At 40.4% G+C, this 288,358-nt stretch overlaps 1 protein-coding gene across 1 annotated transcript; it reads left to right on the plus strand.

Annotated features, from left to right (window-relative positions):
- Positions 1-256,983: 256,983 nt before the first annotated feature.
- On the plus strand, positions 256,984-258,243 carry LOC308390060 (uncharacterized protein). The gene is made up of 3 exons (XM_080871757.1): positions 256,984-257,426; positions 257,846-257,992; positions 258,078-258,243. The coding sequence occupies exons 1-2, from the start codon at positions 257,076-257,078 to the stop codon at positions 257,915-257,917; spliced, it is 423 nt and encodes a 140-aa protein (XP_080727883.1). The 5' UTR covers positions 256,984-257,075; the 3' UTR covers positions 257,918-257,992; positions 258,078-258,243.
- The last annotated feature ends 30,115 nt before the right edge of the window (positions 258,244-288,358 follow it).

Consider the following 288,358-nt stretch of genomic DNA (forward strand, 5'->3'; position numbering starts at 1 on the left):
TATGAACGCAAACAAGCAAAGCTGTCCGTGCATGCAGACACAGACGCACACGGGCAAAGACTGAAAACACATAGATCACCCCATCAATCACCTGCCCAGCAAACAGAGAAGCCAAACACAGACTGTGTTTGCTGTGCTCACCTTTAAGTGCGGTGAGAGTGCGGTGAGAGATTTACCATAGTGGGCCGTGGTGGTGCCCTTGACTGCCCCTGCCCTTTCTCCTCCGTAACACAAAGGTAATTATCACCTTGTCTGTTATCAGACAGGGTCCCCGCTCATTCCACCCTGGCCCGCCTTCTCTCCCTTACAACCCAGGGTAGATTAATTGCCATAACAACAGGCACAGGGGGTGCCAAGCACCTCCGGCTGGACATAAGCTAAGTAGATGACATCATGCCGTGTTATTAATGCTGAAATTAGGGGAAGATGGAGCCCGGACACTTGCACTACAGGCAGAGATGGGAAATGTCACTTTAACATGTAGAATGCTAATTATGCCACTTAATTAAAAAGAATTTGTTGTTTAACCGTTTTTGGATGCTGGCCAATGGGAGATGTTAGAAGGATGCTCATGCAGGGTTTTGGAATGCCATCCCCAGTGCTTTAATCCGTTGAACAATGCACCTGGGTGTGTTTGTGGATGTGCGTTTGTTTGTCGGAGTATGTGTGCGTTAATGGGCTTTAATACCTGCACGGGTGGGCAGCAGAGGTTAGCAGCTGAATGCATCGACAACCGCACACCGTTCAAGTACACACACAGTTTGGCATCTAAGATGCTAGCGCATGACTCATATGGTGAGCAGGCTTCTTGTAATGCAGTAGGTGACTGGGTGGCAGGAGACGGGATATACTTCATTTTTACCAACACAAGGGGCAAGGTGCAAACTACATTTTTCTCATGTTTGTGCTCATGTACCTGAATTAGAAAGAAGATTAAAAACATATCTGCTGGGAGAATGAGCAGGCCTGAGTCATGCTTTGCTGAAACCCAGGCTTCTTCATTGAAAACTTTCTTTTGTATAAACATACCAACTTTACATGGTTAGACTTCCTCAGATCTCAGGAAAGAAAAAATGAAAATGTGGTAAAAGATTGACACAAGCAGCTGGGGCAAAGATGGGCGCTGTGGATGCTTATGTAACACGTCCTCTCTGTCTGTTTTATTTTTAAATGGGATGTGGTGAAACTTTATGATGTCGTGAAATTCATAAAGTACTGTGTAAGAGTCTTGAGCAGCATCTCGTTTCTTCATATTTTCCTATGAAAATGTGAAATAGGTGCAGATATACGGGCAAATACAGTATGCCAGGCAAAAGCAGAGTTTGTACAGTTCTAAAGAGTTTAAAACCAATATCTGGTATGACCACCTTTATTCTTTAGTACAGCCAGAACTCTTTCTTGTCATTTCTTGAACTAGTCTTCAGGAATCGTGTTGCAGGCCATTCCTAAAGGTCATTCAATGCTCTTCTTTGGATGTTGGCTGCCTTTTGTTCTGTCCTCTGTGGAGATGATCTCACACTGCTCCAATAATGTTGAGGTCTGAGACCTGGGGAGGCCAATCCATGACTGATCATGTTCCATTGTGTGTTCAATGGTGCTAACTAACCAACTCTATCTATCCATCTATCCTCTATCCATCCATCCACCCACCCATCCATCCATCCACCCACCCACCCATCCATCCATCCATCCATCCATCCATCCATCCACCCATCCCTAGAGAGAGAAAGTCCAAAGAAAGAAAAACTTTCACAAAGGCTAAATAACTATTTCTCAAGCACTTAATAAGGATATCTGCCTCTTTGGAGTGTAAATAAAATAAATAAAGTTAAAAAAAATTAATGACAGATAATTTTGAGTAGCAATGCAAAACCATAAATATAATGTGAATACACAGATATAAGCTACTATTCTACAAAATTCTGCCATATGCATTAATAAATATTCAGCTGTTTTTCCAAAAGTATTCATCAATTTGTTAACAAGCTCATAATTACAGGTATAGCAGGTTTAATGTTTATGCTCATTAAACATTTACCAAACCTCAGTTTAATGAATGCACAAACTTTTCTATCCGGCTGGTTTCTGTTACATGATGGCAGTCTGAGGCAAGACTCTCATCTCCACAAATCAAACATAATGAAATGCAAGTGTCAGGCCCGCAGTCAGCTCCATGAATCACAAATAAAGTATTAATAATAGAGTAATTAACTTACTAATTGGAGCTCTCACTGGCTTAGAGAGTGTCCTGTGCGACATCTATTCCCTTTGTCGAGCCTTATCGTTGCGTCGGATATACATACTCTTCCTGGCCCTGATGTTTTTTGCTTCATTTCTGAAGGAACAACTGTTTTCTTCTTTAGAAGACTTGATCTTCGTGAACCACATCAAATGTTGTTTATTTGAACAAACGCTTTGCAAATGCAAATCTGAGTGCTTACGGTCAACCGCAAGACAAGTGTCAACCTCTGCCAAGATTCTTCAGAATAACATCACAGTACAGTGCCAGCAAAGACCTGCCACAACTGTTTGACATTTTCTGGAGTTTTCTGTGCCTCACAGACTCATGTTTGACAGAATGTAAACCAGCCAACTGAATCGGGCCACATGGGCTCCATCTGAAAGGTCAGGAACTCCTCAAAGCAACCGCCCAATCAGAACTGAGATACAGCTGTCAGGATTGGAAGAAATGGAGGCGCTGAATGGTATCGCCATGGGGCAACACTTTCTAGAGCAGTGCAATTACAGCATCAACTCAGTGAGACTGTTTAAAGCTAATTCAGCCCCCTGGCATACACTGGGCTAACCTTTCATGCTTGTACATAAAGAAAACTTGTTGTCTGTGACAAGTAAACTTTGACCACTTGTCTTGATGTGTTTAGTTTCTAAATATAATATATATGGAGTGCTGTTTTTCCACGACAGACAGAACTACTTGTACTGTTGTGGCAGTAAACAATCCCACCCGTGGAAATGGAGTTTTCACTTTTTGATAGCCCTGAGTTTATAGGCGTCCAGCAGCAGATGTATTTAGTTATTTTTGATTGGCTTTGTGAATAAGCAGGGAAGCGCCTCCTTCGTTCCGTCTGGCTTCGCTTACCGCGTGACACCATAACAGAACAACACAATTAAGGGTCACTTCTCGTTAGTCTGTGTCTAAGAGGGGGCATGGAGGCTCACACAGTTTTGTTATTAGAGTCTGCTGTGAACAAACTGCCACTGCGCTATCACTAATAATCTTTGGTCATAATCAAAGGTTGGTTCCTTTAAGTCACAGTTGCTTGTCTGCCGGTGTCACAATAACAAGTAGCATTACACATATCCGGATAGGGATAATAATAATAATAATAATAATAATACATTTTATTTAAATAGCGCCTTTCAAAGCACCCAAGGACACTGTACAACAGATAAAAACTGGAAATATACACAATGGTAAAAATAGAAGATAAAAGTTAAAACATACAGAAATTTAAGAATAGGCAATTTTAAACAGATGAGTTTTGAGGGTGGACTTAAAAAGAGAGAATGAACTAATATTTCTGAGGTCCGGGAGTAGGGAATTCCAAAGTCGAGGGGCAGAGCAGCTAAAGGCCCTCCCTCCCATTGTGATCAGACGAGCAGAGGGAACAGAGAGAGAAAGAGAAGATGAAGATCTGAGGCAGCGGGATGGGAGCTTCATCTGTAATAAGTCAGAGAGGTACGGTGGAGAGAGAGAATGAATAGCCTTGAATGTATACAGAATTATTTTAAAATGGATGCGAAATTTGACCGGGAGCCAGTGAAGTTGCTTCAGGATTGGGGAGATGTGGTGGGTAGAAGAAGTCCTAGTAATAATACGGGCAGCAGAGTTCTGGACACGTTGGAGCTTGTTGATAGATTTTTGTGTGAGGCCAAATAATAATGAGTTGCAGTAGTCAATTCTAGAGATAACAAGATGAAACAAACTGAGTGCAATTTTATGTCTCGAAAAACAATTCACTATGAGAGGGATCTGGGGTTTTTTGTTAAGTTACTGATCAGGGTGTTAGAGGACTGAAAGTACGTTTTCATTGTAATACAGTGCTTTTGTTTAGCATGTCAGGTAATTTAGTAACTTCTTGTTTAGTTAGTTACAAATGACCAATATGTTACTGTTAAATATGGCACTGTATTTCTTTCGTTACTTGCTATTTCAAAAGAAGAAAAATGTAAGTAAAGCTATTGGATAGCATAGAAAACAACATAGAAAACAACAATTATAATATCAGCATAAGGTAGCTCAGAAACTGCAATGGCTAGTTTTCGGTTAAAGCTATCACTTCAGCTTCAGCATATGGGTGTTATAATCCAATTTCATTTGAAAAGGTAAACTTGTATAAAGGTTTTTACTCGGCCTTCAGCTCATCTGTATGTTTGTCTCTGGTTTTTCTCCTCTTCCCCTTGATGAAGTTAAGTAAGCTGGTTGGTGAATCAAGTACAGCATAGCATAATCATCAAAATATTTGGTCGTAGTTTTAGCATTTAGCTATCTCCATAGAGCCTGCTAGCAAATAAATCTTCTAGTAAATGCTGTGCTGGCTTAGAACACAGTTGCCTAACCACCACCAACACCAGCAGATGATAGGCCACCGCAAATCATCATAGAGTGCAGAAGGTTGACAGTGGAGTTGTTCAATGCCTCTCAGATCTCCCTCCAGACTTCAGGATCCTGATTTTTAAATAAAGTGCCACATTTACTTTCATCGGTAAAGAGAACTTTGGCCCAATGAGCAACTGTCCAGTTCTTTTTCTCTTTAGCCCAGTTAAAATGTATCTGACATGGTCTCTGGTTTAGGATTGGCTTGACATTAGAAATGCAGCAGTTGTAGCCCCATTCCTGAAAACGTCTGTATGGTGACACAAGCCTATGCACAGCTAATCTTTTCATCGGTTACTGTCTGTGACTTACCCTTATTGTGGAGGGTACCAATGATATGGATGTGGTTATAGTAGCACGTAGTATGGTGTGTACTACATATAACACCGGTATATTATCTTGATATATGCAGATATTTCTGGACTGGAGACTGCATCAACAGTTTACATAATCTAGTTTATTTAAGGAGTAGCCCCCAACTGGGCATGCTGCATTTATTAAGCCTTATTCATAATCCAAAACATGACACAATGATAAATTTAGCACTCTAATGTCACTGCAGAGTCTGAATAGCGATATCCACTCTGCAAAAGCTTAAGCTTCCTGGCTTCCTCTTCCTTCTCCCTGGGGCCAAATTTGCAAAAGCGGGTCATCCCAGACTTCATCTCCTCCCCCTGGTAGAGTAGTCTTATTCATCTATCATAAAGCTTCCCAGAGGATTTCCCTAGGAATGTAAATTGAGGTTCTGAAACAGCCACAGTTTAGGAAAAAATGCATCTGATGGCAAGCGAGAGCAACTCCTCTTTGCTCTCGTCTCTCCTGCTCATTCCCCAACCCCTTCTTCCTTATCTGTCTGCTATTTTATCTGCTCGCCAAGGTCAGACAGGCTTGAGGCGATCAGCCCTGATAAAGACGGGAGGTTTTGGGGGAGGTGGGGGTAAGAGGCAACGGTGGCAGGGTTGCAGCAGGCCTTGGTCAAATGGGTCATGTACAGCTGTTGACGGTCATATCTAAACAGTCCTCCAGACAGCAAAGTACTTTTGTATTTGAGTCACATTTAGGCAACCTGCCTGATGCTCTGAATATCCCCACAAGAGATTATCGTGTTGTCTAGCTGAGTCACAATGCATCCATTTATCAGGAATAGGTACGATTTGCTGACTTGCTGTGGTTTATCAAATTTTATTTCAACTCTTTCAGAATCTTTAATGCAGTCTGTCGAGGTGAGACAAAAAAACAGTGAAGGCAGGGAGAAGGTGAACTGAAGAATGTTGATGTGTAGGAGAGCAGGAGATCTCGTAACACCTGCACATTTCCCACACAAGGCTCTGGGGAGATACTACACCACAGAGACTAACTCATCTCTTTTCATTCTCTCTCTCATTCTCTTGCAGGAGATAGATCGGGTTTGTGAAAGCCCAAGGCCCACATTCCTTCAATATCCTCCCTGTGCTCTACATTGTGATTTTGGATTGACTGACTTACCTCTGTGTACCTGTTGGGAGAATGATAAACGCATTCAACGTTTGAGTTATTGCTTATTTAAATTTGAAGATCACAAATATTGCAAGGATTTTTTTTTTAGGTGCTTTGCGGAATCAGCGCCTTGTTTTACTTACTTTTTAGTTACTTTTCTTCAGAAAAAAACTGACATTTGAGTTGTTTGCTAAAACAATAGCCTCACTTGACTTAAGTTGAGCCTGAGAGAATGCCAAAGCAAAGACAATAAAGAGCAAGGCACCGTAGAAACACCCAATAACACAAACACACACACACACACGCACACACAAACACAAACATATTTCTTTTTCTCACTCCACTAAGGGAATGGGAGCTCTATTAAATAATTCAAATGGCTGTCCTAGGATGCCAATCAGAAATACTACAGCCATAAAAGCCACGTCTATACTTGGTGCAGAGTGGAGGCCCTGCAGCAAATGAAGGCATTATTCTTGTTATCCTCCGGAGGATGCAGCAGCGCCTAGTATTTCTTCTTTTTCTGCTTGTCGTCGATTTATTTCTTTATTTATTCTCCGGGTGCAAGGAGGGAGAGATGTTTCAGTTTTGAAGCAGGACATATCTGCAGGGGAAAGCGACTGTCAGCCTACTTTATCCCCATTTGAATAGTGCCTCTTTGCTTGCTCCAAGGTGAAACACACTCTGTTTGAAACTGGGTTAGGAGAAAAACTGCCAAGGTGGACTTGTAACACTACTGAAGGTATAAGCACCCCGAGCTCTTACCCCCACCCACTTCGGTTTAGGTTATCTATGTGTAAACCAATGCATGTTCATTATTTATCACTGCTCTGGTCTGTGCTTTGGTACGGTTTGTGTTTTAAACAGCTTTAGATGCTCTTAGATGCTCATATTTTGAATTAGAGATAACAGTACGACTATCGTCCCAACTTGCTTGGTAACAATAACGATTCAATTCAACAATGCCAACAGCCCCCTCAAGGCAAAGACAAGACAGTGTCATCAGCAAGTTAGAATTCAGGGCTTTCTGGAAAATGTTTTGATTGTCAAGTTTTTACTTAGAAAAATATAAAACTTTATGGTTGCTCTAGCCAAAATGATCAGCTAGATGGCTCTAACACCTCCTTCAACCATGCTGTTGAACGCTGTAAATAAAATGTAAAATGTAGTTACTCACAAATACCAGTAAAATATTAATGAAACTCAATGGTAGATAAATATCGAGAGCTAAAAGTAACAAAATTAGATAAATAAATGCATCAATAAATAATTACTTACGTGTCAATACTTCACAGGTGTCAAACTGCAGGCTTCGAGGGCTGGTGTCCTGCAGGTTTTAGATGTGTCCTTAATCCAACACAGCTGATTTAAATGGCTAAATTACCTCCTCAACATGTCTTGAAGTTCTCCCGAAGGCTGGTAATGAACTACTGTAATGTAATGAACTTAATTCAGGTGTGTTGACTCAGGCTAATATCTAAAACCTGCAGGACACCGGCCCTTGAGGCCTGGAGGTCGACACCCCTGCTCTAATTTAATATTAAAAACATACATTTTATCATGTATATAACTAATTAAATAATATTTTAAGAAAACAACCTATGTGATGTGTGGGGTGGGGTGGGGTGGGGGGGGGGGGGGGGGCGGGGTCTGTTTTAGTCAGAATCATTGCTTTGGTCTAGAGTGAGCATCTTAAACTTTGTGCATATTTTCTAGCTTGCTTCTGCAAGTACACTCAAGAGTGCAGACTTCCAAAGATGTAAGGATGCAGGGGCACTTTTGCAAAAAGGTCTATCAAACCCAATAAACCATGATGTTTTAAGTTTATGCTACAAAAAAAATTGTTGGTAGGATAGAGAGTGACTTTATTAATTAAATTTTCTCTCTCTACTTGATATCCTTCCACATTAATGCGAGGATTTTTTACGTTTGTTTACGTAAATCAGCCTATGTTTGTGTATTATGTCTTATGTGTAACTGTCTTATAGTCAGAGGCACAAGTCTCCACTCAGTATAAAACTTTTGAATTAAAAATTAAATAAATTTTAAAAATAAGTATTTCCAGGTCACGCAAAGAAACCCCAAATAATCATACAGTGATTTTCATCAATATTTCTCCAACTGCGTGACACAAAGACTCTTCCAGATAAAATCATGCTAATTTTATTATATTCATTTAGTATTTTAAGGTTCAAAAACAGTTCTATGTTGAGAATATCACACATTAGTGAATGCAGGAGTAAACAGCAAATCAGCAGCACTGTGCATTTTCTGTTATTTGTTGAGGTTTCTAACGCAGTTGCTGCACTATAATTACACACAAATGGAGAAAACCAAACTGATGGTGTAAATTGTCCCCACCATTATTTGCTTCAGTGCTGAACATTATGCCGAGGGCTTTTTTTTTTTTTTTGGTTCTCCAAATTCATCTATTAATTATTGATCTCAAAATTATATTTCCAGTAAAACAGATATTTTGTCTGTGACCCTCTTTTCAGAGGGACCGAGAAGAAAAAAATCCAATAGGCTTTTAGGAAAAATATTTTCCTCCACTTTAACAGAGCAAGCAATCTCACTTTCTATGCTGAAGCAAGGTTCTGAAAGCCCAGGAGTCCATCTTCAAACTGTGCTAATGGACAACTTAACCACCACTCTCCTTAGGCTCCCACTGCACCTTAAAAATGGAACCAATCCCCTTACCGCTAAACCCACTCCCACTTATCTATTTGGTTACCTAGAGATGATGTCACTCTATATCCGGGGAGCTTGTGCACAGCCATGTTCCTCTGTGTATGTGCATGTGCAAAGGAAGACAGCCAAGGTCATTACTCATTGATAAGACACCGATGAAGCACTCATGTTATCTTCTCTGCCTGGGGACTCCCCAGAGCAAGCTCTACAATTAGCCACCTCTCCCTTACTATTTATCCTAGTAACAACCACCCCAGCCCAAATACTGTAGCTGAGATGGCCAGAGAGTCAACGGATGAGAGGCAACCCCCCAGCACTGTTTAAGATGGGTGCTTATGAAATCCTTGGACATATCACTGCTCCCACATCACCTCAGAACACAGCAAATATAAACTGAAAATTGGCACATCCCATTTATGTTAACCATTTGATAAACGCTGCACATTGCAGGAACTGAATAAAACATAGGTACATCTGAATAAGTGCATCTTGACAAAATAATTGAAAATTCAGTCTGTTTTAAACACATGGGATGCATTACCTAATACACGAGAGATGTGTATTTCTTTGCATATTGGTTGCTGGCAGTGAGAGAAGCTGGGCCGTCTGTGAGCAAGGATGTTATTACTTAACTAAATAATCTGTTCAATTTTACTTGTAATTTTAAAACCCCATTACCATTCATTTACCCCTCTGGCCACAGTTTGCTTAAAATTACATTTTCTTCCTCTTTTCAATCAAAAGAATACACCAGAATATCTCCCATGCTCACATCCTAAATGGCAATATTCACGAGTAGGCTAACCCGTGGAAAGAGAATAGATCATTAGCATGACTGCAAGATAAACTCGCTATGGCATTAAACCTATAAACAAAATCATCCTTTTGGTCATTCTATCTGTTAACGCCAAGCAAAATTATTACAATTCACTTCATTTTTTAAATCAGATTTGTATGAATAATTACTGAGAAACATCATAGTAAAAACAGGCTGGCAAACTTGTTGCGACGAGAAAAGATAGACTTTTTGTTTTGGTGATTTTTTTGTTGTTTTTTTCAGCAACAAATCGCAAGTAACAAAACCTTTGGATACCAAACATGTAACACCCTCAACCTCTTTCAATCATTTAGTGATTCAAGCTTTTCACCAAAAATCTGACTTGGATTTACTGCAATCACTCTCAGACTGGTTGGTGAGGGTTTGTAAATGATTGTCTACTGTATTAACAAACACAGGTTGTCAGCATGTTGCAGTCTGTTGACTGCAACATGCTGACAACCTGTGTTTGTTATTGGTATCAATATTTTTGATATCATTGGTATCAAATTGATATTATCAAAGCAGGTTAGATACTTTATCTCTGTCCTCTAAGTTCAGTATGTAGTCAACTGGAAATAAGAAATATGGAAAATATGTGAACATTTTTGTGTTGACTGTCATTTCTGCTAAAGCGCATTTAAGCAACAGAAGTTTAGATTCAAGGTCTTCAAACGATTCATTTTCCAAAAGGTGGGTTTTGTTGTTAACCAGTTATTGTGGAGATTATAACTCAGAGAGATTTAGTGGTCTTTAAAATGTCTTCGGATTTAGCAAAACTTATGACGATTCTTTAAAGGTTAAAAAATCGGTATTGGTATCTTCTCAATATTGGCCTTGTATTTACTTTATTGGAATGATATCAAAATTGGCAGTAGTGTACAGCTCTACTGTGTAACTCATCTGCAACTCACCTCTTTATAACAGGATTTAACTCATTTGGTTGGCATAGTTTTAAGCTGACGTCACTAAACAGAAACAGGCTGCAGAGAGACTGTGTCACATCACCGTCTTGCAGCAACTCTTTGCTGATGGATTTCTGAAGTTCTGCTTCAGAACTATGTTATTCAGTTACTGCTGGACAGACTGCAAGTAGATAAATGGCAACAGACTTGTGATTTTCACTTATTTATCACACTCAAATTGCATGTAATTGCCAACCTGACTGATTCCGTCTTATTGCCGTTTATCGAGTGGTGGCAGATCCGCTTCACGTCTTTGAAGCAAGTATTCGAAATGCAATGAGGTCACAAGTTCATTGCACACGCTTGCAGTAATTGCAGCTACAGTTTTCCCCAGTGTGACTGTAGCATAACATTAAATCACCGATGAATTTGATTGTTGAAGTTTAATTTTGGTGAACTTTGATGAATCTGTGAAGTTGATAGCTGCAGACCAACATGTACTGACCCCGAGGCAATAAAAAAAATTAGAAAGAGTCTAAAATCTAATAAGGTCCTATTAGCTGTGTAAGAGCACAAGTAACAATGCCGGTAAAACATCCAGCACTACCTACAGTATTTTCATTACAGGGCAAAGGATTTTTACTTTCTTGTGTAGCCACCTTCTGTACTTATTGGGATAGTTTTAAAGGGCAATGCTGGTGTAAAGTGCATCATACAAAGAATATAATAAGAGTGGATATTCAAATTTTAATATAACATTAAGTTAAATAAGAAATCTGTGTTACAGAGAAAGAATATGTGCATGCCATTGAACTAGATAAATCAAAGGACAACCCTGAGAGTGTAAAAGCTTTGTCCAAATTAAATATGTTATGTATTATGTAAAGCAAACATCAGCTGTTTGGCAGCAGTAACCATTTTCCTTCTGAGTGCAAAATGTGTGCGTTCTTTTAAGTTCTCTGAAATGTAGAGTTTTACTCGTATCAGTCACCCAGTGGGAGCGATCTCATCCCGACATGCTACAAATTGCTAACATATTGTCAAGGAAATGTAGTAAAATGTCCTGCTTTCTGAGGAGCAAGGCCTCGCGTTGGAAATTTGTGTGCGAATGCATAGCAGGGTGGCTGTGTGTCTACCTTGACACAGTCTTCAGGTATTCGTTTCCTTCCTGCAGTGCAATGTATATGCCTCAAAAGTGGAAACAATTCTGGTGCTGGCAGGGAAAGAACTGATATATAATGAAGTGTTTCGATGCATGCTCTGTATGCAGTGAAACTTTAGAGGAAAACAGCAGCAACCACCACCAGTAATTGGCTTTGAAAATTCTGTCTGCAATTTAGAGGCCATGCTTGTGAAAAAGATTCATATGATTTATGTAAATCTGTCTAATAAATGCAAGAATATCATCAAGGATATAACCAGTCTAGACGCATTGGAGGGACATCATTCAGGGTGAAAATGCAGTCTACCCAGTTTTAACAGACCTAATGCTCTTTGACTGAGATCATGCTAATACCAATACAATCGCATACAGCCTCCAGACGACTTTTTTTTTCGCTGATGCCTTTTGAGGTTCTTGGAATAACAGTTTTTACATTTGGCTTTTTTAGGCTGATGATTTTCCATCTATCCATCCATCTTTTTCTGCCTATCCAATTCAGGGTTGTGCAGGGGCTGGAGCATATCCTGCAGCCATAGGGCGAGAGTGGGGGTACACTCTGGACAGATTGTCAGTCTGTCGTAGAGAGACAGACAACCATTCATGCTCACATTCAAGCCTATCACTTATAAAATCTTAAACAATATCGCACCTAGCTATTTAACAGAACCTCTCAATTTGTATAATCCTAAAAAAAACACTAAGATCTTCAAACCAGATGCTCTTAATGCAACCTAAGTCTAGGCTGAAAACCAGAGGTGATCGTGCCTTTGCTATTGCAGCACCTAGACCAGGGGTTTCAAACTCAAATGAGCCACAGGCCACTTCTGGCACCACTTTAGTAGTACAAAAAAACAAACACAAAAACACCCATTAATATTTCCTACAAGGTAGTGTTTTGTTTGTTTCATTCAATTCCAAATATTGTGTAACAAGACAAAATTGCAAACATGAACGCAATTTTTTTTTCACTCTTAACTATCTAAAAGCCTTTCAGTTTCATTTGTCATGTGCAAGTTAGCACAGGGTCAACACTGCAATGAAATGTATTTGACAAGCAGAAGGCAGTCACTCAGCAGTGTAGTACAGTAGTTTCATTGAACTACCAAATAAACAGCTCTTTCTGGCCAGACGCGTGGCAGCACTTTTGCTACAATGTTGTTTGTATTTAACAAAATAAAAATGCAAGCATAAGCGTACACATTCGTTTTCAACTGCAAGTGAAAATTGTTTTCTTTCCAAATAAATCTCTCACTGAACTAACACAGCCAATCCCTCAACATGTTTGCACTCTCTTGCAACCTCGGCCAGGTCCGCGGCTCCGAACCGTGGTAAGGAGACCTCTGGTTAATACTTTGGGTTCCGTGTTGGGCTCGTAGCCGAGAACTGGCTTTACTGTCTGGGTCAACTTTGCTAGCGAGAGACAGAAAGAGGCGTTGAAAGGCTGCTCCAGCAGAACTTTATTGTTTCGGAGGAAAACACGAACACAGTGTACAGTCGAGTCTTAATAGCTTATTTACAACTGGGCACTCTTTTTGGCTGCAGTCGTTATTTTTATATTTACATGCTTCCATCTCCCGTTTCTGCTTGGTAGCACCTCGCACCTTTTGACTTTACTTTTTCTCGCTTCCTCATGCTCACACACACACAAAGGGAGGGGCGGTCCCTCACGTTCTCCCTGCAGCACGGACTAAACCGCCCATGAGGCTACAGTCTGAAAGGGCCATGCCTGTAACACTCTGCTGTCATTTTCCGTTTAGTAATAAAAAAAAAAAAATCACATCAATATGCGGGCCGCAAGTAGAGGTGACGTGGGCCGCAAATGGCCCGCGGGCAGCGAGTTTGAGACTGTGGAACACCCTCCCTATTGCCTTTCGTTCTTCTGAATCTATTCAGTCTTTTAAATCTCGCTTAAAGACTCATCTTTTTACCCTGGCTCTGACTTAAGTTAGTTTGACTATCATTTGGTTGGCTTCTAAGTTTGTCTTGTGTTGCTGCTTGGTAAATTTGTCTTATCTTATTTATTTCCTAATTTGTGAAGCAATTTGATCGACATTGTTGTTTTTAAATGTGCTATATAAATAAATTTTGATTTAATTTTGATTTGACCTATGGGCAATTTGGAATCACCAATCAGCCAAACCCCACTAACCGCATGTCTTTGGATTGTGGGAGGAAGCCAAAGTAGCGGAAAAGACTCCACAAAGACACCGGAAGAACATGCAAACTCCCCACAGAAAAGACTGACCTTCTTGCTGTGAGGCAACAATGCTAACCACCATTAGCACTGTTGCCTCGCTAAGTGGCTGGTTTAATTTCTCTTTGTGATATTTGATTTTTTTTCGTTATGTATAAAGTTTCTGTCTCAAGTTCACTTTCCTTCCTCCTGAAGCCAGTCAGCATCCCTGATAGCTATTTAATGATACATCTATTGCTCCCAAATCACTGACTTAAACTTCGCAGTGAATTTTTATTATATTTAAATTTTTATAGACTCTGACTTTACACCAGCAAATGTGTTTTGCGGGTCTTGGTGGCCTCGCTCTCACTCACTTGATCCGCTTTCTTTCCTTAATCAGAGTAAAACGTCTCCTTTCTTTATTATTTCAAGACACGCACTGAGCCAATTACCTAATCATTATGGCAAGGCAGGTGGTGCACTAATACAAGATAATAACACACCTTGGGCATTCAGAGCCATCGTGCAGCTCAAGGCTTTTCGGAAACATTGCACAGTTCTGCGCAGCCCTAATTGGGTTGTGGAACATGGGGAGGAATAGGGAACACAGAAAATGATCATTGAAAGGAAAAGCTGTTAAAACTTTTTCACCTTCACTTTATTGGGGGAATTAAATGGCCATTAGTTGTTAAAAAAATGCAGTTGTTGATGAAAGCTTATAATCCCCTGTTTGCAGACACTGTGATAAAAGGGGAGGTGTGAGCATAATGTTAGATTTACGCCTCTTTATTTGTTTTCCTAGATAAAAAAAAACGTAACAATTAACCACCTCTAATCATTTCTAATTGATCTCTGATGGATATGACAAAAAAAAGCTAGTTCTATCATTTTCTTCAGCGCTCACATGTTGAGGCTGATGTTTCACATGGAAGTGGAAGATGCCACAAAGAGCAGAAGACGGAGGTTTTGCAATCTGCATGAGCAAAAATGTGAAGCATATAAATGCATGGGTTTATGGCATATGCAGTAGGATTTATTTCCATTTCTAATCCGAAGGGAGATAGAATGGGGGAAAAGATTGCTACCAAATCAATCAAATGCATTTATTAAATAGTTCCATACATGCAAATTGTAACCTCGGGTCCATCAAGATAGACGGGACTCTTCCATGATAGCTGTGGCGATGAACACAACCCTGGAAATGCGTGTATCTTTCCAGAATCCACAATGTACCGGCTGCACATGTTTTCCTGTGTCCTATTTTCTGACTGTCAGTCGATAAATACATCCTCTGAATGCAGGATGAGGGAAGAGCGAACGCTGTCTCACACTGCATGCACCTGGAAACCGAATGGAAAAACAGATTTAGAATGAAGAATTTGGCCTAAAAATGGACATTTTTGATCTCCGGAATGAAAAGTGCGCAGCTTCCCCCGCTGAGCTGGACCAACACCAAGGGCAGTTTCTTTCTTTTTGTAAAAAAAAAAAAAAAAAATCATATTCACGAGCAATTTTGGGACGCTCAGTCCTTGCTATTGTTATTGGAAGGACTTTAAGTTCTGATGATCAGCGCAAGGTGACATTTGAGACTCTGCTATCAAAACACGAATCATGCGTGCTTATCTCAAAAATAACATTTGACAAGTGAGGGATCCAGGGGCGAGCATTCGCTGGCTGCCGGTGGGAGTGCAAACTGCCAGTCAAGAGTGTCAGAAGTAGTTTACTTCCATTAAATCCTCCCTCTGCCCGAGTCACATATCTGATATTCATAGAAACAACATTTAACACACCCTTTCACCAAGATGTGGCGTCTTTCTTCCCTTCATCGTGATAGCACCTCCGCAGGGCAAGATGCTGTGTTTCTGCCCCTGTTTTTGACTGACACGGTGGTTATGAGCAATGATAGCTGCCAGGGCTCCGGGGGAGCGTCTAAATGAACTGACACTGGCAGCGTGAAGACACCTTGCGCCAAATCCACTGACAACATTATTATACTAAAGGACTTAATACAGGATGATGAGGCCGGGAGAATCAATGTGATTGATGCGCAGCACTCGTAATTTCTCACGTTTTATTTGCAACGCTTGCTCAGAGGGCTTGTTGTGAATGTTACCACTTGGAAGAGGTGATGTTGGTGAACGTTATGCTGGAAGCTTATGCACTTTCAGCTTTGCCATACACAGAGGAAATTGGAGCTATACAGGAAGTAAAGCACAATGCCCGGCACCAGTTTGTAGTCATTTAGGGAAATGTCACTCCTGAGCAGCCTAAAGCCAGCAGCACAAGCAAACATGGCAGTTGGGCTGGTTGTCTGTGCCAGGACAAGCTGCTGTACTCCTAGTGCCAGTCTCAAGCCTGGATAAATGGAAAAGGTTGTCTCAGAAACAGCATTTGATGCAAAAACCAATTCAGGAGGAGATTTCCATGCAGGGAGCGGTACACATCTGCTCTTGCATGAAGACAAAGGAGGAGGAAAGAGGGGAAGGTGTGTTCAAGACCACAGAGAAGATTCATGGATGTAGTGAAGGAGGACATGCAGAGGGTTGGTGTGACAGAAGAACATGCAAGGGATAGGGTGAGATGGAGGCAGACGATCCTCCGTGCTGACCCCTGAAGGGAGCAAGGAGATTCCAATCCATCCACTGGCTGAGGCCTATGCCTGCTGACACTGGATGAGAGGCGGGGGACACTCTGTAAAGGTCGCCGGTTCATCACAGGGCTATAACACAGACAGACAACCACACACTCTCACATTTACAAGGCCAATTAAGAAACACCAGTTTAGATAACAAGCGTGTCTTTAGGCTGCGGGGGGAAACTGAGGGAGGCGCAGGAAGTCCTGAGGCAACCAGGAGGTTTGAACCAAGGAGAGACACCACCTTCCAAAAGCCCCACAAAATATTTGGTTGACAGCTTTTCAGCACAGTCTTGCTAACATCAGACAAACAGCAGTGATCGCATATCTTAGCTTTAGCTTTCGCCCTGGGAAACACGAAACTGTTATAAAATGCTTTATTTAAAAAAACAAACCTACAAATGCTATATTGGAATGATGAAACAATTGTACAACATTTCCTGTTGATGTCAATCTAGGAAGCTGGAAATTTTAATTAATACCAAATTCCTTTTCTGTTATGTTTTCCCCTACTCTAGCCAAACATCTGTGTACAATGAAGCAGGGCCACACAACAGTGCCCACGTTTTTGTCTGCCATATGTGCCGGCCAACTGTTGCTTTGTGTAAAATCTACAGTGAGAGGTAATGAAACATGCTGTTTTTGCAAAACAAAGCTGCACGCCGCGCCGGTAGTACCCTTGTTGTTTTAAGCGCTATTTTATCAGCGTTATTTTGTTTAACATTCAGCTGCTTTAAGGAAACAAAAGAGTGTAGTCTTGTCTCATTAAAGCAGAAGCAACACATTGAAGAAGTTGACAAAAACACATGAGCGCAGAATCTTATTTTAAGGGAATTTCAATCTTTGAGGAAGGAAGTAGGAAGTTAAAAAGGAAAAAAAGGAGGAGAGAATTCTAGCGGGTAATCACAAGATATTTGCTCATTTAAAAGGGAGCCCCAGGGCCGTGATACTCACAGGAGATAAAGAAAGAAAGAGTTGAAGGATAGCTGCTTGTAAGGTAAGTGGAGGGTTACTGTTTATGGGGTAGAGTGAACACCCCACAAGCAGCTTCATGAGGAAACACTACACCAATGCCTCAGAGAGAAGTCTCTATTCAATGGAACAATCCTGTACATGCGTGGTAACGAGTTTACTTATTAGCGAACTATGGCCTCCCTCTACTCGGTGCACAAAAACGTGCCATGAAATCCATCAACAAAAGGCTTTAATGAGAGTAAACACGACTGATTTATTGACTCTTAATGAATGAGTATACAAGATCATGACAAGATTCTCTGAAATTCCCAGTGTTCCCATACAGGATGGAAAGGGTTCCCCATATCCATCATGTATGCGAACACATACAGGATGGATACACATGGAGTCAGATCTGTGAATATTTGTCCAACAGCTGAGCTTTTGTAGTTTTGCCTCTGTACACCATTCCAGTGGATTCTAATTGAAACAAGATCGGACTGAAGTGCACACTTTCAGGTTTAATTCAAGGGATTTAACAAAGCTGTTTCTCTCTTTCACCATACTTCTCTCTTCACATCATTTTTGTAAAAGTACACCTTGGTTACATCTGTCCAAAGATTGTTTTTCAGAGCTAATAGCTCTGTTAGATGTTTTCTGCCAAATCTCGCCTTGTTAGTCTTCGGGTATAACCAGTGGTTTGCATCTTGCAAACCCACTATATTTGCTTGAGAGTGTTCTTGAATTGGTTAGATCAGTGGTTCCCAAAGTTTTTCTGCTGGGCCCCCCTTTGTTTTACAAGAAAAATGTCCCCCCCCGTGCGCGCACACACACACGCACGCACAAACACATCCTCCAACCACACACACCCATATTTTGCTCCATTGCGGTTTATTTCACACCTCAAACATTTAGTAAACAATTAAGCAAATACAAGTAATCTGCAAAAAATTACAGGTAGTAATAAAATAAACTACTAACTCTTTTACACTACGTCCACACCTACACGGGTATTTTTGAAAACGCAGCTGTTTCGCCCACACGTTTCGAATCACCTAAAACTGAGATTTTTAAAACTCCTTTTTTGCGTTTACATGTGGACGAGGAATACAGAGTTTGTCAGGCAACGTCAAAGGTATGTGCCTTTTTTCAAGTCACGCTGTGCGCCACGTTATTGTTTACATGAGAGGAATTGCAGAACCGCAGATAGTCAGATTAACAGTATTTTGTCTCTATCTTCAGTTTTTACAGGCTTAAACACACACAGTTACTGTCCCTCTATTTAGAAAGGCATAGGCGTCACGGTGTGATTATTTTACATGTAGTTGTTTTTTTCCTGTGTAATAATATTCAACATTGCTATCAATACATTTTTCAAAAAATGCCTCTCTGCCCACTGTAACTTTACTCTGTAAAGAGCTAACACCTCCAAAATGTCAGGAGTAGTTAGTCATTATGAGAAGTGTTTGTGAACTAAAAATCAAGAATGTGGGATACTGTTTGTCCGTGATATGAAGAGCCTAGCGCAGGGAAAACCAATTCTGTAGGGGAGACCCATCTTCCCTTTTGGTGAAACCAAAGGGAAGATGTGCTTCACCATATTTTCTAGTCTTTGGCTTAGAATGAAGTTGGTTTGGAAACATATTCAGCGATGCTTCATCTCCTGCTTTGCGTTTGTGTGGGCGCCTGTGCTAGCAGTGTCCAAGCATTGTTTTTTTTTTTTCCCCCTTTTCATGCTGCGCCCCCCCTGCAATGACTCTGCGGCCCCCCTAGGGGGCGGGCCCCACACTTTGGGAAGGTCTGGGTTAGATGATGTGAAAGGAGTTTTCTTATCCAAGGAAATAATTCGTGATCATCCATTTTAATGAAGCTTATCCGTAAGTTCAATAAGGAAGGTCTGTAATCATTCATCTGCCTTCTTTCCTGGGTGTTTGGCTGCTAGTGTGTTCTTTACTTCACTACCACTTTCCAACGCTGGTAAAGTGAATATTATAATTATTAAACTAGTTCAGTTATCTTCTTGCCCGCCTTCGTTCAGTCTCCACTCTGTGCGGTTTAAATCTCAGTGCTCCGTCATTCTCCCTTTCAAACTCTCCTTCGTGTCCACCTCGTCCCCATCTCCAGTTTTTTTCAGTCTAACGATGGTCTCCTTCACTTGCACCAACATCTCTTTGGACCTCAGATTAAGAGTTCTGCAAAATGCAACGTTCAACTCTTGGAATCAAGTCCAGATCTTTTATCTGCTTACGCTGTCATGAAATAACAAGGGAATAGGTTTCACCTGGCCATGAAACTGCTTGTCAGTCAATTGTGCGATTCATTTTGAGGCCCTTGAATTTAAGCTGAAAGTTCACTTCAATCACATAGTTTGATCATTTGATTTAAAATCCACTGTGGCACTATAACAAGGCAAAAAGTTACATATACTTGTGAACCTAACTTTAATTATAACTAACTGTAACTCTAATAGTGATCACTGTTTGATCAGTTAAGTTCTGTTTACGGGTCCATTTGTTTCTGTCTTTATTTAGTAGTTCAAAAAAATCATCCAGTGTCCCTCTAGATTATTTTTCTCTCACTTTTCTATTTCTCCCTTTTTTCATATACAGAAACTTTCCTGTAAAAAACTGACCACCTGTTCCTCTCAGCCGCCTCAATTTACCACACCATATGTTTAGCTGGAGCTACTGAAGAAAATAAAGATATATAGCTCATAAATAACGCAGTGAATTAATACTGTCTTTTCCAACCCAAACGCTTTGGTCGTTTGCTCTGCATCCATATCTAATCTGAGACATTAGTCATGGTTAAAGTGATCAAACGGGAAAGCAGGCTGCGCTTCCTGTGATGGTTTTGGGTGATTTCTGGTTGGGCTTCTTCAGAGCTTCGCTATGCTCCACGACAGCATTGGTGTTTGTTTTTTTCTTTTAATCCTGTCATGTTTGTTGGTCATGACAAATTTACACGAAGACTCTCTTCCGATGGCTAGCAATTAATCAAATTAAACGGGGGGAAAATGCTTTAATATTATTGAAAATTCTGGGGGAAAAAAACTGGCGTCATGGCAAAGAGTGCGCTCCCCTCTGATAGACACAAGATGTGCTTTTGTCTTGACTAAAATAAAAAAAACACCACAACTTTTCCAAAGTTTGACAAATAATGCAAGTATCAGTAGGAGGTTGATAGTATGCTGATGAGATGCTTTACTTCTAGTGGTGCAACGGATCACTGTTGATCCGTAATCCGGACCGATCCCACTCCACGGTTCGGCACGCACGTGATCCGAAGATTCGAAAAAGAAGAAAAAAAGTATGTGTATGGTGCGCGTGATCGGTCTGTCAAGCCATAGTTATGGCCATCGCTAGCGGTCCAGGTGGAGGAGCAGAGGAGTTTGTGGCGTTTAAGCAGCCCTTTGCTGCCCAATCTGACCGGGCTAAAGCTATTACAAAAGCTATTGGGGTGTTTAGCTGAAGATGGGAGGCCGCATTCTGTTGTGCAAAACAAGGGGTTTAAACTGTGATGAACGTGCTTGAGCCACGCTATGATAGCTCGTCGCGCGTCCACTTCAGTGACAAGATTGTTCCAAGCATGTATGAGCAGGAAAAGTCTAAAGTTATGGCTGAACTGTCCCAGGCATCTTCTGTTGCCCAACTACAAATGGGTGGACCTCCAGGGCAACGGAAAGCTTCGTGACTGTGACAGCTCGTTATATCACAGTGGAGTGGTAGATACAAAGCCCTGTATTGCCCTATATTGCACCTTAATTTGTTTTTATATAATTGTGTGGAACGAGTCTTGAGTTGAATGGTTTTTAATAGGCAAAAAATACCTAAATAAGTAAATGGCGAGTAAAATTTGTCTTTTTTTGCTGATTCGAAAATTTATCCGATCCGTGACTTAAAACCGTGATCCGATCCGAACCGTGAGATTTTGGATCCGTTGCACCACTATTTACTTCATTAAGATGTGCATGGTGCTGTAAAAAAAAACCAACATAGATGGTGCCTGTCATGGTCTGTGTAAGCAGCTGGGTGTGGCCTATGTGAATCCCTGCCTCCTGTACCCACCTTGGAGCAGGCCTAACATACTCTCACCTGGGCAGCACACCTGGAGTTAATTCTGGGCAATCAATGGAGAGTATTAATGGCCGGCTTCACTGCTGCCTTACCGCTAGTTTGTCAGCCCCCCTAAGTTGGTAACAGGCTCAAACGCTAGCTCAAGAGCCAAGTTCCTTCTATGCTTACCTTGTCATCTTCTCTCCTAGCTGTACTGGCCATCTACACCATGACATCATTACTAAGGTTGGCCTTCTGAACTCTGGACACAAACCCTCTCAGGATTCTCAGCCACACTCCTAGAGCACCATCAATCTGTTGATGTCAATCTAGGAGGCTGGTTCACTTGGACCTCTACCTCCCACCTCTGAGTCTCAGCCCCCTCCTGCCCAAGTAAGCCACTCCATTCCAGTAATCACTATAACCCCTGGCCCAACCAGCGCACCCACTAATTCCTTTTCTCTCTCTATCCTTCTAGTGTGCTCCGCGATTACCACACCACCAGTCTCCGTTTAAGAGAATTTGCCTTCAACTACCATGCTAGGATTCTTTGCCTTAAGTATTAAGCCAAGTTTCTAGGTTTCACTAGCGTTCCCCCACCAAGCACTATATTGTACATCTTGCCACGCTAAGTTCCTAGGTTTTATGTCTCCTCATTTTCCCTAAGCCATTGTAAATAAAAACTACTATAGCTCAGCTATTCTGCCTCTGCACTTCATCCCGCACTTGAGTTCACTTCTGGTACAGGCTTCTGGCCCCCTTCACAGGTGCCCATTCAATCCATGCCTGACACCAGCCAGACTTCTGAGCTTAGTTGTTTTTATTTTTTTATATATATAAAGAATAAATATATGTAAACTATAAACATATAAGGAAAATTTCCTTAGTATTTACTTTTTGCAAGTTAGTAAGTAAACTAAATTAGGTTGTGAAGAAGCCACGCCGGTGCACAACACCCAGACGCTACAGAGCATATAATATGGTACATACAGGCTAAGGTTGCTTCACAATGACCAGAAACTGTACTAAACCAATGGACACTGTGACCTGTAATGTCCCCAAATGAATTTAGACATAAAATAGGTCTCAGAGTAGAAGAAATACACCCTGTGGCAAACGTCCTCTTATATAAACGGTTCATTCAAAGGCTAACATCACCTTGTACTTTTACCGTATTTTGTTGCTTTGTGGTGTCCTGGGGAAGTTTTGACCTACAAAGGGGAAAAAAGATGATTAGGATGTGATGTAGGGTAGAAATTTCGAGATCACTACAGATTTCTATCCCAACCACAGTGTGTTTGACACACGCATAGATTCATTTAAGGATAATGATTAAATGTGAATTTGCATAAAAGCAAAGCTTTTAGAAATCAACACATCAAGACGGTTCCACCAGAAAAAAGTAAAAAGTATTACTAGTGAGATGTAAATTTTTATACGCATCTCCACAAAAATAACCCGACTGTGTAAAGAATAAAAACATTTTTAAACCATATTTAAAAATAAAAACTGTATTGTAGCTTTAAACCTACATTCTATCTACAGGCCAGCAGGGGGAGACTCTTCTGGCTGCAAAATAAAAGTCCGTCATGGATAATTGTAATTGTCTATGAGAAACCCACCCAGCTTCTTACTTGACCGAGGACACGATTAAACATTATTTTGATGCGTTTATGGTCTCAGTCGTCAGTCTCAAGTCATGGCGAAATCAACATGCAGGTATTTTTCTAAATTCCACCTACAAAACATGAACATGAGTTAGTGGATCAATTACCTTATTCGAGATCTGTCTCTGTAGGATCATATTTTGTCTTCATAACATCACAGTTAAAGCCTCTAAATACAACTTAAATTAGAAAAATAACACTTTAACGGAGCATTTATAAAAGCAATATTTTAATAATGCAGATTTTCTAATGTAGGTGTAGCATAAATTATCAACAAAGTAACTGCTGTTATTTCCACATAAACACACTTTTGTTTGTACCCATATATGCAACACTTTAAGGTTAAAGACTTTCTTCCATAGGGAGTGGTAGTGTACATGACCACTAAAGGCACAACAATGCACATGGAAACAGTCTTGCCCATGAGAATTTGAATAATGCTTCTGCGTGCATGGCTTTAAAAATTTGTCCATCTGTGAAGAAATAACAAGGTCATCTTGCTCAAGAATATTTGCCCTTCTTGTTGAGACAATCATGACTGCGAGGCACTGTAAAAAGAAAATGTGAATTGCTTACCAGAGCAACCACAGAGAAGAAAAAGGGCTTGACAGCATCAGCACATTTTTGCACCGTGCTGCTATCTCATATCAGGCGCCCATCAGATGATTTTGATATTGTAGATTTCTTTATTAAATAAACATGGTGTGGAAAAGGCGAGCGGGCCAGGATTTCAGGAACAGGCACAGATTTGATCACACACTCAAGGAAAAGCTAAAAAGGCAAACCAGATTGGAAAACCAAGACAAAATAATTGGACTTGTGTCGGTAACCTGAGCGGACACGGACCCATTTATCTCCCTGTCTGAAGCAAGGGAGGAAAATTTCAAGCTCAGAAAGGTCACGGTAAAGAACTGACTTTAGGGAAAAAAAGTCCTTTACCAGAACATTTTCTTGTTTTTCTGTGCCTTTTGCTATAACTGCTATGTTTTTGTTTTATTTATGCTTTCTCTTTTAAATTACAGGACGTTCTTCATTTTGAGCCCCGCTGAAAGACGTCACACTCTTCAGCTGCAAACTGTATTTGTATATATTCCACATAAAGCTCTGCACGGACACTACTAACATACTCAGTACAATACTAACATCACCTGCACTGTCATCTTGCTCAGAATTTGTTTCTGGCCTTTCCTGCTGTATTTAAAAGGCCAAACATCTCTGCTGCTTTTTGATATTCCATTAAAACAAATGGCAACACTTCACAGGTGACAATCTGAAAACACTTTATTATTACAAGTATGTTTGATTTGACAGACCATAACAAGTAATCTTTCTTATAAGCTGACTTTGGTCTGTGATCAGTGCAGCTATAGGTGGATTAACCAGAGGACAAAGGGGACACATGTGCCCTGCAGCCAGTGGATCCCTTCGCTTCTTCTAAATTAATGTTTGCAGCACTTGGTTAAATGATCTGAAAATGTAGTTGTTAAAAGTATAGCATGACTATAAAACTGAATGTTTAATGTTAGGTCATTAAATCATGACCCGCCCGCTCTCTGTTATTTTACCGTTTATAGAACTTCGATGTAGTTTAATTGTGTATTGACTAATTGATAATTGACACTTACTCGGTTGTATATTTACATGTACAAAATGAACACTGCAAACAGCGGTCATTACTCACAATCTATTCGTCTCCCATCCATGTTTGGTATTATGTTGCTATGACGGGAGGGATTTGATTCTGTTTTAAATGAAGAAGAGAACAAAGAGAATTTGTGGATATCAGGCAAACACAACTGAGTTTGTACTTGTGGCTCAAGAGTTGGGAGTTCGCCTTGTAATCGGAAGGTTGCCGGTTCGAGCCCCGGCTTGGACAGTCTCGGTCGTTGTGTCCTTGGGTAAGACACTTCACCCGTTGCCTACTGGTGGTGGTCAGAGGGCCCGGTGGCGCCAGTGTCCGCCAGCCTCGCCTCTGTCAGTGCGCCCCAGGGTGGCTGTGGCTACAATGTAGCTTGCCATCACCAGTGTGTGAATGGGTGGATGACTGGATATGTAAAGCACTTTGGGGTCCTTAGGGACTATTAAAAGCGCTATATAAATACAGGCCATTTACCATTTGTGTTTATTACACAATTCATTTACATGAAACTTCAAATCTTGCACTTGAATGTATGTGAAATAGAGACAACCGTATGTTGTTAAATGCAACTTTTCAATTAGAGAGCCCCTCTTGCACACACAGAGTTATTCTGTCACTTTGCTGCTTCTAAAATTTATCGCAGGCGATGTGAGAAGTCTGCACCCTCTGAATTTTTTTTACCCATCATATACAGATAAGACTATTTACTGTCTTCTGTTAACCACTGAAAAGCGAACAGTCCACTTTGCAAATGTTTAGGATGGTTGAAATAAGCCGAGGATAACGCAGACACCAGAACAACCAAGTGAGACTTTATCAAACCGATCAGTGACTTTTCTCTAAAGAAGTTTTCTTCACAAAAATGTAAATATTGCTCCATACATGGCACATGATGCAACACAAGCAGTAATCTAACATGTAAAGTGCCTTGTATTATAGAATGGCCAAAACCCTTACTGTGTTAAGGCAGTGCTTACTTGTGAATGTTGCATTTGTTTGTGTGTGTAGTGTAGTAGCATACACTAAACAATAAACACTCAGGATTCCTCAGTATTTTGACATTTCAGACAAAACCACAAACACTAAGAATTCTTCACTAACTCAAACTGTTCTGTCACGTTCACGGTGCATGACCTGTTTTTTTTAGCCTGTGCCTCTTGTCGGACATGGAACTATTCATTATTATCATGGACATGTAATATTCTCTTTCTATTATTGTAGGGTCTTTACTTTAGAATACAAAGTGTCTTGAGATGACTGTTGTTGAGTGGAACTATAAATAAAATTGAGCTGAATTAAATTGTTGGTGGGTTTTCCGCTAAATGCTGTTAAAAAGAAAACATCAAGAAACAAATGGAGTGGAGGAAAAAGAAAAGTCATTTTTCCTGTTAGTAATCAGGCTATTAGGAGCTAATGTTGACGTTTTGCTTCTGGGATGATATGGAAATATTTTTCTGCCTTTATGGTTATTTTTATTTTTGTGTTGTGCAATGATTAAAACCCGCTCATTTTGTCAACCTTATGTTAGCATTAAGAAAAATTCAGAGCCTTACAAAAATCAATAATCCTCTTCCACTGGGGATTATGAACCAAACGTTCCCAGTTTTTAAAACCAAGCAACACTTAAATGAAGAATATAAATTAAGATGAACCTGAAGTGTTTAAAGATTATCTTAACATTGTAGGACCATCCTAAAAATAAGTGGACGGCATTTTAAATGACTTTTATCAAAAATAAAATAGTTAATAGTGTCCATTTTAGCATTAGTAGTAGAAGATAACAGACTCCAAAGACACTGTTTTTCCAGGTTTACGTTTTTTTACTGACCTCTTGTTTGCCCACAAGAGGTGGCATTAGAGCTCAGACATCCCTTGGAGCTCATGTTTTGATGTGGCTCATTCTTTTTTTGTTGCTGTTGTTGTTTCAGAGACCTTGGCGAAATGTTGATTGAGCTTTTGTGGACCAGATAGCCTTGGAGTGGCGGGTAGGGAAAAAAAAAAAGAAAGAAGTGAAGGACTTGTCTGGTAAGTAATGTGATCTACACTCGTCCGCGCACACATTACGTCCTGTACAGCAAGATTACCCCAAACAGCAAGTTACAAGCATCAAAAGAGAGACAGCTTGGAGGAAAAAGGGCTGGGAGGAAAACAGAGACGAGGAAAGAGAGGAGGGACAGAGGGAGACGAGAGGCAGAAAGGGAGAGAGTAAGTGGAAGCTGCACACCAAGCTTTGTAAAGCATCGGGGATGAAACATCGCTTCCCTCATAAGATGATTATGTTGTTAAATGAGATATGGCAATACTCTTGTAAGCGCTTAATCCAAGGATCTCCAGCTGCCATGCAAATGTAGCAGATGTCAGCAGGATGACACAAAGCCGAGGAATGAGCAACCAAAATTCAGCTCATCCCCACCACCTCACCCCCCCCCCCCCCCCTCCTCCTCCTCCTCCTCCTCCTCACCCTGCCACTGTATTATTTTACAGGAAGACTTGTGGCAGCCGGAGCGCACCGTAGACTCGTAATTCTGTTCGCATATGCAGGGCGAGCCGTGGCGAAGCGCGCAGCTGGTCGTAAAAGCCACCACATGCAAAACAGTTTTCTGTTCTGCAAGAAAAAAACAAAAGGAAACTCCAAGCAGTAGCCAAGTTCTGGAGGCCTTTTCTGAAGTTGCCTTAACTTGGTAGCTCTCGGATGTTTGGACCAGCTTCTGAGAAGCTCTTTCCTTCTGAAGATTTGAGCCTTTGCTCTACTTTCACGCGGCTCTCTCGGCATTCCCAGGTGGGATGTGAGGGTCGGGTGGTGGACCAAATAAGAATGGAGGATTTCCTCAGGGAAGATTAAAGTAAAAGGTTTGACTTGCACTCTTGGGATTCATGGTGATGACATCATGGCTATGGGAGTGTAAGCTAGCACCAATTCGGGCCCATTAAATCAGACAGCGTGATCATTTAGTCTAATTTGCCATCATTCCCTCTAATTGCATCTGACTGCCGACTCCGGAGAGTATTCTAATTTCTTTGAACTGGTTAAAGTGACTGTGAAGGGCTATGCTTGAACTTGTTAAATAGCAGGAGATATATGATTTGTTTAGCCTATCCTTTATTGTTAGCTTCCCCAATATCACCAGCACACATTCCCCTGAATAACTGCAGCATCTAACTATTACGCTCCTACTTTAGATTGAGCCGTCCGCTTTAAGAATCCGCACCTAAGCACTCAGTGTATTGTTTAAACCAGGACGGCTCCACACAGGATACAACACAAAACGTGAGATCTAAAAAAAAACTGATATGACCACACTGTACATTGAGATCAAGCTTGTCAAATCACAGTCGTCGAAAACATTTACTGTTCAGCCTACCGGGAGGTGCTTTATCTGCGCAGAAATGATGTCTCTAACTGCCCCTTTCTCTTTTCCTTCCCCTTTTCTTTTATCATTCTTTTTTTCCCTGCTCCCTTCTGCGGCTCTCGGAGCTTTGTGCTCATGTTTGAGTTCTCACTGGCTGACAGGTTGTCACAGATAATAAGTTTTAATTCCCCATATGGGACCAAAACTCACTTGCCTTGTAATTTCCTCATAATTTTATTCCCTTTTGAAGCCCTTGAATGTAGATTGGTGAGATGTCAGTTATGAGCGTGCTAAGCTGAGATAGTAATGTATTCTGCTGCACTGAGACTGGACTCAAATAAAAGGGAGTAAAGAGCATTCTCTTATGTTTTAATTTGGATTTGATATTATGTCACAGCGGCGCCGTCGGCAGTCGTCTTTATTTATTAAGCACGTTCAAACGAGCACTTTGTTTTTGTTTATGATTTTGAGTTTGGCTGATCAGGACAGGAAGGAGGAAAAACGTGAGCTAGTCCACAGGGCGTCAATTATACAACTTACACCGTCTGTACAGTGAAACACCGTGGTGTTGGATTGGGTGAGTCATATGATCTCAGTCCAACCCCTGATCCCCATTTGTCCCAGCGGTGATGTGTCTAAACGCACCACAGCAGCTCTGACGGACACTTTGCCTTGAGCTCCCGTTCACCCCTTCCACCCCTCAATGCCACTTTCTCTCCAATCCAGAATAATGAGCCTTTCAGAAATTCAGCTCAGGGATCTCGGCCCAGTGGTGTGCTCGGCAGCCCAGATTTCTCGCCTCTTCCCCTTGCTAAAGCCTCCACTAGCCCCGGAGCTTCCAGGCCGCTGAAAAATCACAGCTCTGTCGGCCAAGTGTGGCCGCTGTTTCAGCAGGATAAGTTGGCAAAGGGAATAGCGTCTAAGTCGCCCTGAATGTAAACGAAGCACCCTTTTGCTGTCACCGTGGATGCCTGGCCTGTCTTCTGCCATGGATGGCTGGTTAGGCATTCTCTACCTCATAAAGGATGCAGCTGTGCTGTAAAAAAATGGCTTTTGTAAATTTATGCTCAGGCCTTCTCCATTCCTGCACTGAATTGTCACAGTAAGGTTGAGACTTTCTCCTAACCCTTGGTTGGAAAGTCTGCCTTGTTTTACAACCAGCCAAAGCTAGAAAAATAAGAACTCGTGACATCTTCCAACTGTACCCAGAATAACCTTTTCTGGAAATTCTTGTCAGACAGGTGGATTATTTCATTGAAGACTGATGTGGAAATATTCAGCATTAGTGCTTTTTTTTCCTATGAGCTCTTTACTTAGGTGTCATGGGTGTTCCGTGGTGATTCCCTATGGATCCCATGTGATGGATGCTCTTAATGAAGGGTGTTAATTTAAAGTCACCTGCAGGCTATAGCCGTTCCATCCATGAGGCTGCTTCATCGCCTACCCAATGTTCTCTCAGCACTGACAGAGGAAGGCCCAGGGAGAAGTGAGGAGATGGAATTGGATTTGAAGCTCTGAGGCAGGTAATAAAAAGCAACACTCCCACACACCAAGGAATGTGATTTCCCCAAGTACCCCTGGCAGACATGTTGAATTTCTTGCTGTAATGTATAGGCGACCAAGCTATTCATAACATGGAGGGCCCTGGCGAGTACACCAGCTCAAGCTTGTTTTCTCATTAAAAGAGTCAAGGTGTGCTTTGAACTTCCATCAAACCCGACGTAATATGCTTTCATTTCATGTCGTAACCCCTGCTTAAAAAGGTAATGGCTTACTGCATTGAGCATCCATTTAATTTGTTAACTAACAGAGAAACTGGTTACGTAGGAACTTGAATAAACGATAAGGCAGGGCAGACCTGAAAGGAAAAAAATATCTGTTTTAGTACAGATTTGATTTCATTTTGCTCCGTGAGAACGTGTGTGCACGCTGAGGGATAGTACACAGTGAGATAAAAGGTGGTACAGTACAGAACATTTTTCAGAGATGTTGTTGTAGAGGTCTGAAATATTTCCTGTACCGGTACATCCGTAGGTGTAATAAGCTACAGTCACTCATTTCCTGCAGAAAATAGATACCAATCAGACTTTGGTATCAATAGGGGTTAACTACAAAATAAACTGCAATGACAGCAGGCTCCTTACACAACAGAGTGGTAAGACGGGGCTTACACAGGCTCTGGATGCCAGGTTAAACATGGCCAGCAGCAGGTGTCAGTCCTGCCTAAGCCCGACCTTGCGGAAATGCAGCATATTTCAGTTTCCCCTTCAGTAGTTCCAGAGTGGTGTCCAGAGAGGTTTGTGGGGGGAAAAGGGTGTCCATGCAAAATGGCCCTGAGATGCTTTCTATGCAGGCCACCAGAGCAGTGGGGATAGCCCGAGGCTGGAACTAAGCTTCATATTCGCCTCGCTGACACTGATCCTCTATCCTTGCATCGCTACACAGCCTAAATAAAGCAACCATGGGAACAGAGGTTAAGGAAAATGGAGGTTTTCCCTTTGTGTCATCTCAATGATTCTGTGTTACTTCTGAGAGTTGCATCAATTGACTTCCGCTGCCAAAAATAATCTCGCTGCGAGAATTTTGCATGTAACATAACTGTAACCGCATTACATTTCTGACACAGCACAGAGTTTCTTTTGTACTACTTTTTGTGGGGAAAGTGCAGTAAGTACAGAGCAGCCACTCTCTTGACTAATACTCCATAAGACATTTGGTGAAGAAACATCATTAGTTTATTTTAATGTGCCACGGTGGAGGCTGAGTGACACTAATGGGGGGCTGCGTAAAAAATGGTGTCAATCTTGGCACTGTGACGGTTCACTGAACAGCACATTAGTGCTAAAAGTATTTCAGGTCTCTAAGTATGCCTTCCTCTCTTGAGCCTATATGAGAGGGCGGTAGGGGCCACCAAGGCAATTCAAAAATGCAGTTTCAGTATTCATAATAGGTGAAAACTGAGAGCACATGCTGTGAAAAAGACAACCTGAAGTACCGGCAAGCAATGTCTCAATCCGTCTGTTGAGCTTCAATGCTAAAGATGCATTAGCAGGAGTGCTGAATGGATTTTATTTTCTCTATCCAAATATCCACAGTCAGCAAGGACGTTTTGAATCGAAAACAGAGGACCGTCTCTCCGTCGATCAAAGGAAATACTTGTAGGATGCCAGCACAGCAGAATGTTGTTTTAGTGTGGAGATGCTGAGTGTTGCAAAGATAAATGCACAAATTACAGTGTGATTATTAACAGTTGTAATCGTTAAATTAATGAGATGTGATTTAATGGTGGACAGGACTATTAGTACGATGTCTTCAGGAGGTACTGGCTAAAGATTGAGTACTAAAAAGAGAGATTAGGCTTCAGTGGAATCGTTTGTAGACTCTAATAACAGGATGGGTCAAGAGTAAAAGAAATCAAAACAAAAAGTTATTTCACTGTTCACTTCTTGTCCACAAAGTCAACTGTGAGTATACACCTAAGCAGCAACCGTGCACATGTGAGGAGTTGTACTTGCTAACTGACTTGGCTTTTGCCAGTGTGGGGGTGTCACAGTCTGGAGATCCCTGGAGCAACTTCCACCATGGACGGCTGTCCGTACAGCAAAAAAGACTCCCCGTCACCCTCCTCGGACATCCAGCTAGCCAACAAATTTAGCATCTGGAATGAGCAGGATTTTCTTCCAACGGGACGCCTCCAGCTTCCCTCAGCATGGTAAACAGTTGGGTGGACTCTCAGAAGGAAGCCTTTCTTCCCCTAGGCAGTGACTCAGACTGTGTGAAAGTATTCCAAGGTGTCGGTTACTGTGCCGCTTCCGCTCCATATTGCATTTCCTCAGCCCTGCTGTCCTGTGACATAGAAACCAGTTCCAGCTCAGCTCCTAAGCCATGCGACTTTATACGAGATTTCATAGAAATGTCAGGAAGAAGTCAGAGAAAATGTTGTGTTTTCCGAGGCCAGAGTCCAGTAAATTGCCGGCAAAATCCCAAAGATTATACCATCCAAAGTTGGAGCAAATTGTATTCTGCTTGGGAACAAATGGCACAAATTAACAGTTTGAACTGCTTAAACGTGACCTTATCCAATTATTAAAGGACATGGAAGACTCAGAGCTGCTAGGCTTTCAGTGCCGAATCAATCCCCAGTGTTGGCTGAAGACATGAGGGTTTGGTTTCATACTGCAGAAAGCTTGCACTTATATACTTTGCTGTTTAAAATGCTGACTTGCTCTACTGCTCTCTAGCTCATCAGATACACCCTTTCACTCCATTCAAGCTTGGCTGTCTCAGGTGATTTGGTCCACAGGGTGATCAAGTCAGACTTCCTGTCTGACTGAATGCCCATAAGTAACAGGCGTGAACCGTCCATCACAGCGCCCCCTTCTGGTATGGATTTTAATTGTGTATCTCCTAAGAGTTTTATGCTTTTTCAAAAATATTTACCCTAGTTATGTGAAACACTGAGGACACAAACTCTACCATTTATTTTTAGTATCTCACAAATATATAATTCCATCTCAAAATTTCAAAAACCCCATAGTCACACCCAGAATCTTGGCACCTGAATCCTTTAAGAATAACTTGCTATAGCAGATGATGATGTTACACGACACTATAGCACCGCAGAGCTCAGGTACTCATTCACGCTGAGATATTTTCAGAACCATATATTTTTTCTAATCTCACAATGTCTTACCTAAGCGTCCCGAGAGTGGACAGTGGACTTACCTCAGGCCAAAAAGCCAGAGAGCTCAGACCTGAACTTTGAGGGTTATGTGTGGGTTTGTCTCAAAATTTGACTTTTATTACCTCAGAAATATTACAAGAGCAGCACCATTTCTCTTCCTTAGTGACAAAGAGAAACTGATATGTTCTTTCATACCAAGAAGGCTACTGAAATGATCTGCTATCTGGTCTGCCTAAATATGTTATAAACCAACTACAGCTGATCCAGAACTCCAAGGCCCAACGTCTGTTTTTAAGTCCTCATGTTGGTTTCCTGCCAGTTTCCATGCTGATTCTAAAAATTCAAGCCTCTAGTGCATGACTAAGACTCTCATCTTTTTTAATATGCTGCAGTGCTGTGTCCATTGTTTTTAAATTGACTCGACTCTGTTGCCATTCTATTCCTCTACAGCTTTTTAGTTGCACAGTTCTTGAAGCTATTTTTTTGATAACTGACAGTGTGTACACTTCAGCCCCCAGGCTCATGGTGTCCTGTGTGTGACACTAATAATAATGCTTGAGAAAAGAATCACTGTCAGGAAAATTAATTTTTCACTATTTAAAATAGAACTTTTTAGTAGCTCAGTAAGTTCAGCAATGCAGCAACTAATGTTCGTTATCCAGCCATCCGATGGCGCTTGTCTCTCCCCATCAGGGAGCTCACTGACTGACCCTTACCTTGTGCTTTTATTGAAAACAAGTATTATCATTAATTCTTTAAAAGAAACTGCTATCTCTAGAGCCAGGGCTGGACTGAGACAAAAAAAGGTATTATAGGAAAAACCATAAAGCCTTTGAATGAAAACAAACGCTGTTGGCACAGTGATGTACACTGTCTTGTTGGTATATATGCATCACTCTAATAAACTTAAACCTACACCATCCTCCCTATTCTGGTATTCTAAACAGTACCTGAAAGTATACTTTCCCGAAAGTATACTCTGCTTGGTCGAGTTAACCTCCTGAACTATCTACAACACATGGTGAAAACCTGAAATTAAGACAGAGAAGACTAGAAGATAGAAAGACAGGTGAGAAAGAATAAAACTTAATTGACTTTTTGATGGCATTTTACAGACAGTACTGGTACAGTATCTAGAAAATGTGGGAAAATACTGGCATCATATACAGTACTTAGCTACTTCTGAAGAAATTATGATGGGACCCTAAAAAAAATTACTATGTACAATAATAGATTTCTATACATTTTACATCAGATGAAACGTTTGTTGTAAAATTCAGATAATTATTTGTTAAAAGCGAGACATTTTAAATGAGAATAAGAAAGTATTTCTTTGTGCCCCCCTTTCCCTGTTAATGCCCTACATGGCCCCCCCTGGCAACACTTTGCTAGACCCGCCCCTGCACAGTTACCAGCTGTCAGCTACTTAGAAAAGGATCCTGGTGTTATTTGTCTCTCAGAAACAGTTCATAACTTCCCTTCAACTCATTCATGTCACCTAAAAGGTAAACCTGTTTCTCCATCACCTGTTCAGCTCTGATGATTCAGTAAGGACATCTCCTGGTTTCATCTTCATGTTTCCCTCTCACCAGATATACAAACCGACATCATGACCAGCAGCTTTACAGCTGTGGCTCCAGCAAACATCAGCTGATACTAGAAAGTAATATTAAATAAATTCTAACAACAGCTGATCAAGCTTAAATGTGCTGCTGTTGTTTCGAGCGACATCCGCTGGTTTACAAAGTGGGAGATAAACAAACAAGAGAGAAAAGCCGATCAGCTGATCATTGATCAGTTTCATGATTGAAGTAGAAACAGGGGAGGGAGGGGGAGAAAATGAGAGAAGAAGAGGCAGCTGTGCAGCAAAGACAGAATAAATCCAGCTTTGTGTCTTTTTCATTGTAGCTCAAGTCCGGGACAAACTGTGTTCCTTTTCACCTCAATACAAAACGCGTAATATTTTCTGTCAATATGAGACGATTTCGTCTTTTTACGGGACGGTTGGCAACTCTACTAACTAACCTTATGAATAAAATAAAGTTCACTATCACTAACATCATAGCAACCGAACAGCTGTATAGAAACTCCGTCATGCTAGCTAGTACACAGTACAAGTTATTGTAACTTAAAGTAAAAAGTCAGCATAACGAAAATAAACTCCACCTAAACTTGGTTTATATCTGACCCAGATAGACTGCAGGTCATAACTTCTTACCTGAAGTTCAGTTCACCGCCTCGGGTCTCTGCTCCTCCTGCCTTTCCGTCATCCACCTGCCAGCGTGTTGCATCTGCTGGCCTCCACCACTTGCTAATGTTACTGCATCTGTGGAAGCTCCGCCATAGCAACCACCAAACAACTGAGTTTTTTTTACACATCTCCCAGCATCTGGCCAATCCACCACCTTTCAGTGTTTATACCGTTACAGGGAAAAAAACAAAACAAAAAAAACCCATCGGGCATACCAGTCCAGCTATGTCTAGAGCTAAAAACACACCTGATAAACAACGACAAACAGTTTGACTACATTCTGAGTTCACATGAGAGTTTATTTGCTAAGTATCCAAGTCCACTTCAAGGAAAGCTTCACTAACGCTAGCTAACAGCAGCACTGAAAGATAGAAAAGTTCAGGATTTTCCTCACTTTAGTATCGCTGTCATCTGGCAAAAGTGAGCGTCACTGTTTCTTGGATTTGTATCGGGCTTCTTTCAGAAAGTTTTATAACTTCCTTCAGAGTAAATAGACGTGGACACCCAGCATATTGGCAGCTGAGGTAAACAGCAGCTTGAAAACCTATACTCACTAGAGATGAAGGGCGACCAGAGTTGTTTGTCTTACAGCAGCCACCTTAGCTAGGATTACACACTTGGGTAATAAAACATGATTCAGATTACTCCAATCAACTGACATCCAGTGGTGAAAGTTTTCCCACTGTATCTTTTAAATCTTATAAAGCTGCTTTTTCTGTGGACAATACACTTGATTGTAACACTTAAAGGAATAGCTACACTCATTACTGTTTTTCAGCTTCATTACTTTATTGAAGCTGAAAAACATGACAATTTTAACTCTCAATGGTGCCTCAGTGATTATGTGAAAAAATATTTGGATCTGGCTAATTATGTTGGACTTTGAAAAAAAAAAATCTCCTGTGCATTTTTTAAATAATTGTACATCCCCTTGGAATTAGGTGTCTAAAAATTAGATTTATTTTTAATTCAAAATATGACTTCAGTATATAGCACTTGCTGAAGCTTTTGAATTTCTAGCAAGGTGAAATGTGGATATTGAATTTAAAAAAATGTGCTCAGAAGAATGAGAGATTCCACATATAATTTCATAAAAGTGACAAGCCATACAAATCGAATGCAGAGAGAGAATTAATAATTCAAACCTGCAGAATCCTCCCTGAGACAGAAAGGAAGAAAACAGACGAATAAGAAATACGATCCCCTGTGTCTGCTCAGCTGCCTTTTCTTTACAGGATTTGTGAAATCTGGGGCATTATATGTTTAAAATTCCTGTATGTGTATCTAAGCTCCTACGTAAAGTAAGTAGGGATAAAACTTGAACGCCTTTCCAGTTCAGATTGGAGCGTGAGTCCGCGGAGCCATTATTGGTTACAAATGCTGCGTCAAGCACACAGAGTCCGGATCAAGGTCAAGCAGACGCTGCTCTTCGCTCGTCCGATGTGCTTTCAAGAAAAAACAAAAAAACGAGATGCTGTTTGATTTTGCATCGCTGTGATGATCCCGTTGACGCCGTGCTAGTCACTACGCCCACAATCTCCCGTAACGCTCTCATCCTAAGTGATTCAGCAGAGTTGGAGTAACTATTTCCACCAGGAATATGACAGAGTTGACTTGTTCATTGTGTTTCTCCTTCTTCCTGTTTTCTCTCTTCGTGTTTGTGTTTGATTTGCTTGGCCTCTAATATGTTGTACAGAGATGCCCTTTCCATGTATCGCCCTGGGTGCTGGTGCTGGTGTGGGACTTCTGCGGTGCCTGCGTCCAGGGTCAGAAAACCCCGTGGCTGTTATTGTCCCCGAACTTGTGATGCCAAATCATCCAGAGGATTAGTTTGTATTTTCCTCTTCCCCTCCCGCTGTCTCCCTCTCTCTCTCGCTCTCATTTATTCACCACTCACTGTATATTGCTGGTATGCCAAAGCTCATGCGTACACGTTGTACCCATAAACCCTCAGGACTTGCTGTTGGGGAGGCCCATGTTCCACACTCAGACGCACGCACAAACACGCGCACGCACAACTGTTTTCCCGCCAAGTAGGATTTGTAGTATTTTCCCCCAAGAATCTGGTGGCACACGCCCGATAAGCCTCATCCTGCCAGTTTCTAGCTGCCTGGCACTAAAAATGTGCGTGTGAAGCCTCTGAGACCTCCTCTATCATTATTCATGAACATCATTATTTTTGCAACTGTCTGCGTTCTTTCAATGAATTTTCCCAGCACCAAACTGTAGCCGGCTGCTAGTATCAGCATGTAACATTCAGATTCATTTGGTCTTTGCTCCCAAAAAAAATTAAAAATTAATACACGTAAACCATCGTAAAACGTGCAGCCGTGACAAGCATTTGGCTAAATCTTTCTAACATTTAATCGCACCCTCCCCCTTTCCTCCCTCCCCACCCCTTTAATTGGTTTAATGTACAGTGAAATAAGGTTGGCTGTTTTCTTTTAAACTTAAACTGTGGACACGTCCTCCCGCTCTTGCCGAATGGCTGTCAGGTTCAGTTAGGAGCTTAGGTAGATTGAACGAAAAGGATCCCTTAAGCTGAAAATCCAATCTGAAGTGGGCCCGTTGTAAAGTATTCTTTAATAACTAAATGATGCATGAACTTCAACCATGGTATAAGACAATGGCAGAGGTTAAAGCAAGGACGATGTACTTCTCTTACAGAGTTAGTCTCACATATAATGTTTAATCTGCGCTGAGAGTACACCTCCTGCATACACTTGCTCTTCCTGAATTCTTTTCAAGCCAGACCGGGATGGCATTTTTTCCAGCTTTCTAAGTCTTAAACTTATATTCTGGAAAAAAAAAACATGGAAAATGGTTTCTAAAATAAAGTTGTCCTTGCACATCAGTTAGAGAATCTCAGTAATGAATCACGGTCTGCGTCAAGGAAGTGGGCAGGCTGTGTGTCAGCATGAGGTATGTGAGTGACCTGTTATGCAGGATTGTTATACACAACATGCCAAGGCTTTGCCTGCTAGTACCACCAAGATTTTCCGAAAAGCATAAATCCACCGAGCGAGCATTCAACTTTTTAAGTGTTAATTGTTTGACTTTTAATGTAACACAGTCAGTTTTCTTTTGTCTTAAGTGCTTATTGGTAGTTTGGTGATCCAGGCAATGTACATTAAACAGGAAGCCTAGATCAGTTCACCTTTGTTCTGGTTGATGTCATCTAGCAGTAAGGAGGATAGTGGAGCTCAAAAAGTAAAGTTGTAATCTGGGAACTGCATATACTGGAGAGGAGAATAGGAGCTAAAGACTGGCTTTCCCATTATAGTTTAAAAAAACAAAACTTTAAGCCCAATGTAAGGCTGCCCTCTGAAAGCAAAATCCTTTATTGGAATATTGGGTATGATGGAGCTTGTAAAAAGAACTGAATATACACAGCAAATCCAGCATGTCCAAATTAACACTGTCGGATTTGATTTCAACACTATTAAAGTGTCTATATGGGTCCACACCAGAGAGTGTTAATTTAACTCTTTTTGGAGAGTTGGTACGTTAACTGATTTAGTGTTAAACACCAAATCTGTCTGGAGTTGATAATTTAACACTTGGTGTAAAGAGTTTATATATTAACTCTCAAAGAGTATTTTAGTTTAACTACGTAAGAGTTATCTTCTAATTCATTCTAAAAAGCGGGGATTTTACTGTTCTGAACTTCTAGAAATTTCTCTTGGAAATAAACATTTACTAAAAAGACGCAATGGTTTTTGAAAAACATTTATTCTGAACTGTGCACCACAATTTCAAAACATTTTCTGAAAGACGTAACAGTGTACATGTTCTCACTTTCATTAGAATTTTGTTTATCAAAAGGTCTGACATGGTAAATGCAAATAACAGCATCTCATCAGTTATTTCTTCAATACAATATGCATGTCCTTCATTCATCCCTTTGTGGAACTTCAACGCACTTCTGCTCTCCCCCATATTCCATCTTCACAAGCATATCCTGTGTGGAGATTGAATAAAAATGAGTTGACACTAATTAATGGCACAAATAATCCAGTAAACAATTGCAGCACAGTAAAAAAAAAAAAGCAATCCTCTTTGAGCCATTACTTGTGTAAAGTATTTTCCCAAAAGACAAGGACACAGGCAACAGGTAACACTGAACTAAATGTAAAACCTCAACCTTTTTAATTTTTACCTAAACCGTGTGCACAAAACTCTGGAGGGATCTAAATGCTAACGTAGAATCCAGTCAGGACGTCTGCTACTGCTGTTTGCTCGTTTTTTTTTTATGGGCGATCGTTTTCAGGCTTCAAGTAGCACCATTATACCAACATTTCACATTCTAGACATTGTTTTAGGTGTATTTGACCAAAAGTTTGACTGAAAATTCACATGCAAGCTTTTTTTCAAGGCTGTGGTATTTGCCCGCAAACAATACCTTTCAGCTAGCTAAAACAGAATATTATGCTATCAGCGAGCAACATGGCTAATGCCTTTCACACAGCTTTGTCTCAACTCCAAAGAGCCACAGAAGTAAAAGCTAATAACAATTGAAACAATCTTTGAAAAAATGACTTACCAAGCATGGCAAACAACTCAAATATGTAGAGCAAAATGTTCTGAAACGGCTTCACTTCAGCTTCGATTGGAGCCGTGCTGGGGGCGGAGTCTGTGAATTTACTCTGTTGGTGTCATAGCCCCTCTAGGAGTTCAGAGTTAAGAGGTCAAGAGTTAATGTTTCCATTGTAACACCTCCAGATTTGACAGAGAAACACTCGATTTTAACTACTATCATTTTACACCTCAGAGTTACATTAAAAGAATGTGACTCTACTTAGAGTAAAATTAACTCTACTTTTGCAAGAAGACTATTAACACCAAAACATTTAACACTTTTGAATTTGCTGTGTATGAGAAATAGTGTATGATATCTCTTTCTACATCCTGTCTGTACTTACTGACTACCTTTGTATTTTAGATTAAATAGCTGAGAACAAACAAATACAGCAAGTCGGTTTCTTTTTGAGGAATAATCTCCACAAAATAAAAATGCATTTTTAAAAAATCATAACCGAATCCTTTTCAGCCTGAGCTATGTGTTATCGTTGGTGTCAGTTAAAAAAGGAAACTTGCCAGCATGCTGAAATTAAAAAACTAATTAAAAGAAATCTCTCTATAAATAGTGCCGTAAGAAATGTTTGTCCCCTTCCTTATTTTGGAATATCACACTTACACGTTAACCTGAGTAAATGCAAAATGCAGTTTTTAAATGATGATCATTTCTCAGGTTGGACGTTTTCTAACTTTACTTTTAAGCCTCTGTGCTGTTGGTGGCAAATAGCATTTAATATTTGCCAGATGTAAACCATGAGTGTGTGTTCATATTCACACTATACTTGTCTTTTGATGACTTACAGATGCGTATTTGTGTTGAATAAGTTTTACTTTCAGACTGTTGGAATTAAGCAGACTAGCCTGAGACTATATACTATGTTTATGTCTGTTACAAGTTCCAGCCATTCCTTCTAAGCTTTATTTTAGAACCATGTTCAAGCATGCATTTGATCAATTGTGACATAATAAGAAAAACACCAATTACTGTTAACCACTCAGGGCTCTGGGCTGATGGCTGTTGTTTTTCATCAGAGGATAATTTCCTGTCTTGGGGGCAAAGTGCAATCATACAGGATACTGAATTGTAAATAAGGCAGCGTCTAATTCTCCTGCAGTACACATTACGAGTGGTCCACTCCTCAGTCGTCGGTAAAGGCCGAGTCAGACTATAATTCCTTTCCAAAGACGTTCCCCAGGCTATGTTTTTCATCCACACAGCTGAGGGTCAGACTAATTCCTGCCCTGTCCCCTCTGATTGGTAGGGGAGCAAGAGGGACTGAGCGATGCGTTGCCCTACATAACCATAATGAGCCGTTCGCGTAGATAGTGAGTTAACGTGCCGAGACATGTGGCTAACTTAATAAGGAAGCCAGTGTAACCCTGCCGCAAACCTATATATGTGGGAGCGGCATGTGATGCCGTATTGATGGGCATCTTCCTCATCTGCTTTGAGGGCTCTGACAGTGAGTGAATGGGGAGCGATTCGGTGCCCCTGAGGCACATTCAAGGGGTATAATGAGGCTCCACATGGCCTCGTGGTTATCTCCTGATTTTGTCTTCCTGTAAAGGTAAGAACATGTAGAAGACGGGAAATAGATGAGTTAAGAGTTAAGTAACCACATATGGATATTCTCATTCAAATGAAACCAAACACGATTTTCCGTTATATGTATATGCACAGTACATGTAACTTTACAACTGAGGGGCCACAATCTAAAGCTGAATTGAATGTGTGTACAGTCACAGAGAAGCAATAAGCAGTGCCAGTGTTAATCTGGGAAAATGCATGGACCATTAGCTGTTTTGCGGCAGTAATAAAATTCTTGTGCATAATTTATGGCTCTCTGCTCTCAGCGACTGTCTCGGTGTAAAGGTAGAGCAGCTTGAAGTTAACTGCGTATCAAATATAACATAAGTCATTAAAACAACCTTAAAAAAAACGACTGAACCTTTGAGCCTGTAGGTTAAAATCTTACAGCTAACTGAACGGCATCAACAAAACAAATGGGTTGCTAATGCTTGGTTCCTCTTAGGAAAGGGTTCCTTGAGTAATTAAATATAATTTTGGCTATCCAATTAACACCATTACACCGCTGAATGGGTTTCTTTTTTCATATTTTCACTCTAATTGTTTGGTTTTGAAGCCCATTGCGTGATTCCCCACCTCCCTTTCCTCCTCGCTCAATCTGTTCAGGTTTAAGGTTGTGCAATTTTATGTAAATTGTACAATGATGAAGACAGAATCTTTCCCTCTGAAATGACAGAAGTACCATGATTGCAGCCTTTTGTCTAAGGTTTGGCTTTATTCTCACAGATGCTGTGCAATCCTCTAAAGGTGGCGTAACACTGCGTGTTAACCAAATTGAACCTGACAACTGCCTCATTCACTTGCAGCCAGTGTTTGTTGCGGAAGTTAGAAATAACAGCTCTTCTTGTATTCTTGCATCTCTGGCAAGAACTGTAAATGCTTGCAAAAAAATAAAGTAACGTGTCTCCCTGAGGCTTCTCTCTCCCTCTCCCCGTCTGATGTACACCACAGACAACACCATACATAAAGAAGCCTTCTTATCTTATTTGAGCAGTTGCTTTAGGTATTTCTGCAAACTCCAGAGGCCTAGAATTATAAATCACCGTGAAGCAAGATGGCAATCAGCGAGTATTGTTGCAAAGAAGACTAATGAAACCACCCACCCTGGTAAATGACCTGGAGATCTGGTGTGATACTGACTCCCCACAGTCACCGAGATGTGATACACTGGATCTCTCTCACGCATAGTCTCCCATGACGTGCCGTGAGCTGGCCTTGGTCAGATAAGGCCACAAAGGCAAACCAGCGGGGCTCTTCATGTGTTTGTTCCATTATGTGAACACAAGCTTATTTCAGATTTTCAGAGTTTTGTTTAACTGCCACAGAGGACATTATAATTTTATCTGAGCGAGGGATGGAATTGTGCGTTAGTGAAAGGTGGTATTCCCTGTGGTAATTCACATTTAATTGTAAATACATGCTACAACCTTTTCTTTGGAATAAATTAGCATGTTTACTGCTGTTGCTCTGTACATCCAAAGACCTCGACATGATCAAAGGAGCGAGTTTGTTTGAAGAATGAAGCATTCAGCATATTTTAGGTTAACAAGAGCCGAGTTTCTCTCTACATCAGTTGGCTAGTGTCATCTCCCCAGCCATCTTCCCCTCATCACATTCGAGTGATTGTCTATTTTTGTCCTTTCCATTACTACATTCGCTTACCATACATGGATATGAACGCAGTGCTTCCCAAATGACATCATTATTATATCTGACTGCCACGCTAAATCACCTCATTTATCTCTCATTGGCATGTCTGCTCTGTTGAAAACCCTGAAAACAAGAAGTAAACTTAAAGGAGTTTTAAAAAGGAAGATGCATTTCTGTAATTTGCAGAAGTGCGCTTGTAGCATCCCAGAATCCATGCTAACCAGGGGTTGTGCATCCCGTTTGCTGCACCCACTCTCCGTTTAGCAAACATATCCAGCAATTTGCGTTTTTTATCTTGTATGCGAATTTGAATAAGCTGTTTGACATAACATTTCTATTCATTTTATGTAGAACTGTATCAGTACAGTGAGTGAAAGAGAATAAAGCCAGATAAGTGGGTTTCAAGACTTTCACAAAAGGCTTTTGTTAGTGGAGGAGCTCGGTACTGGTTAGCCAGGTCCCTGGGAGGTGGACTATAGCAGAAGTGGGTAAAGAAAGGAAGTAAACCCTAACTATTCCAGGGGTACACTGTCTTTTCACTCATTTTAATCTAGTATTCATTATGGGTTGAGAAATTAAATAAGTCACTGCCTTGTATGTACTTTTAACTAATTTTAGAGTGATTACAGCATTTAGACTATTAACCCTGAAGGCAGTTTCTCCTTCACTATAATCATACCAAATAAGCAGACAGTGTTTTTGTTTTTCTGCTGTACTTTGTTTTTGTCTTGGAAAAAAAGAATTATCTCACACTTTCTTGTCTGTGTCTGGTCTATGCATACATTCAGTGTCTCTGTTATAGTTATTTCCTGTTTTTATTGAGCTACTTTCTTCTTTTATGTATTTTTATTGGTTTTTCCTTTCTGGCTTTTTTCCAGGCCCAGTGGTTTTACCTGTGTCTTGTTTCTGAAACAGCTCTCTGTGATTGTGGAGGCTGGCTTATTCTCTAGTTAGAAATGTGTAAAAGCCACTGTGGTACAGCCAATTAACCTCCTAGGACCTGGTGTCCACATATGTGGACATCACATTTTGGGTTGTCTAGACCAAAAAACTCAATTTTGCTCTACAAGGGCCAGATATCCACTGATGAGGACATTATACTGCCACTGTCCTATCGAAATTTAAAGCGAATGTCCTCATATGTGGCTTCTGTTTTCCTCAGAAACAAAAATCATGTAAAAAAAAAAAAAAAGAAAGAAATCATGTAATTCTTTGTTTTTACAACCATCTGGTCCCAATCAGCCCAAATAGCAAAGAGAAATTAAAAATGCATGCATGGTCTTAGGAGGTTAAAATGTGCAAGAGGATGTGCACTCCAATGGTGACTTTATTGAAGAAGGTCGATGTGAACAAAAATATGGATGAAAAACTGACATAAACGATGTTTAGTATACACACTAACACAAACATACACAAACAGATACGTAATACTGGTTCTGAGGTCTCTTCCTGTTAAAAGGGAGTTCTTCCTTTCCACTGTCACCAAATGCTCCTATTGGAGATTGTTTGATTGATGGATTTTTCTTTCTATTGTTTACTATAAAAGTGCTTTGAGGTGACTGTTGGGATTTGGCGCTCTATTTACTGCATGCTTTTAGTAGTTCTCATGTGTTACATATTTGTTGTTAGGATAAAGGTTAATAAGGTTAATAAAACCTACATTTTGAAAGCAGAAGCATTACATTTTTTTCGAGGAGTGAGATCAGGAGGCGGATGATAAATACTATTGGCCCAGCAGTGAAAGAGTTTCAGCTCTATAAAACACTTTTTCATTTTTTTTCTCCTCATTTCTCTGTAACACAGAAGACACACATCGTGATAATTTCTGAATTTCAGTGGTGCTGAGAGGCATAGTTTTGAAAATTGGGCTAAGATGGCTAGTGGTTTATTCTTTTTTTCTTTTGGCATAAATCTTCTCCCATAGCTCTGAGCAAAAAACAAATAAAGTTGTTTCCAAAAATGTCTGAATGTTTAACAGAACTCAGCTACAGAACTAAAAGTTCACCTCTGTACCCAAACAGCGATAACTTTTCTCTGTTTTTGCTGAAAGCTTGTTTGAATCCAACTGTGACCACAGCTTGACTGTAACGTTTTTTACCTATCTGCCAAAATTCACCGCAGCACGGGCTCTCTGTCCTGGATACATAACAAGTAACTGGTAAAATACAATTGACAACGATAATTATTAGAATTTCTTACTGTATGCAAATACTATGCTCTGTGATTTCTCTCTGAGAAATTTATGTATCGCAAATGCAAAGCCAAAGCGTAGGTGTCTTAAACGTGCAACATCTTCATGACTACTAGAGGGGCTCCCAAAAAGACTTACAGTTTTACAGAAATCGATGTAAAACAGCCCTAAACTCTCATTGCTCTATAACCTTGGCTTGTTTGTTGACTTAGGACCACTATACTGATGCTTTTTGTGGGTGTATCAAATAGAACATATAGACCCTTTTGTAAATTAGGGTCATTCTATGAGAGAAAGAGGGACCATCCAAGTTAAACTCATTGCTTCTTGACTGTTAATGAATGTGCACTTTCATGTAGATTGCAACATCCAGTTTCAAAACACTTAGTAAAGCACACGGCTTTATAATAGAAATTCACAAACAAATGGATGACCTAACATGAACCGTGTTCATCTTTTACACTGTCTATTAGATGGGAAAGATAATGTTCACCTAACTATAATCATTAGTTAGGTCAACTAACGATTATAGGTTATATATTCCTACTTTCTCACTCTAAGTTACCTCACACTAACTGAATCTAGTTTGGGGTCTTTCTGCATGGAGTTTGTATGTTCTTCCCATGTCTGTGTGGGTTCTCTGTGAGTACTCTAGCTTCCCCCCACAGTCCAAGGACACCCATGTTAGTGAATCAAAATTGACTGTAGGCTGGAATATGAGTATGAATTGTTGCCTAGGTGTTACCACTGTGACAAAGTGGCAAGTCATCCAGGGTGTATCTTACCCGTCATCCTCCACCCTCCAGAAAATGTCTGGATGGAAATACATTTTTGACATAGAGTAAGGTGTTCAGGCAGGCCATAAAGTCAAACTTAGCCCATAGTGGTACTACATCATCTGATTAAAGCTGATCTCAATGCCAGCCCTCTGCAAGCTACTTTGGAACCCACCTCCACCCTAGCTCATTTTCATTCCATTTCTGACTTCATCAATGTCAATGTTGTTTCTGATGTCTGATCTGTTGTGTACTGGGGCTGTTGGTGCAGGTCTGCCTCCCTGTTAATAACTTCAGATGGAACAATAATCTCTTTTTGCCTGCAATGGCGCTGACTCAACTGTGTGCTGTCATGTGCAAACATATCTTCTTTGTTTGGAAGACACAGCTGAAAGAATGAATTTTTTTTTAACAGCATATTTTCAACAGTATATTTTGTGTCATTGTACTTTATGTCTTTATTACACCGTCGTGTAGTTAAACCACATACACATCTGTTAACCCTGGTTTGGTTTGCTGCCAGTCTGTGGTCCCATCTTGGTCCAAGAGAGAATTAACTGTCAAGGCTGGCTGTGTAGCAAGCAGGAGTAGTGTCCAAACACAGAACTCAGAAACATGAGAGAAACTAAAAAGTGGTCTTTTATTAAATTCAAACAAAGTACAAAATAACGGGAGTAACACAACCAGGAAAACCAAACCTTCAAAATAACAGGAAAACATACTGCGAAGGAGGGTACATCAATGAGAATAAAGGGATCGGACAATACATACACAACAGGTATTTAGATAGAAGGGAAACAACGAGCACAGAGGCACCAAAGGATACAAAATTCAAGACTAACTAATATACTTATTAGTTATATAAAATTTAATAACCAGAACTTCAGAATAAACACAAAATGCTGGGTTGACTACCTAGGACAATGGCTACAACAGGATCATTCTCATAGGAGATTTTTAAAACTATTTCCTGTGCCTATAATGAGCCTGTAAGTGCCCCTTTGAGTTGATGTTTCTAATGTGGCTGAGTGTGCACATATGTGTAGCCAAAACAATGTCTTAAGACAGAAACGGAGAGGTTGTGATATAAAAAAGGCGAGCCAGTGACTGGGAGAAGGAAAAGGAGAGGGAGAGAGTAACCGACAGACCTGGCGCCCTGCACTCAGCACTTTCACTGACTTAGCAAAAAAGAGTGTGGATGTCACTGACTCCTAAATCACTCCCAGCCTTCTTCAAGCTCCATTTACATTTCAGGGAACTCCTCATGCCTTGAGCCAGAGAGGTTGTTTTACTTAACTGTCTCAGGATACAAATATCAATTACTGTAATGCAGCTCCTGCTGAAGTGTGTGCGCCTGCTGAATGATAAAGGAGCTATACTGTCAGAACAGGCTGAAAAATATAGACATATAGACACAGCATGGACCCATCTATGGACAGAGTGAGTTACTTTGAGTGATTCAAGACGCATGCACTTTACAAATCACTAGGGATTATTAGATTGCTCGTTAGCATGATCACGGTTAATTACTGATGAAGAGTTTAATAAGTGTGCCTCTTCAGTGCCTCTATAGTGTACTTGTAAATGTACTTAGAAGTGGTTAGGGAGTAGGCCAAAGACAGCTTGCAGTACAAATGTTTGCTCTCGGTACACTAAGTAGGCTTAAACGAAAGCAGTCCGCTCCTGAAGAAGACAAAGATGCATGACAGCTTTGCCCTCTGCTTGTCTCAAATAAAACTGTATGTAAACTTTTGGTGAAAGTTTGCTGCTTCTCAGTTTCTCTAAATCCTCTGAGTTGGACCCGAAACCATGGAGGGGAAAGCTGCATAGCCATGGATACAAGTTGCATACAGAGTGTGCCCCAATCCCTTAGTCGGTCCATTGCAACTGTTGGGCTCCTTCTTTTTTATTTTTGAAACTTACATAGCTGTGTCTCTTCATGTACACAGATATTCCCACTAGAAAATAAACATTTATATGTTTACCTATTTACTTATGAAGATCAGTGTGTCCAGCCTTTTAAATTATACTAATTACAGTACACAGGACAGTCTAAAAGTCTTCCATTAGAAAAGTGATTTTAATGATATACTTATATTTTCACCGTCCATCCACTTATCCAATTCAGGCTCACGAGTGGGCTCACGAGTGGGCTCACGAGTGGGTTGGAGCTGATCCCAGCTGTCAGTGGACGAGAGGAGGTACACGTCGAGCAGCTAATCTCCAGAGAGACAAGCAACCATTCACGCTCACATTTGCACCTACAGTTTAAGTATTAAGAGTCACCAATTAGCCTAATATGCTGGTCTTTGAACTGTGGGGGGAAGCTAGAGTGAGACACAGGGGAGAACGTGCAAACTCTACACAGTAAGGCCCCGGCCAACCAAGGGATTTGAACCCAGGACCAACATGACTATAAGGTGAACGTCGCTTTGTACTGTGTCATTGTACACCGCCCCCCCTTTTTTCATTTTTGTTATTAGCTTATTTCAAGTTCCTCTTTAAGGCCATTGGTGGGAGTTTCGTATTTACTGTATGCTCTGCCACAAAACTAAAAACAAAATATATTTTCTACACATTTCATGATCTCTAAACCAAAATGCATGTAATGCATGAGTAAAAACATGTACACAATTTGTGTTGCATTCACCACTATTCCTTTGGCACTGGGAATTTATGTTTTCTATTATAATTGCAAGTCAGTTCTGGGGTCAAGAAGTATCTGGTGTTTATTTAAAACAAACACAAAAAACCCCATCGCAGTTCTAAGACACGCAATAGCATATTAAACGTATATATCTGATGCACTTTGTTCATTTAGACAACCCATTTAAGTTTCCACTCCACTTCCCAGCCTTTTTTTCTGATTTTCAGACTGCAGTAAATATATGTAAAACAGCTGCAAACACTTGCTGGTTTGTGTGCTTAGGCAATATCAGAAAACTATGAGGATGCTGAGGCGGCTGGCTGTGTTATTGCTCTGCATGTGGGCAACATCGTGACATTTTCTGGATGCTAATTTCTGCTGCTGTACAGCTTTCACCCTTCTTCGTGCAGTATTTGTATTGGTGCTAATTGTGAACTGTCGTTAATCAATGCTAAAATATTGCACAGGAACAATCTGCTCAAAGTCATGAATTTTTGAGTGTTATGTGCTTAAGTTAATAATTATGCGCTGTGGATGATAGAGGTTAGCCTGCTGTTGCATACTGCATGTACTGAGAGCTATTTATTTAACTGAAATGAACGTGTTTTGTTTGTTCTGAATGGCCACAGCTGACATTTTCCTGTGCAAACTGAATGCACGTCATAGGAAAAAGAAAACAATGCTACAATACTCAACTATGATCTCTTAATTCATACAGAAATTGTCTTTAGTGACTTTACTGTGTAAAAAAAAAATCCTTAGCAGCCTGAGAAAAACTTCCTACATGTTCCTAAAATGCACTCTTCCTATTTACTTTGTGCAGTTTCCTTGCATGCATACTGATGTCCTGAGTAATGCATCCATGCACGACTCTTTCTTTGGCTCTCGGAGGAGGCGGACGCACTTTTTCTCCTCTCCCTTATCTTCCCTGAATATGTCCTTGTCTAGTCTCGTGGGGGTTTTTTTTGTATTTTCCCTGGAATATTCTCTCACAGTCTGTTTTCTAAAACCTAAAAGAGGAATTATGGATTGGATCAACTGGTCCCTAAATGCAATTGACACACTTTTCTCAACGAGAAGTTTGGGCTTGGGTGAGCCTGAGTGCTGAAGATATCTACCTATTCGGAACCATGGTAACAGGGTTCTGGCTGATCGGAGCTGGCTTGGCCTTGACTTATCGAAGAATTAAGAAAGGGCTGTTCAAACCCCGACAAGGCTGCCCGCTGGGATTGGAACGATGGGAGAGGCGTGAGTTTCTCAAAATGGGGTCATTGAGTCAGCACGGATAAGATCTTGGAGAGGCTACGGCTGCTGTGAATACTCAGAATAAGATCTCTGACTGCAGACTGGATACATCTCGGAAGGGCTAGCTTGGAATAACATCTCTGGGCGCAAAATTGGATGACATCTCGGGGAGGCACACTGCCGTGAGTTCTCAGAAATTGGCTCCTTGAGCACAAGAAATGACAACATCACAGAACGCAAGTATGGCGAAGCTCGCGGCTCTCCAACAGGAGAGTGAGAGACCAGTGTTGGACTGTAGAACTGCTTTGAAATTAATATGAGCTGTTCGCACTAAAGTAAAAAATACCATCACTTCATGCGGATACCCTCTCTGCGCCAGCTGCAAGGCCGGAGCTGAACAAAACACCCTGATAACGACTGTGTTTAGTCTGTTCCTTCCCATTCCCTACAAGGCCACCAGGGTTGGCTGGAAGACTGTTTACTTAGCCTGGCAGGGTGAAGGACACTGTCTCAGCTGAACACACATACATATACTGATACTGATAAGCACTCACCGACGCATCACCCTCCCTACCCCGGATCCAACGCCACCTCCAATGCTTACCTCCCCTCTGATGTGGACATCGGGTCAGTTGGAGGCGCAGTCGAAAGATTGCAGCGGTCCCAGATCAGATGTACACACTGTAACTCTTTCCCATGTTGCTGTCTGTTTTTATTGTGCTATGGTGTGTTGATATCTGTGCATTCCTGTATTATCCTTTTGTGTTACACATTTCAATGTTTTTTTCCTCGCTACCTAGCCTGACCTGTCTCCCCAATGTGATGTTTGTATTGTATGTACGGTCGGCAAGGTCTGTCATCTCGGTTGTGGGCAAAAGACCTGCAACTGACAAATAAAGGCTATCTCATCTCATCTCTCTCATCTTCTCCATTCCTTATTCTTTACATGCCTGCTTACCAAATTTCCAGCACAACTTTTCACTCACAGCTTGTCTTCTAGCACATTCTCAGCATAACCCACGGTTCAAATCCCTATATTTTTCATCTCCTGTTCATTTGAAACACAATGCCTAATTCCCCTGTTGATATCGTACATAAATAACCACTCTCCACCTCTCATCTCCCAGAGATGCATCGCCCCCATTAATGCGGTATGTGCTGCTAAATTATTTAACATGGAAGATGAGTGAAGTGTGTTGGGTTATGAATACAAGCAAAAGGAAGCCCAGATGGAACCTAGTAAGATAATGGCTACAAAGCCGCCTCTTCTCATCTGGGATCAGCGGCGCTGTAGAAAGCAATAGTCTATTACATCAGAAACTCCCCACAGAGACAGATTTTTTTTTCTAACTTAATGAAGTTATGTCTTTAAAAAAAAGTCTGTGTGGTATGCTCGATATATATGCGTGAGCCCGTCCTTGTCGTCTCACTCGAAAGTGAAACTATCAAATTGGAACATCTCAGTATGCTCCCGCGAACACAGAAAGGATGCATCAAAGTTTCTGATGTCTGTGAGCTTCTGAACTCTTGATAACCTTCAGGATTACTGCTGATAGCTTCTTTTTTTTTTCTGGGGGGGGGGGGGTATTCCAAATTCACGTGGCTTGCGAACAGTGATCTTCAACCCAGCTGTTTTTAACACTACCAGTGTCCTCTAGATGCCAATACTCAGGGGGCAATTTCAAAGATTGTTTGGAATTTTAAAATACCTGCATGAGTTTAATGAATGAGCTTTGTGTTTTGGTGGAGAACACCTTTGATAACCAAAGCAAAACCAAGGTGCCCTGGCTGGATTCATGTTAGAGCGCAGTGAAAGCTTTTGATAAAGTAGAGAAGGTTATTCCTGCTTTTTTTTATTATATATAACTCAGTTTTGGGTAGTTTTGATTTAACTTTACTTGAAGCATTGCATACCTTTAGTACGCTTTGTTAAAATTCATAAATCAAGTTGTGCTGAACTGTGAGATGGTGTATATTTCCAGCTGTACAACTGAACTCATTTTTTGCAAATAATCTGCAACTTGTAAGTAACATGTAGTAGGAAAAATATCAAAAATGCAGTTAAAAGCAGAATCCCATTAAATGTGCAAACGATGATTTTTAAAGTTTGATGCTTTTGTTTATTTTTTTTCTGAAACTATGCTAATAGTGGATGGATATCTTGTCCTGAGAGACATACAGCACTTGCATTAGGAGGAGTGGGCTCCACATATGGTGACATACTGCTGCATTCATCGGCAGTCAACACTGTATTTCTATGCTAGTTATACGAAATGTTGCTTGAAGCTAAAAGTGTAGCCTATAGCATTCATCATAGTTATCTGGCTATCATTTGCTAATTAGGTGCAATTACAAAGAGCAATTGAGGCTGATTTGAATGCCATTAATGTTGCAGGTAACTCATCATAAGTCAAAGTATTGGACAAATGAAAATTCTGGCATGGTGACTGGATCACAAACATTCATGAGAGAGACATGACTATCAGTTTCTTCATTAGAAATGTCAACTTAATAGTTTTGCAGAGGAATGATTAAGGGGGTCAAAGTGAGTAGAATTCATTCTCCTGGGACCATAAATGACCATACAAACTGTAGCATGAATCTTTTAAATCAATCACTAGATAACTTTTTTCAGTCTACTCTAATGTGGCTGACAAACTGGAAGATGTTCTGCACCTCTATGTGCCCGTAAGTAGTTCATGAAAATGAATGTTAGCCACCGTTAAGACCGTCAATAACCCCGTGGCAACCTCCAGTCAAAATATGTATTCCCCAACTGGTTGTTGAATGGTTGCTGGCTGTCACCAGGGGAAATTGATTACAAATAGGGGGTCACGCCCAAAACTGCCTTGTGATTGCTTTTGTCTCTAGCTGATTGGAATGGTCGTCTGTAGTTTGCATGAAAGATGCCAACTTATCTGCAAACACTTCACAACTGCTTGTCTAGTGAAACTCTAAAAAAGTGCCATGCAAACTGGAGACAGAGAACATTTGCCTAAATGTTGTTTACATTGAATACAAGTGTTCTCCATTTCATAGCCTGGTTTTGCCGGAGGTTTCTTCCTGTTAAAAGGGAGTTTTTCCTTCCCACTGTCGTCAAAGTGCTTGCTCATAGGGGGTCATATGATTGTTGGGTTTTCTCTGAATCTATTATTGTATGATCTACTGTACAATATATAGCGCCAAGTGATTTGGCGCTATATAAATAAAAGTGAATTGAATTGAATTGTAACGAGGTTTTGCAGCAAAAAGTAACTCTTTACACCTAAATTAATTTGCTTAGTCATGGTTGCCAGGAAGTCACTAAGCATTCTCTAGGGCTGCATGATTAAGCAACTTCCAGCAGCCACTTGTCAACCAGTCAGGAAATAAATATTTTTTCCTTTAACATTTAAACTTCCAACTACAGGTTGGAAGTTAATTCACATAATTCAGCCAGTCTCTAGACCTGTGTTACTTGGGTCTTCCCGGCCTAGCTTAGACATAAAAGACCAAGAAAGGCTAAAACTTGCAGTAGACAGTAGTTTTACTTGACTAGCTGTTTTAGCCCATTCTGCTGTATGCATATATAGCAATGTAATGTACTTTGCATTAAAGTTTCAATTTGCTGAATATGGAATAAATTGGCCATTTGGCTTGGTCAAGCAAGACATTGTGCATGACACTGTGAGTGGCTTTGAAACTGATGAAATCACAACCGGTGGACACTGTTTAAGACCGCAGCACTTAGGAAAAGTTTTCATTAGGGAATCTCATTTTAAAGAATGTAATGACTCTTTGATATTGGTAATTTGTCTAAAACCTTGGTCAATTACCCAAGCTTGTAGGACAGCTGACAAGCAGCATTTTACATTGCCAACAACAGTGCTGTGCTGGTTTTATCACACTACCCATGAGCATGCGGTGACCTCACCTTCTCAAACGCAGCTCATCTTAATTGCCTGGAAAATTATCATCTGTGCTGGGAAATGCAAGGCTCAAAGTTTGTCTTAATTCCTTCTGTCCCAGCTATGTGATGACTCTGTACAAGGCATAAACTGCCAAGCAAGAGCAAATGTGTGGTAATTAGCGCCCTGAGCTGCAGGGTCCTTAGACTTGCCTGTGGCAGCATTTCCTGTCCTTTAGTTGCTGAAAACAGCTGTCACTATGATCTTTAACTGCACCATTTTTCAAACAAATCAAACAAATCAGTTTTGAGTAATATCAGGTATAAATATAAAGGTGGTATGAAGGTTCTCACTGAAGTGACTGACACATAAACCAAACCGTCCCACTGGTTGCTTATTCAAAAACATTTTAAGGCAAATGTAATAAATCTCACTGATGTTTGATCAGTCAAATCACATACAGCAGCAGTATGTGCAGAATATTGTGCCACACATAATGCTGGGCAGCCGTAGAAAACACCAATCTATTGTTTCTATTGTTCCTTCTATGGTTATTAATATAATCATTTGGCAAGAACCAGTGAAGCACTATTATGTCCATGACAAATCGGCGTTGACTACATCAATAATATAATCACTCCTGTGACCAGATGTAAAATTATTCATAATATGGAGACATCAAATCATTGGTCACAGATCTCACATGGTTGTATTTTATTAGGAGGAGCTCCTGACATAGTGTATCTTTGTGATTTCAGTGGTTTGTATCACGTGTAATAGGCCTCTTGTCTTTTCAAGATTGTAGCAACTCCTATTAGGATCTTTATAAATTTGAAATTAAAAACCTCACGTTTCTTATACGTAGACTGGATGGGTACACGGTTCATGGTATTCACCAGTTCAGCTTTCCATCTTCTCAGGCTGACAAAAAAAAGTTAAGTAACTTTGAAAAAAATAAAAGTGGCAGAGTTACCAGTTTTCTTTTCCAGTTCACAGTTTTTCACTTGTAACTAGTTTGGTTTTATAGACATCATCTAACAGAGGCAGTAAAAAGTTATAAGCTTGTCTTTAACCTGTCAGCTCCTTAGTAGGAAGTCAGTATGTGAATGGATTGTGCAGTTGCGCGAATTTTGGAGGCGAATTTTCACCTCCTACACTACTTCCAACGGGGTCGATATGTGTGCAATGGCTCGTGTCGTCTTCTACGCTGTCGGAAATATCCCTGCCTGATTTTCCCAAAGTTGTCCTATGTGTGAAAATAAAAAATACAAATAAATAAATAAAAATAAATAAAAAACACAAAACTGAAGCATACTAATGTAAGTGCATGACCCAGGCAGCACAGCCAGCCTCCAAGCAGATGGTTATCCATAAAGATGACTGGGAAAGGAAAGGCAAAGGTTAGACTTATAAACTATACCGAACTAACCAGTGTTTTTAGCAGATTAGCAGACAGTCATACCATTTACAGCAGCGAACCATGCAAAACGTCAATTTAAATGGCTGGAGCTCATGGCAGAGGAGATAAACACACTATTTAAATCAATTCAGTTTTCATACATTTGATTGTCTATTTTTTCTTTATTTTATTTTTTAAAAACCACATCCTACTTATTTAGCGAGGTCCCTCTTGTTAAATGCCCAATGTATATACAGTAGTACTGTGCAAAAGTCTTGAACCAACTGTTTTGCCAGCACACCACCTTTACTTTTCCCATGATTCCCTAATGTGTCCACATAATTTGTTTTGAGATTGAAAAAGCATTTCTGATAATGATTTTTCTTGAATATTTTTAATCCCCCTGTAGATATTGACAGTTAACCAGATCACACACTTCTCAAGCCATTTTGTGAGCTCATTAACAGCTGTAGGCTTAAAGAGATATGTGGTCCTCATAGGACAGCTAGTCCAAAGATATGACTTCATAGAATGGGATGCATTACTGGAGATTAAACAGAATATAAAGTATTTAAAATGAAATCAGCCTTAAACATCTTCAGCAGTAATGTCAATTCATATAGCACCAATGGGGAACATTCGTCTGCAGAATAATTACTTTTACTTTTGATAATTTCATCGTCTGTGCTTGCCTTTCTGTAAAAGTCCCTGCACAGCACTGGTTTGGTCAAGTCTAACAAACTTGAAAGTCAGTACTTGGTATGACCAATTTGATTCTTCAACACAGCCTGAAGTCTCTTTGGCAGCTTTCTTCTCAACAGGTCCTGTTTCAGGTTTTTGCTGGATTTTTTCTATTTCTCAATGACGTGACATTTGGATACTGTCGACAATTTTTTGGCGGGCCATTTCTTGTCCAGTTTCCTCAATTTTTTTAGGGGACAACATGTTGAGATATTCCAAGTTTTCTGCTAACTTCAAATAGTGTAATCTTTTTCTTAGACAACAAGAGAGAGGCTGCAGTAACAAAGTGCCTAAAGACACAATTTAAAATTGGTTCTGTGCTACGTTGTCTGTTATGTGTAGATACAACAGTAGTTCCTCCATGAAGTTAGGTGCATTTCTATGCTTGATTCATAGGTTTGTGTTAAGTGTCTTAAAAAACAGACAAACACAAAAAACACATTCTTCTGAAAATAGTCAGATAAAGTCAGTCAGTGTAAAAAGAAACACAGTGAAATCCCTTCAGAAATCCTGGAGAACTATTGTTCAAGACTAATTTGGCTGCTTGGAATAAAGATATAAAGAAATGAGGAGTGGCTGCACAGTACTGTATGACTTCAACATCTTCAAAAACCCAAAGCGTGAGAGGCTGCTGTGTTGAGAGGATCAGCAAATGGTCAGTTGTCATCACTGTTTCCTATCTCTTTAAACTTGTGCTGCTTTTGTTTCATGTGCTGCAGCTCATCTGCGTTGGAGAAACTCTTGATCATTTATCAGTGCCTGGACAGAAGAATGAACAGTGTCATTGAATGATTGTGGTGCCTTGCCTGGGGCGAGCATTCATCTGCAACAAGGCTCGACTAATGAAGAGAGAGCTTAAATCTAAACAACCCCTGTTCAGCACGTCTTCACCCACATTCCTTTCAAACACAAATGTAAACGCACAGAGCAGTCATCCAACGTTCCACTAATCTCTAATTTGTTACTTGAATAGCTGTGTGGTGTAGCAGAGTACTTGCTGTAGAGACGTGTGGTTTACAGTCCACTTTTTCATATTTTGTTTGTTTTAATATCTAGTTTGGTGTGATATTAAAGCATGACTGGTCATGTTTGTTTGATGTCTACTGTACAGGGAAATAAACAATGAGTGAAGAGATATGTGTGTGCTGATAGAGGCCAAGGCAGCCAAAAGTAGAAGCCGGTGTATGTTGGGAATCTGACGCCAACCTGAGCAAGATTCACAGAATTCCCACTGGACTGAGATTTCATTTCGTCCTTGGGAACATGAGAAGAAGGAAGATCCAAGGCATTAGATGGGATAGGAACAATTTGTATTATACAGTTGATACATTATCTCCTGAAAATATCACTTCACATAATATACAGGGTAACTATGTGTATAACGTGAATGATTTATTGATGCAGCAATATAGTACGTCAGATTAACAGCAACAAGAAGGTCTGGTCTTTCCATAATTTGTTTTAAGGTGCCAGCCAAGTTGTTTGTAAGATGAATTCTTGTGTCATATTTTGTGCTGCCTGATCTGTAATGTTTGTCTCCCATTGTTATGGTCAGGACACTTTGGAAAAAACCTAAATGCAGCCTTCATAGCTAAACAGTACTGTAGTAAATACAGGGAGTGCAGAATTATTAGGCAAATGAGTATTTTGTCCACATCATCCTCTTCATGCATGTTGTCTTACTCCAAGCTATATAGGCTCGAAAGCCTACTACCAATTAAGCATATTAGGTGATGTGCATCTCTGTAATGAGAAGGGGTGTGGTCTAATGACATCAACACCCTATATCAGGTGTGCATAATTATTAGGCAACGTCCTTTCCTTTGGCAAAATGGGTCAAAAGAAGGACTTGACAGGCTCAGAAAAGTCAAAAATAGTGAGATATCTTGCAGAGGGATGCAGCAGTCTCAAAATTGCAAAGCTTCTGAAGCGTGATCATCGAACAATCAAGCGTTTCATTCAAAATAGTCAACAGGGTCGCAAGAAGCGTGTGGAAAAACCAAGGCGCAAAATAACTGCCCATGAACTGAGAAAAGTCAAGCGTGCAGCTGCCAAGATGCCACTTGCCACCAGTTTGGCCATATTTCAGAGCTGCAACATCACTGGAGTGCCCAAAAGCACAAGGTGTGCAATACTCAGAGACATGGCCAAGGTAAGAAAGGCTGAAAGACGACCACCACTGAACAAGGCACACAAGCTGAAACATCAAGACTGGGCCAAGAAATATCTCAAGACTGGTTTTTCTAAGGTTTTATGGACTGATGAAATGAGAGTGAGTCTTGATGGGCCAGATGGATGGGCCCGTGGCTGGATTGGTAAAGGGCAGAGAGCTCCAGTCCGACTCAGACGCCAGCAAGGTGGAGGTGGAGTACTGGTTTGGGCTGGTATCATCAAAGATGAGCTTGTGGGGCCTTTTCGGGTTGAGGATGGAGTCAAGCTCAACTCCCAGTCCTACTGCCAGTTTCTGGAAGACACCTTCTTCAAGCAGTGGTACAGGAAGAAGTCTGCATCCTTCAAGAAAAACGTGATTTTCATGCAGGACAATGCTCCATCACACGCGTCCAAGTACTCCACAGCGTGGCTGGCAAGAAAGGGTATAAAAGAAGAAAAACTAATGACATGGCCACCTTGTTCACCTGATCTGAACCCCATTGAGAACCTGTGGTCCATCATCAAATGTGAGATTTACAAGGAGGGAAAACAGTACACCTCTCTGAACAGTGTCTGGGAGGCTGTGGTTGCTGCTGCACGCAATGTTGATGGTGAACAGATCAAAACACTGACAGAATCCATGGATGGCAGGCTTTTGAGTGTCCTTGCAAAGAAAGGTGGCTATATTGGTCGCTGATTTGTTTTTGTTTTGTTTTTGAATGTCAGAAATGTATATTTGTGAATGTGGAGATGTTATATTGGTTTGACTGGTAAAAATAAATAATTGAAATGGGTATATATTTGTTTTTTGTTAAGTTGCCTAATAATTATGCACAGTAATAGTCACCTGCACACACAGATATCCCCCTAAAATAGCTACAACTAAAAACAAACTAAAAACTACTTCCAAAAACATTCAGCTTTGATATTAATGAGTTTTTTGGGTTCATTGAGAACATGGTTGTTGTTCAATAATAAAATTATTCCTCAAAAATACAACTTGCCTAATAATTCTGCACTCCCTGTATATATTTAAAAAGAAGTCCCACGCTGATTTATCAATATCATCATTTTCAGTCAGGTACATTATGTTTTACATTTGAGTCCCAGTACAGTCTTTATGTCGGTGAGGCGTGATTGCGGATGCCGACCAGGTGCGTCTGTCTCCCTGGCAGCTGCGCCGCAGACCACACCCCGCCACGTACCCCCATTGCCCGACTGAGGCCTGGGAGCTATCTGGCCGAAACTAAACCCCAACCCCACCCCACCTGTGGGCTGGAGAGGGAATCAGCCCTGACGACTGGCGTCACCAGGCCTTGGCCCAGTAATAGGGAGATGTTAGTTCAGTGGGCCGCCCGTGTATTAAACGGCAGACGTGACGAGGTGGGTCTGGGGGCCATCTGCGCGTCCAGCGGCCGCCTCCTCGACCTCCATTTTCAGCTGGGCAGGACCCTCTGGTGCTCCAACCTCCATCTCTGGCTGGGCAGGTGAGTAAGCCGGTGGTGGCCCTCCTCCGGGGAGCTGGAACTGGTACAAGCACCTGCCGGGCACCAGCCACTCCCAACCAAGGAGTGTGTACACAGCTGTGCCGCAGACCACGCCCCGCCACAAGGCCGTAGCAGATGCTTGCTCCTCCCTGAGCCTGGTTTTGCTGGAGGTTTCTTCCTGTTAAAAAAGTGTTTTTTTTCCTTCCCGCTGTCACCAGGTGCTCGCTCTAAAGAGGCCATTTGACTGTTGAGCTTTTTGTTCTAATACTGTAGTTTCTTTACTGTTCGAAGTAAAGCAGCTAACTATTGACACAACTCTTGATTTAGTGCTTTATAAATATAATATAACTTAATTTAAATAAACTGAAAAGAAGTCCAAAACACAGAGGACGGAGAAGGATGAACTGTAGTCATGAAACTGTTCAGTCTGTACTGTAATATAATGCATTGTGAACCATACCATATTCCCACCATATTATCTTGATTTCGCAAGTTTGACCAATTAAAGCCAAGCACCTGATAGGATGCCGGTAAATGCAAAGCAGGAGTCCCATTTAACTTGGGATAATCTGGCAGCTCTTCCCATTGTTTGTGTTGGTATCTAATTTGGAGATTAATAAATGTTGATTGTCTGCGTTTTATGCGTTTGTGTGTTATCACAATGGTCCCAACTTTAAACTCACTTCCATTTGCCTTTTGTGGAGCCCAGCGCAATAAAGCTTGTAATTTCCCAACTGCCTACTGTCAGAGGTCCCCCTCCCCCATCCAGTCAATGACAATAACAATCCACCAGGGGAGTGATGTTGGGGGACTGATTGCAGGTCTGCTCAATAGGTCTGCCAGCAAATTGCTTTTTAATGTTTCGTACAACAGTCCAAAACAAAGCGGATTGTTGTCCATAAGCCATGTGAGGCCATTTAAGTGAGTGTGATACATGACTCACGAAGGACTCCAGGTGTCAGCGACACTGTGGGAAGAAAGCACAGACAGTTGGGGCAAGGGAAGGTGAGCATGAATTAAGTTTATAGGTTTTGGGATCTTCAGGTTGAATTGGCTTACTGTGGGATAAATGCTCAGGGAGCAGCTGCTCTGATAAAAATGTTCTCAGGCACAAGCTTTACTGAGACCTTTACAAAATGTTTAAAGTCAAATGAGACCTTAATCAGTCTCATCAGTGTAGCCGGTGCTACGTGTCTGAGCGTGTGATTTACTTTATCTGAGACGCAGGTCTTTCCCACAGGTGGTAGATGCGACACCATTTAAAAACAATAATGACGACATTTCCAAGGAAGATTCAGCCACACATTAACAGATTTTGAAAACAGAGCTAGAAAGAGCAGCTCCTCTTAACCAGTCATGGTGTGAAGTGGGCGTATATGCTGGATAGTCGGTTTCATCATTTTAGAAATAATGTATTGCATTACCTATCAGACTTACAAATAGCGAGAACGTTTTTAAAGCTTTCCGATATGCAGTTCGGATAGAAAAATAAATCCAGCTCAGCCTTGGTGCCTCCAGCAGGTACAAGATTTCACATGATCAAAGTCGAATACTTTGCAATGTCCAAACTGCTCAAAAAATGGGATATTTTAACAATGATTGAGTATTACTGATTTCGAGTGAGTATTAAACTAATTGTTGCTGTGTTTTGTATGGTCCTAGATGATAACTGTTAGTATTTGTGCCCTTTGACCTCACTCTCTCACAGGCAATCAAAACTATGATAAAATGACAATAAGTCTGCTATGAGTTTGTGATTGAATCAGTTCAGCAATTACATTACAAGGGGTCAGCGCAGCAGGTAACACCACATGTTTAATTAGGCATGTTTCACTTTTTAGCACAGGATACACTTCCTGTTAGGAATCTAAGGGGTCTAAGGGTCAGACCAAACTATCCCCTCCCAGGATTGAACACGGGATCGTTTGCATGTTGGAAAAATGTATAAGCCACGACACGTTGAGTCCACTATGACAAAAACTGGTGACAAATATACAAAAACTGCAAATGTGTTGTTTTATGTGTTATTGTATGGTCTACCTTATAATATTAAGCAGCTTGAGGAGACTGTTGTTGTGATTTGGTGCTGTATGAATAAAACTGAATTTAATTGTCAACTACAGACAGTTCACATTAAATAGAAGTTCTCACATTTAAAGTCCAGTCAGAACCTCACAGATTTGAACAGACATTCCTCTACAAGCAGTGACAAAGTTGCTGCAGGATGGGAAATTAACTGCGGAACTTCACAGCTGCACAGCGACCTTTCTTTTGTATAAGAATGTGACCAAAATGCAAGCAGTTTAACTAGGTGCAAGGAGGTTGCCTTTGTATTTTTACTCTGCAGAGAGCCATTAGCTTGAGAGTATGTACTTTAGTGAAATAAAGAGTTTATTAAAGCTTTACTTCACTTCTGGAAAGGAACTAGAGACCTAAAAAAAAAATCAGATTTAGTGCATTGATTATTCTGTGACTTTTTCAGGTTGGAGGTTTCAGATTGCTTTTGATGTCCTTCAGCAAAGTAAGGACAGCATCAGTATGTTCTGTTAATGCTGTCCTCTGGGCTCTGTATCCACAGCGATGTCTCCACTCAGCTGCAGCTATTGCAGCCATGCAAAATGCAAAATGCATTACTGGTGTTAATTAAAGATGCTAAGTTTGCCACCCAAAAAAAGTTAGCTCGTTGCTAACTTGGTCCTGTGCATCTTTCTTAAAACGCCAGTGTTTTTTAAAAAATACATAAAAAGGTCTTTAATAAATGCAGCCCAGGTTTTTTGATTATATACACTGTGAATCCTGGGGGATTTTATTTTCTTTCCACTGAAGGTTACGATTCCAAACACGGACCCCTGTTGCACATGTCAACCGCTCGCCTAAAGCCCTGCATCTACTGCATCTGTACAGCGGAGAGGAAACGCGCTGCAGGACGCATCTAAACCGAGGACCTTGCCTGAATAATATTAATTAAACCTCCCTAACTAATTGTGTGTTACTTTTTGCTGTCAACCAATTATGTTTTACACTCTTGGGGAGAAGCTGGATCCCCCCGCTCACTGTGAAATTCCAGCTGTCATTGAATTTCAATAACCACATATTTAATTAACATACTAGGCCACTGGAGCATATCAATATTTATTCCTCTTAGAGACAAGACAGCGTTTGTTCTGCCCACAGTCGGCTGAAGATGCCTGGTGAGTTGACACAACATGCAAGTGAAAACATTTGATTGAGGACCTGTAATAATATTTGCCTTGTGGGTGCTGCTGTGAACAGTGTGCTTAATGTATTGGCTGGTTTTAAAGCATCTGACACTGTGACATTATAAACAAGCTGCCCCCTTATAAGTGGAAACGATGCCGTATACTGTAGGCGCCAATTCAATTAGCTTCAGTGCTATGAATTGGGTAAGAGCAGATATTGATGGGAGTTTTACTTTCCCTCTGCCATCCGTTTGTCTTGTGCGTCTGTCCTGTGTTGTTCTTTTATCAAGCACTGGCTTTGACGGTACAACAGAGATCATCCATCATCTAGATTTACCCTCACAACCCTAATATCTAGCAGACAGTCTAATGCTATAACTCCACAGGCGAGGAATGCATTTTAGAGGAAGGGTATGGCTCATATGTGTGTGTGGGGGGGTGTATATGCACAAATTTTCAAGTGTGAGGTTTTTTTTGGTAGCAAGAATCCCAGATTTGAGGGGAGGTAATAGTGACAGAGTGAGCTAAACTCAACTTTAGCTGCCATGCCACAGGCAACTGGCCGAATACGTTCCCCCCAATTGCGCTGGGTCAGCAGGAAAAAGTGCACAAAGCAGCATCAATTGATTCATCCACGATATCAGGAGAAGGAGACGGCCTATCTCCGTACAGCAAGCCTCCTCCCTCCCTTCCTTTCATTCCTGCCTCCACCTGCTTTTTCAGAGCTCTGTCACACATAATGAGGCCCAGGCTGGAGATGGAGTGAACCAAGAAACCAAGACAGTCACCGCAGCACAAACAACAGCCGCCTAAGCCCAGCGGACCATGATGGAAATGGTACATATTTTAGCATAATGCTCTGCCACTTCCCCCCTTGCCGTCCCCTGTGCTTCACTTAGAAATAGAGGCGGGTATTATTCAATGATGTGTCTCCCGATCCAGGGTTTCCACGCGGCTTGCGGGGTCACGCTTTCAAATGATGTCACCTGTGTCCCAACTAATGATTTCCCCCTGCAGAGAGAAGCTTTAAGAGTTGCTTGGGAATTCTTTTTCAGCACGGGCCACTGCAGGACTCAAAATTCAGTGAGTTCTTATTTGGAGTTAGGCATATAGCATATTCTCTGCAATGAGAATAAGTGTTATATTTCTAGAAATATCCTCCAGAGAAAGCGTTTCTCATACGTGGTAAGCACACATGCTTCTACTCGGAGGAGGAAAAAAAGGAAATAATTTCTTCTACGTTTTGATAACTCGCCTTAATTGGACTTAAAATGTTTTTTTTTGCATTACTGATCTTGTCTTTTTTCCCCCTCTTCATAAAACCCACTCTACCTGCAACTCTCAGAAATATGCGGAAAAGGTCCTTGAATCAATTTTGCTGGATAAGATGGGATGAAAACGATTCCTTCTCCCGGCCCTGTGTCCAGGAACCGTGTTTAGCGTCAGCCAGCTGTTTAATAATTTCCCTCTTTAATTTCACATATAACCAGCTCAGTTGGTAGAAGTTCAGGAAGGCAGGCCGATCAACCAAAGCTACCTAAAAGGTGTGCAAACAGATAAGTACAGGCTTGCCAGTGTCAAGACTGTGTAAGTCCACGTAAATACACCAAAACCTCTCAATTTTACGCACTAAAGATGATAAAATGAGAAGACTTTTTTCACATTAGGTTGCCTCGGGGCTTAACGGTGGAGGATTGAAGCAGATATTTCTTTCCATTTTTACATTCCCTCCATTCCCGGCTTCAGCCAGTAATCTCCAAATACAAGAGGTTCATTTCGGTGACAAGTGTTAACGTGTCAACCTAAGATGAGAGGCGAGATTGTAAAAGCGAGGTAATTACCAGAATCACGTGATTACAATGTCATTTGGCTGACAAGGGCTAATTAGAGACGTCCCTTCTCGTCATCCTTGCTCCAGTGACAGTCCATAATGGCAGGGGACCAAAACCCTGTTGTGAACTATGCCTACATGGGAACGCGCAGATTAGATGGCCCTCTTACTAATTTGTGTCACTTCAGTCATATTAAGTTTTTAACAGACTTTATATTATGTTCCGTTCCCACGTCAGCTCGCCTTTCTTTCGACCTCTACTCCTTTTGTCAGATTTGCTTCAGCGAGCAATGAATCTGCAGCTGAGCAACGCCAGTGACAAAGTCACTTTACGTGTCTGCCAAAAAGTGCTTCAGCTTGTGTTCAAAGTTCAGACAAACCACACAATGCAGTCATGGGTTCTCAGTGCACTCCAAGAGAGAATAGCACATAATCATTGATGTAACGTGTAAAAAACAACAATCTTACATTTTCACCTCAGCTACAAAGTAACTAATATCAAGAGTTTCGAAACTGTTTAGTTCCCTTTGTGATGTTATTCAGCCTTAATAGATCTTTTTAACAAATTATACAGACTGCCTCTTATTTTTCATATATCCCTACTGAGCAAACTGAACACACCCAGAAGTGTATAGTATAGCTTTTATTTCGAAAAGAGCCATTTCTCTCTTATAAACCCTTTTTTCCAAAGATGAGTGATTTCTCGATCAGATAGATTTATTTTTTAAATTGTTTTGTTGTTTCAGCAACATTACATTTAAAAACTGTACTTTTGAGTTAAAATATATATTTATAATTTTAATAAATGACAAATTAAAAAGGCATGAACATTTTTTGTATTGAAAAATATCAAACCGTGACACCAAAGTATCGAACCGAACCGTGAATTTTGAGTATCGTTGCACCCCTATATATGTATATATATATATATATATATATATATATACATATATAGGTGTATTTTAACCTCTTTTTCTAAACCTAAACAGGTGAAGGACAGTGTACCATTTTGATTTGTGAATATTGTATGAAATCATGGCGGTATATTTTAGTATGTCTTAATTAGAAGCAGTTTAGTAACAACTGTAAAAAAAAAACAAAAACAACAACCTCTAAACTAAAAAAAATAATAATCTAAGATCGTATTTAATCCATCAAAATCAAAGTGAAGCCACAGACTGTGAATATCTTCTGTGAAAAATATTTAGAAACACTAAAACTGTGATGGGCTTTTTTATGCTCTATTTTGCAATTACCAGAATATTTTTCCCCTGTTGTCACTTTTACTTCCTGTCTCTATTAAGCTTAGCTCCGTTGTAATCATCAGCCCCGCCTTTATCGGTTTCACCTGGGGTGAATTCATTTTCAATTAGCCCGTCATCCTGCTGTGGGTTTATACAGTACACACTAACTGCGCAGCTCGTCCAGCTCCTCAGTTGGTTCTTACCAAGTCTGATGGGATCCACATTTTGATCTTCTAACCCATGGACACAACAACGTGAAGACTGCTTTGTCTTGTAAGGTTGCGACGTTGCCACTCAATGATATTTTCAAAATGCCTTTAATAGATTCCTGTTTAACCTCTTACTCAGAAACCTGGGTCGCTCATGCTTTTTTACTATTGTGGTCTCAATTGGTGAGTATAACCCTTTCAAAAACTGGGCTGGTGGTTGTTTAGAAGTTATTGCATGGTTGAAAAGATTTGGAGGCTGTCATTCGTTCTTTCTTTTTTCTCCAGACATGAACTTGCGGGGAGTCAAGTGACAAGAATTCGAGTTTAGAAATTAAACAGTCATTTATGTTTTTTTCTTCAGACATGTATTTTTACTATGTTTGTGAGGAATTAACTAAAAGTCATACAGATATTGTAAATTGACTGGTACTTGTATAGTGCTTCTCTGCAATACTTGAGTACTCAAACTGCTTTCAGTTTTATCACAAAAATTGCACCAAATGGCAAAAACTGTTGCCTCAAGGTGCTACATGACAGTTTGAATAGTTTGAGGAAAACAGTTTGCATTCTCTATATATTCTCTTTATATTTTAAAGTCAATACAACCCACTATAAGCAAGCAATTGGCAACAGAAAGGAAAAACTCCCTTTCAACAGGAGGACACCTGCGGCAGAACCGGGCCAGCCATTTGGTCTGACTGGCTGGGAGTGATGGGAGGGAGGTGGGACAAAAGGCACACACTGGTGTATAAACACACAGTATTTTGCACTCCTTACTTGACAGTGTGAGATACATGTCTATTAGCAGGAGTATGAAAAACAACACAGTTGACCTGGGGTTTTATGTTTTCATGTACTTGAATATAATTGACTGTGTTGATTATTTCCTTTTATAAACATATTTAATTACCGTATTTCTCGGACTACAAAGCGCACCTGAATATTAGCCGCACAAGCTAAAATCACACTGTTTTCACACTTTTCTATGCTGTCAGATTCCACCGGTGGAGTTGAGCATAACTTGCTTTTCGCAAGTTTATCGCCGCTCGTCATCCACGACTCCCGCTGAACGCGTAGCGTTAATTGTGTGGATGCCTTAATAGGCATCCACACTATTGAGTTCCTGTTTCTCTTTAATCTTTATACTTTATTCTAGTTGCTTCCGTACACTTTTTTGCACTCAACTACTCCCACAGTTTTTGTGCTATTTTCACCGTTCAAATCTTAAAAAATTCTGCTCTTTCTGCTCTTTCCGGCTATGACTTTTGGTGCTCATAACTTCTATACTTTTTGAGATATTGATTTTTCTTTTCAATATTTTTTGCCCTTTTTTGCGTATTATCAGTGGCCTCACTGATTTTCCTTGCCAGGTTGAGCTGTGTTTTAGCTCAGTGAGATGAGCATCCGTTCTCGGACTGGGAGGCCCGGGTTCAAATCCCGCTTATGGCAACATTTCTTTCCGTTAACACTTAAACTTTTTTAACTCTTTTCAACACAAATTTAAGCTTTTTCACCCCTTTTCAGTACATTTTTCAGTTTTTTCACCAGTTTTCAGCACAAATACCAGCTTTTTTAGCTGCTTTCAGCAAAAACCTCTTTTCAGCAGAATTCTGCTCATTCAACTCTTTTCAGCAGAAATTCTGCTGATTAAACTCTTTTCAGCAGAAATTCTGCTGATTAAACTCTTTTCAGCAGAAATTCTTCTGATTCACCTCTTATCAGCACAATTCTCAGCCTCTTCTGCTCATTTCAGCACAATTGTCAGTCTCTCCACCTATTCTTTGTCAGAAAGACGTTGCGAAGTGAGATGAGAACCTGCCTTGAGTACCAGAAGGGCCAGGTTCGAATCCTGCTCAGAGCAACATTTTTTGCTTTTTTTTTTCAACTTTTTCAGCTTTTTTCAGCAGATATCTTCAGCCCTTAAGGCATCCACACAGCATTTTCGCAGGAAATGCAAATTTTTCTAGTTTGAAGTTTGTTTTTCGCGCTACTTGTACGGCACTATGTTGCCTGGCGGATGGACACGTGACCAACATACCACTCTTGAACCCCGATACTGTGTGTCTGATCACATGCCCTTCCGCCAGGCAACGTAGTGCCGTACAACAGCGGAACAAACAAAACAAATCGTCTTACGATATGACAAAAATCATGGACAATCCATAGAAAAGCCGCACCTGACTAAAAGCCGCAGGGTTCAAAAGCTTGTGCAAAAAGTAGCGGCTTATAGCCCGACAATTACGGTACAAAATTCTTTCAGGCGATCAAAGCATATCTCATTCTAAGGATGAAAGTATGCCACCCACACATGGATGCCCAAAACACAACAGGTAGCTGAAACTTTTTAAGTTTGCTGCTTTCAAAATACAAAACACATCACCCATAACCAAAGGACATGCAATGCACAGGAAAAGGACTTTGCTGGTAACAGTCCCATTGATTCTAGCACAGATGCAACAAGGACAGGAAGGCTTATGGGGCCTGCTATTGAGCATCCTTCAGCCGATTCCATTAAGAAAACGAATGGTTGTCGGGAATGTTTATCAGCAGGGGGAAATGTATTTCTCTGGCAAAGCAGTGCCAGTCTATAAACTGGCACTGCTTTACTAGGTTTAAGAGGAAGAGACTGGACTAAAGAGGGTTGCAGAGTATGAAGGGCAATGGACTAAGATTCATTATAGCTACAAATTGTGATGTGCTGCCTGCTCCCAGATACTGCAGTCAAGGTGAAGACTCTAACTGCTGACTTAAGCATAGCTTGAAACAAACAGCTTCCACTGCTTCAAATAACTCTCTGCATCTATGCTATGCGTTAGCATGTTGTGTATGCGTAATATTGTGTTAAAGAGGTGACAAATGATAAATGTAATTCAGTTACTCGTGAAAACTGTTTTGTAAAATATAAGACTGGAGAGCCAATACAAATGTGCTGTGGAAAATGGTAAATCTGGTCATAGCAAATATAAAGATAATACATGAACCATCAATATTAATGCCTTAAATATAAGGTTTTGATATTGATGCTTCCTGTTAATCACATGAGTAGCCCTTTCATGACCTGCTACATACCTCAAGCTATGCACATGTGGACATTCTTGGTTCTACTAGCAAAGGCAATGTGTGCTCACCAGATCAATATCTGCATAGCCCATAGGTAATGCAGAGTATAACAACACCTCTTCAGTATTTGACTCAACTGATATGAATCTCATATCGTCCAAACAATCAGTAAATATATAACAGTTCCTCATATAAACTGCACTGGTTTGGAGGATTGTGCGCACACGTTCTCAGAATTTGCAAGCTTCAATATTCACATGTTTAGTTTAAGTTTATAAACCAAGCTGACAATTACCCACGTGTCCTCAGTGTGTCATTGCTACTCAATCACTGCACAGTGATAAATATGCCTGTCAAATAGCCGGTGAGAGTCACAAACATTTTAGTTGACATGAAAATCTGAAAAGTAAATGCAATCGAGTTCAAGGCTGTGATGTTCGTGCACGGCATAAAGTGATGGAAAAAACGGGGAAGTGGGGAGGGTACAGATGGTGTGCTCTGAGCAACCACTAGTTCACTTTGACTAGTTTTGTGAGAAATAATATGCTGTTTTGAGAGTCACTCTTTTCATTACTTAAGATAGAGTAGGGATGTATGTGAGTATTTACTCATGTTCATATTATGTGAGGATATTAAAGTAAAAAAAGAACAGGTTTGAGAATAAAATTCATTTATTTAAAACCAGCTTTTAACACAATACTGTTTTGTAGCTCAAATATCTACCACTGGAGTGATGTTTGCCAAAAACTTGCAGGGTTAAAACATAATTTCCACCATCAGGTCAAAGGTAATCAGGGAAAATAGTAATTCACTAAGAAGCTTATTGTCAAAAAAAGAACGAAATATATTACAAGAAGCTTTCCGTTGATTAAATCCAGGGATTTGTTGTTTTGCAGTCATCATTGTGGACATGCTCGCTGACGGCAACATCTGTTACCAGTTTTCACCACATATCACGGAACAGTAACGAGCCTGAAGTCACACAAAGGAGTCAGTGAACTATTGTACTCCAACCTGCGGAACAATTAATTACTGCCAGTGTGGTATGATGTGTAAATGAAATAAATTTCCCATCAAATTATCTTGGGAGATATCAAGCAACTGAACTGCAGAGAGGAGTGCTGAGCATCAGCAGGCAAGGGGAAAGAGTTGATGCTTTGAATAATTGCAGCGATGTTGTCGGCGGTAACAAAGAAATATACGTAAAAATGGGAGGAGTAACACCTTTTCCGTTAATCTGCTTTCCTATCCTCCTTAACAACATTAACAGCATCACAGCAGCTGTGAGCAGTATTTCAATATGATGAAATGAATATGTGTGGGCTCAAATAGAATTGCAGCCAAGTCTGCACTTTGGAGCTTTATAGCTTTCTAGGCATTGCTTTCATTTGAAGGTCCACTTTACTTTGGTTCACACTTGACTACTTTCACATTTATTGCTGTTTTCAGCCACAATGGGTAGAAATCACTTAAAAGAGCACTATTTGTTCAGTACCAAAAACTAGAGGGGAAAAAAATCTGAATATTTTGTAAAGGTAATCTCGCATTTAGCTGCTAAAACGTAACATACAAAAGTATTTCCCTCCTGTTTAGGTAGAAACCAAAAAGGGAGGGAATAATGCTAAAGTATCTTAAGGCCCAAACACATGTGTAGTTAGGCCTTAATCACACAAGCTTAGAGACTCAGTAAATGCTGGTTGGTTAAGAAAAATTTGCATTACCCAACAGGTTGATAATAGATTGCTTACCTGTCACTTGATGAAATCTGACCCAAGAGGGTGCTGCAACAAAAAACACAAAACCTCCTTGTAATTGCTTTGGTTGCTTTGAGTCTAACAAATTGTTTTAGTAAAACTAATACTTCTCAAATGACACACCTTTTGAAGATGAAGAGTCTCCATTGCACTTTTCACAGTTTCACTACTTATTTAGCAAGTATTAAAGGTTGATTCTGTTCATCTGGATGGAGTGTTGTCAATGGGAGAAACGCTTCGTCACTCATCCAAGTGACTTGTTCGGTCTGACTTTTTCAATCCAGTGACTGAAGAAGTCCCTTGCATGAGTGATGAAGCGTTTCTCCTATTGAAAACTCTACGTCCAGATGAACAGAATCAACCTTTGGGATTTACTTACCTGGATGATTGAGCGTGCATCAAGACTACTTAGCAAGTAGTAACCAGACAAGTTGACGTCTTCCAGGTGAACAGTGACAAGCTATTAGCAACCAAATCAATCACAGGGAGTTTTTCACTCATTGTGACCGATTTACTCTTGTGACAGCAAGCAACATCCAGCAAGGGCTCCCCGACTAGTTGGGAAATATACATTTTTTCCCCAGACACTGATAGTTGCCAGGCAGTTGCTAAGTGGTCACTAAGCCTGGCTTTAGGTGGTAATGCTGCCACTGAGCAACAAAGCTTAATGTCACACAAAAGTTTGTACTGTTAATGTGTAGATCAGGAGCTTTTTAGATTAGCATGAAGATGAAAAATACATACACTCAGACAAACTTACTACCAAAAAAAGATACAATGTGATGATTTGAGCATTAACATACTATAATCGTGTTTGCAGGTGTAAGCACCATTCATCTACCAAGGTGCTGATGGTGTTTATTACATGGTACAAAGCATATACATTACCAAATTAACTCCAAAATTACTTATTTTTCTATTTTCTTTCCAGCAATGCCATAAGCACTCATTTAACACTCCTTCCTAATTATTCTGCCTTCACATAGAATAGAATAGAATAGAATAGAATAGAATAGAATAGAATAGAATAATCCTTTAATTGTCCACCAAAACCTTTGTTTTACCAGCAGCAAAAAAAACAAAAACAAAACACATACAAACAGAACAGGACACAGAACAGAACAGAAACAAAATTTTTACACATTTACATCATGGACAATAGTTATCAAAGCAGAGTACAGTGCAGTTATTAAAATTAGAGTATATGCCGATACGTTTCATTTGTGGCTTCAATTCATTTTAGCTCGTTCCTGTTTTCATCTTGGTATTTTATAGTAGCCTCACAGGGCACACTTATCTGTTATCACGTTAGTGATCAGCTTCACTGGACCAGCCCAGCAGATGCTGGCAGATGACAGAAAAGGTGAAACTCCACGCACTTACAATTTGGACAACTGTTTAATAGAAAAAGCAGAGCATGACCATGTCAAGACAGTATTTGTTCTAATTTCACTATTTATGTTGAATTTAAATGTTTCTATGTCCACAGTTTCCCACTTGGTAGCAAAAGAAATATAGGATAGTCAGCCGAGATAGGAATTTACATGATTGTTATCTTTCAAAATAGGCTAAAAATGAGGTATCCTACAAGAACAGTACCTTGTTGATTCTCTTCCACAAGGCAAAAAGAAAAGTGGGTGTTTTCTTCTGCAGACAGGGCCCCTTAGCAGCTCATGTCCCAGAGGACCATTCTAAGTAGTGTTTTGAGACAAGATGCTCTAGGATTTATCCCCAGGGAGAAGGTAGCTGGCAGCCCAGTGGGCCAGCCATATAGCTCTCTCACTGCAGCTGTGGAAAAAAAAAATGGCTTCGCTTTGCAGGAGATATAAATTGATTTTACTTACAGTATATGTAGAGTATATTTACAACAAGCTGCTAAAAGAGAAAAGATAGCTTCTCATGTATGGTCATGGCACAACTGATGGGAGCTTACATGTTTGTAACTGATTTTTTGTGGGATATTCACAAATTCACTACACAGCTTGTTTGTTAGCATGTCGTGTTATTTAATTTTACTTTTCATCGGGAAAATGTACTCACTCATAGATTGACTGAAAACGGAAATAAGAAGCCAAATGTGTGTTTGCATCGTAATTTTGCTTTTTTTGTTAATACTTCCTTCATAACTTTCTGTTGCGTTTTTAACATACTGTATTTTAATGCATCCTTTTTTTGTGCCTTTGTTGGTTGTTTTCCTGCCAGTGTTTTGTTCAGTCATCCCAACAGCAATCTTAGTAGCCCACTTACCGATCAGCCAGATCAATGACAGCATTTCAGTGGTTTTTGTTATGGCTGTTTATGGTTCACCCACAGCAGTTCACCTCCCATTTTCCACATTTTCTTTGTACTTCCTGCATTCAGGCTTTCCAGCCATTCCTAATTGTCTTTATCTCAATTTTCAGTTGTAGATTTGTTGTGTATCACCACTGTTTCCTCAGCCTTATTTTCTTTCCTTCTTCAGTACTTGGTAAAAGTTTGTATTTTCCATGTTTCTTTTTTTTTTTTTTTTTGTCATATGTTATTTATTTGCCGCACTGAGCATGAGCCATGGTTATGTTGAAAATGGTTTAGATTCAGATCATGTACTCTATCAAAATCTTTAAAATGCATTATTGCATTGTATTAATTCAGAAAACTGTTTAATTCCAGAAAGCATTTGGCAGATCTGCTGAACAGTTTGGCTTCTTCACTTGCCAAAAATTTAAGGTCACTTTTCATTAGACATCTGAAAGACAAAAGCTAAAACTTATTTGGTGATTTTAAATGTGGCCCCCAGTGTTAATTTTTAAATCTAAAATTTCAGACATCCATGAAAACGGAATTTGACATTTAACGGAGGTAGAAGTTAGCAGGAAGTTAGCTCGCTAGCTTCTATCTAAATACAATATAGCATGTCCTGACTGCGGGGTTTTGGAAACAAATTAAAACGTACAGCTCTGTTATCACTTCCAACATAAATGAAGACAGAAAACTAAACAGCAGTGACGTTTGTAAGGTTTGGCTAGCTGTAGCTAATGATGTGCTACGTGACCGCTAGTGACACAGCTATGTTAGCATAATATAAACAAGCTAACTTTTTTTCCACTCGATAAAAGTTAACATAAGTGTTCTCGTGGTCAGGAACAAATGTAATCGCATGGCAGGATGCTGTAAAAGGACCAAACTTCAGCAAGGAGAACAACTGAGATAATCCATCCACAATACGAGGTTAGTCGTTCATATACTGCTGCATGGGCTGGGCTGTAGTTACATCCTAAGGTTTTAAAAACTGAGCTTAAATAAATGATTAGTGGTAATAAAAGCCGAGGGAGGTCAACAGTGATCACTGACTGTTTTAGGAGCTTTTTGAGATCAAATAGAAGAAAATACAAAACATTAAACATGTTAACAACACAAAAGCCATATTGAACGCAGACTACTTTAGGCCCGGAAGTAGGATTCGTCACTTAACAACCGGATAGGTTTTCTGAAGGTCTTTAAAGTCTTTCTTTGGACATTTGCTATAACTACCCGACAAACATCTTTGTTTTAATTAATGAACTAATTAATTTCTGTTATGCCATTTCACATTTCACATGTTGATGAATCATTCAAGCATAAAAAGCCATACAATTAAAGGCATGAACTAGGTCACAATGAAACCATTTTAAATAGTTTTTGAGGCATGACATAAAAGCAATTTTCATTTTCCTTTATTTAATCTATGAAAATGTTAAAAATTACACAGGTTGAGGTACATACAATAGCGTTTTTCCAGCAACAAGGTGATCCTAAAACAGTTACTTGCCAAAAACTCGTCTGTGCAATTTGTCCTTAAACAATTGAAGAAAACTAATTGAGTGGAGGACTGAAGAAGAAGGCACAGGACTAGGGAATTTGTGAAAATTGAAACATAGGATACCATCTGGAAGAGTTTGATTGTCAACTGCTTCTTTTTTTTTTTTTTTTTTTTTTTTACAAATGATCCCAAACACACTTCCAATGCAGTAAAAACATACCTGGATATAAAAACACACAATGGGAAACTATCAGTCATGGACTGGCCTCCCCAGAGCCGCAACATTGTTTAAACAGTGTGGGATCATACTGACAGAGAACAGAACAAAAGGCCGAAACATCTAAAGAAGAGCTTTGATTGTCCTTTAAGAAGCCTGGAGAACTATTCCTGAAGACTACTTGAAGAAATGACAAGAAAGCTGCCTGAGACAGTTCAGGCTGTGCTGATGAAAAAAGGTGGTCATAACAAACTTTGACTTTTAAGCTCATTAGAATTGTCTTGACCTTAAACACTCAAGCTAAATATAAAGAAATAAAGAGCGACTTGAGACTTTTGCACAGCTCTGCATATTTCTCTATTCTTTCTTTATTTGAACTTTTCTCATCCACTTCATTTCGGTCCTCCGGCATACGTGTTTATTTACATTCAATGACAGCTACATGATTGTCAGTCCCTGTGAGTTTTCCTGGTTGGCATACAGATTTCCTGATTGTCCAAGGGAAGTGATGAGCTGCTTATTCTCTGAGCTCGACAGCACAACGCCCGGAGCTATTCAGTATGCAAACAAACAATTGACATGGCCGCTCAACAAGGTGCCACTGGGGATTCCCCTTCAGCTAGCGTAGCAGGAGCAGGTATAATGTCATGCCTTGCCTGGGCCTTTAAAAATACACTCAGATAGACACGTCCTGCTTCTAAAAAAAATGACTTCCCTGCAGGCCTGTCAGAGGGCAACAACGCTGAATTAAAAAAAAAAAAAAAACAGGCCAAAAACACATGAAAAAGAAATCAGGCGACCTATTGTTTGTTTGTTTTGCACAGATATAGAGCGAAGGAGTACATAATACCAAATGATGCTTGCTTGACATACTGTTGTCTGTCTGTCATTGATAAAAGTTGGGAGCACAGATATTTAAATGTGACGCTGGGATGTTTTTCTCCTATCAGGATAACTGTCTGATCGGGATTTGCTGGTTGGAATCACATGAAAACAAATCTGCAGGCTTGGGTTGCTCACAAATTACAGCGGCACATTTCTGCTTTGCCTTTTCTGAGACGCTGCAGATCATACCCTAATCCCTCTGTGCTGTCTATGCAAATCACATGTCGCTGGGTTGATATCCATTATTCTGCTAGGCTCTGGCTGGACATGAAGCTCCCTTGTTGTTTACATCAACTCTGACTCAGAGGACTATCGGGTTTATGCAGCAACGTTGTGTGGGAGTGAAGGAGATACAGTAACAAAGCCATCTGAGTAAACTGGCCTGAATCAAATATACTGTATCTTTGTCCTCCATTGCTCATTGATACTGACATTTCTATTACCCCACACTCTTTGTGCTGAACTCCAGCCACAATCAAAGCCAGAGAAATTACTCAAGCAATCATCTGCTAAAGGCATAAATACAAACACTCAAGTTACCTTGTTCTGCACATGAAGGATCTTTATATTTGGAAATTCTCACCATGTTTTCAATTTAGATAACCCAGTCTAACAGCTCAAATGCGTATGTATATGTAAGCTGCGAAGGTTTAAGGGATGAAATGAAGGAAGTGATCGAGAAATCATATTTGACAGGTTTTGTTCTTTGGGCAGAGGGAAATGGAAAGGACCCATGAAGGGAAATGAAATGGATAAAACAGACATGTTCATTTTCTCCGAACTTTCTTCTTTCAAGTCAAACACAATTTACTTCAACTTTGATTTAATTCACTTGTCGCAGAAATTCAGCGTGTAAACCAACCGTCTGCCAATGTTATTGTATTACTCCAGCGTGTTCTTACTGAATATGAAATGTTGTGAAAGGGAATTCTGTGGCAGTAATATGTATATATCTACATTTTCCTCTTGTTTTGCATCCAAATGTCCTTTAGCATCTGCTGCCAGCGGTACATTTCCTCCCTTTTTCTACGAGAGGTCTTTCGCTTAGAGAGACAAACACGAATGCCGGCGCCGCAGCAGATGTTTGATCTACAGTTACTGTAAATACGACTCGCACTTTCTGGATGCAGTAATAAATATTATCAGCGTTATTTGCTTGCTGTAATATGACCTCTTGCAAATAGATAAACACAAATAGTTTGCCTCTTCCTCATCGCCGAGCGTCAGCTCTGTAATACCACTGTCACATACAGTCACTTTGAAAATAAATACCGGCTGATATTGGTTCGTCATAAAGATGTGGTGTTTGCAGAATTGCCGAGAGGGATCGGAGGACGTAAATGGGATTTAAAGGCTGCAGTTTGCACATTAATTTTTCAATTAAATTTTAATTACAGTTTCAAGGAAAAGTCTTTGGAATTACGAGGCTTTCGGAATTGATTGCTCATAAGATGTGATCTGATTGTCATCTAAGTCGCAAATCTAGACAAACTTAATTTGACTAAACTAATAATGCACAAACACTCATACTTTTTATGTCTTTACTGAAGACAGCAGCAACCTCTCTCAGAAGTTTCCCAAAGCTTCGTGGAGTCTTGCATGGGAAGGTGTTCTTTTGGACCACTCCTCCCACAAAACCCAAAAGTTTGTTCAGCAGTATGTGTGTGGGGTGTATCGATGGAACAATCCTATAACACAGCTTGAGTTAAGTTTGCTTATTTACTTGTATGCTCGGGCTTATTGTCTTCTAAGCTTCAGGTCATGGACTGCTGCCCTGACACTCCTGTTCTTTATACAATTGTGAATTGATTGCAAGGTGTCCATGCTCCCAGGCAGCAAAACATGTTCCCTCTGCTGTCACAGCTGAGTTGAGATTTTGGTGCATTGCAATACTCTTTTCACAGCCCTTAACTGGTTTTTTTTTGTTGTTGTTGTTGTTTTTCCACAGGACATCTAAGTCCTGTTGACGAACATCCAGGTGTTTTTCTGCAAGTGTGCTGCAGTGTTTCAATGCTTCCTTCTTGGTGTCTGTCCAGTAACACCATTTTTTTATTAGTGCTTTTTTATAGTAAACATCAAATAAAGTTACAGATATTTCTCTAGTTGTTTTGTTGAAACACTTGGGTTCTTTTTAAACTCTTTGAGGACCTTGTGCTCATCTCTATAATGTCTGCGGGGAAAATTATTCCGATCAAGGTATGCTTCACGCCGAGCAGAGTCCATCAGTACAGATTTTGTACCTCGGTTTTTAAAAACAGAGGGTTGAGGGGCTCCCCTATAGCCTGCACTTCCAATCCAATCTCATTAATTTGTGGACCAGACTACAAGTAGATTTTGTTGTTGTTAGCACAAAGATTCACATAGTGAGTTTTTCCCCCCTTACACTGGCTCTGAATCATCAATGTGTTGGTAGCTTGGCCAGATTGTTTGGATGAAGATCAGACCGCATTTTGTGAATAATCAGTTCAGGAAACCTTGTAAATCCAAAAGGTTTGCAAACATTTTTTTCATGCACCTGTGTGCTTGAAGAATTTCTGCCTTTATTTATTTTTTATATCAATAAAACATATTTTTCATATCCAGTCTCAGAACATATTTTAATATGCATCATTTTGAAAACTAACTAGATTTTTTTTTTTTAAAGTAGCTCTTAAAATACCAAGTTGAAACAACAGCATCTTATTTTTCCCAGTCTGAGATGTGGCAGCTCCCTACAGTGTTTTACAAGTGCTAATGCTTGTGGGTACACTGTGGCCTCACTGTTTCCCTTTACAAGGCCAAGGTATGTGATCGTGCCTTGTAGACATACTGCAGCAATCCAGTTGAAATGTTTACCTGAATAAAGTTATATTTCTTCAATTAATAGCAAACAGCAGTTTGTCCAAACAGCAACTAGAACTTTTCTTCCTTATTGTGCAAAAACTTTGATAGAGCAGCAGAGGTTAGCAGATGGCAAAACATTCCTTGCTACCTGTATGATTGCATAATCCTCTTTTACAGTGCAGTGTCAAGACTCTACCCAAGCATAAACAAAACTGTTGTTGTGTGAGAAAGGGTTTCTCAGAGCCACATGGCAACTGTTGATACTGGGCAGACACTGAGCTGCTTCACTGAGCACATTCCGATTCTCACATAGCTGCAAGAAAAAGCAACCCCGAAATCAGTCAGATCACCAGAGGGAGAAAGAGGGAGCAATAGGGAGGAATGTAACAGGAACACACAGAAAAAAGTAGGGACAACAACTTCAAAAGTTTTGACTTACATGTTGTGTGGTCACTTTAAATTTGAAAATGTATGAGGTAAGCTAAGGCTTCAGATAGCAGAAATCTCAAAAAAGCCAAGCAGTTTTCCAGTTCCTTCTTTAAACAAAATATGTACGTGATAAAATGTCAGGTGACCTCTCCTCCCCTAAACAATATCCATCCTTTATCTTAATAGAGAAACCCAGTTGGAGTATTTATAACTGGATGAGAATACTGCTGCCGCTCTCATTCTGGGGCAAATATTAATCCACAGTAAACACCTACCTCACCACGAGGACTGCAGACGACAGCTTGAAAACAAAACTGTTTTATTGTTTCCCTAAGTGCCTACTGCCAAGACATAATTTGGCACAAAGTATTTTGTGAACGTCAGGTGCTGCTTCCAGAGGATTTCATCATATTTTTAGACAACTAGTAAATAACTGTGTTTGTTAAAATATTAAACTCACCTCTTTTAACAGAGAAACGCTTATTTTTTTGCTTCCTGCTAGTTACAGCTTTGAGTTTATTGTGCGAATACGAACATGTAGAACTTTCTTATTTTAGGTTAAATTCAGGATTTCATTATCTGTGTGAGAGTTGAATTGACGTCAGATTCTTTCACTCAGACAGTAAAAATTTAAAACATAATAAAATATTTTAACGATAACATCTTGGTAACACTTTCTAATACAGATAGTAATAAACAGTTAATTGACAGCTGATGAACCTTTTGCTATTTAAAATTCAATGCTAATAATCATTGTCTTACTGTAAAGTTTTAACTCTATTATAAAAACTGTGTATGCAGTTAATAAATAACTTGCAATGCTCCAGTAAAGTCTATTTTGCTATCATTTATAAAGCTTTAATTAAAAGACTAATATTAGTAATAATAATAATAATAATAATAATAATAATAATAATAATAATAGCTTTGCTCAGTTTAGGCACAAAACTACCTGGTTATGGTTCGGAAAAGATAACCATTTTGATTGAAGAAAAAACCATGGAACTGCAACAATAAAATTATATTTTGCAAAAATGACGCTTGGACACCCACTTTATTAAAAAAGATCACACCTGAGCACCATTATGTTCAGTAGGAGTCTAAACTTTGCTTCTAAAGTTATGTTACAGCACTGAAATCTTGTCGATACTTCTAAAAAACAGCAGTATTTGACATCATGGGAATGACTGATCAGTAATAAAAAGGTTATTATGCACATTTGGCCAATATTCAAGTAATAAAATATATCAAATGCTACCTATGTTAATGTTGTTCAGACGTAATTGTCTCTCATCAACTATAAAACACCAAATAAGGCAATATGTAATTAATGAAACAAATCTTAGATAAACTGCATACATTATAAATATTATACTATCATAATCATTTAACATGAATAATAACCAATAATAATAATTCACTTAACTCACAATTTGCAAATGATGGGTACTGATTTATTTCATTATTAAATATTTAGCCAGTCATTAAATCTTGAGGCATAAAGCCTCTGATCCTGGGGAAATGTGGTCCAGGTATTTACACGTCAATGCACAAATATACAAAGATAGATTGAGAAATAGATACCTGCAGCAGATTTGCTTGAATATTAATAAACATTACAAACCCCAAGGGTCTTTTTTATTGTCACATTCTGAACCTGTCAAGTATACATCACTCATGTATCACCTACCTTATTCATCTTTAATGTGTCACATTATACAGGATTCATATGCTGCTTGTAAATCATTTACATAACAGGAGGAAAACGATGTATTTGTCACTTACAATTTATGATTGTGATCCACTTGAAAACATATGCTTATCTCATGCTCAGAAATAGTGATTTTTATGACTTGATTGCCTTGTGCAACGTCTGAGCTGTTAGGCAATTTGTAGGGAAAAAAGGGTCTTTTTTTTCCCCCTTCTGAAGTGAATCTCTGATTTGCTGTAAATGCAATTGATGTTTATTTCTTTAGAAATGAGTTATTGGCATATTCTCAAATCCGAGCTTTCCCAATCCCCCTTCTACAGCTCAGCTCAACAGCTAGGCGATCAATCACTGGCAGCTCTCCTCCTTCCTTCCCTGCTGTATCCCCTATGGTGTGTGAGTCAGCCTAGATTTTCAAGAATTAGAAACTCATATTATCTAGGCTGTGGATACAGAAATGTTTGCTTTGCTTTACTTTTTAAACACCTAGAAAAAAGTGGGCAAAAAAACAAGTTGAAGCGTTTCTAAGAAGCTGTGTTTGCAGTTTGAAATATGTGTCTTTAAAGTCATGAGGGTAGGTCTACATGCTGATAGATTAATTTACATTTTGACTGTTTATTATCTCATATGCTTGCCTAGGAAAAAAAATAGCAGCACATGCCTTCTGATAGCTCTAGAAGGTGATGAAAAATGGTGCAAGGGTTGAAATTATTTTCTTTGATTCTCCAGACCATTGGGGGATTTCTCTCAGCAGGCTGATGAAAAGTTAGACTAAAATCTATTAGGAAAGTCTCCAGTCTGATACCCGTATGGTATGAAGCTGCTGAAAATCATTTGTAAGACTATGTCTCTCTCACCCACTTCCAACTTTTATGACTTCAAAACGCTCAGCATTTTTCTTCAAGTGTGTCAAATTTGAATGAGGACATTATTCGGCTTTCTGAGCCCGTTCGTACTTTTCCAAAAGCAACGGAATCAGCTTTAATGCCTTATTAGGCTTCGCGAGAATTTCCCAAAGGATAACTATCATATCAGCCAGCTGAAATAGGAGGACAGTGCAGATGAGATTTATATCTGCCCACATGGGTTCATTCACCAGCAATGGAGTCGATAATGAAACGTTGCCTTGTCATTAAGGAAGCCGCAATAAAGTTAGGGCTTTTTTTAGAAACGCTTGTTAAGATACATCGATGTACTCATAAAAACATCCATGTAATCTATTACTATGTATTTGCAAATATTTGTTGAACTATTATACCAGTTTTAAAAAAAAATAAAAACCATATAAACAAAGTAAATCAAATCAAATCCAACATGGTTTCATGAGCTAATGCTTACTGAAAGTTGAAGTAAATCCCATTCCTTACATTCTTCAATTCAATTCAGTTCAATTCAGCTTCATATTGTAAGGTAGACCCTACGATAATGCATGCAGAGAAAAAACCCAACAATCATATGACCCCTGTGAGCAAACACTTTGGAAACAGTGGGAAGAAAAAACTCCCTTTTAACAGGAAGAAACCTCCGGAAGAGAGACAGATTAATAACAAGTATGATTCAGTGCAGAGAGGTCTATTAACACATAGTGAGTGAGAAAGGTGACTGAAAAGGAAAAACTCAATGCATCATGGGAATCCCCCAGCAGTCTACACCTATTGCAGCATAACTAAGGGAGGATTCAGGGTCACCTGGTCCAGCCCTAACTATCTGCTTTAGCAAAAAGGAAAGTTTTAAGCCTAATCTTAAAAGCAGAGATAGTGTCTGTCTCCCGAATCTAAACTGGAAGCTGGTTCCACAGAAGAGGGGCCTTGCATTGTTGAGGATAAACAAATTAGATTTTCAGGTGAGGGGCAGTGTAGGCTTGGGAGAGAGTTTTTTTTAAGGGTAATCCTGAGTGAAGATCTGCCAGTAACAACTTTGAAGGGTATGGCAAGGACAGAGAGGCGGGTGCCAGCAGTCAGGACCATCCTCAAACAAACGCCTTTACCAGAGAGGGGATTAAGCCTTGGGCTTTGAGAGTAGGAGTTGGATTGAACTGTACAGGAATGCTGAAAATACAGCAGAAGTACCTTTTCCCCCCTGAATGTTACAGATGCCTTAGATTGAATGAGGTGTATGATAGGGGAGGAGAAAAAACAGCCCGGTTTTGCTGAATTTCCTGCATATATTCAAGTGCAAATGTTTCTAGTAGGCCCAACCTGGAGATTTCCATCAATCTCACAATGGCTGCAGCTCAACAAATAAATCAAGAGTGTCATGCATGCAAAGCTGCAGAAATCATAGCTATGAGGGTAAAGAGAAAACATTCTATAGCTTTCGCCCAGATTGGATCACCTTGTTTGCAAGAAAAACCTCTCAACGCAGAGACTAGATTAACACAAGCTGTGCATCTGCACCATCTTATTTTTCACTTTTTGTTCACATCACACTGAAGGACCTTGCTACAGTGCAAAGCTGTGGGGAAAATTGAATGAACAACCTTCCCTGGGAGACTAATAATATCATGGATCCTGAGTGCTTGCTCTCTGTGATGAGCCCTAACAGAAGGCTTGACAGGAGAAAATGATGTGTTGTTCTCTGCTGGGATAACGGTCCAGGTCCCCCTCAGACGATTGCTGCTGAGATATGAAGTGTACATAAACTACAGGTTTTTTAGATCCTCGAGGGTCCACGAGGGAAGAGAAACTTGTAGAGCAGGGGAAATGAGTGACACCGAGGAGTAAATGGAGCTGCTGAGAGACCCTCAAGTACCGTGCGCGCATGTGTGCGCTCTGTCAGTCTCTCAACACATACAAACAGAGACAGCACACACACTTCAAAGCATCTACAAATTCAAGACACACTTGAAATGAAGTACAGCAAATGACTTGCCGAGTTGAATCCTTAACACTTCTGCAAATCTTTCATCACTGAGACAAACATCTCCTGCATAAAGCACAGGGGTGCACCGCTCAGAGGCCGTCCGAGGCTCTTACTTATACTTTAAAGGTATCAGTGTTAATTTGAAGCCTTAATGGAAATATGCAAATATGCAGTAACAAATAATTGATGCAAAATCAAATGACTAGAGTTAATGGTGTTCTTAAGTGTCATTTAACTTCAAAAAATAACATGAGAACATAATAAATTACATTTACTTCTTGGATTTATGGCATTTCTGACTTATTTAACACTTTCTACGAATAAGACAATTCATTGATTGATTGAGGAAATAATCAGAAGATTAATTGATACTGAAAATGATTAGTTTATTCAGCCATTTTTAGTGTAATTTCATTATTAACATTAACACCAGCTGGACACCAAATGTAGCATTTGGTGTATTGGTTAAACAAAATAGTATACACTTACCAGACACTTTATTAGGTACACCCCTTTAACTGCTCTTTAATAAACATATATAATCAGCCAATCACATGGCAGCAACTCAGACATGGTCAGGGTGACCTGCCAAAGTTCAAACTGAGCATCAGAATGAGGAAGAAAGGTGGTTTAAATGACTTTGAATGCTGGTTGTTGGTGCCAGATGGTCCTAGTAACAAGCTTATTAAAATTAACTAAAACTAGAACTGGCTAAAACTAAATGTGAGGTAAAATAAAAGCTAAACTACTGAAAAGAAATGTGATTAACTTAAATAACTGAGTGAATTTTGAAAACTATCTCAAATAAAATGAAAGGTTTAATATTTGTTACTTTGGTTTAAAAATGTAAAAAAAAAACACCCAAATTATTACAAGTTGCCTGATAAGTCACTGAAAGACTGCTTTTAAAAACTTGTGTGTTTTTATTGAAATGCCTGTATCAAAACTGACATAGGCTGATCTGCTGGGGTGGCGTGTGCCACACTAACATCATCTCTCGCCACCCTAGTTGTTTATTAAAATAAAATAGCGTTAACACAAAATTAACATTGAATATTAAATCTGAAATTCTGATGTTATGCATAACGTCTCCCTACCCCCCTGAAGGTGGTTCAGCCCATATGTCCCCTTAAAACTGCTTTATTTCTTGTTGTCAGTAGCAACCAATGCCTACGATTGGTGCCAGAGCACATTTTTTAAATCAGCACCACGGGGATTTCAGATCTCAGCACAGCTTGACGATTGTGACACTCTGGAAATGGCATAAAGGTGCTATTAGTCCCAGAAATCATGAAAAATATATGATTTTGTGACTACAGATTTCTGCCTTTTTGCGTAAATTTAAGCATGTAACACATTTTTAAATATATTTATAACAAACATATATGGCACATAAGAGAATGATAACTTCTGCAAATAAGTAAAGAAATGCCTTCGATTTTGCCATAAATGCCCACATAACTGGTTCCTTGACTACAACAGTGAGTACACTGTACTCAAATAGCACATTTGTGCTGGACCAGGAGATCCACATCACCGATCTGCAGCAACCATGTGATGCTAGCATTGAAATATGGATCAACATCTCTGAGGGACGTTGAACCTATGTTGCAAAGATTGAAGCAAACTCTGAAAGCAAAAGAGTGCAACTTGTTTCCAGCAAGGTTTATCTAATAAAAGTACCAGTGAGTTTAAAATCTTTTACGAGGCACATAAGAACAGAGGACTCAGTATTACCTTTTCGCTGCAGTTATTATCATTCTCATTACCATTCTCCTCTACCTCTCGTATTCTACCTGTGCACACTTTAATAACTGTGCAACATGATCAGCTTTGACAGTGCACAGGTGAAGATGAGTGGCACCATCCCTATATGACTGACCTATTTTTTTTCCCTCTCTAGATACAAAGGAGAGCTCCCTTTCCAAATCCGCCCGAATTACACAGAGAAAGCCTCCCGAGAGGTCTGTTTGAATCCACTCCACCTAGATTCACAAGTAAAAATAAAAAAATGTGAGTTCTGGATATGCAGATGTACAGTTTGTAACTGTGTAGCAGTAATAATAACAATTTCTATATTTATATAGCACCTTAAAAAAAGAAAACAGGTTACAAAAAGTATCACGGTTACATAAACAGATGAACCTAATGATTTTCCCTTCAGCCAGCGCTTGGCAACAGTCGGGTGGAAGAAATATTTTAACGGTGAGAAACCTCAGACGGAACCGGGCTCGTTGTGGGCGACCGTCTGGCTCAACCGGATGGATGGATGTACAATAGAGGAGATGAGAGAGAAAAGATGTAGGTGGTTGTAGTTTTAAATTTTACTGTAAATACTGCGAATCTATCATTATATAAGACAATAATGCATCACAGATCAGCGATCCGCAAACAAAACCATATGTTTATTTGCTGCTAATGATGTTTCAAAGCTCTATTTGCTGTTGACGTTCTATTAGGGCACATTTCAGGATGAGCAAGGGCAAGAAAATCTAAAGTTTGAGCTCTGAGTTATTGGCGTATACAAATCTCCCAACTTGTAAATTGGGCGACATGGGAAAACCCTTGGCAATACATTAGAAGGATGTTCAAAGCCAAAGCATCCCATCGATTTGACCTGTGTGGGCCTCGCAAGCATGAGCTATTAGTATATTCTCAGATGCTGTTTTCAGATTTGTTTGTGTAAACGAGGTCCCACGACATTTCTGTGGTAAACAGCTCCAGCTATCAATCTGCTAGATAGCAGGGACACAATAACCTGTCCTTGGGCATTCACTCTAGTCTTTTTTTTAACCTGCGTGCTACTGTAATAGCCCTCATTTTCCTGTTTCTGTTTTTTTCCCTTCCGAGTGAAATGTTCCAAACATTCACTGGGCTTGTCTTCTACAATTAAATTCTGAACAGACTTGTGGTGAGTGTTTCAAAGGGCCTTTTGTTACAGACATAAGAGCTGCTTTACTAACAACAACCATTACGGTGGAGGAGAGCTACATATTTACTTTACAATAGGCCAGTGATGAGTGGAAGGAGGGCAGTTTTTCTTCGAGGATCCATGTGAGGTTTGATGTGTGGATTTATTGGTTAAAAATATCGGCTTTTATATCAATCTCGAGGAGAAAATAAACATTCCTGGGGGTCTCATTAATAGATTGCTTGATGACTTTCTATTTGCTGTACTGATGTTCACTCCAAGAACATCGCTGCTTACCAATAAATAACGAAGACCGATTCTACGCAGATTTTTTTTTTGGCCTTACTTTCTTTTGATTGATAATATTGCTGAGCAACACAGCTGTGTGTGCAAATCACTTCAATTGCATCAGGACTTTTAGTGCATCTCTAAAAGTGAATTAAAGAGCAAAAATAAGCCTCACTGGCAGCAGGCTTGACCTGTCATATTTTAATACTCCAGAGAGGAATCTAATATCCCTGTCCACGGGATATCAGTGTTCCAGGCTTTCAGAAGTGGAACAGCACAGGTTGTAGTTGTACATAGGTTGAATATTTCCATTTCATGCTATGTTATGTGTCAGAGTGAAATATTGCATCATTGCTATACATAAATTTGACAATGACAGAGTTAGAAACACTGAAAATGACCAGTTGTTACCAGTTACAGTGGAAAAATGTTGCTTCCTCAACTAATACATTACACGTAGGTGTAGTTACTTTCAGCTGCTCCCCTATTTCCCAAGAGGTCACCACTGCAGATGGATCCACGTTTGATTTGGCACGCTTTCTAACACAACCCTCCCATTTAATTTGTGCTTGGGACCAGCACAAAAAGAACACTAGCTTGTGGCTGCCCCCAACGCTGGTTTTGGCTTTCCATAGTGTCTCAAACTGGGGATCTCTTAAGTGTAATGCAAATGTGCCCCCCCCCATTGACTCACTATATAATCTTGCATAAAAAAAACACTGATTAGCACTTCTTGTTTATCAGTTATGAGTTGTATGACTTCCAATATGTAAGGAGAGTTTGCATAAATATATTTCTACCTTTCATACTCCTACCACATATGCCGTTATTGTTCTACATGCAAGCATGTTATCCTGAGCGACACAGGTGTGATGATTTGAAAGCACCGTTGCAAAAAACATATGGCAGAAATGCAAACAAACAAGCAATGGGTAAGAAAACGGGTAACGCCAATAATAGAATATAACAATTAGCACAATAATGTAATTACACATATCAGTCATGGGCACTTCATTAGCTAATTCAGACATGTTTTTAATTAACTCAGTGAAGCCAGTTTTCCCTATTTTTAAAAGCTTTTTGTGTCATTTTGAATGTATTCAGATCCATGAACAGGATTTTTCTTCAATAGCTTTGGAACAAACTTCACTGTAGAATTTCTTTCCTTCGTATCCGTCCAACACATGGCCAAAAAAAACAAACTACCTTTAAGGCTATTTTGACACTCAACAGTCAAAGCACCCTCTGTTCCTCACCTGAGTACTGGGTCCAAATTGCACACAAAGAGTACTGCAGTAACTCGAGGCTTTCAGAATGAGGTTTAGACAGACTAATTTCAATTTGCTTCTACTGTGTTTGCTGTGTAGGAAAAAAAGGGGCTGTGTGATCACACTGTTGACAAAGACAGCGACATCAAGCGAGCTACATTAAGCTACATCAAGCAAGCAAGACAGATGGAGTTTACACAGTAAAACAAAAGATTTTGGTCAGAGACCAAGAGACACGGTGGATAACACAAACTGGAAATAAGACCCATGTGCCTGTTCTGATCTTTTGTTATCTTTATCTCATGAATACAGCTCAAAAACACAGCGATGTGCAGAACTACTCAAGCTGATTAGTAACTGCCAGAGTATTTATGAGAAAACTTTAGATTTGATTATACATCTTCTTTTAAATTAGGGTTGCTGAATACAGAAGAACCCTGATAGGTATTGGCTGAAAAAGCAGAGTTATTGGACTTCATATAGGAAATTTGCTGGCTGAGTTTGCACATCTCTCCACACTCTGCTAGGTTCTGAATCTGAATGCTGGATAACAAGCAGAAACAGTACAAAGTGGATAGCCACCATGCAACAACAAACCTATGTGAATAGAAGTCGAGGGATTAAATTTTAATGTCTATTTGGTTCTCATTATACTTAGATGGCGCATCGCGAAAATACAAACAGACCTGTTACAGAGACGGCTTCAGATGTTTGTCTTAGCCATTTCCAAGCCAATTTCCAAAGCAGTTGGCATTCATCAACATTCTAACAATGTGCCTTGGCACCCAAAAGCCATTTGCAATATTTCAGAGCGGGACAAAAAAAAAAAAAAAAAACACAAGCGTCTGCTGTTTTTAGTTTCATTCTGTTCTCAGACTGAGCATCTGGAGTTTCTTTTTGAGGAGATTCAAAAACAAATAAGACTATGAGGGCTCCAGAGTTTCAGCAGGTCTTTGAGAGAGCCGCACCTCTCTTCCTCTATAACTCTCTTCCCACCATGCTGTGTGTGGAGATAACACTCCATACATCATACTTTACATTTTAGGAGATGCATTTATTATTTCTAAAATACCGTATATACGTATAGCGGTGAAATATTAATCATAATCCGTGTAATTTTTTCCTCACCCACCACAAAACTACTACGACAGCAGGCATCGTTCTCCCACCGCCTTCTTAACACTTTCGCTATTGAATCATTAAGATCTAGAAGGCTCGCACGCTCTCTTAAACCATCCCTTATTTGCAATGCTAATGTGACCCCAAGTCTGAGTGAAATGGATTCGCTTGAATAATATACCTGTGCTTACATCCTCCCACCTAGTTCCACCAAATCTCCACAAAAAGAGCAGTTTTGCATAAATGTGCCCCCCCGTGGGAGTGGCTGCTAACACAGAGACAGCCCTCTGAAGCCTGCTCGTCTTGATCTTTCAGTAGGGTAATCAGGAAGGCGAGTGCCACAAAAACTGAGCAAACTTCAGAGCAGAGTTTTTAAAAAGTCGACGTTTCTGCCTGAAAAAAGTTCAACATTGTAAATATATATTTTTTCCTTTTCTTTTTTTTCGCTGTGTTTAAGAAAAGTAAATTCCAGCTCCTAGAAGACAAAGACAGCATCTGATTGCTTTGCCACACCTTGCCACCTCGCAGTAAGGCTCACGTAACTTTTTAAAATCGACTTCGACTTCCCATTTTACTCCCCCAGTGAGATAACAAAAAAGCAGTTTTCGCCTTCTAATTCTCAACATTACAATTGCTTGTTTTTTCATTCTGACTCCCCGCTTATCACCTAAAACCAATCACAGGGTGGCCTGATAAAAGGGATATAATTAGAAAGTGGAAAAATAACACTTCTGCTCAGAGTGTAAAATGACTGCTGAGGGGACGCTTTGAGACGAGGGCAGCGTGCAGTCTGTTATTGTTCCTGTTGCCAAAGTGGGCCACAAAAACACACCTTGGAGCAATAGCGGTGCTGTGTGGAACCAGATGCACCCTTTTCCCTTTGGTGCCACTTTTACTTGAAATATGTGTCTGTGCGCTGTCCTACTCAGTGCTTTAAATAGGAAGTCTTCTAATTTCATTTGTGTGCATTATTGTTATGCATGAAGCCATTTGTGTGTGGGTGTATTTTGTACATGCCCATGGATAAAAGGTGGTAACATCTGTGGTTACATGTGGTGTCTAATACCACTAGATCCAGGGTTTTAGGGCAGCAAAACTACCACAAAATTGTAACTGGTGTTCCTGTTTACCAGTGAAACTCAGTCGGCAACTGAATGCAGGGCAGGAACTGCAGACACTAACAGTAATTACAAAAAGATTTTAGTTAAGGTTGTTTGTGAATCTTAGAATTTATAAGCTTTTATGTACTTCTTAGCATTTGTATGTTTTTCATTTCATTTCATTTTGGAGAAAAATAATATTCACAGTTTATATAATACTTTCTCTGTACATTATATGTTTTACTCCACATCTCCACATCTAAGGTAGGGGATCGATCTAAATATCGGTAGTATCGACCCAGCACATTTAAACAACAGACATTTAGACTTCATGTCTCAAAAAAACCCAGCATCAAAATACATGAAAAGCTGAAAAGTGTGTTTTAATGTATGAACTAATTATTGTGGCTTTCTTTGTAGGTTAAAAGCTCCAAAATTCGGAGCACAGAGCTCCAAATTCACACAGCACTACTCCACACATGCCATGAAGTTGAACTTACATTTATATCGGTATATTTATGTAATTTGAATTTTTATTCTGCGTGTGAAAAAGTATTGCCTTAATGTTATTATGCATGCCTATTAAAAATAATATATTAATAAAAAGTCCTTGAATATTTGAATCTGGGACATAACAGAGCTGCTACCTGGAGCTGCCTGCTGTAGATCCATTTCTTCCTGTTTTCTTAACCTTTCTCCTTGCTTGGCAATGTGCTGCGACTGGCTGTTAATATGCATTACTGATGTACAATATTTATGGTAAAGGAAAAAAAAGTGCATTTGTACTGTCTCTGTGAATGCTAGTAATATTTCAGTGAGCCAGTGCCAAAATCGTCCAAACTAGATGGGACATCACGCGCAAACTGACTCCATCATCTCTCTGCAGCAGCTCAGACTCACACACACACACACACACTCACACACACACGACATGCTGCCTGTCATGGCTCACGGACTCGTGCAGAAACTTTGACGTATCCTTTCATTTCGCTTGTACTGGTGAACAATCCACTCAGATAGAAGGCTTTTCCTCACATCTTGCAGGAGGTCTCCTCTCTTCAGGAACTCACTCTGCAGGAGGGGGAGATATAGGACAGGTGGAGGAAGATCTCAGCGTCTATTGTCTTGTGTAGTCTGGAAGATGAGTGGATGACGGGGTGGGTGCAGTTTCCTCTGTGGTGGGGTCGGGTGGGCTGTCCCGGGCTCTGTAAGGCCAGGCGGCGCTGCCGAACTGGGCCCCGGTCCGGATGGGCCTGGGCCCCCTTTCCCTGGCGGGTTGCAGAGTATTGGGGTGCCTACTGGGGTCAGCGGGGGAGCTGGCCCCAGGGAGGGGTCGCATGCCCCTCCCTTCCTTCCCTCCCCATCTCCAGCTGCCTCCCTCTTCCCGTCACAATCACCCACACACGCAGGGCCTTGGGGTAAAGGTGTGTCACCAGAGTGCAGGGGAGGCTACCCCCCCTCTGTCCCCTTCTGGCTGCCTGTGCCTCAATTTTATCTCACAACTTAGACGTTCACATTACTCACACTCTCATAACACATACATATAGGATCTTGGGGGTGGGCACGCTACACGGAATCCAAAAGACCATCAGGGTGTACACCTCACCCCCGGCATCGTTGCCTACCTCTCAATTTTAAATGCATGTAGACATTGAGGGCTATCAGGAGGGGCTATGCGCTTACCTGCTGCTCTCTGGCAGGTAGCTCCATGCCCTCCTGGGTTTTAAATGCACCTTAGTACACACATGCATCAAAACTACAATGAGCGGGTGGAGGGAGGTTTGGAGTCTTCTCTCACCCCCGTTCTCTGCGACCTGCTGGAGCGGGGGGGGGGGGGGGGGGGCTAGGAGGAGGAGTTGGCCATCGAATTGGGGTCTGGAACGTGGGGCCTCCCTGCTGCTGCCGATTCGGGGCAGTCTGCTTCTCTCCACCCCAGGGAAAAGGGTAACAACACCTGGGTCTGGGTGCAGTTTCCCCCTCCAGGGACAAGGGGACGTAGACCTAGGGTATAGAGTACGCTTGGGGAGTGTGATTGTGTGTACAGTGTCTCGGCTGCTAAGTGACCCCTCATCTGGGGCTCTCCTCAGCTCTTTCCGGGACAGTGGCGCAGCTGCCCCTCTGTTGGTCTTCCTTGGTCTCTTGTGTTCTGGGGGCCTCTGGATGTCTGGAGTTTTGATCTCCTCCATACCTGCTTCATGCCCTGGAGGACGGGGCTGTGGCCCCCCCACACCCTCTAGCAGATCATTACATGAAGGAACCTTTTAAAAACAAGCGCGCTCATGCTCACAGGTGTACACACGGGTGATCACACCCACAAACTACACCCTTTTTGGCTCCTACCTCAAAGCACACTGTGTGCTGTCGATCCTACGTGCTGCACAATAATGTTTAATATTTAGTATTTACTGTTATATTCACATACAGTAGATCATCGTGATGTTGGTTATTATGTTGCTCTTTTTTTTCTTCTGCTTGTTCTTTTTTCTTTCTCAGCAGGTGATCCAGGTGATTGATATATGTAATTTTTTGTCTGCTTATTTTGTTGGTTTTTGTTTTTTGCCCTTTATTCCCGTCCCTCTTCCCCGCTGTTTTTCTATCCCTCTTTCTTTCTCCCCTTTCTTTTCCCCAGTCAAATCTGTCCCGTATCTAGCAAGTGAAAAGGAAATAAAATAAAATAAACAATAAAAAAAAAAAAAAGGTGAATCAAATAGACCATTACGGCAAGGCTGGGATGGTCCATTTGGAAAAGTAAATCCGTTGGGCATCTTTCTTCACCTCTAGACAATAATTCTGATGGCAAAAGAACCAAACGGGACAGGCAAGAAAAAAAAGAAGGCTTTTCCTCACCGAGCGCCCACAGTGGCAGACACCTGGTCCACTTTTTGGACACAGCAGGACTGCGCGTGTGTACTTTGTTTTCATCTGACATCTGTGTGAGTTCATAAGAGTCTAAATGATATAAAAATGATTTTTGACTAAACCCATAAGCAATAAAAAAATATTTAAAATTGAATGAGTTTTATGGCAATTTTGTACAATATAGATTATACAAAGAGTGATGATCATTTACTTATTTTTGTAGTGAAAAGAAGGGCCTAAAGTTCACATGTACATTATAGGTAGCTATTTATAACCTGATAATGAGCGATTTCGCTTATGTTTGGTTGGCTGTAATAGCACAGTAGTACATCGTTTATCGCAGGAGTAACGTTCTAAAAATAACTGGTGATAGTTGAAACCTGCGAAGGAGCCAGCTTTATTTTTTTTAATAATAATAATAATAATATTAGAGATGTTTTAAGGCTGTAAAATCCCTCACTACACACTTTAGACACTTTTCTCAGCCAGACATGAACATTTTCACACTTTTCTCTCTTCAAAGTTCAAACCTTAGTAGAAAAATAAGTGCAGTATTATAGAATGAAACCAAAGATCAAACCCTGATTTCAGGTCCAGAACATGGGAATAGAGCAGCTGCCAGGGAATTCAACATTAAGGAATCAACGGTACGGAAGTGGAGGAAGCAAGAAGAATGAGTTGAGTAATGTTTGACTTGTTCCGCTTAATGCGCCTTATAGTCCGAAAAATACAGTATCTTCCTTTAGCATGTCCAGAAGTCCAACTTTTTGTGCGATAGTTAGCATCTTCCTCTGCCTTTTGGGTGCTACAGCAGGTGCCTTTCCTGGGGAGAAAACTTACAAACATACAGTAGTCAGAATCACACTGCTAGCGATCAAAGATTTGACAAGCTGAACACATTCTGTACTGTACAGGAAACACGGCACGGACGAGATTGATTGACAATGGTCTACAGCCAATCAGGATGCAGAACACAATGGGCTGTAAAAAAAATAAATAAATAATTGTTTGCGAAATTGCAAAAAAAACAAAAAAAAGTGAACCAGCGAGGTCGCTGAACCGTGTTATAGCGAGGGACAACTGTATTTTAATTTCACAACAGTGTCACACATTGGTGAGGAAGGTGAACTGTTTTTCAGAGGAGCACTTATTCAGTAAGAGGTCAAAAGGGCAGACGCTCGAGTCCCACGGGAGGGTTACCTGGAACATGACATTATGTATACTATTTAGATGTAGAGCAGTGTAACTGATCACGGTATAATTAGTCATAGGGCTATTTTAAGAATTTTGTATTGGCTCTTTAAAGGGCCTGAGTATTTTTTCAATCAATGTAGATGTCCTTGCATGCCAGTATGGATGCAAGATAGATTGTCCCACTGCCAAGTTAACATCCCTTTGAGCTGCTAGCCATTTTTCCTAATACATCAACCTTATGAATAAGTCACATCCATAGATTTGAGTATGGAAATAGGTGAACAGAGGGTGACGGTGGCTCACCGCCAAGTGAAATAGGCTATACAGTGCTTAAGCATGATGGATTGGTGGCACTAGCCTGGCATAATAGCCCTGTAGTGGACCAGACCCTTGTGTAAAGAACAAGCTTATATATTATGATACTGCAGGCACCCAGCTAATAACCTCCACACCCCAACCCTTCATGCTACAAAGCTACTGGTTTCTAACTCCACAAACTTGATGGATTAAGACAAACAGGGTATTTACGGACCGAGCAAAGCTTTAGGAGCTTGGTTTTGCCTTGCCCACACATCTGTTTGCTGAAGGGGAAAGAGACTGGACAGTGAGCACCTCTGAATCTAACATTACACAGAAAGCGGCTGGCATGAAACAAATCCAAATCAAACAGCAAACTGGAGTTATGTAAAGTTGCTATGGAACAAAAGATCTGCTCTTTTTTTAAACTAAAAAGATCTTTTTCTTTAGAGAGAGTGTGTGGGCTAGATGAGAGCAGTTATAGGTGAGCTTGTTTAGACTTGAAAAGCTGAAGGGGAAAGTTATATTTTACTTTCCCCTTACTTTGCCTTTGCAACACATACAGAACAGAATTAATACTGTGCATGACAGGGAGCTAGCCACTGTTTTTAGGTCTGTTCAAGTTTCTTCAACGAAGATTATAAAGGAGTACTGACACTAGATGATATGATTGCAAAGCTACCTGTAATTTGTGTGGTCTTGCTAATTCTCCAGGCTTCTTCAAGGTAATTTGAATATAATTTTAACACATTGCTCATTTTAGCAACTGTTTGTTTTCTTAAAACCTTCATCAGAACCAATTTTACATTTTGCCACTTTGTCAACACCAATTTGTCCAAAAAATGCTCATAATTTTTCCAGTTCATTTGGTAAAACCTATGAAATACTAACAGTAACACAGTATGGGAGAGGATTTCCAAAATGCTGTTGCCCATTAGCTGGGCGCATCTTTGCATGGTGTGCAGTGTTAAAAAAATGGAGGAAACTTCTATTGTCAGCTTGATAATGATTCCAACAACGCTCCCAATGTCAAAGCAAACCTGGATAGGAAAACACAAAATGCCTTCCCAAGAGCCCGCACCTCAACATTATTGAAGCAGTGTGGGATCATCTTGACAGAGAACGGAACAAAGAAGAAATTTGAATGTCCTTGAAGAAGCCCGGAGGACTATTCCTGAAGACTACGTAAAAAAACAACAAGAAAGTTTGACTAAGAGACTTCAGGCTGTGTTGAAGAATGAAGGAGTTCATACCCAATACTCACTCTTAAGTGTTCCATGCATGTTTGCACATGTTTTAGTAAATCATTGCACATTTATAGCAAAATTTAAAGAAATAATAGGTGGCTTGAGACGTTAGCACAGTGCTGTAATTACAGTATCTTAATCACATAAGCCCTCTGGCATATTTTGTTGATTAGAAAATATAATGATGCATGAATCAAAGGCCAAGATGAATTATCTGAGCACTGTGGATAAGACCTACTTATCCTCATCACCGGGTCAGAATGAGGTGTGAAAAAACAGAGATTTATATTTCTGCTTTATCAAAACTGTAAATCAGCCTTAACGCAATGTGTCATGCTATTGAATTGGTGCTAAAAATGAGCCATTTTTAACACAAGAAGGTGAAGAACAGCAAATACTGCCTCCCATTTACTGATAGTGTATGCATCTTCTTCTCTGACCTGTATTACTGCAGGATTGCTTCCTTCACAAACAGCAACCTATATCTTCTTGCACGCTAGAGCTATAGCTTCATCCTGTTTTGATATGAAATCCCCCCTTTGCACTTGTGCTGGCCAAAAATAAAAAACCTCAATAAACTCTGGATGGATTGCCATGAAATTTGGTGCAGACATTCGCAGCCCCCCAGTGGATAAAGCCTACAGATGTTTGTGATCCTCTGCTTATTTTTCCAGTATTGCCTTGAGGTTGACATTATAGGTTCTTAATGAAATGGCTCAACAACTATTTGGATAGATTGCCAGGACATTTGGTCCGGTGATTTATGGTGCCCAGAAGTTGAATCCTAATGGTCGTGGACTTTTCATCTAACAGCAGCAGGCCTAAAATGTTCACGAATACACTCATATATATACACGTGTAGTAGTTTAGGTAGTTTAAAATATAACAAATCTAAACATCAGCTTGTCAACATTATCAGGATGACCATACAGTTTGCTCAAAGCACAGCTGTACAATATGGATGCTTAGCTATGCACCAGCTAACCATGCTATGTTGGACCCATCCAAGTCAGTCAGCCAACTGGATCATAAATAACAGAAAATGAGGGCATAATTTGGGACTTCCACCCTTTTTGCTACTGCTGTTAATAGTGGTTGTCAGAAATGTTAATTTTAATAAGGGCATTTTCTATGGCCTGCTACAACAAAATAAGGTTAAATAAAAGAGCCATTCTGACAATAAATGTGGAAAAAAAATGCAACATACTGTTGAAGCTGTTTATTTTCTAAAGGCTACTCAAGCTTTACATTATGTGACTTATAACTGGACAACTCAATATATTAAAAATGTCCACAGTCTACTCTCATTTTTTTACACTAAAAGAAATATAATTTTATACTTTTTATTTTAATGTCGTAGCTGATATCACAATATGTTTACTAATCTGGCCCACTTGGGTTTAGATTGGACAGAATGTGTCCCACAAACTAAAATGAGGTTAACACTCCTGCAGTGTTGTTTTCAGATTTAAAATTGAAATTAAAATTAGTTTTTACTCAAAGGAGTTCCTGGTTTTATTGTTTGTTTGTTTTTCTTTTTCAGAAACCGTGCACTTATTCACATGTTCCCCTGCCAACGTTGTGCACATATCTATTAATTATTTGTAACTCTTGTTACATGTGAACACATGGCTACAGAAAGACATGTTGTTACCAAGCACAGGTACATCTCTGACTGATTGGTTAAGTAAATGGGAGAATATTAATATGTCAGAGGAAGCCTGATTAAAATTAAAATTGATGGGCGAGTCCGTATTCCTCTGTGCCGCGGCTGTGTATTCACAGGGTGTAATCTTTGATCATAGATCATGCATTATTGGTGTCATATTTAGAGCGCATTAACTTCTAATGCTTCACTTTGAAATTGGGGTTGCCTCACTAAGCATCCTAAACACTTTACGATTATATCCTCATTATTGATTGTTTTTGACAAATTATCCGAGGTTCAAAATCGCATATAACCGTAACACTGGAGCGTTGAGCTTATGGGGGAAGACTTAACCTGGAAATTTTTCGGAGGTGTGTTCCTTTTCCCCGAGTCTCACATTTGATTAAAGTGAGACTGCATTACTAATTTGCGGCACACACATTTCAATGGCATTACGTTTGAAGTGAGGAGGAAAATCTTCAGTTCAGTTTAAATCTCCTGGCTTGGTAACCCTTTTGTTTTCTAATAATTTCCACACCAGAGAAGGTGGGTTGAATACTCTAATCTCATAAGCGGCTTAATTCAGATACTGTGACTTCATTACATTCTCTGCTGTTTGTAAACTATTCTCCTGAAAACTGCAAGTTGCTAGGGTTGACTGGAAGACAGGGTATATAAAACTTGAGAGAAAGCCTTTGTTTCTTAGACAATGCAAGGTGTGTGGGAACACCATACTCTAGAGGCCCAAGGTATATTAAAAGTTTGACCAGGGCTGGTAATAAAAAACCTTTGGCTCCCAATGTGCAATTAAGCAGTGGCTGAAACTATTGATTTGATCTTTTGCTTTGTCCATCCACCCACCTGTTACATTACTCACATGGGAATCATCACCAACCACAAACACAGATGCCCAGAGAGAGAGGAAGAAAAAAATATGGTTGTGCACTACACACACACACACACACACACACACAAAAATCACCCTTTATCCAACATGGCCTATAATTCAAACTTGTGTACATATGTAACTTTCTATCCTTTCAATACCACATTATCTTGGGGATAAACTAAATATAAGAGACACCGCAGAAGAAATATAGCAGAGTAATCCAACAGCATCACAGCACAGCCTGGCTATAGGGTACATTCTGACATAAACGGTAGTATCCAGACCGAAAAGCAGCGCACATTTTGGTGCTTTTTTTTCCTGAGATGTCATACACTTTGGATTCCAGCCATATATTTTACCTTTGCAAGCGTAGTAGGCGGGTCCAGGTACGTACGTTCTTTTAGAGCAGAGCTACAGATTAAAAATGCCCAAGGCTAAGCGGTCAAAGTCTGGCTGTACTTCACAGCAAAAGATGCAAACTCAGCAGCCTGCAACAAGTGCTTTAAGGTGATACTGTGCAAAGGAGGCAACACCTCGAATCTGATGAAACACCTGGCGAAGCGTAGCGTTTTTTTAAAAGCCAAGAAATGCACTGTATTTGATAGCTTGCTGCGAGGCCTCACACCGAGCAGCACATCTACTGCGGGTGTGGTGCCTGTTATCGGACCCGGAGTTAGCAACATCCCCCAAAAACCCGAAGAGGAGAGTCCTGGCCCCTAGCCCTGCCAGTGTAGCAGAAATGATGACGGATGATGATGGCAGCAGCAGCTGTTCTTCTCTGCGTGAGTAGCTTAATGTTGTTCGTGTGTAATTTACGTTGAGTAGGCTAACCACATCATTAAATTAATGCATGTAAGGTGAACTAGCAAACACCGTCGTAGTTACATGCGTCTGTCCTCTTGTTTGATGGCAGATATTCCCTTCACCCTGGCCAAAAAGGCTAAAATGACCAAAGAAAAAGTGGAAAACAGTTAAACATGAGAGGTTTTTGGACAAAGTTTGTGTTTTTTCCATTGATTAAGCACTGCTTCCAGCCAAGAGTGATACCATAAATCCCCTATAGCTGCAGAAAAGGCTAACATTGTTATCTTTTTTACAAAAAACAGCTAAACATGAGAGGTTTTTGGACAAAGTTTGTGTTTTTTATATTGTTTAAGCACTGCTTCCAGCCAAGAGTGATGCCATAAATCCCCTACAGCTGTAGAAAAGGCTAACATTGTTATCTTTTTACAAAAAAACAGCTGAACATGAGAGGTTTGTGGACCAATTTTGTGTTCTCCATTCTTTAAGCACCGGTTCGAGCACCGGTTCGAGCACCGTTTAAGCACCGGCACCGTTTCAAAAGTACCGGTTTGGTACTGGTATCGGATAAAACCTAAACGATACCCATCCCTAACTATGACCACTCAGTTCAACCAACATCTTTAAAACATCGCCAACAAAAACTGAACATTAGAAATGTGATGTTTTAATGGAATGCACGAGTTACTGATATAATGGGTTTATGAAATGCCATGGTACGGAAAGTGATGTTTATTTTGTAAAACACAAGTAAAAACAAAGAAAATGCAGTAAAGAATTTCACCTCCTTTCTTCTGCTGCTATCCATTACATTTATTAGCTGGGTTTCAAATTTAAATAGCAATTAAATTTTATTCTCTTGAAACAAAAATTTTTTTTTCCAGTATCTATAATTTTAACCTGTTTAATCTGTTCTGTACTTATGACCTACTTATAAACATAGGAGCTGCCTGTGACAGGGTTAGGGTCCTACCTTAGTAGGACATTAGGGGCTCGGAGCCAGTTAGGGGCATCACCTCCCTAAGCTTGCTCCACCTGACTCCACTCACTCCTGCTTGAAGTGGCATGGATGATTCGGATTAAGGAAACCAAATAAAAACAATAAAAGCCACTCTTTTACTTGTTGTTTTGTAGGACTGTTGCGTGATTGTTGGACGTAAGTTAGTTTATAACACAACGGTGACAAACGCTGTTTGAAGGGTCTCCCTGAAAGACTCACAAATCAACAAAACCGCACATAATTTACTGACATCAGCAGTTGTTATGCTTTTCAAAACAATGGATCCTTTTCAGGTTAGTTTTTTCCCCCATAGACCCATTTACCTAATTACATGACCACACACCTATGCCAGCAGAGCTGCTATGTAAGGTACTGGCCTGCTAACATCAGGAACTCACAGTTGAGTGTCGTGCCCAAAGAGGATCAAAGCATCAACCCTGGGATTAGTGGGCAACCCACTCTAGCATTGCCCAGAGCAGCTGACAAAGCCCTACTCATGTGTGCATTTACTATGGGATTTTATGACAGCGTCTGCGTGTGATTTATTACCATTGATTCTGTAGGTACAGAAATATATACTGATCATGGCAGTAAAGCATTTAGCCACCAATACCACAAATATTACAATTAGAGATATTCACAAATAAAAGAATTGCTAATGTAATACTGTTTTGTAATAACAAGAGCAATAATTAAAAACTTCCACTGGTGCTGCCATACCCCTTCATGAATCGATACCTTATGATGGAGGGGTTGGTGCATCCCAGGGGCTATAGGGTCTCCATGGCAAATTGACCCTGGGTGAGAGACCAGACAAAGCAAGATTCAAAAACCACTATGAGTGTGAAACCCAGGAAATAGGGTTCCTGTAGCCAGGCCTGTGGAGGGTGTCAGAGGGCGAGTGCCTGGTGGCGGGACCTTAGTCCATCGGGCCAGGCTAGTGACAGCCCAAAGAGATGACATGGGCCCACCTTCCTGAGGTGACCCCATACAGTGCACTGTAGGGGTCAGGTGCAGTGTGTGCTGGGCAGAGGCAGAGACAATCCTGAGTTTATTGAGACTAGCGAGTCTACCGAGACATTGAACGTTACCTCTCTGGTGGGGAAGGAGCCTGAGCTACTGCATGAGGCTAGATATAGTCGGGCTCACTTCAGCACACGGCTTGGGCTCTGGAACCAGTTTTCTGGAGAGGGGCTGGACTCTATCTCAGTCTGGAATTGCCCTTAGTGAGAGGCAGCAAGCTGGGGTGGATATCTTTGGAGTTCTTCCCTGTCGACGTAAGGGTTTGTTCCCTGCGCCTTCAGGTCAGGGAACTGGTCCTGACTGTCATCTGCGCTTATGCACCAAACAACAGCTTAGAGTACCCAGCCTTCTTGGAGTCACCTAAGGGTGTCCATATGTGCACGTGGCACCAGGAGACCCTAGGCCACAGGTTGATGATCAATTTTGAAATTGTATCATTAGATGTGTGACTGTATGTTCTGGACACTCAGGTGAATAGAGGTGCTGACCTGTCAACTGATCACCACCTGGTGGTGAGTTGGAACAGGTGGGGAGGGAGGATGCTGGACAGAGATGGCACACCTAAACATATAGTGGGAATGCCTGGCAGGGGCCCTGGTCTGCAAGATCTTCAACTCCCACCTCTAGCAGAACCACTAGAGCTACTCCTCCACATTGAAAGGAGCCAGTTGAGGTGTTTTAGGAATCTGACAAGGATGCCTCCTGGGTGTCTCCTGGTTGAGGTGTTCTAGGCATGTCCCACCAGGAGGACATGCTCCTTACCCTCATGACATACAACTTATACTTATAATCTACTATTGTAACGGTTTGGCCAGAAAGTACATGACATTTCATCTCAGCAGATTTTAACATCACATATGAAAGAACCAGGATCTAAGTCTGAGAACGTAAAAAACAATATTTTGTACTACACATGTTTGTTTTCTTTGATGTTTAAATTGAGAATATCGTTTGGCAGTATTGAATAAGAGTTTGAAATCCTAGTGTTTACAAGGAGAACAATAATCTTAACTTTCACCTGCTGAGATGAGAATGTTTTGTTTCTCAAAGCCCCACAGTACAGCACTCAAGGCTTTTTATCTGCCAAGAATTATATCAGTTAAAGAGACTGCTGTATAACAAATTGTGTACTCCAGTATAAAATATGAAAGTGGCACAAGTGTCTGCAAAAGCAACCAAACAATCATAAGGCAGTCTCAGAGCAGCTGTGCCTGATGAGGACAGATGCCTGCGGCAGGTTGTAAAAGGCTTCTTTAGTGTTTACAGCATGAGCCTGCTGCCTCCTCGCCTGCCCCTGTCATGCATTTTGATTAACTCTGAATGTGAATTGAGTCCTGCCAGGATTACTGCAACAACCCTAGCAAAGACCCCATGAAAAGAATAAACTGACAGTACTCCACCAATCACTCCACTTTAATTTGTCTCAATGGCAGAGGTCATCACTTAGACAAAAATACAGTAGCTCATGCTACTGTGGCTTTTCTCTGGCTGTGTCTCCCACACAGTTTGGCCCCACTGAGCTAGCAAAGCTACTAAAACATGATATAAGGAAATTCCAAGATTCATAATTGAACAGTTTGCACCCAGCTTGATAGCTCGAAATCTGCTTCATTAATCAACTCCCATGGAGTTATGAAGCCATGAGGAGGAAAGCTTTATGCTGGCACAGAATAAACATAATGGCACTGGATTGCTTTATGTCCACAGACTGCACCCAAACCAGAGTGGCAGAAGCCCCATTATGACGAAGGTCAAAGGTGATATCTGTGTTAAACACAGCCTGTGTACGTATACCTATGCATTATGCACAAGACGACATTTTTTCCATCTCTTACATCGTGTCTAAGAATGTGATGTTTTCATTTTTAGCATCAACCTGAACTGTTCCAAAATATTCTCGACACTTTGTAATTGCTCTGCCGTTTGGCATTCGAATACACGTTTCAATATGGAGTGATTCCTGTGGTTGTCCTGTAATTAAATATGTTTCCAGCTCCCTTGGATCAAAAATTAAATACTAAAATCACTCATGTTTAAGTGTGTAGAAAAAAAAGAAAGAAAAAAAAGAGGGGAAAAAAAATCTGTGCTCTGTCCAACGAAGCCAATTAAGCTAGGTCATCTGTTACACTGCTGCTGTTCTGCCAGGAAAGGAGTTTTACAGGAAAGAAAGTATTGCATGCACTCATGCTCTGTGAGGATTTTTGATACCACTACTACAACCTGTTTTGCTTCTTGGCACTTGTTTACTGATGTGAAGTCAGGGAAGGATGTGACCTGGCTGCTGAAGCAAGAGCATATATTTCATCTAACTACTTGCAGTCAGTGACTATCTGAACGAGGCATTATGAAAAGTGAAGGTGTTCTTGTTGCCAAATGTTAATAGAGGTCAGGAAGGAAACAAACAAGCGTAAACAGATTTAAATTTGAGGAGTGACAGTATGAAGGAAAAATAAAACAGCTGGGATTCCTAGCCAAAGCTGAACTGCATCAGCAATTCGCTATAAGAGGGTTTGACAAACAAACATGATCTAAAGTGCTTTATCTCCATTCTTAAAAGTTTCTGATACTAAGATATTCCGATAACGTTTGCTTTGCATTTTTTACTTGGAGGAAATTGGAACTGACATATATGTGTGCATGTCTTGATTTGCAGTCAGCTTCAAATGCTGCTGACAGAAAGCAGTTTCTGCAGGACCCATGAGGTTGTAAGGGGCACACTAACTCAAAGCATAGTTTAAGAGTTTTGGGCTGCTTTATCGTAAAAACTGAAGTCTTTGGTGGTGAATGCTGAGCCAGAGATGGGTTGGAGAGCCTGTGAGCTGGTAAGGCTGTTTGAGCAGGTGGATAACAGCAGGGAGAGAGCAACACAGAAGCTGAGCAGGTGGGGTGAAAACCTCCGAGTGGCAGTGGAGAGTGAGCTGGCAGGCGGAGGTTTGGTAAAGATGGTGGATGGTGAGGGGAGTGGTGAGGATTTGGGGTGAAAGCATAGCTGGAGATGGGTTTGGCACAGAGAATTATGCTTTAAGAACAGTGAAAACACAAAGAGTGAAATCAACCACAATATTAGCCTTGGTGTGTAGCTACCCCTGAGGGCGACAGATAGCTCTGACGAAGAGTTGAGCACTAGAAGGTGCGGTTGATATATTGAGGGCATGACTAACAGGTGTGCAAGCTGCAGGTTGTGGAAGTGGCCATTCCCAATCAGCTAGACCTATTTTCTTAACAAAATGTGAAACAAATACAAGACTTCAGTTCAGGAAAAGTTCATGACTAACAGGATAAGTTTGTAAAGGGCATTTGCGGTAAAGAGTGAGTTGACCTGGAAGGCAAAACTTTCACTTGCTAGGCAATCAAACCCTAACTCCAAATTTGATGACTAGCCCTTATGCTTTTCAATGATCACAGGACGATTGTGGTGATAGCTGCTATACCTGAGTTTTTTCTGATTTGGACCAAACGTAGCAGGCACATGCATCCTGCTTCCTGCTTCCTGGATAGACATGTACACTATGGATCAGTAAGCAACTTTCATACAACTGACAGAGCCGCCTACTTCACAGCAGTATCAAGTTACATAACGAAAAGTGTGGCTGGAGACAGTTAAAATTATTTCAACCACATACAATGAACTTGCGGTCTCGTTGCCTTTGAAATGACTGCTTCAAAGACGGGGACCTGGTCTGCAAATGAGTCGCAATCTGGACACATCAAACCAACTTTGGGACACCAGTGTGGTGATGACACGGAAAAAGACAAATCAATTCAATTCAATCTATGACTGAATAGACTACTCAAGTTTCAAACTCCTCCATAATAGTGACATAGTTGTTCCAAGGGGGCAATTAAACAGCAAAATGACAGAAGCTCATACAACCAGAATACAACCAGCTGGCAACCAGTTGAGTCAAGTCCCATATTGCAAAGAAACACCTTGCAGGTGGGTTGTGGGCACTGGCACATACTGACCCAGACTGATTGTAACACAATCTGCCTACATTTAGAAATTAGATGGCAGTTCTTGCAAGTCTATGCCAAACTGTCTGAGAGTGAAGTTTGAGTTACACCGCAACTGTTTGGATACAGGTTGACTCCCATTACCTGAGCAATCACCTTGTGATCAAAAGTGGACACTCTCCTTTGAATCAGAGTTTTTTCCAAATCACAAGGAGGTTGCTATTCTAGTGCAATTGATCCATAATATGTCATCTGTAATCTGTGCTGACATTAACAAGATATCACTATATGCTTTATGCAGGACATGAGTCCACACTGCCACCTGCTATCTTCAGCTTTTTAAATGCATGCACTCAAAATACATACTCAACACATGATGCTCCTTTCAAATGCTGTGTGTTAGTGTGTTATAGTGTGGCAGCTCGCACTTGATGGTCAACAATGCTGCAATAGACTCAATACTTGAAATGTGCAATTCACTTGTATTTTTATTTTTTATTCCTATTTATTCTATTTATCCCCTTTGTATATTTTATTTATATTTGTTTCTGTATTTATATATATATATATATATATATATATATATATATATGTGTGTGTGTGTGTGTGTGTGTGTGTGTGTGTGTGTGTGTGTGTGTGTGTGTGTGTGTGTGTGTATATATATATATATATATAAAACAATTCTGTAACTGTAACTTCTGTCGTTGCTGTGCTTTTTTTGGAAATCGAATTTCCCAGAGGAACCCACCCGAGGGATTAATAAAGTTCTATCTTATCTTATCTTATCTTAAAAATACAGGTGAAAGCAAGTAATAGAAAAAAAGGAAGTGTCTTTTGCAGTAGAAAAAAAATGTCATGCGGTGAGCAAAGCATAAGTGTGGAGATCATGTGGCTGTAGCAATGCGTTTCCTTGTCAGGTGCAGCGTTGAGGTTAACAAGGCCAGACTTTGGTGCATGTGAATCTATGCCTGTTGCCATGGAAGCCAATGTATGACTGTTGTGAAATGTTCCCCTGAAATGCTACCATTAGGAGCATCCAATAATAGGTAAAGTTGGTGTGGTTTCAGAGTTTGTGAAAGAACTATCCATTTTTCATGAGTAAAGAAACCTTCTCATTTTGGAAGTGGGTCACTATTCACCAGGAAGAGTACTGTTTTAAAGATGGGGAAACATCATGAGTAGTACCAGAATAATATTTTTGGTTCTAAAGACATTTTGATGATATCAGATTGTTGTTTATTGGCTAGAAACCGCAGGATGTATAGGAGGGTTCACAATATTTTTAAGAAGGTTGTCACGGCAGGAGAGGCAGGCCGTGTGAAGGTGAAGTGAGGACCCAAGTGCAAGCAGAGGTTGGTATGAGGAGTAAGTTTATTTAAGGTGGAGATGGCGAGGACAGGGACCAAAAAATAACTAAACTGGGAAAACTTAAATGTATGAAACTGAAACCAAAACTCACAGAGTAACATGCAAATGAACACAGGAAGGGCCACAGGAAGGGCCACAGGAAGGGCCACAGGAAGGGCCACAGGAAGGGCCACAGGAAGGGCCACAGGAAGGGCCACAGGAAGGGAGACTCAGGGTAGACATCACAGACATACCAGCAACAGGCAGGAGAACACACAGGGCTTAAATACTCACAGGAGTAATCACAGGATGGGAGACAGGAGGGGAACACACCTGGGAGAAATCAGGGCTGACGGGACACAGACGTAAAGCTGAGAACACTCACATGAGACAGAAACCTGCAGAATAAAAACAGGAAGCACAACAAGTATGCACAGACACGAGCTTAACACAAGACATGGCAACAGGGAGGCAACACAAAGATGTGGGACCAGGGCAGGCACAGAGACACAGAACAAAAGGAGCTTGAAATACAAAACAGAAACAAAACCTGAGAACAAGAAATTCCCAACAAGAATGAACCTAAAATATAAGACAATAATCAAAACCAAAACCACTGAGTCCACAGACTCAGGACTATGACAAAAGTGGTAACCTGTACATCCTGTGTTGTCCCTTGAAGCATCTGTATCTTTGCAACTTTGCAAAGATAAACACACACACCAAAAAAAAAAAAAAAAAAAAAATACAATTTAGCACATTTTTCACAGTTGCCATGGCAATAAAGGTGAGACATAACTAATTAACTGCATTTCTGCATACTACATGTGTGTGAAACTGTATGCTATGTTGATATTTAGAGTCAGCTTGTTTCTAGAACCACATTCAGTTCATTACTTTACATAAAAGCTGTTTTCCTGTGGGAACTTTTATCTTCCACCCTCCAGTTGAGATTTATAATTTGGATCACAGAACAGGAGATGTCGAGAAGTGAAGAAAGAAATAGAGGAAGGAGTGTGGGTGTTTAAAGACAGATAATCCATTTCAAGGCTTCCCCATAGGGAGGTTGTGTTGTGTTGTGCTGCTTATTTGTTTTTGAGAAAGAAGTTGCACTGCACCTCTTGTGGTTCCAGCTATAGGCTTGTAGTGAAAATGACACTAACACAGTCGGCTTTTGATTTGGGAGAGGATGGAGGATATAAATTCTGCGGGAGAACTGAGGGGCTTTTCTAAGTGAATGTCCCTGTCTTCAAACGTGCTTGCTTGCTCCACAAAGCAGGCCATCTATCATTTGGGACACTCATTGACAGCTGTTCTTGTTGGCTCCTAGCAAGGTGAAAATGACCACTGCATCTCACACTGTTACAAACACACATGCAATAGTGAAGGCGTATGTGCTGCTGTTTATAAGTGCACTTGATTAGTTGAAAATAACGTTCAAGAATGTACAATAGATTTGAGCATGAGTAATTAAATCCCACACGAGTGTGCTTTAATTGCTATGATATTATGTTTCAGAGTGATTTATTTCTGCACAAAACACCCCAATCCTGGATTATACCATCCTCTGCTCTTCTACAACTCTTAAATGGTGTTGCTTTTAACCCATAACATTAAAGCAATAATTACGAGAGAGAAGGAGGAATTTTTATTCATGAGATCAATCAAGCCCTGTGGGGTCTCTTCATGCTAGTTTCTTGACCACCCAAATTATATTAAAGATCATATTATAGATACAAATGTATCTATTATTAAGTCAAATTCTACCTCTGAAATATGCTCTTTCATCTGCTGCAGTGAAGTGTTATGGTTTTAGAGGGATCATTAAGGAAAAAAATAACTGGACTGAAAGACTAATACAGATTTTCAGTACATCATCCCAATTTTAATATTGTATTGTACAAATTGCTGTACTGTAGTGAATATTTACATATATTAGTTATGTTTCTGTATAGCCATTTGCTGCTAGTGGGATGACACAACAGTTAAGAAATGATGACTACATTATATTCTTTTACATATGCTCGTATTTATTGACATGAACCATCTAAATAAAACCACCTGTGCTGGACCTCAATCTTATTATTATCTCTAGACTAATAAAATGACTGGATCGCAGAAAAAATAAATGCTACTTTTGTTTGCTCCTTTGTCAGATTGCTCAGCATGTTTGATTTGGCAGAGCGGTGTCACTGTCTAGAATCAAACCAGTGACATTTTGCATGTTAAGCAAGTGTTCAAACCACTGCAGTATGAACTGGCTGCAACAATTTGATAATTTTCCTTCTCATCTATTGGACATATGTGGCTAGATTACACTTACATGTCACATTCGTGATCTGTCTGAAGCTTTTGACACGATGGATCATACATAGATAGATATGAGCTTTGCTTGCCCATAGAGCAAAGATTTGCTCATAAACGGTTGTCTAAAAAAAACCAGTTGATTGGCTTGGCTAGTTGGTGGGTTGATTATCTTGGAGTCATATCTAATCCATCTCTAATGTATGGGAGGTTAGTGTCTTCATTTTCAGGCTGCAAATCCACTAAATCATAATGAACTGGTCACACTAAATAAATTTAGGGTAATCTGTGGCATTCAAACTCTTAAATTAAGGTAATTATTAATTTTAGTAACTTAAAACCTGTATCTACTACAACCAAATCACATAAATCTCTCATTACGCTAAAACCGAGGACCAATAGCTCTGCGGCCTTAACAACATGACAAACAGCAACAACACTATTACCAACACTGCAATACACAAGTAATTCCCCCAGGCTATTCGGAGCCTGAACCAGGTGTAGGACTGGACTCTCCCAAACACGTCACTATAAGACTGGACTCTCACACACGTCACCACACGCACCACCACACATTTCCTATAATCCTATAATTCCTATAATTTATAATCCTTATCTTTATAATCTCTTCTGCTATTTGCACATTCTTTACTGTAAATTCCTAAGTTAATTTGTAAATTTTTGTAGTAAACTGTAAATTGTAAATATTGTAAAACTTTTCTTCTGTCATTTAATGGTCGGGCATTGTACAGCTACAAGCATTTCACCCCCATGTGAATGGTTGTGTGTGTGTGTGACAAATAAAATTTGAATTTGAATTTGTAATTAGGGTTGATGATCTTCTCCGTGCTCTGATCCTCCCATCATCCCCCACTGAGACTGTCAATGACCAATAACTTCAAAGCCGTAATTTGGTAGAGGGCAGAGGTTTTTATCTGCAGAAGATGCCAACGTGTAACTAAGATTAAATTTAATGCAAAACGAACAACAATGATAGGATTGATTTGATGGATCAGCTGGAAAACAAACTAAACAGATTGCAACAAAATTATCGTCCATTGGTGCAACCCTACATTATGCAAACAAGTAGATGAGGCCAGTCGGTTCTGTGTGAGTGCATGTAGTTGTGTGATTGTATATAATATTTATTGCAAAGAACATTATCACTTATTAGAAAAATCTGAAAATGCTTCCACCAGCGGTTGTACAGTTAGACTTGTGCAAATGCCTGTAAATCATCCTTCAGCTAATGATGATGATTTCATCATCAGCGTGTGAAAAAACTTATTTTTTATCATTGTTTATTTCTTTATGTTTTCCCAATATCAGGGGAGATTCTGAAAGTCCAGTTAAAGACAATCAATAATCATTGAAAGTCAATGAGGCAGTCAGTATATATCAGTTATCAGTCACTTTATAGAAGCAATTACACAACCCCATAGTATTCGAGTTTTTCACGATTTTCCCATTTCATGTACCACTGGAGCCCTCCGAATTGCTGCATATGAGTCAAGAGCAGATTGATTACATAGCTGTCACTTTATTTGGATTTGTAAATTGTCTCCTCACACCTGTCATTTCAGGTTCAGTTGCTTGTTAAAAACCCAATCAACAGTTTCGCTATACCGTAATTTGTCAACAATAAGGACACAGGCCAGGGTTGACACCAGAAGCCATTCTTATAGTTGAGTTTAGCCAAAACCTGCAATTTTCTAAAAAAAAAACTTACATAGTGTGTGCTCCTCGGGGCGATGTTTTTCTTGTGTGAATGGTTTTTGTTGTGCATGTCGCCTGCGTTTTCATGAAAATATGCCATGCTTTGAAACAACACGAATAAAGAACTAATGACCAGAAAGGCTCCTCTATTCAATAGCTTTTCCAGTTGTGCTGGTTTGCATATGTTGAATGAGAAGAATTTGGTGAACCTTCAGCTTGCTAAACTGACAATACCCTGAGAAAGTTTGAACAGCTCTTGAGACAAACCTATGTTTTAAGCGCTAACAAAAGTTGTTTCAGCAGTTTAACAGCCTTTACAGCCAGTCGTTTTGTTTTCAAGTGTTCACTTTTCTCACCTTTAATGTTTCGGTTCAGTCTCCACCAAACCAGGAGAATTTTCTCTTCAAGTTGTTATCTGTCAACATGTTTCCCAAATTTGAGAGGCTGTGATAGATTTTTTGTTTTTTTAAGATGTGAGAAAAAGCAAAAACAGTGCCTTTAAATCAGTGGTTTGCCATTATTTTCATCACGAGGACTACATCTACACATTTAGCGAGGCAGGCTGGTAGTCATTGTAAAGGCAAGTGAAGCCACTTTAGAACAAAAACTACTTAAAATAAGACGAATATCCTCTTAAGATTTCTCCGGTGACATTGTTCAAACTGAAAAGTGGTTGAAAACTTTTCTCCATCCCTTATCTTCCCAGGAGAGATTTGCACTCAGACACGGGGAAAGGCTGCTGTGGCCCTCCAGGCACACACTACCTGGTAACTAATGAAAATGAAACATTTGTTCTTCAGGGCACTTTACAGGCACACAGCCCAGCCTGCTGTTAGACTCACACTGAAGACTGCACACCCTTTGATAGATTGGCGGGAGGGGGGCGAGAGCTAACTTTAGCCCTTAATGGTTTGAAATATGCTTGCGCTACAGTTTTTTCGCTGTGAGGCCAAATGATATCCCCTCTCTTGATGATTTATTAAGCTCATTCAGAGGCTTCTTGTCAAGGATAAATTGGCTCCTGCCTCATGTAATGCTCTTGATGGATAATTGTCTCATTTTTCTTGATTATTCTATCTATATGGCTGTTGCTTAAAATCAAAATGAATAACACAAACATAATGCCATGGCCATTCTTGCCTCATACATCTTAAATTATTGGATGGAGTTAATAATAGTCAGTGATTATGACACTTCAGATTCCAAACTAAGTGACAGCTTACAGTGGCTGTGTTTGCAGCTTCACCTTTGACAGCACAAGCTCCGCTCTGATCAATTTCAGCTTTGAGGTATAGGCCTGCCCTAAAGTCCACGAATGTAATCAATAATCACACTTTATTCTTTTCCTGCTCAGTTCTGAATTGAGCTGCACTATCACTGTAATTCAGTGACATGTCTTGCTGGCCGACTGGCCAAGCGTCCCCGCAAAGCCGTGAGGTTTGCCGGAGAGGGACCCACGGCAAAATAGCTTCTTTTTTTTTTTTTAAGTTTATCCATCAGATTCTGTTCGATAAACAACGTTTTTCAGACATAGTTTTGAGAGATATTGCAGACGGTGAAGTTAAAATAACAAACACTGAAAATATTGGAAAGTCTGATTATGCTTAATTGTGTCATTACTTGGCTGTTTTTGTGGACATCCATGGTTTTCAGTCTGCTTCTTGAGCCAGTTTTTCCTGTGCTGTGTCACAAATTTAATAAGTGATGTTAATATTGTTCCTTATCCATATATACCAAGCACCAACATTACATTATTTTATCAGTTTTTGTCATTTTAAAATACAGAAAATTACACAAGACAATATCAGTTAAATTGCTGCTAATTCGTAAATTTGTTATTCTTTACAACTTATTCCACAATTATGTTGTATTTCTAATTTTAGTGAAAAAAGGATTTTGTGGAATTCAGAACCGTGCTTCACTGTAATTGTCACTAAGATGAGTCTGGAGCTTAACATAAATCCAAACTGAATTAACTGGACATAGTTTAGAAAACCTGTGCGTCTGTACAGAGTCCCACAAATCACACTGACTGTCAGGACCAAAACTGTGATACAAAGTTTAAGGAACTCTATGGAAACTGGTACAATAAAATTGTGGCATGGCATAGATCAGAGCAACGGTAATAATCGAAAGCTTTGAGTGTTCCCAGGAGCACAATGGCCTCAATAATTGGGAAAAGGAAGAGATTTAAAATGACTAGAATTTTCCATAAAGGCGACCATAATGAGGGTCAAAGCAGCCAGAATATTGTTCAGGAAGGGATCTAATGTTCATGCTAGCAGAGCTTTAGATGAGCATTATAAATCCATTAAACCTGAGCCCTTGAGTAAAAAGCACATTGCAGCCTTATCGTTGTTTGTAAAATACGGAGCCCCGCAAGGGAGAAAAGAAATCCCGAGTTTCTTTTGCAAGATTTTGCGAAACTTTTGTGAGATCCCGAGTTACTTTTGTGAGATCTCGCAAAATAGACTGCATCCTTCGCAGGTCGCATTTGAAGGCCAAGTCGGTGTATCCTTCGTGACCCAACCTATCCCAGAATTCATAGCGCGGAGCAGCCAATTGATTTCTAATAATGGCGGCAGCTACTTGGTTTTAATATTACTCTTTCTGGGTCACTAAATAAACTTTTAAGATATTTTCAGGAATGAATGTAGCTGTGTAAACAAGACATCCCATATTTGCCAAAGTGCTCCGACGTTTTTATCTCAAAGGTAACGGGAAGTCGAGGCCCACTACAGCCGGGGAGAACACCGCACTCCCAACACATCATGCCTCGACCTCTTGGTCGGCTTTGAGCTGGCGGCCTCCAAAGGATGCGGCCAAAACATTTGCGAGATCTCGCAAAAGTTCATCTTAATTTTTTTTCTCCCATGTCCCTTGCGGGGCTCCGAAGTAAAGCATCATTTAAAGGAAAGAGAATTTCTTGCTTAAAGGGACAGACAGCCTTCAGCCTAATGCCGGCTCATATCATCCTTACAGGGAATCGTATTAGTGGCAGCATCATCCTATGAGGAATTCTTAAGGCGGCTCAGAGTTGTGGGAATGATAAAGGCAGTCAAATACAGAAATGTCCTTGCAGGAAACTTGTTCCTGCTCTAGGCTACATAAAAGAGGGGCAAGGGTTCACTTTTCCGCATGTCAATGACCCAAAGCTCAAAGCAGTACTGGTGTGGCTTTGAGACATGTGTCTGATTGTCCTTGAGTTACCCAAGGTCCACACTCAACATCTGTAGAGACTTTCTATTCAGTCTGTCGGTGTTTGAAAGGATCTGAAGACTTGAAGCTGTAATCAAAGGGGCATCTCTAAAGTGCTAATTTAAACATTTTCTAAATACATGTTTTAACTTCATCATTATGTGTTACTGAGTGCAGTTTGGTGGGCAAAAATTACTTTTTTTCTCCTTAAAATAAAAATCTACAACACAGAGGCCAAATCGTCAGAGTGTTTTCCTACTGAAGACCCTACAATCAGACGATCCCCTGTCAGAAAGTGTTTGGTGATAGGAACAGGAAACGTGCTTTGGAAGAAAATGACACAATGAGTCTTAACTCTTTGAAACCAAGGAAACCGGCATTATTTTTGGTTCTTGAAGATGTTTCACTTCTCATTCAAGAGGCTTCTTCAGTTCTACAAACTGATGGAGTGTCCCAGGTATTCAACTCCAAGAGGGGTTACTCCCCTGAAGATGGTTCAGAGACCCTATGACCCACCACATAATCATGTCATTAAGGGTCACATGAGCCCAGAAGGGAATCACAGTGTGTCATCACCTACAGACATTGCCCCACTATCATGTGAGCTGTTAAGGTCACACAGGTCAAGTGTGACTCACATGGGAAGGGAACTCAAGACTGCGTATGGTAGGTAACTGACAGCTAGTGTCATAGGTCAACACCTCTGATAGTCGAACATTGCCTCCTTTGCTCCTACATCAAACTATCTGTCTTCTTGGTACAAAATGTCAACATTCGCATCCTCGAAAGAGTGTCATGTTTTCTTGTTGAGGTGACTCTCCTGTCCATGTGTTTGTGGAGTGATTGCTTGGTCTCTCCTACATAAAAGTCTGAGCGTTCGTCACTGCACTGCACAGCGTACACTATGTTGTTTGGGTGCTTTGTCTTTTTGATGAACCAGGTATTGTCTTACTGGTGTTAGTGGGTCTGAACTTAGCTGTGATGTAATGCTTGGAGAACATTCTTCTGAGTTTCTCTAACAAACATGTAGACCTAAAGGATGACAATAAGAAACAATGTTGACAATGTTGTCATTATGTTTCTTCCTGGTTAACGTTTGAGGTGCTTTCCTATGCGGTTTCGCTGATTTAATGAAGGACTCATTGAGCTGCATGTTTTCAGTCACATGATTTAGTGATTATAGAGTGGGTCGACTCTCAGGATCAGGGTATAATCCTAGTAGGGGTTAAATACCTAAGATTCTACATCAGTTTTTAGATGAATTTTTAGCTTGGATGAGAGGTGAAATATCTTCACAACCCAAAAAAATCCAGTTCCTTTCATTTAGAGCACTTAATGCTCTCAATTACCATGACCCGGATGACTGAGAACCTACACAGGCCGGCTCAGTGAGGGGCAGCCACCTGCCGTGACTGGTTGGGGGTGAAGAGAATGAGAAGAGAAAAAGCAAATAAGGCAAAGCTGGAAGACAAAAATTATAGGATGCACTTGTGGTACAGATAAAAAATACTTTTTTTTTTCATGATAAAGGCCTCGAACGTTTTTCGAGATTTTGCGGGACATGCATAATAATAAACACGGTGATCTTGTGACTGGAAAATATTGCTAATATCCTTTCTGTGGAAACTAATGCTCAATAATGCCTACCTTGCTTTTTGAAAAGGCCATCTTCCCATTGACCTCTATCAAAACATCGCAGTGAACTCACTGAATGAAGAACATCATTACGCTGCTCGGTGGGAGGCATGCAGGATGAGAATATCAAAATAATAACATTTATATTGAAAAACTGATGAAAGTGACATGAGTTTACTTTATTTTCAAAGTCATAACGCAGTGTCTTTCAATTTAGAACACATTAATATCTTATTTCATGCTTTCTCTACCTGTTCCAGTGGGCCGCTTTGTCCTTTCATATATTTGTGTTTTTGTCCCAGGAATATCCTTATTCAAAATAGGCAATTTTATTTTGACAGCTATTTGTATGTAAAGTGTGGAGGGGGGGGGGGGGGCTTGTCGTTGCTCATGTACTTTGCTATTTGCTGAAGCAGCTTTTTTTTCTCCCAGAATAGTCCAAGACATCCTCTCAGTGGATTAGATGCTTTTCTTCACAATACATTCTCAGCAAGGTAGAGACAGGAAATACAAAATAAGAGTGGAGAGCACTTTGTGGCAGCTGACTCGATTTCAGATAACTTTTTCCTCTCTTGCATTATGTCATGTGAACTTTTCTTTATTCTGTGCATGCACCTGTAAACACAAACCAACTCACTATTAGCTCACTCTTTTAGGATCATCGCTTTCATCTTTTACAATAGTGTAAAACTGAAGACAACCTCACTAGTGCTTAGCATGCATTGCATTCAATAGCCGTGTGCTTTTATTCTGAATAAACCAGTTCTGGGAATAATTTAGTGCTGTGCTTCCATTACATGTCTATTAGCAGGTCAGAGTCAATCAACCATTTAATGAAAGGAATTTTATTAGTAAGCTGTCGGCGGATATTAAGATGGAAAACAAGGAATGGGGTAGAGGAGCGGGGATAACTTGTTCTCACCTGCATGTTCAAGGACAAGGGGGTTAGATGCTTTTCAGTGTTATTTTTCAGTAAGTATAAGTATGTGGCTTAGGCATGAGATTGATAGGCAGTGTGTCCGAGATATCTGGAGTGGTTCCAGCCCACACAACCATGAACAGAACCAGCAGTTTAGAAAATAGATGGGATCATAATGGATTGCACTGTTTTGCTGGAGTATTTGTTGTGGTTCTTTTAGGTACTGTGTTTACATTTAAACTTTGCATATTTTTCCATTTCATCTCGTGCCTGCATTACTTGATTTTGAACCAGCCACACCAGAAACACAACACTGGCACACTGTATCACCACAGTGTTGAAGTGAAGTTCTTTAGCATTCACATGGAGTCAGGATTCTGTCCCCCAGTGGGGATAAATCCAATTTTTACCAAAACAGTAAGCTAAAAGATGATAAAATATTCCAAACTGCAAGTTTGGGTGCTAATTAGATGTGGCTTCAACAACTGTTACCTTTCACATTACTCGCGGTGGATTGTTTCATAGTGAAATGAATAAGCAAAACTTTTAAATGCCAACTTACTTAGTTGTGAGATGATAAGATTCCAACACTGAGCAGTGCTATAATCAACAGTTTCACTGATAAGTAACAAATAACTGTCAGAAATGTACCAAACAATGTGAAAATATGCTTAAAATAGGTCTTAACACATTGTTGGCAAGAACAAAGTTCACTCTTTAAAGATGTAAGGTTTTACATATCTGGATTTAATAAGAGGAATTTAATCCTTAGCAAGTCTTAAAATTAGATAAATTCAACCTCGGACGAACTACAAAACACAACATGTCACTCTATGTCATTATTAATTTAAATGAAATGAAAAATTAAGCCAAATGCAGCAGCAGTGTGTGAAAAGTTAAGTACAGCCTAACTGCTTACTGAGAAATTAAGAGGTTAAGTAGCAGCCAGGTGCTGCTAATCAAAAACAGTTGATTAATTGATCACCAGTAAGTGTGAGCACCTCTATAAAAATCTAACGTTTTGCATTCAGGTGTGTGTTAGCATACAGAGGAAACACATCATCAAGGAGCTTAGAGAAGCAATTGTTGCTTCTCATCAATCTGGAAAGGCCATTTCCAAAAAACCTGAAGTCCATCATACTACAGTGAGAAAGGTTATGAGAGTAATGAAGTTTAAAATACTCCATGAGCAAATTCAACCCAAGGTCAGACCGTGCAATTAGAAAAATTAAAAACAATTAGAAAAATTACTTCTTTGGAAGTGATGCCTAGAGAAAGTGTCTTCCCTCTAGAAAAAAACATGGCAGCACAGTTTAGGTTTGCAGACTTCTGGACAGATGAGAACAAAGAGGAGACGTTTGGCACAGGAGTAGATTTAGAGGAAAAAATAACAGACTATGTCAGCATTCCAACTTTCAAGCACGGTGGAGGACGGGTTATTATTTGGGCTTGTAGTGGAGCCAGAGGACTCAGTCATTGAGTTAACCATGAACTCTTCTGTATACCAAAGAATTCTAGAGTCAAATGTGAGGCCATGTGTTACAAATATCAGTCCATCTTCATACAACGGGACAATGATCCCAAGAGCAGCAGCAAATCTCCAACAGAATGGCTGAAAAAGAAAAGAGATAAGGTTGGACCAGTCAAAGTCCAGACTTCACCCCAACTGAACCTGGACAGCTGTACATAAACTAATGTCCTGTCTGAATCATTGGGTCTACTCAGTTTTTCAAACACTGTTTTTACATTTTAGCGTAATTTTTTATTACATAAAAACAATACAGTGTAATATGTCATGTGTTGCTCATCTTAGGTTGCATCTACCTAATTTTAAGACTTGGTAAGTACTAGATCATTTCTAATTATCTTCTAATCTGTAAGATCTCAGAACTGAGAGAGGGTGTGTTTTCTTTTTTACCATGGCTGGATTTTCTAATCATGTAATTCATCATTATAGCCTGTCAGCTATGCTGGTGATCAGGATATCCTAAGTGTTAACTGAACAGATGGCAGGCATCTTAAGGTGCAAACAACCTGCCACTGAGGACGGATGAATTCACAGAAGCAGCAGAAGAAGAAAAAGCAAGCGGTTCCCAATATTGAGGGATTATACAGTAAAAACTGCTTGTATTTTCTCACGGGTATACAGGTTTACTGATATTCTAGAAGTACAGTGATACTGTCAGAGCAGATTAAAGAAACCGAAATTCTGAAAGTATACTTATATGATTTTGTTTGTTTTTTATTAGATTAATACTATGAGAGAGCTAATACTTATTGTTTGAGTCACTGGTAATCACAAGATTTGCAGAATCAGAATAAGAATCAGAATCAGAAAGGGTTTTATTGCCAGATGTTGAGCAGGTTTACAACATTAGGAAATTGCTGCGGTGCTTCAGTGCAAACATACTGTCATAAATTACGCTTACATAGACATGAAAATAAAAATAAGAATAAGAATTAAAAGTGCTAAGTAGATAGATATATACATGAGTGCAGGTGGTGATCAGTGCCAAACATGGAATGATGCAGTGAACACAGCGTACCATAACAGTCATATGGTTATTGTTCATGAGTCCAACAGCAGAGGGGAAGAAACTGTTCTTATGGCGAGAGGTTCTGGTGTGAATGGACCGGAGCCTCCTGCCTGAGGGGAGCAGGTCAAACAGACTGTGTCCAGGGTGAGAAGGGTCAGCTGAGATCCGAGCTGCACGCCCCAGTGTCCTGGAGGTGTACAGGTCCTGCAGAGATGGGAGTCTGCAGCCAATCACCTTCTCAGCAGAGCGCACAATACGCTGCAGTCTCTGTTTGTCCCTGATAGTGGCTCCAGCGTACCACACGGTGATGGAGGAGGTGAGGATGGACTCGATGATTGCAGTGTAGAACTGCATCATCGTCCGTGTTGGCAGGTTGAATTTCTTCAGCTGCCTCAGGAAGTACATCCTCTGCTGGAATTTCTTAATGACGGAGGTGATGGTGGGCTCCCACTTCAGGTCCTGGGTGATGGTGGTACCCAGGAAGCGGAATGAGTCCACAGAGGTGATGGGGGTGTCAGTCAGGATGATGGGGGGGGAGTGGGGCTGTGTGCTTCCTGAAGTCCACAATAATCTCCACTGTCTTCTGGGCATTCAGCACCAGGTTGTTGTGGCTGCACCAGGACACCAGACGCTCAACCTCCCTCCTGTAGGCAGACTCATCCCCGTCCGAGATGAGTCCAATAACAGTGGTGTCATCTGCAAACTTGATTAGCTTGACAGAGTGGTGGGTGGAGGTGCAGCAGTTGGTGTACAGGGAGAAGAGCAGAGGAGAAAGAACACAGCCCTGATGGTCCGGGAGTCCGAGACATTCTTTCCCAGCCTCACATGCTGCTTCCTGTCCGTCAGGAAGTCAGTGATCAACAGAGTAACAAAAACAAACAAAAACAGTAACAAAAACTGAATATCAACACATCTACAGCTTACTAATTAACATGTTATACATGTAATGAGATGCAAAAAAAACTAAGCCGTGGAGGCAGTCGTAAGGCAAACAGATAAGGCTAGAGGCTATCATACATTGCTACACATAAGTCTTCCACATAACCTGAGACAACACGTTCTTGTATTCTTGTTTTTCTTTTCCTAGCATATCAAGTTGAGTTTTTTAAGGTGTAGACTGATTTTACCTTTAAACATAGCCAAGTTAGCTGTGCCTCTACTTTCTAGTTTTTATGATAAGCTATGCTAACCCAGTTCTTAAAAGTAGCTAATATAGCCAAACATGTGCTTTTGATGACCCAACAGAGAGTCATCAATTGGCTTTATGGTGATTCAGAGTGAGCTTCTACTTACTGTTTAGCCACCCAGCCCTCAACTCAAATGTAGCCACAGCTGGCCACTTGCTTTCACCAAAAAACAAGAAGAAAACCTACCTGTTTAACGTCTTGATGCATGCTCAATCATCCAGGTAAGTAAATCTCCAAAAGTTGATACTGTTGATCTGGACGTAGCGTTTTCAGTGGGAGAAACGTTCCTGAGACTGAAGAAGTCACTTGGATGAGTGACGAAACGTTTCTCCCACTGAAAACGTTACATCCAGATCAACAGAATCAACTTTTGGAGACTTCCTGTTTAACATTAAATAGCATGTGGAGACAGTTGGAAATGACTCAAATGAATAACAATGTTGTTTGATGAACCAACAACTGTTTCCAACATGTGTGCAGTATTAACTTTAAAACATGTTAGTGTTGGGTTCACAGTAGGGTTGCCAACTCCCTGAAAAATAAATAAGGGACACCTCGTGGCCAGGGCCGGGCAACCTAGTTGTCTTCACCCTTCCCATTGTGGTAGCTCTTTTTTGTGTGTGTGAAATTATTTTTTAACCATTTGACTTGAATTTGATTTAAGCAGATGCATATTCTTTGTGATATGACCATATGGGAAACAAATGATCATTTAGCTATTTATTTTTAGCTCAAAATGACAACATTAACACAGTAAAACAGGTCTCTTTCTTAAACAGAAGCCTGTCATGCTTAACTTTTGAGAATATAAGTAAATCTTTCTTTAAAAGAACTCTGTCCTGCTTAACTTAAAATTATATAAATTAATAGAAAACAATAGAAAGAAAAATATTCTTGTAACAGTGCACATTTAGTGCATTTAGTACAATTGGCTTCAGTTGAGGTATTATTTCAGCTTTTCTAAAGCTAATCAGCTGCTCCTGTTTGTAAACCCACTTGTTCCCATGATTACGCATCTTAACTCATCATTATTCATCTATGTATTACTTTTATGTATTAGTCATCTATTTGTTGTAATCATCTATTCTTGGAGTTGTTTATTACACAAAATAAATTATATTATCACACTTCTGGCCACATAGCGCTGATATTCACTGCACATGCCCATTTTAACCTTAACCAGAGGGTTTAAAAAACAAACCAGTGTTTACATACCATATCTGCTTCTGCCGTGGCCTGGTGGACAAGAAATTGGTTAAGGGTTCCCCGAGCTTTCACGCCCCTCATGTTCTTCATGTGCCCACCATTAGAAGCATGCCTATGGAAAAAGTGCGCCGGCACACAGTGCAGTGCGCTTTATAGGTGTTATGGTGACCTTTTCCAGCCAGGTGTTTCCCTTTTCCCATTCCTCCCTGTGCTTTTGCAGCCTTTTTTTTCTTTCTCTGAGCGAACAAACATTGCTGCTCTAATGCTGGGCTTACACTGTGTGATTTTTGGCCCATTTTGAGACGATTTTTGAGTCGTGCGACCGATTTGGTGATCGGCCCGATTTTGGCCTTCATCGTGCGTCGTGTAGTATACGTGGGGTAACGAGAAGCGATTAACACCTCGAGCAGCTCCCGATCATCAATCGCTCGTGAGCCGCTCACACTGCTCACGCGCAAACACGTAAACGTCGGTGAAAAAGACGGAGCAGCACAGCTGTGCAGCGTGTGATCTGGACACAAGCGATGGAGGCACAACTTGTAGAACTTTGGAAAGCTCATCCGAGCCTTTTCGATGTGGCATCACAAAATTATCACGACCACAACAACCGTGAAAATAGTTGGATTTACACTGCTGCTCATTCACAGCTGCCTGATCAATGTTTTTCATTAGCAATGTAGCAAAGTTGATGGTGGTGGTGTGTCTGTGTGAGTGAAAGACAGAGAGAGCGACAGATTTTCTGTTATAACCTTCATGTTATGGAGGCACAGTGTGAGCTCTCAGGTCGCATCAGAGCATCGGGCGGTATAGTGTGAGACCTGCATCGTGACCTGCAAACTTCTAACCCCTGCGAGTCAATCGTGCAGTTTGAGCAGGAGCTGAATAACGTGACTGAAAAAATCGCACAGTGTTTGCCCAGCTTTAGGTGTACTGTCGTCCGAGACTTGCACCGCAGTGTCGGCGTTTGTTTCCCTGTTGGCCATGCTTCTTGTTGTGGTCATCTGTTGTCTTCCGGTATTTTCTCCGCAAGCGACCTTTCCTCGACCAATGAGATGAGCGGTAATCTGAATTGTCATAAGTGTGCTGTCAGCTCATTGGTCACAAAGCAGGAGAGGGGCTGGGAATTATGTTTTCAAACAAAGCGTTAATTCCATAAACATTTATAGACTACTTTTGATTCTCACTGTATTACGGGACAAAGTGCGTCCCTTATTAGCTCAATACGGGACGTGTACTTTTGTTTCGAAATACGGGACGATTCCGTTTTTTAAGGGACGGTTGGCAACCCTAGTTCACAGCTTGTTGCTGTAGCTTCCAAGCTGCCAAAGAGTGTTTTTTAATAGATTTAAATGAAACATGAACCACAATGCAGTGGAAAAGTTTGACTTCAGGATTCCACTTAACCTTTTTGGTAATCGACTCATGTCACCTGAGTTTTTATTAATACTTGCAGATGCACATCTGTGATTTGTGCCCTGCATCAGAAGCGGTACCGTGTTTAAGTGCCAGCTGACAGGCCCCCTTCTGGTTGAGGAGCACTATTGGTAATGAGTGGAGTCCACGAATATGGCACAAGAGACCAAACAGACGCTGTAGCGATGGAAGGATTTAACGTCTTTGAGACAGAAGAAGGCATGTGTATCATGAGTGTGACCAGCAGCTTGTTCATATCTTTGACATTCACAGGGTTGTGCACTATCCTTACCTTGGCTCAGACAGATAGAAATCATATCAAGAGAGCAGGTTCTTACACAAGCTTTTGGCCATGCTGCTCCATTGTGCCCTGTAAATGGTGAAGGTATCTGTAACAAAAAGGGCTTCCAAGGAGGATTCCAAGTGATGCTGTTGTGTGTTAATGCACACAGCGACTACTTTGCAGTCAGTTGAGCTGCAGCTTTTGCTTTTTGTAGGCACAGTTACTGACCTTTTTGATTGGTGTTTTGCATCAAGTAGCCTGCTGAGTAAAGGGACCTATGCACAGCTGCGCCAACATGTTGTTATGTAGTGTCACCAGAGGGCAGTGTCTAAAACATGAGCAACAGCTGGTCCTTGGGCTATTCCTATTCCTGTTGTAGTTTGCCCTTCTATAGCCTGCCGCAGAGACGACCAAAATCATAATATACAAAGACTTTAGTAGTCTTTGTATGTTGTAGTTACACGAAAGCATTAAAACGTGCTGTTCACTGTAGCCACTGTCTGTGCTTCCCTTTACTCTAAGCTTTGCTATCATTTCCTTTCCTGTACAGGCAAACTTTTCAACCAATCAAAATTCACTGGTAGTGTCTTCATTGGGCTATAAACTGGACATCTGCACAGACAAATACAAACTGACCAAAATGTGGCACCTCTAGTTTAGCCTCTAGTTAAAAGGGGAAATACTTCATGGTTTTCCTTTCTGTGATGAGACTCTCTGTTGTGTGTGCTGATCATTGTGGAAATAAAAATTTAAAAAGATTGCACATCAAAGAACGTTATCCCTCGCTTGCTCTCCACACGAACTGTTTACCTGCATACAACCAAAGCATACTGCTTGGTCAGTAGATCATGGATTAACAAAAAGCTTGTTTCTTCCTTTCATATGAAGACATCTGCTCACAGCAAACTTTAGGAATAGTGATGTTTTTGTGCCTGAGTTAGGAAGTAGCACAGTATCTCCTGTTTGTTCCCCCACCCCTACCAGCTAGTGCAGATGGCAGCCCTCGCTGAGCCTGGATATGGTTTCTTCCTGTTAGATAGGTTTTTTTTCCACACCACTGTCATCTGCTGCTTACTTTAGTTGAATGATTGGTGTTCTCTTCAGTATTCCAAACTCAGAGATAAGCATTGTTGTGAATTGAAGCTGCATAAGTTAAACTGAATTGTGTTATTCATAAGTTTTTTTTTTTCAGTGCACCCCAGACATTTATTGATATTACTCAGAGGAAAAGAAAAAATAAGTTTGAAGGAATTTAGACATTAAAGTGAGGCAATAATACAACTGAATTGTCCATGTTTTCTGTGCCTGTGTTTTTCCTGCGTGTAGCCATCTGTACCATGCACGTGAACACCGACTACGGCACTCTGTGATAAGATCACAAGCGAGCGTTCCAGAAAAAGCATGGATATTTTTGGCATGAATATGGGGGTACGTGAATGCGGAACGGTAAAGCGCTAGCGAGTGCAGACGTGTGAAAAGCACTGAGTGTTTGTGGTGTCAGGTTGAGACACAGTGTCCACAGTGTATTCAGGGAAAGTCTGATGCAGGCAGGGAGGCAGACCCCGTTCTCCTGAAGCACTAATATGTTTTATTTATCAGGGGTGGCAAAGCAAGCGGTGTGTTTAACTCAACAACAACAACCGCACCAGCAGCAGAAATCTCAGGATACTCCCTTTTTTTCAACCTTCAGCGATTGGTGAACTTTAGTTTTACAAAGTAACGTGCTAGGAAACGTCTGTCCTGTGATTTATTTCCCTCAATGAGCAGTTTAGCGGCAGCTCCGGCGTAACTTCTGCCACAGCACCCACAAAGAAAAAGGGACGAATGGCAAATGTCCTGTTTTCTTAAAGAAATAACACAAGAAATCAGAGTCATATATGATGAATTTGGGTTTTATAGTTTAGGTTTTATAGTTGTATAGTATAGCATGAAGATTGCAGAAGATGTGACACGAAACGCAATCGTGCGCTCATGGACTAATTCCATTTCTATATGTTTACTAAGATCTAATGACAATTACGCCACCGGCTGGGATTATTAACCCTACCATCCGGGTTATTAACTTGTTCTTTGATAGCCACCGAAACAGATATCCCAACTAGCGTGGAAAAAAGAAGTCATTTACTTTATAATTAAAGGCAATTAGTGAATCAATTAAAGCTCCATCAAACCTGATGGAAGAGAAAACAAAATGGCACGAGCTGGGATGGGCAGTATTTGCAGATAGGCATCATTATTGTCCCATCAACCTCAATAATTGAACCCAGGGTTAAAGTAAAAAAAAATCAATTTCCTATCATGGCTTGTCATATCCCACCCCCTCATATGCCCATGCCAGCATAGCACCTATTTTTCCAAAAATAAAATCCCTGCCGAGGAGCACATCATGCTGTCTTAGAATAAACTTGTCGATATTTGTCACTTTCAGTCCTTCAAATGTCAGAGACAATGCAGCCAGGAGAGATGTATAGCATGCAATAGATATGAGCCAGTTTCTTCAAGATCCGTGATAAATAATTCCAGTCGCTGGAAAAAAAAATAGTTCTTGAGTTTTTGGTTTGCTAATATAGTTTATCCCTCATCCCATTCTACTCGGATCCCAGTTTCATCCTTTTAAAACATGCTGGTTAATAACCCTAATTTATTAGCATCTTTTAAAAAAAATCGCTTTTGATATTAGTGAGATTAAAGCTATAGCTGAAATGCAGTCAGTCCAGTTTTCCCTGATGGCAGCAACTTTAAAACTGTCCTTATCTGTTAAATCTGATACACTGCAGTGATGTGACAAGGAAAATGGAATAAAGGAAAAATGCACTTTTTTGATAACCCAAACTCTACAGTGAAGGCAAGTAATAGTGCCTGTTGGTCTTTGTGTTGTTTCGTGGGTTTTCTGTTCAAATCAGCCCTCGCACAGCCTCGGGCATTGACGCCGTTTGCTGAAAAAAAAGTATAAAGCTTGAGCTTCTTCTGCCACGTCAAACTTTAACTCTGAAAAATGGGGAAAAAAATACAAGGTTTCATAACAGAAGAGTGAACATCTATCTTTCACAGCTGTGGAAATATTTACATTTTTACACTTGGAGTTAGGTAAAGGGTGGCAAAAAAATGTATATAAAATGCCTGTGCTGATGAAAATTGCCTCTATTTTTATATATAGTGTTATATATAGTCTATGATAGTTTACGTTGATGCAGTTGTTAGAGATGTGGCGTCACAGGAAGAAAGCTTATTGGCTGGGGCCTTTCTGTTTCCTCTCGGTGCTCCAGCTTCCTCACGCAGTCGGTAAAAAACACAAAAACAGTAAAGACACGCTTGTTTTGTTAGCAGGTGATGCTTAATTTGGCCATAGGTGTGAATGTGAGTGTTAGCACTGTGATGGACCGGTGACTTCTCCAGGGTGTACCCCACCCCTTACCCCTATGATACAAACCCCTCTGATTGCTCAGAATCATCTGTTTCTTTATTATAAACATCAATAAATGGTAATAAAATTATCACTAAATACAATCTGTGTGTCAACGCTTAACTAAGGCATCATTTTTCTGTGTCTAACACGATGTGTTATCAATCTATGGGGCTATAGGGTTATTCCAGGAAACAAGAGGAAATAAGGGTGTGCTCCTGTTTTCATTTCATATTCACCTCTAAGGACCTCAAGCTTATTTACACGAAATAATACATGGTTCCCACTACAGATGAAAAGGGAACTTCTTTAAAAAATGAAAAGCCATATTTTTCATTGTAATGCACTCGCTATTTAGAGCATGTCACGGCGTGTATTGACACATTTTAATAATGTCGGTTACCCCGTGATATCTGAGTCACTTTGCCGGCGTTGTGACTCCTGTCTGCCGGCGATACTATTAGACTAAAGGTTGGGAGTTAATCTTTAGTAAAGCATTGTTTTATATGTTTTTGTTGTGCAAAATAAAAGATTTGAGGTAGATGATCGAATGCTTACACATAAATGTGTTTCCTTTATTGCAGTGGGTGGGTATTCCTCTGTCTCTGTTTCATGAATAGCATATACCAATTTAATCACTGAGTGCTCAGGACATGGGATTTCATTCATTGTTAGATTTAAAAAAAAAGACTGAATGTAATTTTTCATGCTTGAGCAAAGATGCTTTATTATTTGCTGTTTATGTGCTGTTGCAGCCCTAACTGCGTTGTGCTGATATGGTTTCTTAACTTAGAGTACGGAAACTGAGCTATCAAGTGCTGCAAGCGATAAAGTGATAAAATAATATGTTTTTGAAGGTGCTTGTGAAGTGCATAGGCTTACATCATCAACAGACGGTCTCATGCTAGGCAACAAGCTGCTCAAAGTTGCCTGGGTGGGAGTTAATGATTATTTGCTTTTCCAACAGCTTTTGCTGACATGCCAAAAGCTCTTCATAGAGTTTCAAGTAACAAATACAAGAGAACATGAACAGTGTGGCTACTGGCCACCATATGCTGCCGTACTGAATGTGACTGTTCAGTTCACCTGCCATTTTTGCTCTTGTTCTTTGTGCTTTTCTCTCAGAGTTATGATGGCTCATGTTGCTAAAGAGACACATGCAAAAGTCTTAGATGCTTTCTTCAAGTTTTTTCCCCTCGCTTCAAATCTGCGCTTTGCAGCAGAGGGTCAGGCTGTGCAGGTTCATACTTTCCACTTAATGCTCGTCTTTTCCGGCAGGAGCAACATACTGGATGAATTGGATTGAGGTAATACTGACATTGAGGTCAGAAAGGAGCTAAAGACCTCTTCTTTGGGTTTGCTCATTATTATTTTTTTCACCTTGTTAGCCTTAACACATGGCCAAAGCTCTGTTAGCAAGACCACGCTACTCTGATCAGTCCCTGCGGATAGTCTAAGAAGAAGCCATGCGTGGCAGCCAAACAAGGAGCAGGAGGAGTGAAGCACCAACTTTTTTCGGGTGGGAAGTTAGCGCTTTCAGGCATTTTACCCATCACAGCAATGTGAAATAATTGGCGCGGGGTACGACGATTGTTACACTGTTTCAGCTCCTCATCACTCGGCCTTGTTAGATCCCTCACACCAGTGGCGGGTGCACAAAAATGTAAGAATTCTTCAACACCGAGCTAGAGAAATGTAATAAGGGCTCTCATTCACTCTCAGCGTTGGGTGTTTAGAGTCACTTGGTGTGACACAAGTGAATTTTACATTTGGACCAGACAGAAAAATGTGGATTGAGACTGGTTATGAATGGAAACAGACAAGATTTATATAAAAAACATCAAAGTCTGTTGCTGGTGTTCTTGATGATGAATAGAGGCCTCTTCGAACAATGCTTTACATGTAGGCAGGGAACTGCACTGTAGTTCATTGATATAAATGGGGGATATTTACATAGCATCGCAGTCTCTGATGTACTGTGATGTAATTCAATGTGCTGATACATGCTTTTTTGCATCGCTACTATTACAACATTACTAACAATATTCGTTTTCGGGCATTCAAGTTTCATGTCAGACGTTAACGTGGCATTAAAAGAGAAAGGTCATATTTCCACTGCACTATCTACACATGTAATGTTTGCATAATCCATGTTTGCATGATATTTTGTGTGAAAGCCACTCGAACATTAAAACACGAGCTTTAATCAAATGCATGTTTGGCTAAGAGTATAGCAAGAAAGCACAGGGGGAAATAATCAATAAAACAAGATGATCTCTGTGTAAAATCATTCATAAAGATTGTGTGTTTACTGAATTATTGATTGCCTGAGTGATTCTATACTTGTCTTGCTTGGGTTATTTTGAATTTGGGCGTTATCTCTGATGTTTGAGTCACGTAACATTACACAGTAGAATGTGTGGATTAAATCTAGTCATGTTCATACATGGAGATGTGTGAGGTTGAGTAACTTTTGTTGCCACTAATAGCCCATCCATCCGTTTTCTTCCACTTCTCCAATTCAGGATCACAGAGGAAGCTCTGGAGGCCATCCCAGCTGCCATAGGGTGAGAGGTGGGGTACATCTCAGAAAAGTTGCCTGTCACAGCGTCAACACACAGAGACGGATGCTCACATTTGCAGCTACGGGGAGTTTAGAGTCACCATTTAAGCTAACCCCATCTTTAGACTGTGTACAAAACACTGCACCGCCGTGCGTCCAAAACTAACTGTGGCAAATTAATTTTAAAAAGACAGTTAAGACATGACATGAGAATCGATGAGGGCTTCCTGGGGATTCATCCTGGGGTGGCGATGGCGTCATCTGTTGACCGATTTGGGCAATAGGTGAACTGCAGTGGCCCCAGTGTCAGTGGCAGCCGGGTCTTAATGTGCCCCATGACGAACCTCTCGAAGCACTTCTTAATGATGGGTGTGAGTACAACAGGACAGTAGTGGTTGAGGACACTGAGGACTTCTTTGTGGGGGCCTTGAGGCACATTGGGACAGTGGTTAGAGAGAGGTTGAAGATGTCAGTGATGATGTCTCAGTATCAGAATTAATAATCATAGTATCAATATATGGACTCACAAATGTCAGCAAATCCTGGAGAGAGATTGCTGAAAGTATTAGAATGGACAAGTGGGGATGTGAACTACAAAGAAAAATATGATTGCCCCCAAAAAACCTGACCATAAAAAAGAGCCCCAGCATTTTATTTTTTCTATTATAACTGCCATTGCATATTAAACAGTGGATAGTTCTGTAATTAAAACATAGCAATCCAAGCAAAGCAAAAATACTGGGAACGGCCCGTACATAGGTTTCATTGTAGACTCTACAGGATTCCCTGCAGAAGTCTGAATCAGGCCTTAGTGTAACCTGAAAATATAGTGAGAATGACTCGCTTTTTTCATTTTATTCAGCCTGACATTTTTCTTTTATGACATATCAATTCCCAGAAACATACATACTCTCAACTACAATGCATTCTGTGTAAAAGAAGTGCTGATAGAGCAGTCGAGAGGAAAGAGAATGTAGAAAAGCAACTGCAACTATCAGCTTTCTGATAGAAATGTTACCAAGAGCTCCGGCTAGATATCAGGTGCAGCAGACCAACTGATCTAAATAACATCCCACAATACTTAAGGCTCAGCTGCACCGTATCTGCAAGCCAATTTGCAACCCACCTCCACCCCAGGTCTTCCTTTTATCCTGTCGAACTTGATCAGCATCACATCTGTTGTTATTAAGGTCTGTTCTGGGCAGTAGTCTTGCTGCACACCAATCTGTAAGGACTCTGAAAAAAGCAATGCATAGTACATAGAGAGTTAAATGCAAGCAAAGCAGATAATCTCACATTTAATTTGAAAAACAGAGACAAATCTAGAAAATAATGAGGTCTGTACGATGGTTTAAGAGAAAAGCGCCTACCTGCTGTCAGGATTTTCAGTTATGTGAGGTTTTGACTGCATGCATAACTGTGTTACTTTTCTGTAATGGTTCCCGACTGAGCGGCTGGTAAAACACATCAGATCCACCCAGCACATCGTCTCCCTGGGTGCTCGTCTAAAAAAAAAAAAAGAAAAGAAAATGCAATAAATCTGTGGGGTAAAGGCCATGGTTCATCAGATGCCTCCCCCACATGCTTTATATCTCCTCCAAGTTTGTGTCCCTCCTCTAGTTACACCTCATTAAAGTAACAAGTTTACCCCTGGTGATCACGCGCACCGTCACACACCTAACCTTTAAGTTTAAACAAATAAAATCATCTCGCAACTTGTTTTGGCTGTGGACCCTCCTTAATTAACTGCAATCATATGAATGTGGCATTTCAATGTGACTTAGATCATGTCTGCCTCTATTTTTCCCCCATTGTGAATCAGGGCCTGAGGTATGGAGGGAGCAATGATAATTATGATAAGTGATTTGGGCCCACTCATGCAACTCCTCGAGGTAAGCCTCTTTGATGTCCTTTGCTTAGCTGCCTCACTTATTTTCCTCTGCTAAGCTTGCATTCTCATAAAGACACCACTTACTGCTCTAATAGTGCTACTTTTAATCTCAGGGGATTGGCCCTTTTTCTTTTCTTTCTTTTTAACCTGATTGGTGTTTTACTGTGAATTGGATTGTTTTAGGGGAAAAGCTACTTGTTCCAAACTCTGCAATTGAACTTCAGTGTTTCAGTTTGTTTGACTGAAATATGTGGAGGGTTTTTGGGGGGGACAATGAGAGTAGCAGCAGCATCAGCCACCAGGTGTCCATTCTAATGGCTACACTCTGCCACCCAGCCCTTCACTTCTCCTGCTCAGTGTTAAAAAGAGGCTGGCGGGCATGCATTTGATATGTTAAAGGTAGATGGCTGAAGAGTGCTGACTTTGCATAGTACTCTAAAGATAGAGGAGGATATATGGAGGTAGAGGGAAAGGGAGGGGGAGGTGGTAAAGAGATGCTGAACTCTCCCTCTCGTCTCCTGGAAGCAGGCCAAGTGTGGGCCTTCAGAAGGCTTGTTAATGATGCAGTGTTGCCAAGTGGCAGATTTTTAAAAGCTGCTTGCCATAAATCTTGCTCTCCATCTGAGCGTACATGTCAGCACAGGCACTGACAGGTGCCATGTGGCGACAAGTGCCATCGTCAACACCCATCTCCCTCATATAGCCCCCCCCCATCATCCCCTCCTCCCGGAGCATCACGAGCATCACACAGTCCGGTAGCAAAGTATAAATAACACCTTGAGATACTGTGAGAGGGCTGGAACAGTGCAGAATTTGTGTCCAGGTCTTCTAATAATGAAAAGTTTTCGAAGTGTCCCTCAAATTTGGCAGCAATTTCCTTCTCTGCTCAGGTGTCAGCGATGAGGTCTGTGCTGGGATGTAGTGAGCATGTTTGTCCGTACGAGCGCATGAATAATCCATCCGTGTTGTGTGCATGTGTATCCGAAAAAGAGCCCGAGGTACAACCAGTTCCTGCCCTCCTGGGAAAAACGATCAGGTTTGGGAGAGCCATCAAGTTGTGCAGTACACTGAGCAGCTCAGTCAATATTTCCACTGTTAGCGGGAGTGACTCACACAGGTTTACTTTCTGGAGCATTATATTTTAAGCTGGCAGGAAAGCTGATGTACCATCTCGCCACAATACGCTTATTGTCTTGCCATTGTAATTTTGCAAGCACTTATAACAACTGCTCATTTTATGTGAAAGAAAGTGAGCGTGTGATTCTCTCTACCACGTTTTCATTTTCATCTCATTGCTGTGGATGTTTGGTCAATCTTCAATAATAGATGTATTTAAGGCAAAAACTGTCTTTAAATTTTCATGAATATAGAATGTTTTCAGATGAAATCACAATCGATAAGGAATCAGATACATGGGAATTCAAATCAGTGGAGTGATGTTCTGATGCTTGTAAGGCCTAATGTTAGCGAGTGGTGTTGTTGTGTCACCAATGCTGCTAATCCCACTTCTTCACAGAAGCAACTTTGTGCCTCCTGTTATACAAATGCTGTACTTACAAAGCAATCATTGTTTTACTTCTGCTTACCATTTAGTCAAGTCAATTTAATCTATATATCACATTTAAAACAACTGCATATGCTACCGCAGCGTTTTAGCTAGGTAAAAGGAGTGCTAATATTAGCTCTGACTAGCTCAAAATAGCTCACTTACCCATGATGTCTTAAAATACAGCCCTCAGGATGGTTTATAACCGTCAAATGGTTTGTGTGGAACAATTAATTCTCACCTGTTCAAGAACTGAGACCAAGAGGACACCTGGTGTAACTCAGTGCCAGCGCTAGCTAGCTAATATCAACAAATGCTTGACAGTCATGGTATATGTTACTGTTTTCCTGGTATCCTTGATTTGACAACAGATGCTGTGAATCCAGATATTTAGAAGTTTAGTGTACCTTATGAAAGCTATTAGCAGCAACAGTTCAGCAATAATTATAGCCTCCCTCCTGCTCAATTTAGCTAAACTGTGGAGGAAAAATAAAGAATGAATGACCTCATTTTTATCGAAGTATCTGGCTCTCTGTGAATTTCTTTCCTTTTTTTTAAACAAAACTTGTTTCCAAAGACAGTCAGAGGAATACTTCCTGAATAACTGTTGTATTTTTTGCAGTACCAGATTTCCGTTGCATATGGCACCCTCTGGGATCTGACCGTCTGTCTGCCATTATTGCCAAAATGCACTCAAAAATGGAATCTGGTCACTGGTCAAGAAGTAAATGTAGAGCAGGTCTGTCTGTAAAATCACACTTTAGTAGTTTTATATTTATATTCTGTGTGGATAAAACAAATCGAATATGCAGAGGCACCTTTAAATCTGCCTCTGCTCTGAGCTAAACCAGCTGTGTTCTGCTACTCACAGGCTTATGCTAAGCTAAAGTTACTGCCTACTAGTTTCCCAAACATGAGAGTGCATACAGTTGTACTTTCAGGAAAGAATATAAGAAAATTTGCCAAAATTTCACATAATGCAGTTTTGCTAGGAGTTAAGCTGTATTATTGACTACAGGCAACTAAAGCTTCATTGCTAAGACGTATTTGCTGTAATATTATATGCTCTGGCTCTATTTCTAATAGCAGGGTTTATACATGAAGTTCTTCCAGACTGCATGCACTCTACACATTTAGTCTGGGGCATTAAAAGTATGTTAAAAGGGCATTTAACCATGCAACCAACCGCTTCCTCTGTAAATGAGAATGTAAACCCGTGATAAGTGTTGGACAGTGTGGAGTTTTTGATAGAAAGGCAGCTGAGAAATGGCTTCTTTACCTCTTCCGCTCTCTCTCTCACTTTTGCTCTGACTCTCTCTTCAATCTCTGTAATGCAGAGAAGAGCCCTGAGATCTTTTTTTTGTGCAGACACAAGCAAAAAGCTGCATTAAGAGGACAGAGGACATGGGAGAAGTAAGCTGATGAGGAAAATCAGGGAAGAAAAATGGGGAAGGATGTCTCCGCTTCACCTTTAGAAAGAGAGTTCTGTAACTGCAGGCATAGGCTGCTCCCCTAATATAACACAGTCTTAAACAGGCTTTTAGAAACAGTAGTGAAATGCACTTCCCTACTCATTTTTTTTAAGATTATAAATCCAGCCAGTTTGATTCCCAGGGAATCAAATAATGCTGCTTTGTCATTTCCCAGATATGTGCATCATTAGATGTCTTGGATTGGGAGCCTGGATGCTCTTTACGTCAAAGTTGGAACTCCTAAAGTCTAATTTGAAAAACCAGCATCGACTGCATATGAAATTTGGATCCAAAGACCATTAGTCAGAAAGCAATGGCATTGTTCTTGATTGGGACTCATGTGTAGCAGTTAGTTTGTGCTTTTTTTTTTTTCAATTTAGGTGCCAAAATTACATGGTTAGGTTGAAGAGTCCATCTTGTTTTGGATTAAAAATATTAGTAATATTAACCTTGCACATAGCAAAATTATGCTTATGGCTACACAGTGACAGAGACTTGTACAGCATCATTAATGTGGGTGCATTAAGGCATCAGCACAAAAGTAAGTATTTGCCGACCTGAGAAGAAGGACGGCCTCCTCTTTTGATTTTTTCCCATATCTGGAGGCTAGAAACTCTGGCATAAGAAAGCAATGCATATGGTAATAACACTATAAGGATGGTGGGTGTTTGTCTGTCAGTGTGTGTGCATGAGTGTGGGTGCACATACTGTATGTACAAGTAGGCATATAGGTGAATCAGTATTTCTGAGTCACCCGCCCTGCCTTGTATTGTTGGGGGACGCGTGGGAGTGATTCACCATTGTGCCTCCGTATCTCTGTTGCCAGCTTGGCTGTCCCTTCACTGCTGATCTGTGAGATTTAGAATTGCTCCCAGAGTGCTTTTCTAATCTTTTCTCGTTCTCTTTTCAGGAGAAATGTAACCTGCAGTCAGAGTATTTCCCTTTGGTGGCTTCATACATGTTTACTGGCTGTTTTTATTTTTTTATTTTCTTTTTAAGTTCAAGGGTAATGGATTGAGATGTTCGTCCGGAGTATAAAAAGCGTTACATTGTTTCTCTTTTTATTTCTATTAAGCTCGCCACGAACTTCCTCCTATTCCTTCCGAACTTGATTTAAGAAACGCAGTGAGGTGCTGTGTCAGATGTCAGTGCAGCAGATTTTTTTAATAAGCTTGTTAATTTCATTAAAACAGAGCTTGAGGGATTTCTGGGAAGAGGTGCTTGACATCTCACAAGCATCACAACCCTGGGCTTCAGTCTGCTCTGTAAGTGGTCTGCCAGCTCATAAAAAATACATTGGACAGTGGGCAGTCTGCTGATGAGAGGCACTTTCTTCTGTCTCTGTCTGCCTGACGTCCAATTAGCTTTGAGAAACAAGCTAACCCATAGCTGCCATTTAGCCCAAACCACCAACAGCGCCTCCAAGATATCGAGACATGACATAATGAATGCAATCAACAATAATTAGGGGGAATGATGGCCTCTCACTTTGAAGCGTCATTAAGAAGGAAAGGCCGGTGCTGCACTGCCAGTGACCTCTACCTCCTTAAACACTCCCCGCCATCAGGAAAACGGACCTCCCGCTGTGTCATAATCTTTCATGTAAGACATTTCACAAAACTAGGAGATTCTTAAAGGGACTTAACACCACAATAAAAATACTACTAATAAAGCTGTTCTGCTAAAGTTGTTTGGATTAATTTCTTAAGCTTAACTGGAATTATTTAAGAAGCTTATAAGTCTACTAGAGCTTAGATAAGGTACAAAACCCCGAAACACTGAAACATACAGTATAAATGACAACATCTTATGAATTCCCTGTTATTGTATTAGACTGGAATGATTTATTTCAAAGCTGCCTGAATGCATAGTAAGCTTGATTTTGGGGGACACATGTGGACTAAAAGTGGGTTTAAAGATGCTCGTTGTGAAAGTTTATTCTTCACAATACACTCAGTGGCCACTATGTTAGTTACACTTTTTCCAGTTTTAAAAGAAATATTTTATCAGCCAATCAAAGTCCAGCAACTCAATTTACTAATGTTATCACGGTCAAGATGACTTAAACCAAGCATCAGAGTGACTTGGATGTGACATGGTTGTTGGTAGTGGTGGGCGGATTGATCCAAATATCAATCCGATACCAAGTTGTCATCAGTATCGGATTGATAATAGCTTGGTGAGATCCATTCTTTACTTTAAGTTCCGCTCTTGTTTGCATTGCTGTGGTTTCAGCAAAGACGAAACAGCCAGGTCGCCGGGCTCGCCGCTCCTGTGTCAGCGCAGAGCAGGCACACTCTGCTCCCCCTCCCCCCTCTTGTGTTTATATGTAGCACCCCATCACATGACATGACTTACACGCTTTGGGGGGATTTACTGGTTTGTGTGCATTTTTATTTAAGATTTTCTAAAATAAAAAATTATAATATAAATTTTCTATAAGCATTTTCTATTTAATTATAAACTTTGTCCTAATTATGTCCTGGGTTTTAAGTATTTAATAATAAAACAGGACACATAATAAAAAAAAGACACTTAATTATTTACAATTATAGACAATTAATTGAGATTTAGCAATTCAATGACCCATCCACCTTATTTATTGAAAAGTATCGGAAAAAGCAATACCGGCCCATATTTACTTGGTATCGGATCGATACCAAAATATGCAGCATTGCACACCACTAGCTGTTGGTGCGAGATGGGCTGGTCAACTATTTGAGAGACTGCTGGAATTTTCCCCATGCAACCATTTCTCGGTTTTTAGAGAATGGTCGAAAAGCTAAAATATCCATTGATCGTCAGTTATCTTATAGTAAATGTCTTGTTGATGCCCAAGTCAGATGTCAGAGGAGAACGGGAAAATTGCTTTGAGCTAATAGAAAAGAGCCATAACTGAAAAAGCCACTCAATGCAACCAAGGTATGCAGAAGAGCATCTATACAGCAGCAGAAGACCACACTGGTCGCCACTCCTGTTCGCTAAGAATAGGAAAATGAGGCTACGATTCACAGATGCTTACCAAAACAATAAGAGACTGGAATAACTGGTCTGGACTGTGAGACGCTATGGGCCGAAATGTGTAGAGGAATATTTCCGGCACCTCGTTTAATCTATGGCACAAAGAATCAGATCAACTGGTTTCCAAATCACTACTAGCAAGTGTGCACTCATACAGTTATTGGAGTGAAAGAAGAAAGTTTCATTTAAGTTAGTTTTTACTTATGATATTTGATCTCATGGCTCTTGTGGTGAAAGAATCCTTCAAACACTCCTTTATATTGTCAAGATGGTTATCTATTAGAAAACATTCTGAGATGGTTAAAATCCATATTAGGTAACAAATAGAAAAAAAAAATTTTTTTAAGTTGAATCGCTGTTTCACAGGCTGAATGTGAATCACGCAGACTGTCCACTTCTCTGGACTGACCTTAACTGAGACTGTTAGTTTAGAAAAGCAGAACAAGGGGGTAGCCAGGTGAGGAAGGCCAGGACACAACCACACTCCACCAGAATACCAAACAGACGGTGTAACCTGTGGGTGAAAAGGAGAGAGCATGTCCGTGAAAGGTGGTGCTTGATGCTCCGCTACAAAGGGTTTCAGGTTGATGGAGATCAATAAAAAGAGGTGCAAAGAGACACCACAGACATGAACCATCTCAGATGTGTCTTGAGACTTTCAGTATACTAGATTATTGTTATTTATATTTTTAGAGCATTCATAAGGATCTGATTTAAATTTCACAGATAATCTTTTAGATGGAAAACGTAATTGATCTTTAACCAACCTCAACCTGTATTGAGACGAGTGACATTTGGAAAAACACACGTATGAGTGAAAGATGTGAAGAACGAGCTCTGATTAGAAGGCCGTGGGTGTATTCTCATGAGCCCTGAATATGAAAGATGTGAGACCACAACTGTTGTGAAAGAGGGAAAAGTTATTACTTGCTGTCTGAAGCAATTTGTATTAAAAGCAGTTTGCATCTGAATATCTGGCTATGTGAATGCAATTAATGTGAGCAGTTGTGCCATGAAATATGAACCGGGTGGCAGAAAACATTTCCACTGAGATTCACTTCCCACAGTTTCTGTCTTATTTATGCTGAGTTTTTAAAGTCAGGGGTTTGGTGACACACGCACGGATTAGTAAATGTTAAGCAACGAATTTACTGTGGAATACCATCAGTCTGTTCATACTAATGAGATTAAATCACATAATAACTGAAGATTTATGCTGAAACTTCACTTTTCTTATTTAATAACATGAAAAATACATTTTCATGTATTTAGTTGGGGGCTTTGACTTGGCGTGTCAAACGGTACATGTTTAGGTGGTGACAGGGCATCCTGTTTTTTAAATGATTTTTAACCCCTGTTTCTCTATAACAAAAAATAAGACATGATTTATTCATATGTAAAAATAAGGAGTTGAAGTTTTAGGCACATGCAACATAATGCAATTTTTTAAAAAGCACTTCTTCCACGCACCTGCTGAAACTCAGATTAAAAAAATTACTACAAGCATAAAGGCATAGCCTTTTCTTTGCATTCAAGCGCATATGTTTAATTCAATTTTGACTGTATTTAATATTAACATATTGCTGGGAGAGGTTCTTTTCTGCTGCTGCAGACAGCCTTTTAATCAGTTTAATTTTCTCTCCTTCACTAAGTATTTTCCATTCACAGCACAGCTTTTGAAACATGTGGCTCATGCAGCAGAATTAGAGGTTATTTAATTTAATCTGTGCTACATGCCCTCTCCCTCCCCTTCCTGCTTAAATTACCCAAAATGCAACACAAACACCAAAAGTTGGTCTGATTTTTTTCATTATCCTATTACCAGCTAAGCAGCAACCTCCATAGCTAAATAAATAAATAATGCATAAGAAAAATGCCAAGGAGGAAGTACCAAAAGCTGCAGTTCTTGAAGTGACCAATTGAGGTGTTGCAATCGCATGACCATTAATAATAATAATAATGGATTGGATTTATATAGCACTTTTCAAGGCACCCAAAGCGCTTTACAATGCCACTATTCATTCACTCTCACATTCACACACTGGTGGAGGCAGCTACAGTTGTAGCACAGCTGCCCTGGGGCAGACTGACAGAAGCGAGGCTGCCATATCGCACCATCAGCCCCTCTGGCAAACACCAGTAGGCGGTAGGTGAAGTGTCTGTAGGGTAAACAGAGGGTTAATCACGTGACGTTAATTTGTCCACCATTTTGGACGTGTGACAATTATGGTGAAAATGTAGGAACAAGTAAATAAGGTCCCAAGCACAGAGGCTGGGAGATAAGTCCGTGACCATCTGGCAACTGTCTATTACCCAAAAATGTCTGCAGTTGTTTTCATTCCTAGCAGATTGCAGCAGTTAACAGTAGTTTGCATGGAACATGCTGACTTGAGTATGGAAATCCAAAAATTGACATAGTTTACTTTCAAAGAGGAAGTTGCCCTTTTTGAAATGCTTTAGCGAAAGAACTGAGGCATTCGTTTTACTTTAAAGGTGAGTGTGACGTGTTTCTTTTTTCAGTCGTAGTGTTTCAGGTTGTACCACTGCTCAGGACTACTTGCAAGTGTTTGCAAACAAGTAGCCTTCTTCTGCGCAAACTGCAGGCAACCATTACAATCTGCTAGTGATCAAAGCAATCATGACGAGGTTTTTGATGTGACGCCGTCCTTTCTTTCGCCTCGTGACAGCAGGCAATCAACAAAAGCCAAGAACCAGTTGAAGAATATACATGTTTTCCTCATGATCATTGCCGTCATTGTTATATCATGGCAGACAACTCACTCAAGTGCACATGATTTTACATGAGTCAAAGTTACCATACAAATAAGCAAATAAAGGAACAGTTTACTCTACAGATAATTTTACCCTTCACTACAATATTGCTAGGTGATCTCCTTATAGGTCACCAGATTAAACCTCCTTAAGGAAATACTGGTAATTTATTCAGTAGTTAGCACTTAGTAATTATTTCTTTGTCATAGAAAGTATCAGAGATGGACAGATGTATCGTGATATTGTCTGTGAAATCTCACTGTGAAGTCTCAAGATGAGAATTTCTCTGTCACCATCTCAATCGCAAAAAGCTGTATGTGATAAGGTTGTTAGAAAAATAGTATGCGATTCCATACCACAGCTAACCTTTAGTTTGTAAACATAGTATGATCAAGAGTTAAAATATAGATCTATTTTTTTATTCAGTTTGTCCCAAGTAGGACCAACTGAGCCCATTATCTCAGTATCAGAGTGTTTAATAAGGTCAAGAAATGAAGACTTTTTCCCAAAGATTTCCATAGGACCAAAAAATCCTTTTGCATCCAAAGCTATCTGATGGCCTTCAGATGCGTTTCAGGATTAAGGCACTTCTTAATTAGCCTCATTTTTCCAGCATGGAAGCAACATCCATGTTAATACGTCCGCATTCACTGCTCCCTCAGAAGGACACTAAAAATGTTCTACATTTTTTAACTGATTTACTAGCACTCTTCCACACCTGCAAGCACATTTTTACAAGTGAAATCAGCAGTGTTACCCTTTAAATAAAGGTTAGTTTAATTGGGTTTCTTTCTTTCTTTTTTTAAAAAGAAACTTCAGCTGACTAACACAACTCCTTTCATATATGCTGCACAGATTCTCATTCAAGCTGAAATCCATTTTTCCCTTTTTTATTAGTCCAAAACCATATGTCTCTCCTGCCATCTGTGTGATGGTGTAAAGCAAGGATGGAGCATATTATTGAACGCTAAAGACATCAAATAAAATGATGAATCTCAAAGAAAAAAAAAAACTTCAAGGAGATTAATTAGGCAGTGCAATGCTGTTGATTGGTCTATAAAAAAAATTGAATGGTATTTAAGGGAATGTGCAGACTCTCAAGCAATCAAAACATGTCCTGCCATTTATGTGCTCAAGTTTTAAAGGATAATCAAAGAAGCCAGCACTGCCAGGGTGCAGAGTGTGCCAAGAAATCACTGTAATGTACTGGGTTTAACATTCAATCATATTTTGCACGAATTGGGTCTTGATCAGTGAGTAGCTCTGTTTTTTGAAAACTGAGTTAAAGAGCCAAGACTGAAATCAATCAATATGCTTTCGAATTATGCAGAAAATCATATAAAACAATGGACAACTGTGTACAACTAACCTTAATGTATGTTTCCAAGTCTAAATAAGGCTTAGGGTTAGACAATCAAGTTACAAGAGAATTTTGCTAAATATACCTCGTGTTTCTTCGCAAAACTTTGTTGCTGTTCTACATAGTTTTGTTAGCACACGTCAGTCTAGCTGGATTGTGAAACCTTTGTCTAGGAAGAATGATGCAAAGGTGAGAAAAGAATTAGAAGAACCGTCACAGCCATCCTGTCAGTGCGCTGATAATCAAACTGAATTGCTAATGATTTCACATTTGTCATTTACTCAGACATCACTTTCAGCTCATATGAAAGCCATATTAGGAGTGGTTGAAGTGGCACCTCTTTTGAAAAACAAAAACTATTACAACGTATGTATCTACTGGTGAACATAGCTCACGTAACTCAATAATCAGAGCTTGGTTACATATAAAGGACACTGTAGCACCTTGTTCAGCCTCTCATGGCTTATTGTCACTGACTTTGGTGGTTGCAGGTATGTGGATCAGTATGCATGCACAGACTAATTGCTCACAAGTTCATTGTTTAGTGGCTTCTTTCTTACTCAAGCTTGATCCCGATGTTTGTGGGCCAAGTACGCCTCTCATCCCTTGGTGACCTTCTGTTTTGCTGCGTAGTGGTCGACTGGGGTGGGAAGGGGTGCAGCAATTCAGTTTGGCATTTTGGACTGTGGTAGAGTGGGCCCCAGATAACATTTGTTTTTCTTTATAGATTTCCCCGCTGTTTGGCCTTAGGCCTGTTATTGTATTTTTATTTTGTCTTTTATCTGCTGTATCGTTAGCAGTACAAGTATCTTGCATTTTATTGCAGTGTTTTGCTTTGCTGTACCTCTGTTCATTTGATTACCTTGAAAAATTAATCATGTTTGTCCGAGTTATAACTCTCAGTTTTTTATTTAGTTTCTCTCCTTGGTGAGGTGGTGTGCTGACTTGCTGGGGGGGCTAGGTAGCTCTGGTGAGGTCCCCTCCCCATACTTATGCATATGAGCGAAGGCACTGGGACACAAGTATAAAAGGTATTGTTTGCACTGAAGTGGAGCACACACGGTGAATTGTTGGCAGTACCCGTGAGCACCCCACGGCATAGACTGCCTCCCGAAGTGGAATCTGCCTAGTTGCATTAATTTTTAAGTCAGGTTGCTTTTTGTAATGATTTTAGATTTTTGCGTGCGTGTGTTCTAATAAAGTCACACTATCTGAATTTTTTTTAACCAGTTTACTTTTTCTTAGTAGCTCTTGCCTTGTCCTTGGCTTATCACTTCGTGTTAAATAAACCTTTATAACACACAATATGTGGATGTGTTTTCTTTGACTTCTTAGTACCTCTTAGTTCCTTTAAGGTTCTTATAGCAGACAGCATGATGCCATGTTGCCTAGCAATGAGCTACAGTGACTTTTTTTTGTATTAATGCACCAATATCACTTATTTTTTATGTTTTTTGTGGCCAACAGCACAAACAGACCAAGCAGTACTGTAGCATCAACACGTAGTAGTTTGAATTAACTTGTCAAGTCTCTCCTTCACCACTGTGTGAGAGAGTGTGTGCGTACATGTTTTGCTAACAATTTAAAATCTACATGGTTTGTTAAACTAATATTTCCTGGGGTTCCGTTTCCACAGGTGGCATTATTTGTCTCTTCTCCATATTGTTCATATTGCTCTCACCACACACTCTAAATCCTGTTACATACAATTGGTTTCACAGTTTTGATTAAATTGTTCCCACATTTTGATTGATCCTGTCTTCATGTTTTCATGTATTCATAGTGAAAAATATGAGCCTAAAGAGTGCTGTGCCTGGTACTTTACTGGAAGAATTTCAGAGTTGAGAAATTGTTTTCTCTATCTAACCAGAGTCAGAAAAGCTCCAACATTTATCAATGTGAGTTGACTGTACAGTGATCAGATCTACTCTTTTAAACGGGACTGCATAGCATTTTAACCCCTCGGCCAAAAGGCTGATAGGGTATTGTCGTCACTCTGGCGAGCGGTAAACGTGGACACCGAAGTTTGTGAATGGGATAACTCAAGAAGGAAGTCACTTAGGACTTGAAAATTGATACCATAGGTGCATCTACTAAAAATGTGGGTGGCCTCAACCTCAGGGCCAAATTTTCTGAAAATCTTGTGAAGATGATAACAGAATGAAGCAGCATAGGATTTTCATATTAATACCATAAAATGGTAGGCCCATTTGTGAAAACTACATCAAAGAAAAAGAAGTGCAAGAGAAATTATGACATGAAATGACAGTGTTTGAGCCATAATTGGCTACAAATTACTGAAATTGTCTGATATGGCTCACAAAAGTTTTCTTATCTCTGAATGTATCATTATTGAAACTAAAATTTGATTACCAGTTTGACTACTAAAAAAATGGTATAAAAACATTTAATAACTTTTATTTTTGTAAGAAATTTGGAACTATTTCCGTCTTAAGCAGCCCCTGTGGCTGTTTTTGGAAGCTTAAATAACCTAGCAAGTGCAGGAAATGTAAATTTCCTAACTTGTTCAAACTATTTTACCTAAACCTAGCTAGATAGTTTGTGTGTGGGTGTGTTTGTGTACTCAGAGTGTGAGCAATTGATTTTTTTACATCACTCAGTCACTTAACAGTCCACAATAAGGGATTGCTAACATTAGCTTATAACAAACGGTACCTAGCTAAGATAGCATTAGCAAGGTTGTCTTTTCTAATCTAAATCAAACATTTTTATATACATAGCTGTACTTGCCATAAAATCACACAAAAAACACATTATTTGGTTGTGGGTGCTTCTTCATGTTTGGCTTTTAAATTTGAACTTTCTGCCCAGTTATCGATAAATATGATTTAGTTAATAAAATTTACACTCCTTCAGCCACACCTCTCTCCTGCCCACTTCACTTGAACTAAGAAATGAACAGTTGGCATCAGGAACAAATCCATTTCACTCAATTTACCCAAAATATATATTTGTGTCATTAAAATGTTCATGACTCAGACAACTCTTGAAGCTGCAAATGTATCCTTTCCTGCCCATTTTTAGGTGAGTGACACCATAATTCACGTTACATCAGCCATGACAATTCTGATTAGATCCTTCATTTATAAATTACTTCTAGGTCTCATGTCTGGGGATTTGATTTTCTAACATTTATGCTGAGCCTAATCTTGAATTACATCTTTATTCCATGAGGAAGGGTAGAAATGTCAGCCTAGCTATTTTTGCGTACTTTGATCAGCAGTGTGAGCACCTATTAGTTTCTTATGTCTGTCTTGGCCTTCTGATCTACATTCATTTTATACTGAATGCCAAAGACATATCTCAACCTTCTTATTTGTGTGTTCGGTGGTTAGTAGACTTTACCTGGATGAGCCCGCAACCCTTTCCCACAGAAATCAATTAAGTCTGCCAATACCTGATTGATCTGCAAGCCAAGGATCGACCCAGTCGTTGGAAGATTAGAGGCGTCGAGGGGAAGGTTACTGTCTTAGCTTTAGCATCTTCATGAACCTTGACATAAATGCATACCATCTCCTCCCAGCTTCCTGGAATAGGGTCTTGTTGGCCTTTGCAGTCTCCAGGAAGCCAGCTGTGCTGTAATTAAATAACAGTAAGGCAGCTACATGAGTGGGGCCCAGGAGATGTGTTCCCTCCCCTGTCAATCCACTTAGATGATAAATGGTTCTCACAAAAGGTTTTTAGAGGGTAAAGCTGAAAGGTTTTGCTCAGTGTGACCAGTGAGAACAAACACTCAGCTTGTAAGATGAGGATTAGCGTGAAATGACAACTGATAAAACAATATGAAAAAGTATATATATATTATCTATCCTTGTGAGGAAGTTTTTTATGATTGCATATTACTTTTGTATAAAACATATAAAATACAAGTAATTAAAAAACAGCTTATACAGTTGGTAGAAAAGTAAAAGTAAGTGGCTGACTGACTAATATTTCATATCTATGACAGGATGTATGTAAGTAAGTATGTAAGCTGCTGCTTTCAGTATATAGAGTGACACCGATATGCAACAGAAACTCCATCTAAATGTATGTAGTAACTATCAATCAGGGCAACATATCAACTTGGAGAAATTTTTGTTCATTCTTTAACTCAGCGATGTTGGTGGGTTTCTTCACATCAGCTGCTGTTATGGAAGATGGTAGATGTTTCTATGACTTTTATTCAGCTGTGTGAAAACTATAACTTTAATCTCAGCCAAACCGATTTATTCACGGACAAATAAAACACTAAAAAAAAGCCAAACAATAAAATGTTTAAGTTATCTAAGTGACTTATTTATATCATGTTTAACCCGAAAGACCGCGGGGGGGGGGGGGGGGGGGGGGATTGAAAACGATGCACCTGGAGTTCGCTGTTCTCGCCCCTGCTAGCTATTGAGCTGGTGAGTAACAGACGTCCACGAAAACGTTGGAGCAGATAGTTGAAGTTTACACAGCTACATTCTCGCCTGTAAATATCTTAAAAGTTTATTTTATGACCCAGAAAAAGTAATAAGAGTAATATTAAAACTTCGTAGCGGCCGGCATTGTTGGAAACTGGAATTGGCTGGGCCGGGCTATGAATTCTGAGATACGGTGGGCCACGAAGGACACACCTGACCCATCCTTTAAATCTGGGGGAAAGGAGGACGCATTTGTCGGCTGCATTTGGAGGAGTCTACGAATTTGGACAGCCTTCATTGCGTTGCTGTGATGTAATTGGCCTTCAAATGCGGCCTCAGGAGGATGCAGCCCATGAATTTGGACACCCCCAATGTGTAGTTTTAGTTCATTTCTAAGGGGTTGAAATTTTTTTTTACATACATAAAGGCTAAAAACACCTCATTTTAGCCCAAAGCCTTCTGGTTGCCAGGCACCACAATGATGTTACTCTCATCAAAAAGAAGTCTCAGTACTTTAGTAAGATGTTATAGGCGGCTAAATGCTAAAAAAAATTCATTTTAGCCTAGTGCTAGGTGGTTGTGAGGCAATATAGTGAGATCATATTAAGTGATTTAGGAAATAACTTTTCAGTGTCTAAGATATGCCTGTGGACCAAGTCTGGTTCTCAGTATCTGATGGTCTAGGAAGAACATAGAGAAACCCACAGAAACTGACATTTTTTGTATTGCGATTCCCCTTAACATCATGTTCTTCTGCTAAAAGCCATTTTACTATATCATGTACTTTCTCAAGAGTCACTTCACAGACAGGTCATGACAATATCTTTAATAATTTGCTATTGTCATTCAGATTTCATTGTACCATAAAAAAAAGAAACTATCTGTCCCAGATGCATCAAGACAGCTCAAACCATCATACTCCCACCACTATTTTTTCACAGATGGGATAAAGTTTCGATATTGATGTGATGTATTCCTTGCTCCAAACAGCACAGTTGTCCTTTAAACCAAACAGTTCTATTTTGCTCTCATTCATCACAAGCCTTGTGGCTTGTCTATGTGATTGTTAGCAAACTGTAGACTTGGAGTGGTATGATTTAAGGAAAAAAGTATCTTTCTCTTTGCAAACCACGCACAGTAGTGTTGTTCAGTGTTCAGACGCTGAACTCGTAAACTTTAATATTACCCAATGGGACGGCACTCTAGTAGAAGTTACACTGGGTTTTTCTGTGACGTGCTCTGGTTTTGACTTTCCTTATTTTGCAAACAGTCAGATTCTTAAGAGTTGAGCATCAACAGCTATTTGAATGAAGTGCTCATAAATATGTGTTTCTATGGTGGTGCTCTTACATACACGTGCTCTGCACATAGTGCCAACTCCACTGTCATTCCTCTTATTGTTAACATCAGTTTTTACACAAATTCCATAGGTTTACATACTTTTGCTACTCAATGATATGCAATACTGGACCACAGATTAATAAATAAATGGCATTTAGTCAGTGATGCCAGTAACGCGTTACTAAGTAACTAAGTAACTCTGAATATGACCACTTTTTCAGTAACGACTAATCTAACGCGTTACTATTTCCATAACAGTAGTCAGATTTAAGTTACTTGTCCAAACCACTGTGCGTTACTATTTTTTTTTTAAACAAGAAGATTTGGTTTCTTCTTTTCGTCTCGGTGGATGACAAACGCATACGTGTCGTGAAACGTCACATAAGCGACAGGTCACGTTTTCCGCTCACAAGCAGCCAGTGACGTAAAAAAGTGTAAAGAACAATGGAGGGAGAGAGATGTTCGTTCTTTAGCTGGAAATATAGTCACTATTTTGAGTTTCTGTCAACTAAAGATTTCAATATTAAGGTTCGTTGTACACTCTGTGTTGGCGAAAAAGTGTTATCTACCATCAAAAACACTACGTCAAACTTAAAGAAACATTTGGAGTCGCAGCACGGCACAGTCAAACTCATAGAGTCCCACCAAGTGGTCCGAAGCAGAGAGCCGTGACTTCCGCAGAAGGTCCTACACCACCCAAACAACAAAAGTTGGACTTTGGTGCAAAACCAGTAAGTGATGAAGAATTGAAGAAGTTGGTCGCGCAGTATATTGTAGAAGAAATGCTACCTATAAACACTGTTGATTCGCCCTCGTTTCGTGCCATAATAAAAAAGATCCCTACTTCTGTTAATTCCGAGCTGCCTCACTGAACGACTTTTACTTCTTACCTGGAGAAGGAGTTTACAGAAATGGAGAGAAATCTGAAGGCCTCACTGAATGAGATTGACTTTGTTTCAACTACCGCGGATATTTGAAGTGCTAACAACAGAAGCTATATGGGAGTAACGCTCCACTGGATCAGTAGAACCACATTAGAGCGCCACAAGTTTGCATTAGCATGTAGGCGAATTCGTGGTAGACACACGTAAGATGTCATTGGTACAGAAATCGAAAACATTCACTCCTCTTATGGGTTACTCAACAAAGTAGTTGCAACAGTTACTGATAATGGATCCAACTTTGTTAAGGCGTTTCAAGTTTATCATCCTGTCACGGAGTCCGATGATGAGACGGAGGAGGAAGAGTCCACCCCCAAAGACGATGATGTCACTTTTTAGATCTGTCAGAAATCCTCTCGGCTGAGAATGAAAGTGATGGTCAGCTGTCTCTTCCCCCGCACCGCAGGTGCAGAGAGCAGAGCTGTGTATAGGAGCAGCACAGCAAAATGCACAGCTCTTTGGACCAAATCGAGTAGACCTGCACTTGCATCAGAAACAGTGGAAGAAATGGCAAAAGAATGCTCCTCATACCAACATCCACAAGGTGGAATTCCTTTTTTGATGCTGTAAAGAGAATTGCAGAAATCCCCATGGGTGAGCTGAATACTGTGTGCACAAAGCTAGGACTGAAGTGCTTCAAAGATCAAGAATACCAGTCCCTGCATGAGTACTGCATGGCCATGAAACCTCTGACTGCAGCACTGGACATTTTACAAGGCGACTGTCCATATTGAACTTTACTACCAACACTTGAAGTTCTGATGTAGAAGACCCTGGCTGTGAAAGATGACCTCTCCAGGATGACTGCAGGCCTTCCAGATGCCTTTGTACAGGTACGCTCCATTAGTCAAATTTTTTTGCTTCATACAATTCACAAACATGGAACAGAATATTAATTATCATTGCAAAATAATATTAAAACAATTAAAATGTTTAACCTAAAACAAAATTAAATCCATACTACTGATCTCATATTAGGCATGGTTTGCAAGTAATTCAATAACATAATAAATTGTAGGCATAAAAACATTGATTATCGTTTCGCCGGTGTGCTGGACGACAAAGATGCCCTTCTCGCAGCTGCCAGTTGTCCAAAATTCAAACTCTGATGGCTGAGAGATGCAGGAAGGAGGGAGCGAGTAAAACAGCTTCTGACAGCAGAGTGTTGCACCACTGCTCCTGTTGCAAAAAACCCTGCCAGTGTGCCCAGTGCTACTACATCTAGCAGCCAAGGTGAGATGGACTTTTTCACTTTTGAGGCAGAGCCAAAGGAGGAGACCCTTTCTGCAGAAAAAGAAGTTATGGACTACCTGATGTCAGGCTACGGCCTTCAGATTCTGCATGTTTTCAAGCATAAAGACAAGTTTTTTAAAGTATAACACTCCAACCCCATCAAGTGCTCCTGTGGAGCGACTTTTTAGTCTGGGAGGTTTGGTGCTCACGCCTAAAAGAAATCGACTTTCTGACAAAAGGTTTGAGAAGCTTCTGTTAATGAGGTACAACCACTGGTTTAGTCGCTCCACTCTACTGTTTCCCCCATAACATGCGATGACAACATATACTGAAAAAAAGAGAATAGGGAATCCAAATTAAATAACTATTTGCAAGTAAGTGAATTAAGTTTATCAACGTTACTTAATAAAGTTATTAAACTTGCCAGGTTAATTAACTTAAATCAATTACTTGCAAGGAAGTAAAGCAATTTATTTAAGTTTGACCTGAAGTCTCTTTTTTTTTCATTAGATTAGTCCATAGTTACAAAAGTGGACAATAGTGCTTACATGTGGATGATATAAAAAGTATCTTAAGGGAAGTCAAGAAAGACTCTTTGGGGGTTTTTTTATAAAAAGTATTTAAGTCAAAAAGGACTTGTTTTTTATTTTTATAAAAAGCATTTATGTGAAATGAAGTCGACTTATTCTTTTTATATAAAAAGTATTTATGTTAAGTGAAGTAACAAGACTCTCTTTATTTTCATAAAAACAAGTATTTCTGTCAGGAAAAAGTTTTAAGTTCGACTTCAAATGTCAGGAGATATATTGTTGACATTACTGTTAAAATACACTTCCAATAAAGTGAGTATTGGCAAAACCGGTTGATGTTTTTATGTTGAGGCAGTGGGGAGTGTTATTGGCAGCTTCTGAAAGTAACTAATAAAGTAACTAGTAATCTAACTTAGTTACTTTAACAACAAAGTAATCAGTATATTAACTAAGTTTCTTTTCGAAGGAGTAATCAGTAGACAGTAATATATTACTTTTTCAAAGTAACTGTTACAACACTGCATTTAGTTGCATTAACGAAATTCGATTCATTTTAAAAATGTTTAGATTTTCAATTTTTTCTTTTCTGGTATTGATGCAAAAACACAGTGCTTAACAAATTTAATACAAATACATATGAGGTAAGTTATATGTAAGGTTTACTCCCTAAATTAACAGTATTTAAATTAACAGTAATTATTGGTAATTGCTAAATAAATTGTTTAATTTTCTGTAATGTTTGCCCACCGGTATCCATAAGATCTTTAATCAAAGTGCTGTTTTTAACACTAAACTATAATTACAGCTGTTGTTCATGAATGTTCAAATGTACAATTTCACAAAGAAGCAGAACATTTTTTTTTTTATTAAGATGCCAAATTACAGTTATTCATTTGAATTCCTGTAGAGAAAAATTAACGGTTGAATGGTACTCCTGATTAATTTCTGACTTCTTAGAGAAGTCCAGTAAAACATGAATTCAGTTTATTTGCATGATACATAAAAATATATCTATTTTTTTAGCTTTAACAAGTCGCTGAATGATTTCTAGATTTTCTGTTGTTTTTATTACTTCACTGTGTGAAACGTATACGGCCTCACAAACTTTTTCCCGCACAGGAATATATCATGCGTGCATCACTTCACCACCCAGCCACAACAGAGTCCTTGTGCTAAGAGGAAATTTAGCTTTATGTGTAATTACAATGAACTAAACAACAATGAAAATATATCAATTCCTGTGGCGGGCCCTGTAATTGCAGGCGGTCAGTGCTTGTGACAAAGTAACACTATACCCAAATAAACGACCGTGCGCTCATGCGTGTCAAAGTATAATGCTTTTGGTTCACTGACTGATGAGATCCATTACTCTTAAAATTAAGTTTAATGTTCTTGTAGGCAGCAGGTGATTTTGTCCGTCAGGGTGTATGCACATGCCCGGCTCTGCAACGATAAGCATAATCAAGAAATGATAGACATGAGCACAGATGAACACGTGCATGAATGTACGCAACCATGTGTGTGTGAGCGGGCATAATGCAACCTGAGTGCTGCCATATCTTTATCAAAATAGGGTGTGAGTGTTGTTTATGAGGAAAAAATAATGCAGTAGTGATATTCGAGCAGTGTTTAACTGGAGCATTAATGGAGACAGAGACATTGAACCAAAATGTATTATTCAGCACTTAAAAGCACAGAGCATCTCATTGAAGCAGTTTAAAGGCCCTGTCCAATTACACTGCTGCTTAATATTTCACACACTGATGGGGGGGGTGCATTACTTCAGGAGCTAATAGAAAGGAATCATATATTATTCACTCATTGGTGATCTTGACAGAGTCCTCATAGGTCAAGCAAGGTCAAGCTGGAGGGTAGTGTGGTGTCGGTGTGAAAGGCGGTTGTTGTGGCGTCGTCCAGTTTATTTAGCTATAAATGTTCCCTCAGCTCTGCATTAGTATTTTCTTTTCTCTTTGGCAAACACACAGGCACACAGGAGTGATCCACGTTCTTTTGTCTCTGTTCCCAATCTCCGACGTTCCTTTTATTCAAGCCGACCTACAGTATTTCTGTTGGATGACAGAGCAGCAACAGCAAACAGATTGCAGCGCCAGGATGTATCAGCTATCTCTAGGAATCTGACATTTATGGGTCTTGTTTTTCTCCCACATTTTTGCATAGACTCCTTTCAGCTTTCGCTGTCCTTGCATCACACCTGACAGCTGTCAGGAAAAAAAAGTTTGAAGTTTTGACAGAGCTGTTGCTAGATTTGAAGAAAAGCCGGTCAGAAAAAAAAAGGTATCCTCATTCTATTATGTGGTGTTGACCAAATTTGTGCCCTCGGGGATACTACAGGAGAAATGTGCATTTGCACTTGCACTTGTACTTGACTGCACATCGCCTGAGGCAGACACCTATGTATACCTCCACTCTCAGCATCATCAGACCTGCAAACTGCCAAATAACAACCAAAAGTCTGTGTACAGCTCTTAAGTATTTTTGCTGGAACAAGAGGTTTGTGTTTTTGATTGATTCATTATCAGGTGAGACTGACAAAATGATGGCTGGTACGGGGTTGTTAAAAGTAACTGATTGAGTTATTACAGCTTGTTTACACACACAGGGCAGGACCACGCACCACTATCAATTGTTTAAATGCAAAGAGAAAAGATAAGCTTTAGAAATACCTGCTTTGCATTCTGCAGTAATGTCATGCAAGTAAAAAAATACATTTTGATATGAAAATAGGTTTATTTTTAAAACTTTTTGCACTTTTTGAGTACCATTAAGAGACCACTTCTGATTTTACGAATACAATATGAACTAAAATAATCTTGAATCTTGTGTTAGTGTGTATTGTGTTATACCCAAGGTAGGTACATTAAATTACTTAAAAGATGCCTGCAAGCCCTTACCAGAGTGGAAATAATTGTGTCCGCTTACTCATGCAACAATTATGGTAATGTGCTGCTTTCCCATGGTTATGTTATTATCACCATGATTGAACTCTATGCGTGACTTTGCCTACATGAAGAGCTTTGTAGAGAAAAATAACCTGCTTCTGGTGCTGAAAAATGGTCTAAAAGGTGCAGGAGACTCAGCTGAATGGCAACTAATGTTAGCAAATGACTGAAAGATTCCCACTTTAGCTTGGCGTAGTACTAAGTTCATAATGTCCTACAAACATCGCACATGAAAACAACATTTTGCCTTAATTGTGTAGTAATGACTTTAAGGTAATTTATGGGTGATAGTGCACATTTACGTACATTTCCGAAACTATTTCCTACACTGTTTTCAGTAATGGTGATAATAACCATTACCTTTTTAAATGCTGTTCAAATGTTCTACTCTGAAACCCAAACTTATCCCCTCACGTTGTTTGGAGTGTTCTAACTTAAGTACAACCAATGATAATCACAATTGTTTTATGAAATACAAACACCCCAAGTCTTTCCCACTCAGTGTGCCAGGAGCATTAATAGGCCCACAGATATTGTTTGAGTCACATTTGACTTTTTCAGCAAAATTTAATTTTACATTAGGAGTGAAAGAAGGTTAGTATTACATCATTTGGTTCAGTCTTACCATCAAAATAACCAATTGCTGAACCTTAAATAAGGAGAAAAGAATGCAGTTGACTACAGCGTTCTTATACTGAGTTACCATTCTTTTTGTTATATTTCTTAAAGTGGTCTTGAGCAGTAATTCTCCAGGCTTTCTTCTTTGGAGTCTTTCTTTCAACACTGACTGACTTTATCTGACTGTTTATTAAGCTACTTAATACTTGTGTATGAATCATTCAAAATAAAATGTAAAAGCTCTTTAAAAACTATCTACAGCAGATGAATAGAAGCTGAAAGTCATGTCCTTAAGGAACAGGTAAAAATAACGCAAAGACCTGACACAGGACCTGAGAGTTGATCTGTCTGCTATTCACTGAAGCCTCATCCGAAGTAGTCTCAGTGGAAGGGTGGCTGTCAAGAAGTCATTCTAAAGGAAAGAAAGCAGGGAGAAAAGCTCGAGGAATGCCACAATACAGAAGAACTGGACTAAAACTCAGCAGCAAAAGGTCTTACAGGTTGATGAATCCAAATAAGAAAGCTTTGGTTAAATCATTCGTGTATGTGGAGGAGTTTAGGATTACAGTAGTTGGTTTCTCATCAAAATTGATGAAATTATTAAGACAGAAATTTGGCATTAAATTTTGATCCACCATGCAGTACCATCATCAGTATGTATGGTATGTACATTGGGTAGGGCTGGGCGATATGACCCAAAATTCATATCTCGATATTTTTTAGCTGGATGGCGATATAAGATATATATCTCGATATATTTTTTTTAAAGCCATAAAGTAAGAACAAAAAGAGAGTTCTTAGTCAAAGCTGTGTCCCAGATGTCACACAGGCACTTTTATTAACATAGAACAGATGTACATAAAATTTACTCAAAAATAAATTATGAGCATTTATTAAATAATAATGCTCCATAAATAAAAGAAAACAATGTTGTTTTTGTGCATAACAAAAAGCTCACAAATGTGCAGTCAAAATGTAAACTAAAAGACGCCGAGCACAATAACAAAGACAGATTTCACAGCTGCTCTGTTCCCAACTTGTACTGCGTGACTGACAGCCTGGAGTTTGTAATCCGCTTCGCAACCACGTCTCTTAACAGGTGCCATTTATGGTCCTTATACACAGTAGGGTAATATTACGTTGAAGCACAGTACGTATCACTCCGCGAGGCTCAGCCGTAATGCTCCGACAATCCATCAAGCGGTGCAGCTCCGTAGCTTACCAAAGTCGTACTAAAACATTTTTTGACAGATTGCTGAGCGCCGTGTTCCACATAAAATCGGTTCGCGGCCATCAAGCACAACCAGAATTCATACATAAGGCGTGCTGTCAACTTTTGAGAAAATGAAAGGATTTTAGTCCGTGCAGCACCTCTGGGCTGCATGGCGTTAGCGTGGTTAGCTCGTTAGCGTGGTTAGCTAGCTAACACGTTGACGCCGTCCAGCCCCACGCACGGGGCGGTGTGCAGTAACTCGTTAACGGAGATTTGCCGTGTCCATCTTGTCGCTTCCTGCAGGTGAAGCGATGGGGGAGGAGGGGGAGTTGTGTTCAGTGAAGGAGAGGCGAGGCCGAGTAACATTGCGTAAAGACGAAAGTGGACGAAAGAGAGGCAAACTTGCGGCTCCACAAGTATAATTATAACGTAACATAGACTATATCGATATAAAGGATATGGTCACATCTTATATCTCGTATAAAAATATATCGATATTTTTTAAAAACTCGATATATCGCCCAGCTCTAACATTGGGTACATACCAAGGGGGTTGGGAAGCGCATCTGTAACCGGCAGGTCACCGGTTCGATCCCCGGGCTCTCTGTCCTGGTCGTTGTGTCCTTGGGCAAGACACTTTACCGCCTACTGGTGTTGGCCAGAGGGGAACTCTATCAGTCATGGATTGGCCCCAGAACTCAAACCTCAACGTTATTGAAGCAGTGTGGGATCATTTTGGCGGAGAACACAACAAAATGCAGCACGGATCCGAAGAACAGCTTTGATTGTCCTTTAAGAACTACTTCTGATCGCTACCTACAAAAATACAGGTTGTACCCCTCAGCCTCCTAGCACCTGCACCTATGGTGTGAATTTCAAAATCCTACTTTGCCCTCGTGTCAAGTCACAAGATTTTTAGAAAACTTGACATGGGATCCTGACCCATGAGGTCACTGAGATTTAAACTTAGCTGAGATTTCTCAGTAGATACACACTGGTATCATATGACACTTGTAGGCGTCTTCCTTCTCGAGTTATCTTTGAATTGGACATCTGACCTTGACTTTGAAGTCGAGGTCACTGAGATTTAAAGTTGCACGTGATTTTCAGTAGGTACACCTATGGTATTCATTTGAAACTCCCCCATTGCTTTGTTGTCTCATTCACAAACTTGGGTTTCCATGTCGCCTGCCTGGCAGCATGATGACAGTACCCTCTGTGGCTAACAGAGTTCAGACTGTGTGACAATAAAGATGGTCAAACCAAATATTCACCTTCAAAACTGTTAGAATTCTATAAGCTTTTGTCTTTTGCCTTATGTACTGTGTTTCCATGCTTGTCTGTACACATTTCTATCTCCCATCTTCCTAGCAATATATAAAGAAATGAGAAATTCCTTAAGACTTTTGTTTATACATTTCTGAGCTCAAATTAGATTATAAATCCAATTTGCAACAACAATTTCCTGTTGAAGGCCACGATGTGTGGAAAACTTCATAGGAAAAAAGCAACACTAAAACACTGGCCTTCAAAAACACAGCAAACCATCCAGATTATTTCCTGATGTTCCTGAAAACTAGATTTAGACATACAGATCAGTAGCCTTCGCAGATATTAGTATTAATGCAGTGCAGACATTAGGGTTACAAAATGTCCTCATCAACAGTTTTTAGAGATTTCACCATACACTGTCATCAAATATTAAGAGCACCGTGAGGACTGAGAGCGTAATTTGAATTTTCACCTCTACCCTTAGAGCTCTTCGTCTACTCCATAGCTGGGGAATTCTTACATTAGAGATGGGACAAGGTCAATGTTTTGCAAGGCACAGGCCGTGTTTTTGGCACTGAAGTCCAGAGCTAGGTCCCAAGTCAAGTCCAGGTCCTTTACTTAAAGTTTTGAGTCTTAAATCAGTTATTATGCACCCTTCACCCAATGTAACGTCATTTTGCATTTCAGGTCAGCCCTAATCACAAGGCCAGGGCACACCACACAGTGGCACAGCAAAATTAATCCACTTATCTTAATGAAATATTTGGTTTAAAAGCTTATGGTCCTGTGAATTTTGCAGCGAGTTGGTACAACTTTTAGCTCAAATCTTTCCCCGTAGAACAACATTACAAAATCGACTTATACACACAAAGTTGTATTATTGTACATTTCCTTCAGTAGAACTATTACTTCGGTTAGTATTATATGAAGACTTTATATTCTGCTAAACATCGTATTTTATAAAAACAGTGGAGTGGCTATCCTCTGAGTACCACATATCCTAAAATAAACAGCTGAGTTCAGAAACTAAGACTATAACAAAGAGGAACTGACATGGTTAACTGTCAGTTTCTACAGGGCCAGAAAACTTTTTCTATCAGCCAATTGTCAGTAAACTTGTTGGCTTTGTCACCTTTGGGACAATAAATCTATAGAATTTATTCAACAATGGGTTTTTATCACAATCACTTACTTGCAGCAGTTTAAAGTACAAATCTTTAAAAAGATTTAAACATTGTGTATGAAGCAGCACGGTTAAAATACATTAACTCTGGCTCTTCTCTCAAACATCAGCACTATCAGCTCCCTGTTAGTCTTCACACTTCCAAGTCTGAGACCGACCAAAGTTAACTTTTCTTAAACAGTGGCATTTTCATCTCATTTTGCCATCAGTTATAAGTCAAGATGGACAATCATTAAGTCAAGTCATCAAACAAAAATCTGACACAAGTCCTTCAAAGTCAAGAGGAAAGTATTTCTTTTAAGTTGTTGTCATTGTTGGCTGTCAGATGATTCCGATTTGTGTCCTCTGCGGAACACTGACTCGAAAATTCCCTTCTACTCTCAGCTGGAACACCGTGCCAGTTGTCACCTTCACTGTGAGTTTCATTCCCTCTAATCAACCACACCTGGCGATACACCTGGCACTTTTGTCATTAGCTGAATTCCCTGATTGCACCGAGCTGCTGGCCTCCCTGCGTTTGATTCAGGTCTTTTGTTCAGCCGAGCACACACAGGATTAGATACAGTTAGAGATTAACTAAATGTTCGGCTTAAATCAAACCAAGGCGGTGTTGCAAATCCATTTTCTTCTTTATAAGAAGTCTTCAAATTGGTCAAACCTGCAATTTCCTCCCTCATTTTCTTAATTTGAATGTAAATTTAGAGATGTGTATTATGTGGGCGCAGTTAGGGGCAAATTAACTTCGGAGCTAACTCACTTACGGATCTCATTAAGGCAGAGCTGCCTGAGCAAGCTGGTGTGTACCGGCTTCTTCCCACCTTCTTTTGCTCTTTTTTTTCCCCCTCTCCTCCTCCGTATTTGCTTCAGTCCTCTCTAAAATGTGTCTTCTTTGTTGCCATTAGACCTAGGGAGTAAGGTGACTTTACTTGAGAAAAGCTCGGAAAGAAGTTAGCTGCAAAAGAGGCCTTGGGGAGGAGGAGGGAGGGAAAAACAATCATGAAATGCTGCTGTGTCTTAAGAGGGCTTCCCACTGAGAGAGAAGAGAATGAAAGGCACGCTCATTCTTCCTCACACTCCTTGACATCCAGGAGTGAAAGAAGGAGGAGAGTGAGTAGGAGGGGAAGGAGGGCAAAAGGAGACAGTGTTTTGGGAAGAAAATTGTGTGCCCTGTGCCCTCATCAACAGGCCTCCTTACCCACTGGGGTCCAACAGCTCCGTTGACACTATGAATAATTCCCAATGTCCTCTGGCCCTAGCAGTGACCTGAAAAGAAGATATAATTAATGCATAGGCCTCGCACTCAACAGTCACAGATGAGAAGGACTAGATCCAGATTTGGATTATTAGATAATATTGTAAGAAAAACTTACATTTGCAGCTGCTTCTTTGTCTCAGTTGTAATGCGTGCAGTACTTCCACAAAAAAGCCATTGTTTGGTATGCACACTGGTAAGTGCTTGCATAGGCACACTGCAGCGGTTAGTTTAACGTGCCCAATGTCATACAGATATCCAGCAATGTCAAGATTTGTATTTCTCTGTGTTTCCAATTTCATGAGACAGTGATGCGTGACAGCGGTGACAAAAACTCCAAGGTGCTGCTGCACTGCCCAGGTATTCACTGAGCAGTGCTGACATAGCTGCTGAATTTTTTTTTTCTTCTTCCTGTTTTACTTTTTCGCAAAAGCTCTCACAAATTAGATTCAGCCTGTCATCTGAGTGCAAAGCAAAATTTTATACGGGTCATCTTATACCAGAGTGGAACTCCTCAAAGTTCGGGGTGAGAAGGGAGTGTCTTCTGTTTTCGTTAGTTCATTATTTATAATAATCTAATCTAATTAAATGCAAAACACATTGTGATTCCTGACCTACAAATGTCACGTACTGCTGCTATCAAATATTTATAGACATTAGTCAACATTCATTAGTGAAATAAAAAGATCTACTATGTCATTTGACCTGCACGACCTTTGACCCTCCTCAGTTTAACTACAGGGATAATTCTTTTCTTCTACGCTGTCTCAGCACTGATCACCCGTCTTCTACAACCACCAGGTGAAAATGGTCCTTTTTTTTCCCTCGCTCCATTTCATTTGTTATTATGTTAATTAGATTTTCCTTCCAAAGTCAGCTTTGTATCGGGTATGTCTGTTGGTGATTAGCTTCCCTCCTATTCTGAGCTGTGAGTTGAATGCGATATCGGGCTGCAAAACAGTCAGTCTGAGAAATATGTGCAGTCCAGCCTCCTTCCGCCCTCAAAAGGTTTGCCCTTGCACGTATACTGAAATAAGAAAATTTCACTGATGTTTGAATTATAGCTGACCCATATCTGTGAAGAAAGATCGGGTTATATTTTCCTTCAATATGTTTTTCTTTCAACCCTCATGCATGCAAATGACGGCCCAGTTGAAACATGCTGGGAAGAAAAAAAAATAAAAGAGGCACTCATTTATATGTTCATTTAACTGCTGAACTCTGACAGTGCAGCTGGTTTTCCCAAGAGAGTCTCGGAGTCTATTTGATGATGTTTTGAAATGTATTCACTCAAATTAAATGCTGTGCTAGTTTTAAAACTTTGGAGGTAGTAAAAGGATTTTTCAAAATAGGCATCTTTCCAATCAGTCCACGTAGCAGCTCTTAAAAATGTACCATCAAATGACAATTTATCCTATTAAAGGGCACTCCACCAATAAAGGTGAATAAAGGTCAGGTCACTTATCATGCTAAGTGCCACTCAGCCTGTGAAATGAGTCTTTTCAAAGTTTAAAAAGGAATAAAACAATGGTGTCATTAGGGTTATCTCAGCATTCGCTTGGAGACTTAGACTTTATGCAGGGTTTTTAAACAGGGGTGTTTACTATGCATGAAAGGAGCAATGTCTATAAAGAGATTGTTCATGAATGTGTTGAATAGGTTTGGGGCAAGCTGTTTGTTCATTTTTATAGTCCACTTCAGGGATGATTTTCTAGTTGTTTATAAAGAAATATTCGACTAGAAAACCTGAAGGAAACAATTAAAATTGAGCACATTTTAAATGAATGCCGTTCAGTGTTAGCTAAACAAATATTTAGCATGTTACTTTGGAAGCTATATGATAACGTTAATCATGCTCCTTCTTAATGAAATAATATTTTAAATGACACTGAAATGTTTTGCACATTTGCAGATGTAAAACGTTGCAAATACACATGATATCAGATCAAGTTTGTAGATTTTGGCTAACATTAACAGTGCTAGCAGCATTTGTCTTGGCTTCTCACATGCTAGCATCCTAGTGCAGATGGTAGCACCTGGGCTCAGCACTCTAGTTAGCCGGTTAGCAGCTGTCGTGGCTGTGGGCCGCATTGTAATATCTTTGTAACTGCCATTGTGCATTATATTAAAATAAGAATGATGTGTTGAAATGTTTCACTAGTTGACTGGTTCCAGTGCCAGTTAACAAACGTTTAAAGTGTAGTCGACTAGACACTCGCATGCCAAGTCCCATTGTAGTTCAAATTATACCAGCCCATGATATTTCAGCAGTTTTGAACTACATGTAAACATTACATGTTTTTTTTTAATTGGTCTTCAATGATCAGAAAAAGAAGAAGAAGAAATAAAGAATATATCTATCTGCAGGCTGCATATTAAACCTGGCTGTTGCCTAAAAAAGTTAAGTAATGTAGTAACTTTTGCAACTACCTTAAACAAAAAGGGACATCCAGGGATGAACTGTTAACCTTAATTTGTCCTCTTTGTGCAGAAAAGACAGGCAGCTGTGTGCCTATAGACGTTATTGCTCCGCCACTTGCAGGCAATCCAGATGCTAGAAAGCTGTCGAAACTGGCTTGATCCAGGTTTGGGGTTAATTAAACTTGCAAACCCTGCGGCTTCCAAGGCCAGAACTGAAGAGGACACAAGCTCGAGGTCAGCAGGACCTTGTTAGGTGGAGCACGGGCTTGACATAACAGCGATGGGAAATGGTTTGCAAGGTTCAGAGAAGGGGCAGAATGAGTAGGCCAGAGCTACACTCTGGGAAGGTGAAAAACAAAAGTGTTTTAGCGGAGCTGACGACTAGGTCGCATCGCAAGACAGATGATTGCCAGCGACCCCCTCCTTTCAAGCCGAATGTCGGTGAGAGAAGCATGTTGGATGAGCAGCTGTACGGGAGCTTTCTACTTCCTGCCAGCTTGTTCAGCAAGGTGACCTTAAACTAGTTTGGCGGTGGTCCCAAGGCTCAAGCTGTGAATCTCACAGGAGGGTTTAGTGGCAACAGAAATCACTCTGCCACTCTTGCCAACAATTATGAGGGCCATGTCTGTGAACTCACCACAGTTTTTACTGTCCGCAGCCTCTCAGCAAAAATGAAAGAATACAACCGAGTGACAGCGAGAAATTATACCTTTGGTTTAATCTTCGTGTTGGCTGGTGGAAGATTTCACCAGCATCTACAGCATGTTTTATCACATCACGGGCCATTCCAAGCCTGAAATAAATCATTGTTAAACAAGGGACAGGTGCCTGCAAATTCAAGTGTCATGTGGAAATATATCAGCTAATTTTCACAATCATGTGCCTGTTAAAACTTTTAAAGTGACTTTGTTTGATATACAGTTTCTGTGCAATGGCTTAACATCTGCACCACTGTTGCAGCTGTGTGGTTTTCTCACCTGAAGATCAAGAGGTGTTTCTCTTCCGAGTTGTCTCATTATCACTCGGTACAGGAACATGGGTATGAAGTGACATACTGTGTAGTGGCAGACATTACCATAGGCTAATAGGTCTCTTTTGACATTTCTATGTAATTTCTGGCATGGGGCCATGACTACTGCGAGAATAACAACTAAAAAGTGAGCCTCTGGGACACAGAGCCGATCCATGCATCACTATGTATCAAGGACCCCTGTCTCAAGGGTGCCCTATTTTTCTCTAGCAGAAAGGTCTTTGTGTTCCAAGTCTCACTTAACACACTGCAGCTCTTATATTTTCCCAGGAAGACTACAATAACTACAGCTAGTCACAGTTAGATTCTAACATTTTATCATTATCACTTTGGGGTGAGTTGTGTGTCACTGTGCATTTGTCTGTGTGCATTTGTACACCTTATTTTAGTGATGCACTAATGAAAATCTAAAAGTCCTGGGAAGCTGAAGTAAGACTCCTGTTAGGCTCCTGTTCCATAGTGATCTCATAAAAGCACAATATCCTAAAAATGTTGTTTTTAGGATATTGGTTTATTTAGTCAAATAATTAATATGAAGGGAAAATATGATTGGTATGAACTGAATATATACCAAACAAGTAAATTTAAATTGATCAGATTTGCCTAAATTTAATATTTTACGCTGTACTTATGTAACAAAATTGCATTGAAAATTTACATGAAATCAAATTTGCTTGAAGTGAGCATTTTGGACACACACACAGATACATTTTTTTTTTTGTGTGTATACACGCATTGGTCACATAAACACAGTTCATGATACCTATACAATGTAATGTAATTCTACAAGAATAAATCACTGTCAGTGTCCCAGGTTCTGTGCCAGCCTGGGTGTTTGTAGGAGTTCAGGTCTGGTTCAGCAACATTGGGTCATCTATCAAAGTTTCTGCTGACAGCATCTTGGTTTGAGTGTATATTAAAGATCAGTAGTGTCTAAATGTTCCACTGGACTTTAGATCTACTGCAAAAACAAGATGTAATTGTCAATAGTGATGCTAAAAATCAATTCTCAAACCTTGAGTTTTTTTGTATTTACTCTTTTATTTGCTGTAACTAAAACCCCTTGCGACAAACCCATATGGAAAAGAAATAGTAAAAACTTATATGATTTACTCATGAAAGTGGCCACTTTCTCATTACTTTCATACATTGTTTTAGTAAGTATCCAAAACATACAAGTTTCATTATATAATTTTTCAAGGGATCTTATATCTGTTTTCACTCTTATATGCTTTTCATACAAGTTTCACAAAAGACAGATACAAAATTTATAAGATTTATATATATCTTTTCCATATGAGAAGGATCAGCTAAAAGTAGTTTAGCATTAATAATTTTGTTTTAAATATCAGATTTTCCTGAAATTGTGCCATCAACACTCAGACAGTTGTCCCTTCTATTTCATTTTGGGCAACATGAGAAAATCACATATTCAGTTTTCATTCATGAAACATTCACTGTCACTGTGCTGAATCTGAGAATTTGTGTGTACAGAATATCAGCAGAAGTGTTTCTTTGGAAGATTAAAAAGGTTACCTCTAATCATAATATTAAATCAAACGGCTATTGCGTTCATGTTGACTAAAATACAATAAACTGGTGCCTGGGAGGTGAAAAACACACATCATAATGTTTCCTACTGAATGAATGAATTTAAATGAATTTATTTCTAAACATTTACAGTTTTATTGCACGCATTAAATGTAATTAAAGAGTACAAACAATAAAAAATACATTGAAGGATAAAATGTGCATTAAGGAACACAATAAATAAAACCAATATACAGATACAGTTAATTAAGGACAAAACATCCAGCTATGAGAAGCAAATCAATATAAGCAGGTACAGACAGAAGCTATGTGGTCTGAACGCAGCAGCAGAAGATATCACAGTATTTAGAGTTTACTTAGCTAACAGTCAATAAATCAGTGGTTTTCAAAATCCAGGGGCCCTGACATTCGGGAGGAGCTTTCTTTATACCTAACCTTTCGTTGCTTCTGCTGCTGTGTGAGACAGACAGGCGAGCAAAGGCAGCATTGATTGCTCGCCATGCCAGAAGGCTGCGCGCTGTCCACACAAAAAGAAGGCTGCGGAGCTTGCATACTAAAGGATGTTGCTCAGCCCTGCCCACTCCCGGAGTTTCTTCACAACTACACACAAGTTGGAGATTGTTAGAAGATGTTTTACTCTTGTTTTTCCCTCGTTTTTACAGAAATATTCAGGGCATGTCGAACAGCATTCCCAGCCAGAGGCCCGGAAGTGTTGACGATGCTTGCAGTCTGACCTCTGTTTTGTGTTGCCTGTTTCTTCGTGTCACATCACATCACATCGAACCACTGGATGTTTTAAGGCTCTGTTCCTGATTTCACTGAATGAAGCACCGACCCAATATCAGTCTCATTGCATTTGTTCCTCGTTGCTTTTTTTTTTGCACACTCTCTTTTCTTTCTGTTGTCTTGGTTCCTGACTGCTGTCCCAATTCCCGATTGCTCCTGTTACCTGCCTGTCTGCTTTGCTTATCAACCTGCCTGTGAGCCTTTGTTTTTCCCTAAAAAGAAAAAAAGAAGCTGGTAATTCCTCCTGTTCTTATCACAAAGTTTCCCATTTGAGCGTACTCACTGTTTAATATTAATGCTCTACTGTATATGGTGGTGGTATAGTGCTGAAGTAGTTTATATTAATATGTGAAATCATATAAATGTCTCAGATTCAGACTCCCGTGTTTGCAAATGTGACGAGGAAGACATTAATAATGCTGAAAACACAAACCATAGACAAACTCCAATGCTCCTACTATTAATAATAAAGTTTAAGTTATAAACTTCCAGTCAGTGTCGGTGAAAAGTGGCCATTGTTACCTTTGCTGGATTAAGTCTTGTGCATCCAAACTCAACCACGTTTTGACAGGTTTGACGCGCACAAGTGTGCAGCTGTGTGCGTCGTGATTGCTCAGCATTGACGTGGATTTGTTTGTGAAGAGAGGAAGTTTGAACTGCTACACAGGAATTATCCTCTTCCACTCTGTTTGGCTTTCCATCCTAATGTGACCTTTAGGAGAATTCCCCATTAGCCAAAAGGAGGCACAGAGCACATTTTGTACAAAGGCCACTGTGAACGAAATGTAGCACCTACAGGGAGCCAAGGTGTCGCAGGAGCCTCACTACAGACACCTTAAACAGTCAGATTGCTGCTATTGATTTCCATAGAAAACATTCATGGCGCTTGCACCCCACCTTTATACTGAATGAGACTGACTTTGCAATATCCGCTCATTTATTTGCAACGACGTGAAATTCTGCACTCATAACTATTGTATTATCTTCTTTCTACTATTTGTTTGCATAGTAGCCTATCCTCACATTAAAGAACGAGTGAAAACATTTGTGCTGATGTAAAAAAAAAAAAAAAATGTTTTGTTATGTTCTCTTAATTTCAATTTTTTTTTCATCCACAATCTCGTAGAGGCAATAAAGTGGAAGGTCATTTTGCTTTAACACATCTTCACCGCAGTGGAAAAGTCTTTGCTGGAAGTAGAGATAAGCAAAACAAGCCCGTTTTTATAATTCAAGGTAATAGCTTTTTCGCTTCATTTACATCAGAAAACAACAGTTAAGCAGGGAGTGTGTGTGCCAGTATTTTTCGGGGGGGTGGGTGGGTGCGAGTCGTTTCAGAGTGCGTGCATGTTTCTGAGAAAAATCCACTTAGAAAATAGAGGAGAGAGAAATAATTAAAACTTGAAGGAAAATTGCCATTATCATTGTTGTTTTTCTTCTTCGTGTTTTTTTTCTTGTTATGTTGTTTGGCAGTCAGACGCTGCCTTGCTAAGCGTAAAGCAGATGAATGGGGTCTCTTTTTTTATGTTTTTTTCAAAAACAAGCAAAGTGTTAACAGCAGCAGATAGATGGGGAGAGAGTGCACTGGTGTTTTGGGAAAATGAATGCCACTGTAAGTAGTAACTGATGAGGTGTCTACTTTTAGTAAAAAAGTGTGAAGTCTGTTTGATGTGTCCAAGAAATAATAAATCCAATTATACAGCACCTGCAAAGTTCTGTCATGATGTGAAACATGAAAAGCACAACACTGTGCTTCCATGATATACAGAGTATATTTTAAGCTCTACACTACATTGGTAAAAGTATTCGATGGTCTGCCTTCATACGTTTATGAACCACAGCATCTAATATGATGTTGGCCCACCCTTCGGAGCTATTAAACTTCAGCTCTTCTGGGAAGGCTTTCCACAAGGTTTTGGAGTGTTTATGGGAATTTTTTGATCGTTCTTCCAGGGCACATTTGTGAGGTCAGACACTGATGTTGGAGGAGAAGGCCTGGCTCACGGTCTCCGCACTAATTCACCCCAAAGGTGTTCTCTCGGATTGAGGTCAGGACTCTGTGCAGGCCAGTCAAGTACTTCCACACCAAACTCACTCGTCCATGTCTTGCTTGTGCACTGATGACCTTGCTTTGTGCACTGATGTGCAGTCATGTTGGAACAGTAAGGGGCCATCCCCAAAAATTCTCAGTATGCTGAAGCGTTAAGTTCCTTTCTCTGGAACTAAGGGGCAGAGCCCAACTGCTGAAAAGCAACCAGACTCCATGAGCCACCCTCAACCACACTTAACACTTGGCACAATGCAAGTATCATCTCCTAGCGACCACCAAACCCAGACTCGTCCTGGTTACATCGTCCAGACTCGTTAAGTTTGATGAACAGAATACCTTCTGCATCCTCTACTGCATTGGCTTTAATATTTTGCATTGTGGCCTCACAGATTACTCAACCTAACAAGACTGTATACTCATTATCCAGTTTATACTTGTTTGTTTCTTTGGATGAAAACTTTCTAATGTCATAAAACTTGCTAACATATCTCTTTTTTCTTTTTTACAGGAGTGTGTATACGTATAGTCGAAATTTAGGGTCGTGGTAGGTTCATAACCCCCTATATATATCATTGTAGGTTTTATTAATCTTTCATTTTTAAATTCTACAGTACTCAACAAACTTATTAGACCACCATGAACAAGTCATAATCAAGAAATCACATATATTTTAGATTTCTGTCAAACACTTGTTTAAGACAGCCTAAAAAAAGCCTAATATTATTAGTTAGTTAGTCAAAACTAATTTCACATTATTATACCAAAATTTGAGCCAGCACACTGGACTTCTCTAAAAAGTCAGAAATTAATCAAGCATAACATTCAACCACCGAAACTTTATTTTCTTTTTATTCAGGAATGCAACTAAAAAGCTGTCATTTGGCATTTTATTCAAAAATAATAACATACTATTTTGTAAAACGGAAAATTTGAAATTCATGGATAACGACAATAATTATATTTTAGCAATTTAAAAAAATCTATTTAATTAAAGCACTTGTGAAGACTGTTGATTAAACATTTCAGGAATTTAAAAATGATTTAGGACAGCTGTTGTCATGGTCCTGGGCCATGTGGGCCCAGTATTCTTAGTTCCTTGTATTTTTATATTTGGTTCCTTATTTAGGCCATGTTTTCTGAGTTGCCCTGTTGTGTTGTTCCCTAAGTGTTTTCCCTTCATGGCTTTTACCCCCTGTGTGCCCCTCTGTGTATCTATGAGCCCTCGTCTCCCTTTGTGGTTGTTTCATGTTTCCCCAGCCCGTTATGTCTGTGTTTTCCCCGTGCTCTCTCTCCTCCTGTCTGAACCTCTGTGCCTGTACATGTCATGTTCAGTTCACCCCGCCCTGTCTCGTTATGATTATCAGTGTCACCTGTGTTCCCCGTGTGTGCCCACTTTCCTCGTTTACCCTCTGTGTATTTCTGTCTGAGTCTCCCTCTGTTCGGCGTCGCGTTCTCCCTCATGCCGTGTGTGGTTCTCCCCGTGTCTTCCGGTATATGTTACTTTAGCCTTTCCCAGTTTAGTGTAGTTTTGCATTGCTTTTGTATCATCGTTATTGTTTATCACCTGTCAGCAATAAAGCTGCATTTTGAGTTTATCCCCCGTGTCTGTGAGTTTGCAATTTGGGTCCTCATCCTGCCTGCCACACGGCCGAATCATGACAGAAGAACGCGAACACGATATGGACCCAGCGACTCCTGGCAGAGACGTAATCCAAGCGGTGGAGTCGTTATGCTACCAGTGGAGCCGAAGCTCTAGTGAGGAGGAGAGGGAGGAGTTACTTTCCTCGTTGGGGACAAGCGTCACGGTTTTTCCCTGGTTATGGGAGGCGCTACCCCCTCTGATCTCGGACTTCCTCCGCACCATCCTCCCAGCCTGCCCTCGGCAGCATCAGCGGTCCGGTGTGCGGACTGCGTCACCACAGCCCCGTGGCCGCGCAGCCTCCCCTCCGCCTGCTGTAAGCATACAAGTCGGCACGCTGAGGTTCGCCACGGCACCACACTCCTCTACGCTGGCGCCGTCCCTCTACTCGCCGGTTTCCACTTCGCTGTCGCAGCTCAGTCGTTCACCCTCACCGCCTCGACCGACCTACCCGTCTTCCACTTCCTATCTGGCACGGATGTGGTCAGAAGACGAGGAGCCGGTCGCCACAGAAATCGAAGTTTCATCCACGACCACCTCAAAGAGGAAGCGGCGTTCGCGTCGCCGTCGCCCAGCGCTACGGCATGTTTCGCCCTCCAACGAGCCACACGAGGATGCGGGGGAGGTCATGGATTTCGACCTGGAGGAGCGGCAGCGTGCAGCATGCGATCAACTGGATGAAGAGCTCCGGTGGAAGCCGTGGCTAGCTCCTGACTATGAGGAGATCTTCCGGGGAACCCGCCTGGCTCTCGGGGGTCCCCTGAGCTTCCAGGAACTCTCATCTACCGCTCCATCAGCACCCAGTTCACCAGCCTCTGCGACGCCGCCCGGCGCGCATGAAGCGCCGTTGTCTGGTTCATCGGGAGCTGCAGTCAAGCAGAAACGGCGTTCGCGTCCCCGTCGCGCTGCGCGACAACCGGAGGTGAGTGAACGCACTCTCCCATCACCAGCCTCCGTTGAAGCCGTAGAAGAGGAACTAGATTCAAGTTTACAGATTCAAGGGTCACCATTAAAGGAGACACATAGTGTGGAGGCGGCGGACTCCAGTACTGTGACTGATGTGGTCAGTTCGTCTGGCTTCCATGAACAGGGAGTAAGACCCACACAGACTGTAAATCCCAGCACTGGAGAACCTCAGCCTGTGTTCTCGTCACCGCCACCGGAACAGGAGTTTGAATGTCCAGCCTCTGAGCCGACCGGGGAATCCCCTGTTCCGTGTTTTTCTTGCAGCGAAAACAATGACATTATTTCAGAGACAGCCAGTGCTAACTGTGAACTGAGTAATACAGCGCTAACCGGGCCGCCGCCCAGAGATTTTGCCCCGAAGACACCCGTAGACAGACCTAGTGATTTGGCAGGGACCTCTGGTATAATACTTAGAGGGAGGGAGACCTCCACAGACCTGAAAGCTAATTGTGTGACAAGAGGGGGGGAGGAATTTCCTCCGTTGTCCGTTGCTTCGCCTGGGGTTCCATCTAAAGCTGAGTTGCCTGTGGCTAACGCCTCCCTTCCTGAGTCTGCTCTGCTCACCTGCGAGGTGCTTAAAGTAGACACTTGTGCTTTCACAGCGAGTGAGGACTTTTTAGAGGAGGGTCATGTCGCAGAGCATATAAGAACGGAGGGTGAGACGAGGTGTGATCATGTTTTGCCTGCTGCTCCTGTGTCCAATGAACTTAAAAATAAGAATGCTGGTCATGACCTCATGTTGGGACTTAAAGGTGACAACAGGGATTCTAATCAGGGTAACACGAACTGTGAAATGTCCCCACCTAAATTCTGTTTTCCCCACAGTCGTGAGCAGGGTGTTTTTGGACTGTTTACCTCCATCCCTGCCGCCTCTACTCAGAGGATTGAGTCTGACCAGGGGATACAATTCCACTATTAATGACCATGTAGCGTCCCCTCACGGAGTTACTTTGACACAGTTCTCCGAGGTTTCTGTGAGCACATTATCGGGCAGGGTTTTGAGTCCCAAGGTTAATGTTAACACCAGCACACAGCCGGAAATGTCACCCGTCTCGGCTATGGTTGCTAGCACAGCATTATCCGTACCCATTTCACCATACACTCTACATAACACCCTTGAGTTACAGTCCACCTCTAGCGTGGTCCCAAGTCAATGTAACACTTACCGCTATCAGACTGGTCAATTCTCATCACCCAGATCCATATCTGAATATCTCATGTTCACCCAGGGACTTCCCCCTGGAGGTTTAAGTCATGTTTTTGTGGGTAATATAGTAATCCTTGTTTTCCCTGTGGCTGACCCTGCTTACCTGTGCCATAACGTTATGTCATTGATTGAGTCTGAAGGGCGGAATGTAGACACAGGGCTTTCTGTTTCTGAACCTATTATGTCAACTAACATGAGTCTTGCAGTGACTGGGCTGGTCTCTGCCTCAAGACATCTCACACCTGTTTGTTTCTGGACTGATACCTATAAGATGTCATGTGAACGCAGCCGGCCTATTGCCACGTCAGCTGGAGGGTCCGAGGGGCCCGTTCAGCCTCCTGTCTCCGCTGGAGGGCCCGAGGAGCCCGTCCAGCCTCATGCCTCGTCAGCTGGAGGGTCCGAGGGGCCCGTTCAGCCTCCTGTCTCCGCTGGAGGGTCCGAGGGGCCTGTCCAGCCTCACGCCTCGTCAGCTGGAGGGTCCGAGGGGCCCGTTCAGCCTCCTGTCTCCGCTGGAGGGTCCGAGGGGCCCGTTCAGCCTCACGCCGCATCAGCTGGAGGGCCCGAGGAGCCTGTCCAGCCGCCACCTGCGACCGGCTCGTCGTCGCCTGGTCCGGCTGCATCTGCCTGTGCTTCTGCTACGCCTGGGCCAGCCTCTGCCTGTGCTTCTGCTACGTCTGGTCCGGCCTCCGAGTCTTCGTCCTCGTCTGGTCCAGCCTCCGAGTCTTCGTCCTCGTCTGGTCCAGCCTCCGAGTCTTCGTCCTCGCCTGGTCGAGCTCCAGCCTGTGCCTCGCCTGGTCGAGCTCCAGCTTCTGCTATGCCTGGTCCTGTGCCCACCGGGCCTCGACCAGTGCACCCGACACTGGAGAGCCGCCGCTGCCTTCCGCGCGGCCGGCCCCCTGAACTGCTCCGTCGTCTCCTTCGTTGCCTTCCGCGCGGCCGGCCCCCTGAACTGCTCCGTCGTCTCCTTCGTTGCCTTCCGCGCGGCCGGCCCCCTGAACTGCTCCGTCGTCTCCTTCGCCGCCGCCGCTGCCTTCCGCACGGCCGGCCTCCGGACCAGCTCTGTCACCTGTGCCACCCGCCTGGTCGGCCCCCCGACCGTGTGACCCGTGAACTCTTGTGCCTGTGGGCTCTGGGTCGGCCCCCTGAACTTTATTTGGACTATGGTCATGTGCTCCTGTGTTTTCTGTTGTTTGTTTTGTTTCCCGTTCTGGTCCCTCCGTCCTGGTCCCCCGCCTCCCGCCCTGGGTGGGTTGTTTTCCGTTTTTGTTTTGTTTTTCGGGTTTGGGCTGTCGGGAGCCAGCCCTTTAGGGGGGGGTGATGTCATGGTCCTGGGCCATGTGGGCCCAGTATTCTTAGTTCCTTGTATTTTTATATTTGGTTCCTTATTTAGGCCATGTTTTCTGAGTTGCCCTGTTGTGTTGTTCCCTAAGTGTTTTCCCTTCATGGCTTTTACCCCCTGTGTGCCCCTCTGTGTATCTATGAGCCCTCGTCTCCCTTTGTGGTTGTTTCATGTTTCCCCAGCCCGTTATGTCTGTGTTTTCCCCGTGCTCTCTCTCCTCCTGTCTGAACCTCTGTGCCTGTACATGTCATGTTCAGTTCACCCCGCCCTGTCTCGTTATGATTATCAGTGTCACCTGTGTTCCCCGTGTGTGCCCACTTTCCTCGTTTACCCTCTGTGTATTTCTGTCTGAGTCTCCCTCTGTTCGGCGTCGCGTTCTCCCTCATGCCGTGTGTGGTTCTCCCCGTGTCTTCCGGTATATGTTACTTTAGCCTTTCCCAGTTTAGTGTAGTTTTGCATTGCTTTTGTATCATCGTTATTGTTTATCACCTGTCAGCAATAAAGCTGCATTTTGAGTTTATCCCCCGTGTCTGTGAGTTTGCAATTTGGGTCCTCATCCTGCCTGCCACACGGCCGAATCATGACAGCTGTGGCATAAAGCTTAGATTGTATGTTGGCCTTATACATTTGCGCACGCTGTACATTATAATGTTTTGTGACCTTTACCTAACGGACCCACAGATGTGAAATCTACTGCTGCAGAAATCTTGAGCCAGATACTCAAAGTCAAAGGTGATTATGAAACCAGCTCAACTGATGGATGTAAGATGAGTTTACTCAAGTTTAGAGTTCTTTAGCAAGATTAGGAGTGTAATGAGGGACCCCACTCTGGTATTTAAGTCACTAAACTAACTTGGTTGCTTTAAGGTTGATATATTTTTTATATGGTAGGGTGATGCATGAGCAGTAGTCGTATTATGAATGCACACGTATCTGCATGAACTGGATGTGCTACATTTTCCTGCTTTTGTCAGCTTAAACTTCAGTCTCCCTTTGTACTTGAATCACCTTAATCAAAGACTATTGTCAAATGCACAATGGCAGTCACAGACATTCACACATAAACACGTCCTAACACCTGCTCATTATCATGTAGACTTCATCTAAAATGGAACCACTTTAGCTACGTCAGAACACCGTGTTAAGCAGTGGTGTGAATGTGCATGCCTCTGTACTTTTAAGAGGTACTCGCATGGAGCTGTGACTGGAATAGGTGTGTGATTGGATAACCTGTTCCAGCCAGACGGGGGGAGGGAGAGATAGAAAAGAGAAAAAGGGGGGAAACGAGAAAGTATGCTGGATGGAGAAAGAGGAAAAGGTTAAAGAAGTGAAAAGTAGATCTGATGTTTCAAGGCCATGTTTGACCATGCTGAGCACATGATATGTGCATCCAATTTTTACATATATAATTTATTTGCATAAGATCTGTAGAGGTTTGTAGGGCCTTTACCTTACAATATAAAGTGCCTTGAGACCACTGATGTTGTGATATAAGTTGATATACAGTGAATCTATAAACTTTCCATAATAATGCATAACCATGTATAACACGACTTTTTTGGAGCTGTATTAGCAACATGCTTTTTTTTTTGTTATTGTTATAAATTTTAGTTTTTCATAGGCTATGCTAAAATTAGCAGTAGTGTAAACACATAGCTTTTCTTTCTCCTTGCGACTTGCATGGATGATGCCGAAAGACACAGAATAGCATCTAATTTTTATTTTCTCAGTGCTTAATCTGTATATCTGTAAGTCCCAGAATGCAAAAAGATGCAATCCCATGGAGATTTCCTGAAGATTTCCACATTTATTGCTTTTTTTTTTTTTTTTACCAAGACCATTTATAAATATAAAGCAAAAGTGAGCAGCACTCCTTGTTTTTAACATTAAGAATATATACAATATAAGAGACCTGATCAAAAATGTAGAACACAGATATTTACAGTGCAGTTGATAAATGGTGATATTTTTATGACGACAACACGCGTCTGTCACGGTGTGAAGCGTGCACAGTCTCACATGCTCATTTGTTTTCTATGTTAGGACTCAACGATGCCTGGTTGGTTTCTTTGCATTTATAAATTGTAGATCATTCCAGGATTTAAACTGTAATGCACATTGATAGGTTTAAGAATTTACCTCAGAGTTTATGCAATACTGGACATAGGCTTTGATAATAAATGTTTATATTGACCTCAAATTCTTCTAGCTCTCCATTTTATTCTTGACTTATTTCTTGTTTGCACACCGAGGGTCGGAGGATGAGGATTTTTTAGTCCTGTGCACAATATAAGCACAGTCTGGATTCTTGATCTTTCAAAGAGGAAGAAAGAGGAGATCAGTAACTTGTGGTGTTTTAACATATACCTCTATTTCAGAAGAATAAGTAAAAGAAATCGAATACAAGATTCAGTTACAGTCCTGATAAAATATAAATTAATTTTAAGGATGTGCACTATAGTCATAGTCTGTGTTTACAATTGCATTACAGTGTATTTCATATGAGTAATGCAATGTTTTTTCCTTATCTGATAAAACTAGCTCTTTCATTTACCGTACATGTTGATTTATTTGTTTCATTTGATTTATTTTGCTCACCTTCATACTCTCTCGCTGGGTCATATTTGCATCAGCTTCAGATGCTATGTCGTACATCCGAGGTGCAATAGAAGCCTTTAACTGTGCTGCTATCTGGAGCAAGATTACATACAGTGAGTGAAGGTGTGAGACATGCCCTTAATCTATGTTAATATTAAAAGCCTGATAAATGTGAGAAGGGTCTCAAATGGGAATTGGGATGATTAATACTGTTTTATTTATGGCAGTCATATTCTGTGGTGTCTGAAATATTGTCCCGAGTAGATCACGCCAGCGAAAGATGAAAAGCAGGGCTGCTGATCCAGTTACTTCAGTAGCTGTGCTTTAGTATTTTTCGTTTTGTTTTTTTCTAGTAGTCGTCCATGGGTATTTATCCTTTTTACGTGGACTATTTTGGCTGAAGAAAAGAGGCTATCAACAATGTTTGTGCACCGCAGGCTGACCTCCTTGTGTCTGTGGCGATCACTGGAGCTCTCCCTGAGTGCTGAGCACGTTTCATCATCGGCGCAATGCTTCTGTGAAAACATCTGGGCGAGAAATGATCCATCTCAGCGTTGTCATCCATCTTTCTTCCTTCTGCTGCCCTGTCTCTTTCCATCTTTTCTACTTCATATACTGTTGTCACCGCTGCTTAATTAGGGGTATCAGAGGTGGCATCTCTGATATGCCAGGTTCTGCCTCCCTGTAGTGCCTCAGCAGTCCAAGTTGTGTAGTTTGAATATGTAGCTATGCACTAACAATGAAATGTCTTTTCCAACAGTTTTGCCCTCTGTTGCTTTTTAAAAACAGTTTTTCTGGAGAGTCCCTGGAGTCTTGCGTTATTGTATGAATAGATTTTTTTCTTTTTCCTTTCTTTTTTTTTTAGATTGATGACGTTGGCTGGCAACACAACAATTGACTCAGCTGGCAAACCCTCTTTTTTGTTTTCAAACAAAGAGAAGGGGAACATTGCCAAACTTATTAGCATTATCCACACTTGCAATGAGAAATGGTGTGTAGGCAAAGTTATGCGCTGATAGCTCTGACAATCAAGACTTGTTTAAAACTTGGATGAGATAACTCAGAAGACATACAATCACAGTTGTGGGAGTTAAGCTGCAAAATGATTGCAGCATTCTCACCTGAGGCATATTTGTATTGTTGCATGTTGAATTGTTGTTACAGCCCACCTACCTATCACCCACTTTTATTTTTTAATCGCACAACTACCGCAGGCTTTCCAGTGATATCCCATAATGCTTTGTATACTATTCTGTAGTCCTGCTTTATCTATATGATCCATTTTGGCAGAAGGGTTTTGTCCCAAGCTCAAGACTGGCTCTTCAGCGTAAACAAAGTACACCAGTTCGCATGTAGCTGTCAACCAACAGCTGTGTTCTGTCATTACTTAAGACTCTTCACTCCCTCTGCAATTAACGTGACAAGAAAAGTACACTTGCTAATCATGTCATTTACATATTGTCATGATTGCCATTATTTCGCTAAGATAACATCATGCGATGCTTTGCTTGCACTTGTATTTCTTTCTGCACTCACTCCTTGCACTATTAATCTGCTCTTAACATGGTAACTTTTAGGATCAAGAAAACCTCCACAACTTCAAACTGAGCATCAGAATGGGGAAGAAAGTTGATTTAAGTTACTTTTAAAGTGGCGTGGTTGTTGGTGCCAGTTTTTCAGAAACTGCTGGCGTGCTGGGAATTTCCCACATGACCGTCTACCATCATTTACAGAGAATGGTCTGAAAAAGATCCAGTTAGCAGTAGCTCACTGGTACCAACGGAGCATTGTCTAAACACCACAGAGTATTGTTGGTGACCATGTCCATCACTTTATGACCACAGTGTGCCCATCTTCCGATGGCTGTTTCCAGCAGGATAAAGCATCAAGTCACAAAGTTCAAATCATATCAAACTGGTTTCTTGAACATTTGAGTTTACGGTACTCGAATGACCTCCGCAGTCACCAATAGAGCACCTCTGGCATGCGGTGGAACAAAAAATTTACATCATGGATGTGCAACCCACAAATCTGAAGCAACTGTATGATGCTGTCATGTCAGTACATACAAAGATTTCTGAGCAATGTTTCCAGTAACTTGTTGAATGTTGATCCAACCTAGTCCTAGCAAAGTGTACTTAAGATAGGATCTAGTGACTCTATACTGAATCTGTCCTATAGGCTAATCAAATAGTTTCTTCGTTTGTTGGTGGGTTTTGCTTTTTTGTCTATGCAGTCCCTGCTGTAAGCGTGTTTTTGCAGCCAGTAAAGAAAAAAACAGACATAGCCTAACCAGTTTATTTTCCCTTCTGTCTAAATATTCAGATTTATTGACTATTTAGTTCCGCTCAAGCTGAGACAATCACAGGAGATCATTCGGTGAACAAAATCTATGGAGAAAGCAAAAGACTAGGGCTGTCAGCATTAATCTCGTTAAAATGACATTAACGCCATAACCCGCATTAACGCGCCAAATCTCTGTTAGCGAGTTAACGCGGCTCGCCCCATGCGTGGGGCTGCACGGCGTCAACGCGTTAGCACAGTTAACTTGTTAACAGCTAACCGAGCTAACTGTATCACCCCACAAACGGGGCGATCGCTAACGGAGATTTGCTGCGTTATTTGGGTTATGGCGTTAACGTCATTTTAACGAGATTAATGCTGACAGCACTACAAAAGACATGAGAAGTAAAACAGGTAGTTTCTATAGGTGAACCTGCAGATGCTCAGCAGGTTGGACATGCCTAGAACATTTCATCTGCCTTGGAGGCTTCCTTTTCAAATGTCCGAACCACCTCAACTGGGTGGATTTGAAACAGAGGAGCAGTGGTTATACTCTGAACCCCAACAGAATGACGAAAATGTTAAACCTATCACATTTCCACCACCTGTATCTCGCTTCTTTTGGTCACTATCCAGAGTTCGTGGCCAAAGATGAGGGGAGAAGCTTAAGTGTACCAGCAGAACATCAGCTTTGCTTTTGGATTTTCCTTCATGGTGTGTATTTCAATCACTGCAACATCATCTGCAATACTGAGGACTGTCCCCTCATTCGTACTTGAACTCCTCTTGAACCAGCAACTGATCTCTTTACCTAGAGTGGGGACTCCACAGTTTTCCAGGTAAGATCTATGAAGAAGGAGAACATCCACTAAAAGCAGAAACTAAATACTGACACCAGCAAACTCAGTAATGGCTCTCTTTCACAGCATGTCTGTTGTCCTGTCTTCCTTCTCTCACCCCAACTGGTCGCAGCAGATGGCCGCCCCTCCCTGAGCCTAGTCCTGCAGGAGGTTTCTTCCTGTTAAAAGGGAGTTTTCCTTCCCACTGTTGCCAAAGTGCTTGCTCATAGGGTCTACCTTACAATATAAAGTGCCTTGAGACAACTGTTGTTGTGATTTGGCGCCAGGGTTTTAATAGTTTTGCAATTTTCATTAGTTTTTATTTTTATTTAGTTTTGACTTCAGATTTTCAATTTTATATCAGTTTTAATTAGTTTTTACCAATTGTTTGCTAGTTTAGTTTTTATTTTTTTGAAAATCCTTAGTTTCGGTTTAGTTTTGATTAGTTTCAGTTATAGTTTTAGTTGTGTTTGCAATAATTAAGTGCAACAAAATCCCAGTTTCATCACATCAGTCATTCTCTTCTGCTTATCCTTGGGTATGTTGCTATTCCAGCTACCATACCCTGCACCCTGGACAGGTCGCCTGTCTGTCGCAGGGCTAACACGCAGAGACAGACAACTCACATTCCCACCTATGGGTTCTTTAAATAAATAAATAAATTAGGGCAGATGAACAACCATTGATACCAGGCAACTATAAAATTTATATCTTGGCCCCATTGAGACTATTAACTCTTGCAGCACCAGGTGTTCGTAATTTTGCTTCAAGTGAATTGATAAACTTTTTGAAGGCAATTGACTCACACAGTTATGTAGATATCCCCCGTCCTGTTGTCTCGGGATGCATCACGCTGCCTTGCCTGGGGTTAGCTTCTGTTTTCTGGGGATGAGGGTTGAGTGTGCTCCCTTACCTTCTCAAGGTAAGCTAGCTTAGCCTTCTTGTGTGAGCTTTTCAAGTGCACTTTAAGGTTTGTGGGATTTTTTTCCCCTTTAGAAATGTCCCTCATAATTTGTCTCTTTCCACTACAAGACACTTGCTTTATCCAAAACACAGTCATATTCAAAGTAATCCCAAATTGGACTCCGGCGCTTTCTCCCGACTTTTCCTGACATGATTCTGCGCGTGGACGGAGCAGCAACACAGACGACTCGACTAACGTACTGCCACCTGCTGGCATAATGAGACACAGCAAGAAAAAAATCTGGAAACTAAACTTCATTTTCACCCTTGACTATTGTAGGACACACACACACACATCTACGAAAACTAAACACATTTTTGCTATAAATTCAGTTAATTTTAGTTAGCTTTGTGAACACTCATTACAGTTTTAGTTAGTTTTCCTTTTTTTGTTTTTATTTTTATCTCCGTTAACGAAAATGTTTTTTCACTTCTAGTTTTCGTTATTTCGTTAGTTTTCGTTAACGATAATAACCTTGTTTGGCGCTATATAAATAAAACTGGATTGAACTGAATAAGTTGGGGAAAAAAGGTCTTTTTTGCCTCATTGCAACATAGTCATACACAGTTTTGAAACTGCTGCTTCCAAATGACTAATAAAGTTGCTCTGTTTAAAAGTCGAAGCTTTCATTAAATTTTTAATTTTGATTTGACCTCTCGTGATGTGCTGCTGTGTCTGGGATGAAACAGGTAATATGGGGTTTTTTGATCACTCATTTGGTGCTTTAATGAAACTTTATCACACTCTTATTACAAACTTCTGAACTATCCATCTTCTTATCTGAAGAAAAAAACATTTTCTGTTGTTTTTTTTTCTTCCATGCAGTGTCTGTCTCTCTCTCTGAGTTTACTGACTTTCATTTCTTCCTGTCTATTTGAGCAAGGTTTATATTTAGAAAAAGCATAAAGTCTACACTGTTCCAAAAAATAGTAATGTCAAAGTATCTTACTGTATATATTACAGTTTTGTACTGTCTTTCCAGAATATCATTAAATTTACATAAGTAGACTGTGATTTTACATGTCAAAGGTAAAATAACGTAACTTCACTGTAAATATAATAAAACACAATTTTTTTGTTTTTTAAATATATTTTTTGTACATATGCCTATTTAGATTGTAAAAATACATTCAGAAATGTATCATAATTTCACAAATGTTTGACTGTTATGTGAGAGAATGATCTGTTAAATTCAAATGTAATACTATGGAAAAATATATAAAATGATCGAAATGAGAATGAGAATAATCAATAATTAAAGGAGTATTTGAATTATAATTTTGCTGAAAATTTCATGTCATCTAGGTCTGATTCAATAATTCAGAGGTAACAAGTGAAAATATAATTAATAGGAATAAAAACTAAAAAAAAACATATACATCATTGCACGACCACGCTGTGCTAATTATATATTTTTAAAAAATAAATGTAGAGGTAGGAATTGCAATTAATATAAATCTCAAAGTGTTCACAACATTACCATTTTTTAAGATGTTTTTTTAACAGTCTAGTTTGTTAAGCTGCAGGCTTCACCTGACATGAACCTTATGCTATTTCTTAACTTATTAGCAATTCCCATTCTGTTTCTCACATTTGTCAAGTTGAAAAGGGAATTGCAATATTTTAAAGTTTTCTATTTATACAGCTGCATCTTCACATCACTTGCACGTGATATATTAAAAAACGAACTAGAGTGCATGCACTTCTTACTTCAAATATGAATTATTAACCTCCTAGGACCTGGTGTCCACATATGTGGACATCACATTTTAGGTTATTTAGACCAAAATACTAAATTTTGCTCTACATGGGCCTGATATCCACTTACGAGGACATTATACTGCTACTGTTCTATCAAAATTTTAAACAAATATCCTCATATGTGGCTCTTATTTTTATTAAAAACAAAAATAAGGAAAAAAATTCTTTGTTTTTACATTCATCGGGTCCCAATCAGCCCAAATATCAAAGCGAAATTAAAAATGCATGTTGTGGAAGAGTTCGGGTCTTAGGAGGTTAAATCAACCCTTTTCTCACACTAATTAACTCACACTTTTATTGCAGCAACAACTTCTAGATAATTGTGCCGGTGTCCGTGATCACATGCTAAATTTAATATGCAAATCAGATCAAAACTGTTTTCCTTTATGATGTGTATTTGAATTAAATGATTTTATACCCATAATTACTGTATTGTCATTAATTATAACCTGTTTGCATTATTCTTCTTTCACTCCAATTAGAGGCAGATTGTAATGTTTTATTTATCCTGCTTTGAGTAACACTGGCCAAAGGTATGAAAATACAAATTTAATTACAAATGAAATTCTAAAAATCAGGCATACCATGAATCATCTGGAATGTTTTGACACAACAATGTTGTGGTCCCATGATAGTTGATTTTTATGGAAATAGTTCTGGTTTTTGATTGTGGTATTTAAGAGGAAAATAGACCCCAAAAAGCTGCATTTGTGCATTCTATAAAATTATGATATAAAAACCTCGTAACCACACAGAATGTGTTCTGATAAAAAAAAAAAAGACTGTCTTGTGATACACGAATAATTAGTGTTTCATTGGATGTAATATAAAAAAGGAAAAACACAACTGTAAAAAAAAAAAAGATTATATAATATTGTCTAAAATGCTGTCATACAATTGAATTGTGACAGGTATTGCATTACTTGTTTAGTCCCTCACTATAACCAGTTCAGCTTTCTAGGTCTTACTGTTTCGCAGATTTTTTTGTGTGCAATTTTCCACGTTTTTTTTGTTCTGTTTTGTTTTTTACAGCGCATGTATGTGTTCTGTGTCCTGATTGGCTTGGTCCTGATTCTGTAATACTGGACTTATTTTTCTATGAAGGTTTGAACTTTGAGAATGTTTAAACAAGAGAGAAAAGTGTGAATATGTTCATACCTGTCTGAGAAAAGTGTATAAAGTGTGTAGTGAGGGGTTTTACAGCCTTAAAATATCTATAATAATCGTAAAAAATAAAGTTGGCTACTTCACAGATTTCACCTGTCGCGGGTTATTTTTAGAACTTAACTCCTGCGATAAACGAGGGACCACTGTGCAGCTATTTTCATACTTAACCCTTCATTTTCAGAAGCACAAAAGTGTTTTGACAAACCAACACAGTCTTTAACTTAGAAACTGATTTTAATATGTCCTGTCAAATTCTTTGCAGCTTGGTTTCTTCAGTTTTTACACTTGTGCAGGCTCTTTTAGATTGATTGGCCTTTTAGTTCTTGAGTGATTTTGACCTCGTTGTAAACTGTATGACGGCGTCTCTTGGTTGTCTCTGATAGTGGTACATTTACGGGCTCGAGAGTGGTCATTGTTTCAGTTAGATGTTGTGAAGCTGGTTGTTTTTAACCATTGAAATTATTCTGCAATCATCCACTTTAGTTGGTTAGTTACAAGTGCGTTCATTCTTTTTAATGCTGCACGAGATTGTCTATTTGGTGACTCTTAACACTTTGCGTCTCTGTCATATTATGTTTTCTTTGGATCTCATGTTGAAATTGATACTTAAAAGCTACCAATTGCAAGTTTAACACTCGAAATCAACTCCAGATCTTTCATCTGCTGAATTTGCCACGGAATAACGAGGAAACAGACCTCAGGTTGGCTATGAAACTGCTTGTCCAGTCACTTCTGTGCTTCTGAAAATGGAGGACTGTGTATAAAAACGCCTCAAATTCCTAAACAGCTAACTCAATACTATTGTTTTAAACCCCTTGAATTAAAGCAGGGAGTCTGCACTTCTATCATATCTTGTTTTGTTTTTTTCAATGAAAATTTACTGTGGTGCTGTACGGAGGCAAAATTGCACATAACAGAGTGTCGCTGTCCAAAAATGAGCTGGGACTGGACTGTTTAACCTTTGAGTCCCATCCATCTTCAGTCACAGCAAGTTTTTCCACTTTGCATTGCCACAACACATCACTGCTTTTTGTAACACTAAGTCATTTAACGCTCTCAGTCTCAGAGAGGAATATTTATAGATTTATGGCAGCACCAGTCATCGTGTTGCGCCTTAATTACACACCTTACATTTCCTCCGCGTGATTAATTTCTTCCTTAATTTAAATGTTGCCAGTGTTCTTTAGCTACAATCAGAGCACTCTGCCTGTAGTAGCTACAACTTGTAATAAAATACTAATTATCTTATTGATTTCCATGTCATGTCATGTATTTACACTTTTCTTTGGCTGCTGGTGAAGCACACAAGAACATTAAAATGGGATTTGTAAAGGGGAGTTATTTACTTCAAAGTTGGGACCATTGTTCCCTATAGCCCGTGGGGCTTGTTATAGGAGGAATATGTTAAAAGTCTCCTCAAACTCTGGGATAAATTTGAATAAGTCCACGCTTTGAAGTGGCAGTTGTAGCAGGGATAAATCTCGGGCATTGGAAGCTGTCAAAGTCGACAGTGAATGCGATAATGAGGCGTTTTGGCAATGCACACCGCTTTCTCTCCACCAACAAGTGATCAGCATCAGCGTGTGTCACACATAACGCATGCATGAACACACAGTCGCAAAGGTAAAAAGGGCAACAAGGTTAACGCGGGAGGAAAAAAAACTGATTAAGAAGCACTGAAGACACAAATGGCATTACTGCCTCGCAACTTCTTTACTCTCAGCGGGACACTTCTTTTTTTTTTTTGGCTGGTGACTGGCCCTTCCTCTATCGCAATGTCTAAAACCACACCAAATATGGAGATATTCTCACCTCCTTGTTGATTATTTTAATCGAATCCCGACTCTCTGGGATTTCACAGAGGCTTATCAGGCGGCAGGCTGGCTGGGAATCCGTCTTGCTTGGTGAGGTGTAGAGTCCCAGGGACACAACACCTTTCTGAAGCGCCACACAAAAGCCCCCAAGCGCTGCTGAGAGTGGCAGATATCATTGCACCCTGCAGCTCCACAATCATAAATACATACATTTAGTAAAAAATACAAGGGACTTTGCTGTTGGGCAGATAATGACACTGCCAATCCTGTGAAAATGCATGACTAAAGGGGAGTAAAAATAACCAAGGTTATGGAAATGGAAAAAAAGAAAAAAGCTGTCAACAGAAAATATATAAATACGGGTTCTTTTTTCCTATAATCTTCAAGTTTTTCACTGTATTTTTAGTTCTGTGTAAGATGGCCGGTCAGTGAAGGAAGGCTCTTAATCTGAGCAGCAGCACTTATATAAACCAAAATATTGTTTTACTGGCTCATTCAGAGCTTCTTTGCAGACTAAAGCAGTCAGAAAGGAATAATGTACACAGACAAGCAGACACTATAGGCTGTCTGTAGACAGCTAAAAGGAGGAGGTGAATTTTGCTGAGATGTGGAAGCAGAGAATGGGACACAGTGAGTAATTGAAAACATCCCAGACAGGATGTGGTTACAAGGGAGATAGATTACATTGTGTTGAAAAGGATGTGAAGGAAACTAATGAGTCAGTATTTCAGTAATTGTCCTCAGCTAAGAATAAGCATCGACTTAGACAAGTCTGAGACAGTGTGCCTCTCTTTAGACGGCATTTAGATTCCTATGTCACCATACCCTAATTGCAAGGTGACCGTTCTATTTGAGAAACCAGACAGTGACGCCAAACATGGTGCAGCTTTTAATGAGCTGCGCTGCTGTAAACAAGCTTTCATGCTTTTCACTGGCAATTACAATAAAAGAAAGAACCTTAAGGCATATTTTAATCCTTCTCTTTTATTATTCTCTAACTGATGTTGTTTGTTGCTGCTGCTCCTGTGTGCAAGTTAATCAAAAGTAAGAATAGTTTAAGTACACTAGCTTTAGCTCAGTCGTAAATTAATGCTTTGAACGCAAATCTGTTAAATGAAGATATTAGAAGTGCAACACACACAGAATGTGTCACCTAGCATTGTGTTTCATGTGTCAGCTGACATGCAAAGATGGGATTAAATGTTTCAGTTAGACACAAGAATTAGTGAAGCCAGAGTTGCCTGGACTTTCAAACTTGGGGAGCAGAACTAGCATCTCTGTTCCCACATTAACACCAGACACAAATTTGTCATTGTCTGGCCTTGCATGGAATTAATGGCTGCAAGTTTTTTTGATGCATATGAAACGGCATTGAAGAGATGAAGTAATAGAGGATTGTCATCTATTATTTTAGCCTTATTTCCACCTAGCAGCTTTTCACTGAGCAGGCTGTGATCAACGACTCGCCCAGTAGCAAATTGCCGATAGTCACAGTTTTCAACTAGCTGGCCAACATAGTCAAGCATTCTTCAACTCTCTTAGGCAGCGTTCTTGCTATTTCTTAAAGATGTCTTCATGAATAGTTCTCCAGGCTTCTTGAAAGACAGTCAGAGCTCTTCTTTGAATGTTGGTGGCCTTTTGTTTAATTCTCTATCAAGATGATCCCAACTCCGAACTCTGGGGAGGCCTATCCATGACTCATAGTGTCCCATTGTGTGTTAGAATATCCAGCTATGGTTTTACTGCATTGGCAATGTTTTGGGGATCATTGGCTGAAACGCAACCACAAAACTTCACATTTTAATCTTCATTCATCTTTTCATGAAATCCATTGCCTCTGATTTTCAAACAAGTTCTTCTTTAATTTGGCGTACCGCAGCTTCCCCCCCCCCCCCCCCCCCCCCCCCTTTCAGTGAGGCTAAATGGATTAGCTGAACGGTCAGATGCACCTCTCAAGTCCTGTGTCAGCCCTTTGCTGGATTTTTTTCCTACATGTCTTAAGAAAATGACTTTCTGATACTATTCACCTGCTGTAGATTGAAAATGAACAGTAGAAGTAGCAATGTCAAAAGAAAATACAAAGAAATGAGGGGGTGGCTCAAGACTTTTACACTGTACTATATGAAAATGCATTATTTTCCATTGATAACAATTGTCACACATAGTCAAACATACCACAATAATCTTCTCACCAGCAGCAGAAAGTCTTGTTTGTATAAGTTTAGCTTCTTCCAGCAATGAGTCCAAGAGAAATCATAAAAAGACATGGTTTTTAAAAAAAAGAGGGAAAAAGCTCGGACTCTGCAGGCCAAATCAATTGATTTTTATGATACCAGAGAGACAGATGAAGGAATGTGTGCAGAGGATGTAGATACTGATGAATTGCACGGCCAAGTGGATTTCCACAACACCTGACAAGATCACGACTCGAGATTCACCACTTCCAATCCCCGGCAGGTGAAAGAAATTGGCGAGGCTAGAAAAATTGTCCAGTGGTCAAAACGAAGAGATAAATCACAGTGTGAAACCATTCTAATAATGAGAACTGGTTAAATATTATTGGCCGTGAGCAGAAGCCATTAAACGTCTGATGTCCTAACATGACAAATGAAATACTGTGAAATACAGCTGCTACCTGCTGTCATAACCCTGTTAACACATCCTATCACAGGTTTCTCTTGCACAAACAACCATTTGGAGAAGCTGTAAAGTCTTCAAGAATTTTCCCTCTTTTTTTCTCTCAAACCACAAAGAGATTCTTGTTTAAGAAGAAGAATGACATGGTCAAGGACAGCCTCAACGGCCAATCATCCCAGTCAGACGAACAAAATTGCAGCCCAGACATGGAATAGACATAAATGTAATGATTAGCTGACCATACTGTGTACTGTAATCTAACCCATCCAGGTCGGAAAGTTTTCTGCCACGTATACTTCCAGCATGAACTCCAGGAACTCTGAAAGGACCCAAAACCAATCAAAGTCACTGTATTAACTAAGGTGAAGTTTTCAGGCACCTTTTGAAACATTAGCAAATTAGCCATTCAAAGTGTATGCAAAGGTCAACACTGGTCAGGAAGAGGGCGGTCAGCATATAGCATGATTCATGACTATCATTTGTATTTGAAAAATTAATAGAGGCTGCCTAGATAAATCATCATCCGGACTATCCTTTGACAAAAATCACAAAACCGCCATAATCTCCTGTGCCCTTTGAATGGAGACACATGCTGACTGCAAGGTCAAGATGAATGAGGAAAACTTAAGCACTTCTCAGTGAAAAAAAGAGGGCACAGAGGTGGTGTGTCTATCGCTCAATAATGACATTTAATATCGACCACTTGTTGTGGTTCTGAATAGGCCTCTCCTGAACTGGGCCTTAAAGAAAAGTAGAAATGTGTACTCTTTTACTCACTTAACCCACGAGAATGAAAAAAAATCTCACAACATAATGTGGCTGCAAAAAAGTGACTCTACTGCTGAAACAGTATATTGGCTGTATAAACTATATATTAAAAATCCACTATTGTTAGTATATATTTTCTTTCCTGCACAGTTCTGATGGTTTAGGGTTTAGGACAGCTGTCCTGCACACTTGCTGAGAGAGCAAAACTACAGAAGCTGCAAAACACGGGTTTTTTAACCAGCACAGATGTGCTAGAGGCTTTTTATGCCCAATGCTGCAAATCACGGCGAGGGAAAGCTTCCATTGTAACAAAACGCACATAATGTTCCATGCAGTAGCAGCTAAAGAGCAATGTCCAGCTCAATAACTGCCGTGTAACGTGTGATTCCTCTGTTATCCAAAGTAAAAGAAAAAAAAAGCCTGAGTTCTCGGCCTTGACACCAGATTAAACTTCAGCGGTGTTGATGCTAAGATTGAATTCACTGCAGTCTTTTTAGTGCTGGATGATGTTTGATTGCGCTTTAAAATATTGGAACAGCTGGAGAATTGCTTGGATTATCTTGCCCACCACCTGCAAAGTTGGAAACGTTCCTGGCAAGATAAGATGAAGTGTCCTGTAAGTTTTTTTTCTTTGCTTTTTTTGTAACCACTTAAATGTGTTTTTACACCGTGGACTGCAGGACAAAACAAAGAACATGCCAGATAATCATTAATAAGTGCAAGCACACACATACTTGCTAATGTGCACCTGCAGCCTGTCTAAAACATGTGCACAAGTGCGCGTGCACACACACACGCGCGCGCATGAATATGTTCATATTTATCTCTGTCTCTTTCTCCCTCGCTCTTCCTGTGTTTCTAAAATAGGAATATCAGTGATGAGCAGTGCAGCTGGAGACAATAAACTGGTAGAAGAACCAATTACCAGCAGGTGACAAGCTGGTGGTTCAGGGCTTTCAGCATGTCATTATCTGCACATCGACATTTCCAAGAGTCCTGACAGGGCCATTTCTGAGGCTGCCATGACGAGCCACCTTGATAAACCCTGGAAAGAAAAGGAGGGTGGCGGGGGCGGGGGCGGGGGGCACCCATTGCAACGTTCCTAAGTTCACTTACTCACCTTCAGAATACAGTAATGCAAGCATAGCGTGGAGGGAAAAAATCTTTCCACTTATTTCTAAGCGTATGCAAAGATATAAACTTTGCTAAAGTCTTTAGTCATCTCTTATTTCTTTGTTTATTTTGCAGGGAAATAGTGACTAAGTGAGGTGATTTATTGCAAATTGCAAACATAGATGGAAATACAGGATATAAGGCAGAAACAGAGTTTATACTCGAATAACCTTGAAAGTTAATCTTTAGTATTACCATCTTTGTTTTTTACCACTGCCTGAACTTAGGCTTTATTGTCATTTCTTTAAGTAGTCTTCGTGAATAGCTCTCCAGGGTTCTTGAAGGACATTCAAAGCTCTTCTTCGGATGTTTGCTGCCTTTTTTTTCTGTTCTTTGTTAAGATGATCTCACACTGCTTCAATGATGTTGGGGTCTGGGCTCTGGGGAGGCCACTTCATGGCAGGGAGTAGCAGATTCTCCGTTTCACTTCCTTAAGATTCAGAAGATTCGAAATTCAGACCATTTCTGATGAGGCTTCAGTGAACAGAAAAGGATCAACTGAAGGCAAAGATGCATCTCTCAGGTTTTTTTCTTTATAAGGACACAACTTTAACCCTATAATGCCCTTTTCTCATATTTGATACATGAGTTTCTGAGACCTCCATCTCATCAACATGATCAATACTTGCCATAATTTCAAAATGTTATGGACAAAACTCTTTTTTTGTCTAAAATTAACATTGTTGTTAACAAAACGAGGCCAGAAACGCCCAATGTATGAAACGTGATACAAAAATATATAATAATTATATAATAAAATATATCATACATAACATGATATAGAAAAAAATGTGGATTTTGTTATAAGGGTTAACAAACATCTCAGTTAAAAAAAAAAAAACAGGATTTTCTGGCTATTTTTTGATAGGTTGGGTCTTACAGGGTTTAGACATCGTTCAATTGCTGTAGATATTTCTTCAGGTTTTGTTCTCCATTTTTTCAGTTTCCTCAATTTTTTTTATGACACACTGCACACCATGCTAAGATATGCCAGCTTGTCCACTAATACCTCTGTGAATGACCTTATTACAGCAAAAATACTATTTCACTCCTGTCAGTCTATGTTATCTTTGGCAGTTTTCATAGATTCAACTAAAGACACTGAAATAAAAGATGTGTTTTTGCAACAGGCCGCTAGTAACAAAGTACCTAAAGATACTATTTAAAATTAGTTTATTGATAACTTGTTCATTACATCTGTAGACAGAACAATGGTTGATCCTGTAAGTTTGGTGCCTTTTTTTGCTTTCATACTTTTAAAAATTAAAAGACATTCTGGCTTCTAGGAAGCAAAATATAAGGAAATGAGGGGTGGCTCAACACTTTTGCACTATAATGTATATACATAAAAATAATGCTCACTTCCTTTCACCTCCCCTGAGCTGATGAGCGTTTCAAAGAGTATTCCTTTTATATGTGAAATGGTAATTGTATTCTCTAATCTAATCCCATTAGAACCCTGTACCACCTCTGCAAACCGCCCTGAGGCAATTACACAAAATGTCAATGAATTAAGTAATAGCTTGGTGCCAAGCCAGGGGTGCTCACTGTTGATCACTGCTGTCAGTAGAAAAACGCCCCTGTCAACAGTAGCTCGCACACAGACACGCACATACACACAGACATGCAAAGTGTACAGTCACTGGTGTTTTTCCGAGAACCATTTAACCTCTCTGTAGGACACACACTCACACATTGCTGGCACTCTACCACCCATTTAACTCATTTCCAGGTCACACAAGTGCGCGCGCACACACGCACACACACAAAGAAGAATAAAATGCAGCAGGTGAAGCTGAGTGTGTGTTGCTCTTGGCTTGAAATGTGTCTTCTCCCAGCTTTGTGCTGACTTCACCTGTGTTACAGATAAGACCATACAGAAGGCAAAATATTCTCTGGACTTGTTTGGAAGCATGCACGAAATACAAATGTGGGCGATCTCTGTTTGTAACCACTGTATACAATAAAGCCTGGCGGCTATTGAGGCTACTTTACACGAGCATTTCCTCATAGATCATGCTTTCCTAAGCACTCAGCTGGATAAAGGAGGCTTTGTGTAAATGATAGAAGCGATTGTGGGGAGATGAATAGAGTTTGATTTAAAGTGTGCGTGCCACAGAATGTGATGATTCATCTTGGACTGGTAAAATGATCAAACTGAATAAAAATTAAAAGATATCGTGTAAGAGTGTCAAGTGCAGAGGGCTTGATTTATGATATGCAAAGTTTCTGTGAAGTGATTTTTGACCACCAGGAGGCAGAAAGACTGATATTATGATAAGTTATGCTAATATGCTTGTCTGAGTATGTCTCTCAGGCTTGCAAAATGTTTCTTCACTGGCCATCAGAATAAATTCAATTACATCACCAATGCCCACCTGAGTGGGCACTGAAAACCCACACTATTACTCTTTCATGAATGACTGAGTTTCTGAGTTTTCACCTATTAATCAACATAACGAAGATCGGGGTTTGGTTACAAGACAGGATTGGGGTCAAAGTTAAGGGTCAAAGTTTAAAGAAACTTTGCCTTTCAGTTTCTTCTCCTTCAAGCTGTTCCATTTAGGGCTAGATCAGGGGTGGCCAACCAGTCAGAGACCAAGAGCCACTTTTTTTTTACTGTGTTACCGCAAAGAGCCACATCATACGCATGGGCACACATGAACATCACCCATCCTTTCCTCCCTCTCTCTCTCTCTCTCTCTCTCACACACACACACACACACACACACACACACACACACACACACACACACACACACCTCTGCTCAGCCAGATTTATTGTAAATGTCACACACCAACATGATAATGACAGAAATGGACTCCTACAGTACTAAAACCACAGGCCAGTCATTTTCAACAATGAACATTGTGTGCACTGTCTCACACACACAAACTCTCAGTTCAACCAAGTCCACAAACAAAAATATAATAATCTACAATAGCATTTACTTTTATAATGCATGTTGTTTAGTGGGACTTCTGGCATTCCTTGCCTTGAACAATCCTCTTTAAATCTGGCTTGTATTCCGTTGTTGTCACTCGAAGCAATTCTTTCACATGTGTGTCAGTCAGAACAGATCGATGCTTTGATTTCACATGTTTTAGGGTAGAAAACACAGACTCGCAGACGTATGTTGACCCAAACATTGACAGTATCTTAAGCGCAGCCCGTTTGACATTGGGGTATTTTTCCATTGGCACACTTTTCCAGAACTCAATGGTCCCTTCCCTTAAAGCAGGTTTCAATTGGTCCTCTTCACAAAGATCGATCATCTCCAACTCACTGAGGCATTTTTTAACGAACTCCCCTTCATTGTATGGCTTTTTAGCCCGTGCAATGTTCCAAGCCAGCTGATAGGATGCGAGCGTTATGGTCTCTGACCGCTTCGTAAATTTTTGGAAAAACTGTATCTGCTTTTCTGCCTGACTTTTCAAAGTGGCCAACTCGTGCTTGCGAAGTTCAGTCCCTTTTGGAAATTCCTGGTCGATGTTAGCATGGAGTGAGCTGAAGTGGCGCTGAAGATTTGAAGCTTTGAAATGCGCTAATGACGTCTGACATATAAGGCAGAATGGCCTACCATTGCGTTCAACAAAAAAATATAAACTCTCCCACTCTGTTAAAAACGTCCTGTGTTCATCTTCATATTTTCTTTTTGCTGTGCATTTTTTTCCTGCCATTTTAAGGGCGAACTTGCTCCTACTGGGAAACTTTGCGGTATTTTCATCTCACACACATGCGCATTTGATGAAAATACCATATTGAACTCAAGCGAAGCGAACGCGCACATTTTAAAACAACAACATAAAAAAATCAAAACACAAACATAAACTTTGATATGAACGTAAGAGCCGCATGAAACCAGGCAAAGAGCCGCATGCGGCTCGAGAGCCGCGGGTTGGCCACCCCTGGGCTAGATCATCTCCCTCCATCTGATCCTATCAGTACCATTGCACCAACCCTTTGCATGTCCTCCTTCACTGCATCCATGAACCTCCTTGATGGACTTTTTCTTTTCTTGCTTGGCAGTTCCATGGGGCCAAAAACCAGTGTACTCCTAATACCAATACCAAGCCTGGATAAATGGCACAGGGAAGTCCAAACTCTTTGCTAAATCGAGCTTTATCGAAAGCAAACCTGTTTCTCCTTGTGATGGCCAAACCCATGGCCACACTCGAAAAGTCTAAGTAACTCTTGTATTGTATTCTTTATTTCTTCATTTAATATAACACACTTTAGTTTGCAGTAGTTTATTGATTGGTTTGGATACATTGGTTCTATTTGTAAGCGTGCACATTTAGTTTACTTATGTATTCATACCAGCTTGTGAGTAATCTTTGTTTCTCTTATGTTTCTTACCTGCCATGATCCCTGGGAGAGCCAGACAAAAGGTGGTGGCCAGGGTTTAAAGCACTTACAGCGGTCTCTCGTTTATCGCGGGACTTACGTTCCAAAAATAAATAAATAAATAGGTGAAATCCGCAAAGTAGCCATCTTTATTTTTATACACTTGTCTCAGACAGGCATGAACATTTTCACATTTTTGTTTAAATACTCTCAAAGTTTAAACCTTCGTAGAAGGTCCAGTATTATAGAATGAAACCAAAGGCACCTGCGGTTGCCTTTGATGGTTCAAAGTGTTTCATCAACATTGTTGTGTTTGTTGGGGAGAAAACTTACAAACATACAGTACAGCACTTCAGAGTCACACTGCTAGAGATCGAAGATTTATGTAAATTTGATCAGTTGAATGCATCCTGCACTGGAGAGGAAACAAGGCACGAGATTGATTGACAACGGTCTACAGCCAGTCAGGACGCAAAACAACGAGTTTGCAGTTCTTCGCCTGAGTTTAGTTTTGTTTCTTTGACCTCTTTTATGAGCTCAACATTTATTACTTTTGCAAATATAATTTTGGGGGTTAGATAAATGAAAACCCTATTTTTCTAATAGTTCCTGTGACGACTCCTGCTTTTTCAACCATCACACTCCTATTGAAGTCCAATGTTTTGCCAACCCATCCATCCACCCACTCAAACATTTACTGTGGCCAGCAGAGGGCATTGTATCAATAAAACAGTAATATGGTTGCTTTTAAAGGAGGAGCGGGAACCCAAAATTTCCAGAACAAAACCTGAAAATCTTCAAACAATATGACTGGGCAATTATTCAAAACAGACAAAAATATCTCTTTTTTAGTATAACAATTCTAAACATGAAATCCTATCGTTAATCACGGGATAGTTTTCAACAGCTTTCACAACAACCAACAAAATTAGTCCACAGAATGAATTTGTCTTCTTTTAAAAAATATGCTAAAGAAATCTGTCTTGTTTTTGTCTTGTTGAGTTGATCAGTTGTATTGTGATGTATTTTAAGTGTAAATACAGTTTCATTTTGGGTGTTTCCAGCTACTGCAAATGCAAAATTCTGTTTTGTTTCGGCGTTTTTGTTTTTGTTTTCTTACAGCGCTATCAAAATTGTAGAAATACATCCAGAGACACGAGTTGCATTGCTGTAGTTCTCCTTTTAAGATTATTGTGATGTGCTTTTGCGAGGTTCATGTGCTTATCCTCCTCAGGTGCAGTGGCTGTGCATAAACATTTGAGTTTCTGCCAGTTTACGGGTATAAAATCGAGTTAGTGGCTCTGTAGTGCGGGCGGAAATAAATAAATAAATGCAACACCACTCTTAGAAAGCTGGAGTACTTTAGCGGTGAAGCTGTCACTATTCATGAAGGAATGATTGGGGCTAAGAGAAACAGAGAGGAAAAGAAAATAGCAAGTGGCGCAGATTCGAGTGACAAACTTTAGGAATTACTTTTCCGTCTTAATGTGGGAGCAGAGTATCCGCTCACTCTGTGTTTATCTGTGAAATTGTCCCGCGAGCAAGTTTCCCCTTTTTTGTCACCTTTGTAATTCTTTGCTTAAAATCTGCATCTTGTTTTCATTGGGAGAACTACTCATTTATTTCTTTTTGATGAAGTGATGAAGGGTATATTTGAATTTTACGGTCTGCTATATGTGTCACATGTATGTCGTTTACTGTATGGCAGTTTATCAACTCGATTTGTTTTGAAACTAAAATAACTAACAAATATTACAATATCAGTCAAATTCCTTGCTTTTTTTGAAATTGGCTGAGGTGTGAGTATCAAATGCAATTAGGTGACTATCACAGTGACACTGAGGAGCCTTCAGCTTTCAGGCCCCTCTTCTGTGGAACCAGTTTGTCACATTGTCCCACTTTTAAGATTGGGCTTAAAAGCTATGCCGCTGCAGTATAGTGCTCCTTACTAATGTGTACAGTGAGAATAAAAGGCTATTCTATTATATTTAATTCTAAACTTATAGTTGGAGCTGGATCAGGTGACCCTGAATCCTTCCTTAGTTACACTGCAATAGGACGAGGCTGCTGGGGGCTTCCCGTGATGCACTGAGCGCTTCTTCTTCACTCACCTCTCCATGCTTTCATACACCACTCTGCGTGTAATCATTCCCCAAAGATGGCCGCCCCTCCCTGATCCTGGAAGTGTGTCTTTTCTTACCACTGTCACCGCGTCTTGTTCAAAGGGGGGTCTGATTGTTCGGGTTTTCACTTTAATATTTTAGGAATATAAACTTTGAGGCAACTGTTGTTGTGATTTGGCGCTGTAAAATCAAAACTGAACTGAATTCAATGAGTTGCAATGACTGCAAACCAGGAATGATGAGAAAAATGGTATGTTTGGGCAAAAAAAAAAAAGTTTTGATTTTGCCTCTCCGCTGGATTGCTCGATCTAGGACGAGCATTTAATTTGCTTTCCTGGCTCATTTATTTCACTTCCTGGTAGTCAGCTAATTTTTTGGCCCTCGCAGCAGCAGAGGATTTGCTGTTTAGCGCCGTTGTTTACCATGCCTGCATATGCATCTTTGCCTCTTTTTTTTTTTAATCACAGCAAAAATGCAGTGGAGCACAGATGATACCATTTCCTGCCCAGTGGCACCATCTGGCTGTAGAGGATTCCCTTAATTCTCTTTCTTATCCTTCCTGCTCACCTCCTGCTCGCTTCTCTCACCGTTCTCGAAATGCTTCCTCCCTGGTCTCTCTAGCTTCACAAACATCATTAGACGGCACTCACAGTGTGCTTCTAAGTCCATCTTCTGCGTTCTCCCTCTCTCCCTCGCCGCATGCCTCTCCCTCAGTATTCCTCCCCCTGCCTCGCTTTTCTCTTTCTCACCTCGTCTCTCCGTTCGTCGCTGACAGCTCCGCTCCTGAGGAGCACTGAGGGGAGCAGAGAAAACAAAGATTTGGTTCAGTGGCTCTGATCTTGATTTTCTGCAGATTGGATGGAAGATTAGGAGGAGCTTTTATTCATACACTGCACAATCACTTCCCCTGCAACTGCAAACCATGACTGCAGACCACAGGGGTTGCAGCTATCAGCACAAATGTGCCATCTGTGACAAGGCGTCTCTACGTTTCCTACCTACAACCATGACTAGTCGGGGAACACACTGTACCGAACACAGATCCCAAGAAGCCGGTACGAAATGCGAGACAGGAAAAAGAGTGAAACAAAGGCACAACGCGACTCACACAAGCCTGAAGTAAAAACTCTCACGTCACAAGAGGAAAGAAGAAATGAATCAATTTTCCTGTAACATCTCTGTTTTGCTGAGCTTAGGCACCTTAATAGCGACAACATTTCATCCTTTTTATGGATCCAGCTGTTCATTTTGGTGCAACTTCAGCATCTATCCGTCAACCCACAAAGGCAACGGAATGGTTAACACTCGGAGGGATTCATGAGCCCAGATCCTCCTGTTGAGAGCTTCTCACTGAGAAGATGAACTCGAGAAATAAAGAGAAGTCAGCAGTAATCTGGCGTTTTAAGGAGGTAAAGGCAGCGGAGGACACTGTCGTGACAAACCAGGATAGATGTGACCTGTGTTTCAGGTCATCAGCAGTTTTTTATTTCATAGTAAATACCCTAATGTGTAATTTTGCCCAAAAGTACAACCAGTGTTGGTATTTTGTGCTGATCTCATGTGACGAGCGAATGCTTGAGAGGGCACGGCAAGTGTAAAACAGTGACCCTAGCAGTTAGGAACCTCATTTCAGTTAAGCACCATCTTCCCAGTGCTTGATTGTGCCTCTGTACTAGCTGTGCTTTACTCTCTACAGTACATTTGCTGGAAAGACTGGAACGTTTTACTTTACATTTTCCCGAGCGGCAAGTGGCAATAAAATCATGACAATTTCCCTTTTCTACTCGAGCAGGAACTGTGAAAATAACAGGAAAGAAAAGACAAAGGAGAGAAACCTGGCGCAGTCATCAGACAGAGCTCTCTGCCTCTCCTCTTTCATCTCTGTGGCATTACTTCTGCTTTGATTTCAGATTTTTCGAGCACCCGAACACATTCTCAACAGCTGGAGATTCCATAGCCTTGGTGGGAAAGATTGCAGCAATAAAGTCTTGTCTTGTAGCACAAGCAGTGTAACCACTTGATTGGCTAAATAACAGAGAAAAAAAGGCGGCAAGGCTGAAGTCAAAAGAGCTGCGACAAGAGCAGTTGATTTATCACCCCAGTTTTTTTCCTTATCTATCCCTCCACCATAAAAGTGCATTAGCTCTAGGCATGTCAGTGCTTAACAACTATTTGATATTTTCACTATGAATTGTTAGACATAAATTCATGGCCCTCACAGGATTAACAGTACTGTATAAAACTGACTTTGATCTTCTCTAAATGTTTCTCTAGCACAATCAGCACTCAGCAGGTTGACTCCTTTTGGCTTTTGGCATATACTTCTAATTAGCAGATGTCAGCACGTTAACATGCTGAATGTGGATTATACTCACTAAACGTCTGCTAATTGTGAACATGTCAGGAATCCGTTCAAAATGGAGCAGAGCCTTAGGCAGCCTCACAGAGCAGCTAGAGGTTGTAGACCTTGAGGGCCAATTCGTGGTCAGCCAGTGGACAGTGGAACACTATACACAAAAGAACTGTTCCTTTAGCTGTCAGGGGGTTTGCCATCATGGTTTCTTGTGGGCCCGAGTGGAATCTGTCTGTCTATGCAGAGTCTGGGAACCCACTGGCTAGCCTGCTCACTTAGCCTCTGGGACAATGGTTAGTCGTTTCTTTGAGATTGTCTGTGTAGCCGGGATGTTCAGAAAATGCATGATGAAGATGTGGTGCAGGAGTTCTTGTTCAGGTAACTTTCCAAAAGCTAAAGGCTAATAAAAGGCTTGATAATTCCCCGACTATGGTAAAAAGTTTCACGACTGCATTACAGTAAATGCAGCCCCTGATTCTGTCTCCACAGTGACTGCTTGTTCGGATGGAAACAAAGCATGCTCATCCTTGATTATTCAGTCGAACTCAAAATAGCTTACCATCCAAAAATGTTGCTCAGTGCCTGCAGACTTCTGTTTGTTTAATAATCAGGTATCTGTTTATAGAGATAAGGTTGGTAAGCGACAGTAAAATTTACTACCTAAATTTTGTATAGATTTTTTGCAAACATGCATGACATTAACTTGTCCACCATTTTGGACATGTGACAATGTTGGATCAGTCACTCAGACCATCTGGTAACCACCGGTCATGAGGGGAAAGTGAGTATTCCCCAACTAGTGGCGAGAGCTTTCTTCAGGTAACTAGGGCTGTATCCCAATTCAGGGTCTGCAGCCTTAAAGTACGCATTTCAAGGCCGATTACGTCACAGCGGCGCACCGAAGGCTGTCCCAATTCAAACGCTGCTCGAAATGCGGCCCTGAAATGCGTCCTTCATTTCCCTGAATTTTAAGGCTGTGGCCCAACATATCCCAGAATGCACAGCGCGGCGATGGGTGTGGATAAATTTGCAGAAAAAAACGGCGGATGAGGGGCGCCCGAAGAGTAAACTTTAAGTACTGAATATTATGTCACTTATTTATGTGCAAATGTTTACTAGCGAAGAACATTAAACATTACTGTTGGCCACATGTCGGCAAAGTTATGTGACATTAGTGATGTTTGTACTAACTTGGTTTTAAAGCCTTTACTTTAAAATATACGCCGTTCAGTAGCTGAGCTTAATCTTACAGAGAATGATCAAAGCTCGTGTAGAAACAAACAAACTAATGAACAAAAGATTTTCTCCTTCATTTCTGTCAAACAAAGCTATGACACGTTTCCAGTGGTTAGTATTATGGTTGCTAGGCAACCTGGGCAGCGCAACGGAGGCTTTTTTTTGTTTTTTTTAACTTTATTGACAAACAACAGTATCAGCGCAACGGAGGCTAGACCGTCCCATTACACAAGCCTCGCACTTCCGGCCTTAGCGGTCTTTGAGTACGCGGCCCTTGAGGATCGTTGAGGCTGCGTACTTTAAGGCTGTAGACCCTGAATTGGGATACAGCCTAGGTGTAACTGGGAAAATGACTGAAGCCTACGGTGGCCCTGAGAGGCCAAACGGACTGCAACTTAAGAAAACAAGAAAAATGCTGCAAAAGAACACAAAACACAACAGAAATAGGAAAAACGACAACAGAAATTGGGGGGAGGGGACAGAATTAGGAAAAACAAAAACTGTAATAGGACAAAAGAACAGAAGTACAAGAGAAGTGTTTCTGGGGAGACAATAACCCGACGGACCAGCTGCAGGAACCAAAACATGCTAGGTAAGTGTGTTTAAATCTCATTATTCATATATAGTGATGAAGGATTTGTAGGCTAGAAGTTAGGCTAACACACTTACTTCACATCTTTTCTTTCCTCAAAAAAACTATAGATCCTCCACTTCTTTTAAGTGTCTCTCAGTTCAAAGTCTCCTAATTCTTAGCATAAATTTCGTTTCTGCAACTGGTCCGGCGGGTTATAGTCTCCCCAGAAACACTTCCCTTGTACTTTTGGAAATCTGTTTTTTCCTATTTCTTTTTTCTGTTTTCTTTTTTCCTATTTCCGTTGTGTTTTGTGTGCTTTTGCAGTGTTTTTCTTATTGCTGGCGTTTTCTTAAGTTGCAGTCCGTTTGGCCTCTCAGGGCCACCGTAGAAGTCCCAGTCACACAGGCCTACAGATGTGACAGTGATACCCTTCACTGCTTTGGTCGCTAGCATGCTCCTGTGATCGTTTGCAAACACTGGCCAGCTACCCTGTGAGCTGCAATGAAAATGTGAAATGTTGCATTCTTTGAAATATGTTGGTTGCAGTGCTAAGGCACAACAACTCTTACTCTGAAGGCAGTTTTTGAAGCACTTTATTAAATTACACTGCCACTCATTAGTAGTCACCAAGCATTTCCAGACGAACAAGAAAAACTTCCATCAACTGTGGCAATCTGCAACCAAAGGAACTACTTGAGAGTTTTTGATGCACCAGCTTCTTTCCAACCAATTTTATTTTAGCAACAGGTATCTCCACCATTACACACAAAGCTTTTATATACTTACTACAGATCGGACAGGTTTCTTTAAAAAAAAAAAACACCTAAAAACCTGGTGTAATAGTGACATGGGCAGTTTAATATTGGCATAAGTAAGAAAGCGTATAAGGGCTGAACACTCCAGCTCTGTCAGGACTGCAGCTACCTACTGTGTTTTTTTGGGAAGCAGCCAGCATCACACTTTCCTGAAAAGCCTAAATCAGTTCCTAAGGCACTTAAAATCTTAAACCTCTCAGATTGTGAGGCGAGGAGCACATGGCATGATAATCTCAGTGTTTAAACAGAGGAAATGGACAGGCAGTTTTTGATCCGGGCAGAAACGCTGGAGCCATTTATAGATAGATGAAAAATAAATGGAATGAAGTCAAAGAAACATTGTATGTAGCAAAAGGTACGACAACTGCCTCCTTAGCCCCATGAGATGAGAAGACGGGGAAAAAAATCATAATGCTCAAGTTTGAGTCTTATTTCTTTTCCTGGCCTTGATATAAGACATCCCCTGTACCTGCTGCTTTCATCGTTTCTAAATAACAGCTCAGGCTTCTCACTCTTGATATGATTTCTGGGTTTTGCTTACTTCACTGCAGCACTTGGGGTATGCACATAAGAAAAAACACACTCAACTTGTAATCTCCCTTGTGCCAAGAGCTGTGATGTGACCTTAACAGTACAATATATTTGAGTTTGGAAATCAAATTACATATGCCTTTCACATAAATATACATTCAAATCATGGGCAGTCTGGGAGAAAAGAAATGGGTAATTTACATTTACTGTATTGATTTCCCCAAAAGTGCCCTGGCAGCAAATCAACTTCTAAGCTCATATACTTTTCTTCGCCGTGTCGCCACTTACAGACAAAAAAAAGCAAACTGTTTTGCACTCTCGCTTTTATTTCATTTTGGATTCAGCATTTTTATCCAATTGGGGAAAAGATATTTCAATGGTGCAAAAAGTCATTCTGAAGAGTCAGTCATCTCTCAGTCCTCCCGCCTTCATCCCTGCTTTCTCTCTTGCTCTCTCTCCTCCCTGGCAGTAATTGTGTCCAGGGCTAATAGGTGCTTACATTAGCATGTTTATACATTATTCATACGTCTCTGTTGGAATGCACTGTACTGCTGATGTCTTATGAAATCAACATAACATATACTTCTAAACTCTACCTGAATTTGATTAACATATGGTTCGGGCCAGATAGGGCTAGAAATTTATGCTAGCTGGTGAAAAATAAACTTGAAAAAAAAAGAAAAAAACTAATGGAGAAAATAAATCAATTGGACTTTGGTAAGAGGCCGAAAGAATCCACCTGCCAAGCTCGCACTTGACGACATGAGTCCAAACCCCGTGTCCGTGTCCGAGTGTATTTACATTAGCACGTACATCTGTACACACACGCTTGTGAAGCACCCCTGTCCCAGCCTGTTCGCTTGGTACGACACGTCTGACCTTGGTGTCCTCTGCGCTTGGCACTGAGACGAGAGCCCTGTCTAATCACACTGAGCCATGCCTCAGCTCCTGCAGGATTTGGCTCGCCACCACCCTGACAATTTTTGACTCCACATGGCCCTTCTGTGGCTCGACAGCTAAATACCAACACATGCTGCCATCAATAGCGTTAAATGCCAATTACATGCTCTCCCCCAGACTTTACTGGCAATTAATGGCATTGGAGCAAAGCTGTCCTGTTATAGCTTTAATTGATGTATGCTCCGTTCTGTTGTTGTTGTTGTTTGTAACCTTGCCACAGTCACGTTGACCTTATATTTAGAGGCTTGGACAGTACAGCTAGAGGCAGGATAATTAAAGATGAACTATTATACTCATTTCCACCTCCATATATATTTACTTGAGAGCTGTACCAGGGTAGCTTTGCATGATTCCGTGTTGAAAATAATCCCTATTAATTTGACGCCATGACTTGGTTCTGCCCCTCAATTCATCTACTGTCTGAAACAAGCCATTGTACTGTCCTTCCTTCCTACTATTTTAATAGTATATGCAGTATATGAGCAACCTATGGGACAGGCGTTCTAGGCATGTCCTACAAGGAAAAAATCCCAGGACACATCATCAGAAGAGAATACATCATTCAGCTGGCCCGAGAACGCCTCAGTGTTCCCCTGGAAGAGCTGAAGAAGGTGGTTGTGGAGTGAAGTTTGGGCTTCTCATTTCTAGGCAGTAGAAGATGGATGGATGGATGGATGGATGGATGGATGGATGACATAAAATAAGGAAAAGGATTTGCCTTTTCATAGGCTCCAGTGCCCTAAAATTGGATAAGTGGAAGGTATTCTTATATGTGAAAGATATCAAGCTTGTGACCAGGTGGAGACACAAATCCCATCTGAGGGAGGGGTCATCAGCCAATCTACAACCAGTACGAATAAATACAAGGGTTGCATGAGTGTGAAGTCTGCTGTGGTGACCATTTGGGGAATAAGGGAGCAGCTGAGAGTCTCTTCTTTAATAAGTCTCCTTTAAACGTAATATATCCTGGATGATGGTGTAGTTCTTTTAAAACAAAACACTTTTACCTTTTAATTGACTTTTCAAATTCCCAACAAATCACACTGGAGGAATAACAGAACATGTTGCATGAGTAAAACGCTAAAATATGCAGAGCTGCTTTCACAAAAGAGCTTGAGCTCTCCTCCTCTTTAGGAAAAAGAAAAGCTGCGTACCATGCACCTTCCGGATAAATTTGCATTCGCTAAAAACTGTTTTTGTTTTCTTTAAGCATTTACACTGAAGACTTGTCCCATTTTCACTATTATGGCCATCAAATATAGGTTTTCCGAATGAAATTATATAAATGCATTTCTCTATTACAATGTGATTGTAGCCAGCCTCTTTAATGTGCCCTGAAAAAAGGATAAAATGAAAGAAGATCCTTTTGTTTCACTGTGAAACAATGCAGTCCTCCTGAGATTGATCTGATGCTAGAATAACTGCAGGCACGACAAATGGGTAACAGTTTATTTCCCCACTTCATCTCCCTCTCTTTATGGTCAGTAAAGATTGCACTGGACCAAGAGCGTCCGCACATGACGAAAGACACGTGTGTGTGTGTGTGTGTGTGTGTGTGTGTGTGTGTGTGTGTGTATGTGTGTGTGTGTGTGTGTGTGTGTGTGTGTGTGTGTGTGTGTGTGTGTGTGTGTGTGTATTTGGCTGCCTCAATTGAATTCTACTGGAAATGTTTCCATTGGTTAAGATCAGATTAATGGGAGGCAGGAAAGGAGCAGTGGAGTAGAGCTGACAGAGCTCGAGCAGCTGAGCTAATACAGTGATTTGAAAAGTGCAGGGAAGACAACATTATGCCATGTTGGATGAAAAATCCAGTACGTGCGCTGATGCATTTACCTATGCTTCACTTGTCAATAGAGTAGTGCATGAAAGTAAATTGAAAAATGCTGAGAATGTACTGACCAACTCACCTGGAAATGTTTTCTCAGCACTCGCACTTTCATAAATTTATTACAAAATATCTTTCAACCATGCATTATTTAACAGCACATTGATTTATCTGCACCTTCTTTTCAACGATGCAATCTGGAAAACTAACCAAAGCTGAGGCGTGCCTCTGTGCAATCTATACAGTTTGTCATTCACTCAAAACTGGCATTCACATAACAATGCCAAACACGGTATGCTGGGTGGGGGTGGGGGTAGAGACAGCTAGGAGACAACCGATGAAAAATATGGGCAGTAATAAGGAACAATAACACATGCTGGAAGGTGGTGCAGACTACACTGGCAGCCAACCTCCACTATTTGCTCGGGGGCCTGGCCGGTCCACTTGCCAACTTATTTTTCTGTCTGTGTTTGGGAGAGAATATCACGTCAAACTTTCTGCCAGAATTTGATGATTTAACACGTCCTCTGTTAGCAGAAAATATGGTTACTTGTAAAACAATGAGTGCTGTTTGATTTTCTGAAACAGACAGAGATAAGAAAACAGAAAGTGCGGGTGATCATTTTTGTCATCCAACACTGATTCCAAGAAAAGATGGAAAGTGGGGAAAAAAAGACAGAATGAAATGATTTTGACTCTGTAATTAAATTAAATTAAAAAGAGTGTTCAGAAATGTTTTTGCTTTTTCAAAATACATTTAAATTTGGTGCCAGCGACATGTTTGAAAATGGCAGAGACAGCTGCATGTTGCATTACCTCTTCTTTAACAATATTTTCTAAGCATTTGGGTTTCAATAAATTGTCACACCCATTTTCGTTTCCCTAACACACTAAAGAAATGATAGGTAGCTGAAGTCTTTTGCACAGTGCTGCAGCACAAGTTGGCCAGTTTTAATTATAAGATACGAAAATTATAAGCTTGAGTTGTCAATGAATGTATATACTAGGGTTTTAAGCGGTAATTAGGGGTGCAACAATACTCATATCGATATTGAACCGTTCGATACAGTGCTTTCGGTTCGGTACGCATATGTATCGAACAATACAAAATTTTTAATTTATTTTATCAATTTTCCTTCTGACAATGCTGTCTGTGTTGAGCGTTCAGTGGATCTGCGTTCGACTACTCCACCTAGGCTGCACTGTCAAGTGTCACGCTACCCGAAATTGAGCCTCCTCCACCCTCATTCAGATCTGGCGTTTGGAACTATCTTGGTTTTCATGTGAAGCACGACCCTGATGGTAAGCACGTCACTGTTAACACGGTTATCATGATTAACACGATTAACATTTTTAACTCACTCGACCCATCTTTAATGCAGAATTGACGAACTTTGGACAAACTGTCCGAAATGCGTTGACAGAGACATTTCAGGGATTTTGAGCCAGTCTGCGCGATGGGTTCATTGTAAATCGCGTTAGTTGTGATGACAGCATTAACGCGTTAATGCCGAGTAACCCCTTAAGTCGTTAATGCAGATTTGCCCATTTTAATGCGTTAATGCTGACAGCACTAGTTTAGACCAAATTTTACAGTAATGTGTATTTGACTGTAATCGAAAATTTAGTGTCTCTTATTGAGTGTCCACACAAATGTGATGCTATGACTGTGTTCTCTTGTGTATACAGTATGTAAATCAGATTGCATCAGCAGGTTTAGAGTAACATCACAAAGTTTGACTTTAATGTGTCTTTAACAGAGCTCTTGTAGACCTAGAAGTAACTTATTCTTTTAGTGACACAATCCTATTGTCTTTCAGAGAAAATGTTGCCAATAGCCGGAATGATGTAGAGCTCAGCATTTATAGAAAATAATAATAATAATAATGGATACTTTATTGAGCCCCATGGGGAAATTACTTGTTTTTCTCTGCATTTGACCCATTCACTCAGTGAAGCAGTGGGCAGCCCACTAAGCAGGCGCCCGGGGAGCAGTGTGTAGGGACGGTACCTTGCTCAGGGGTACCTCAGGGTAGCCGTTAAGTGGATTCAAACCGCCGACCTTCCGATCATGGGGCGACCACTTTACCTACTGAGCTATCCCTGCCCCTGCCACACTCCCTGCCACAGTGTATTGTGGCACAGAACTATCTGCAGGAGGTTGTTTGTGATTGTACAGAAGTGCTGCTCCATTTTTATCTCACAAGTTCCTCCAAAACAGCAGTGCCATCTGTCTTATTAGCACATGTGTGAGTTGGGGTGTGGATTCAGAGGAGAATCCACTCAGCAAGAAAATAATGGGGATCACTTTCTGCCTTCTTAGAGATGTTTAAACTCGGGGTAAAACTATGGAAATATCATACAATTACAGTGTGACATCCTAAAAACACAAAAGTACCAAAAAGACAAGACAAGCTGCAAGCTATTAGAGCAGCACCTGCAACTCTAATAGCTTTGACCTGCAGTGCAATTTAGCCAACTTCAAAACTAGCTATTTACAGCGCCAGGCTTGCTGACATAACTCATATTTGTTCTTAGGACGACAATGAGAAGAACAAGATAAGGAGAGGGAGTTAGGAAGTCGAATCCGGATTGTGCTTTTCCACTTGGTGAGGGTAAATTATGGAAAATCAGCTTACAGTAATCCCAGCACTCGTTGAAGGGGGGATCATCCCAAGCGACTTGACACCATTGTGCACTTTTGAAAATGATGTGCTTGTTAGTGAGGAGGCATGAAAAACAGTCAGTCTCGTGTTTGTACCTTCATAATCATTTGACCATATTTCTAATACTTTCTGCCTCACTGGTGTTTATTATGAGCGTTCCACTCATGGGCCACGTTGTTTTCCCCCTCCCTAAAGCTAAAGGTATTGAGCACACGCAGTGCATAAAAACAAGCGATTATTATCCACAGTGATTGTTTGTGTTAGTTGCCATCGAACCCAAATCAAGCAAACATCTGATTTCATTAGCTTTTGCAGCAATGAATGGACAACCTGTGTAAAGATGGCTGCCTCCTGCGCTTCCCCACAGTGCGACCAATAATTCTCAGTCTCCCTAATACCTTCTACCAGATGTTGACGCTTGCTCACAATGAGGGGGGTGGATTGCTGTGTCACATTAGAAGCCCACCATATGTCTACAACTAGGGCACATTTTCACCTGGTGTGTTTAAAGCACTTTGCTAAAAAGCAGCAGCATTAAGAGGAATAATCACTGTTTTGGTTAGAAACATGACAACAGTGCAATTTAAACTTTTGGCTAAACAGTGTAAACACAACACGGAGTATGAACTAACATGACTGTTGTCCTACGTTTTAATTTACGCTCTGATATATATTCATGTCAATGGCATTCAATCAGGGCAAGCAAGGCAGACACTGCTTGCCCAGTGAAACCTAAAAACAGACATCAATTAAACTGTACCCCAAAAAGCATTCTTGCTCATGTCGTTTTAATTCAGCTGTGATATTTTTATTTTAGAAATATATTTAATATAGTTTTTTAATCAACATCTAGTCCTGTGTTTCTTAGCACATTAAAAGCTATTTATTTAGATAGAGCTATCATTTTATAGATTATTATTAAATTCAACAGAGTACAAAGTATTTCAAATGACCTCAACATTAAATATCTGTAGCAATAATAATCACATATGACTGTTAGGGAACATTTTTCTGCAAAATTATAAAAATAGTTGCACTTCTGATATTGTATGTACCATGAGTAGTGAGGTCTATTCGTAGTATTTAACGAATACTTTCACTGCTAAGGAATAATTCTAAAGAATTCCTCCACCACTCATCATTCTCAACTAATAGTAAATATTTTGATGACTTCTGTATCTTGAATATTTTGACTTGATTTTATTTCCTATTTTTCTTTTGTTTCTATCGATTTCCTCTTGCCTGATTGTGGCCACCTGCTCCCCATTGGCTAATATTGTATGTCTGCATCTGTGAGTTTTTATTTACTGTCAGATATCAACACTACATATACCATGAGCACAAAAACATAGTAGGCCTGCTGACCTTCCCTGGCTTCTGTTACTCCTAGCCTACTGACTGGCGCTGCCCTTGAGCTGACTAAACTGAGGTCTGCTACCTGTCTCCCTGCTCCATTTGCTCAGTTAAATAACCATCGGCCTACTAGCTACTTAATTACGCCAAAAAACCAACTTTGAGTCATTTCTTTCCTTCTTCACTAAGCAAACAGTTGAGCTTCTTCAGCACAAGGTCCTTGGTTTCCTTGCTTTGTAGTCCAAAGTTGTCCCTTGTTACCCTGTAGTCAGGCTGCTACCTAAACCTTTGTAGTGATTCCAGTTGCTTGGTTTTGTTCCCTGCATTTTTATTCATTTTTTAACTTTGTTTTGTTTTTTACAGCCAAGGCTGACTGCAAAAGAATAAAGAACAAATACAAATATAAATGATATGGCAGTAACATGATATTGATCCCTGCAGACCTTCTTATCGGTGTTCAGTTTCAGTGCTTTAAGGAGTGATTAGGTAAAAATACTTTGCTTTTGCGCTGTAACACTATACGAAAAAAGATCTAAAACTATAATCTGTCAGTAAATCAGCAGTTGTCCATCCTTTGTATGCTTGATTTCTACTGGCCTTGCCTATTGCATCTTCCTTCAAGCTCCAGTGTCATTTTCTTTATGTGATAAAAGCTACACACCATCAGCATTAACACACAGACAGCTTTTTCCCCTGAGCTGTTTAATCTACCTGCAAAGTGTAAAGATAACAGAAGTCATTTCAAACCACCACTTTCATACCAGGCAACGCTCTGAAGCAATTGCTCCTGTTGTTAATTTTGATTTCTAACTACATAGTGCACATAGTTTGAAGTAGTGTGCTCTCATTCACTCAGATGGTACTTTTTTATCAGTGGCACAATACACTTTAATTTCACAAGGAACAGAGATTAGCACTGATTTAAGAGGGGCCAGTGAGCTATTGAACGCTTCTTTTTTTGTGTGTTTCCAAAAAGTGAACTAAACTATTGCAAGTTTTCATTTTCTTGCTTTACCCTCTGAGAGGGAGTTTTAGTCAACGGTAATTATGCCAAAAAAAACAATTGAAACAAAACAAGGGGACTCTGAGAGCATTTAAAAAGCCACTCTGCTGAAAGGTACTAAGTGTCAAATGTCTAATTACAAGAGAAGAATGCTTCAGTAAAATCTCTTGACCATAGCCTTGAAGTAAGTGCTAAAGACAGAAGAAACCTGCAAAGTAAAGCATTTCAATCCAGCATGATGTTAATGAAAATGATGTATAAACAAAATGCATTTAATTACTATAGCTGGGAAAGCACCCAGCTGTAAATGGTATTAAATCCATTGATGCAAACTTTGGAGGTTTACAATTAGAAACGACTGTCAAATGTATATCAGTAGTTCTGTGTCTGTTGTCCAAGTTTGGGCATATTTATCATATCCACTGTACTGTTTGATCTGCTTTTTGTTTATTTCAGATTGAGTTACTGTCTTGTTCTTTTCTTCCCCAACTGCGCTGTTTACAATTGTTCACTGAAAACAATCCCAGATTAAAAAAAATAAAAAGCTAAGCTAATTAAAAAGAGAGCAGATTCCTGGAATGCTTTTTGGGGATAGGGGAGCAGTGAATGTGGGCCTTTGGAGGCTGGGAATAGGAAGAGGGATTTCCTGTGGGTGTGCAGGCTGTTCTTTTGAAACGCCAGGATGCACAGTTGACATTGAGGTTCTGACCTTCACCGGGATGTTATGGAGGCAGTGCAGGTGAATTAGCTATTGTTAAGAGTTGTGATGGCAACTGTTTATATGGCTTGTGTAAGATTTTTCTAAAAGATGTTTTCACTTTCAAAATTAAAGAGATATTTTTCAAGTCTCTTTCAAAATTGTGAATAAAAGCTATTTAAACCCATGCAAACAGGTGTTAAAATATGCAGATTTACTCATGCAAATCCAAAGAAGATCTTCATATGATCAAAATGTTTTAGAATATACATTTAAAAGTTAAAACATATTTTATCTCGTGTTTGAAATGTAAGTGATTTAATCAAAAACTAAACAGGAAGAGAGCTGGTGATAAATACTTTCCCTCTTTTGCATGAGCAAAAGACAGAAGTTACGTATATATATAGTAATATAGAGGTCTTTTGTGTATAAACCATTGAAAACAATATACCAAAATACATTATATATAAAGCTGCACTTTTTTTAGTGATCAGGTATAGGAAACTATTCCGCGTGTTGATAAAACAGGTCCGCGGCTCCGAACCGTAGTAAAGGGACCTCTGGCTAATACGTCGGGTCCCGTGTCGGGCTCGTAGCTGAAAACTAGCTTTACTTTGTTGTCTGGGTCAACTTCGCTAGCAAGAGACAGATATATATATATATATATATACATATGTATATGTATATATATGTATATGTATATGTATATATATATATATATATATATATATATATATATAGAGAGAGAGAGAGCGCGAGAGAGAGCAGGCAGAAATATTTGATAATTTAGCTAGCCGCTAATACCCAATGTAGCTAGCTGCATAAAATCGAGTAAATGCTAGCATGTTGGTGTTTGTGGTTTGATGTCACTCCTGGTTTTTTCTTCCTGTAAAACCACTACTCCTTTTTCCCATTAGCTAAATATAACAGTTTATCACATATTAATCTTTCAAAGGGTAGGCTTGCATTCTGAGGCGCATGCTAGCGCTGCTATGTTTGCTGACTCACAGTGTGCAGACAGCGATATCAATGACTGAATAATGAAAGATTGTGACTTCTTATCTTATTTTTGCAAACGATTCCCTTATCAATTCCAGTTTTCCCGAATGACGTCACCACGTTGCAGAGCGCCACTTACCTGGCAGGAAACATGGCGGCTCAAACGCTCAAAACTTTGGTTATACTTTAGGAGAACAGATGACAACAGGGCAACTTGCAATACTTGCAAAGTAGATATTTCATTTAAGGGAGGAAACACTACAAATATGCAAAAGCATTTGCTCACAAAACACGCGATAACCTTAAATGAATGTCGTGTTTTTAATTCGCTCTGGACTCGTGAATCTCAACCCAGCAGCAGCGGTAACGTTTGCACGTCCTCTCCCGTTAATGCAGCAGGTAAATAATCAACTAACAGTGCATATTATGTTAGCGCGATCTGCCTTATTACAAAACCTGCCATTACTGTGCATTTAGGTGACCATGATGAGAGAGACAGACAGAGTCTGGCTGGCTCAGATGCTGGCAGTTCTCGCTGCAGTCTACTGGTAGCGTCTCCTTTCAGGCCAGGATAGACGAATGTCACCGAGCAGTGACTAAGTTTGTGGTCAAAGGCTTGCACCCATTTGCCACAGCAGATGCCCCCGATTTTCGGTAAGTGAATGTGTTTAATTGTAGGCAGGGACATTACTGGATATTCTTGTGTAATTGCTACAGAATAATTTATGTTATACTTTGTTATTGCTACAGAAGAATATTTATTTTATTATTTTACATTTACAATTTTTTTTTCCTGGGGACCCTGTGACACCCCATTGAAGAGCCGTAGGCTGTGGATCTCTTAAGATCTTGTTCAAAGAGAAGATATAAAACAAAGTTCTAAGCTAATCGAGCTTATTGTTCTCCTTTTTAAAAAGAATCGATAAGAGAATCAATAAAGAATCGAATCGTTAAACAGAATCGAAAATGGAATCTGAATCGTGAAAATCTTACCCATCCCTACACATACAGCATTTGAACACAGTGTCATGTACTGTATTAAACCATAAGCACAGTGACAGCAGATTAAAATTTCATTTTTAACTTACTCGCACGGTCTGTAATTAATTATCGACTGACCCACACGGGAATAGTGTTTCAACTAGCATTTGTCTAACACTCACAAAGGCAAAAGAACATTTTACGTTTACAGCCCACTGCGTTGTGAAGCCTGCTGTTTCAAAGCCATTTTGTTGTTGTTTTTGCTCATGCTCGGATTATACAGTAGCTTAAAGGGACAAACAGCGAGCCAAACCCAATAGACTTATCAAAAGTGAAAAGCAGCTTTGATATATCTTCACCAAAATCAAATCTGATCAGCATTTGGCAGTAGGTAATGGTTTATGAAGCACACTTTGTTTCATCAAGCCCCAGACCCACTGTCCTTCCCAGTGATAATACTTTTCATCTTTCTTCAACAAACTCTCTCCTTGCTGATTTCTTTTCTCCTCTTCATCCAGCTCCCACATACTTTTCCTTCATCTCCAGTTTCAATTTCCAGATCTGTATGTGTCTGTGTGTATTGGTTCTACTGGTTAAAACAGAAAAACTCAAGGCCCATGTGCCGTTCATAGGGAGGTATGTTTTTGATTGATGGACAATTTTGCAGTGTTCAGCATTTCCACTAGGGGCTGGCATACCACGTTTGGGGATAATATATGGAGATGTATAATCCAGTCGCTCACTGACTCACTCAACATTTACTTGCGGAATCAAACAAAGGTTTTCTTTCCAAGTTATCACACAGTGGCTAGTGTGCAATTTCACAGCTCACTAACACATTACCTGAACGTGTAAAAGATTTCTGTGTTTACCAATACGCTTTACAGCATCTGTTCAGCACAATATCATAGCACCTTGCCTTCTGTTTTTGAAATAAACAAGCGTGGGAGAGTGAGCACAAGCAATCAAGTTGCGCGTGACAGAGAAAATTCTTATAATGCCCTCATTTCTCACATTGATAACCATTTTTTCCCCAAACACACACTCAGTGTCACTCAATATTCCAGTTCTGATGTCTGTTCATTTCCACAAGAAAGTCACATAAAGTCATCTGATCCACATGCTACGCTTCCTTAGATGAGCCCCTCAAACCTCATGAATTGCTGATGTATTGCAGGTTTAACAGAGCAGCTCCAGTTCTTCCAGTTATAATGCCTTTCAAATGCTGATCCAGGATGCCCTTGCCACAACACAACCTGCAAAGCCGAGAAAGCCTCAGGACAGAGTGGGTTGCATAAGACACTAACAGAGAGCAGAGAAGAGAGCAAAGCTCTATTGGATAACTGCCTGGCTTTTTCCACACCACTTGACCCTGGCACATACAGACGACCCCCCACCCCTTTCCTCTTCTCCTCCACCTTTTTCCTCCTTCTTAGCACCGGCAAATGAAGTGTCCTAGCTCTCGGCTCTGATCCTGAGAACCTATGACAGCCAAAGCCTTCCTCCTCTCTGAAGTAAGCCTTCGCAGTGATAGGCTAGTTTACTATTCCCCACTCCAGCGCAAGCCGCAAGGCATGGACACAGCTGAGACAAAAGCCCTGTGACTGCAGTGAATAGAAAGAGTGAGCTAAATAATAGGAAAGAAAAAAGGGTGCTTGACCTTACCTGCCAGAATCTCCCTTTAAGTGTACTTTAGCTTAGAAACTCTGCACTCTCACGCAGGGATTTAATACGGGAAAGACAGAAAACAAAAGCCAGGACAATTAACTTAGCATGCTTTAAAAATGTATTTTTTTTTTTTTTACTAAATTCTGGTAAGTCATGTTCCATAAAGTTGAGTTTTTTTTCCATGTTAATAAATCATGCATTAATGTATTCTATTTAAAACCACAGTAACCCTTTTATTATATTTTAAAAGATTACACCCATAAAAAATAGATTTTTATGGACTCATTAGTAAGTGTTAATTGAACATTGCTTATTTACTACAACGTGTACAAATAAAACAGTTAGAAATGTCAAATACTTAAATCAATAATGTTTAATGAATGGTCGTAACATTAGCATCTATTAATTCTTCATATTTCAGTAATGAGTGATAAGGATTCTCTCTGTAATTCACCTATATTGTATATAAGAAAGTAAGAAGCCTTTTATTATTAATGTCTTTAAGATTAATTAAGCCCTTAATCGAACATATATGTTAATGTTAACATCTGTTATGCAGTAAGCCCTTTATAATGTATGCTTTCATGGTAAGGTGGCACTAGAGCTTATTGTTAAACATATAGCACTCACCGATGATCCGCTTGTTTTGTTCCAGCCCACGACTCTGACCGACCACCTGATACAACCCGTGTAGCCTTTACAAGGCTCCTTACAAACAGATTGTCATCAATCCAAAGTGGTAAGGCAATCATGTCTCTCTAAGACAGATTGCTCTGTTAAGGTGCTTCATAATTTAACATCCTTCTCGTTCTTCATCTCCCTTCAAACCCCCTCCACACGCACCTCCTCTCCCCCCGTCAGCCTGGCAAACTCACGCCGAGTTCCTCAAAATGCATTAAATTATGATGTGTCATGAAAGTAATTCTCTCTGCAGGGCATGAATCACATGACAAATTCCTCTCCGACCTTACCTTTGACACACTGTGTGCACATCGCAGGTTAATAGATTAAAATTAGCTTCAAGTTCCTTAAATTATTGACCCTGGCCCTGTTTTTTTCCTTACTTTCTTTTTTTTTTGCTTCCTGCCAGCAATCAGTTTACAGGGAGTGGTTCGTGCTAATGCTAAATGGAAGTGTGGAGGGAGGAATGGTTGGGGTACTTTACTTCACCTCGCTGTCAAACTGGCCCGTTAGTCTTTCCTAAAGACTTTTTGTCGAGCCCGGAGGAAGTGAATGGATGGGTAGGTCGGACTTAAGTTTCAGCAGCGCAACACTACATCAATGAAATGGCTTGTTGGTGCACTCTTAATAATGTACCTTTAAAAATTAATGGATGGAATTTGAATTAATTCAATTTTTAATAACCAGCATTTATTATTAAGCCTTTCCAATGAATATTTCACATCCTAATCTTATTAACAGGATAGAGTCTTAAGACTTTCTTTGCCACACAACAGATTTTCCCTTAACTCGTGTTTACCCACGACAAACCCATTCCATTCCAGTCTCTGGTGAATTTAATCAGATACAATGAAAAGATTGGAACACACGGTGCTCGTATTAAAAGGACATTCCTGCCAGTGCCAATTGATGTGCTTTATTAGGTCTGAATATGCGCTGTATCTCTCTCTCTGGCTGAAAATTTCAAGTCATCTGCAATGTGCAGTGGTATGAAATTATGCTTGCCCTTCAATGTGGAATACATCTGAATGCCAGATGATATATTTTCAGCTTGAGAGTTCTTCGGCCTCTTTTAAGCTGAATCTTTTTGGATCTAAATGCCTCTTTAGCAAAACATATACTCGAGTCATTTTGGTTCTGTTAGCTGGAAGGTTTAATTGAACTTTTCTGTATCAATTCTGTGCAACCTGCAGCAGAAACAAACGCTGCATTTTCTCTTTAATATCCAACTTCTTGGCTGTCTCCATAGACCTTGAAGATACCACAGGCTGTTTTCATGGATGTCATACTGTTTTCGCTCAGTTTTTTTTCCCCCTCCTCTCAGGCGACAGAACATCTTTGTTTATGTGATGATATCCTCCTAGAGGGTCAGATCACCTGCGTTTGTATACACAGGTCAGATCAGTGGGGAGTTGTCACCAGCTCTCGGTGTCTCTAATGAACTCCAGCCGTTTGACTGACAGATGGGTTATAGGCCGGGAGTAAACTGCAGAGCGACGTGCCGAGCTGCTGCGTTTGTGTGTGACTGATTGGATACATTCTTAATGAAGACACACACACACACTGCACAGTGTCACAGATCTGTTTGAGGGTATGTTGGAATTGCAGCACTTCTGTGTGTCACGCGTAAATGTTTGTGTAGTGCTATTTACAAGCGCAGAAGAGAGAGAAACACACTGTATTTGCAAATGTGTTTAGTGTGATAGTGTTCTCAGCTAGCTCGTACCCCAGAGGGCCACCTCTCCAGCTGCTATGGAGTAAGTGTAAAAACTATGGATCATCTAACTAACAAAAATAAATGAAGACATTAAAACACCTGCTTATAGTATATATAGTAAGCAGGTGGTTTTTCTTTGTTTGTTTTTTTAAACTTAAGAAAAATGCAGAAGCAGTGCATCATCATCATTCAACAGTTTGTAGAACCACCTTTATCAGGAATAACTTGAATAAATGATTTTCTGTAACACTTTTTTCAGCCATTCTGGTGCAGATTTACTGCTGTCCTTGGGTTCATTGTCCTGCTCATGACCCATTTTAGCCCAAATATTAGCTGACAGACAGGTGGCTTCACATTTGACTCTACAAAGCTTTAGTATACAGAGGTGTTCATGACTGTCAGTGACTGCAAGGTATCCAGGTTCTGTGGCTAAAAAGAAGCCCAAATCATCACCCCTGCACCAACAGAGTTTACCATTTAACATGCTAACTGAGATGTAGCTTTTGGGATTTGTGTACTTTCTCTGAGCCTTGCACGGTCTTACCTTGGAGGGAATTTGGTGGGTCACTCCTGTGAAGATTCTCAACGGTCTTTTCCTCTTGTAATGTTTCTCACTTTTGAATGATGGACTATGTTTTCTTCTTGGGGTTTTGTTAACACATACCTGAATGCTCTAGAACACAGCTTGGGCTTTTACAGAGACGCTCACGTTTGCAGATGATCAAGTGTATTTCATCACCAGTATCTGTTTCAAACAATATTTTATCATTTAACATTTTTACATGTATATTGTATAATGTATATATTATACAATATATACTCCTTAACTCCTTAACTGAAGTTAGAGCACTAAAATAAGAAATCCTACAGGAACATCTTTATTGATTCTTGATATTGTAGCGATTAGTTGTCATCAGGAGATTCAATTCAGTTTTATTTAATTCCCAAATCACAACAACAGTCGCTTTAAGGCGCTTTACATTGTAAGGTAGACCCTACAATGCTGTTTGGGGTGAGAGAAGGAAGACATGATAAAAAGACATGCTGTGGAAGAGAGCAAGTACGATTCAGTGCAGAGCGGTCAATTAACACATAGTGAGTAAGAAAGGTGAAAAAGAAATCCTCACTAAATCACGGGAATCCCCCAGCAGCATTCAATTTTGGATTTAACAGGGAGCCAATGAAGATCAGACATGCGATGCTCATATCTCCGAACAGCAGACAACAATGTAACATTATAAGCTAACATTATGCCAGCAAATTTTCTCTCTTTAAGTACTGTTCCTCTGATAAAAACTTTTATTATATTCTCATATCATATGAAAGTTTATTTGCTAAGTGCAAGTTTGTCCACATTAGATCTATCTTTAAAAAGGTTTAAGTAATAGCAGCGAACTGGAGCTAACAGTAGCTAACAGGGATAAAGACTGTAATGTTTGTCGACAGAAAAACATGGATACACTGTCATCAATCACACATGAGCTTGCTGCTTTTTCCACAATGTAAAGAATAATATACAGAGAAGTGTCAATATAATGCTGTAATAAAAATCAGGTAACTACCTTAGCAGTGACCAGTGACCTTGGTCCACTTATTCCAGTGACTGCGGTCTGTACCCATCTTGAAACAAACTACTAATAAAGATCCAAACTTTTGTAGGGCTTGAGATTTCGCCCGGTGTAATTTGAGGTGTTGTTGATAACATAATGATACAGTGTAACTCGTGTGGCATGCTGTCAGGGAGAGTGCCGGGGTTGCACTTAACATCAGTAAACACACTCGGAGGGACTAAGTAAACATCCATCTTCAGCCCCCCACCTTCCCCAGTTTCTTCACATAACAAACGAGATGCTTGCCATGCAAGTGTTTTATTACCTCTGAGAGAATATATGCACTTGTTTGTTTTCTCATATTTGCCATAGTTTATCGCATCTACATAAGGTTTAGTAGGTTTTTTAGACACTTGGATTGCTACGCATCCAATATGGTCGACAAATAAATGTCACGTGATAAGTGATCATGTGCCTGCAAAATCTCAATAGAGTTCGGCACCACTCGTGGTGAGTGAGGAAAGTTTGGCCACAATGAAACACGGAGGTTTCTATTTCTGCCTAATTACTTGCATATGAATATAGCTATTTATGGCTATTTATAGTTTAGTTGTTTATGGGTAGTGCAAGGAGAACACAGACTGACATTTTAATAACAATACATAAAATCAGTATTATTCTTACTTCTTTAATGGTATGTCTACATAGGCAATTTGAATAATTGGAAGGACCCTTGGTAACCTTGGCAACTGAAGTATAAACACCGATCTTCTGAATCAAAAGTACATATGAAAGTACATCTTCACTTCAATTTAGTCTTTTTGTGTACCACTTCACCACTTCAGGTACAACCACTATTTTTAGATTGCTTGTACACAGTAGTACGGAAACCTAGGCTCACCCCATAGAAACTTTGTGCAGTTTTGTTATATTTGAACAAGCAAATACTAGATAATCTTTGAAACTGTCTACAGATACAGATGATTCGCTAAAGAAAATGTCACACAACTGACATTTTGTAGTCATTTTGATTCGTTAATTTTTTAAAAGTGGACTAGTTACATGGAAAGAGTAAAAACACCCACCTTTCAGACCTTAAAAACATTATAAAATTGCAATGAGGGATCCAGATCACTAGATAAGAATCTCCTTTCAGAATAACAGGTGGAAAAGGTTTTGTTTAAACACCCAACATATAAGGTCTGTAGTTAACGTCGATATAAAAGTAAAGTATGTGTAGATATGGTATGCCAAGATCTAAAGAACTCTATAAGCAGTTAGAAAAAACTGTTTGTGAATGCCTTTTGTCATGATGCCAGAACAACAGGGCTTAAAGCCTTTACACAACAGAACTAAGCTCGATTTACCGGATAGGAAGAAACAGAACAGACCAATCAGATTAATGCATTTGGCAACATTTAGCACAAAATGCACAAAATCTTAACAATGATCAACATATTCTCTATACTCTATTAATCGACTACATATCAAGCCTTCAAGCTAGCTGTAGTCAAACGAGTACTTATAAAGAGATCACTGGACCCAGCTATCTTAGATAATTATTCAACATGTGATAATTAGCCAACCTTCCTTTTATCTAAAAAATTCTTGAAAGAGTAGTTGTAAAACAGCTAACAGATCATCTGCAGAGGAAGAGTTTCAGTCAGGTTTCAGAGATCATCACAATACAGAAACCGCTTCAGTGAAGGTTACAAATGATCTTTTTATGGCCTTTGACAGTGGACAGTGGTTTGAATCATATCCATCTAACAGACTAAGGTTAATTATGGAGTTCCACAGGGTTCTGTGCTAGGACCAATTCTCTTTACATTATACATGCTTCCCATAGCCATATCAATACCATGCAGATGATACCCAACTTTATCTAACCATGAAGCCAGATAACACACACCAATTAGCTGAACTGCAGAAATGTCTTAAAAGTACAAAGACCAAGATGACCTCTAATTTCCTGCTTCAAACAACAGATAAAGCTGAGGTTATTGTACTGAGCCCTAAAAATCTTGGAAATGGTATCTAACCGGCTGCGTACTCTGGATGGCATTACCTTGGTCTCGATGAATGCTATGAGGAATCTTGGAATCATTTTTGAGCAGGATGTCTCTCAATGGGACTGCTTTCTTCCATAGTTCACTATTATGAAGCTGTACTAAAAACTCCCTGAAATCCTGAAATACCTTCAATTGATCCATAAAACAGCAGCAAGAGTACTGATAGGGACTAGCAAGAGGGAGCATACTTCTCCCATACTGGTTTCTCTTCATTTCAGTTCAAATCACATTGAATTGAACTGAACACAGTTTCAACTCCTGGAGCAAACCATGAAATTCTCCCTGCTGCTGCCTTCTACTGAGAAATGGACGAACCCAGAATCTCTGTTTCTACTTTTTTTTGTTTAGAAGCATCAGGACCAGTTCATTATCGCTTGATCTCAACTCCATTTGTGTTTTTAAGGGAAAAATATTCCATTGAAACGCTATATTTTAGGTGAAAAATACTGAATTTTATGTCTCATATAACTCAAGGAGGAGTTTCCTTTCGAGGAACAGGTCGTGTTTCACCAGCATATCAAGTCTGTTCTTGTGCCTTCACTGGAGGGGAAAGGCAGGCTATATCCAAAGGCCAACGAACGATGATGGAGAGTGGGTAAACAGGTGGGTTTAAGGTGTTTCAGTTGAGCGAAAGATTCCTTTAGTTTGCGGGAGGCGAACAACTTGGAATTACCAGATGAGTTTTCCTTTTATAGGTGAAAACAGCTTGAAAACTGCAATCAAAGAAATTAGTAGAAGTGAGGACAAGAGAACAAAGTCAAGACTCTGAAGGGAACAGATCACCCAGTTACTTAGCCTGATCAAAACCACACAGGTGATAGGTGGAAAACCTGAAAACCAGAGTGTAAAGTCTACTGTAAGGAAAGAAAACTGAACCAAAAATAAGTCTCCAAATGTCATTCAGTAGACGCACTATAATCACAAAGTGACTGCACAAATTTATCCTGCATGGGAGATGTGCCGGACTTCTGTCCAAAAAGAACATTAGAGCAAAAGTAGATGTAACCCTGGTAAGATTTACAGCAATCAGAAGTACAGGGTTCTTTGAATGCATCGTAGTCCTTGTCTGATAGTTTAATTTCCGGGCTTGCCCTGAAGGCACCATCTGCAGCTCCGTGCGCGTGAAGGTGTGGTGTAGAGGAAAAAGGACGGCAAGGAAAAACTCCATGCTGCCGCGGAGCACGGTTTTTTCCAGTTGAAAGAGAGGAAAGAGGTTTAATTAACATTTGTGAGAGAGCTGTCGTTAGCGGTGAACCACAGACGGGTACCTACCTGAAAGGAGCCGGAGTATTTCTTTGAACTTTTTGAACTATTCTGGTGAGTTAGCCTAGCTCACTTAGCACCGCTATTGCAGTTCAATGCACTGGAAAAAATAACTAACCAGTCAGAATAGTAGTAAATGTGTTTAATGATGTTTAAGATGTGTTTTCATAGTATTGCAATGTTGTGACAGTTTTGTTTATTATGAGTGTCTAATGTTTTTACTTTCTTGGGCCTGCTAGTTCAGCCGCGGCCAGCTAAGTGGTTATGCGCAGTTCACGTGCAATAGCTGTGCTGTTACTGTAACTGCGGGTGATGCACAGTAATACGGTGTATTTACTTTTAATGTGTCACAAGATGCAGATTTATTTTAATATTTCAAAAGAACCAAGGACATTAGGAACAAGGACATTTAAGGAATGTGGACATCTAACATTCTGCGTATTTGTGTGCAGACTGGTTTTTTTTTGAGGTACAGTTCCATGGGTGCCAAGTGAGGAGCTGGTATCGTGGGTCTAAGACACTGTTGCTGCTGTGGAGGCCTTCTCTGTGTCAGGACGCCGACACGTTGATGCCTGCCGTACCAGGAGGGCGGTAGGGAAAAAAACAAAAGGAAGCCCACCTGAGAGATACCTTATCATTTTCTTTGCTACTTTTTCTCCGCCTGAGATTCAGGTCGTTTTCAGTTCTTAACCCAGGACAGTGGGTAACTGAATAAACTGACACCATAAGGAACTGGACACTCACATGCTATTTTCTTTTCTTTTTCCTTTTCTTTGGGGTGTTGAAATATTGTGTTTCTTGTCTTACATCTATTTTGATTGTTTCAATTATTTTTGTGATGCATTTGAGATGGTTACTGCATTTGAAGGTATCCCTACATTGAGGATGAGCAAAGGGAACTGATCCAAAAGGAAATATATAAAGCAAACTTTGTTTCATAAACCTGTGGTCGTGCGTGTTATGTGGGTTGGAAGTCTCATTGCTCTTACAGAGTTGCTACCGCCAATCTCCTTCCCAAACCTAGATTCGGATATTGTAGACATTGCACTTGGGCGAGCAGTATAGATCATCTCTTTATAGATAGAGGGACACACGTCCAGGTTACATAGAGTTTTGGTAATAAATACAAAGCGGACTATTGTTCTCTGGACAGATGAATCAAAGATAAAGTTGTTTGGCCAGTAAACAGCAGAAGTGTTTGGCACGCATCCAGCACAGCTTTTCAGGAGGAGAATCTCATATCAGTTGTGAAGTATGGTGGTTTCATGTGCTAGACTATGAATTCTAATGAAATGAAGATGAACCAAATGTAGACCTTTCACAGGACAGCAATCTTAAGCACACTAGCAAACCCACGGAGGACTGCCTCAAAAAAAAGGTTTGGAGAGGCCAAATCAAAGCCCACATTTGAATCCCACTGAAAAGTTGTGGGAGGATTTAAATGGGATGTTACATTCAAGGAAATGTAACGCCCCCAAAAGCCCACTTGACCAGTTGATGTCAGAGACTGGAAGCTATTTCTGCTAAGGTGGGGAAAGTAGAGCACGGTTTCTAAAGCCAACGGTAAATTAGATTTTTAAACAAATTAAATTATTGCCGCTGCTAATCGAATGCCCTTGACTATTATCCATATCTGTGGGAATTATTTTCAAGAGGATGAATGATTTGCTTTTTTTTCAAATGTGCCACATAACCCAAAACACATTTCCCTAGAGACTTACATTTTTCACACTACTCCACAGTGTGTGTGTGTGTGTGTGTGTGTGTGTGTGTGTGTGTGTGTGTGTGTGTGTGTGTACTACAGTGAATGGTTTAAGTTCTTTGAATTTTACAGTTCTTTCCAAATCAATGCGAGAAAGGTTGTGCTATGCAGCTGAAAATGACATGGTTAAGAAAACTGCATCTGGCCTTTTATAGTTTAAATGAAGGCTTTACCAACAGCCTGGAATTACTATTGTAAAAAAAAAGAAATACATAAAAGTAAAACGACTAAATCAATTGGTTTTCATTTTGTATGTACGTAATAGACTTGCAACTACTGGCCTCCTGTTGTAGTATCAAATCCTTACAGTACTTGTTTTTCACAGCGTGAACTTTGTCCTCCCTCTTTAAATCTGCAATCTAGACGGCGCTTTCGATGCACAGGACTGTCCTTGGAAAAAGCATCACTCATATCTTTTATCAAAACAACTCTTTTGGCAGCTGACTCCGGGGAATCCAGGGCAATATAACAGAAAATAGTCAACATCTCATACTGTCGCTGTTCTGCTGCCACGCGTCCTTTTTCTTTTAACTCTTTCATTTTTTTTTTTCATTTTCCTTCTTTAATGACGAATACTCTAACCTCAGGTGTGTAGTACCTCAATCTGTGCGGCTTTGTTGTCTTGTCAGTGTCATGACTTTGAAGTCATATTTTATGTTGCACAATGCTCATTTCCTTTCTTTTCATATTTATTTATTTATTTATTTCCCGTGGCAGTCCAATATCATTATTTCCCCCCTCGAATGAAAGAGAATGAAATGATGACGATAAAAGAAGAAAAAGAAAGCAAAGAAACCGAGCCCGTGCCAACTTTTCTTCCGGTTCTCGACTCATCTGAAAATTCAGTTACTCTTTCAATTATTCTAAACTAGAAAATATCTCTCCAAAGAGGTGACAACACTGACAAAGCTAGTGTAACATCTATCAGCATGGAAATAATTTGATGTCAGTCACTTTTTATTTGTTGCATATCGAGGATAGTGGTGCTGGAATTGATTCGCCGTGACATATTTTGGGAGGCGGCGAGGGGGACGAGACGCGAGGAAATGAGAAAAAGGTTGTGATGTACTATGCAGCGATCCCTTTATTCTGTCCCTCAGCTTAATTGGAGTAGCCTAGCAAGTGCTTTACATAGCCCGTCAAATTGTTAGCAGTGAAAACAGAGACTTTTCAATGTTGTCTTCTTAAGAATTCTAAAGGTGTTGCGTTGCCCCCTCAAGGCAATGACGCAGCTTTGACTGAATTCCACAAAATGGCAGCCGCCGTTCAAAGCAGCTCGTCTTTTGGGGTTTGACTGGCTGAGTGGAGTCCAGACGATTCAACATCACAGTACATTGGTTTACAGCAAGCTCTCGATTTGATTTGATGTTGCTCCGGCCCGGTTCATTGCAAAGATCTGAAGCCGGAGCAGAGACTGAACTGGAGAGGTTATCTTCTTGTCTGTGTGCTGCAGGTGTAGCTGGCACTAGACTCTGACGTGTGATATTTAGAGTTTCACTCTGCGAAACAAGCTGTGGACATAAACGCACATTAGCACTAACATTGCAGGTGCAATCGTAAACGTGCTTGCTGTTTTTCTTAGTCATGAACGCACAGTACAGTGTGCTGTATTCCTCGCTGTAATGACTCTGTTTCATTCTTTGTCCGTGGCTGTCCGACTCTGACTGCTGTTAGCGCTGCAGCTGCTGTGTTAACGGCAGATAAATGGCACCGCTCGTAGTTTAGATTACATTATATCTCCAATCAAGAGGTAATGGCCGTTGTCATGGCAACTAAATCGAACAGGCAGAGGAGGGCAGGCGGCGTGAGCGAGGTTGAATATGCCAGGACTTGAAATACATTACATGTGCAAAAGTCTTCAGCCACCCCTCATTTCTTTAGATTTTGTTTCCAGCAGCCAGACTTTCAACATCTCCACTGGACAAGCGAATGAAAAAAGGGCTATCTAAAGCAGATGACCACTATCTGAAAGTAATTTCCTTAAGAAATAGGAAAGAAAATCCAGCAAAGACCTGACACGGGACCTGAGAGATGCGCCAGACCCCTCAGTCGATCCATCTACTGTTCGTTGAAGCCTCATCAGAAATGGTCTCAGTGGAAGGCTGGCTGTCAAGAAGCCACTCTTAAGAAAGTGTGGGGTATGTCAATTTACACAAGAACTGGACTGAAAATCAGTGAAACAGGTCTGATGGTGTGATGAATCCATCAGACCTGTTGTTCATATGTACGGAGGAGGGTAGGGAAGAGGTACAACAGTGAGTGTGTATCTGTAAAAATACAATGACATCTAGAAAGCGCCCGATTGGCAATGGTTTTTATGCAACAATGTTGCAGAAAATGTAGCACAAACTCACTGCCAATGCAGTAAAACCATACGTGGATAGAAAAAACACACAGTGGGACACTAACAGTCATGGATTAGCCTCCTAAGAGCCCTAACCCTAACCCTCAGTATTACTGAAGCAGTTTGGGATCATCTTTACAGAGAGTAGAACCAAAAGCAGCAAATATCCAAAGAAGAGCTTTGAATGTCCCTTAAAAGGAGAACTACTCGTGAAGACTACTTAAAGAAACAAAAAGAAAGCTGCCTCAGGCTGTGCTGACAAATACAGGTGGTTACGCCAAATGTTGATTTTCAAGCTTGTTAGAATTGTGTAAACTGTATTTTTGCCGTTATATACTGTAATTCCATATATATTTGCACGTTTCAATAAATTGTTGCGCCTATTTCCCATTTTCCTAGCAATCCCCTCTAACTTTAATAGAATAAGAAAACAAAATTCATGTTGTAATAAAAAATAAAAATGCATACTAACTGACTTATACAGGCCACACAAACATATACTGGTCCAAACAGATCCTTGTATCTGGGCCAAGCAGTTTAGGATGAATTATTGAATCTCATTCTTTTCATACTTCTTTTTTTATACATATCTGAAAAACTTCCACCCCTCCGGTTACTCTATACTGACAAACAAAACATGTCTGACTACCTCCTTTCAGGACTGTCTTTTATTCCTCCATTTGCGCTAACCCTCGCGGACTGACTTCAGGACAAAGATTCAGCACACACTGAACTGACAGTATGAAAGGCTTGATAATGTTTGCCCCCGCAAGATACCGATACATTTTATTGGACTGCTTTGTTTCACGTGACCTGATGTAATGTGACAGGAAAGTGTGGGATTGTGTTGAACCAAGAAATGTGTTTGTAATACAGATGAGCTGTCTGACTGTTCTTTCTGGAAGTCGAGTTCTCGTGGAATAAAGACTACGACCTGAGTCCACGGTGGATTCCTCTGTCGCTGTGCTCCTGTGTGCACATCATATTGCATTCATGACAGTGCCACGGCCATATTTAAGCCTGCAGACATTCAGAGATCCTGCTCTAGAAAGGCAGGAAAATAATATCTAAATTCTCTTAACCAGAGTTGGTCAAGGATCACTTACTGTAATTCAGTATAATTGCAGGGTTTATAACTGACGTGTGTTTGGACTGAACTCTTTCTGCATGACAGCTGTCTCACGGACGCCTCCAGCCCAGGCCCAACAACTTGGATGGAGGAACTGCATGGGTGCTAGTTACCTACTTGAATGAGTCCTGGGTTTGTGTTTTTTCCCACCATGACTGAGCAAAAACCAAAAATTCAGGTTTGTCAGTTTCACTGAATAAAATACAATAGCTCTGACTCTTGAGCTGTAGCGCTGTTCTCTTTTTCTCTGAGGCCATTTTACATGCTGTTTTCATGACATGGTAATAACTACTTTCCCCTTTCACGTGGTATTTAACTGAGTAATTTATTAACTACTTCTCAACATTTGAATCAGCCTCTCAGATCAAACGATGGTATGTCCCCTCGAGGGACTGCCACATCGTACGAGACAAAGGTCACGTGACAAATGCATACAGCAGAAATACGCCGTTACTTTTGCAGTCAGGAAGTGATTAATGCCAGTACAGTAGGTCACATAGTTTGCATGGTTCCTGAAATGCTTCTGTAATTTCTGTTTCTTATGAGCAGTTTAAGATCTAATTACATTTTATTGAATGTGGCATACATATGAATGTAAAAACATGCATTTTTACTTAAAGTCATTGTGGCTTTGCAACTTCAAATCCTAGAATCCACATCTGCTCGATGTCCCCTTTAGTGCTCAGTGTCTCGTCTTGCGACTTCCACCAATCATAAACCAAATAAAAGATGGGCGTAGCTATCGTGGCTCCACCCCTTAATCTTTGAAACCACGGTTGCCATCTTGGTTTCAGAAAAGAAAAAAAAAAAACAGTGACAAGGAGGGGCGGGTCTAACTGTGAAACTGGATGCTTATCGGCCAATGATTTGTGATTAACACATCGTTAGCCAATGAGTGTACAGTTTCATAGCATAGATAATCGTTCATTTTATAGTAGCCAAAGAAAACTTTTCAATTCAGCACGACCCAAAACAAGTGAATGAGTCCATATACTTAGCAGGGAAGTATTTACAGAGGTCAAGACAGAAAGCTATTTATCCATAGACATTTACAGGACCGCAAAACTTTGTGTAACTACAACTATCGCCATCCGATGGCCAAACAGTAGAATGCAGGTTAAAGGCAGTTTTCTGACCAAGAAGCAACATCCATGGATTTTATTATGTTGAAATGCATGAAAGCATTGCTACGTAGTGTTCCTAATTGTTTAAACATTTTTTTAATATGTTAAAGAAATTATCTGGAATTTTAATTCAACATATTTTTGTTTTTTTAATTGGTGGAATGGCTCTACTAAAAAATACTGTTTCTCTTTTCTGAGTGTCTGCCTGGTAAATAAATGCTAATCACTGAAGCAGAGGTGGAAATACACATGCAGACAGTACAGTATATTATCTCTGACAAATTGGCCAGAGAGGTGTTGTTTCGTATTATAAATTCACGCATTAAAAGCCAGTCTCTTTACAAGCTGTTTTTCAATTATGGATATTTTTTTATGGTCAAAACAGCAGATGCCAGGACGTAAAAATAAAAAAATGCAGAGAGTGAAGGATAGTTTCACCGTATCTACATTTGTGTGATTTTAAAAGGTGTGTTTACTTATTCAAGCAATTTCTAAAACATCTTCATTTGCACAATGTCTTTAATAAACACCATTTTCAGACCTTGACATTTACTTTACTGTTTTCATCCAATCAATGACAATAACTCTTTCAAAACTAGGAATAACTGCTTATGTAAACATCGAGGACGAGATCCACGGTGCTGCTGACATCTGACTTGTCAGTCTAAATTCCACTGCAGCACAGATCCCCCCCCCCCCCCCCCCCCTTTTTCTTTTCTGCTGGCAAGCGACAACAATGCGCATTTATCTCCTGCTTTTCTTTTTAACCGCTCCCACACACTCCTCTCTCTCTCTCTCCCGTCGTCTTCCTCTATCGCACTTGCGAGAGAAGATTACCTCAGGTCTCACCTTTCAAAATTTTGAGAAGAAGCTTGCAACCTTGACAGAAGCTCTAAACATTTTGCCCCCGTGTAAATATTAGGCTTTGTGCGAGATTTAAATCTTGGAGGCAGCCGACACAGAGCCGGAGGGCAAACATGCAAATCTTGATTAACTTGTGTAGTGCCTATGTACAGATCTTTCTTTTTTCTTTTTCCTTCTCTCACTGCATAAATATGCTGCTTATCTATACACTGTATCTTGTATGTTTCATCTTGTTTTATTTCATAATTTAAAGAAATGCCACTTCAGAAGAAGGAGAGGAATGAGGCAGGGAACAATGGAAAAAGAGGAGTAGAAGAAGGCTGCTGAGAGTGACTATAGCATTACTGAGTATGAACATGATTGAAATTTTATCTTGCCCAATGTCATGAGGAAGTTTACAATGTTCCTAATATACTGTCAGATAGGTAATAGAATATGATTTCAAAGGGTTTCAAATGCACTCCTGTGTACCACGTCCATTCACAGTCACTCTGATAGAATGTTATTGGTGGGAATATACTATATCCAATATCTTTACTCAGGCAGCAGAGAGCATAAAATAAACCTTTAATCACCGAAGAGTGAATGCAATGTCCACAGAGCTGCTAAGCTGTCCAGATAAAGGGGCATTGTGTGTATGTGTGTGCCTCTGTCAGTGTGAGCTCATGTATTTTACATTATTTTGCCTGCTGCTGTCTATGTTTGTGTAGTACTGTGAATTCACAAGAGTCGTTTCTGTCTGTAACTTGAGCATGGATTAAATATTGTGGGCAAAGACTGCGGGAAAAATCACACAAAAATTTCACGCAGCAGTGAAAGGGTGGACAAGCTCATTTTGGTTGGGCAACTGGTGGTAGAGTGGGTCACTTAACAGTTAGAAGGTCCAAGGCATGTCAAGGTACCTTGGGTAAGATGCTGGACCCAAAAGCTTTGAGGTATAGATAAAAGCGCTGTATGAATGTGTATGTGACTGGTTCAGTGAGACCTAGAAAGTAGAAAGGTGTTATTTTCTAAAGGCGTAGGGTATTGTTACAGAAAATTCATTCACTTATCTTAGTTTAAGTGTAAAAATTCATCACCAAAAAACCCAAAAAATGAAGTCGACATCAGGCGATGATGAGCTGATCCTGATGTCTCGGAAAAAAGAGAAAGAAGAAGAGGAGATTCTGGGTTTGTCCAATTCTCCAGAGAAGGCAGCAGCAGGAAGAGTTTCACGGTTTGATCCAGGAGCTGAAGCTGTATGACGGCCCCTTTCGTACATATTTCAGGATGTCAGCAGGGCAGTTTGAGCTCCTGTTGGCAGAGTTGGGACCACATCTGAGGAGGCAGAGAAATCATTTCAGAGAGCTGATTGACCCGGAGCAGCGTCTAGCTGTGTGTCTGAAGTAAAATAGTGTTATTTTACTATTCATATATTGTTGTGTATTCAGTATCGGTGCACTTTTGAGCTGTGAGCACAATTGCTGCAAAATGCTGTGGTGTGATTGGCCAGAAAACTGGAAAAAAAATTGAAGAAAAGTTGGAAAAATTCATCTTAATTCGTTCAATGAAATTACACGATCAGTGCAAAAAGGCTGTTTAACAATAGGTGAGTCCAAGAAATACCTTTATGTCTGGTATTCAGGTCTTTTTCCTCCTGTTTTTAAGACTATTTGTGTGTGTGTGTGTGTGTGTGTGTGTGTGTGTGTGTGTGTGTGTGTGTGTGTGTGTGTGTGTGTGTGTGTGTGTGTGTGTGTTTACAGAGTATTTGTGCGATGGCATCCAGTGGAATCGCTTCATTCTGACAGTAACTAATGGACATTCCAGGTTCTGGCTGCCTAGGTAACCTAATGTATTTACAACCCTCTCTTATATCAATCAACAGCATCTCGCTCTGTCATTGGTAGTCGCTCCAATTGCTCAACTCAAAATTGGGGAAATAAAACTGGACCCATCCAGTTTGCGTCACCAGTGGTTACGTTGCCCACTGTCAGCTGAAGTTCCCGAATGTCTTTCTATGGACTGAATTTACTTCCTGTGCATATGATCCCTTGGGAAATACAGCATGATCTTTATCATGTAAGTTATTGCCCATTTGGAGATGTGGCGGAAAGTTTAGGGACTGGCTCCCTTGTGGTTTAGGGAGATGCAGTGGTTAGCAGTGGCGCCTCAGAAGACATCATAGATTCAAATCTACTGGCTGAGGATTGCAGGTGCTTCGTGTGCCTCTCCTTCCTACTACAGTTCAAAGAGATACTTTTGAGACTAATTGCCTGCTTTTTCTGTTGTTTTTCTAAAAAATAAACTGTGAACATGAATGGTTGCCTGTCTCTCCCTGTGTTAGCCTTATGACAGACTGGCAACCTGTTCAACAAAGGCATTATTCTTTTATGTCAATAATCAGTAAACTTCCTTAAAAGAAGCATCTGTAAATGTCATTTCTCTTCTATAGTTGCTTTCTTATTTACTTTTACGAGTACAATCAAAACTTATGATCCATACTGTGCATTATGCTGCTTGTATTAGCGCTGCAGTCTGTCACCTGCGATATAGAATTCAGCAAACAAAAATAACGCTTTGACAAACATAGACATCTTGTCTTACAACTGCCTTATCACCGTGTAACCTTTTCATGCAGGGACAGATGTTTCTAATTTGCAGTCAGATTACAAGTGATTTTCATATGCAGGCAGCGTTGCCAAACATAGACGCGTGTATGTTTTCTTTACAAATTCCAGTTGCACTGTAGTGTTTTCTGATTAAAGCCAAAGAGAAAGATTGTGACAGTAGGCATGTAATTTAAAGGGTGTGAATTAAACAGGCGTACGTTTTGACGCAGGCAGGCATCTACACCACCCGTCAACAAACTCACACATGGATGCATAGATGCGCTGACGTATGGCATTATGCACAGACAAAAACAGGTGCCATCTCCTTTGTTTTGGTTAAAACTTTCCAACCCCGCTAGGGCTCTTTCCTTAGCCAAAAAAGGCACAGTAGAAGACACTTGTTGGATGGAAAATAAGTGAGAGAAGTCAGCAAACGGGGGTAAATTGTACCGATTTCCCATCGAGCACTCATACACTGCAAGGAAATACACAGTATCACTAAAAAGCCACTTATTTACCTGCATATAGAGTCCATATTTTCACTTGTCACCGAGCTCATCACATGTGACATGAACAGAGAGTTCCTAATCAAAGGGTGTTTTCAGATACCTGCCCAACTACGCCTTTTGAAAGATGGTTTCATAATGAGAAAGTATAGTTCACAGTGGATGCCTGGCTTCTTTGTCCCCATGACAGGAATAATGCCTACCTTCATTAATTATGACTTAACGAAATACAAAATTGCCCCAGGTGCTGTTTGACTGACAGCTAGTCTTACAACAGAGAAACCCCCTTAAATGTATATAGGCTTCGCAGTACAATGTTACCCTCTAATTGGCAATTTACTGCCCGCTCAATAGCCAGGCTTGCTTTCTCGGTGTCAGTCGACGTATTAGCAATGGTGTTTTTCAACATCCAGATTAATTTCTTAAAAGCCTGCCTTTAAAAACTGTTGGGTTTGCAAATAAAGGGATATGATTTAAGGGGTAGAAAGTGCTCATGTTGGAAGTATTGTGAAAGGGCTCTGAGGAAGTGAGAGAGTGAGAGTGGTTGACAGAGCAAGACAGAGAGGAAGGCGACGGAGCAATGGAGAGAGAGAGAGGCCGGCAGCATTAAACTCTAGTGAAATAAATTTGCTTAGCAGGTACTTCTGTTGGAGTCACCTCCGCTCAAAGAGGAGATCAGTCTTGCTGGTTCTGCATTGCCATTTCATCTAATCCCTCTCCATTTTTCATGAGCTTGGGAATCTGTCATTCACAGGCCATTCATTTTAAACACACGTGCCATTAACAAAATACTATAAATACTCTAATTTGGCTTTCTATGGTCTTGAATTGCTAACAGATAAAGGGGAAAGACAGCTTCATTAATAAATCGCTGTTTCACTGATTATTTATGAAGTGATAACACTGAATGGATTTTAAATTATTTTCGTGATCGTTACCGTCCAAACATGAACATTGGCTTTCATATTCCATGACAATAAAAGTAACATGAATGAAAATAGGGCATCTGGATCATTTTCTATAAATCTCGTTTCATAACAAAACCCATGATACCCCTGTCCTCATGTCCTTGACTGTTTGTTTCCACCTGTGTCTCCTCACCCAATCAACCGCTGTGTGAATATACATGTCCACCTGTCCGTGTCATGTTATCTATTGTTTTTTTTTCCCCTTTTCACCCCTAGCTCTACTTATTTTGCTCTGTATTCTGCATTTGGGCTGCCTATAGATCCACATTAGACTTCTTTAATCTGATAGGAAGGTAACAATAACTGCAAATAACCACTTATAAAAAGGTATGCAGAAGACCATCTCTGGAAGCACATCATGTTGAATATTAAAGGAGCTACAGCAGCAGAAAACCACATTGGTTGCCACTCCTGTCATTTAACAACAGGAAACTCAAGCTACAATTCACATAACCCTTTCGCGCATAGTGGCCACTACAGTGTACAGTGAATGCCAGAATTTGGTGTGAATAACATAAAAGTATGGATCCATGCTGCCTTATATCAGTGGCTGAGGCTGCTGTGGTGTATTAGTGTGAGGGATGTTTTTGCTCCATTTTTGGGACCTTTAATACCAACTGATCATCTTTTAAACCCCACAGCCTACCTGAGTATTGTTGCTGACCATGTCCACCTCATTATGACCACAATACGTCATTTTCCATTCCAGAAATACTCAAATGAAGTGGTTTAATCATGTAAGTTTATACTTCTTCTTACTCCTTTTGAATTTGAGTTGCTTATGAACAGACAATAAACAGAACTAGTGAGTAATATATTGGGTATTTTGCTTTGTTGACTATCCATATATGTCATTTTTATTCTTTTAAATGTTCAAAATAAACTCAGATACCCAAAAACTCAATACGTCCACAGTTGCCAGATCTCAGTTTAATAGAGCACCGCTGGGATGTCGTGGAACAGGAGACTCTGCAGCATTTGTCTGATGCTGCCATGTCAACATGGACCAAAATGTCTGAGGAAAGTTTCTACGACCTTGTTTAATCTGTGCTATAAAGAATTAAGGCAGCTCTAAAGACAAAAACATGGGTCCAACCTGATACTAGCACAGTGTAACCAATGAAGTGTCCAATGAGTGTATATTAACTGTTACAAATACATTGTAACCACTGGTTTACAATATGTGCTTTTTAAATGTGTTTGACTTTTGCTTTGTTTTTTTGTGTCTGTGTAATGGTTGATCTCTCCAAGTACTTAAAATGTAAATCAATAAGACGTAAACGATGGATGCCTTTCTTTTGTCTGTTTCGCAGAAACAACCACCGAAGCACAGCATGGCCTTCTAAAAATTCTGGTCTCCCGCAGCCACTCCCCATCCTTCGCTTGTTGTTTGTTGGCAGTGGCCGAAACTTTTTTCTTTTTAGTGCACAGTAATTAAAAGTAGTGTGAGGTGAGTCAGTTGCCTTAATTAGTTTAGTCTTTCTTCTACCTCTCTCGTGGAGTCATTAATGTCGACGTGAACATTTTTCTCTCATTTGAATGCGTAAATAATGAAAGCAGAGTGACAGTTGGGAGGTGAGCTAGTCACAACCTTTTAAAGCAGCGGGAAGGAGGCAATTAACAGGATGTGACAACCCACACGCAAATACACACATGGAGGCGCACAACAAACACTCAAATAGATTCCATACATACTAACATAAAGACCTGCAGCTGTGAACTTTAGACCAGTGTATTGTTTGAGAACTTGGAACAACAAAACCACAAATTTGCCGTCTGTCACTCCTGATTCACCTCGTGTGTTTTAAATAACAGAAATCACACGTGTGCGACATATCCCAAGCTTGTCAGTTTGTCATTGAGATTTTAATCTTGACTTTATTTTCTGTCACATGTATATTTTTATTCTATTTTATTCTACTGTATATAGTATATTATTTTATTCTATTCTGTACAGCTGTGTACTGTATTTATTCTTATTGTATTCTAATTTTTGCGTCATAACTTTTGCACTGTCCACTTCCTGCTGTGACAAAACAAATTTCCCACGTGTGGGACTAATAAAGGTTATCTTATCTTATCTTATCTTATCTTACATTGGGTCACCTCATATCGAGCAGCACCCATCCCAGCAGAGAGATAGATGGACGAAAGTTCAATTAACAAATCAAAGCTGTAATTGTTTGGATGCTTCTCTCCTCTATAAATTTAGCAGCGATAATTAATTATAGTGAGTAAAACCACTCATCAGGGAGATGACCCATTAGAGTGTTAGGTAAACAAACCCTTATCTATTATGGGTGAGTGGCTAAGGAATGATGAGAAAAGTTTGATTTTCACACAAAAAAGCCTCGTAGCTTTATTTCAGCCTCAATACAGAGTCAAAATACCAGCAAGTCATCGTGATAAAGTTTTAATTGCATTAGTTATTTTATGTTTATCAGATGACAGAATGAATGTGTTTGCAGTGTTTGCTCATCGGTGAAAGTTTACCTGGCTGTCTTGGTGCTTTTGTTGTCTATATTAATTAAGCCGATTTTGTCCACTGTCTTGATCTTTCTTTCATAATAAGGCAAATGCACATTAAGGAGCGCTTAAGGTAACTTTTCTGACATTAATGGGAAATAACGTATCAATGTAGAACATATTGATGATCATTTGTTCTCTTTCATATCAGTTTTTACTCAAAGTTTCTTTAAGTAGAAACTGTTTTAAGTAAAAAGTTTTTTCAAACCAACTATTTGCTACTGCTTCTGGTATATCCAAGGATAGACCAAGGTATTGCCACCCAGCTTAGCACTGCATTTGGTAATGAAGAAGGTTATATTCTTCTTTGATTTTTAATTGATTTGATGCACACATAGAAGGAGCCACAGTGAAGAATGGGAGACTATTTTTTATCAACGTTTTGCAGTTTTCATTTTTCTTAAAGAGGTGTAAAGTTTTTCAACAGAAAAGCCATTTTTAGAAAAAAAATTACAATTTTCCTCACAATTAAATGTAAGTCACGCTTTTTATAAATTGATACAAAAGCGAAAATTAGCACAATTACATAATGGCTTGTTGTAATGAGTCCAAAATGCTCCAGTACTTTACAGAAATGACTGAATTAGTTTCCTTTCTGCATCTATCGCAAGTTTTATGGAGACGTTACTAAATCAGTTATCGCAGGTTTAGATATTTTGAACGTGTCGACAAATGTTACATTTACTGATTCTTAATATCTACCTGAAAAATGTATCTTACTGCCTAAAAAGCACTGCCTGGTTGTCTGGGTCGTTTCACATTCATTATTCACCGGGGACTTACCATAAATTAGCTAAGAATTAACACATGCAAATGTGAAACCCACTGTAGTAACATTCATTTTTTCTCCTCCACGATGAGCGGTTATCACATGTAATGTAATTAACACCTATTTTTTATTGTGTTTTATGCTTTAAACATAAGCAATAAAGGGTAGTAATGCTTAAGCTCTACTACGATGTGTCCCTAGAAGCTTATGTTAACAACAAAGTAATCCTTTTTCAGCAACATGAGTCATTACTCTTCCCTCTGAACATGTTACATTTTTTTGTCAAGATATTAAATTAGTTAATGCTCATTAGCCTCAACATTACATATGATGGTGAAAATTAAATATTCAGGTATCTCAAACCTCAGCAAAGTATGTCACCGAGAAAGAATGGGGACGAAAAGAAAGTTGAATGAGTGAGTGATGGCTGGCAGAGCCAGAGGGAGGCCAAAACAGAGGAGCGAGGGAGGAAAAATGGAAGAGAAGATGGAGACTGCTTGATTGGAAAATGGATCTGTGACAAAACGCCACAGCTTGGAGCTAAGATTAGGATTCCATCTGTCTTGAATGAAATATTCAAATATACGCTGACGAGAGGAGGCATATTACTGAAAGGATGGATGTGGAGAATATGTGAAACAATGACAGGCTCTTTACATCCAGAAGGGTCAGCGCTCACCCAGACTGTTATTTAGCTTGTGGTAGATGAGCTCATATGTTCCTTAGGCATATGTGCTGTTTCGTTTGTGAAGTGAGTAATAGGAACAAATTAAATGCGTTGAATGAAATGTTTCCATACACTGTTGCTGCAAACAGCTGATTATACTCAGTATGAGTATTTCATATATGGGAATTACTGCGCGTTCAGAAACAGAACATCCATGTGTGTCAAAAAAATGACAGGAACATCTTGCTACAGAATCTGGTGAGATCATTAAATATGAGCCAGGAAAACATAATAAAGTATTACAATTACAATAATCAAAAATCAGCATGATAGCTCCATGATTTATAAGATGTTTTGGATGACAAATCAGTTATAAACTCAGAGGAAGGATTTTTCAAATTTAAAATGGGACCACCGTGATCGTTTGTGCTGCAGGCCAACAGTAGAAATATGGAGTTCATGAAGGTTCTTTGGCTGTGTTAAAATAAAAACTGTTACTTAGCTCTGCAGTCCTGTGAAAATGTATTTGCCTCTTTAAGATCATTAAACAAATTTTAATATTGATAAGTTGAGTAAATGTACACCCAGGCACGATTACAGTTAGATCTGATGAATCAGGAAATCATGTAAATAGAAGCTGTCTGGCAAAGTAAAGTAGCCTGAAAGATCTCAAAAAGCAACAAATCATGAAACAATCTAAAAACTCGTGAAAAAGTCATTGATCAGTCTGGAATGGGTTGCAAAGTTATTTCTAGTGGCACTGTGATGGTGTGGGGCTGGTGTGGGGTGGTGGTGCTTTGTGACCTGGACGATTTGCCGTAATTGATGCAATCATGGATTCTGCTCTCTACCAGAAAATGCTAAAGCAGGAAGTTCAAGTGGTGGAAATCAATCAGGAAGTGAAGCAAATGCTTTTTGCAACACAAGGCAAGGCAGCTGATCTTAAATAAATATTTAATATCTAAGAGGAAAAAATGATTGAATTAATTAATGTACTCGGTTTTTTATTATTTTGACCAATTCTAGTATATTTTTGTTAGCATTAGCATAAGCCTGTGTCGAGACTTAGCTGTTCTATGGCTACATATCGCTGCCAAAACAAAAACAGCAGCAAATGTAAATGGTTACAATTTTACCAGTCGGCTTCAAAATAGAAGTCCTCAAACCAGTGGGGTATGTTAATCATTTATATACAGTCTATGCATAAAGATAATATATCTGTCAAACAGTTGCAGGTTTCTGACAGATCATAAATTATATTCTCCTTCATGAATGTCTGGCTCACTTTATTCCCAGCCACATCCTTTCCTTTTCTTGTAGCCACACAAAGACCACACCACTGCACACACACAAATTGAGAGTTGTTAATGAAGATTACATGTTGTCTCCGATGAAAATAACTAGTGTACACTTTTGCTTCCCGAGCATGTTGATGCCAAAATGTTTGAGGAGCTTTTCAGTTCTGAGACACTGAAGATCATTATCAATCTAGCCACAAATGCACGAGTGTTGTCTGTATTTCACAGAAAATTATTAACTTTCTAATGCAATCCTTCTCCAAATGTTGTGTAGCTGCTGTACTAATCTCCTGATTTTGAAGCCAAAAATCAATTAAATCTGTCATTAATCATTTCTACTGCAGCTTTCATAAGTCTTGATATTGAGGGTGGGAAGCAGAATGAAAACAACCCCCCTTGGCATCATTGAAAAAATAAACACAGAACCCCAAATTATTGAAATGCGTCTTCACATAAGTTTAATATAATCAGATGTCTGCTGTTTGGCAAAGTGTGGCTAGCAATTTGTGGTGGATTTCCTTATTGCAGGATCAAGAGCACAGACGACCTCTGAGGTTATGACAAATCACAGAGAACCAAGCGTAATAAAAGCCCTGTATAAATAGTACTTTTAAGTGGAAAAATTAAAGGGCACCACTTACAAGAAATTGCTCAGACGTTCAACGTCATTGTTGAAGATGTCACAGCCACCACATGGAAAGTTGTTTAGCAGCCGAACCCTGACCTCCCTGTGGAGTATGACAGTCAATATCCATGTAGGTGGAGAAGGAGGTGCAAGGTGGGATTGGCTGGGTGGGTATGTGAGGAGACATAATTAGTGCTAAATACAAAAATGCATTTAGAAAAAGAAGTCGTGCCATGATATTCTTATTAGTTGCACCTTTCAGGAGAGCCTGGGCTTGGTCCAACTCATCAAGCATTAAAGGTGGATTGTGGACTTAGTGATTTTCATGCTTTAAAGTAATTTAGGAGTGACCTTCAAAGAGAAAGCAAAGAGTGCAAAAACAAATAAGGCAACCAAAATGTCAGGACTGTTATGGGAGATGGGATGTCATTAGGAAATGCACCATAACAGATCCGCTTTAATTCCAGAGAATGGGAGTCTATCAAATGAACAGTGAGCTTTAGATGAGATGCATTGACACATTTCCAAAAAGTTAACATTGTATGAGGAGCTGCTGTGGTGTGATTTTAAATGTCATAATGTAGCTATGGGTGGATCATTGAGGACTATGAAGATTGTTATTATTATCATTGTTATTATTATTTACCACATGCTTTCAGCGGCGCAAACAATCCTAAATACATGGAACATCCCATCTCGAATTAACATAAAAAGGACTTTAACAATCCGTTACAATTTGTGATGTTTTACGTTTAAAAATTGTTTAAAGGATTAAATAATTAGCTAAAGTTATAACATCAATATAAATGAATGGTAGCTATGACATTATGGCCAATATCGTTTAGAGTCGTTCCTGGTGGCTAATTTTCATATATAACATTGCAAACACACATAGTTTTAGATTAGTTTGCAGGGTTTAGCTAACATTAGCAGTGCTAGTAGAAGTAGCCTTGTTGTCTTTCATGCTAGTAACCATGTGCTGGTGCAGAATGTGGCTGGCTATTTTCCACTTTATTCTGACAATGTTGACGAAGCACCTGATAGTGGCCAGTAACTCCTATTTTACATAAATAAAACATGAACAATGCATTTAACTTACATACATTTCTGGAACATGCTAGCAAATACAGAAATGTTAAAACATCTAGACAACTAGGTGAATAGTTGCACACATCACTAACAGCTATATGTATTTTTAAAAGCTTCAAAGATAGCAAAAGAGCTAAAATAGTCCTTTACACTTGCCTTATAAATGCATACAAGAAGATGGTCCAGTAAGTTAACATAGCCTCCAGTCTGTACTCAATCTAACGCAAGATGAAAAGCATTTTTCCTCAGACCATCATCATCAACATTTGCTCCTAGTAAGATGTTAGATATTAAATTCTTCTAAAAGGAGAGTGAACTTCAGGATAACTTTCCACACTAGAAACAGGAATAAAGTTTACTGCTTGACTGAATTTCTTTTACACTGGTAAACAAGCAGCTTCCAGAGATAACACATAAATCTAGCCTTTAAAGGGGGCTTACTGTGTAATGTTACAAACAGTGTTAATGTAATTACTTAGTAAGCTTGTTGTTTATAAGTAGCTGAGACAAAATGCAATCACTGTATATGAGTAACCCAGTTATCACTTAGCCATCAAATTGAAGCACGTAGTAAACAAACCAACAGGGCACAGTGAACTTGTTTGGGTGAATCAAAATGGATTTTAAGTGTTGCTGACGCCAACACAGTCCACAAATGTAACAAAAAAAACTTTGTGTAAAAATGAACAAACATACAAGCATAAAAAATATCAAATGTACTAATGTGTGGTACTAGGCAATTTGCACTTCTGACCATATCGTGTTGAAAACAAAAAGACAGTAATCAGCGCTGCTGCAATGTGTCTTGTGGGAAACATGACTGTACAGAATGTTAGAGATCTACACAAATAGGGTATGTGTAAGATATTTTACCTCCAGCTGTTATTAGTAGACATATCTAAAAGCGCACACACAAGCAGCAATGAAAGACAAAATAAGCTTTCTAATCTGTAAATCTGGAGCCCAACCAATAGAACACCGATATTAGCTATTTGCTGATATTTGAGTGTTGATGTTGCATAGTTTGTCCACTAGATGGCACTCCTTGTGTAAATGCCACAAACACAATAATCACCTACTCTAAGAGCCAAAGCATAAATGGCATATAAAAAAATACATATTTAAATGATTTTAAAACCACATTACAATGTTATCTTATTAATAACGTTGTTGCTTTACCAGGTGTAACAATTAAGTTTATCGGGGCGATCGTGGCTCAAGAGTTCGTCTTGTAATCAGAAGGTTGCCGGTTTGAGCCCCGGCTCCGACAGTCTCGGTTGTTGTGTCCTTAGGCAAGACACTTCACCCGTTGCCTACTGGTGGTGGTCAGAGGGCCCGGTGGCGCCAGTGTCCGGCAGCCTCGCCTCTGTCAGTGCGCCCCAGGACAGCTGTGGCTACACTGTAGCTTGCCATCACCAGCGTGTGAATGTGTGTGTGAATGGGTGGATGATTGTGTATAGTGTAAAGCGCTTTGGGGTCCTTAGGACCAAGTAAAGCGCTATACAAATACAGGCCATTTACCATTTAACATCCAGGCATCCAAGAAAACAGAATTTATTAAATTTAACAGAGTTAGAGGTTAGCAGGAAGTTAGCTCGCTAGTTTCCACCTAAACATGATGTAGCATGTTCTGACTGGGAGATATCTGAAAAAATTAAAAAGTACAGCTCTGCTATCATTTCCAACATAAATGAAGACAGAAAACTAAACAGTGAAGTTTGTAGGGTTACTGAAGTTGGACTAGCTGGTATATAACGATGTGCTATGTGAAAACTGGTCAGTAGAAGCAATTAATCACCACTTTTGAAGAAAGTATTTTTATTGTTCTATTTTGTTAGAAGAGTTTTATTTATTTATTTATTTTGAAATGAGCTTTTTTCCCCCTTCTATCCCACTCGATAAAAGCAATTAGACAATTCTGCACCCATGGATCACACATAGTTGAATTATGTCAAGGTGAACAATTATCCTTTTGAGATGAATAAATTAGAAGAATGTAATTACCAGCCCAATGCCAAATAGATGCAAACCCAAACTCTGGCATTTCGGAAGTGAAGATTTAATCACGGTTTGGGTGGTTTGAGAGACTGTGGCTTTCATTGGCTGTGACAACCGTGAGCCTGCAGGGGAGGAGGGCTGGAAGTTTTGGCAAAGCAAAACAGGAATAAGAAGCTGTAGAGTTGAGGTTCGGCGTTGGTGCTTTGCAAAGTCTAGACAGCAATCACTCAAGGTGAGATAAAGCCAGGCTGGACCGGCTCTGGGGAGAGTGTACGACGGGAAGGGGGACTTCCATTACAACTCGTATCACCTGTGAGATAGAAGCTTCGGATAAGAGAGCTTCATGTTCTTTTTTTTTTTCTTCTTTTTCTTCTTTTCTCTTAATCGTTTCGGTCCCCTCGTACTTTCATGTCAGCATTTGAAAACAGCAGCCTGTTTGGTGTTTTCTTCACAGCTTTCTTTCTACCGCACAACTCGCCGGGTACGTGCTCACCTGTAATGCTTCTTAACCAAACCGAACACAAGGCGTCTTTAAGAACAACAAAAAGAAGATGACAACAAGTAAACAATCTCACTTCCCCTAATTAATGCCTGATAAGTGTATTTCCTTTCCGTCTTTGATAGAATCACTTTTGTTTACGCTTCTTCAGAACACAACTCTGCGATGTGAAAAGAAGCTCATATCAGTGTCACGAAAACAAACAAACTAGTGCTTCATTTGATCAAACTTTCTTCTGTTTTTTTAAGGGATGAATTTAAGTGTTTAATTTATGAGAATTTTCGGTTCAAAGAATGAAAGAGTACGTGTAATTTATTCAGCAGTCCAGCGTTCCGTATCATGTAGTGTTTTTGCATAATGCAGAAGTTGACAAATAGTGAATTTAATATAATAATTTAATTGAGGTCTATTGTTCCATCAAATGTCACTCCGTTGCTTCTATTACTTTATACTGTGTTTTCTGAAGCAAAATGAGCCGCTGAGCTGTAAGTGCTCCGTGTTAACAATACTTTAAATGAAGCAAGTCGGAATCTTTTCAGTGGGTTAATTGGAATATTCACAAATGCTTAAAAAAGAAAAAAACTGCTGACGGTATGCTCTAATGGCACAAGAATGACTGACGCTGGCCAAGTGTAAAACACCTCGAACGCGCAGAGCCAGTCATACATTTGACCAGGCGTGAAGATCAATTTATTTATTTGCACTTCAATAAGGATGGAGGGGAAAGTTAAAGGTTTGAGACAGAGATGTGTTTAGTTTGTCCTTGGAGGAAATGTGAGGAACAATTCAAAGAATGTGGATACAAGACAAGAAATATCTCCGTAGCCCCCTCCTCCCCGCCTGGACCCAATGGAGTACTCTCAACTGCCCATGATCATAAATCCAGATCTGGGCTCTGCAATATAGGGTAGCTCCGTGCTTCCTCTCCGCCCCCCCTCCCGTTTCCTTTTTTACCTGCACCGTACCTGTTGGCGGAAGCAATATACGTCCTACATATCAGCGAGGAAGAAGGGAGGCGAGCCACCAACTCAAAGGATGTTGATCACTTGTGTCTTATCACAGGCTGAGCCAGGCCACCCCTTGTGAATTAAAGGAGAAATAGTATCTCGCTCCCTCATTTTTCACCGCCCAGAGATGTTCAGTTGCTCCCTTTCTTCCGGCTCCTGCGCCAGAGAGATAATCCGGGCCCATTTCGGGCAGCGGAATCCATCTTTCTCTGGATACTGGACCGCTAGTCCTTGGCTCTCCTGAGGTCATCAGTGTTGCCAAGCAGAACCTCCTTTTTTATATATATGTATTGTTTTTATTCACCGATTGTTTTGCTCCGAAAGTTTGGGACAGATAGAGCAAGGACCACAGCGCTGAATCTTTTAGTTATGTGCAGAAGGGGGAACTCATTGATTACATTTTTTAATTCCTTCTCACAAAGCCAAATCATTTTTACTACATTTTACTGTAAGAGATATTAAAAGACAACATTTCATTCTGTGCTGGCGGAGAAATGTATGGAATGGAAATACATACTCTAAATTTTTCATAAATTGTCAGGAAGTCTTTTTTTTAAATTTAGTTATTTAGTAATTAGAATGCAGTTCTGCTTAGAATGAATAGTTTACATTGTGCTGCATGCTTTTGATTACGTGGGAACAGGGGTTAAAGAGGGATTAGTTGTAGTGGTGCAGCGGGGTCATCGTCATCTGCGTTGCGAGCTTCATTGATACAGGCCATGATCAGCTGACTTGTGCTGGTGCCACTTTGAGAGTCACTGCTGAAATCAAATAGGTATAAGGAGATGTTACATGAGCTAAAAGGACTGACAGCAGAAATTAGTATAAAAGAAAGAATTCAGTGAGTCTAATCAGCACCATCTGCTTAAACTGATGCTCGCTAACCTTGATGTGACCTTACACTGGCCATAAACATCACAGCCTGCACTGGCGTCCAACATACAGTAAATGCTGCAAACAAAGCAGTTTAGTCTTCATCAAACAGCCTCATATTTCCTCATGCAGCCTATGAATAACACGCGATTATAGTGCTTCAGTTTGATGTTACACAGATCACTTCAGCACTGCATCATGTATAGATCCAGTATGTGACTAAACAAGTGTAAAATGAATTAGGACACTACAAGAAAGATTTAAATTTCCAATGTATCAAATGTCACTTGCTGAGCAGTTCTCACCGATGAAAATGACTCCTCGTCTTCCTCTCCTGTCCTCTCTTTCTTACATCTTTCTCCATCTCTGATGGTGTCATATATTAGCTTTTATTCCTCTCTCTCCCTGGGAAATACAACTGTGCAGACACACTGTGGGCCAAACAGAACAGAAATTTGTATTTTTGCTGATATTTGTCACGCTGTTAGAAAAGTTGCATTTGAAATCACCCGTCACTTAAAAAACCTTACTGGCTTTATTGCTGCTCCTCTTCTGTAGTGGTAGCTAGATGCTGAGTACATCGACCAGTAATAAGGATGAAATGTGCTTACTATTCCCTGGAATAGCCTCGCACTGTCGTTCTCTAAAACCTAAAAGAGAATTATGGATTTGATCAACTGGTCTCTGAATGCTATTGACACCCTTTTCTCAACGAGAAATCTGGGCTCGGGAGAGCCTGAGTGCCCTGGAGGGACTTTCCCTGCCGGATACACGATGGAAGATATCTATCTATTCGGAACCGTGATAACAGGGTTCGTGCTGATCGGAGTTGGCTTAGCCCTGGTTTATCGGAGAAATAAGAGAGCGGAACCGGCTGTTCAAACCCCCCCCAAGGCTGCCCGCTGGAATCGAAATGGAACGAGGCGCAACCTCTCACAACGAACGTAATATGGTCAACACCTTGGAGACGCTTGCAGCTGCTGTGAAGGCTCAAAACAACACCATTGAGCGTATGAGGGGAAACATCAGAGAGAGGCCTGCTCAAAATGAGACCCTTGAGCGACAGTTGGAAAACATCACGGAACGGATCATTGCAGTTGTGAGGTCTCAGAATCAAAAGAACGATAACACCATGGAACAGAAGTTTGATACCATCATGGGGAGGCTCGCGACTCTCCAACGGGAGATTGAGAGGCCAGTGTCGGAGTGTTAAAGAGCAGCCTGAAAAATTCTCCTGGGCTGCTCGCATGAAATTAACAAAACCAACATAAACATTGCGGATCCCCATCACGGCGCCAGCTGCAGGCCCAAGGCTGGAGCCGAACAATCACTCCCTGATAACGACTGTGTTACGGCTATTCTTCCCATCCCATGCAAGGACACCTGGATTGGCTGGAGGACTGTTTACTTAGCCTGATAGGCCGAAGGACACTGTCTCAGCTAAACTATGGACACGCACACACACACACTTACTGTTAGATTTGTATTGTTGATTGTCATTTATGCTTAGAAATATTTACTTATATATGCTTAGAGTTTTGTAATTAGTTGTAGATTGGTAGAGGTTTTGATCCTTGATAGTCTGCAAACTTTGTGTGTATTAGACAGCACTTTGGGAGCATGAGAGGTCATACCGTGTCTTATTATTTTATGGTAGGATTAACGTAGTTGCGTCTGTTCTAGTCTAAGTGCTCTTTGTTTAGATGAACTGCAGGACTTCCTCACCGTGTTATCTAGGATGAACCATCTAGGGTGAGGGGGAGGCTACCCTCTTCCTGACCAAGAATGTTTGACCCTTTGATCAGCAGTCCACACACACACACACACACACACACACACACACACACACACACACACACACACACACACACAGGCAAGGTACTCTTTGTTTGTATGTAGACGTCGTATGTTAATGAACCTATGCATATTCATGTAACCTCAATAAAAGGACAGTGTATGGGAGAACGGACGAGAGCTACTGGGGTCAAGCGAAGGAACGGCGTTTGTCCGGTTCTCTCCCGTGCACGAGTACCATGAAGAAGTTTGCCTACTTGTGTCTTGCTTAGCAGTGTAATTATATTGTCTTCAACGTTCCAGCGGATGGGTTCAAGCTACAAACCTAACACTTACACTGATAAGCACTCACTCATCCCCCCTCCCTTGTGCCCTACCGGGGAAGCTAGCAGTCAACTGGACCAGCACAGATGCTGCAGGACCGGATGCGCTGTCTACACCGGCTCTCTCTTACCCTTTACCCGCCCCTGTTGCTTGTCTTGTGTTTCTATGATGTATTGATAGTCATGTGCTTTTGTGCTGAGGTGTTTTTTCTGTTATCAAACTGTTCTCCCACTAGGAGCTCAGTCTGAGTGGAGTTTTTTTTCTCCTCCTCTTACCTCATGTAGTGTATTTTCGTTGTTTTTTCCTATCAGCCTACCTTTCTGACATGTCCGCCCAATGTGATGTTTGTGTAAAGTTGGTCAGAAGGTTCCTTTGTAAGTGCGCATGCGCCATTAGCGTGCTGCCTGCTGTAACCCTAATTTCCCTCGGGATGAATAAAGTATTCTGATTCTGATTCTGATTACTTGCTAATAATCTAATCAAATCAAATCACTTTTTATTGTCACATCACATGTGCAGGTACATTGGTACAGCACATGCGAGTGAAATTCTTGTGTGCGAGCTTCACAAGCAACAGAGTTGTGCAAAATACAATAACATAAACAGGCAAAATATACGAATGGCTAAATCTGAAACTAATAAATAATAATAGGTTATTATTTATTATTATAATATTATTATTATAATAATATTATATAATAATATTATTATAATAATAATAATAGGTCAACGAAGCATGTTTATGTTTATAGTTATTATTAATATAGCTGTTAATTACTTCATATGGTGGATCAAATTATATATCATGTCACTTTTGTGTTATGTTTTATTGCCTTTTGTGGGTTTTTTCTATTGTGTCGACATATATTATGTCGACACAATAGAAAATATATTATGTATATATTATATTATGTTTGAATGAATATCTCCATGAAATATATCTTATATATTCCAGTTTTTTTCTCCTCTGTTTGTTGGTTGTCCTTTTAAGCTGGTATTCAGCCTTCACTGAGTGTATGCGATGAAGACTTTTTTGGTTGATGCAGGTAGGCTGTTTCATATTTGTATTATTTGTATTAAATAATTTTATTATTCCGACCAACATGAGAGCCTCAGGCATATTTCTGCTTTTATATATCAATGAACTACTTTTCAAATACATTTATATTTCGGTCACAAATATCTATGAATTGTGTTAGTTCATTATAAAAATGAGTAAACGTTGGTATGCAATATGTACAAAACAAAATGTGAGAGGAATCTTATAGTTTCTTTTTTCTGCCGGAGTCTGTTAGAGAAAGTGCTGTTGTTGTTTTCTTTTCTTTTCATTAACTTTACCTGCATAGAAATGGCTTCGTTTTGTTTTGAAAGTCTTGTCAAGGCAAGTTTTGTGTTCCTATGACTTGGAATTGGAGAATCTTTCCCGGCGGATCCTACTGGTGGTTCTACTACACAGACCCCCCCCACACACACAGTATCTAGTTGAGAATGACCAAGCTAACATCCTGTGTGACTTCCAGATACAGACAGACAAACTGGTGTTGGCCAACCAACCAGACATAGTGGTGGACAAGCAGATGAAGACGGCTGTAGTGATAGGCGTAGCGATACAGACCAATAGCAACATCAGGAAAAAGGAACACGAGAAGCTTGAAAAATAACATGGAGGGCGAAGGCAACAGTGGTCCCAGTGGTAATCGGAGCACTCGGTGCAGTGACCCCCAAACTGGGCGAAAGGTTTTAGTAGATCCAAGGAACAACATCCGAGATCTCTGTCCAGAAGAGTGCAGTCCTAGGAACAGCAAAGATTACTGCAGGACCCTCAAGCTCCTGGGCCTCTGATAGAGGACCCGAACTTGAAGGATAAAGGATATACTCTCTATATAGTAACTAGTTATCCTTCAATTGTTTATTCCATCATCTTCATGCAAACATCTGTGCGCTCTGCATCATTGCCCCATAAATATATATGTTGTTATTGTCTGCTGTCTACTGTGTAACGTACAGCGAGAGCAAAGAGCTGGACCTCGTGTGTGGACGCACACTTAGTCAGTAAAGCTGATTCTGAGCGTAGCTTTTCCTAAGTTAGCTGCTATAATATAATAACTTCCCAATTTTCTAGATAAATAAAGTGTATCTTATCTCAGCTGGCCTGTGCTCATGAAATTTTAGATTGTTTTTACTCCTTGGCAGGGACCTGCTATGTCAATTGAAAAGAGGTTGTTTTTTTTCCAACATTGTTCCAAATTTTGCTACAAACAATGCTATTTCATTCCTCCCCTCATTGGATTGTATATATTTTAATATAGATAGCTTTCCTTGCAGGGTCTTGCTCAGCTGACCTGTTGCTTCCACTTACAGAACAGGGAGATACCACTTGGTTGGAATTTCTTATGTATCTGTTGTGGCTGTAGTGTACAAAGGTTTGTTTGTGTGTGATATATAGAAAAACGCAGGATTGACTGGATATTGCTGTGTGACTTGCTAAGCCCTTGTCCTTGGCTTCTCCTCTGACAGCAAATAAAAAAGTCAGACATCCTAGAATCCTGGATATCAGCACCTATGAAGCCGATGAAAACTGCCAGGATTGTGTGGGCGAGGGGAAAAGAGAAGTAAATAAATAGCTTGGAAAAGATATTTTCTTCTAAGATTTTATGCGTCTCAGAGAGGCGACACAGTTTCTTTGTAAGGGGAATATTGGTGTGACTTGACAGGAGTTTAAAAGATTTATGAAACACACAGTGAGTGGTTGTGTGTTCCTGTATGTGCAGCCTACCCTCTACTCCTGTAGAGGGTAGAGAAATATCTCTTTCCCCCTTGCTTTAAATTCAACTGTGATGCAAGTCTGGAAACTTACACTGTAAACTATAGATGTTAAGGGACAAAATGTGATTACTTTGGACTTGTGGACATGTGTTTTGCCACTTTCTATGCTTGGCTTCAGATGAGTGCTTTCAGGCCACTAATTGGACAGCAGAGCATGCCTGCTGAATGGCATATGTTTCTGCCTATAATGACCCTCCTGTAGTAGCTCAGAGTGGACAGGAGGAGAAGAGGGGATGCCGTCTGACCTGTAAATGTGCCAGAACCCCAGCTCATTGCATGTCTTTGATGTGGCATTTTGTAGTCCAAATCGTGCTACGACAACTTTGCTCCCAGACCGGAGTTCGTCACACGGACATGTACTATGTTTGTGAATGTTTCTGACTCCAATTTCAATAAAAATGCCTTTACTGTGCTGATTAACACGGCATAATCAATGGCCCTCGTCTCCACTCCAGAACTTGGCCCTAAATTAAGATGATATTCATTGTGAGAGTTGAATTTCAGTGATGACACTCCCTGCTGTGTCCCCTATTCAGATGTCGAGCGTGGATACATTATTGAAGGTCAAGATAGAGCCTAAAGCAAATGGTCTGAAAGGATAAGACAGAGAAAAGGGGAGAGAATAAAGATCTTCAGGATCTGAAGATTCTCTGTCTTTCAGCTTTCAGGCCTGCTCGAGGATGAGGACGGCCATTTCTTTAATTGGTACTCCAGATTTTTGAAGCTTTCTCCTTTTGCTCAGTCACGACACTTCATAGGATCATCTCAGCCAAAAAGACAGTGGAAAAACCGAAGGAATAGCGATAAAGGGGTCTTATAAAGAGATTAATACCACTAGGAAAATTACCAACGTTAGGTGCAAGTCTTCTTTTCAAACGGGGCTCTTTATATAGTTTCCCGCACAAGCATTTGCATTTGATTTAACGTGCCGGATGTTCAAATTTAAACAATGGCTGGAAGCTTTATCTCGTGGGAGAGCATTTGTAAAGGTGTCGCTGCACAAACTGAAGTGTCACAGCATGACAAAAGTACAATCATACACGAGCGCCACCATTCATCCAAATATCTGTCCAGGTATCAGCTCGCGAGCAGCTTGTTCCTTCAAACTGCTCATGCATCACGTGTAATCTTGAAGGAGGACTATCCCGTCAGTGTCTGCAACGGAAGAGGTTTACTGGCGATTTGCTCTGAGGTTTTTTTTCCATTAACTGAACTGTGTTGCTTCCTGAAATCAGAAGCCCCAGACTCAGATAACGCAAGTGGATGTACTGTGTATGTGAAGGGGAGGGGGACCACATGCAAAACAGAAGAGAGGCAGACTGAATCAGAGGAGAATTCGTTTGATTGGTTTTAGTTTAAATGCCAACAAATTAAGCAAAAACCGATGACTAGTGCTCCTGTGCGATATATACACATATTATTTTAACGAGTAGCGTCTTTGACACAGCTTTTGTTTAATCATTCATTTCCAGTCACATACACACACAAGACACACAGGTATGAAAGACTGTGCTGAGCACTCAAGTATTGACAAGCAGTGTCTGACAGCAACAGGAAGTAAGTTCATTCCAATAGAGGGAAAAAGATGGAGAGCAATGGACTAGCACCACCTTGTGGCCTTTGGACCATTTTCCTGACCAAGTAGAAAAATAGAATTTTCTCAAATAGCCACTAGAACCAGTTTTGTTCTGTTTGCGTGTGGAAAATGTGAATGTCTGAAATCTGCGGATGAGCAATGCATGATAATGATATATGGTATAATGTCACCAGCAGCAAAGGAGCTGCACTGGATTGGTCTGAATGTGGAGATGGCATCGAGGGTCAGGTAGCTCCATGTGCTGTGAGACTTGTTAGAGTGAGTATTTTTTATAGGCACAAGCTGCATGGCTTTATGACATCACTCAGTCTGTCAATCGGTCCGTGCACAATTTCAGTTCAAACAACTATTAAACATGGATTGCCATGCAGTTATATATATTCATGTACCCCTGAGGATGACTCTTAATTGTTAGTGAAGCCCCTTTTCTACCATCATTATGAGGTAGAGTATGTGTTTATCCCATTATGTCCACCTCACTGGTGCAATGCTTAAAATCTAGCCAGAGATTAAGCATCATTTAAGCATAAGGTTTTCATTGGTATAAAAATGGGACAAAAGCATTGATTGGAATGAGATTTGGTACTCACATTCATGCACAACTTCAACTCATTAGATATAACTTTTGAGGTCCTTTGACTTTTTACTTGGTGTCACAATAATATTTTCTTTAAACTTTGTGATCAATAGATTGCAGCTTTAATTAAATTTCCATCAACATTTGGATGCGTAGTCATGTGAAAAAGAAAGTTAAAAACAAATCTATGTAGTGCTGTGAAAAAGGAAGTAGCAGCCAGATGCTGAATATATTTGATGCGTTTGATTAACTGATCGTCAGGAAGTCCGACAACCTCTATAAAAGCAGAAGTTTTGGCAGTTTGCGGGTCTGGAGCGTTCATGCGTGTATTCACACAAGGTCAGATTGTCAAGCTACATATCAGACTCAACAGGTTGCAGCCAGCATGTGTAATGTTAAAGTTCATGACAGCACAATTAGAAAAAGACTGAACAAGTATGACTTCTTTAAGACGCTTACAAGCCTCTTCCCTAAAAGGAACATCATGATTAGATCAGAAAGTTTCATTGGAGAACAAAAACAGAAGACTTCTGAAACACTGTCTTTTCAACAGACAAGACCGAAGTGGAGACATTTGACCATAATGTACAGCGACATTTTTAAGGAAAACCAAACACAGCTTATCAGCACAAATGCTTCATACCAACTATCGAACACGGTGGTGGAGGTGTGATGATTTGGGCTTGTTTTGAAGACACAGTACCTGCACCTTGCAGTCATTGAGTCAACCACAAACTCCTCTGTACACCAAAGTATTCTTGAGTCAAATATGTATCTGACAGCTAAACTTTGACCAAAATTAGGTCATGCAACAGGATAGTAATCCCAATCCCAACATGACTGGCTTGCTTGTGTGGGACTTTAAGAGAGTCGTGCATAATCGTACACCCGCAAACCTCGATGAACTGAAACAACGTTGTAAAGAAGAGGCCAAAATCCTCCACAACAATGTGAGAGACTCATAAAGTCAAAAAGAAAATGATGACTTCAAATTATTGCTGCTCAAGGTGGTTCTACAAGCTATTGAAGCAGGGGGGGCACTTAGCTTTGCACAGGACTGTATTGTGAAAATACTTTCTTTTTCACATGACTGTGTTGTTAATTGCCATTTAACCACACGGTTTACATAGTACCTACATGTATGTCAGCAATATAATTGTAAACAATGTTAGTATACTCATTATTATTTAAGACAAAGCACCACTGTGCTGAAGCGTCTAGGGTAACTTCAAATATTAAGTCTTACAAGTCGATTTATTTAGACAAATAGTTTTTTTGCGTTAGCCACTCACTTTAATATATAGTATATTATTAAATATTATATATATCCATCTGCATTTATTCAGGGAATACAATACCTCGGTCTGTGTTTCAAAGGGTTCATGCACTCGATGCACAGTCTGCCTGATAGGCGGACACACTTGACGGTCAAAGGAGGCGGTTGTCACAATCCTCGAGTGACTCCTGTGATTGACAGCCAGATAACAAGTGTCACGCAGACCATTTGCAATTGTTCCATGTAATCAAGTCTTTACCTGGCATCTGTGAAGTGCCACTGTGGTCACTGGCAGCATGCTGTCTCAAAAACCCTTGACACTTTTGTTATGCACCTTGCCATTCCCTCTATTATCACTCTACACCTCCCGCTCTTGTTATTTACTCTCTAAATTCATCTGCATTTTTATTTATTTATTTTTATGACTTTTTTTTTTAATTTCAAAGCTGCCTCACATTACAAGCATCAAAAAAATAACCTGCACATTCATCATCTTTCAATTTAGAGCCACGAGATTCAACCTCCAAGATGCACTAATACTCCAACAGGGACGCAGATATTTGCATTTTGATTAGTGGGGGGCCAACGTCTCCTGTCTCTCTCTCGTGTTCAATTCCACCGGCAAAACTGGCAACAGTCAAACGGCAACTGCACAGATTGAAATGATACAATTAAATAATGAATCGAACGGGAGGGGTGTTTCGGTGCCATGTTTGATGATTACTTTAGAGTAGTGTTTCCTTGTCATTTAGTGTCAAGAGAGACTCTTAAAAATCTCTTATGCGCTTGCTTTTCAGCTGCAGCCAGCTTTTTTTCCCCAAGCTTTGGAATCTGTGACACCTCGTATTGTTCGGCGGTTTAAATAGGGGGAAGGAGAGCAGTTGTTTGAGCTGTCTTGTGTCACTCATAAAAAGCACGCTATAGGGAAAAACCTGCTAAATTCAAACCAAACCTTGTGGGAGTCGTTTATTGCTTGTATTAGTAAGAGCTCTTCTTTGATGTTCCATCTCCTACAAGGGCTTGGATGGGGAGAAAGGAAAACTGCAAATGAAATAAAACAAAAGTTTTCATCTCCCTCATGCCTCGCCATAATTCAGTGTGCCAGAGGAGCTGCGCGCTGTCTCCAAATACTTTGTTTGTGTTGCATTAATTTCACAGGGTGTCTTGTATAGAGAGAAAGAGAGGAGAGAGAGAGGAAAAAAACACATCTCTTTCCAATCAAATCTGCCTGACAAATCGGTTCATTTGTGTATGCAGACAAGCTTTTGCTCACATGTATTCTCAGCCAGACCTGCGGAAAATGAGCCACCCCACCCGCTGAACAAAAGGCTGACCGTTCTCTTTAGGGAGCACAAAAGAAATCAGAGTGGCATGTGTCAATCAAAACTCCGGCGTTGCCATCTTGTAACTGTAATCGGGGTGAGCATGGTTATGTATCAAAGGATGGAGAGTGAAGTAATACATTGCCATATGTTTGCATAACCTTGGGACTCTGTAACCTTGAAAAAGACAGCTGTTTCTCAGCTTGGATGCTCAGTCATCGCGCAATAAGATTTCAATTACAAGGTGTGATTGCAGAATGAGAAGAATGAATTTCATGGCTCTTTCTTCAATGCCTCACATTCCCTCTGCTTATATTCACTGATTCTGACCAGAGTTTGAGTCTTTTAGCGACAATTATTTTTAATTAAAAGCCAGACGAGAGTTTTAGTTGAACTATGTACTATCCCTCGCTCTCTCTTTCTCTCTCGTCCTCCCAGTCCTTCTCCCTGAGGCCTTTCTGGTTCCAGTCGCTGTTTGTCTTGGGGCATTGTTTTATTACCTTCAAAACTCTACTGGGAAAATCTTAAGACAGCAGTTGCCTAGCAACAAGGACCTGACGGTTCCGCCACAGGAGCGGAGTGAAGAGCGGCCCGGAGCGAAAGGGAGACATGGAGGGGAGGGGACGAGGGGACGAGGTAACAGTCTGACTGGAACAGCAGCAATATCGTCACAGCCGGAGCCGTGGGTTAGGACCTGGTGAAGCAGCAACAGCACGTTGACCTGTCCCCTTTTGAATCGCTGGTGGAGGCAGAGAGGGGTGATAAGATGAATGTGAATCAGTTTATCTGGGCTTGTAACTGTTTTATCAGAGGGTAAGTGCTTTAAAGTCACTTTGTTAGAGGTATGATTACAGAAAGTTCAACGTGCAGCTATCGCCTGTTTTCTTTATTGATTAAGTCGTTGTTCAGGGAGATGAAGTTTTTTAACGCAGAGACTTGAAGCGAGCGAAATGAAATGCATCAATTTAGTTAGCTGTGGAGGTCCACAGAGGTTTGTTTTTCTTCAGACGGGTCAGTTATCATGGTATGTTTGTACATTGTTGCTCAATTTCAACAATTCTAGTGGCACAACCTGAATGTCGTACACTAATGATGTCCGCACGAGGAGCAATTCACTTGTCTCCAGTGCTGGGTGTAAAACTGGGTGTACTAAAATTAGTACTGCAACACAACTTCATCTGTTTGCTAGCATTTGCACAGGCCACATGCTAACACAAAAGCTAGCTGAGAGCCAACATCAACAGTTCACAAAGCCATTGAAGAGCTTGTAGCTGCCATTGGTACCTGTACGTGTTTCCACAGTATGGTCAATATGACGATTGAGCCTCTTTCAACTTTGCGTTTTGTTGTCAGTTTTGTGTTCACACATAAAGAGAAAGATCACACATCTGTGCAGGCGCCTTAGCCTCGTGTTTATATAGTTAGCTAACAATTATGGGTCAGTGCAATTCAGGTGACGCTCCAGAGTAATGTGAAAGTAATGTAACGTGTCACTTTCTTCAATGCGTACTATATTACTTTACTACTTTACTGTATTACTTGCCACCACTTTAAAGGACATTGCTTTGTCACTGACACTTGGTTGCTAATGAATTTTCTAGTGTAAACCTCTAATATATTTAGCACCCTTTTACATGTCAATCAGTGGTATGCTGCACTCTCATTGGCAGTCGCTTTTATTGCTCATCTCAGGGCTAACATCTGCCCACTTTGCATCACCAGTGGTTATTTTGTCACTTGAAGTCACTCAATAAGATTGCTTCCCTATAACCACTGGTTACCATGACGCTGCAAATGACTTCCTGTGTGAATGGCCCTTAATACTAAATGATGACAATCAGCAGTGAGGATTGCACAGAGTTAGACACTATTTGACCGTTTAAACACTATAAGACAACATCTGGGTACTTGTAGCACATATTACGTTGCTGTACTTTTCAGGGTGAATGTATTTACACCATAAAAACAGTCAAGCGTAAATACAGGAGCACACTGTTTGATACTAAACACCAGATCTTATCATGGACATTGTGAAGGATGGATATGATTTCCAGGTTTAAACAGTGAGGCTAGTGCAGGAGGGCTTTAAGCCATCATTCTTAGTAATTGTCACCGAGGGGATTCCTCAGGTTGCAAGCAACTGTAAACATTTTCCTGATGAGAGTGTTTGTTAAATTGCTAGTTTTGGGTCAAGAAAACATGAAGTCCATTTTGTAAAGGATAAGTAAAAGTCAGAAAAGGGAGATTATCTAGGATGCCCTCATTGTGAGGACAACACACTCAGTGTGGGGTGTCCTTGGTTGCCCAATCAAATCTACTGGTCACGACATCCAGTTTGAAACTGGTAAAAAATGCTAGGCTTGGGGGACTTCACAGACCACACCGATTACATCATGGTGACTACATTCATATTTAATACTGTCTATGGTCACAATGTAGGTGTCTGTCTTGTCATCTAAATTCTACACGGCAGAACTATCTATCATAAGCTCCAAGTCTACTTTTGTTTTTTCTGACAAACAGCCCAAAACCAAAAAGACAAAAAAACAGATTTGCCATTTGCAGTTAATTGTCCTGTAGACCTGTTTTCTCAGGACTGGAAGTGTGAATTGTTTTATATTATTCTGACTATCACCATAAAATCAGATAAAAGACTTTTCCAGTGGAAAGTCAAACTCTTGACTCGCTGTCAATGTCTTGGATTTGTTAAAGGAGATGTCAGTGGCAACTGGTCTTTTTCAGTGAGGACCTGACACGTTGTCAAGCCAGGAGGCTTTCTCTTTAACTGCTGATGGAATTTGCATTTGTGCTACTTAAAGTCCCCCTCTTCCCCTGCCTCTGTATCCACCCTTGCTTTCACCCTTTTGGTTCAGGAGACTTTGATAAGCAGCAGCCTACAGGCAAAGAAAAATCAGAGCTGTGGTTACAAATTGAGGTCATGAGAGAGAACGCAGTGTTTGCGGGTGCACCTATTTAAGCTTTATCTGTGTTTACAAGCATGAAAACACAGTAAAGTTCCATGCATTCACTTCACTACATTGCCTTAAACCAATGCAGAGTGACTCCTTGACATTTGCACTACTGCTAGCTGCACTAGAGATTGCTTTGCTGGCACCACACCAGATATTTAATCATAATTAGCCAAACAATTACCAGGCTAATTGTTATTGGTGCGATATTGGAGTGCAAAGAGGACAAATGTCAGGTTTATTCGCAGGGGATGTTCATCCTCTGGCTTGCCTTTGTCTCACTTCACTTTAGAGTGTCAAACTCATCTGATTCTTCAACACAAACGTCTGTACAGACACGGCGCCACAAAAAGACAAGGTAACGCACATCTGTACATCGTCACCACTTGGTCGAGCCTATTTGTGACTGTTCTCTGAAGGAAATAGAAAAGAGGGGAAAAAAGGAGTAAAAAGCCATTTAAAGGCCAATGTGAATGGCAGCGCCTTTTGAGTATCAGCATTGTGTTTTACAAAAAAGAGGTCAGGCTCAAAACTGTGTGACTGATAAGTGTGGATGTTTCAGAAGGGTCATGCAGTGCTCAGTGAAGTGAGGCCTTTGCTCTCGCTATTGATAGCTCCACCAATACACCTCACGCAGGGTGGAAATCGATGTTATCTGGTGACTGTGAACTTTGTTTGTGCTTCTGAACCCCTGACTCACATGAAGGCCTGGAAGATTTTATCCAGAAAAGGTAATTATTTTTATTTACTGCAAGTGCTTCGCTTTGCTTGTTAAATGAAATAACCCAGCCTTTTTTTTTTCCAGAATTGCTTCGGTGCACTTTTAGTAAGAAACTTTTTGCTCTGTGCAAAAAACAGTGGCTCAATTGTATTTTCTGTACAACAGAAGACTTGAAAGAGAAACTCTTCATTGTTCTGGCACATTTGCATTGTTTTTTCTTTCCCCTCATAAATTCTGCTGAGCTCTTACAGTTTACACTCACTTTGATTCTGCCTCCATCTGCCATTCCCATGAAACCCATAATTGCTCATCTATTCATTTTATCAACAGTCTCTTTTAAAAATCATCTTTGTGAAACGATTAGCTAAAGCAGATGAAATCATAGGAGATTTAAAGCATATGATTAATTCATTCCTTGTTGTTTTGTCAAATGGAAGATGACAAGGGTGTCAGATGACAGTTTATTAGATAGATTTCCTTTCTCCATCGAAATTACAGGCTCATTGTCATTAGCCTTTGGGAGGCCAGTTATTGGTCTAAGAGCTAAATTGCATAATACTCTGTATTTATGCGTGCTGCTCCACTATGATTTAAGCTCAAATTAATACAAAAGAACAAAAAAGGCAATATTTGCAATTGAGATTAGAGTGACGCAAGTAATGCATGATGGAGGCCAAATGGCGATCGAAGTTAGAAATGTGTGATTTAATCTTGATTGTCAGGGTCCTGGGACTGGGCGACCCAGGATCCCTGAGCAGTTATGTATTATATTATTATTATTATTATTATTATTATTATTATTATTATTATTATTATTGTTGTGTATTTTGGTGTTGCTCCCCCTTCCCTGTGCTTGTGTATATGTGTGTGTGGGTGGCTGAGCACTTGTTTATAGGCGGCATCAGGCCTGGAGGGTGTGGCCCTGCAAGGGGACTGGCCACACCCGAAGCCACACACCTGCTGCTGATCAGGCCTCGTCGGGGGAGCTACTTAAGAGAGTCTTGGAGCTCCACCGACGTGGGATCATTGCATGAGACTCCACGTTAGTCACCCTGTCTAAGTTTAGTCAGAAAGTGTATGCCTGCCATTTCTGAGTGTCCTGACAGCTGCGCTATTGTTTCCCGCAGGAAGAGCGTGGAAGGCAACGGAGAGCAGCGAGCACCGGGGGGTGCTGACACGGGAGCAGAGAGCACACGGACTATTCATGGGAGACACGACACGGGAGTCTGGGAGAACACGGGGATTTATTGTTACGTTGTTTTCACTCTGTAAATAAACACTGTTTGTACATAGAGCTCCGCGCCTGGGTCCTCCTTCCCCACTCCTTCCACGGTGTGCCATGCCATACCGTGACAGAATGATCCCGCCTCTAATGGACCCAGCGGTCTCCGAGGAGAGGCTCAGGAGGGAAGTTATGGATGAAGTGTACCACCTATGTGAGGTGTGGTGGGAGAAGCCAGCGGAAGGTTTGCGTCGCGCCGTGGAGAGGCGGCTGCAGGAGATGCTTTTTAAATTCCCCTGGCTGGTGGACTCCCTTAATGCGGTGGTCCTGGACTTCCTACTTTTCACCCTCCACCTCCACTCTCCTCCTCAGGCTGCCCACCAGCTCGGACAGCTGGTGGATTCACTGCCTGAGATGCCGGCCCCGACGCCGACACGGAAACGACGTTCGCGCCGCCAGCGTTCCTCACCGCAGCTAAATCCACAGACATCTCAACAGCCGGCTGTGGTGAGTCATATGGACAATTCATCGTCACTCACCTCAACTGTTTACTCTGGGGCTATGTTTATACGGTCAGCTGCCCAGCCGGTAGCCAAAGCGCAGCCCGCGGCCCAGCTGGTCGCTATACCTCAGCCTATCGCCCGGCTAGTGATCCAGCCGTCACCTGCTGAATCATCCCCCGCGACATCTACCTCACCGCTTACCGTTTCATCCTGTTCACCATCCACATCACACGCTCAGCCATCTTCTCCACCAGCAGCAGCCTCCATTCCACTGCCCACTCCAGCGGCCTTGTCCGGAGAGAGCGACCTCACCCGCGTCCAACGCCTGATGGACTGGGTAACTCACACCACCAACACAAGGGCAAGAGTGGTGGGGTTAAACGCCATCGAGGCAATCCTGGAGGGAAACCCCTACCTCGGCCAGCTCAAGGGAGTTTCCGCCTGCCTTTGCACCCTGCATAAAGCCCGGGGGGTAGTGCAAGCTCGGGAAACCTCAGACTTCGTCCAGCTGCAGCAGGAGCTCAGCATGCCCGAGCAGGAGCTCAGCGAGCCGGAGGAGCCCGCACCACCAGCTGAGGAGCTCAGCGAGCCGGAGGAGCTCAGCATGCCCGAGCAGGAGCTCAGCGAGCCGGAGGAGCCCGCACCGTCAGCTGAGGCGCTCAGCGAGCCGGAGGAGCTCAGCATGCCCGAGCAGGAGCTCAGCGAGCCGGAGGAGCCCGCATCGCCAGCTGTGGAGCTCAGCATGCCCGAGCAGGAGCTCAGCGAGCCGGAGGAGCTCAGCATGCCCGAGCAGGAGCTCAGCGAGCCGGAAGAGCCCGCACCGCCAGCTGAGGAGCTCAGCGAGCCGGAGGAGCCCGCACCGTCAGCTGAGGCGCTCAGCGAGCCGGAGGAGCTCAGCATGCCCGAGCAGGAGCTCAGCGAGCCGGAGGAGCCCGCACCGCCAGCTGAGGAGCTCAGCGAGCCGGAGGAGCTCTGCATGCCCGAGCAGGAGCTCAGCGAGCCGGAGGAGCCCGCTCAAACAGCTGAGGAGCTCAGTGAGCCGGAGGAGGAGCTCTCGCTGGGTCCCGCTCGGCCGGAGGTCAGCGGACCGGAGGGACCTCCACGTCTAGCGCGGCCTCCTCGCCGTCCACGTCCGGTGCGTCCACGTCAGCGATCGGCGCGTCATGGACCTGTTGCCACGCCTCGCTGTTGCTCACCGGAGCAGCGACGTTGCCATCGGACCCGTGGCAGGCCGCCGGAGGGGCAGCGCCGCCGCCACCGGACCCGTGGCAGGCCACCGGAACCGTTCCACCGCCACCGGACCCGTGGCAGGCCGCCGGAGGAGCAGCGCCGCCGCCACCGGACCCGTGGCAGGCCACCAGAACCGTTCCGCCGCCACCGGACCCGTGGCAGGCCGCCGGAGGAGCAGCGCCGCCGCCACCGGACCCGTGGCAGGCCCCCTGAACTGTTTTGCTGCTGCCGCCGGACCCGGGGCCGTCCGCCGGAGCTGCTACGTCGCCGCCGTTGGGCTCGAGGTAGGCCCCCTGAACTCTCTTGTTGTGTTGATGGGCCGCCTGTGACTGTTTGTGCCGTCTTTTCGTTTTCTTTTTGCACCGCTGCGGGATGCGCGGTGTGACTCTGAGACTGTGGACTGGGTCTGTTTGTTGTTTTGTTGTTTTTGCTTGTTTTGGTTCTGGCCCTCCGTCCTGGTTCCCCCAGCCGCCCGCCCTGGGTTGGTTGTGCTGTTTTTTTGTTTTGGTTTTGGGGTCGTCGGGAGCCGACCCTTAGAGGGGGGGTACTGTCAGGGTCCTGGGACTGGGCGACCCAGGATCCCTGAGCAGTTATGTATTATATTATTATTATTATTATTATTATTATTGTGTATTTTGGTGTTGCTCCCCCTTCCCTGTGCTTGTGTATATGTGTGTGTGGGTGGCTGAGCACTTGTTTATAGGCTGCGTCAGGCCTGGAGGGTGTGGCCCTGCAAGGGGACTGGCCACACCCGAAGCCACACACCTGCTGCTGATCAGGCCTCGTCGGGGGAGCTACTTAAGAGAGTCTTGGAGCTCCACCGACGCGGGATCATTGCATGAGACTCCACGTTAGTCACCCTGTCTAAGTTTAGTCAGAAAGTGTATGCCTGCCATTTCTGAGTGTCCTGACAGCTGCGCTATTGTTTCCCGCAGGAAGAGCGTGGAAGGCACGGAGAGCAGCGAGCACCGGGGGGTGCTGACACGGGAGCAGAGAGCACACGGACTATTCACGGGAGACACGACACGGGAGTCTGGGAGAACACGGGGATTTATTGTTACGTTGTTTTCACTCTGTAAATAAACACTGTTTGTACATAGAGCTCCGCGCCTGGGTCCTCCTTCCCCACTCCTTCCACGGTGTGCCATGCCATACCGTGACATTGATTATGACTTAATACACCATACGCTTCTTGCAATTAGCTGTCCGTGGATGACCCTCCTATCATTTGTTAAGAGTTCAATGTAGCGTAAAATCTGGGGCAGGTCAATCCCAAGTGTTTAATCTGTTCTTGGGTAAGGGAGATAAAAAAAAAAAAAAAAAACGGCGACGTCAGCCGCGCAGGGTAATTAGCCGGGCGCATCATGTATGAGAGGCTGTATCCCGCTCCCGTTCTTCCATTCGGGCTCATGTAATGAGTTTAGCAGGAACGGAGCAGACGTGTTGAGAAAGGGGGGAGAGACGTAAAAGAAGCAGGAGTGCACAAGGGTAAGGGAGAGAGAGGTGCAGCAGAAGATGAGACATTCTCAGAAGACCAAAGCAGCTCTGCGGCCTGTCAAGAACAACTGTGTGTCCATCCCCATATCAGAGCCCCAGTGTTCCAATTCTGATAAGATAAATCCTCGTATTAGTTTTACTCTTGAACTGTATCACAAACATTGTTGCAGAGCTCATCAGCTCCGGATTTTCCTGTATTATCTGTTTAAAATGTAGGAAAAAAGGATCTGAGTACATGTAGTTTGAATTTACCCATTTAAAATTTCCATTGTGTATAAACTAAAAGTGATTTATGGGATTGTTGTCTCAGTTCCACAGAATGGGTTTAGAACGACCTATAAGTCCAGGCTGGATTATAATATGAATATGATTATTACAAAGAAAAATGTGTTTCTCAAAGATTCAAACATCAGGACAAAGCACGTCAGACACAAAACTTTTCTGCCTTCTAACTGTCAAAATGTGAGATCTCAGAGTACCTTATAGAGCTTTGTTTTCGTTGTTTTCTATGAGGATTTTCTTCTTTTGTTTACCTTATACACAAGTATGCTCACACACACACATATAGGAAGACTGTTATCTAGTAAGCCCAAAAAACGTATATATTTCCAACTCTGAATGTAAAATACTTTCAAATAAAGAGAACAGTAACCAAACAAACAAGCCCTGAGCAGAAAAGTATGAAATAAAACACAGGAAAGACTCAATCCAAATTCTAAATATAACCTCCATGTCAACAGAGAGGGAAGAGGCTGTGTGTAGCTCGCAATCCTGGCAAGGAGTTAAAGGTATGAAAATGTGTATGTGTATGTAAATTGGACCAAATTTTCCTTGGTTTTTGTGACCATTAGCAGGACTTTGAAGCAAGCATAATTTAACCGTGTGCTTTTCCATTTTCTTCATCATGCAAGAAACCAGGAAACTAGGAGCTGTCAAATAAAAAAGCATACGAATAAAGAAACTGTAAAAATGTTAGTCCTGTGTGGGATTTGGGTGAGTCAAGTGCTGCATAGATGACTCTTTCATCTGGCCAATCCACAGTTAGCATCACCCTGGTTTTCTAGATAAAAAGCCAAACTACTTTTCCCATTGGAAAACAAATTGAACATACGTACATGTATCTTTAAATAAATCGACACCACATTTTGATTGTGAAGAAAGGACAATGTAGGGTCACCCACCAGGTGGGCCAGTGGTGCAATGGATAACACGTCTGACTACGGATCAGAAGATTCTAGGTTCGACTCCTAGCTGGCTCAATTCTTGAATCCAGAAGAATCTTAAATCCTGGATTTATGGCTCCGGATAAAAGCAAGTGTTTTTAGCACATTACTTCATCATCGAAGATTGGATTTCCATACCAAAAGAGCAAAATTGTTACCTCGTTTCCAGTTTTGTTACTATAATATCATCAGGAGTTGAGGAACCAAACTTCTCATGTGTGTACATCTTATGTCATCAATATATATGACTTCATCATGTTGCCTAGCAACTACCGAGAAACACGCTAACAATACAGATTTTTAGCATTTATGCATCTATATCAACTGATTTAATTTTTATGGCAGTAGCATCTCATTAATAGCCACTAAAGTTATGTTATGCTATATAATATACTATGATAGTATCAATTTTCCTTGCAGCCATATTGCAGTGGGTTAAAAATTACCCGTTTTTAGCATCTACCATCGATATTTTTCTGCTTTTCTCAGCGTGATCAAGTATATCAGCCTGTGGTCTTAAATCATGAATACAAATTAATAAATAAAAGTTTCAGTACCGGTAACTATTTTGCCAAATGCTTTCAGACTTTGCAGACACAGTTTTGGTGCAAAAATAATTCCTTTTCCTAAATGTGTGTCAGCCGATCCAAACATCTGTCAAAACAGTTAACAAGCAATCAAAAAGATTAAATTTATAATTAAGTATTTAGCTGCATGCGACCCATATGGGAAAAAAATCAGTAAGAAATATTTGTTTGATGTATATTTTGTGTTCTGTGTCTGTACTAGACTTACAAAACTTTTATTCTGAAAGAGTTACTACTGCAGATAAGGGATAATTGTGCTCTTTTTCAATATAGGATGATTTAATCTTTACTCCGGTCATTTGTTCCTATAACTCTGCACTGCCTCTTTGATTAACTTGCACAAAGTGAGCGCTAGAAAGTTGGTGTAATTCCTCGACCAACTTTGCAGACCTCACATGACCAGTACAGCCACCAAACACGAACAACTCCACAGCGATCGCGTTCTTCAACCTGGCCCAAAAGCATGACGACAGCAGCTGAGCCCCCTCCCTCCTCCGCACGCTCGCACCCTTAATCAAGGTTGGAAGATGCATTTGGTGAATTCAGAATTTCAAGCACCTCTCTACTCTACCAGTGTCTCGACTTCGCCTGATTAAAATGATAGAGGGGCTGGAGAATGTTTGATCTCCAAATCAATTTACATTTAAGATTCAATTTTGCACCTGCAAGACTTTGATTTTGGAACTTTACGCCTTCCCCCCGTCTTGCGAGGACGGAGATTAATCTACACCAGCTGTTGAAGGAAATATTGTTGATTTTTTTTCTCTCTCCTCTCTTTTACTCACAAATAAATTCAAATAAATTCTCACAGATGAATCAGCCTGTGTGATATGTTAAACTATTTTTTTTTCCCCTCGATTAAAAACGTGCCTTTAAAACTTTGTCTGAGGTGAATATTAACACGGAGTGTGATCTAAGACTATCTGCTGCTTACAACTAATATACCCAGGGACACACATAGATGAGAACATGAAAACTCTCACACTCACATGCACAGAGAACAAAGAAGCAATCCAGGTCCTTTGAAGCATAGAGGGAGTTATTTATTTGGAAAAAAAAAATCCAAAGGGGTGGAATGCAATCGATGCTGAGAGGTGAGAGAAGAGGAACTGTGGGTGCAACAAACAAACAACAGGGCCCAACACTAAATCAGAGCTTACAGTCTTAATGTACACCTCCAGGGGGACATATCTGTTTTAGAACAACCCCAATGACTTATTGATCCTGGAATTGAATTACCCGTGCCCTCTCCCCCTTTATACAAGCCCACAATATTAAGACATGTTTGATGTTTGCATGCATTTAATTAAAACAGTTCTCAGGAGAAACACTTTAAGAGCTCGATTTGCAGTGTTTCAACAAAAAAAGAAAAGAAAGCAAGCTTCACTTCATTGCTTCATGATTGCAAAATTATTAATAAATAAAGTTAATACTATAAAGCAGATATCCAGTTAGTCCTTCAGCTGAATTGTGGGAGGAATGTAATTGCACTGTTTTATTTTTTAAGTCTATTTTAAATGTTCTGTTTTGTCAGCTTGGAGCTAAATTATAGTTCCACCTCTAAAAAGAAAAATAATCGCAAAGCAGTGTTTTCCATCATGGAATAAATGGTATGCTTAGACAATGATTAAAAAAACAGAGTTTCTTATTTGTTTATTTAATGCAGTTTGGTTTTGGCGTGGACGTGATTTACAGATTTTTATGTCAAGGATGCTTTTGATTGATTTTTCACTTTTCCTACCCGAATGCAGACGTTAGATTAGACCGAAAGGTTAAAGCTACTTTGAAGTAAATATTCCTGTCAAGTTGACTTGACAGGGATTTGATTTGCAGTTTCGCTGGGAAATGTTGGTGAATTTAAAGCATGTTACAGAATATCATAACTAGACTGAGAGGTCTTTAGCCATGATTGTAGCTCTGCGCTCTTTGCGCTGACAAGCTGCCAATAATAAAGCTAATATGATGATGTTAAGCAGGTAATTACCATGGTCACCATTTTAAAGTGGCGTGTTTTAAGCCAAATATTGCTGAATAATGTGTAATTATTAGTCAAGGCAAGTAGGCAAGTACGTCAGGGCTGACTGGGATTTGTTTCATGAACGTGCGGTAAAAACCAGACTCATAAACATGAAGCAATCATTTTGAGTAAAATGCAGCTGAAATATATAAAATCAAAGGTTTATTTATTCAAATAATTTATCATTAAGGAGAATGTGCTTGGTATACCGTAAACTCAATCTATAAATGTTGAGGAATTATTATTTTCCCGATTTATTAAATTGTACTTACATACAAACATGTGTTAAAGAATTTGGGGCATAAATATTGTTTGGGGTGAAATACGATGAATTAAAAACCACAGTTCATCTGGGGGATGTAACGGGGATGGATGGAAATTTCCTTTCACACTAGACCTGTCTCTCTCATGGTGAATTAAAAGCAACCAAAGAAATTACGATATATCATCTGCCAATTACAACATTAAGCACAAAATTCTCTTGTTATGAGTTAAAATTGCGACATTACTGTGGCAAAAACAAAAGAACGATGTGCAAGATATTCCTCTTGGAAAAGGACTTTTTCAAGTGCTTTTTATTTTAGTAGGGACCAAAATGGTTGATTGATGGACGGACCTGTCATTGGAGTCACATGTCAACCTGCACATACTTTTACAAATTTGCAGTATGCATACATTAATGAATTCTACATGTGCAACTGCTTAACAAGAATAACTTATGAATACGGTAAATATGTGTTCTTTGAGATGCCGCTGGTGTGATAGAAATATGCACATGGTGTCCCTTGACGCTGGTGCTTCGATGCACCAACAGCAACAATGTTGGAAGGTGAAAGATAACCGTCCCTTTTTTAACCTTCTAGGACCTGGCGTCCACATATGTGGACATCACATTTTGGGTTGTCTAGACCAAAATACACAATTTTGCTCCACAAGGGCCCGATATCCAATTACGAGGACATTATACTGCCACTGTTCTATTGAAATCATATGTGGAGCTTATTTTTCTCAGAAACAAAAATCAAGTAAAAAACAAACAAAAAACCATCAGGTAATTCTTTGTTTTTACATTCATCAGGTCTCAATCAGCCCAAATAGCAAAGAGAAATTAAAAATGCATGCATGGAAGAGTTTGGGTCTAAGGAGGTTAAAGAACGATAATGTCTGCATGAGCAGACTGGACATGCAGGTCGCGGTTTGTGTTCCATTTGGGAACTTTATGCAGTTTAACCTTTTATCAGGTGGGAATCGGTATTTGATATTTGGTAACTTTAGTGGTCTACCTCTCCAACCTGTCTTCCCCATGTGTGATGTTTGTTTACTGTATGTACGGTCGGAAGTTTAAGGTGGAGCTGGTTGCCGGCAGCCTTAACCCAATTTCCTTTGGGATCAATAAAGCATTATCAATCAATCAATCCAAATTACCGCCCCTCTCCTCTGTTTTAGGTCATAGAACTACATGGATTTCTCCCAGCCAATCAACAAAGATCATCTGTCCCCCTAAACCTAATTTTATCTGTATAGCAACTTCATTGACCTTGATGAAGATCTTGTAATAGAATAATAGAAATAATGACATAATCTTGTAATAGATTAATTTAGAATTTCCCAGTATTTTAATGAGCACCCTGTAGAGGGTTACCGGAAGATTAAGTTACATTTTTTTTTCCTTTTACATCATTAGTGCTAAACATTTTTATCTACAGTGGGGCAAAAAAGTATTTAGTCAGCCACCGATTGTGCAAGTTCCCCCACCGATTGTGCAAGTTCCCCCACCTAAAATGATGACAGAGGTCAGTAATTTGCACCAGAGGTACACTTCAACTGTGAGAGACAGAATGTGAAAAAAAAATCCATGAATCCACATGGTAGGATTTGTAAAGAATTTATTCGTAAATCAGGGTGGAAAATAAGTATTTGGTCAATAACAAAAATACAACTCAATACTTTGTAACATAACCTTTGTTGGCAATAACAGAGGTCAAACGTTTACTATAGGTCTTTACCAGGTTTGCACACACAGTAGCTGGTATTTTGGCCCATTCCTCCATGCAGATCTTCTCGAGAGCAGTGATGTTTTGGGGCTGTCGCCGAGCAACACGGACTTTCAACTCCCGCCACAGATTTTCTATGGGGTTGAGGTCTGGAGACTGGCTAGGCCACTCCAGGACTTTCAAATGCTTCTTACGGAGCCACTCCTTTGTTGCCCGGGCGGTGTGTTTTGGATCATTGTCATGTTGGAAGACCCAGCCTCGTTTCATCTTCAAAGTTCTCACTGATGGAAGGAGGTTTTGGCTCAAAATCTCACGATACATGGCCCCATTCATTCTGTCCTTAACACGGATCAGTCGTCCTGTCCCCTTGGCAGAAAAACAGCCCCATAGCATGATGTTTCCACCCCCATGCTTCACAGTAGGTATGGTGTTCTTGGGATGCAACTCAGTATTCTTCGTCCTCCAAACACGACGAGTTGAGTTTATACCAAAAAGTTCTACTTTGGTTTCATCTGACCACATGACATTCTCCCAATCCTCTGCTGTATCATCCATGTGCTCTCTGGCAAACTTCAGACGGGCCTGGACATGCACTGGCTGCAGCAGCGGAACACGTCTGGCACTGCGGGATTTGATTCCCTGCCGTTGTAGTGTGTTACTGATGGTGACCTTTGTTACTTTGGTCCCAGCTCTCTGCAGGTCATTCACCAGGTCCCCCCGTGTGGTTCTGGGATCTTTGCTCACCGTTCTCATGATCATTTTGACCCCACGGGATGAGATCTTGCGTGGAGCCCCAGATCGAGGGAGATTATCAGTGGTCTTGTATGTCTTCCATTTTCTGATGATTGCTCCCACAGTTGATTTTTTCACACCAAGCTGCTTGCCTATTGTAGATTCACTCTTCCCAGTCTGGTGCAGGTCTACAATACTTTTCCTGGTGTCCTTCGAAAGCTCTTTGGTCTTGGCCATGGCGGAGTTTGGAGTCTGACTGTTTGAGGCTGTGGACAGGTGTCTTTTATACAGATGATGAGTTCAAACAGGTGCCATTCATACAGGTAACAAGTGGGGGACAGAAAAGCTTCTTACAGAAGACGTTACAGGTCTGTGAGAGCCAGAGATTTTCCTTGTTTGAGGTGACCAAATACTTATTTGCCACCCTGATTTACGAATAAATTCTTTACAAATCCTACCATGTGAATTCATGGATTTTTTTTTCACATTCTGTCTCTCACAGTTGAAGTGTACCTCTGGTGCAAATTACTGACCTCTGTCATCATTTTAAGTGGGGGAACTTGCACAATCGGTGGCTGACTAAATACTTTTTTGCCCCACTGTAAACTGCGACACTTACCCAGAATGTTTAAATGTGACACAAAGGGGTCCTTTGTAAACATGCATATGTAAGAAGTTCAGTATGAGGTGCCGTAAGGGACATTATTACTGAAACGCTCTCACACACACAACTGAAACGCTCTCACACACACAACTGAAACGCTCTCACACACACAACTGAAACGCTCTCACACACACTACTAAAACACTCTCACACACACTACTGAAATTTTAGCTCTCACACACACAACTGAAACGCTCTCACACACACAACTGAAACGCTCTCACACACACTACTGAAACGCTCTCACACACACAACTGAAACGCTCTCACACACACAACTGAAACGCTCTCACACACACTACTGAAACGCTCTCACACACACTACTGAAACGCTCTCACACACACAACTGAAACGCTCTTACACACACTACTGAAACGCTCTCACACACACTACTGAAACGCTCTCACACACACAACTGAAACGCTCTTACACACACTACTGAAACGCTCTCACACACACTACTGAAATTTTAGCTCTCACACACACTACTGAAACGCTCTCACACACACAACTGAAACGCTCTCACACACACAACTGAAATTTTAGCTCTCACACACACTACTGAAACGCTCTCACACACACTACTGAAACGCTCTCACACACACAACTGAAATTTTAGCTCTCACACACACAACTGAAACGCTCTCACACACACTACTGAAACGCTCTCACACACACAACTGAAACGCTCTCACACACACTACTGAAACGCTCTCACACACACTACTGAAACGCTCTCACACACACTACTGAAATTTTAGCTCTCACGCACACTACTGAAACGCTCTCACACACACAACTGAAACGCTCTCACACACACTACTGAAATTTTAGCTCTAACACACACACTACTGAAACGCTCTCACACACACACTACTGAAACGCTCTCACACACACAACTGAAACGCTCTCACACACACTACTGAAACGCTCTCACACACACTACTGAAATTTTAGCTCTCACACACACAACTGAAACGCTCTCACACACACTACTGAAATTTTAGCTCTCACACACACTACTGAAACGCTCTCACACACACAACTGAAATTTTAGCTCTCACACACACAACTGAAACGCTCTCACACACACTACTGAAACGCTCTCACACACACTACTGAAACGCTCTCACACACACAACTGAAACGCTAGTACAGCAGTCCCCAACCTTTTTTGCGCCACGTAAACAATATAAAAAATAAAAAAACGATAAATACCATGAAAACCATAAATAGAAATGTGTTCGAATTTTTGTGGAGGAATAAAACCCATTACATAGAAAGATCTCAGCTTGTGAAGGGATACAATAAAGGTGGTATCAAAACTCCAGAATTGGAATTTATGGTTGGCACCCTTAGAATTAAATGGTTAAAATCTTGTCTGTCACAGCCAGACTCTACTTAGCTCCACATCCCATGATTCTTGTTTAATAAAATAGTATACAGGATTAGACTTTATTTTGAAATGTGATTTTGCGGCAAATAAAATCCCCATAAAGATATCAAACTTTCCAAAACAGACGTTGCATTTTTGGGAAAATGAGATTTACCCACAACTTCTCCCCATAATTCAACCTTATGGAATAATAGGGTAATAACACTTAATCAAAAATCAATTTTCAAGAGTGACTGGTTTGAACAAAAATATTATATTCATAACAGATTTGTTGGATGATAACGGTGTCATTCTAAGTTACACAGACTTTTCAGAAAAATATTGTCTAAACTGTTCTCAAAGAGAATATAACAAATTTTGTGAACTGGTCCCACTGCCTCTGCTTCATTTGATTAAAATTTTTATGATATACAATAATTTCTCATCAGTGCTCCCAAATTTATTGCTAGGGCAATGTCAGCTGTTTGATAAAAATGCAATAAGAAATTTGTTAGTAGTTTCTTCAAAGACAAAATATTTCATAGTTACAACAGAATGGTTACATGGCATGGTTCTAATTTAGTTATTTCATATACACTGGATAAAGCATACTAAAAATTTATGAAATAGCCTATTCTACCTAAAGTTAAAGAAACACACTTTAAACAAAACTAATACTGTGGCAGAATTTCTAAAAAAAGAGATTTGGCTTTGAGGTGGATCAGTGTTCTTTTTGTACTGATGAAAATGAAACCCTAGAACATCTTTTTTTTTCCTATGCCCTATCACACAATGTATTTGGTGCAACTTAAAAAATTGGATTTCCCTAAATATTAATGATGTGCCACTGTTTGAATTACATCATAATTTTTTTTATATGGATCATCTAGCATTGGATGTCTCAGACATTATTAACATCATCATACTTGTTGAGTATTGCAGCATCGACAGCGATCAACTCGAAGGAAAATGACGACGGAGGCAAAAATGTCCTTAATATTTTTGGGAACTTTATTCCTCATCAACATGCGGCAAAACTTTTCTCATGGGTGCCATTTTCGTTGTGGTATACTTTTTTTTTTCTTAGGGGCGTGATGACGCAGCATCCATGCTCTTACAATGAAACAGTGCCTCCTTGTGGTGGCAACTAAAATACTGTCTCTGTTAAACCACAGTAACCATAATGCAGTTAAACACTGTACAACATGAGTACACACAATGAATATCTTAACAATACTTTTGAGTAAATATCATATCCATTGTGCTAAATGGAGGAACGCTAAGCCTTCTCTCCCTGGTTTTATTGATGATTTTAAGATATTTTTCTTTGCTAAAAAAAAGACAAAAAGCACATATGCCAAAAAAATAACCAGGATAATGCACGTCTCCCGCTATTCTAAATTTTGACTTATGCTGAGGCTAATATATTGTTAAGTAATGCAGCTGTCTCACTGAGGTCCAGAATCGATTTGTTCCACGATTCGATTCAATTCAATTCGATTTGATTATGGGGAATTTTGACAGTCAGAAATATTATAATTCAGATCAGTACATTTACATATTTTTGTATTTAAAAAAAGGAAGCTGACACACGCAAGACTTTATCAAAGGTGTGAGCATCACAGCAGATGCCTTTGTGTCAAAGTAGCTGAAGATAAAACACATAAAAACATGAAGGTGGTTTTCCTGGCCTGGGATTTTATAAAAAATATTCTGCAGTACATCAAAAACGAAAGAAAACCATTAATCAACATATGAACGTTACCTCTGACGTTACAGCGGTTTTATTAGAGACACGGCTAACGTTTTGCATTTTGCATAATTTTAAAAAGTTTAAATTTATTCAGTATTGAACGGCAGAAATTAGGTTTTCTTTTCGGAAGTATGTAAAATGGAAAAAAAAAAAAAACAGCGGCTGACTGCGCTGTAAACAACAGTAGACTTGTGCCTAACAAGCAAGCGAATAATACAGAAAACAGATTTTTAGAGGGAAACTGTTCTTGAAGTACAGAGAGAGAGAAAGAAAGAGAGAGGGCTGTGCATGACGTGCGATTTTATCGTGGTGGAAGCAAAACAGTTAGGGAATTCATGACGATGTTTATGTGAAGCGCAGTTTGGATCTCCTTTTGCTGCTGGTTCAGTCAATATTGTTTGGAGAGAGATAAAACTAACAGCTTTAGAATCGGCGCAAAAACGGCGTGAAAACAAAGCGCGGACCTGCCGACAGATCAGAGTCAGCGAGCTGTCGGCTTTCAGCCCCGACCGTGTCCGTGCTGTCGGGTGAGAAAGGCGACATCTCACTGATTCTGATCCGCGGGTCCGCGCTGTGTGTTTACGTCTTTGTGCAGAAGCCATGTGTCATGATCCTGGGTCTTTTGACCCAGCGTTTTAAGTTTGAGTTTATTTTGTTCATTAGGTTATCTAAGTTCATTTGGTTATTAGACTCCTTGTGTTTTCTTCCCCTGTATTTAAGTTTCCCCTCAACCTTCGTGTTTCATGCTGCGTGTCATTTGTTATCAAGTTTGTATTATTATGCCTAAGTGTTTCTAGTTATTATTTTCCCCTCGTGTTTCCAACCATGTTAAATCCCCCCTGCTCTTCATGCGTTTCATGTCTGTGTCTTACCTTGTCAAGTTCGGGTTGTCATGTCTATGTCTCATTATGTTTCCTGTTTTATTGTGAAGAGGTCTGGTGTTCTGTGTTCATCATGTTCAGTTTTACTCTCCCACTGTGACGTCATTATGTTCATGTGTGCCAGCTGTTTCCTCATGTGTCTCCACTTCCCCTAATCACCTCCTGTGTATTTAAGTCCTCTGTTTTCAGTGTGTGATTGTCAGGTCGTCTGTTGTTCACGCCAGGTTCTCCATGCCATGTTTCTAGGTTTCATGTCCAGGTTTTTCCATGTTGTTTGTTTAGTTCTCCCAGTTTAGGTTAATGTTAGTTTTATTTCTGTTTGCCTTGCCCTTTATTTGTACATTTTCTGCCAGCCTCATTAAACGGCTCGCTTTTTGTTGATACTCAAGTCTTGATCCAAGTTCCTTGGTGTCTGCATTTTGGGTCCACTCTTCACAATACATACAGTCTGCTCTCGCCAGACTGTGACACCATGTACCTGCTCTCATTTACTGTCTTAGCTGTTTGGTGGTTGTTGAAATTTTGTGAGGTTTCACCAGAGATTCTGGCATTTCGGGTAAAATAAATTTATATTAAAAAATCGATTCAGGATTTTAATGAATCGATTTCACGTTATCCAAGCCAGAATCGATTTTAATCAATAAATTGATTATAAAAACCCACCCCTAACTAACAGGTTGCTGAGTAGACATCTGTGTAGTGGTTTGTTTGAAATCTAACACTTTTTCCTTCAGTTTCCTTGTCAAGAATTAACTTCCTGTTTAACTGAAATGCCTTCCTGTTTAACTGAAATGCCTTCCTGTTCAACTGAAACGCCTTCCTGTTTGACTGAAACACCTTCCTGTTTAACTGAAATGCCTTCCTGTTCAACTGAAATGCCTTCCTGTTCAACTGAAACACCTTCCTGTTCAACTGAAATGCCTTCCTGTTTAACTGAAATGCCTTCCTGTTCAACTGAAATGCCTTCCTGTTCAACTGAAATGCCTTCCTGTTCACTGAAATGACTTGGTTTTTCAGTAGTGTGTGTGAGAGCTAAAATTTCAGTAGTGTGTGTGAGAGCGTTTCAGTTGTGTGTGTGAGAGCTAAAATTTCAGTAGTGTGTGTGAGAGCGTTTCAGTAGTGTGTGTGAGAGCGTTTCAGTAGTGTGTGTGAGAGCTAAAGTTTCAGTAGTGTGTGTGAGAGCTAAAATTTCAGTAGTGTGTGTGAGAGCTAAAATTTCAGTAGTGTGTGTGAGAGCTAAAGTTTCAGTAGTGTGTGTGAGAGCTAAAATTTCAGTAGTGTGTGTGAGAGCTAAAATTTCAGTTGTGTGTGTGAGAGCTAAAATTTCAGTTGTGTGTGTGTGAGAGCTAAAATTTCAGTTGTGTGTGTGAGAGCGTTTCAGTAGTGTGTGTGAGAGCGTTTCAGTTGTGTGTGTGAGAGCGTTTCAGTTGTGTGTGTGAGAGCTAAAATTTCAGTAGTGTGTGTGAGAGCGTTTCAGTAGTGTGTGTGAGAGCGTTTCAGTAGTGTGTGTGAGAGCGTTTCAGTAGTGTGTGTGAGAGCTAAAATTTCAGTAGTGTGTGTGAGAGCGTTTCAGTTGTGTGTGTGAGAGCGTTTCAGTTGTGTGTGTGAGAGCGTTTCAGTTGTGTGTGTGAGAGCGTTTCAGTTGTGTGTGTGAGAGCTAAAATTTCAGTAGTGTGTGTGAGAGCGTTTCAGTAGTGTGTGTGAGAGCGTTTCAGTAGTGTGTGTGAGAGCGTTTCAGTAATAATGTCCCTTACGGCACCTCATAGTTCAGAGTGGCAGACTCCTCTCGCTACAACCCACCATGTCACAGCACAGACACAAAAGGAGACCATATGTGTATCTGTGAGATGCCAGCTGCCTTGACAAAAAGGCAGTGTTTGACTGGGAATGAAGCAGGCTGACACGTCATGGCATACATGCTCGAGGAGTCAGCCTGTTTGCTGTGTGGACGGTGCTTAAAATGTCGGGCTGCATGCCCTTGTCATGATGGGCAGGAAACATAACTTTCATATTGACCCATTAAGACATGCAGAAGTGAAAATGATGAGTTTTATGTAGTTTATATATACAAAAAAACTGTTTATTGTAAAGACTTTTATTCTTGAAAGGTGCGGAGTAGGCTGATGTTCTGGAAATTTATGGAGGATGACAGTTAATAATGTGTATAGGAATTACAGGAACCAGGAGTTGTATTATCTTTAAAAGTCAACCCACTGTCAAAACTCTGCACGCAAAGAAAGAACAGATGACCACAGAGTCCTAATAATCTCCCAAGTTAGCAATTATCCTCGCAGACAGATGTTGTACTGGAATGATGACAGAATGTGTGGGTGGCCATAAGGCTGTCTTATGATCATGGCTGTGCAGTAAAGAGTATTGGGTCTTCAAAATCAAACCCATTTGGAGCATTAATGCACACACGGAAAATATTACGAGTTGTGAGGTACAAGTGTGGCATCTCGCTGACACTTTGAATATCGTCAATATTTGCCTCTCTCCCTCCTGGGAACACAACAAATGCCTTGCCAACAAAGCTATCAGTGTTTTGTTGAAAAGTTAAGTTGCCTAATGGAAGCGCTAGAGAAAAGGACGCACAGTCACCATAATCAATAGGGTTCTTCCTACGAGATGGGTGAATGTGAGCCACAAATTTCGTGCCAGCCTGGCCGTTTGCTCCTTAGATCTGTCAATCATCAGTACTGAGGCTGAGGACAACGAGGTCATGCAGTGTATAGGTTTTTCTTACCATGATTAAAGTAATAACTTTTTTTAAAGACCTTGTCTGAATGATGAAATGGCTGCATTTATTGGCCACCCACCAATACTAGTGTCAAATGACTCTTGTTTTAGGTTGACTTTAAAATGTTCCCCAAAGGCTCGTGTAACCCAAAGATTTAAACTGCATTATTTATTAAGTATTGTAGCAATACTTGAACGTCTATCACTGATTCTAAGGAGCTTGGAAAGAAAAGCGTCTGGACTTGTTTAGGTTCCTTGAAGATGTGTCACCTCTCATCTGAGAAACTTCTTCAGTTCTAAGAGCAACTGTTGGAGAGTCCCAGATTTTAGGCACTATGGGAGTTTCCCCCCCAAGACGGTCATGGACCCCTATTGATCCTCTACCTAATCACACAAGCCAAGGTGTGAAAACAGGTGTGGGTCACAATCAGCCAAGGATTCAGGTGAACCCATTGTGAAACATAGCCCCACCCTATCATGTGATTTACTGAGGTCAAAAGGCCCAGGATGTGAGTGGGTGTTGAGCAATGGTCCCTCTAAGCTGCGCGCGTGCACAATCGCGTGCTGCTGACACGGTCTCTGCACCCAGAAACTTTGCGTTGCGCACAAAAAAAAAAATCTAACCTGAATTGCAATTAAAATAATTATGTTAACAACTCATTCTGTTTTGCAGTGTGAGTCAGCAAGTAACCAGTGACTGGCTGCTCCAGCCAATGCTGCGATTCACATTCGTATTTAGGCAGATAATCAGCATCGTTGACAGGCTATGACAGCGTCCTTATGTGCCGACACCGGTGTTTTAGCGAGCAAAGCAGCGTGGCTGATGAGGAGTGAAGCCACGTTAATAACAACGTGTACAACCATTGGAGATGTGAGCAGGACAGACAGAACAATTGACGGAAAAAGTGTGGACTTTATAGCAGTTTTTAAATTGTGTTGATAGGCCACGTACAACCAGAGTTATGATAAAAATATGCAATGCTTGGTTTTCTTCCTGAATACTATCGTTGTTTATATTTACTGCAGAAACAGTAAAAACTGCGTTTTATAAGGAAAACGCTCGAAAGCACTCTCCACCTGTGAGAAAAGCCAAAACCAAAAAACCCCGCCCTTTCCTATTGGTGGAAAAATGTACCATGTCGACGAATCAAAAAATGATATGGCAACATGGCATTTAGTTGTTTAGGAAGGGGGGAAGTTTTAGGAGTGACGGCGGTGTTTTGAGATGTGAGAGATTTGCGACGTTTAGCGTGTTTTGAGTCTAAAGTTAGTGTGTTGTCTTGTGTAGTTAGTGTGTAGTGTAGTCAATAGTTTTGTTGTGTGTCAGAACAATGAGGCACCTGCTGAATGTTACAGGTGTTACAGCAGTGATACATCTCCTGTTGTCAGGCCTGCAGGTATCAGGCTGTTGTTCTCCTTTATCTCATAGTGGACAGAAATCATTTTTTGTGGCACAAATAATTTGTGTGGCATCAGATTTGATGCAGAACAGCTGATTGTTCTGTAAATAGTTTGAAATCTTTATTTAAAAAACACCTTGGCTGCATTTTTAGGTAAATAGCTGCAAAAAACTTTGTTTGCAAAACTCAGTAACTTTTTTGAAGAAGTAACTATATAATTAATTGCCCAACATTGGTCATTACATGCTGTATTTTGCAGACAGAGAGTTACAGGACTCTCTCCCAGACCACAGACTCATAATACAAGTCACAGCTTTCAAAAAAAAATAAGAAGAAAGTTGTGTCTTTAAAATTGGAGTTCAAGTTCTTTTTACTTCCAATAGTGTTAACATACTACACAGGTCGTGAACAAGATTTAATTTTCATTGTAAGTGGGCTAAAGCAGTTATTTAAAAGTAGTCTAACATAAATGTAAATGCTGTAATTTGATTATTTTAATAAACCATATAACTTAGATGGATTTGATGCTGGCGTGACCACAGTGCACACGTCTGCTGTTGCTCACAGTGGTCCAAGGGACCGCTCAGGGAGTTTGTGTGTTCGCTCAGACACATGAAAAATTAGAGGGAACATTGGTATCGAGGCATCTGGGAAGGGATCTCAAAACTGGATTATAGATGGCACACAGTTGGTGTCGTAAACCCCCGCCTCTGTTCAAAGATGGTCGCTCACAGTGGACATAAATGGCTTATTTCACTCCTCTTTCAAACCATCTGTCTTCTCTGTCCAAAATGTGAACATTGGCATCCTCGAAAGAGTGTCCTTTATCCTTAAGATGCAGATGGACAGCTGAGTCTTGTCCCGTCGAGGTGGCTCTTCCATGTTGTGCCATGCGTTTATGAAGCTCCTGTTTGGTCTCTCCAATGTAGAGGTCTGAGCATTCCTCGCTGCACTGCACGTAGTGTATGCTGCACAGTGCAGTGCGGAATGCCAATGTTCAAGGAAATACAGTCTATAAAATAAAAACAGACTTTGTACAATCCTAATGTGCTTGAAAATCAATGGTTGGTATGACCACCTTTATTCTTCATTGCAGTCTGAGCTCTCTTAGGCGGTCTTCTTCTCATTTAAAGGCTCTTCTTTGGATGTTGGCTGCCTTTTCTTCTGTTCTTTGCCAAGATGATCCCACACTGCTTCAATCACATTGAGGTCAGGACTATGGGGAGGTCAATCCATGACTTATAGTGTTATATTGTGTGTTTTTCTATCCAAGTGTGTTTTTATTGCATTGGCTGTGTGTTTGAGATCATGGTCATGGTGTAAAACGAAGACAGTCAGATGCTTTCTAGATTGCATTGCATGGTTGGTCAAAATCTAACATTAGTTCTCTGTGTTTATAAGCCCATCAGTTTCAACACAATCTTCAACACCCACTGACACCAAATTATGACCTTCATTGTGTTTTATAAATGGCTGCAGGCACTCATCCTCTAACCTCCCCTATACATAGTAACAATTTGAAACACCTGATAGAGTCAACTCAGTGCATTTAGACATCTTGACATGGTCAAGACCTACTGAAGTTGAAACCAAACATCAAAATTGGGAAGAAAGGTGACTTTCATCGTGTTATGGTTGTTGGTCCCAGATGGGCTGGTCTGAGCGCCTGAGAAACCTGTTAAAAGAGAGATTTTCCTTCCCACCATCACAAAGTACTTAATCATAGGGGATCGCTGGGGTTTTCTCTCAAATATTGGAGGTTCTTTACCTTTTAGTATAAAGTGCATTGATATATAAATAAACAGGAATACTTTCTTGGCACACTTCGGGCCCCATCGACCTAACTGAGCATCACTTAAATCCCACCGCTTACCTGAGTATTGCTGCTGACCATGTCCTTCCCTTTATGACCACATCTTCTGATGGCTGCTTCCCAAAGGATAACTCACCATATCACAGTTCAGATCATTTCATACTGGTTTCTTGAACATGTCTGTGAGTTCACTGTACTCAAATGAACTCCACAGTCGCCAGATGTCAATATAACAGAGCACCTTCGGGATGTGGAAGAACGGGAGATTCTCATCATGGGTGCACATTTGCAACTGGCATGCAGCTAATAACACAGTTCACTCTTAAACATACAATTTGGAAATTATTGTCCATCAAAATATAATAAAAATTCTTATTTGAACTCATCAAACTGTGACAAAGATGATCAATGGCTTTTATTTGCCAGACGCAAATTCTTTATTACGTTATTTTGATGCTGCAGAAGGTAAATTGCCTCCTATTTTTGGCCAGTAATTTCCAAATTGACGCCCTGCATTGTTGAAAGCCAAGCCGGAGCAGCGACAATCAAAATATCAGCCTGCAAGGTATTATTTAGAAAATTATTTTTAAGCCATGTTTGCCTGTTTGTTAGAGAGTACAAAGTGAAAACAGGCACAGATGATAGGGGAAGAGTGTACGAGCACAGAGAGCATGTAGGGCAACCGTGGTCATGAGTCAGACTCAAACTTAAAATGCACCCAGGGATGTATTAGGGTTTCCCATAAGTGTCCCAGAAGTGTTTTCACAGAAATAGTCACCAGTGGTAGATTATTTGACACTTTGGAGATAAATCCAGATGTAGAAAAAGACCAAATGATCATCACTTAAACCGAGAGTTCCACAGATATGTTTAAATTATTGTCAGCAATGTTAGTATGACAGACAAACTTTCAGAAATATTTCAGTTCTACTTTTAAACCCATCATTATAATGAGTTGGAGGGCCTTGAAGGTTAATATACTACACTGTACTGTCCTATTCTACTATACTGCACTATTCTACTGCACTATTCGGTGTGATCCCGAAGGAAACATCTTTTATCTAAATGTCGATAGTCTCAGAAAGAATTCACTGCAATGTACCTGCAATGAAACTCATTTCTGTTTAAATTATAACTATAACAGTACTAAGAACCCAGATAGGCGTTCTTGCATTCAGAACATCTACTGGCACATTACAAACCCTTTCAAAAGGCTATTTTCTAGCTTTTTTTCCAGGTTTTTGCAAGTTTGAGGAGGCGATAGGTATCCCTCTCTTGTCTGAAAGTTGAACCAGTTAGCTTAGCTTGATCCACAGATAAGCTCTGTCTATCCAAAGCCAAGCAGTACCTGTAAGCCAAGGCAACAATCAAGGACCCTGTCCATGTGATAGTCCTGTAAAACCTCAATGTATTGTTCGTAGTTAAATGACCTGTTACATGTTCACTGTCACATGCACAGACATGCAGCTATAAGTTATATGGCTCTTATTTCAGCAACATGTTAGCCATATTATGTCCATTCTAATTGTCTTAACTAAATCTTGTCAAGAAAATGAAACAGCATGGGTTTTAAAATGCCCAGCTATTTTTTAGCTAATATGCTAAGTTAGCCAGGCTTAGCTTAAATGCTGCACAATGTGGAATGAGCGATTTTTACCAGAGTAAAATGCAAAAGTACATTTGGCCCCATGACGCAATCGGCAATCGTGCAGCACTGCATACATCTTTATGCCTAGTTTCACCAACTGCCTGCCAGAAACCTCCAGCAACCAGTCAGGGAATACACATTTTTTTCCCAGCAGCCGGTGGTTACTTGCTGGTCACTGACTGGTCTCTAGGTCTGTGTGACTGGGGCACTAACCAATATGTAGTATACATTACCAGAATGCTAGAGTTTTATGGGCAAAATCAGCTTCCTTAACTTGTGGCATTCCAAGGCAGGCAGTGTTAGCTCAGTCAAATCTAAAAATAAACACACAAATGTGAATATCACAAATAGCACATTAGCAAGCAGAGCTTTGACAACAGACAGGATACGTAAAAGCCAGTTTAATAAAACAGGCAAGGTGATAGGTGCAGGCTCAGCCAGCACTTTCTGTTTTGCATATCTGAGAAACCAGTACTAAGTTTCAGCAGCACACCACCTTCCCTTTATCTCTCTGTAGATACAGACATCTGACCATATCACACCCCTTTAATTCACCTGTTTGTTTGTTTTAATTATATTTTAGTATTGTTGTTTTAAGAGATGCAGGCCTGTGTTTTCAAATGATTGAAAAGAATGTGATGCATAACTGCAGACTGAACAGAGCAGCTCAAGCTTAACCATCTGCAGCAGTAATACTGATCCATACAACAGTAATGGGGAACATTTATCTACAGAATAAATACTTGTACTTTTGATGCTTTATGTACAACTTTCCAGTAATGCAGTTTTATGTGTAGTGTTTTCATAGTGTTTGCTAAACGGATAGTGAATAATTTTGGCAATACAGTAGAGATAGTATTTTCCAATTCTTCAGCCAGGAGGAGTTCAGAAAGGTGAAGACGTCCAGGAAGAGAGCAGCGAGCTGTAAATATATTTGGCATAAGCACAAAATAGTATTTTGGATTTTTTCTGTAAAAGTCACGCTGCCTGTAACATAAATACAAGATAATAGTATTGTTTCAATTCAGGTCTGATATATTTCCAAAACTTTTTGTCTACAAACACTCTTATTTAACCAATTTTACTATGACAACAGGGAGTGAACAGACTTTCTAATCCCTATCTGCATCAAATCATCTGTATCCACTCTTATTAAAATGGTAAAGTTTTGCAAAAAAAGGTAACTACACTTAATAAGTGACTGCATAATTAAATACATGCTATTTCTGGCTTTACAAACTTCCTAGCCTATATTGAAAGCATTTGCAGTTTTAACTTAGTAAAAGATAACTTTAAAGGTTAGCAAACTTACTCTGTTCTTGATCAGCCTCATGCTTTATTCAGCCTCATATCAACAAAGTAGACCATGTGACCCGGGGTTGAGTTGACTCATCATCAAGCCAAAGCCATGTTTTCCTTCCTTTCTGCTGATGGGAGCAAAAAATAGATTTCAGTTGGGAGGAGAGAAAGACTGTCAAGGATGAGAGGGAGCGTCAGTTTGCCAAGATCAATAGGTGAATCAAAACCACTGCTGATGTTTCACTCTTCAGTATCCCACTTTCATGTATTCACCTTCCTTTTTCTCTATCAAGTCTTTCTTCATCTGATGCTGCCAGAAAGCCAAAACTGCTGACAAACAGTTGTCTGGGTGCTTCCAGCATCTTTATTTGCACTCGATCCAAGAAGAAGAAAAAGAGGAAGATAAAGAAGAAGAAAAAAAAGCAACCTCCAGCCGCCCTACACCTCCTCTTAAACACTTTGTCTCTCCCACACTCTTGCAAAGCTGCTCTCCATAGGTGAGCGAAACTTAAGTGCTTGTGCCCCGGAGCTGAGGAACACCCTGGTCCCAAACCTCTGTGCAACCAATTCTCTTACTTTGCTTCGGTCTCGTCTTCAAACTTTCTGTTTCTGCAGCTAGCCTTTGCTTTGTCCACCCACACCGCGAGCTTGCTGCATTGATCAGTGTTTGCCGTTATGCTTCCTTAACGCATTTTAACAAATTAACTTTTTGCTTGTGTAACGTATTTTTGCTCCTATTATTAAAGCTTCCCCCTTTTGTCTTGAAAAAAAAAACACAAATTAAGAAACAAACAAGTTCTGAATTAACTATGGAGAGATTCACATATGTTAACCATGCAGGGCATGGAGAAGTGACTGTCATTTAGCAAAAAAAAAAACCCCAAACAAAAACAAAAAGACCTACACCTACACCGGAAGAATAGACTATTGTTTCCAGGCTTTCGTTGTCACTGCAGTTTGAAAGAATTAATACAAACCAAAGGGGTGTGTGGGAGACACTCACAATGCTTGATCTGATTTTCTTCAGGGAAGCAACCGTCCTAAGCTACGAGCCAGCGCCTCCTCCACCGGGCTATTCACGCTAGCGTTGCTGTTTTGACAAATGGGCAATAACAGCTAGTCTGCTTTTCTAACTGAAATTGAATTTATATAGAAATGAGTGGAACAAGGGTGTAGGCCCAGGACAAATAACTTAACTCCATCAGATGCTCCTGGCAAAACTGCATTAATTTGAATCTATTAACCCTTGTGCCATCCTTTAAAAAACTTACGTTGATCGCCCTGGGGACCCAAAAAGGCCCCAGTATGACACAAGGGTTAAGAAGAGAGGATAGAAAGAGGTGCAAGCGGACCACACTCCTGCTTTCAGTTCCCTGTAGTCGCTTAACAACGAAAGGTGAAACCGTCTTATTGGTCTTAAACATGACCATAGGATGAGTTTCACAATAAAAGATTCTGCATATGCAATAACTGCATAAGAAAAAAATACAGCATATTATATATATATATATATATATATATATAATCTCAAGATATATCGTGAAAAATTATAGATTTATGTGACACAATGACACAGTGCAAGCCACGCTATATATTTAAAGGCTAATAGGTTATGGGCCATCACAGGTATGTGGCGATCCCATACTGTACCATAAAGCACTTTAAATGCAGTACGTCCTGGGGCAGATGGATCCCATAAATGGCCTATATTTTTGAATTCACACACACCTGCAGATCATTGTCAGGTGAAAAGCTTGTGTTGTGAAAATTTGAAAGAAACAGGCCCTTTTTAAGCCATCCTGCAAAGCTTATTAGATATTCTCTTATATTCTCGAGAATTTTAAGATTAGCTTCTAAGACATAACTAAAATGGATATATAAGGACTTTTTGTGCCCTAACCGTCTACGCTGACCTCACTATGTGGACACACGTTATTTTATAGCCTTAAAAAAATACTTTAACATGAAATAAGCCTTTCACATATTGCCCCATGCCATTTTATTAAATATTCAGTATATGAATGAATTATTCTGAATCTCATCATCTGGAAACCCCCAGGTAAAACAGCCTGCAAGGTCTTACTGTATGTTCATCTTACTAAGGCTGTGAGGAATAACTTGATAAGTAGAACAAAATAAGGGGGGAGTTAATGTTCACGAATTGTAGTGATATATATACATGCATGGTAAAAAGAAAGAACACACTCTTTCATTTCTTGGGTTATAAATAAAGAAAATTGTTCAGTCAGATCTTAAAAATTATTGAAATTCGACCTCAGATGAAGAACAACACATGAAATATTACACCATGTCATTATTAATTGAAGAAAAAACTGAGCCAAAGTGCAGAAGCAGCATGTGGAAAAACTAACTACACCCCATGATTCAGGAGCTTGTAGAACCAACTTTAGCAGCAACAAGTTGAACTTATTTCCTGTTTGGCTCGTGGTCCACTCTTTTTTACAGCATTGCTTCAATTCATTGAGGTTTGCAGGAATTCATTTATGCATATCTCTTAAGGTCCCACCACAGCCTTTCATGCAAGGTTGAGATCTGGACGTCGACCGGGTCATTGCAGCACCACGATTCTTTCATTTTTCAGCCGATCTGTTATAGACGTGCTGCTGTTTCACATCATTGTCCTGTTGCATGACACAGTTTCAGCCACCTCTTAGCTGTCAGACGGATGATCTCAAGACCTGCTGCTGCAAAAGAAACACTAATATCACAGCTCCAACCATGTTGTGCTGATATGCTGTTTGGTGCTGTGCATTATGGCCAACCATCTTCACCTTGGTCTCATCCAAAGGACATTGTTCCTTATGTTGAGATTTGCTCAGATGCAACTTTACAAACCTAAAATTACAAATAATTGTAATTTTTCTGAATACTACTTGTTTTTTGTTTTTTTTGCACAAATGGAGCCAATGCAACAAAATCTCATTGTGTACTACAAGATGTAAATTTGAATGACAATAAAGTATGTCTGTGTTAAAAAGGCTCTCTCCTGATAGGCTTGTTCAGTCTTGTCTTAATTGTGCTGTCAGGAAGCATAACAACAAATGACAAAACACACCATGTACATGTATGTTCATGTATATAGTGTAGTACTGGAATTATATTACTGGTAGGGTGCAGTAGGGTAGTAGTGCACTGGGGCTACGACATACAAACAGAATGAAAGAACATAAAAAATGATTAAAATCTTTAAAAAATAATTATGCTACTAAATGGGTTAGACTTTTACTAATGAAATGAAAACAACTGTGTGACCTCGCTCTTTTGTTTTTACCTTTGAGACCTTACCTATCCTTTATCTGGCATCTGGAATAATATGGCTGTAGTTCACTAAAGGGAGCATCTGTTTCTGTTTGCAGATGTTCGTGGATAGATTCTGCAGATGTGTAAAAAACCTGCTGGTGAGCCATATTAAACCGACCGGTAGTAGACTTTGCCTTTATTACAGTAAAGTTGTGTTTTTATTCCAATTTATTTGCAAGAGATGTGAAATTGTAAAGTGTTCACCTCCAGCAAAGTAAAGCAAAAGGAGATCCAAGCACTCTCCTTAACTGAACAGCAAGCAGCTCGTCAGTGCAATTACTCTGACATTACCGTTAAAAGGATTTCATTTATTTTTTTGAGAAAGAAATTCAGGATATTGGATCTATCCTGCTCACATTATAGACTGCACATGCATTTAATACAAGAAAACTTTATATTGAAAAAGATATAACCTTTTTACGCTGTAATAACACTTTCAGTGTTCCCATGACTCATAAGAGCTTTAGCATACTGACACAGTAAGGAGTCATTTACAGCATAGTTTGGCAAACATTGCCCCCAAACGACTTATAGAGCGTCATTAAACCGTCCTTATGGTTGTATATGATCTCATTGTTTTTCTGGCTGGACTGGCAGCAGCGCATGATTTGTTTTCTTCTCATTTCCTTTTCATGCCGATTAAATTTGCATGTCGGAGAGAGCAAGCTATATCATCTCTTGGATTTGTTCCAGTGTTGAATGTTTTTCTCTTTTCCTCAAAATAGAAATAAAGTGTATTGTTTGCACCATGGCGTGAGTGGATAGTAGGTGTTTTGTCCATACTGAAATTGGACTTGTGGGTAGCTTCTATTGCTGAAATGGAGCTAAATCCAAACATATGGCTAAAATAGAAATTGATAAGAAAAATGAATAAATGTGGTAGGAAACGGTGGAGAAAATACGGAATTAGTGAAGCAGATTTGGAAGCGATGATAGGTGAACTTTAAATTTAACACAGAGGCACCTTCTCACACAGATGGTTTATCATGAAGCAGTAGCATCATAATCCAACGAATGGATTAAAGTGATTAAGTTCCAATTGTGGAGCTAAAAACAGACTGCACACGATTCCTCTTGACAAAAGTGTGTGTTCCTGTGAGGCAGAGCGAAATCCGTGCCCCAGTTTTGGATTCTTATCAAATTTAGACAAACCTTGTCACATCAAGCTTCACTTATCTCTCCGAGAGCTCCGCTCCCCTCTGTCCTGATGAGACCTCGCCCCTCCCCGCGACACATTTCATCTTTTGACCTTGTCACCGGTTCACACATGACCGGCATTGGCCTAAACCCCTGTCAACATAAGCTTTATCTCTTCCGATCGCTAAAGTTTTTGACAGACATACGGGTCTCGAAGAGCCACGGTTGGGATGAATCTGCCACAATTTGACCATGGATCATGCTTGATCCGGGATAAAACACTGCAATCTTGGCCCTGTCATGAAAGCTGACAGATCTCCTTTGTTCGCGGGGACCAATCGGACAACCAAAACTCTTTGCCGTGGCAACAACTTTGCCTCCATCTTTGGGCCACAGGGGTCCATTTGTGCTGTGAGCTGTCGGTTTGACGGCGCCCTGGGCGCACCGTGGGACTGGAGATCCACACACTTTGCACAGAGTTGTCACTCTGTCAGAAAAATGTGCCGCTGAGTCGTCACGAGCGGTGGCTTGTGCGCCGCCGCCAATGTTTTTCATCAGATGCGGTTCACCTCACACGGTTTAGGAAATATGTTTAGCGGAAAGCGCAGGTTGTAGCCAAGGTCAAAGGTCGTGATGAAAGTCATTGCAGCTTATCTTGATCCGTGAGCACTCCATCTGACTTCAGCATCAGCTCGAGATTTCCTCGCTGCCGCTTGCTGAGAATGACATCCTTGGAAATTACGATTTTTTTCAGGAAGTTAACTAATACTGCAGAATGAAAAACACTCTGAAATCCTGAAAAGATGGATGGAGATGGAGAACGAGAATTATTCAGAGGTATGGAGGAGAAAAAAAAATGCACCATAAAAAAAATATATAGGAAAATGTTCCCACCTCTTGGTGCTGCAGTGTGCACCATCAGATTCTTCACCCGGGGACTGTGGAGCACTTAACTCCGTGCTGTCGTGATTTCTCCAATTACGGGTGACAGCTTCCAATCCGCGTGGGAGGTGGATCACCTCTGGAAGTGCCAGGCAGAATACGAAGCGCACCACAACATTAATAATTCACCGGCAGAACATTCATATTCAGTCTAAGCACTGCAGTTTGGGGCCCATTAGAGATAAAGGCGAGCCGACGCTCCCTTATACCTTTCCGCTTGATGTTCAATCGCAGGTATAAAGCCCACATGTTTGATTTTTAAGAGCTGAAATGCTTTTATTTCATTGCCTCACACCAGGATGCAACCACGGGAACAAACATCACGAATGCTCCTAAGACTCCAGACTACAGGTACTAAAATACTGCAGGGAAAGTTTGTTATGATCCTAAATGGGGTTGAATGATTTGTTAGGCACTGTTTTCACTACGGACACCAAATTAATCCATCAGTGGCTTAATTATTTACAGAAAGAGAAGTTTGCAAAGACAAAATAAGTCACAGAGAAGTTTGAAAGACATGCTGAAGTTAATTGTCTGTTGGTAGCGATTACTGGCATCGACGACAGACGGCATCGGTTCCCAGCAAGTACATGATGTACCCAACCAACTGCCTGGGCTCAGCAGGCTGCAGCACACATTGCTTTTTCATACAAAAAGAAAAAAAAACAACACACCTGTTCTCCAGAGGACCAGAATAAAACGAGCTGAAATACAATACAGAGCAGGCATGAAAAATGGATTGCATGTGGGTGCGCGGGAAAGAAAAGCTGGGATGGCAGTCATAGCAAAGCGATGAGCTTCGGTCTAGACGAGCTTTTAAGCAGCCACGAGTTTAAATTATAGCCACGACACTTTCGAAGTCGGCCTTTAGGAAAGATGTGAATTATGTCTCAGAGTTACATTCAGTTAGAACCTGTTTTGTTGGGTATTTGCAAAATCAGCAATTACAAATCTGAATATAACAGTTCATAAACCGTTAATAATTAAGTGTGTGTGCAAACACTTTACATTCTTATTGAGTCCTTCGAAGTATGACCTCAGGCTACAGCGTTTCTTACCGTCTCCTTAGTCAAAGTAGAAGTTTAGTTGTTCAGTGAATAACACTGACAATAGCTCTGTGCCCATGTAAACCCTGACAGTGAAGCCTGCACGCACTGGTGGACCTTGAAACGCAAAAAGAATTCCTTCATTTCACTCATCATTTCTTTACACCTATGCTTTTTCTACTGTGACATGTCAAAATGTCTGGTGTGAAGAAGTAGAAGACAGCTAATCTCGGTCTGTCGCAAGAAAAAGTAGCGTTGAAACTTCTGGGAGACTAAATGTTCTCGAGCTGCAACTAATTTGCTTGATGAACGCGTTTTTGACAAAATGCTTTACGTGTTGGCAAAAATGCCCCCGCGTTCGGCAGGTGTGATCTGCACGATGAGCTGCAAGCGTGTGGGAATTTAGGGGTTAATTGTGTCAGTTAATAAAAATGCAAAGAAGTGAAGGGTTTACAAATAGCCAAACAATAACTGTAACGCAAAATAGTGTCAAGTGCAAAGAAGTACAATTTGCATACAATTTCACAGCCTCAGCACAGCTGTACCGCCTGTGTATCGGCTTATTTATTACTTTTCCCTTGTTGTGTGTGTGTGTGTGTGCTTCTCAGTTTTTGTATAGGCTCCTTTGTTGTTTGCATTTCAGAGGATGGACTTTCCGTTAAATGGATAAATGTTCTAGTGGTGGGGATTCGGCTCCATTACAGTGCTTGTCACGTTAGCCGACATTACTTTTAAGACGCGACTGGTAGCATCCTATACAAATTTTTTAAAAAAGTATAAAAAACTATTTAACAATTTATTTTTTTCCACAGCAGCCGAGTTGTTTTGACCAAAAAACCCAAATTAACTAACAAAAGCAACAGACTATTAATCTAATACGGCCACAGGTGGAGTCTCCCAAGTAAGTTATTTTGAGCTTGTGCAGGCCACCCAGGACTGAGAGAGATGAAGCAGCAGCCTGGCTGCCCACCTCCTTACTGCCCTTCCTGCAGGCCCACTCATACCTCTCCATTCCCACAGTGAGAGAGATGGAGCAGGAGGGCCTATTTTCCTTCCATGTGTATTCCCCTGACAAATCACTACACAGATGATGTCCCTCCCCTGTTAGAAAGGACACTGAAGAAGAGCTAAGGAGTCGAATTCTGCCATTAACCCCACCTTTCAGTAATGTTCTGGGCTTGTTGCTTCCCCAAAAAGCCAGAGAGCAGTGCTGCAGGATGAAAAACCCTGTCTCTTCAGGGATAATGACTGTCCCTCAGTTGAAGGAACTAAAAATATTATCAGCTTTTTAAAAGTTTTTTTTATTTTATTTCTAGTTTGGCACAATGGTGCAGTAGTACTGTAGCCTCATAGTAAGAAGATTCCTGGTTTTAACCTGATGAGCTTTTCTGCGTGGTCCTCATCACTGCCTCCCCTCCAACACAACAACACATTACAGCCTTTTCAATATTGTGCCAGACTATTGGCTTGACTAAAAGTCACGTATTACAGATTACTCATTACTTTCTTAAAAGCAGTGCAGTACATTATTACTCACTGGAGTAAATTAATTTTGCGCGACTCCATCAAATGGCCTGAAACGCACACAATTATCAGTTAACAATGTAAACCTCAGTCCTAACGAGGACACACACTGGAGCTTTGTTGTAGTTTTAATGTACGAACACAAAGCAACGTTGAAAAGCAGCTCAAAGAGCCTTTAAAGTCACAGTGATTCTATTCCAGAAACATCCAGGAAGAAATGGAGACCATAATGCTGCAAGCCTGGCTTCTCATCACTGCATATGTTACCTGTTGAAGATCAGACTGGTTGCTGAGTTGGAGTTGACATGCAATCTGGGTTCTTGGCTAGTTTTGTGTTAGCAGTGTTGTCTGTGCAGATGGGTCCAAGAAGTCATGGATGCAATTTAACTTTACCATCATGCACTTTTGTGCAGTAGAAATAGAAATAAAATTAATTTCCAAATCTTCATTCCTCAAACGCTGTAGAGCACAAGTTTTTTTTCTTGTATTAATTTTATTTGTGTAAGTGTGATATATTGACATTTTGCAACTATTAAGCTGTTCCCTCCAAAGGAAGTTAATGCATGTTACCCCATATTTGAAGCGTCACAAAATTTAATGCCTGTTATTAAATAGGCTTGTCCATGTATCCTGTTCAGTCCTGTTTCATTTATATAGTAGCAGTTGACAATAATAGTCATCTTCCATGACCTCTCCATGATAAATTACTCATACAAAACATAAACAAACTGTAATATAAGTGCGCGCCAGGAGAGATTAGTCATTATGTGTGAAGCAGTATACGAGGATGAAAAATGTTTATTATACTGAAGGCACTTTGAAAATGCCAGTCAGTTATCGACCTAGAAGAGTAGTGACTACTCTCTGTAGGAGCTTACTAGTTTTTTAATTCTAACCAGTTAAGAACAGGCACCAATTAAATCCTGCTCCTGGTGATCATTCACTGATGAGTCCTTCTGATGTGATAAGCATTCCCCAGCCGATGCTTATTATTAATTACAGAGCAAATGACACAATATATCGGCATCCACTTCACACCTCAGATGCATTACAACAACTAATACAAGAGCCACAAAAGAGCGTTCTTGAGCAGCATGCTCATCCCAGGACAAATAAACTACCTCCAAACTGCCTTTCATGCCACGAGCTTGGTTACTGTTTCAGAGTTACTGATGGGGAACAAACAACCACTGCGCTATCCTCATTCATCAGAGCAGAAAAAGAAAACACTTGAGCACCCCAGAGTCACAGATAAGTGAATTTTGAAACCTATTTTTGCTGCCAGAATAAGTCATTTTTATGACAAATGCTACTTCATGAACACAGTTTGGCTGGGAAGGAGAGATTTCTGACACCGGTTACTGAGTTACACTTTACAAAGTCCTTTTTTTGCAGTGGAAATGTACATTCATTGCGAGCAGGGCTTCGGGGCTGGGAATGCTAATCCATTTACAGGTCCAGCACTTTGGTCCAAACCGACATCTCAAGAAATCGGATGGTTTTCCTTGAAACTTAGTACAGACATTCATCATTCAGTGCAGTGGTACGCAGTGACTTTTACAGAACGGCAAGTAGAGACGATGACCTCACACAACACTTCCTCCACTGTTTAGCAAGACAAAT

The sequence above is a fragment of the Rhamphochromis sp. 'chilingali' genome (genome assembly GCF_963969265.1).
Source record: "Rhamphochromis sp. 'chilingali' genome assembly, chromosome: 1".
Taxonomy (NCBI): domain Eukaryota; kingdom Metazoa; phylum Chordata; class Actinopteri; order Cichliformes; family Cichlidae; genus Rhamphochromis; species Rhamphochromis sp. 'chilingali'.

Excerpts from the sequence above, each read along its gene's own strand:
- LOC308390060 (XM_080871757.1), top strand. The coding sequence starts at position 257,076 with ATGGACCTGTTGCCACGCCTCGCTGTTGCTCACCGGAGCAGCGACGTT. Across the intron at positions 257,427-257,845 it reads TCGCCGCCGTTGGGCTCGAG|GCTGCGTCAGGCCTGGAGGG; the intron begins GTAGGCCCCCTG and ends ACTTGTTTATAG.